The sequence below is a fragment of the Hemicordylus capensis genome, chromosome 4 (assembly GCF_027244095.1).
Source record: "Hemicordylus capensis ecotype Gifberg chromosome 4, rHemCap1.1.pri, whole genome shotgun sequence".
In the NCBI taxonomy this organism is placed as follows: domain Eukaryota; kingdom Metazoa; phylum Chordata; class Lepidosauria; order Squamata; family Cordylidae; genus Hemicordylus; species Hemicordylus capensis.
This window is the reverse complement of record NC_069660.1, coordinates 113,305,012-113,593,369: the sequence shown is the minus strand read 5'-3', so window position 1 is coordinate 113,593,369 and position 288,358 is coordinate 113,305,012. Positions and strand designations below refer to the sequence as shown.

The 288,358-nt window shown below is 43.7% G+C and overlaps 3 protein-coding genes and 1 long non-coding RNA gene across 12 annotated transcripts; 2 read left to right on the top strand and 2 right to left on the bottom strand.

Annotated features, from left to right (window-relative positions):
* The first annotated feature begins 64,247 nt into the window (after positions 1-64,247).
* On the top strand, positions 64,248-132,318 carry LOC128321998 (vitellogenin-1-like). The gene is made up of 32 exons (XM_053242650.1): positions 64,248-64,266; positions 71,769-71,844; positions 72,134-72,154; positions 72,298-72,449; positions 74,208-74,447; positions 76,713-76,865; positions 77,307-77,449; positions 78,852-79,005; positions 79,153-79,310; positions 79,402-79,561; positions 83,204-83,332; positions 87,316-87,537; positions 89,769-89,989; positions 90,091-90,188; positions 94,408-94,523; positions 97,361-97,471; positions 97,759-97,936; positions 98,419-98,512; positions 98,635-98,820; positions 101,374-101,503; positions 104,678-104,918; positions 105,866-106,014; positions 109,134-109,280; positions 112,959-113,162; positions 120,828-120,973; positions 121,065-121,203; positions 123,414-123,558; positions 124,124-124,316; positions 126,887-126,975; positions 128,496-128,581; positions 128,701-128,854; positions 132,071-132,318. The coding sequence occupies exons 2-32, from the start codon at positions 71,805-71,807 to the stop codon at positions 132,127-132,129; spliced, it is 4,458 nt and encodes a 1,485-aa protein (XP_053098625.1). The 5' UTR covers positions 64,248-64,266; positions 71,769-71,804; the 3' UTR covers positions 132,130-132,318.
* Positions 132,319-149,322: 17,004 nt separating this feature from the next.
* LOC128324752 (interferon-induced protein 44-like) lies at positions 149,323-192,621 on the bottom strand. 4 transcript variants are annotated; one of them, XM_053249694.1, is made up of 11 exons: positions 189,346-189,573; positions 174,338-174,414; positions 174,138-174,234; positions 173,735-173,841; positions 173,601-173,652; positions 173,042-173,090; positions 167,947-168,142; positions 166,701-166,853; positions 165,648-165,828; positions 157,501-157,601; positions 149,323-149,787 (listed from the first exon to the last, which is right to left on the bottom strand). In XM_053249694.1, exons 4-11 carry the CDS (start codon positions 173,822-173,824, stop codon positions 149,566-149,568), a joined length of 1,044 nt encoding a protein of 347 aa, XP_053105669.1. In that variant the 5' UTR covers positions 173,825-173,841; positions 174,138-174,234; positions 174,338-174,414; positions 189,346-189,573; the 3' UTR covers positions 149,323-149,565. The 4 variants fall into 4 exon arrangements, with proteins under 4 accessions (XP_053105669.1, XP_053105668.1, XP_053105667.1 ...); XM_053249693.1 differs by lacking the exons at positions 173,042-173,090; positions 189,346-189,573 and adding an exon at positions 192,377-192,621 and having other exon boundaries at positions 173,735-174,234; XM_053249692.1 differs by lacking the exon at positions 173,042-173,090 and having other exon boundaries at positions 173,735-174,234; positions 189,346-189,574.
* LOC128324753 (uncharacterized) lies at positions 156,031-167,700 on the top strand. Of its 2 annotated transcripts, XR_008307076.1 has the most exons (3): positions 156,031-156,372; positions 165,691-165,869; positions 166,922-167,700. It is a non-coding gene; the product is annotated as an uncharacterized LOC128324753 (long non-coding RNA). The 2 variants fall into 2 exon arrangements; XR_008307075.1 differs by lacking the exon at positions 156,031-156,372 and having other exon boundaries at positions 156,854-165,869.
* Positions 192,622-219,290: 26,669 nt separating the features above from the next.
* LOC128324912 (interferon-induced protein 44-like) lies at positions 219,291-263,056 on the bottom strand. Of its 5 annotated transcripts, none has more exons than XM_053250077.1 (9): positions 262,927-263,038; positions 253,386-253,457; positions 251,193-251,692; positions 251,051-251,102; positions 239,939-240,134; positions 238,563-238,715; positions 235,170-235,350; positions 229,591-229,691; positions 219,291-220,410 (listed from the first exon to the last, which is right to left on the bottom strand). In XM_053250077.1, the coding sequence occupies exons 3-9, from the start codon at positions 251,683-251,685 to the stop codon at positions 220,171-220,173; spliced, it is 1,416 nt and encodes a 471-aa protein (XP_053106052.1). In that variant the 5' UTR covers positions 251,686-251,692; positions 253,386-253,457; positions 262,927-263,038; the 3' UTR covers positions 219,291-220,170. The 5 variants fall into 5 exon arrangements, with proteins under 5 accessions (XP_053106052.1, XP_053106053.1, XP_053106056.1 ...); XM_053250079.1 differs by lacking the exon at positions 219,291-220,410 and adding an exon at positions 227,500-227,653; XM_053250078.1 differs by lacking the exon at positions 253,386-253,457 and having other exon boundaries at positions 262,927-263,056.
* Positions 263,057-288,358: the final 25,302 nt, after the last annotated feature.

Genomic DNA, 288,358 nt, shown 5'->3' with positions numbered 1-288,358 from the left:
GGTCCACTGAGAAGCCATTCTTGTGGGCTTCCCTCCACACTAATTCCTACAACTCTCCTGCTTTCCACTTTGCCTCCCTGAACGGACGCTAGTCTCCAGCTGCCTGAGTTGGATCTTCATGAGGACAGGTGATATAGCCTCTTGCCCGGTTCCTTCAGGGCTGAATCTATCCCACTTTCTGATTTATGAAACCTTACCCCACATCTTAAAGGAATTCTCTCTAGCCCGCCTGGGAATTTACACATAATTTGGACCTTTAAGCTAAACATGCCTTACAATTGTCTTGTTTTTAAACATATTTGTATTATTTATGCTAGGCCTGCCTAGCAACCTAGTCTTATTGCTTTTATTTGTTTTTTTTCTTACAATAAACTCCTTTTGTTAATTAGAACCAATCTCTCAAGTCGATTTTCTTGAGTTCAGGTGCTTGAACAAATTAAAACTGCTTGGAACTGTCTTTCCCTTTTTGAGCTAAATTCCCCACATTTGCCCGAACTGGGGGTGATCACCTCTGAGGCAGTTCCATCAGCGGCATGCACATGCTTTCTCCCTTTCAGCACGTCAGTTCGCCTTTCCCAAGTTACATAGGGGAGGCAGTGTGACTTGACCAGTTCTCTACATGCCATACAAATAAATAAATATTTTATTAATAACACTTCTAGTGCATGTAGCAGAGCAACAGTTCAAATGAAATTGCAACTAGGTAAAAGCACACGCAGGAAAGATGAAAGGAAGTGCACGCTCATGGCGCGCGCACATCCTGATCACATGTGCTTGATCCAGTCAGACAAGTGTCATCCAAATTGGCTCATTATGACAACACATGTACAATTTGTATACATAAACAGATCTGTATGTACATACAGGTATTCAAAGAATGGGCCGGTTTCCATGATAATTCATTTGCCAGCCCAATTCCACAATTTAGGCTGTGTGTAGAGGAACAGTTTGGAAAAACCACCCTACCATTCGACTAGGGGAGGGCCACTGCATACCGGGAGGGGAAAACAAATGTGTACATTCACAACACGCATACGTTATGATCATGTGGAATTGGGCTGATAAATAATGTATCATCTTAAATGGCCCATTATGTTCAGTGTACATACAATTGTACACAGCCTGTACCCAGATTCATTTTTACATATGTACAATCATGCACAAAAATGTACATCTGTATAGTCACCTGTACAATTTAAAGTATGTCTTTGGTTGTATATTTTAAGAGCATTTGATGTGATTATTTTCTATTCTCATAATTTAATTATGTTGTATCGTCAAAGAACAATGATGACCCATTTTTAAGGGAAAGAATTGTATAAATATGAATGCATGCAAAATTAAAAACATATCTGAAATTTTGTTTTAGATGAATGGTGGAATCTAGAGAAATAAAAATGAGAGTTCAAGGGTATGTAGATGGCACGCCAGCGGGTTCCATCCTGCATATGCTAAGGATGGTGCTTCAGCTGCAACAATTTGTGCCAGAGAGGCAAAGAGAAATCTGCCCACCTGCTCAAAAATGCAGGGAAAGTACTTCTTTCAGCAAAGTGACACCTCAGGAGAAACCAGAAATTATGTCTGTGAATGAAGTCAGTGATTGCTTTAGCTTTGTACCTGTAAATGCTGTTGGGTCACCCTGAAATTTAAAAAAATGGCTGCATGTCGGCAAACTCTGCTTTTAAGCAAACTTCCATCAGACCACTTTGACCTGTTCTCTGTCTACCTGTCAAAATTATTTGTTCTTTCATAGTGCCCAGAACAATTACAGGGTAAAGGTTTGTTTACTCTTTTGCATCCTATTCAAATCATTTACTTTTATCGCTGTGCAAAGCTGTTCAAGGGGAATAGGAGATGAAGATATAAATACTGACCAAAAAATAACAGCTGCACATTTAAAATAACCAGCACCAGTATTTTTATTTTTAACAGTTTCAGTGCCACCAACATGGAAAGCATGCCATAACAATATCTGATAGAACTTGAAGGAAACTTGCATTTTGGAGACAAATTTAGTTTTCATAAACACCAATGAAATGAACACAGAAGTCAGAGGATAATATATTGTCTATTGATTCTTAACTGCTTTGTTATAATTACAGAAGCCTTTTTAACCAGCCATTTCTTGGATTTGCTCCAGTTATTGTGAGTCCAACAATTTCCAGTTATTAAGTCCTTAAAGACAGGTGCATGGCAAGGTTGGAATGGGCCTTGGATGACCCAGGCCCTGCCCACTTGGGGCCCCACTTCTCCTCCTCTGTTGCCCCTGCATCTTTGTTGCAGATTACAGTGTGGACATAGTGAAACACAAAACATGGTTGGCACAACTTTTCTCTCATTCATAAGAACATAAGAACAGCCCTGCTGGAAAAGGCTCAAGGCCCACCTAGTCCAGCATCCTGTTTCTCACAGTGGCCCACCAGATGCTGCTGGAAGCCACAGGCTGGAGTTGAGGGCATGCCCTCTCTCCTGCCATTACTCCCCTGCAACTGGTTCTCAGAGCCATCCTGCCTTTGAGACTGGAGGTGGCCCACAGCTCTCCGACTAGTAGCCATTGATGGACCTCTCCTCCATGAAGTTATCCAAACCCCTCTTAAAGTCATCCAGGTTGTTGGCTGTCACCACATCCTGTGGCAGAGAGTTCCACAAGTGGATGACGTGTTGTGTGAAAAAGTACTTCCGTTTGTTTGTCCTAGACCTCCTGGCAATCAATTTCATGGAGTGACCCCTGGTTCTAGTGTTGTGTGAGAGGGAAAAGAATCTCTCTCTCTCCAATTTCTCCAAACCATGCATGATTTTATAGACCTCTATCATGTCTCCCCGCAGTCATCTTTTTTCTAAACTAAAAAGCCCCAGGTGTTGTAGTCTTGCCTCATAAGAAAGGTGCTCTAGGCCCCTGATCATACTGGTTGCCCTCTTCTGCACCTTTTCCAGTTCAACAATGTCCTTTTTAAGATGTGGTGACCAGAACTGTACGCAGTACTCCAAGTGTGGTCGCACCATAGTTTTGTAAAAGGGCATTATAATATTAGTCGTATTATTTTCAAACCCCTTTCTAATGATCCCTAGAATGGAATTGGCCTTTTTCACAGCTGCCGCACATTGAGTCGACACTTTCAACGAGCTGTCCACCACAACCCCAAGATCCCTCTACTGGTCAGTCACTGACAGCTCAGATCCCATCAGCATATACTTGAATCTGGGGTTTTTCGTCCCAATGTGCATCACTTTACACTTGCTAACATTGAACTGCATTTACTATTTTGTCGCCCACTCCCCCAGTATGGAGAGATCCTTTTGGAGCTGCTCACAATCCGTTTTGGATTTCACTACCTGGAAGAGTTTGGTGTCATCTGCAAAACTGGCCACCTTGCTACTTACCCCTACTTCTAGATCATTTATGAATAAATTAAAAAGTGCCGGTCCCAGTACAGATCCCTGGGGGACCCCACTTCTTACTTCCCTCCATTGTAAAAACTCTACATTTATACCTACCCTCTGTTTCCTGTCTTTCAGCCAGTTAGCAATCCACACATGTACTTGTCCCCTTATCCCATGACCACTAAGTTTCCTCAGGAGTCTTTGATGAGGAACTTTGTCAAAAGTTTTTTGGAAGTCCAGGTATACTATGTCAACTGGATCACCTTGATCCACACACTTGTTGACACTCTCAAAGAACTCCAAAAGGTTTGTGAGGCAAGATTTACCTTTGCAGAAGCCATGCTGGCTCACTCCCAGCAGGGCCTGTTCTTCTAGGTGCTTTACAATTTTATCCTTGAGGATGCTTTCTATCAATTTGCCTGGAACGGATGTTAAGCTAACCAGCCTGTAATTTCCAGGATCGCCCCTGGGTCCCTTTTTGAAAACTGGTGTTACATTTGCTACTCTCCAGTCCTCTGGTACAGAGCCCGATTTCAGGGATAAGTTGAAAATTTTAGCAAGGAGGTCAGCAATTTCACGTTTGAGTTCTTTGAGGACTCTTGGATGGATGCCATCCAGCCCTGGTGATTTGTTAGGTTTCAGTTTTTCCAGACAGTTTAGAACATCATCTCTTGTCACTTCTATCTGACTCAGCTCTCTAGCCTCCATCCCTAAAAAGACTTGTTCAGGAACAGGTATATGCTCAGTATCCTCTGCCGTGAAGATGGACGCAAAGAACTCATTTAGCTTCTCTGCAACCTCCATATCCTCCTTAATAATCCCTTTCACTCCGTCGTCGTCTAATGGCCCAACCACCTCCCTGGCAGGTTTACTGCTTCTGATGTACTTAAATTTTTGTTATTCCCCTTGATACTTTTGGCTAAATGTTCTTCAAACTCTCTTTTGCCTCCCTTATTGTCGCCTTGCATTTCTTTTGCCAGAGTTTGTGTTCCTTTCTGATCTCTTCATTTGGACAGGCCTTCCAATTTCGGAAGGAAGTCTTCTTCCTTTTTATGGCTTCTTTGACGGTACCTGTGAGTCATGCTGGCATCCTTCTGGACTTAGTGGTATCTTTCCTCCTTTTGAGTATACAATCTAACTGGGCTTCTAGTATTGTGGTTTTGAGTAAACTCCAAGCACTCTGGAGCGAAGTGACTCTCCTGGTTTTCCCTTTCAGCTTTCTTTTCACCATACTCATTTTGGAGAAGTTTCCTCTTCTGAAATTCAAAATGTCCGTGTTAGACATCCTTGGTGATTCTCTCCCCACATGTATGCTGAATTTGATGGCACTGTGGTCACTGTTCCCTAAAGGGACGATGACACTGATGTCACGCACCAGGTCCTGGGTGTCACTCAGAATTAGGTCCAAGGTCGCATTCTCTCTGGTCGGTTCCATGACCAACTGTTCTAGGTCACAGTCATTTAGTGTATCTAGAAATTTGACCTCTTTGTCCTGACCTGACTGTGAATTTACCCAGTCTATGTGTGGGTAATTGAAGTCATCCATAATTACAGCCCTGCCTCTCCTTGACGCCTCCCTGATTTCCTCCTGCAACTCCCAGTCACTGTCACTGTTTTGATCCAGAGGGTGATAGCACATCCCCAGTAGCACGTTCGCTTTGCAGCCTTGTATAGTCACCTACAGGGTTTCTGTGGAGGACTCCAGTCCACCTAGGTTTTCAAGCTTGTTAGATTCTATCCCTTCTTTAACATACAGTGCTACTCCACCTCCAAGGCGCCCCTCCCTGTCCTTTCTGTAGAGTTTATGCCCAGGGATAACTGTGTCCCACTGGTTCTCACTGTTCCACCATGTTTCTGTTATGCCCACTATATCTATTTCTGTGTAAGCAACCAAGCACTCCAGCTCACCCATCTTGGCTTGGAGGCTTCTGGCATTGGCATATAAGCACTTATACGCTGAATCTCCCCCCTGAAGTATGCTATTCTTATGACTCCTTGACCTGCTCGCACATGCTCCTGTCTGCTCTTTATGCGGTTCTGCACTGTCCCCTTCTGTTTTATTTGAATTCTTTGCACCCTCACACTTTGAAGGATGGCTTTTGCCAAACGGGATACTGCACAGCTCCCATTGGCTGTTCCCCTGGTGTCATTTTAAAAGCTGCTCTGCAACCTTTTTTATTTTAAGCGCCAGCAGTCTGGTACCATCATGGCTTAAGTGCAGCCCGTCCCTTTTGTACAGGCCTTGCTTGCCCCAAAATGTGTCCCAGTGCCTAACAAATCTAAACCCCTCCTCCCGGCACCAACGTCTCATCCATGCATTGAAACCCCTCAGCTCTGCCTGTCTCACGGTACCTGCACGTGGAACAGGTAGCATTTTTGAGAATGCTACCTCGGGGGTCCTGGACTTCAATACACTACCTATCGGCCTAAATTTGGCTTCCAGGACCTCCCGACTACATTTCCCCACATCGTTGGTGCCAACGTGCACCACGACAGCTGTCTCCTCCCCAGTACTGCCTTTGCAACCAACATCACACACTGTCCATGTACACAGAGACTCTCTCTCTCTCTCTCTCTCTCTCTCTCTCTCTCTCTCTCTCTCTCTCTCTCTGATGTGGCCCACATTTCCCTGGCTCAGAAACATTTTTAACCTACTTTCCAGTAAGCTTATGAGATCACCCAGAATTCTCTGTGTGTGTCCATCTCTGTGTGTGTCCCCTCTCCATCAACTTTGCAATGCCTGGACCAATATGAACCAAATCTGGTACAGTTGTAGGGACACCTCAGCAGCGTGGTTTGTGATGATGTCATCCACCGCAATTCAAGATGGCAGACATGTAAACATTTGAGGTGCAAATGGGCTAACTTGTGAACCGCATAACTGATTTGAACCAAATTTGCTACAGCTGTAGGGACACATAGGGACACCTCAATGGTGTAGTTTGTAATGATATCATCAACCCCAGTTCAAGATGGCAGATGCATAAATGATTGAGGCACAAGTGGGCTAACTTGTGGATTGTCTAAGAGATTTGAATCAAATTTGGTAAAGTTGTAGTGAGTGACACATAGGGACACCTGACATCCCTTTGTGATGACATCAGTTTGTCATCTGCCCCGATCTAAGATAGTGAACATGTGAATGTTTGAGACACAAGTGGGCTAACTTGTGAATCACATAACTGATTTTGCTACAGCTGTAGGAGCACATAGGGACACCTCAACTGAGTAGTTTATAATGATATCATCCACCACAATTAAAGATGGCAGACACATAAATGTTTGAGGTGCAAGTGGGCTAACTTGTGTACCACCTAACTGATTTGAACCAAATTTGCTGCAGGTGTAGGGACACATAGGGATGACTCAAATGCATAGTTTGTAATGATGTCATCCACCCTCACTCAAGATGGCAGACATGTGAACATTTGAGGTGCAAGTGGGAACCGATTTGGACCAAATTTGTTACAGGTGTAGGAACACATAGGGATGGCTCAAGTGCATAATTTGTGATGATGTAATATACCCCAATTCAAGATGCTGGGCGCATGAATGTTTGAGATACAAGTGGGCTAACTTGTGAACTGCCTAACTGATTTGGACCAAATCTAGTCCAGTTGTAGGGATAGTGAACAGAAAGTAGACAGATTAGTTCTTACAAGAATAACTTGTTTAACATACATACCTACTACCATCACCTCATATATTCATACAATATCAACAATGCTTCTATCTTTCTTATTTGTCCCTTCATGTTGTCTCCCTTTCTTACACACCCAACCCAGCCAAAGTTTTCCAAAATAAATGGATTCCCAGATTTCACTCCATGTTTTAGGGCTAAGCTGAGCACAAATATTATGGAATTTTTGTGGAGAGAGAAAGCAGACGAAAAGGAACAGCATGGTTGTACCCTGTTCTTTTTAATGAAGACAGGGTTCAAAAAGAGTCCCTCAGTTACTTTAATTACAGACTTCTCAGCTTTGATTCAGCTTCAGGAAGGAAAAGGGAGGAATGCCAGGCAGGATCCGCCCCTCATCTTCTCCTCATAACTGGCCGGCTGATGCTCAGTGACGTTTTTCTTACTGTTCAGCCAGGCAGGAGAACTGAAGGAGAACTGGGGGAGCAAGCCACTTTCTGGACAGTCAGAAAGAGAGAAGGAGTGATGGGCACTTTTGGACTCACCTTTCCCTCCCCTCCTTGAAGCTCAGACAAGTCCTGTGATCAGGAACCAGCAGCTTGCCAATGAATTGGAGAGGGGAGAGTGAAAAGTGAGCTGCTGACCCCTGGGACTCGCATACATTTGTTCCCTCTTGTTCAGTCTTAGCTACATCCCTGTTTAAACAGCCATGCATGTGTAGTTACATTTCTATAAAGTATCCCGCAGGCCTGTAGGCTTTGGGGCAGCTGATGGAGTTCTCCCAGTGCTATATTTTCACTGAGAATGAAGCACTTTGGTGGTGTTGTGGCAGGTGCTCTAAAATTAAATTAACTGGAAAGACTTTTAGAAAAGACCTTGAGCTGTTAAGTCCCTGTTCCCTTCCCTATATTGCTTAAATATTTATTATATTTGTACACCGCCCAAACTTGGTTAGGTCTCATAGTTGTGCTTAGTTCTATCAAACTAGGATTGCTCATGAGGCAAAACATTCCACTGTTCTAGAGGACACGATTGCATGTTGCTAACCATGTATGCCTTTGTTCGTTATGCTGGAAAATATTTTATCTCTTTTTAAAATAGTAATATTATAGCTTGAAGCTTTCATACAGTACAGCACAACAGGAAATGTTAAGAGTTTTGTAATTTTCATAGCCTTCACTGCCTGAAGTAATAAGAGCAACAGTGAGCATAAACCACAGTTTATATGTCTGTGCTCCAGTCCAAGAAAATAATTGATTGATGGAGTGTGAGATATTCTCCAGAACACAACTGGGGTTATAGGAGGAACAGGCAGCCAAAGATTATGCACAGTGGGGAAAACGCTTGACTAACAAGCTTGACAAGGTTGACTCAGCCTTTCATCCTTCCGAGGTCGGTAAAATGAGTACCCAGAATGTTGGGGGCAATATGCTAAATCATTGTAAACTGCTTAGAGAGCTCCGGCTATAAAGCGGTATATAAATGTAAGTGCTATTGCTACTGCTATTGCTATTGCTAACAAGCAGAAGGTTGCTCGTTCAAATCCCCGCTGGTACTATAACAGGCAGCAGCAATATAGGATAGATGCTGAAAGGCATCATCTCATACTGCATAAGAGGAGGCAATGGTAAACCCCTCCTGTATTCTACCAAAGAAAACCTCGGGGCTCTGTGGGTGCCAGGAGTCAAAATCAGCTTGACGGTGCACTTTAACTTTATGGATTAACTATTCATTAATTGTTAATTTACGCTCCAGTCAAGGCCCAGAATCACCTCTGCTCATAAAAAAAAACCAAAAACCCCTGGCCTGATGGCAATCAGGCCAGAGAGATAAAAGCTAATGCCGCTTTTCAGTTTAAAATTTAAGTATTTGAACATACTTGGTAATAGGGGGCAAATCATGTGTAAAGAGCTATTACATATAAGTATTGTTTTCAAACTTCAACTTCTAGTTTTCTAAAAACAAACAAACATATAGACAACAAGGGAATTGTTGTCTTCTTTGACACAATCTTTCCAACCAAAATGTTAGGAAGACATCAACAGAAAGGTGAAGGTGACCCCCCTATGGACCTGAATAATACTTTTGCTCCTGCTGTCTACCACCATCACAGCTTTCATTATATTTCTGTTTAGTTCTCATGGGAATACAGGAGGGGTATAGCATCTCTGACTATAATGCTGCCAGGCTCACTCCATTCACCATTTTGATGAACTTCAATGCACCCATCAGACCAGAGCTTTGGCCATTTTAACTTACATAGGAGTGATGTTTTAGCCTGCTGCATTCCTGAGGTTACAGGTCATTCTGGTAAAGCGTTTCCTAGTGCCTCCAGTTCATTAATGTGACTGCAATTGGACAGGGAGATGCCACCCTGCTTCCATCTGAGCATATGCAGAGAGTCAAGCCAGACCAGCCCAACGCACAAAGGAGACAAAGATAATGGAATGCAGGCTTCCTTCCCTTTTAACCAGGCTTAGCAGATTAGGGATGTGAGGGCTGGCTTGAGGTCAAGCCGGGTCACCATCGAACTGGACCCGGTTTGGCTTGACCTTGAGCCAAAGCCCCCAAGCCAACTTGGAGCCATTTTGAGGGTTCTAAGTTAATTTATTTAAAAGACTCACTGCTGGGTCCAGGTTGTCAGTGGTGGCTGTGCAGGGGGTGTCTCCGCCATCTCCCCCTCCCCCTACCAGCTTTTTCCCGCTTTAAAAAGGGCTGGTTCTGCCCATTTTCAGGCCATTCTGGCCCTTCCTCAATAGGCACAGCCTCAGCCTGGGCCATGACCTGGCCATGCAGAGGCCCATTGGACATGCACGATGGCCTCCAAAATGGCCACCGGAGGAAGGGCCGGAATGGCCCAAAAATGGCCTGAACCTTTTGAGAGAGAGAGAGAGAGAGAGAGAGAGAGAGAGAGAGAGAGAGAGAGAGAAGGCCTGTGGTGGGGAGGAGGAGATGGCAGAAACCCACCCGCAGCCTCTGAGCCAGACCTGGCAGTGAGTATCTTTAAAAAAACCCACACAAACACAAATACACACACACGGAGAGGCACCTCAACGAAAAGACAACCCCACCACTACCACCTATATTGCAGGTAGCTATGAATGTGTCCTTGATCTATCTCTTTCCCTAAAATTTTCACCCTAAACCTCTATCCCCTCTTCCTTAGTGTTACAACATTGTAAATGTGTATTGGGGCAACCCAAGCCATTTCCAGAGAGTCTGCAAACCCCTTTGGGGAAATACTGTTGTCAGCAACCCTTTTGAGTATTTGACAGTAATCATTTTGGTTTGTATAAGTATGATGAAACTGTTTCTTTTGCTATGTAATTGTTTTTTTCAGGTAATTTTTTGTAATTTCTGTATTTTTCTTATGTATCCAGTTGTATATTTTTCAATGTATGTACTGCGAGTTTGTTTGTTTTTTAAGTCCTAACAATCCTGCTGGGCACTAATCTATGCTTAACCACCCTTTTTCTTATTCTGTACCTTTTATAACCTCAGTGAAGCAACTCTTTGTTTTCAAGGCACATGTCCTTATTCCTTTGCTTCAACCTACTCTTAGTTCCAGTGTATCCACATCATGATCAACTTTCCCTAGCACTTTAAACTTACAATATAACTGTATGCTAATTTGTGCCAATTAGAGCTAACTTCCCCCACTTCGAGCAAATCATAGTCACAAAAGATAGTTACTATCACACTTCAGAGCAAATATGGTGACAGTAATGTACATGGTCTTCTATTAGCCTTGAACAGTAACTTAGCCAGTCCATCCATTTCTTCTCCTCCATATAGACACAAACATGCACCATGGCAGGGAAGTTTTATATGTTGCCAGTAATAAACCTTCTAGGCCTAACATGAGTCTGCTTCCCATTAGCTCTGGTCAGTCATATATTCCGTCCTTCTGCCTCCACTCCAGCAAAGCTTACACCTGGGCAGACATGGAGGCAGAGAGAAAAGCGCAATTTCGTTGCACTGTTAATTTAACTATAGCACCCTAATCAACTGACATGCTTATCTATGCCTACAATTACTGACATGTTTTGAAACATTTGGTTCTGCATTTAGTGCATTGCAGCAGATGCAGAAAGATGCTAACTAGGTCTCATAAAAGTGTGAAACATGAATGTTAAAATGATGATGGGATACATCTCTGAATATGAAATTTATTCTCAATGATACAGTTCTACCAAAAGCATACCATTTTGGCAGTTATAAAGGGAGCAAACTATTCTTTCCCTCACTAGCATACGTTCCCCCAGCACTGCACTTGACATCTACATTTCCATCTCACTTTATTTTTTTGTCGTTTGCCAAGAATTAAATGTACTTTAGATCAAGGATATATGCAGAGCATTGGAGGCTGTCATCTGATATAAGTGGTGTTCCTAAGTACAAAACATCATGAGATAAAGAAGGTCACAAAAAATGCACAGGATTTTGTTTTCCCCAATTACCTATGGAAATTGACACAGCACCAGTTATGAATTTTCTGTCAAGAACCGGTGACCATTTTACACTTTGCAGAGTAATAGTGGAAAATGGAAATGCATTTTTCTCTTACAGTAATGCACCAACATTTCTCTGTTTCAGCACGAAGATACTGCTTATGGAGCTTATTGTTTCTGTGTTATTTTTACAAAGATTAGGAACTAAATGTTAAGGGTAAAAGAAAAATGTCCAGGCTCAGGGGAAAAAAGCTTTGAAGACAAAAATGTGCAGCTTGTCACTTTAGATTTATAAATAACTACTATTCCATGGCATGTTTGGATTAATTTAAATACAAAAGGCTGTACCATATATCTGTTGCTGTAGCAGAAGTTACGAAGAAGAGTTCCAATGTAATATTGAAAATAATAATAGAACACAATTAACAGAACAAAGGCTAGAAGACCGGAGAAGATTCATAATAAGAAATAAAGTATTCACAGGAGTTGAGCTGGAAGAACTGCAAAGAGCAACACAGGCTCAAGATATGGAAGAAGAATCGCCACCAACTGAAGCAGTTGCTCAGGTGCTGGTGGAGGAGGTGTTGGAAATAGAGGATGCCACTGTTGCTGAACTGTTCCAAAATCAAAACCAGGCAACCTCCCCTTTGCCTTCACCTCAAAAACCCAAATGCCGTTTAACAGAAAAGCAACAAGAACTAAAGCAAAAAATAACTGAGCACATGAACCAAACAACCACCAGGGTTCGACTTCCAGCTCTAAAAACAGTTGCCAAAACACAACTTGCTCAGGCATTAAAAGATGTCAATGCTGCACTTGCAGAGATAACAACCAAGAATTTTCAAGAAACAAACCAAGTAATGTACAGTGCAGCAACAACAACAACACAAGAGCTCAGATATAAGATCAGTGGACCTGTAAAAAAAGAAAGCAGTACATCACCTAAATGGAAGATTAGATTAGAAAATAAAATTGCCAGGCTTAGATCAGATGCTAGTAAATTGAAAGATATGAAAGACAAGAAGCTGAAGAATGAAAACACCAACAGTATCTGATCCAAAAATACCACCTAGAATCAAGGAAACTTAGAGAAGTCCTGGAAATAATAAATCAGCAAATAACAGCAGTGTCAAAGAAGATTAGCAGATACAAAGCCAGAATTACACAACACAAGCAGAATCTCCAATTCCAGTCGAATCAGAGATGTTTCTACCAAAGCATAGGAGAAACTGCAAGAAACATAGAAACACCAAATAAAGAAGAAACAGTACAATTCTGGGGGAAATTATGGGACAATCCAATAGACTATAATAAAAAAGCAGGCTGGGTGAAAGAGGTCAGAAAATGTAACCAACAAATGCAAGATCTAATAATAACACCAGAATTAATAAGTGAAAGAGCAAAGAAAATTAAAAATTGGACTGCGCCAGGCGATGATGAACTGCATGGCTTTTGGCTTAAACACCTAAGAAGCCTTCATAAACAACTATCAAAACAGTTCAATCACATTTTGCAAGGAGGTGATATTGAACAATGGCTAACAACTGGGAAAAATCATCTCATCATGAAAGACCCAGCAAAAGGTGCAGTTCCAAGTACCGATACTTGATAACCTGCCTGCCAACCATGTTCAAATTATTAACTGGAATAATAGCAAATGAAGTGATGCAACACTTATTAACTAACAAACAGCTTCCAGTTGAACAGAAAGGAAATTGCCTGAACACCAGAGGCACAAAAGACCAGCTGCTGATTGACAAAATGATTTTAGAAAACAGCAAGAGAAGAAAAACAAATCTAAGTGTTGCATGGATTGACTACAAGAAAGCCTTCGACTCATTGCCTCACACATGGATACTAAAATGTTTAGAAACAACTGGTGTCAGCACAAACATTCAGATATTTATTTTAAAAAGCAATGAGCAGGTGAAGTATACAGTTAACAATCAATGGCGAGACACTTGGACAGGTTAGCATTAGAAGAGGTAGTTTCCAAGCGGACTCATTATCCCATCTGTTGTTTGTAATTGGAAGTGAATACATCAGGAGAGTTAGAAAAATCCTAAGTCCAAACTCAATGGTGGGAACACCATACACGCCATAAACACCTGGGCTATACCTGTTATCAAATACACTGCAGGAATAATAGACTGGACCCAGGCAGAGCTAGAGACGCTAGATCGTAAGACCAGGAAAAGAATGACCATCAGTCATGCTCTGCACCTCCGCAGTGATGTAGATAGGCTATACCTCCCTTGCAGCTCAGGTGGAAGAGGAATGCTGCAAGTCCATCAAACAGTAGAGGAGGAGAAAAGAGGCCTTGCAGAATATATCAAGGACAGTGAAGAAGATGCACTTCAAATGGTCAATAACGCGAAACTATTCAACACCAATGAAACAAAGCAGGCCTACAAGAAAGAACAAGTCAAGAACCGAGCAGAAAAACGGAAAAAGAAGCCACTTCATGGTCAATATTTGCACAGTATAAGTGGAAAATCAAACATCACCAAGACCTGGCAACGGCTTAAGAATGGCAACTTGAAGAAAGAAACAGAGGGTTTAATACTGGCTGCGCAAGATCAGGCACTAAGAACAAATGCAATAAGAGCAAAAGTCAAAAGTCAACAACAAACAGCAAGTGCCGCCTTTGTAAAGAATCAGATGAAACAGTGGACCACCTAATCAGCTGTTGTAAAAAGATTGCACAGACTGACTACAAACAAAGGCATGACAAGGTAGCAGGGATGATACACTGGAACATCTGCAAAAAATACAAGCTACCTGTAGCCAAAGATTGCTGGGACCATAACATTGAAAGAGTGGTAGAAAATGAAGATGTAAAAATATTATGGGACTTCCGACTACAAACAGACAAACATCTGCCACACAATACACCAGATATCACTGTAGTGGAGAAGAAAGAAAAACAAGTTAAAATAATCAACATAGCAGTACCAGGGGATAGCAGAATAGAAGAAAAAGAAATAGAAAAAATCACCAAATACAAAGATCTACAAATTGAAATTGAAAGGCTGTGGCAGAAAAAGACCAAAATAATCCCAGTGGTAATTGGCGCCCTGGGTGCAGTTCCAAAAGACTGCGAAGAGCGCCTCAACACCATAGGGGTCACAGAAATCACCATCAGCCAATTACAAAAAACAACTTTACTAGGAACAGCCTATATTCTGCGACGATATCTATAACAACAGCAACAACATTGACAATAAAATTCAGCCATCCCAGGTCCTTGGGAAGGACTTGATGTCTGGATTAAACAAACCAGTCAATAACACCTGTCTGACTGTGTAAATAAATAATAATTAATGTGCAGAATTATACCATACCACACACCGTGTCTCCTCCCCTTCATCCCCTGCTCCCTCATCACACTGGTGGCTACAGTGGCAGGCTCTGGTCTTTGTCCTTGTTCACCACCTTTGATGTTTTGAAAGGCAAGGAAGTTGCAGTCCACAACAGCAGCCTCCCATAACTGTCCAAGCTCCAAATGCAAGGCATTGAAAAAGCTGGCTCCAGGAGGGCCAGCTATAATCCTCTCATACCATAATGTCCTCGATGGACTGGGATAGTAGGGGTTCAAGCAAGGTCTAGTCTTCATCCTCTGACTGACTTGATCCATGAGTTCCACACACACTGGGCACACTCTGGAGTTTCACGAAGCACACATATTGTGTCTGTGGGTGGGGGGCACGTGCTCTGTCATTCAGGCCCATGTGCTTCCTTCCGAGATTGGCAACTTCAATGGGGTTGCCTGATGCCTCAGCTGGCATTCTTGGGAAGTTTATGGTCCCCAGCTGGCATTCCTTTGCCTGTGTATGGTCCCACTACATCATATGGTGTGGACACACCTAGTAGAAGGTTGAGTTTTTTGGTGGGACAGCAGATGGCAAGACTGATTACTCCATCATGTCCATAGCCAGCACACGAAGGCTCATAGTCTGTACATTGCTGGCTGGCACCATCTTGCTGGCATGCTTTTGCTTCTCTGCTATGGGAACACTGCCATATGCCCCAGGGTGATGTCCCTGCAGTCCAGTAGCACTGGCACTAGCTGGTCATAGTGAGCCACAATCTTGCATTCCATGTTGGACATTTTGTTGTGAGTGGTAACCTCCTTGAATTTTTTTCTTGAGGAGATTGATCCACTCCATGCATTGTTTCCTGTGCAGGAGTAGCCCCTCATGGCCCTCTCCCTGGAGATCTTCCTGTCTGCCTGTTTATTCATAGGCCCACTAATTTGCCCATATCCTCTTGGAGTCATCACAGGCAGTGGTTGATGAATGGGAATTCATGGTTTAGGCCTGGTGGGAAAGTGTTGGAAATGCTGCTCCTGATGGCACCGACTCTTAACACCAGCAGTCCTATTGACCACTAGAGGGCTTTGGGGGGTAAAGAAAGCCAGTAAGGGCATTCCCTCTCTGACCATGCTTTCTCTACTCTACTTCCCCTTTGTTAGACTGTCTCAGGTTTGAGTCTCTCACCTGCAGAGAGATACTTCCTTCTTCTCCCCTCCCTCTTCCTCTATGTAGCTAGCCATGAGGCAGGATATGTCTTAATCTCTCTCTGATGGATTTCCTAAATAAACTACTTTATTTAGAACTCTAACTCCATGTTTCCAGATAATATTGATTTGCAATGCTCCCTTACTTGTACACTTCCACTGTAGCTGGGGCAGATAAAGAAATCTCCCCTCATGACCTCTCTAACAAAATGCGCCTGTGATTCCGAGGGTGATGTCTGAGAAGGCACTTGGAAAGCCATGGCTGTCCTACTCACTAAGGAGAAGATGGTGTTAGGATGTCATTGAGAGGACAAAGTGGGCATGCATTGTGGCAACAGGCTGACACAGCGACTATATAGACAGGCCAATGAGGGCCCGACCCCGAGAGCATGCCAGGGTTTGCATTGCATAATGCATAGGGGACAGTAACCACAGAACTGGCTAATTGGTGTCAGAAAGGGCACAGGGATTTCTTAACCATGTCAGGGACAATGACTAATGTTCCAGCCCAATAGCACCTGTCACCTGCTCTTTGGTGTTTTACAGGGTTGAGGACAATGACCACATATATGACCCATAAGCCTCCATCACTTGCAGTCCCATAGGTTTCAGAGGCACCAAACCCCAAAGTGTGAGAGGGATCTGAAATGACCAGTGGGGAGGGTCTGAAATGACCAGTCATAAGTTAGGTTAGGATAAGAGTGTTGATACTATCACTTTTGAAATGTTTGCTTTGCAATAGGTAAGGGGTGGGTGGGAGGAGGACAACAGTTTACAGCACTCCAACATAGAAAGTTGCTTGTGGTTTGCTATCAGCTTCTGTAGTCACCCTGCCATTCCTCACCACCCCCTAAACTCCTGGTCAATGGCTGCACCCAACACTCATTAGTATAGGAGAGTTGCTGTTGCAGTCCGCTTATGGTAGCAATAACGTCAGTCATCCCTAGGCGGAATCCCTGATGAAAACACTGATTGGCACTGGCCACCTAGAGTGTCTGTGTTACGCAACTGCTCTTTGGTGGCATTTCTGTGGGCAGAGGTGGAGTTCATGCAACAAGCCAAAAATATACCAACAGAGTTGGTTCGGACACAATGTGATGGTGATATAAAGCACAGTTAAAACAAGCCACCTACAAATTTTGGTTACAGAGAACTTTGGTTGAATTTCAGAGGTGCATTCAAACGAAAACACCAACTGGGGATGATTAAATTCAACCAAGCTTCCACATTGCATCTGAGTGCATCCTGAAACTTGTAGTTCTTGAGTCATATGCTATAGGATAAAGTTGGGGCATATGGCAGGAAACTGCAGACAAGCCGAGGATCTACTTCATTATCTGTCTTATGGAATACAAACTTTTATGAGACTTCTTCTTTGGAACAGGGTTACTTTCACTCTCACAAACAACCACCTTCTGAAGGAATTAAGGTACAGTGTCGGTTATAAATAAATATGAATAATTAATTTGTTCATATTGATTTATAAATATTCTTATTTAGCAGTATATTATTTCTTTCCATTGTCTTTGAATTTATTTCTGTGTCGGTCTCTGGAGTGTGGAATCTATGACTGATTGTAGTTGTTGTCTGCTGAGGTAACAGCACTCACCATATGCTCAGAATCACATATTACCCAATTCTTCTTAAACACTGCTATAACACTAATCCTAAGCTTTAGCTGTTGCCACCAGCTTTACGCAGGTAGTTCAATGAGGCATGGAGGATATAGCCAAATTGTGTTTCCATAGTTAGGATTTTGTAGGCCAGTACAATATCTCAGCTGGATTTCATGGCACGAACATCACGGGTCATCAAATCTAAACACTTTTGGAGCTCAGTTGGAGCTGCTACACCCAACACTATCCCAACAAGCCAAAGGTTCTTGGCTGAATCTGAATCTGACTGAATCTCTAGTCTTAACTCACAGGCAGAACATTATATCACCACAGCTCTAAACATGGGACTATAAACACCACATTTGGAGAGGTCAAACAGTATGAAAAGGGCACTTCACTGGGAAGTGGAAACTTTAGTTCATGGCAAGGGAATTAATGTGGGTAGGGGGAATTAACTTTATACATTAAAAAAAATGCACTGCTCCCATTTCTTCTCCATACTTTCTGGTATTCAGAGGAATGCTACCTCAACTGTTTAGATCTTTGCAAAACAAAGTAGAGTGAGAAATGCAGAATGGTGGGAAAGCTCCTGTACTTTTAGTAGTAGAGAAGGGATTTTGGCATGCTTGAACCTTTTCAAGCAGGACTTTGAAATACTACAACTTCTGAAATGGTCTCCTCAACACCACTATTAAAAGTAAAGAAGTCCTGTCTTTCTTTGCATCTGTCCACAGAGCCTGTGAAGGCCCATACCACTTGAAGGGCAGTGCAGTAAATCTGGAGCAGGTTGTTAGGCAGAAGGAAGGTTAAAAGGAGACATATTGCAATTGTGTTTTTCTCATTTTTTGATGTGTTTCTTGATGTAAAAAAATTATGTATTGCACTCTTCTTTCTCTCAAGAAACTCAAACCAGTTTTAGGGCTGTACACGAACCTAGGTGCACAAATCACAGTTCGTGCACAGGTTCAGGGCCACAGGGAGGGGAGCAGTGAGCGGGATCTTTAAAAAAAAAGAAAAAGAGGAGAGCAGGTCTTTACCTGCTCTCCACCATCACATGCAGCTTCCTGCTCTGCTGGTGCTGCCCCCAAGAATCCACATGCAGCACTGGCACACACATGTTGCACATCCCTAACCAGTTTTAACTAGTTTACGTACACCTTCCAGGCAGTTCCCATCCAGGAACTAGAACCTGCTAACAATATAATAACTCCACATGTTCTTCCTGTAGCTGTGAAGCTTTAGTTTAGCAGTTTAGACAATTCATGGAGGACAAGTCAATCAAGGGCTACTAGTCTGGTGGCCTGCAACTGGTATTTAGAGGCATCTTGCCTCTGAGGACCAACCTCAGAGGCAAGATACCACTAAAGACCAGTTGCAACAACAAGAGAGAGGGCATGCCCTTACCCCTTGCCTGTGGGTTTCTCAGAGGCACCTGGTGAGCCACTGTGTGAAATAAGATGCTGGACTAGATAGTCCTTTGGCCTGTTTCAGCAGTAATGTTCTAATGTTCTTAAGTTTCCACCACAAGTCAGATAGGTGAAAACAAATAATCCCTACTTGGCCCTGTCATCGGCAACCAGCTGTCCCCCACTAGTCAGGGTGGGCAGTGTAGAATCAAGAGGAAAGAGTTGTGGCTCACAAAGACAAGACAATGGAATAGAATCAAGAATATTAATGGTTTAATGAAATAGATATTATTTGCAGAGATACAAGTGCAGACTGCTTTCAATGCTCTTGCTACTGGTTATCAGGGATGTGCGAATGTGTTCAAGATCGAACTGATTTGGTATGACTGTTAGGGGTCAAACTGAACCACCCCCTGTTCAGTCTGACCCTGGACCACCCCCACCAACCCTGCAATGGTTCACAAGTTGTTGGGGTTTTTTCAAAAAAAAATTAATGTGTGTAAAACTCACGCCCTCCAGGGGGGTTGTCCGAGGCTGCTGGGGGGGGGGTTCACAGAGGTCCCCCTCCCCCCACTGGCCTCCCTTAGTCCAGAAATCAACCATTTTTTGGCCACTTTTCAGTCTTTCCCCCCGACATGGTAGCCATTATGGAGACCACCTGTACAATGGGCCTCCACATGGCCTGGCATGACCCAAAATTAAAAAATGGGAGGGAAGCTCATAACGCCCCCAGAACAGACCAGGGGAGGGTTCGAGGGGGTGCCGTACTGAAAGGGCCTGGTTCCGGTCCAGTTCGGACTTGAAACAGACTAGCCTGTAGCCAGTTCCGTGGACACCCCACTGGTTGTTTGTTAACCCCACCTCTACTCCAGGACTGGACTAAACGTAACTAAAGCACCATTCAAAAGCTGATCTGGATCAAGGAATGGGTTAAGCAAAAACACCACAGGCAGGTGGGTACCAAGCTGCATAAAGGACTGTTAAGAGGCAAGCAGGGACAGCCTTATAAGGCAGCCACCATGCCTGCCCACCATTGGGCATATAAACATGTGCAAAACAGGTGGACTTCTCAGGGCTGGGAACACCCCTCCCCACTGAACATACTTTGCATGCTGGGGGAATTGTAATACAGTGTACACAGCTACATAACTCCTGGAGAAAACTATAGTTTCCCCCCTATACTTTGAATTTTTTTTTGTTTCAGAAATGTGCAAAGGAAAACAAGATACAAAAACCAGAGCTACAACTGAGTGCAAAACACACATACTGAGCCAGAGTAAAGTACAGCTTGAGGTAATACCCAAATGAATACAGGCATTCAAACTCCAGAGGCATGTGATATACCGGTTCATGTTACCTTTGGTGTAGAGTTTGCTGACTAGCTGCAGATGCCCCAAGATGAAATCAATGGTTTCTAAAACATACGGATTAAAGCATCACAATGCTTCATTTTGGCCTCAGTGTATTTATGTTTTTAGCATGCTATATCAAAGTGAAGACTATTTTACCTTCAGTTACTGATGAAGCTTTCAGGTTGCTACTCACTAGCAGCCCCAGGTGTCACTTATTTTAAAGCACACTTCTTGTTTCACACACACAGCTGCTTTCATTCTTTGTATTAAGGACCTCCATTTCCTAGCATTGTACTAACTCAGCCTGCTCTATTGAATTGCAATCACACACCCTTGTCCATTGTATTAGGTTAGCACCTCCTTGGCTATAATAAGTTGGGGGGGCTCACTTTATCAAATGGAACTTTTCAGCAACTTATTAAAAGAACCCCTGTGGTATTACAAAATGCAGGTTTGCTGTCATCTAGCTAAAAGATCTTTTTAGAAACCCTTCGTCTTTATGTGTGTAAAAGCAATTTCTCTACTTAAACTCTTTGATTCCACCCTGAATGAATCAAGTGTTTCAAAAAAAATTCTGAGGTGTCCCAAAGGCTCACTTCTGTAGTGCAGAATGTAAAAGAGAATGAAGCTTTCATATAGCTCTCCTTCAATGAGCTGATAGAAAATGATCTTTCATTACTTACTGCCAGATTTTTGAGAAATTGAATAAAATCAGATGAGAAAAAGTAGGATTCTTCTTTATTGATAACGGTTAAGATAGGAGAGGCCCTCCAGAGAAGCCTGTCTCCAAAACAGTATGGTTTATAAAGAGGTGAATACTGTTGCAAAAAAGTTCTCAGTTAATGAGGAAAGGAGAGCAGAGTACTAACATACTTTCCCATGTAAATCAGATACCCATCTGGTATCTATCTTGTTACCATGGAAAATATTAAAATGATATGCACCTTTCTTAACACTACAACCAAGTCAGTCTTGGGAAGACTGGTCTACTGATACAATAGAACTCTGCTCTTTGCAAAGCATTATCAAAGATAGTCTTCAGAAAAAGCATCCCATTGTAAATTGTTACAATTTATATTTGGGAAAGATGACAGTGCCATCCATGTCTAATATTCCTCATATTTAGCCCTCACCCAACCCTCATTCAAGATGGAGAATTATGGATCTGTTTAAGAAAAGAAAAAAGAAAAAAAGTTTGCTCAGTTGTGTGGTTGCTATCACTCCCTTTGACTATGCTTTTGCTCTATCGAGGCATAATTGGCTCAAATCAGGGAAAATATGCACGCAACAATAAAAACTTAGTGGGGGGAGGTAGTTCGTGTGGATAAAGGCAGGCTAGAGTTAAATGGATGAACATAGATAAGACCAGATTTCTTCAAAAACAAAGAATAAGTGCACACAAGTAAAGTGGTAGTTGGCTATCTCCCAGAGGACCAAAGACAGAGATCCCTACTAAAAGCTCTACTTAAGCAGAGCATTGAATTCCAATGAATGCAGGCTTGAGAGGATCCTAGCTAGGGCTGTGCACAAAACAATTTTTCCCAGTTTGGTTCCGGTTTGAACTGGACTTGAACCAGGGGCTCCAATTCAAGTACTGGTTCCATTGAACTGGCCAACAATTTGGCTTGCATTTGAACCGGGGTTGAACCGGTTCTAGTCGTTCACCCATAGGGAATAAGGGAATTTGAATTGGCCCACTATTCCCTATGGGTAGCACCTAGAGACACCAAAATGAGTTGCGTGGTACATCATGATGAATGTTACCTACCACCCAACCCGAAAGGTAATCAGGCAATCTGGCTATATTTAATGAGTTTTTTAATTTTTCAGGGTCATCAACCCTTGACTTATTGACCCTGAAAGAAATTCAAAAATTCATTTAAATTTGCTTTGTAGGTTGGGTGGTAAGCAGCACCCATTATGGTGTGCCACCGAACCCATTTTGATGTCCCAAGGCACTACCTATAGGGAATAATGGGCTTGTTCAAATTCCCATTATTCCCTAAGGGCAAACCAAACAGCACTGCAAATTCATGTACATTAATTTTTTTTTAAAGGGATTCTCCCACAGAACATGGAAAAAAAGCAGACCAATAAAGAATTACTGACCCAGATTCTGTGCCAGCCAAAGTGCCCTGCCCAATGCTCAATGATGCATAATTGCTAGTGCAACAAGTTGCTTCCAGAGTGGACACACACAATTATTCCATAGCAACAGCAGCAGCGTGTGGCACCCTTTTGACTCAAGGAGGGAACTTGGATCCTTCTGCTCTTCCCAGTGGCTCCATCCCCTAAGGGGAATAACATACAGTGCTCACACATCTATTTATTATTTATAGAATTTTATTTATTGAATTTATTTCTTTATTGAATTTTTATACCGCCCCTCCCAATCTGGCTCAGGGTGGTTTACAAACAAAACAAAAACAGTTAAAATCAGTCAACAATAAAAACAAAAAAATTTAAAATACCATAAAACAATCAGTTAAAAAACAATTTTAAAACCCTAAAAAAAAAAAAACACCCAAAAAACAGTACATTAAAAACTGTACAACAATTTTAAAACCCTGGAAGGCTAGGCCAAACAGCTAAGTCTTAAGGGCTCTCCTGAAGGTCAATAAAGAGTACACATTACGGATTTCTACAGGGAGCGCATTCCACAGCCCAGGAGCGGCTACAGAGAAGGCCCGCCTCTGAGTCACCACCAGACAAACCGATGGTAACTGGTGACAGACCTCCTCAGATGACCTTAACGTGCAGTGGGGATCATACAGAAGGTGCTCTCTGAGGTAACCAGGACCTAAGCCATTTAGGGCTTTAAAGGTAATAACCAGCACTTTGTATTTTGCCCAGAAACATATCAGCAGCCTGTGTAACTGTTTCAAAACTGGCATAATATGGTCTCTCCGAGTTGCCCCAGAGACCAATCTGGCTGCCACATTTTGAACTAACTGAAGTTTCTGAACTATGAACAAAGGCAGCCCCACATAGAGCACATTGCAGTAGTTGAGCCTGGAGGTTACCAGCTGGTGCACCACTGTTTTGAGGTCATCCTCTTCAAGGAGTGGATGCAGCTGTCGAATCAGCCGAAGCTGATAGAAAGCACTCCTGGCCATGGCCTCCACCTGAGATACCAGGGTGAAGCCTGGGCCCAGTAGTACTCCCAAGCTGCATACCTGCTCCTTCTGGGGGAGTGTAACCCCATCCAGCACAGGAAGATCTAACTCACCCCTCAGATTCTGAGCCCCCACAATGAGCACCTCCGTCTTGCTTGGATTCAGCTTCAATTTGTTATCCCTCATCCAGCCCATTACTGCCTGTAGGCAGGCATTTAAAGAGTGAGTGCCATTTCCTGAAGATGAAAAGGAGAAGTAGATTTGGGTGTCATCAGCATACTGATAACACCCAGCACCAAAACTCCTGATGACCTCACTCAGCGGTTTCATGTAGATATTAAAAAGCATTGGTGACAGAATGGAGCCATGGGGGATTCCATATAACATATCCTGTTTTGAGGAGCAACTGTCACCAAGCTCCACCATCTGGAATCTACCTGAGAGATAGGAGCGGAACCATTGCAAAGCAGTGCCTCCTATCCCCAACTCCCCCAGGTGACCCAGAAGGATACTATGGACGATAGTATCAAAGGCCACTGAAAGATCCAAGAGAATCAACAGAGTCACGCTCCCTCTGTCAATTCCCTGATAAAGGTCATCCATCAGGCTGACCAAGGCTGACTCAACCCCGTAGCCCCTTCTAAAGCCAGTTTGAAATAGGTCTAGATAATCAGTTTCCTCCAAAACCACCTGGAGTTGGTCAGCCACCACCCTCTCAATCACCTTGCCCAACCAAGGGAGATAAGAGATTGGCTTATAACTATCCATTGCTGAGGGATCCAAGGAAGGCTTCTTAAGAAGAGGTCTAACTATTGCCTCCTTCAAACATGGAGGCACCCTACCCTCCCTCAGTGATGCATTAACTAGGCCCCCTCCAACAATCTCCCTGCTAGATCAAAGTAGACAAGGCAAGGGCAAGGGTCCAGAGAACAAGTGCACTGCCTAAGCTGCTTGTCCACATTCTCAGGAGTCACAGATTGTAAGAGGGATCACTGGACACCTCCATCACAGACCCTGCAGAAATAGTGGAGTCCAAATCGGCCTGAATACAGGAGATTTTGTCCGCAAAGAACCCACCAGAAGTGTCACAGTGCAGCACCTCCAGGTACTGATTTAAAGCAGAAGGAACAGAAATTATACTCCTCACAACCCAGGATAGCTCCGCTGGACATGAACCTGCGGAGGCAATGTGCACTGACCAAAATCCCATTTTTACCGCACGCACCACCACCACATAAACCTTCAAATGGGTCCCATGCTGCATCCTGTCAGATTTGAGTCAAGTTCTCCTCAACTTGCGTTCCAGTTGCCTACCCGGACGCTTCAGCCCTCGCAACTCCTCAGTATAGCAGGGGGCCATTTTTGAAGCAGGTCTAGAGGGATGCTTAGGAGCAATCGTGTCTTTTTTAAAAAAATAGAATTTTAATTTTCAAAATAAAAAGTAGATAAAGGAGAGATACCACAATAGTGTTAGAAAATATCAAGCAATACACATTTTTAAAAAGGAAAAGAAACAACAACCTCTTCCCACACTTTTCACCGCCCATAGTTTGAGAACTAAACAAACAACCTAACATTTCATAATTACAGATATGATAAAAAGCCAGTTCTATTGAGTAAAAAAGAATCATTTCTATAAAAATCATTCATTTTTATTTTTAAAAAAACAATTTCTTTAAAAATGCCAAGTTAACGAATGGAATAACATCCTTTTCTGCAATGTTTTATGCCATTTTTACCTTGTGTACACAAAAGAACATAAAACTGAATAAAAAAACAACCTAACATTCCATAATTACAGATAAGAATGATAAAGAACCAGCAACCAGTTCTATTGAGTAAAAAAAGAGTCATTTCTATTAAAAAAAAGTCAAGTTAACAAATGGCAAAACACCCCTTTCTGCAGTATTTTATGCCGTTTAGGGAGCAATCGTGTCTACTGCACTGGTGAGTTCCTTATTCCAGGTTCCCACCAGGGCATTGACAGAATCACTGGCCGCACCAACTTCAAAACCCTCCAAGACCTTTTGGAAACCTACTGGATCGAGCAGCCTTTTTGGGCGGACCATCCTAATAGGTCCATCACCCTTGCAGGGGTGGATTGTGGCCGTGATACCAACCTTAACCAGGTAGTGGTCCGTCCATGACAATGGGGAAACCACCGGATCCCCCACCCATGGAACACTCCCTGATCCAAACAGAAGACCAAATAGAGTGTGTGGCTGGCAACATGAGTTGGTTCAGAAACTAATTGGGATAGGCCCATAGTTGCCATGGCCGCTATGAACTCTTGAGCCGCACTAGACAAGCCAGACGCACCAGACGCACCAGCCCCAAAGTGGATATTGAAGTCCCCCCACACCAAAAGCCTGGGAGACTCCAACACCAACTCCGCAACCAGCTCCATCAGCTCAGTTAGGGAGTCAGTTGGGCAGCGGGGTGAATGGTACACCAACAGAATCCCCAATCTATCCCTAGTTCCCAGCCACAAAAATACACACTCAATATAAGTCAACTGTCCTACAGGGGCCCTGGTAAGGGAGATGGTATTCTTGTGGATCACAGCCACTCGACCCCCACCTATCCACCCACTTCTCCTAACCTGCTCCACAACAGAATAACCTGGAGGAAGAAGCTGAGCCCAAAAGAGACCACTCGCCTCCCCCAACCAGGTCTCAGATATGCCTGCCAGGTTAGCTCCCTCATCCATGATCAAATCATGGACATCTAGTCTCCCATCCATATGCAACCAGGGCACACCCTGCTTAACTAAGGGGACAAATCATGCTTGCTACCACAAGACCAGATTTTCTATCTAGTCCCAGCCTCCTGCTACCACAAGACCAGGTCTCCCACCTAGTCCATCTTCCTGCTTCACACTGTGGCCCACAATGCAAAGTTGGACCAGCAGATCAGAGCAGTGTGTGTGTGTGTGTGTGTGTGTGTGTGTGTGTTTTCACACTGAGACTGAGAAAAGAAAACCACATGATAACTCTTCTTTCTTCTCTTTGTGTGTGAAGTAAGTTGGGCCCTGGCTGAAAGTAGGGTTGGGCCCTGGCTGAAAGCTTGCAGGCTGACACACACCAGGGAACCAGTCTAGATTCATCATGGGACAATGCCTGCATGTGTGCATGTGTGTTTGTTTGGCTGTGCTGCAGGAAAGCTAACAACAACAAAACAACCAACAACCAACCAACCAAAGTAACCAACACAAAAACCAGCTAGCAAGCCCAAAAGCATTCTGACTGCTGAACCACAGCCTCAGATGGGAGCTGGCCCTGTGCCAGTCCATCCACACAAGCCTGGCAGTGCCAACACAAGCCAGCCAGAGCCAGCAAGCCAAAACAACAACAATGATGCTCTACCATTGCTTGAGAGAGTGCTGGCCCTGGGCACTAATCCATCATCACGAGCCGGTGGGGTGTGTGTGGGGTGTGTGTGTGTGTGTGTGTGTGTGTGTGTGTGTGTGTGTGTAGCACTAATGGGCAGACTGTGACTCATTTGGGGTTGTCCAGGGTGAACTGGGATTGAAGCTCCTGGGGGTGACCATGAGTCACTCACCCTCCACATCCAGCTTGGGATAGTCTAGCTGGGAGAGGCTGGCCTTCAGGAAGACCAGTTGTTCCACCAAGCCAGCATCCAAATGCAAGTGGTAGGGCATCATCACGTTTCCAGCCATGGAGAACACCCTTTTACTCTGGACACTGGTTGGGGGGCAGGAGATGAGCCGTCCAGCAATCTCTGCCAAGCCTGGCCAGACTTGACGACGCATTGCCCCAATCAGGGTGATAGAGTACCTCCCTGCTGCCCCGTTGCCCCTGTTGTCCGGATACAACAGGAAGTATCTGCTGCGCCACAGATACTTCCTGTTGTATCTGGACAACAGGGGCAACGGGGCAACGGGGCATCAGGGAGGTACTCTATCACCCTGATTAACTTCGGAATAAAGGAGCGCCGGCAGGGTAAGAGTGGAGGCAGTGGTAAGTGCACCCTTCCCCACTCTTAAAGCAGCACCTCCAGCACCATTGAACCGGTGGAACTGGCGGCCTTTCGGACCGGTTCTGTGGTGCCCATTTTTTCCAGATCTGGGCCCTCCATAGAGCAGGAAAGCTGAATCAATGTTAATACTCTTGTCAGGCCAGGTATTCTCGACCTTTTATTTATGGCCATTCTTAGCCCTTGGTGAGTCATGCTTTTCTCTGGGCACTTGGAAGGCCAGATCATGCTGATCACATTCCATGCTCAGAGGCCAATCACAGCTACAATGTGGCCTGTATAGAAAGAAAATTTAAGAAATCACTGCAGCTTAGAAATTTTTACATTGTACGTAAAATAGAAAAATGTAAAAATTTTACTATCCTTGCAACTTCCTCAGTTTGCTCAGTAGCTGTATTCCAACATAATAGCAATTCAAATGTTGTCCCTCCCTCCTCTTGTGCAGATTAGTTTATAATGAACTAACACCAGTTTGTGACAAAACATAGCTTACGATTTTTAGAATTTTGGTTTGCAGACAATTACAAACCATAATTTGCCCATTCACATGACATTTGCCACAAATTCCAATCTAAAACAATCTCTGTAACACAGAAGGGGAAAAGAGATTGAGTAGCCCAAGAATCATGCCTGTTAATTTTTGCAACACCAAACAATGGCATGGTATTGCATATGTACTATGTATTTACAGTATCTTCATCTTATTTCTTCCTCTGTCATCAGGTGTCTATCCTGCTGCAGGGCAGCTACTGCAGGTGAGCTGGGGGCGGGGTTCAGAAAATTAGCCACCACTGCAGTGCTTTTTCACCATTTCCATGCTGCCCAGGTTGCCTTTCTCTCCCTCTGCACTCTGAGCTGCACTGGCTGCCATTCACTCGGCTGGGGACAGAAATCCTCAGCCGTGCAACTGAAATCTCCAGTCACAAGATTGGGAATTTCTGTCCTCAACCAGGTGAATGACAGTCCATGCAGCTTGTTGTGGGGCAAGCACAGAGGAAGAGAGAGGCAGCCTGGGTGGGGCAGGAAGGATGAATGAGCAGTGCACCTGCGGGTCACTTTCTGACACCCCCGTTGTTATGACCCATAATTTATTCTCTATATCAGAACCAAGGATCCAAGGATCAACAACTGACTTTGTGTCCAATTCAAGCCTCACTACCAGGAACTCGCTGGTAACAGTCATGCGGAACTCTTAGTGAGCTGCTGACTCAGAGAATTGTCTACCCAAAGGGTGCATTGTTAGAATGGTAAATGTTTGGCTGGTCTTCGCCTAAGGAATACATCCTGTTGTTGTCTTAATATATACCTTATATTGATCCTTCCTGGCTGGTTTATATTAGGCTACATTCTAGATTGAATTATGCCTCTCACATATGTTATTGAAACTGCTTTCTTCATTGTGCTTAGTTTGCAACACAATAGGTAAAGCTGGCAACCAATTGTTTTAGGCCAGAGGCGGATTAACGTAGTAGCAAATGCAGCATTTGCTACGGGCCCCGCTTTTTTGAGGGCCCCGCATGCCCGGCTTCCAACTGGGAATTAAAGTTAAAACTTTACCTGTTTTATTTGGTCCATGTTAGATAAAATATCCCTTTCCTGCTAAATGTGCCTTTTAAGAGAAGGCCCAGCACAGCATCTGTGCAGTGGCTGTTGCTGGTGCCTACCAAATTTTTCTTTTTAGAGTGTGAGCCCTTTGGAGACAGAGAAGCATCTATCCGCTCTTTATTTTTCTGTGTAAACCACTTTGAGAATTTTGATTGAAAAACGGTATATAAATGTTCACTGTTGTTGTAGTAAGTGTGAGTTTGTGGCTTGGTCTCCCATACTCCAAAATATAGCAAATGAAAAGAATTGAATTACTTTAGTATGCAAGTAAATAATTTACGTTTTAATATTTATGTGCATTTAAAAAAAAAATTAGGGCCCCTTTATACCAAATGCTACAGGCCCCGCACTGGCTTAATCCGGCCCTGTTTTAGGCTGCTATCTCCTGAACCATACATGTCCCTTTCTCCTTCTCCCAGACCCTAATCAAGAAAGGAGCTGATAAGGACTATAGCTGCTGTTTGCAGAGTTTGGCTATTCACCTCCTGAGATGTTTGCAGCAAAGGACAAAGAGACAGTTCCTTCCTAATAAGACTTATTAGGTGGTTTTGCTTTGAAATAAAGATGTGCTTTTTCACGAGAATTGGGTGTTTGTAGTTTAGCTATTAACACACGGCAAACAGGCACCTCTTAACGTGGTGATTCTCTTTATTTAGCAGGGGGAGAGTAACTGGCCCTATCCATCCTCAGCACAATACCTCTAGTGACTGTTGCTGGTGTCTATCTTATGTTTCTTTTTAGATTGTGAGACCTTTGGGGACAGGATTCCATCTTCTTTGTTTTTTTCTCTGTGTAAAATGGCCTGAGCCATTTTTGGAAGGGCGGTATACAAATCAAATAAATAATAAATAATAATAATATGGAGAGTCATGATGGATGTTACATTACACCAAAGACTTTATGATCAAATGAGTATAAAGACAGGGGGGGCAGTAGGCATGAATTCAGTAATCATTTGCTCAAACCCACTAACTCTGTGAGGCTATCCAGCCAAACAGAACTCCCCCCAGACATGGCTTGCTAGCAATCCCTTCTGTGTAGCAGAGAATTGAAGCAAGTTGTGATCTACATTCAGTTCCAAAAGAGGATCTCCAAGACACATCATCTGCCTGCCTAAGTTCTAGAATTGATAAAGATGGTCTCTGTAGCCTCTCCAAGCTCCTTGATCTCCGACCATCTGCCCTCTCCCTCCTCTCTCCTGACAGTCCAGCCTGCCTGAGCTTCCATCCCCCTTGCTGCCTCCTCCCTCCCTAAGACTTCTCTATGTCTCTGTCTCTTCCCTTCCCCCTAGACATTCTAGATTGTCTAGAATGTTATTGGTTGCTAGCTGTAATACTGATTTTACATGCATTGCATTCAAACACATAAGATTGCTTTTGATCTGTCATCCCCGTACTAGAATCAAGTGACCAAAGGGTGGCAGTGCAGCCAAGCTCCTTTTCACTCCAGTGTAGCTCCTGTGCAAATGCAGAACATAAAAGTGACTTTGGGGCACATCTTCAGCAGCCAACCCTGTCCTGGTGGCAGAGGATCAGGCTCAAGTCTCTTCGAAGGCTCAAATCTCATAAACAAAGAGGCTTCCAATCGTAACAGTTCAAAGTTTCCATGGGCTGCTCACCAACTATGTTGTACCCACTATTTGCCACTCCAAACTGCTTAAGTACAATTAGAGATGGAGCCGGGTCCAGTCTTATATGGGTTGCTGTACAATGTATTATGGCAATTATCATTATCCATGTGTTAAAATTGGTTTATTCTTTCCACTTCTTTGAATGAGAACACTCTTGCAACAGCATGGATCATTACCATGTCTTCCCATTTGTTACAACTGCTTGTTTCATTTATACCATTGTAATTTTACTTGAAAGAGCTGTGAGGAGAAACATGAATATATTACCTCTGAATTTTAAATAGACGATAGGCCCATTTACACGTTATGTTCAACACTCATACGAGTGTGCAGTGTTCAGAGATACAGATCTCTACACAGATACAGTCGTTCCTATGTTATGTTGGATGCAGGTACAGAATTGCACTTCCTATCTGTACCATAAATTTGAAGGTCCTGTATCCAGGTTCACTTTAAAAATAAACACAGGTACAGTCATTCACACAAACATCTGTACACGTTTACAGCATGTTGTCTGAACTGGGCTTATGATATGGCAATTAAATTTAGCATTCACGTGTCAAACATTGTCAAATCCCATAGTTCTCAACTCCAGATTGTATCTGGTAACGAATAGAGATGTGCAGAGAACCAGGCAGGTGAGGCTTGAAGGTGTGTGTGGGGGGAGGGTACACTCACCCCTCTCTCAGCTTTTCCCCTGCCAGTGCTCCATTTTTCTAAAGTCCATTGGGTAGCATGGCAGCATACCTCCCTGCCGCCCCATTGCTGCCTTTACCAGAAGTAACCGTAAGTATCCGACGTGCCTGCACATGCTGGGCACAGGTGTGTTCATGCAGTGGGCATGACTTCTTTGGAAAAACAGAGAGCCGACGGGGGGGGGGGAATAGAGAGAGGGGTAAGTGCAGCTCCCCCCCCCTTAAAGCAGTACAGGTCCCGCCTTCAAACTGGCAGAACTCCACCTCCATTAAAACCGGTTCAGAGGCCCATAAAGGGCCTCCGAACTGGTTCCATGCACATCCCTAGTAACTCAGTAATCCTGTTCTTTCCCCCTGCCCCTTTTGGTAGAAGGAAGACTTCTATCTTTGAAAGGCTACTCTCTAGAATGTGAACTCTAGGGGGGAAAGGGATGAAAGCTATCCTTTGTCTTGAAACTAATAGACTGTTTTTGTTATTTATAACTATTTTATAACCAGGATGGATTTCACTGCAGCCATCTTTATTTAAGATTCTAAGATGGAAGAATTTTTTCCATTCTGCTACCAAGTGTACTGTAGAGAACCATACACTTTTTAAAGCCTCTTAACTACTAGCCTGCAAATATATGGATTGTTTTATTTGGTGAGTGCTTTGTGAGGCTTGATCTGATAGCCTATTCACTTCTCTTTGTTTCTCCTTCTCTCTGTAGCTCTTCCTCATTTCCCAAGTGACTACTCTGGCTTTTCAAACTGTACTTTAACACAAATATCTTTTTCCAAGCTTCATTAACATACAGCGTTTGTTACCCTTTCTTCAGATGCTAAGTAGCAGCACATGCTCTACCATAACTTCCTTTTATCTCTTTCCCATAGCTGAATGGGAATTTATAGATGGAGCTGCTGATGCGCTTTTATGTAAAGCAGATTTTCTTTTGCAAAGATACATTTCATGTCTGAGTTTCTTCCTGTTCCCTGTCAATTGCAGTTACTTGGCATCTTAAAGATGAGATGCCCTGGGCTTTTTTCAAGTGACATTCCTTGTGGATTGCATGGTAGGGATATAATGAAAGGTTGTAGGCCAAGTAGCTCCCAGTAACATTTTGAATAACAGTGCACAATCCTAACAATGGGTTTCAAGCAAAACTCCAACATGCCTCACTTCAACATGCCTCACTTAACCACCCCCCCCAATGATTTTTTTAAAAAAAGATTCAGCTTGTTGCCAGCTCCATAGCTGCCATGTGACACAGCTCACCCCTGCTAACTGAGCAAAGAGGCACCTTTGTAAAGAGGTGTTTCTCTTTATTTAGCAGGGGGAGAGCAATTGGCTCTATCCATCCTCAGCACAGCATCCCTCCAGTGGCTGTCGCTGGTATCTATCTTACGTTTCTTTTTTAGACTGTGAGCCCTTTGGGGACAGGGAGCCATTTTATTCATTCATTCATTTATATCTATCTGTCTAGACCTCTTTGGGGACTTTTGTTGAAAAGCTTTTGTTGCTGAAGTGTGCTTACTTGAAAAAATAGTGAAGATTACTGCTATATAGTGTTGACATATTGGCTGCTGACCTGAACCTGATAACTTTATTGCTCAATATTAGGATAGGAGAGATTTCTGGGGAAAGGAGAAAGGAAAATGTCCCTTTCCCTTTCCTCTCTCCTGAATTGCTCCCAAATAGTGTGAGAAGTGGAGTTTTTTTAAAGTACTGGCACAAAATCCCTGACAGTATGGCTTAGTATACTCTGGCAGGCCAATTCATTCTCCCCTCCCACATTTTATTTACCTTTTCTGCAGCTGACACCATCAACATGCCAAAGCTTTTGGAAGCCACAGATCATAAATTCTTGTTACACTATTTTCTGGGCTACTGTATTATTGTTTCACATTTCACCCCTCAGCCTGCTTGGTCTGATTAATAAATTACTCACATGAGGTTTAGACCCGGAACATCTGTTGGAGCTGGGATTCAAGAGAGCAAAATCTCTGGTATACCATTGTCTTACTGATATTGAGTTACAGAATGAGACTTCTCTCCTCCCAAACTCTTACAGGATTTTAAAATCATGGGCAGGAATTGCTGCTGCACCATATTTATCATCTATCACCCTTTCTAAATTCCATTGGGCCTTTACTAGGGCTCACTTTAACGCCTTACCGTCAGCTTTGATTTCAGCACTGGCCTATAGAGGTGCATTTATGTGTCCCTGTAATGCTAATGAGATTGAGTCGGTTGCTCATGTTTTACTTTATTGTGAATTTTATAGTCTCAAGTCAGTCTTTATTAATACAGCCAATTGCCAGAATTACAAAAATAAAATCATTTAGAATTAACAACTTCATTCCGAATAACACCACAAATATAACAGAATTTAGCAACATTGAGTAAGTACTCCTCTTTACAATCCTTTAAAATTAAATTTAAATAATCCATTTCAGTTAATCCTGGAAACAGGATAAGTTGAGGTGAAATATCTTTCTTCCTAATGTCACTGTAAAATTGGCAATACAAAAGAACATGAGCCGTCGTCTCAACTTCTCCCGATCCACACAGACAAACACGGCAATGATAAGGAATATTTTGGAATCTCCCCTGCAGCACAGCTGTATTCATGGCGTTACAATGGGCCAAAGTTAAAGCCCTATGAAATTTAGGTACTGTAAGAAGAGATAAATATCTAGCTGGAGAATAGCTTACAGTTTCAACATTCAGGAAAACACCCCTAGGAATCAGACTCCTGTCAATCTGAGCTTCCACATCCAGAATCCTTTCCTTAAGTCTGCCCCTAGCCTCCTCATAAGGCAAACTAAGAATGGCTGCAGGTGAAAATCCATAATACTGCAATCTCCCTTCAATAGCTTCCAACCAGGCTGAGCGATAAGAATCTTAAAAAATCAATGAGACAATACCAATAGGCCTAAACATCAATTTGAGCCAATAGCTCAAAATGAAAAACCACGCCCAAGCTTCAACCTTAATCAATCCTGCCTCAAGGCGCAGTACTACTCTGGGCACACAACCAGGTACTTGGAAGATGTTTTTCAGAAAGGTCGATTGTATTGCCTCAACTTTCTCAAAATTGGAGTATAGCCCCAATTGAACACCATACAGTAGTTGAGCCCTTACCTTTGCATTAAATAGTTTGATGGCTGCTGGAACATACTGAGCACCTCTAGTGTGGAAAAAGGACTGGATCAAATTAGCACTTCTTCTTCCACTCTGGATAACATAATCTCTGTGCAACAGTTGTGATCCAGTAGCAGAAAAAACAATCCCGAGATATTTGAATTGTTTCACTTGTTCAAGTTGGACTCCATTAAAGAACCAGCGATGTAAACTAGGGCACATTGCAAATACTACAGTTTTAGTTTTAGAACAATTAACTTCCAACAGATTCAACTTACAATAATCAAGGGCACGCATAGCTCTCCTTAAACCCAATTAAGTTCTAGATAGAATTACTGCATCATCAGCATAAAGCAAAATGGATAAACATCTTGTCCCTAACTTAGGAGGATGATGATGCAGTTGATTCAAGTGAGCGATCAAAGAATTAATATATAGGTTAAACAGCAAGGGAGCCAAGAAGCATCCCTGTCTAACTCCTCTAGATACCAGTACTTCCTTAGTAAGATGCCCAGATCTAGAACAACAAACTCTAATCCAAGAATTATCATGAAGCTTATGAATGAGGCATAAAAGATGATGATCAATTGTGGATTTAGACAGCTTAGACCATAATTTATCACATGGGATCAAATCAAATGCAGCCCAAAAATCGATAAAGGTGGCAAAAAGGGCAGCCTTATGGGCAAGCACATATTTCCCAACAAGATGTTGAAGGATTAAAGCCGGATCCAAAACTGATCGATCCGCTCTAAATCCAAATTGCTCATCCGATAGAATGTTTTCTCTGTCGCACCAATCCACCAATTTACTATACAAATGCCTAGCATAGAGTTTAGAAATAGTACTAAGTAAACTAACTGGGTGATAGTTCTCTGGGAGTCTCCTATCTCCCTTTTTGTAGATAGGAATAATGATCACTATGCCCCAATCACTCGGAATCTGAGTAGTTCAGTCTATAAAAGTGAATAGGGAAGCTAAAACAGGGGACCACCAAGCCATGTTACTCTTAAGTATCTCTGCGGTAATATGGTCAATACCTGGGGCTTTGCCTGATTTCAACTGGGTAATAAGAGCATTAATTTCACTGCATGACACTGGAGGCCAGTCCGATGATGGGGCCGAAGTGTCTGTTGAATGGTAGACTAAATCGTCCTCCTTTTGGAATAAACTCGTGAAATGTTGCTCCCAAACTAATGGGGGAATTACATAATCAAAAAGAATAGTATTGCATCGTAACTGACAGGTAATCAGTCTCCAAAAGACTGCAGAGTTTCTAGCTTTAGCTGCCATAATTAATTGATTCCAGTCAGCCTTAACTGCTTCGCCCTTTTTACGCTTTATAAGAAGTTTATAAACTTTCTTCTTATCTGTCGCCTCAGCTAATGAGGCAGAGGTCAGAGTAGTTCTGTGGACCAAAAGGGCAGCAGTAAGTTGGTGTTTAGCTTTGTAACACTCCTCATCAAACCACCCATGGGAGCTTTTTGAGATCCCACCAGCTCCCCCAGGCTTTGGCCGAGTAAGAATAGGTTGTAGGGCCTGTATAATTTTGTCATAAGATCTTAAAAAGTCTGGCCCAAGTTCACAACCACCAGATAGTATAACTGAGCGAAGCATATCAATGTTACGAGAAGTTAGTAAGGAGTCCACCCTAGCACCCAAACTATCTGACCATCTCACCCGAGGGACAAACCTCCAGATCAGAAGTGGGGGTACAAATCACATCCAATTTAAGTGAAAAATCAAAATTTAGGAGTATTTCCCCCGGGAGGTGGTCACTCTCACCCCGGATGACAATTCTAAAATTTACCAGCTGAGAAAAAAGCGAAGGCGAGATAGCCATATAATCAATTGTTGAAAATCCAGCACTAGACCAATATGTATATTCAGCTGGATAATCACCATACATTGCCCCATTAAGAATATGCAAATTTAGTTCATCAAAAGTTTGTAATAGGCATAGCCCAGCAAAATTTCCCTTGGAGTCCTTAAATTGACGAGTTAACAATGGGTATTGAATTTCCCCATCAAATGAATAAGATTTAAACTTAGCAAATAGTTTTTGATTGTTGTCAGCCAGCCTAGCATTGAAATCGCTGGCAATCAACAAATGCACTTGAGGATACAAACATTGAAGACCTTTTATATATAATTTCAGTTTAGACCATATTGTCTTAATGCAAACAATCCGATTCAAAGGTGGAATGTATACATTAATGAGTAATAGGAGCAAGGCCTTAGATTTAACAAGAAGGGCCATAGCAAACTGGTCACAACTTGGTAGTGAAAGACATTCAAAACTGAGAGCAGTGTTAACTGATATGCAGAGACCACCAGTCGCTCTGCCTCTATTCATTGGAGGAATAGCTGCAAGTGAAAAGGTAACAAAACTATTCAAATACGGGTCCTCGGTCATCCAAGTTTCCTGCAGAAAAAGGTCAGCATCCGCCAGAAATTTCCGAAATTCCAAATCCAGCAGTTTTGTCCTTAGTCCGGCCACATTCCACGAGAGACTTTTGAGAAAACGGCTCTTACAAAGTTGTCAGTCAGAATGCTCAGTTACAATATTAGCATAATCCAAAAATTGCCTGTGTTCCATAGCCAGACCAGTAAAATCAGCAAATGCCTGAAGATCCTCCATCTCAGGCTGAAATGACTGGTCTAGCAAAGAAGGAAGAAGAGCTGGAAAACCAGAATCTTGCAAATTCAGTAGGGCAGGCATAGGAGATAGTGCTGCCTTAGTTTGAATAGCTTCCTGCAAAGGTCGACGGAATGAACCTGAATTTAAGAGTAACATACATTGATCAAAATGTGGATCTGCAGAGAAAGGCAATACTTGACCCTCCAATACAAGGTCCCTCTTGTCTTGGGATGAACTGTCTAATAGGATTGGCAATTCTGGCAAAGTATCCGATTTAATACAAATCCTCTGACTAGACTCCAGTTCCTCCTGCATAACAATTAATTGTTCATCTATTCCAGAGGCGGAAGGAGAAGAATGATCAGAAAAAGAATTTATCTCTGATAAGGTCAAATGCTGACTACTATTCAATTCACCCGGAGAAATACTAAGACTGTTTCCAGAGTTATTAAGGGACTCGCAGTCCATCTTAGCAGATGAAGTTTGCAATTGATTCATAGCAGAGTCAGCCAAAGGGAAAATGTCCTGAACAATATCTTGAGGGAACACAGAGCATTTAACAGCTGAAGTGAGATTCCTATTTGACACTTCAGGAGAGCTCTTCCTTTTAAATGAATTATAATAAACATCAGCAAAAACTCTTTGAGGTTGAATGTCGTAGGGTGATTTTCACTGGGCAGAGAGCTCCTGCCCCGATGACCACCAATAGGCAAGACCTCCATGGTGTTGGAAGTGAAGGACTATACGCTGTCTCTTGTTTCAATGACATAGGAGGACAGACTAGTGAGTCAGAGGGCTAGAGGGTCAAGACATTGGTCATCCCTTCTCTACTGCTCTGACACTATCCCTTTGATATGTAGATTGCTACTCTTAGGGACTTACTTCCAACCACTTCCTTCCTCTTCCCATTTCTTCCCTTCCTTCTACTTTGCAACATGCAAGCTCCTCTCTCCCTGCACCATGTGTGCAGAGATGCAGAATCCATCTGCATCCAGCTAGCTAGCTAGAAATCCTGTCTCTCCATTTTACTATCTAGAATGGAGTTCACTAATAAATACTCCTTATATTGATTTGAAACTATGAACTGGCTCCAAGTTATTTTACTCTCAGCATACATACGTGCCTAACCAAATCCTGCTGTGTTGTGCCTCTGTGCACTCTGGTATAATGAAAAAGGGTTTCTCTTACCAGAGAGAATTCCCAACATGTGGTAGCCTGCAAACTCAGTAATCTGCAAGTAGGCTTCTTGGCCCAAAAAGGTGAAAGAACATTCCTTAGCTTTGTTTTATAGGACGTAGACTTCCGGTTAAATCAAAATGAAAGTCTAGTGCCAAAGAAAACTGTGTACTTTCCTGAGAGGTGATGCCTTTCAGGAGACTGAAGAATCACCCGCATAGAGTAAGGGAGCCATGTTTCACTGTCCACAGCCCACAGTGAAGATACCGATCCTTAATGCTTCCAATACCGATTGGAAATGGCTCTCCAGTGGGCTTAATAAATAACCATAGCATAGTGTGGCCTGCACCCATGGATCCTCTACCCTTATATGTGCCATCCCCGGTTCTATGTGAGCTGCTTAGGGAGTCCCCGTGCAGGATGGAAATTGGCCTTAACGTACTAGGTCACTGGAGCATTATGTTGCAAGCTGCTCCGGCATGCCCGTATACCCAACATTCGGGGACCGGGGGTAAGCTCGTGGGGTGCGGGCCCCCTTACCAGGGGGTCTTTACCCACCAGATGTGCCAGCGAAGAAGCCCTCCCTACCAGCTGCTGAAGTTTAGGCGTGAGCCCCTCTGTGCCCCAAGTGGGTCCACAGTCACTGTTGCAGTCCTGTCTCACCTGTCTTGCAAGGCCTGCCAACCTCCGATCCTGCATCCTGATCCAAGTTTCTGCTACAGAATTCAGAATATACTGCATTACATCGGCGAGACTTAAATTGGTTTTCTCATATCTGTAACTGGAATGTAAAATTCCAATGTGGGACAAAGGCTAAAGAGAGAATATTTGGCTTTAAAACTGAGCATCAGCAGAGTTCTGCTGGATCAGACCAAAGGCCAACGTGGCCCAGCACTCCCACAGGAATAGACCAAAAGCCATTGGGAAACCTAGAAGCAGAGACAAAGGCGACAGCTATCTTTTGCAGTTGCTCTCGAGCAACTGGTATTAAGGGCGTTGATTTCCCCCCAAATTAGATGAGGAATGATATGTCGAGTGGTGCCTTTCAGCATCTTCCTATATCACTGCAACAGGGATCCGAACCCACAACCTCAGGCTCCCTAGGCAAGCTATTTCCCTGCTGCACCATTAGGAGAGCAACTGATGCAACTGGTATTCGGGGCATTGATATCCCCCCAGAATTAGACAAGGAATGATATATGAGATGATGCCTCTCAGCATCTTCCTGTATCGCTGCAACGGAGATTTGAACCAGCAACCTCATGCAACCTAGGCAAGTTACTTCCCTGCTGAGCCAGAAGGTGAGGCATGTGTAAATGGATCTCATGCTGACCCCAGAGAAGGCCACCATTTATTGCCTGCAAATTTCACCAGGGATAGATGTAACATGGAAACTCAAATAGCATCAAAATAAGTGCTACCTCAGGTTTATTGGGGGTGTTGGTGGAAATGGGCCAGCAAGGCCTGCAAGCTGGGACAGATGCACAGTGATTAGGCTCCGCTAGCCTAACCTTTTGGGGTTCTCGCTCTCCCTCCTCTTTTCTTTCTGTCTTTCTTCTTTTTTTAAAAAAATTCAAGCCAACCCAGTGAAGCAGCCACCCTTCCCTCTCCTGAGCCTCCATGTGCAGGACCGACCTGGGTCGGGCTCACACCCGGCCAGACTTTCCTACTGTCCCCCACCGCCTCCTGGCCTAGGCCAAGGACGCCGCAGAGAAAATAGAGATGGGGGTGTGCAGAGCTTCCAAGAGGAACCGCCAGCCCTAGCCCTGCTGCACAGCAACAATGTGCACAGTGGCAATATGCTCTGGCTGCCCTGGCCTAGCCCGCCAGTGATAGGTGCCCCCCCCCAACCAGGCCGACACCACCATCCCCTTGCAACACTGCCCCCCAGCAACCAAACCTGGGCCAGGTTAGAACCCGGCCAGCTGCTCCAGCAGTTCCCGCTGCCTCGTCCGTGCCCAGGCCGCCCCGAGGAAAGCCCCATTGGTGGCAGCCTGCTGGTGGAAGCCTTGAGGGGCCTAGCCGCGCGCCCACTGGTGCCGCCTGTAAAAAACTGTGGGCCGAGCTCGCAAGCTCACTGCTGTGTCACCAAAAGTCCCGGGCACTCAAGAGCTTCTCTGTTCACTTCATTGTAGAGAGCATCTTATCTCATGTATCATCCATGATGGATTATCTGAACTGAATATCTGAACAGTAAGGCCAGTAGTACCTCAATAGCCAATTTGAATGTTACATCTCTATCTGCTCTCTCGTCTCTGAGGGAGGGCAAGATGCCTCCTTTGTCTTAAGGAGGATGTTATTAGACCACTTTTGAAGAAACCTGCATTGGATCCCTAAGAGTTAGCTAATTACAGACCTGTTTTTAATCGCCCATGATTGGGCAAGGTGATTGGGCGGGTGGTGGCCTTTTTCAGCTCCAGGTAGTTTTGGATGATGCAGACTATCTAGACCTATTTCAAACTGGCTTTCATGTGGGCTAGGGAGTTGAGATTGCCTTGGTCAGCCTGATGGATGATCTGGCTATTGACAGAGGGAGTGTGACTCTGCTGATCCTTATGTATCTCTCTGTGGCCATCGATATCATTGACCATGGTATCCTTCTGGACCACCTGAAGGAGGTGGCATTGGACAGAACTGTTTTACAGTGTTTCTGTTCCTACCTCTCTGGTAGATTCCAGATGGTGTTGCTTGGAGACTGTTTTTCTGCAAAGCAAAAACTAGTGTGCACTTCCACAAGGCTCCATAATGTCTCCAATGCACTTTAACATCTACATGAAACCACTGAGAGAAATCAGGTTTGGGGCAGGGTGTTATCAGTATGCTGATGACAACCAGATCTATTTCTCCATGTTGAACTCATCACGAAATGGCATAGCTTCCTTTAATGCCTGCCTGGAAGAAGTAATGGGCTGGATGAGGGATAACAAACTGAAGTTGAATCCAAATAAGATGGAGGTAGTGGCTGTGTCATCTTAAGTGGCAAAGTGGGGAAATGCTTGACTAACAAGCAGAAGGTTGCTGGTTCGAATCCTCACTGGTACTATATCGGGCAGTAGCGATATAGGAAGATGCTGAAAGGCATCATCTCATACTGCGTAGGAGTAAGCAATGGTAAACCCTTCCTGTATTCTACCAAAGGAAACCACAGGGCTCTGTGGGCACCAGGAGTCGAAATCAACTTGATAGCACACTTTAGCTTACTGGCTGTGGGGAGTTGGGACCCGAGAGGTAGTTTAGACCTGCCAGTTCTGGATGGAGTTACACTCCCCTGAAAGATCAAGTACGTATCTTGGAAATGCTCCTGGACCCCAAACTCTCCCTGGTTTCTCAGGTTGAGGCCATAGCCAGGAGCACTTTTTATCAGCTTCAGCTGCAACGTCAGCTACATCCATTTCTGGAGGTAACTGACCTTAAAACAGTGGTTCATATGCTGGTAACCTCCAGGCTTGACTACTGTAATGAACTCTTCGTAGGGCTGCCTTTGTACATAGTCTGGAAACTACAATTGGTACAGAATGCGGCAGCCAGATTGGTCTCTGGGACAACACAAAGGGACCATATAACACCAATTTTAAAAGAACTGTACTGGAGGCTGATATGTTTCTGGGCAAAATACAAAGTGTTGGTTATCACCTATAAAGCCCTTAATGGCTTGGGCCCAGGGTTTTTAAGAGAGCATCTTCTTTGTCATGAACTTGCCACCTGTTATGATCTTCTGGCGAGGTCTGGTTACAGTTGTCACTGGCTCATCTGGTAGCAACCCAGGACTGAGCTTTCCTTGTCACTGCCCCAGGGCTTTGGAATATGCTCCCCACTGAAATAATGGGATCTTTTTCTGTTTTCAGGAAGACCCTCAAGACTCACCTATTCTCGCAGTCTTTTAATTAGAATTAATTTTAATAATTTGTTTAATAACTGTTTTACACAATTGTTTTTATTGTGTTTTGTGGATTTTAATCTGTGACTTTTATATTGTTGTTAAATGTTGTACACTGCCCTGAGATGTATATATCAGGTGGTATAAAAATATGATAGATAGATAGATAGATAGATAGATAGATAGATAGATAGATAGATAGATAGATAGAAGAATTGTGCCTATTTAGCCAATAAATAACCACAAATATTCCTCTTAATTTCTTTGCATGGAAGCAGTTTTTAAAAGATGAAGATATAGTGGCCAGTAAAGCTTATAAATGTAACAAACTTCTGAATCCATTGCAACACACCATATTGTATCTGTAAAATACAAGGTACATTGAAAAACTAAAGTCTGTTCCCCATGTACTGCTCAGGATATCACACTGTTAGTTAAGTGATGGTGGGAATAAGCCCCAGTGAATCATCAAGGAAACCTGCATCTTGGTGAACTAACTGTGAGATTACATTCATATACACACTTACTTCGAAATAAGCCTAGCTGAACATCACAGGATTTACTTCCACATAAACATGCAAAGAATAGGACTGTAAGACTCTGCTGGTTTCAGCTGTTGATGAAATACGGGAGATGATTTTGCTTTTTTCCCCCTCCTCAGGTTAAAGTCAATGTCCATTATTTGAACTGGCAGAAAATAATCTGTTCCTGAACACAGTGGTTCTTTTATCTGACCTGTAACCTGCAGTCACTGTGACCTGATGCTGTGAGATCCAAAGTATCATATTTACCACTCAGCCCATTCATAATCAAATTAAGAGAGAGTGAACATGTGAGCTGCTATTACAAAACTATTGTGACTTTCAAACTTAGAAAAACAAAGGGACTCCAGAGTACAGGAAGATACGCTAGACTCACTTCACTGCTCTGTTCAACAGGTTTTATAGCAATGCTGCTGCCCAAGAGAGCTGTTTCAGTACAGCTGAACTTTACACAACCTTGTGCAACAGTGTTGCCACGTGTGTTAGGCCCCCGGTGTGGTGCAGGTGGGTCGGCACCATTTGCATTACTCTGTGGAACATGTCGGCTGCTGGTTTGTGAAGTCTTATGAACAAGAGTCAGTTATGTCTTCATACAAGAAAGACACAACACAACTGCAGTCTCTGAGAGAGGCTGTAAATTCTCAAGAAAAGATTATGAAGTAAGTGGGAAGAAATTCCCAGGGCCCTCATCAACTCATGCAATATGGAGTTGAAAGGCATACCATCTTGCTGTCTAAACAAGCCACCTTCCTTGACCCACTCTTCCCCATATTCCTGAAATACCCAGACAGTATGTAATGTTCTACCCTTACTCTGTCTCTGCATCTATCTCTCTTAAAATGTCCTTTTGAAATTTCAAAGTTTTGTATTTGACATTAAAATGCTTCTTTTGAAATTGATATACAGATGGCCCTCGTTATTCATGCAGATCCTATTCTCTCCTATAAGCACAAATACAGAAACGGTGAATAACAAAACCTTATCCCTAGAGAAACAAGGTTCCTTAAGCTTAAACAGGGGCCCAAAAAAAGCACAAATAAAAGGAATAAAGCACAACACCTTGCTCACCAGACCTCCAGCTACCCAGAAAGGCCTCCTAAAACTGCAAATCCTCCAAATTTTTGTGAATTTTGCAAATATTCTCAGATTTTTTTAAAGAGCCACAAAATGGCTCTCTGATGCAAAATGGCACCTGGGAATGACATTGGAAGTAATTTCCTGCCACTCAGGAACTGCAGATAGATGAATTTTGCGTATCTTTAAAATCTGAGAATACAGAAACTGGGTTTCTAAGACCCAGCCACGGATACATGAAACCGTGATCCACTAAACTGTGGATAATGAGAGCCTCTGTACTTAGCCAAAGTCAGAGCACAGACTCAATCAAACAATGAAGCGGTTCTCACAATCAGTGGGAACCGCCTGGGGATGGTGAGCAGGGAGAGCAGGCTTAGCCCGCTCTCCCCGCACACGAGCAGACAGTCTGCTCTGGGCGGCCACAGTAGCTGCCCACACAACTGCCAGCTCTGTCACGGAGCCGGCGGGGGCTGGGGAGTTTGGGGGCCTCATGGCCCCCAGAAGCTTCAGCACGACCTGCGCGAGTGTGCAGCGCATGCTGGAGAGACCCCCGAGCCTGGAGGCTGCTTTTCAGTCTCCTGGTCGGGGATCTCCTCATGAGTAGCCATGGTGCGGAGTGATTCATAATGAGGAAAGGTAATTATACACCAAAGAATCCAAACACTTGAAAAATAGTGACCGCACATTTTGCACCATAACTCCACTTCTACAAGGGCTAGAGCTCAGCCTTTTTTAAAAAAATTAAAGCTGGGGATCCATATTAGGGTTAGGGTAGGGTGACTTCAAATCCCCATTACTTCCTATGGCAGAAATATACAAAATCTGTAAAAACTAAAAAAAATCATGAAAAATCAACCAAGTGTCCTGCTGCCTTGAAATTTGGATGGTAGATGTAACCCATGTCGACCTACCCACCAACCAAATTTGGTGCCCCTAGGACATTTATAAGTGGTATGAATTGATCCATATCTGAATAAAATCCAAATCAAATCTTGGGTGATTTGGGAGGACAGATTTGGACACAAAACAAATCAGGGGTGATTTGATTCAGGCACAATCAAATTGAAAAAATCAATTCATGCACATCCCTGATTAAAACCAATTTTTTAATGATTATCTAAAATGAAGTGTGTTCAGGTTTTTTAAAAATTCACCAAGGAGGGAGACTGACAAATCATCTCTAGGGGGACATTCCAAATATGTGGATTCACTACCTAGAAGACCCTTTCTGTGGTTCCCACCAACGAATTTGTGCCAGTGGCAGGACTGAGAGCAGGGCCTGTGATGAAGACTGGATGACCCAGGCAGATTCATATGGGCAATATGGATCTCAGACCCAAACCACATAGAGTACTGAAGGTCAAAACCAGCACTTTGAATATGACCTGGAAGTAAACTGGAAATCAGTAAAGCTTCTGTAGGATAAGTCTATCACTTACATAGAACTAGCACCTACAATCATCCTTGCAGCAGATTCTGAACCAGTTGAAGCTCCCAAACCATGTTCAAAGGCATGCCCATGTGGAACACACAGCAGTATAATCCAGTTTGGATGTAACCAATGCACGCATAAAGGAAGTCAGATCAAGTTTTGAAGCTTTCTCTGGGAACAACACAAGCAGATTTGGGGAGGTAAGCATGCTTTTCTACACAAAACAACGACAACCCTTTTTTTCTTCAAACAGGAGGAGGGGAGACTTTGAGGGGCTGGTTTCTCTTTAAGGGACAAGTCCCAGTGTGTGTGTCTGTGTTTGTTTTTTGCCAGGGCTTGCTTTGGGGGCTCTGTGGCATTTCGTTGTTGTTTCTCTCTGCCCGGAGAGGGACAGAGGAAGGGGTCAGCTAGGGCTGTCATAAGTCACACCTGGTAGGAGATGGCACATTCCTGTGAGCCACATTCCTGTTTCAGTATGGAGCCCACTTTATTTAATTGTTTGTCTATTTATTTAGATTTATCCAAAAATCTAATTTACCCATCCAAAAATGGCTCAGGGTGGTTCTATAAGTAGGCGAAGGCCAGAGAGCTTAATGAACAGGGTTTGCAAACAGGGCACTGGAATTTTGTGTGGAGTTCAGCGGGGAAGTATGCGGGGGAGCCTGAAATGAGTCCCCTTGATCACAAGGAGCCCAGTGGGGAGCAAAAGTAAGTACTACTCCCTCCTTCATATTCTTGGGAAAGGAAGTTTAAACTGTTAAATAGCTGACCAATACAGCTAAGACCTAACTTTCTAATAATCTCTAAATACTCTAAACAGCCAACAAAACCAGTTATGAAGATAGAAAGCCATCAGGAGAAGGGGCACTTCCCAGTGTATTGCCAAAGTGAACTGTAGTTTTATTTGGTCGTTATTTGGTCGTTGACCATAAATAAATGAGTTCAGTTCAGTTCAGTTCCAGTGTATTTCACAGAGTGTTGCACATATGACTATTTGCTCCATGGGCAGAAGTAATGGGTGTGTGCTCGGTGCTCCTGGCTCTTAGGGAACAGGTTCATTCCCTCGAGACCAAGGTGGCAGAGAGCTCTGGAGCTCTCTGGAGCTCCGAGAGACAGAGAGGCATGTGCAAGAGACCTTCAGGGACATGGTAGAGGCATCCTAATCCAAGGCTGATAGCCCCTCTGCTGTCAGGGAGAATGAAGATCTTGGGGAAGAAGGACATCAGTCTGAGGAAGATGGAAATGCTCCTTTAGAAGGGACCCCTTCCATGGATGATGAGCACATATCCTCTCAGGGATACTCCTCCGGGGGGTGGGAGCCTTCTTGTAATAGGTGATTCAATCATTAGAGGTATAGAGAGATGGGTCTATGACCCACATGTAGACCGCACGGTGATTTCCTGTCTGGTGCGAAGGTTGCGGACATCACGCAATGTCTAGATAGGCTGTTAGGCAGTGTTGGGGAGGAGTCAGCTGTCGTGGTGCAAATTGGTAACAATTATTTTGGGAAATGTAGTTGGGAGACCCTTGAAGCCAAATTTAGGCTCATAGGTAGCATATTTAAGTCGAGGACCCCCAAGGTGGCATTCTCAGAAATGCTACCTGTTCCACATGCAGAGTTAGTGAGACAGGCAGAGTTGAGGGGTCTCAATGTGTAGATGAGGTGTTGGTGCTGGGAGGAGGGGTTTAAATTTGTTAGGCACTGGGACACATTTTGGGGCAAGCAAGGCCTGTACAAAAGGGATGGGCTGTACTTGAACCAAGATGGAACCAGACTACTGGTGCTTAAAATAAGAAAGGTCAGAGAGCAGCTTTTAAAATGACAGTTGGGGAAGAGCCGACAGGAGCTGGGCAGTATCCAGTTCAGCAAATGCATTCCTTAAGGTGCAAGGGTGTAAAAGATTCAGATAAAACTTTCAGATAAAAGGGGACAGAGGAGAACCACATAAAAACCAGACAGAAGGATGTGCTAGCTGGTCAAAGAGACCAAAGAGCCAAAAGAAATACAGCACACACCAGGCAAGAGATTCTATGTTTAAGTGCTTATATGCCAATGCCAGAGTCCTCCAAGCCAAAATGGGTGAGCTGGAGAGCTTGGTTGCTAACACAGAAATAAGCATAGTGGGCATAACAGAAACATGGTGGAACAGTGAGAACCCGTGGGACACTGTTATCCCTGGATATAAACTCTATAGAAAGGACAGGGAGGGGCGCCTTGGAGGTGGAGTAGCACTGTATGTTATAGAAAGGATAGAATCTAACAAGGTAGAAAACCTAGGAGGACTGGAGTCCTCCACAGAAATCCTGTGCGTGACAATACAAGGCCTGAAAGGAAATGTGCAACTGGAGACATGCTATCACACTCTGGATCAAAATGCTGACAGTGACTGGGGGTTGCAGAAGTAAATCAGGGAGGCATCAAGCAGAGACAGGGCAGTAATAATGGGTGACTTCAATTACCCACACATAGACTAGGTAAATTCACAGTTAGGTAATGTCAAAGCTGTCAAATTTCTAGATACGTTGAATGAATGTGCCCTAGAACAGTTTGTCTTGGAATCAACCAGAGAGAAGGCAACCTTGGACTTAATCCTGAGTGGCACCCAGGACCTGCTGCATGATGTCAGTGTCATCGACCCTTTAGGAAACCGTGATCATAGCGTGATTAAATTCAACATACATGCAGGGAGAGAATCACCAAGGAAGTCTAACACAGACACTTTGAATGGCAAAGTGGAAACTTCTCTAAAATGAAGAGTTTGGTGAAAAGAAAACTGAAAGGGAAAATTAGGAAAGTCACTTCGCTCCAGAATGCATGAAGTTTACTCAAAACCACAATACTAGAAGCCCAGTTAGAATGTATACCAAAAAAGAGGAAAGGTACCACCAAGACCGAGAGGATGCCAGAATAGCTAACAGGTAAAGTCAAGGAAGCTATAAAGGGGAAGAAGACTTCCTTCAAAAAGTGGAAGGCCTTCCCAAATGAAGAGAACGGAAAGGCACACAAACTCTGGGAAAAGAAATGCAAGGTGACAATAAGGGAGGCGAAAAGAGAGTTTGAGGGACATGGGGCAAAAAGCATCAAGGGGAATAGCAAAAACTTCTTTCAACACCTCAAAAGCAGGAAACCTGCCAGGGAGGTGGTTGGACAATGAGGGAGTGAAAGAGATTATTTAGGAGGATATGGAAGTTGCAGAGAAGCTAAATGAGTTCTTTGCATCTGACTTCATGGCAGAAGATACCGAACATATGCATGTTCCTGAACTGGGCTGCTCAGGGAGAGAGGCTAAAGAACTGAGTAAGAAAGAGATGATGACATTCTAAACTGTTTGGAAAAATTAAAAATTAGCAAATCACCAGGGCCAGATGTCATCCATCCAAGAGTCCTTAAAGAACTCAAATGTGAAATTGCTGACCTCCTTGCTAAAATATATAACGTATGCCTACAATCAGTCTTTGTACCAAGGACTAGAAAGTAGCTAATGTAATACAGATTTTCAAAAAGGGATCTAGGGTGATCCAGGAAATTACATGCTGGTTAGCTTAAAGCCTGTTGATGGAAAGCATTCTCAAGATAAAATTGTAAAGTACATAGAAAAACAGGTCCTTCTGGGGGAGAACCAGCATGATTTCTGCAAAAGTAAATCTTGCCTCACCAACCTTTTGGAGTTCTTTGAGTGTATCAACTGGTGTGTGGATAATAGTGATCCAGTTGACATAGTATACCTGGACTTCCAAAAAGCTTTCAACAAAGTTCTTCATCAAAGACTCCTGAGGAAACTTAGCAGTAATGGGATAAGGGGACAAGTACATGTGTGGGTTGCTAACCGGTTGAAAGACAGGAAACAGAGGGTAGGTATAAATGGAGAGTTTTCACAATGGAAGTAAGTAAGAAGTGGGGTCTCCCAAGGAGCTCCAAAAGGATCTCTCCAAACTGGGGAAGTGGGTAACAAAATGGCAAATGCAGTTCAGTATTGACAAGTGCAAAGTGATGCATATTGGAGCAACAAACCCCAACTTCACATACATGCTGATGGGATCTGAGCTGTCAGTGACTAACCAGGAGAGGGATTTTGGAGTTATGGTAGACAGCTCAATGAGATGACCCATTGTGACACTCAAAAGACACTATTCGCCCTATATGGATAGAACCTCTTTTAAAGGACAAACGGGGTTATTCTGATGATTATTATGTTTCTTATTTTTTAATGGATTGCCACACGGAGGTCACAGAGAAGATTGCAAGATTTTGTGCTGCAGCATGTAAAATGAGACGAGATAAACTTAGCTGTGTATGACCTTACCATGCTTGTAACTCAGTTTTATGTAATTTATTCTCTTGATGTTGTATATTTTTATTGTATTATATTGTTTTTATTCCTTGGTTGTTGGGTTTTTTTTTTGGTCATGGACCGTAATAAATTTGGTGGATTGATTGAGTTGACCCATTGTGACACTCAAAAGTATCAACTCAATGTGTGCCAGCTGTGGAAAAGGCCAATTCCAATGCTAGGAATCATTAGGAAGAGGATTGAAAATAAAACTGCTAATATTATAATGCCCTTATACAAAACTATGGTGGGGCCACGTACTGCATACAATTGTGGCCACCACATCTAAAAAAGGACAGTGTAAACTGGAAAAGGTGCAGAAGAGGGCAACCAAGATGATCAGGGGCCTAGAGCACCTTTCTTGTGAGGCAAGGTTACAGCATCTGGGGCTCTTTACTTTGGAAAAAAGGCAACTAAAGGGAGACATGATTGAGGTGTATAAAATCATGCATGGTGTGGAGAAAGTCAATAGAGATAAATTTTTCTCCCTCTCACATAACACTAGAACAAGAGGTCATCCCATGAAATTGATTGCCAAGAAATTTAAGGCCGAAAAAAGGAAGTACTTCTTCACACAACACATAATCAACTTGTGGAATTCTCTGCCACGAGATGTGGTGACAGCCAACTACCTGGATGGCTTTAAGAGGTGTTTGGATGACTTCATGGAGGAGAGGTCTATCAATGGCTACTAGTCTGAGGGCTATGGGCCACCTCTCGCCTCAAAGGCAGGATGCCTCTGAATACCAGTTGCAGGGGAGTAACAGCAGGAGAAAGGGCATGCCTTCAGCTCCAGCCTGTGGGCTTCCTAGTGGCATCTGGCAGGCCACTGTGTGAAACAGGATGTTAGACTGGATGGGCCTCAAGTTTTTCTAGATAGGGTTATAGCTTGGATACCAACCACAGCTGGTAAAGGGCATTCCTAGCTGGTGACACATGGGTAACCCTAAGCTACAAACTTGGTTTTGGAATGTGAACCCCATCCAAGATCAGGTTTGCCTTTATTAAGTATACCAGTCTTATCTTGCCAAAATTTGAGTTTGTTTTCCGTCATCCAACCCAGAATGGCTTCCAGACATCAGTTAAGGGCATCAACTGATTGCCTCCCTGCAATCAGCCAATTTAAATGTCAGTATACTAATGACACTGAAGCCCATACATGTGGATGACCTCTCCCAGCAGTTTTATGTTTGTGTTGAATAGAAAAGGGGGACAGAATACAACCCTGTGGCACCCCATAGGCCAATGGACAAGTGGTAGAGCAGGCGTCTGCCAGCACCATCTTCTGGGTCTGGCCCTCCAGATAAAACAGTGCCTCCAAGCTCCAATCCAGGGGGACAACCCAGAAATGTTCCATGGGTTGAATCAAAAGCTTTTAAGAGGTCCAGGAGAAACCATCACATTCCACCATCTATCTTCCAGTATAATTCATCCACAAAGGTGACCAAGGCCCATTCTGCCCCATATATGGGCCAGAAGACAATACGGGAGGATATCTAAGTTATCACTCCCATCAAGAACCACCTGGACCTGAAATGTCACCACAAATTCCAACACCTTGCTCAGAAATAGAAAATTAGAGACTGGCTGAAAGTAATTCAGGATGGCTGGGCCAAGGCAATTATTTTCAGGAGAGCCCTAACTGTAACCTCCTATAGTGTGTGTGTGTGTGGGGGGGGGGGTAGGCAGCTCCTCCTGTTAATCCATCCCATCCCTAGCCACCTTCAACAGTCACAAAGGTCAAAGGTCAAACACACAAGTGGTAAGGTCTCAGATTTTTAAGCAGGCCATCTAACTCTTTTGGCAACACAATCTGAAATATATCCAGTATAAGGAACTGGACCAACCTATCCATTATAATAGACTGGTCACCACATTTTAATATCCATAAACCTGAAATAAAGAATTCTCATTAACCATACACCAGATATGAATGTACATATATTTGCCCAGCTGTGCAGTAGACATGACAATAATTTGGGCCAACAATATAAAACATTGTTCAATTATGTAGTAAAATGGAAAGCCACAAGTTGTCCCTGGGACACAGAAAAGGGTAGAAACAACTTTTTGGAATGTATTTGCATCTTCAAAAGTAAATTAAGTTTACTTGACAGAATCTAACAGTTTAAAAAATCTCAAAAACAGAGTATAAATGGGTGGCCACTAATCAGTAGTTATGAACCAAAATGTTATTGAAGCACAGTCTTAATGTTTAATTCACCATTTGCAATAGTAATACTACATGTAGTGGTCACTAAGGCTGTACTAAAGGTCACTGGGTTCAGGATGTGCCAGAATGCATTTTGGTGTCCACAGTCCTTTAACATGGAAGAGAACAGGTCCATATATTTGCATGGTCAGCATGATTGCTGACCATGCAAATGGCCATTGCAGATGTGTGGAGCAGGGATGGATCTACTCTCTCCTCTGTGTTAAAGGGGCTGTTGAAGTCCTCAGTTTTAAAGGTATTGTGCTGCAATTTGGATGCCGAATCACAAAGTGCCCCCTGCACTGAACCATATTCTCAGACCCCACAAAGTTCCAACTCTTCTGGGATCAGATCTTTCTGACAGTATTCCAGTAACTATACAGGCAGACACAAAGAAAGAATCTAGTATCTGCATATCCCTCTATTCACACACTGATGCCTGCTATAGTGTACTTCTCTTCATGCAAGACAGACTGTCAGTCTGACCATATTTGACCTAACAACTGCTAACACATATGCTTTCTTTGAAAAAAATGAAAACAAAAGATATGCAAAGTAATGCCTACAGCAGAAATACCTGCTTAGCAGGATTGACTCCTATTGAAAACTTGACAGAATGGTTATTCCAGTCTGTATGACAAATGCCATAAGCCTACTGAAATACTGTCAAAAGACAGATTTTTACTGAATAGTTGGAACTATGTTATTTCAGCTCTGAACGCCATTCATTTGCTCCTTTTGCATTGCTGTATGTGAGGGTACTCCCCCAAATACATAAGTTTCCCCTTCATTTCAGTGCAGAAAGATCATCTCGATTCATGCATCTGCTTGGAGAAATATCTGCACTGAAAGCCTATCATAGTGCAGCTAAGGCCTCAAAAGCTAATAAAGACATAAAGTGAACAGCATATGGCTTCATAGATAGTTCTGTAGCTCTTCAATTTAATTTATTTACATGGTAACTGGTGTTGAAAAAGGAAGAAATAATCACTAATCGAAATTAGATATAATATATGCATATAACACATGCCTTCTAAATAGTATTTGATCACATTTGTATCTGTAGCTACATCTATATAATGCCAAGAACCTTAACAAAGACTGTTTATTTACAATGCTTTTTAATGATAGATAGATAGATAGATAGATAGATAGATAGATAGATAGATAGATAGATGCATGCTAAGATTGGGAGCAATTCTTGGGAGCAATTCTCAGTGCATAACAATGCATAGGATTGCACTGTCTGAAAGTTGTTGCTAAAATATTGGAAGATGATTGTGCATCATTTTAGGTTAAAGTCTATGTCCCTTATTTGTACTGGCACAAAAGTATGTGCTGCTGTCTTGGTATTATACATTCATTATCTTATCAATACAGTTACTGTGACCTGGAGCTGTAAAATCCAAGGTATCATATTTACCATCTGTCCTGACCAGAATCAAACTTAAACTGAACATGAACCTGCTATTACAAAACAACTTCAGCTTTCAAACTTCTGGGAAGAAAAGAACAGAGTACATGAGTATATGTTGGGCTCAGTTAACTTTCAGTTACATTTGGTTATATAGTAAAAGATCGGTTAAAATGTTATATGTACAATCAACACAGATTTCTTCTATAGGTAGATAACAAACACTCTTAGGCCACAATCTACAGCATACTAAATCTGGAGAATTTGAGCTGGTGTGATGCCATGGCATCACCTCAAGGTCTTGATTAAGGCTTTTGATGATAATAATAGATACATAGAATTGGTGGATGTGTAGGTTTAAACTTACTCCCTGCTCAGCTCAGAAAATCCCCAATCATGGGTGTCCAGGAGGGTGAGAGGAGGCAGTTGCCCACCTGGATTCAGCCAGTTCCCATTGAATTCAATGGAGCATAATCCCAAGGAGCAGAGGCAGAGCTAGCCGCCACTGCCACCTTCGGCCTCTGCCACCACCCTTGCAGAGCTGGTGGCAGAGGAACTAAACAGCACATCCAGCATGTGAAAAGTCATCTGAGAAATAGTGACGAGTGCACACATACCATATCCTGACTGGGTTTTTTACACAACAGGCACGCTATTTAATTTGTCTGCTGCTAGTGCTGTAAGAGCTGGAGATGGTGGAGGAAGAGGTGCAGGCAGAAGAGGAGGTGGCAGAGGAGGAGGAGATGGAGGTGATGGTTAGTGGGTGCTGTTGGGGTGGTGGCAGCAGCCGCTGCCATCAAAAAGTAAAATGTAAGAAGAGGGGAGCACAGACTGCTGCTGACCTCATTATGCCACTGTCAGAGATTGCTGGATTTACCCCCTCCCCTGAACCCCCTCCCCCCAAAAAAGTCCTGAGAGCACCCAAGTCCCCAACAGATGGATGTCCAGCTTCTCCTCAAAGACTCTTGTGAGGGAGGCCCATCCCTCCACGATGGTAACTGCTTGCATTGTCAAAGTGTTCTTAATATTAAGTAGTTTCTCCTAATGTTCAACTAAAATCTGGGACAGCAGAGAAAAAGTCTGCTCTGTTCTTAGTGACAGTATCTTCAGAGTGCTGTCATGTACTTTCTTTCTTCAGTTTTCTCTTGTCCAGACTATGCATTATTTCCATTTTGCCTATAAGGCTTGCTTTCCATGCCCTTAAGCATCCTTGTTGCTCTCCTCTGAACCTACTTCAGTCCTTCTAGAAGTCTGGCACTGAACAATGTACTGAAACTGAGGGCTGACCAGTGCTGAAAAAGTGGGCCAATTATTTATTATTTATTTATTCGATTTCTATACCGCCCTTCCAAAAGTGGCTCAGGGTGGTTTACACAGAGAAATAACAAATAACTTCTTGTTATTTGGAAACTATGGTTTTTATTTGTTTCTTTGTTTCATTTCCTTAGTTGCAGGTTTCCATTCTGTGGAATTTTATTCTTGTCTTGTGAGGTATTAGCTATCCCTCCCAGTTTTTTCTGACATCTGAAAATTTGATCAAGCTTTCCTTCATCTTATAAATGTTGATTAATACCACACTATTAACTATTAACTCTCTTTCCTGATATCAAAGTCAGACTGACCAGTCTGTAGTTTCCCAGATCTTACCTGTTTCCCTTTTTGAATACTGGGCCAAAAATTGACCATTTCTAGCCTTATGGCACCTAGCCAGCCTCAACTCATTCTGGGCTTTAGCTTTCCTGATGCTGTCCCAATGTATTTATTCTAGTAACCTGTCATTTTTTCCATTTCTTATGTGTCCTTTTATTTCCAGCTCATCACTAAGCTCTACCTACAGCCACATTGGTACTAGTGTTTCCCATTTCAATAACAGTGGTGATGGCCAGGCGTCTAAAAATTCACTTGCCAGTGGTAAGTATCTCAAGGCCTCTGGGGAGCAGGACACTCAGCACCACACAGATCTCCACACTAAGGATCTCATTCTCAATGACATTTTGGATAAGGTAAGAAACAGCAGAAATCCTTTCTGAGCAACAGAAGACGTTTCTTACCATTTCCATATTCCAGTCTAAATGATAGAAGACCCACTTTTAAGACCTCTTCATCTGTGCCAGAAAAGGATCTGAGGGAAGACAGGGAATTAGTGGTGAGCACAAATAATGGCTGATTAGTGAGCTAAGCCTCAGTTTGTGGGTCTCTGGTGAGGACAATACAATGCAGCACCTTAACTCATCACCAGTAAAGTAGAGGTAAAGAGTGCCGTCAAGTCGATTTCGACTCCTGGCGCCCACAGAGCCCTGTGGAGTTTTGGGGTAGAATACAGGAAAGGTTTACCATTTCTCCTTCTCCTCCCGTGCAGTATGAGATGATGCCTTTAAGCATCTTCCTATATCGCTGCTGCCTGATATAGTACCAGCAGGAATTTGAACAGAAACCTTCTGCCTGTTAGTCAAGCATTTTCCTGCTGCACCACTTAAACATGGTCCCAATAATTGGTTTGAGGACACATGATACAGTCACCTTCCTGAAGCTAGGCAGGTCCTGTAAATGCCCGGATGGGTAACCACCAGAGATTCCTTTGTATGCTACCTTGTGTTCTATGATGGAAGAAAGGCAGGCTATAAAGAAGGAACTTGCAAAGTTTTCAATGACAAATGAAAATTTTATATCTATGCTCAAATTTTTTGCAGCTGTAAAGCTGTCAAGTCTAGTTGGAGAAACAGCAAATCATTTTATGTCAACCTTATATAAAAGTTGTGTGACTGAAGCTTAACTGCTTTTTTTGAGTCAATACCCATTGTACTCTCTAAGTTTTTGAGGTAGCTAGGGGTGCGGCACTGAACCAAAGACCTTCTGGTTGTCAATATAAGCTACAAAGAGATCATATTTTCTCACTTGTGCATTCTTAAGGGGTTAACATCAATAGTAAGTTGATCTTTACCATATATTTCTGCAGTAGGTACTTCTGGTAAACACCAATATGTTACTTGAACTTGAAAGTAATCCTACTTACAAGTACCTTAGGATCTGACAGAAAATCAGTCCATTGAAGAATAAAATAATCATACCAGCAGCAATTATTTAAAATTATTGAATCCTTTTTCATGTAGATAGTTGTAAGGACATCCAAATTTAAGATGAGTTTTTGTGAAAGCTAGTTATTATGATAAAAAATTAACACTTGGTGACTGTGTGTATGGGATTGTAAGAGATTCTATTAGAAACCGGAATGTTTTAGAAGTCATGGTAGGGAAAACAATTATTGCTAGGTGTTTATTTGGAGTGGTTCCAGTCTGCAGTATATAAATCAGATATCTATAGATAATTTGTGGTGAAGGAAACTGCTTTCAAGAAAGCATTAACAAAATATGAAATTATTTAAAGGTAAAGTGTGCCGTCGAGTCGGTGACGACTCCAGAGTCGGTGACAACACAGAGCCCTGTGGTTGTCTTTGGTCGAATACAAGAGAGGTTTACCATTGCCATCCCCCATGCCGTATGAGATTATGCCTTTCAGCATCTTCCTTCAGCAGGGATTTGAACCAGCCATCTCTGGCTTGCTAGTCAAGTCATTTCCCCACTGCACCATTAGGTGGCTAATGAAATTATCCACAGATAGAGTATTAGACAGCCAGGGACTGAACATTTTTCTCTCACCCTCCTGGGAGGTATTCAAGAATTGTCTATTTTAACAACATGTTTTATTTAAAATGACTAAGGTTGTTGAACTTATTTATACAAGTTCTGCTTTCATTACAATGGTATCAGAGACTTGTATTATAAATATAATATTATATTGTTATATTAAATAATAAATCTATTCCCTATTAAATGCTCTTCTTTAAAACGTTGAGTGGTTAAGAAATCAGTGATGAGACAGTTTCCATTTTTTCACAAATATTACTCATTTATATGTTAATACTTGTCGACTTAAATCATAACTGGGTCCTTCAAAAAAATTAAAGCAAAAAAAGAAGAAGAAAGAATCATAACTGGGTCCAGGGGTGTAGGTAGGGAAGAGGGGACCCATGTTTGCCCCTTCCCCCCCCCCTCAGGGTGAGGGAGATAATGAAGGAAAAAAGGGAAGGGTGGAGCTGGCAGTCCCTCAGGAGCTGAGGGACCTGGGTTCTTACAACCCATCCACTCAATTATAGCTAAACCCCTGACTGGATTATGAACTGAAAGTGTAATTGCCCATTGCTGAATTATTTTTTTAAAGTGGTGCTTTTGTTAGAGTTCTCAATTGATTTGCATTGTTTTGTGCATGTGGCTCTTCACAACATCCCTTTGAAATTTTAGTTCATGAAGAAAGTGGCACATTTCCATAAGTAGCACATTTCCTAGACCAAACCTCAAACTGGGAGGGGCCCAGGAAGCTTTCAACACTATGTCCACAGTCTTCCTCTCCCATACAGCAGCACAACAAGAAGCCATTAAACTCATGAGAATTTCCCTAGAAATGTTGAGGGAAATCTTGTGGTGGGGCTCAGGTCAGGATGAGAGGAAGCATGAACCCATCAGCACCACCATCCCAGCTGAAGCAAGATAAAATCTATCATCCAAGAGTCGATTGATTGCCCAGGAAGCAAGGTATTGTTATATAAATATGCGTTCCCACTTCAAAAGTTGAAGTAATAAAGGAATCTTTCAACAATAAAGGGCACTTCATTTAATTGAATTAGTTAAAATTACCTTATGTGTTAAAAGCAACTATCAATTAATGAAATCAATACCAACCGTGCCAGTGCTAAATTGGTGCATATGCTTGTAATGTATCTTGGGTTTAATTATAATAAATTGGGTAGTAATTCAATGGATTAGAGAAATCAGGTGTCCCTTGGTTCTTAGTTTGGGAGGGGGAGAACTATCTAATGCTTTAAATAAAGGATTAGTCAAATATCCACTGATTCAAAAATCCAAAAACTAGGGATTAACATGGAGTCTGTTCCAGGACTATTATACCAAGCTTCAGTCAAGAAATAATTAAAATAGATATAAGACTTATTTATGTAATTTATTCCTCAATTATATTAGAATGGGTGAAATTAATGGATAAGAGGACATTTCTTATCATGTGTGGCAATTTTAAAGAAACAAAGGGAGAAAGGCTTGGTGAACAAGAAATTGCTAAAAACATTACAAATAAATAAGATAAGGAAGATATTTTGAAGCCAAAGAATAGTAAGTTTCCATTTATGAGTGGGCTCCTATCTGGATATTATAACATATTCCTGGATATGTTGTGTTATATCCTTTGACTACAAGCATCAATGGTTTCTGAGGGCAATCCAACCAATGGAACGTATAATGGCATGTATTCCATCCAATTCCCTTGCCTAACCCAGATTTAAATGCTGGACATTTATCTTGGCCATTATATTAATTTCTCTTATCTCATAATATATTCATTAAGACCAAAAATCATTTCTTAAATGATCTGATGGTTAATACTAGGAAACTATTAAATAAAATATACTTTGTGAATAAGTGGTCTGGAGTATAAAGAAAGCACTTGAGCAGCTGGAATGTCAATTTTAAATGTAACTTTTAAATAAATTAAATCTGGAAATTATTTTGTTAGATATATCAATGCTATATATATTAAGCATGATGGTAGAATGAAATGACAAATGAAATGAGGATGTGCATTGCTGTCCTACTTTCCCCCCTCTATAGAACCCCTTTCAACTGCTGTTAGAGTAAAGGAGTTATAATTATAATTATAATAATTATAACACTTTACCATGATGTTTGCAGAGTTTTATGTTTATTGTAATTAGACATTGAATCACTTGAAGCACCAAACATATATACTACAAAATTGCATGCTAGAAAAATCAACTCCAGTAGAAGATTCTACTTACCCGGATTCTATTCTATTGAAAATTTAATGTTTTGATTATTGCAGTCTGAATGATGATCATATGTACCTATTAAAATATTGGGAAAATAGATATTTTTATGTAAGATGGGCCCTATATTATTCCAGCTCGACATTCTATTCATTCACTACATGAGTATTTGGTAGTGATGTGCACACAAGGGCTTCCCATTCTCTTCCGTAGAAATGGTGTCTCTGCTCATACATTTATGGATGAATATCGTCACTGAAAACCATCACAGTGAAGGCAGCACCTCAACAGTCAATTTGAACTCAAAACTATATGCTTTCTCGCTAATACAAATATGAATATAACTCTTCTATTTAATTATTTAAAATGTAAATGAATTATTTAAAAGGTAAATATACGTCAGTTATAGAACTGTAACACATGACTTCTGAATTGGCTAAAATATGGTATTTGAGCATACAGGAGGTCCTCGATATTCACTGGGGTTCCATTCCTGGATGCAATCGCAGATATGGAAACCGCAAATATCGAGTCATTTGGGGCTATGGGATCGTAGGGGTTAGGTTCCCTGTCATCCGGAAAATGATCAAAAATTACCAAAAATCAGCAAATTATGGGAGGAAATGAGGGGGGAGGCTCCCTACCATGGTTTGCTGCTCCCCCTTAGTTGTGCTGTGCCCCAGAATGCCCCCAAATCAGATGAAAATCACGGTATTTTTTCTTTTTAAAAAACTGAGCCACTTTGAGGCTCTAAAACACAAAATGGCAGCCAGAAATTACTTCTGCAGTGATTTCCGGCCACCCTCGACCCATGGATACATGAGGTCAACGTGGGTTTTTTGTTTGTTTTGTTTTTTCCCTCCATGTATGTTGAGGTCAGGTTACATTTTACCTGATCACAGATATGTGAATCCACGGATAATGAATCTGCAGATATTGAGGCCCTCCTGTACTTATTTCTGAATATTATCTATATGAACCAGATACTTCTAAAAGATAAACTGTGTTCACCTGCACTACTTTTGAATTTTTATATGACTGGATTACTAAGACTGCAATTATAAACACACTTATTAAGGCCCATTGAACACATTACCTCTAAGCAAATAAGCAGAGGATTGTGCTGAATGGCTTCAGTCCTATCCACCTTTGCTTAGAAGTAAGCCCCACTGAATTCAGAGTGATTTACTTGTGAGTAAATCTGCCGTGAGACCACAGAGTGAGTCTCTGAATGTCTCAGTTGTTAATGTAATACTGATTTTGCATTATTTTTAGGTGAAAGTCTACATTACTTATTTGTTCTGGCAAAATGTGTGCTGCTGTCTTCTTGTTATACACTTATCCTCTTATCAGTGCAGTCACTGTGACCTAGTGTGGTAAAATCCAAGGTATTATGTTTACCATTTGTTCTATCCGTAATCAAATTGAAAATGAACATGTAACCTCCTCTGATGAAACTACTTTGGCACTGAAACAGCATTTTAGATGTTACAATATCTCTCACATGTCATGCTGGAAAGGTTAAGAAACAGACAGACCAACAAATGATCAATCCCTGATAACTTGGCAGAGAGGCCCCTTTTAACGTGGTGATTCTCTTTATTTAGCAGGGGGAGACTGGCCCTATCGACCCCCAGCACAGTACCTCCAGTGACTGTTGCTGGTGTCTATCTTATGTTTCTTTTTAGAATGTGAGCCCTTTGGGGACAGGGATCCATCTTATTTGTTTGTTATTTCTCTGAGTAAACTGCCCTGAGCCATTTTTGGAACGGCAGTATAGAAATAGAACGAAGAAGAAGAAGAAGAAGAAGAAGAAGAAGAAGAAGAAGAAGAAGAAGAAGAGGAGGAGGAGGAGGAGGGGGGGGGAGGAACTTTACTGGGAACAGCCTATATTCTGCAACAATGTCTATAATAAAAATAACAGCAACAATAATGATAATAAAATTTAGCCATCCCAGGTCCTTGGGAAGGACTCGATGTCTGGATAAAACAAACCAGTCAATAACACCTGTCTGACTGTGTAAACAAGAAATAAAAAATAATAATATAACAATATTTAATAATAATAATAATAATAATAATAATAATAATAATAATAATAATAAAAATACAACCTAACCTTAGAAATACAGTGTGTCTGAAAACTCAAGCCAATTTATACATAATCTGCTAAGATGAGCTAGATACTCTGAATCAAAACTTAGAAAATGTATGTGTCATTGTTCCTATTAAATAGAATGCAAAAAAAGCTATCATTCTGTAGATTTCTCATATAGTCAAAATTCTGAAACAATTCACTGTATCTTAAGAAGGATATTGTAGAACTGGAAAAGTTGGAGAAGAAGGCAACCAAGATCATGGGCCCAATGATCATGGGCCTGGAGCACCTTCCTTATGAGCCAGGTCAATAGCATCTGGGGCTTTTTAGTTTGGAGGTCTTAAAACCTTGTCTGCAGTAAGGGAGAATGGGTACATCATTGCCACTATATTGTCTTAGTTTGGAAAAAACAGAGACTTGATAGATGTGTATAAAATTATGCATAGAGTAGAGAAAGTGGACAGAGAGAAAATTTTCTTCCTCTTCGCAGCACTAGAAACAGGCAGCATCCCATGAAACTGAAGACCAGGCCATTTAGGACCGACAGAAAGAAGTACCTTTTCAAACAGTGCATAATTACACTGAGGAATTCTCTGCCACGGGATGTGGTGCTGGCCACTAGTTTGGATGGCCTTAAAAAGGGCCTGGACAAATTCATGAAGGACATGTCTATCAATGGCTACTAATCTGGTGGCTATAGGCCACCTCCAAACTCAGAGGCAAGATGCCCCTAAATACCAGAAGCAGGGAAGCAACAGCAAGAGAGAGGGCATGCCTTCACTTTTTGCCCGTGGGCTTCTCCATGATCTGGTGGGCCACTGTGTGAAACAGGATGCTGGACTAGATAGGCCTTGGACCTGATCCAGCAGGGCTGTTCTATGTTCTTATATTCTTATGGAAGTTGCACACATGACCTCCGGCAGAAGTCAGGAGCTCGCCTGCCTTCCCCAGCAGGTGGGCAGTGAGGCAAGGCCAGGAGCTGGGAGGGGAAGGATTCCCCCTCCCTCATCCCAGGGAGCTCCCTAGAGCAGCTGCCATGCTCAGCGAGGCTGCTCCTTTCCCCCTGCTCATGGCTGGAAATGGTGGCAGGCCTGGGGGAAGCCACTTCACCCAGTAGTGATCACCCAGACGATCACCTGCAGAGGTTAAGCGAACCACAGAGCCTGCCCTGTGCCACCCCATGCACCATCTGCTGCCCTGCCATGCTGATGCTTTCCATCTTCACTGCTGGGAATGGGGGGTGAACCGAGTGGAGCAGGCCACTCCCGTGGTGGCGGCGGTGTGCGTGCAGGCTTCTTCCTACTCCCCAGCCAGAGTGTATCTGTGCAGTTTGAGCGTGCCATGGCGACTGGAGAGTGACGCTGGCCAGAGAGAAGCCCCCATGCTGGATCGGGAGTGGGGAGAAGCCCATGCACGGCTGCCACGGGGGGGTGCCTGCACAGCTCAGCTCACCCCCACCGGCAGTGAAATATCGGCACGGCACAGCAGGGCAGCTGCATGGCACAGTGGTGGGGCTCTGGCAATCCCTCTCCCCCCCCCCCCGCCAAGGCAAGAAGCCACGGACTGGTTACCAAGGTCCATGGCTAAGAATGCCTCTGGCTATATCACAGACCATTTATATTGCTTCATAGAACCCAACGGAAAGCAGTGAACCTGCCCCATATGGGAAAGCTGTGTTAATATATGAATAAGAGAGTTCAGTACAATTCCACATATGTTTACTCATAAGTAAGCACCACTGATTTCAGCAGAGCTTGCCTCCAAGTAGGACCTTCAGATATTTCAACTTGCCTCCAAGTAGAACCTTCAAATACTTTTGGGGGAAATGGAAGGGGAGTCATATTCACATGTGAAAGGGGAGGAAAAACTTCTTAGCCCACTTAATATTTCTTCCTTGCTGTTGATGTATTTTGCAATAGTCACAGTTAAATCATGGGTAGCTAGGGCTGTGTGATGTGCCTGAAGCTTTGGGATAGGGATGTGCCTGAACTGGTGTGGCGCCTCCTTAGGGAAGCACCAAACTGGTTTGGGTGCCGGCATTTGAACTGGTTTGGCGGGGCGATTCCTTTTTAAAGCAGGTAAGCAGGACCTGACCTGATTCTCTGCTCCCCCACCACTTTTATGGGTGTGGTGCTCGCTCTTCAAAAGGCCACACATGGCTGCAGTGCTGCTCCCAGCAGTCAGTGCATGGCACCAGCACATACATGTCCGCTGCACATGCGTGGTGGCCATGTGCGTGCCAGCGCTGTGCTCAGGCTGGGGGGCCTTTTGAAGAGCAAGTGCCACGCCCGGAAAAGCGGTGGGGTGGCAGAGGAGCAAGTAAGGTCCCGCTTGCCTGCATTTAAAAGGAATTGACCCCCGCCCTGCATGTGGCTGCATGAGCCATTCGTGCACATCCCTATTTGGGGCTAGTGTTCAGCTCCAAAGCAAAGCAGGTCACTTTGATTGAATTTGGTCTGAATAAAACAACTGGTGGATATGGGTCCAATTGGACTTTAATGCCTTTTCCTGCAGTCCTGGAGAAGGCCAAATGACCACACACAATGCACAATGACCACCGCCCCAGAATAAAGATTATGATTCCAGGAAGACCTGATGCCTTTTTTCAGAACTGCCAGAAGAGTAATTAAATTCCTCCTCCAGCAATCCTTTTCTTACTTGAGTTGCATCACCATAGCCGCACCTGTCTCCTGTTGGTAAATAAAGGGGTTGGGGAAGAGGTATGAGAGGACTGCCAAAGCGGTCCAAGCAGGCCAAAGTAGTCTGACCAAATCAAACCGTTTCATAGTCCTGAGTCCCAAAGAAAATCAGGAGCCCCTCTGAAGCACCAAGGTGGTCCCTAAACTGACTCATTCACACAGGCCTACAAGCAACCAGTAATGTTTTCACAATTCTCTCATATACTGTATTAATACTACATTATTACAAAAAGATGCTGTCATTGTGGAGCATTGTTCTGAGAGCTCTGGGGGGGAAAGGTTGCCCCCTGGTGGCCATAATCATTTCCCCAGTATTGTGCAGCATATTGATGACAGCGTTGTTATGGAGGGAAATTGTGGGTAAAGATGGCCACTGCTACCACCACTGGTAAGATTAGTCTCACAAGAAACTACTGCAATTCCCGGTAGTTTTGCAGCTTGCAAAGCAACCTGCACAAATGAGAGGCAGATTTGTTGGCAATCCTTTATGCAAACAAAAATGCACAGACTTGAAGCCAGGCAACACTATTCTAATTCTCAGATGTACATCCTATTGATTTCTGTGACTTACTTCCAGACAAGCATGGTTAGAGTTGCAGCCTTAAGGCTCAGTTCTATATATGTCCTGAATGGTGTGGGGTGCGGTGGGAAATTGAGATTTTTTTCTGAGGCTTCAGCCATGGGAAAAACTCCTTCTCCCAGAGGTGCCACATGCCATTCTGAAGCTTCCACTATGACCGAAGCCTCAGAAAAAATCTCAGTTTCCTAGAGGCACCATTCAGAGACCTAGAAGGAAATTTAGGGAATCAACAGTGTGCCTTGGCTGATTGATGAGTGCTCCTTCCAGGGTGAAGAAACCATGATGCAGCCTGTCTCCTGACCCCACCCTGTCCCAGGTAAACAGTCTGACAGACACATCAGATTCTGACCCAACAAAATGGGATACATTGGGAGGGGCTGACATGAGCCTTCCCAACATTGCCACTCTCATGTCATATTTTGCTGGGCCAGTCTGACATTTTGGGCCTATCAGTTCATTCTCTCTCAAGTGGATGAAAGGGAGGTATTCAGTCTGGCTCAAAATGATAATCAAGCACCTCTCAATGTCTAGGGTCTGAGAACAAGGCAGGGAAGAGAAAAATGAAAAGTACATATTTTAACCCTTCTTTAGAGACTGAATAAATAAGAGAGTGCTTAACTATCTGCATCCGTATGAGCATATTGTTGTTGCATGGGAGTTGTTTTTCTAATCCCTTCTTTGTTGTTAGGCAGTATTAACAGTATGACTCACTGCTCCATAATTTAGCAACATGAATATACAACAAGGAGACTGCAGGACTATCGGCGGCAGTCCAACGACAGATAATAAGACTCCAGTTACTGGAGAAGAATACGTTATGTAGGGACAATGGAAGTGAAAGTGATCATTCTAATCAGGTTAATTAGGTTGTATTCATGTTTCATTTATGGAGCAAGTATCCTGTAAATACAAAGCATCCTCCCTTATCACACTTGCAGCCCTCATAACCATATACAGACATTATGTTCTCTCTTACTCTAAATTGAAATTCTGTGCAGCACGTTTTGAAATTCTGTGTGGCACAATGCTTGTGCAAATTAGGTACATTATTTTGGAGCTGTTGTTTGAGTAGCAACATGGTGAAGTTCCATATTTTTTTCTCCTTTTATTTATGAATACAGAAGTTGCTTTTCTTATTTTTGTACTCCAAGCATTTTTTACCCATTGTAAATTACTTATACCATACCATTATATTATTTATTTCACTCAGTACCATTTTGTAATAAGGTTTGCAAAACTGCATTCTTTTTGTTTCTGTGTTTCGATTGTGCTAACCTTCAACAGTTCTGAGCAAAACAATTTAAAGAACATTCAGGGCTAAGTAAAAAGACAGAGGATGATTGATATCCCACACCTACCTTAAATGTGTGACTGCCATTGCAGCCACATCTGTTCCTGCATCTACAAGTAACATGTCTACAAGACATGTGATGTGACATATCACACTCAGGATTGAACCATTCCCACTTCACTGGCTGCTACCTTGTCTGATTGTGGAAGCAGGAAATTGCTGAGTGTGGCAATGCCATGTTATACAGAACTTAAAGGGAGATGTGAGAAAGAATCAATCTATTTCAGGAAATGGGTTTCTATTTAGGAAATGCCTTTTTCCCATTTAAAGACATGAAGTTGAGTTTAAAGACATGAAGTTAAGATCACTTACACAAGGCAGAGCTGGACCTTGAACCTCTTTTTTCCGGATTTAGATTGTTTACTTTATCAACTGAATCATTCAAATCCACATTGGCCCCAGTACAGCAGTGCATGTCAGTAGGCATCTATTTTTCCTTGAGCAGATCAGTGATGTGAGTCAGGACACGCCCACTGATTACGCTACATGAGGTTGTCGCCTCAGGTGGCAGATTAGCACAGGCAGTGAATCAGCCATCTTCCTCAAGCTAGTGCCTCCAGCCGCTTCACCTGCCACTTAGCCCCCCCCCCCAACTCACCTTGGGTTGGGCTCACAGGCATATCTGCCACTGCCTCCACCACCACTAGCTCCACCACCACCGCCCTCTTCCTCTATATTTATTTTTATTTTTTAACATATTTGTATACCACCCAAAACTTAGGTCTCTCTGTTCATCCTGTGTTTTTTTCCAAAAGGCAGAGCCTGATGGATGAGAATGGCAGGGGATGTCCTTATATCACCTTTTGCTCTGAGTTTTAAAAAGACAGGGTTAGTGGCTGGCATCATTGCTGCCACAACATAATACAAGGGGGGATGTAACAGAGGCAGTGATGGGTTCACTTTCTTTTGTCATCTTCCACTTGAAGAATTTAAACAGTAAACCAGCCAGGTTTTATGGTGACTTTCCATGGCCAACTTCTTTTCCTTTTTTCTGCACCTGACATGTATTCCCTTTTATTACTCAAATTGTTTCTCCTTGAATCTGCCATCATGCAGCCATCCTTATTCTTTAGTATCAATAATCCCTTTTCTATGAAACCTACAATACAGTCCTTGAAATAATGAGTATTTTCACTTTAAAGTGCCTCTGATGTTGCATGAGGAGGGATAACTGACAGCAGCCGTCAACTCAGGAGCATAGCTAGGGAGAGGGGGCCTGTGTTCACTCCCTTCTCCAGTGGCCCCTCAGAGTGAGGAAGATAATGAAGAAAATAGGAAGGGGTGGAGCTTGGGGGACCTCAGGAGCTGGGGGGACCGGGTTCTTGGCTCAATTATAGCTATACCCCTGCTTCAATTTCTGTGCAGCCAATCACCAAACACTTTGTAAGGGTCAGTGGGAACATCCCCACTAGACCTTGCAAGACTCTTCAAAGGAGGGAGGGTTGTGCCCATCACACCTCACACAGGTGTGCCCATCACACAGGTGTGCCCATCACACAGCATCTTTTCAAGCATCTGATCCAAGATTTGCGAAGTCACTCTGCAAAGAGGAAGCACCACCAGGGCTCTCTATCTTGTAGGGTGCCCTTGCAAAATGCTTTGCAGTGCTTGGATGAGGATCTCCTACTCCAAGCCTTGCAAGGCTCTGACAGGGCACTGCAAGAGAAGTAAAGCCTGCTGGTGTTTGCCCTATCCTCCCACACTCTGTTCAAAAGGCTGAGGGTGGGGGAGTTGAAGCAGTAGGAAGCGACCCACTTCCACTTCCTGCTGCTCCAACTTCCACAGCCTCAGTCTTCTGAACAGGCAGATCACAGGATGGAGGGGAAGAGAAGGGCAAACATGGCTGGAGTACCAGAAGAAAACCATGTCTGGAGCAATGGCGGGCCGGGAAGGGTAGCAGGCGGCAATGGAGCCATGGCACAGCCAAGGTGCCGCCTGTGCTAACAGCCTAACAACCTCACTTCATTACCCCTGATAATAACTGAATATAAAAACTTCAGTTGTGTGTGGAGCATCGTATTATGTATTGAAACAATCTTCTTGACAGTCAGAGGTGCACCTAGGTACAGTAATTTGGGGGCCGTTAGATGAAATTGTGAATAGGATACTTCCCACTGACCTGCACATAGCACATTTTGCACGGAGAATCCTGCCACTTAAATTAGCTGAATGCACTGCTTTTCACACCAGAATATGCTCAAGGAAAGGTTGAACCTTTTTTTAAAAAGAGGAAATACTGAATCAGACACTTCCCATTGACCTGCAGATACCACATTTTGTGTGGACAATCCTGCCACTTAAATAAGCTGAATGCACTAGTTTTTACACCACAGTGTGTTCAAAGAAAGGCTAAAACATTTTTTTGGGGGGGGGGAATATTTTTTAGAAGAAATTCTGAATCAGACACATACCACTAACCTGAGGTGTCTGGTTACTGAGGTGTCACAGCCACTCTCCCCTCTGTGGAGCCCAAAAGCAAGTGGGGTATGTGGGGTTGGAGAGAAGAAACACAATACTGACGTAGGCCAGGAAGCAACTCTTCAACACAGGGCCGGCAGAATGCGGTAAGCAGCGTGGTGCTGACATTGGGAGGGTGCCTGCTGCTCCCATCCCCACTGAGCATTTCCCCCCGTGGTTCCCTTAATCCCTTCCTTGGCTCACTGCTTGCTTAGCTTCCTCCTCATTTCCCTGACTGGCCCACCACTGGGACCATTCCCAGGGCACCCCAGCCTGATGAGCCCCTGCCCACATCTGATTTTTCCCACATGCTGCTGCCTCTTTCTCCCTCCCTCTCCTCCCCCCCTGCCAAATCTCCTCTGTGCCCTCCCCCTCCAGCGGCAAACCTTGTCCAAAGTCTCATGAGAGTGTCCAAAGTCCCCTCTCGCAAAACTTCCATAAGGAGGTGGATGGCAATGGCTGTGGTGGAGGTCAGGAGGAGGGGAGCGGGCAGGCAGTGGCACAGCTGGTCTGGAGCAGAAGCGGCAGGCAAGCCGCCATTGTACATAGCTGGCAGCCACAGCCAGGATCATAGGCAGGGCAAATTCCAGAAATTATAAATATAATAGAATTGTAAAATACATTTTTCCCTTTCATATCTTTGGAATGTGTGTGTGTGTGTGTGTGTGTGTGTGTGTATTCATGTGCGCCCACATGTTTTATTATCTATAGTGGCACATAATAATGCACATGTACACACACTGCCTTGATACTGCCACCCAGAACAAAACTCATTTGCTCACAAGTTGAAAAATATTAGAGGAGGGGTATGGATTTATAGGTTGCAGAGGAGGCACCAGAACCCCTAGCACTGGCCTTGCTTCAACGGGAGTGGCCGTGGTCAGGGTGGGGGGGAAGGACTCTGGCGGTGGAGGGAACCAACACCAGCAAATGGGGAGGAATCAGGAATGTCATCGCTTCAACAAGCAGAGAGGGAAGAAACGTGGAAACAGGCAAATCTTCTCACATGCCTGTCCCCCGGCCCCAGCAGTCAGAGCACAGTTAGTCCTTCCAAGTCCCTGCCTTCCACAATGGCACTGCTTGCCCTTTCTCTCTCTACTCTGCATTCCCCCTCCCTCGCTGGGGCTGGTTCCCACTGTTGCCATGTTCCTTTCCCCCCACTCTGTCCACACCTTCTGCAAAAAACCCCAAAGTGTTACACAGAGGCACACACAGAGTCCCAGTCACAGAGGTGCATGCAGGCAAGGTTGCAATGCATGCTCCGACATGGCACTCCACCGCGAGTGGGCCAGATATGGCCCACCACTCCTCGGCACACAGGAGGGAATTGGGGGGCCCTAAGGCCTGTGAGGGACTAGACTTCCACTCAGACATATAGGGGGAAGGGTGTCCCTGTTGACAGTACACCATAACTCAACATATTGATTGAGGAATAGTCTGTAAGAAATAACTAGCTCTTTATCTAGGCAGCACAAGTTAAATCAACCATCAGTTCATGGGGTCAGTTTATGTAATCTTCTATATTTTCATTTCTGTTCATACGTGTTGGATGGGGCCCCCTTTTGGCTCAGTCCCTAGGCAGTCAGCTACAACTGCAGCTACACTGAGAAACATACTGCCTCATAAATAGGACTGCAGATTTAGCTAGTTTAGGAAACGTTCTAAAGCTAATTCCAAAGCTTTACTGAGTGTTAATGAGTTATCACATCTTGCCTTTTTATTCTTTCTTCACTTGCTTTCTGTACTGTCCACCCGTTCACTTCCAGCAATTATGATTAACAGAAGCTGCATTTGTTAAGGCTGCCAACCATCTTCAGATTTTAAAATCATAGCTGTTGCTAAGCAGAACCACACTCTGATTGTACACTGAAAATTTGCATCCCCTTATTTTGCATAGCTGACTGCTTCACATATTCAGCAGAATCCAGGTGAACTGGCACAGCAATAATAACCTTCATTATTCCTGTAGCTAGGTGACACAACTCCAAGTAAATGGAATAATATCGTTACAGAGGAGAGACAGCTGCAGGATGGGGCCTCCAATAAATAGCTTCTCAAGTTCAGAATGAAAGGCTTCAGAAATGCATCTTTAAAAATAAGTCCTTCATGATATGTAAACCATTGCCTATGAAACTCCCTTCTTGCTCTGCCTGCATTGGCTGCCTGGTTGAACCCCTCCTAGCTGAACAAAAGGAGGCACCTTTTAAACTGGTGATTCCCTTATCTGGCCACTATGAAACCAGTGATTCCCTTATATTTACAGAGGGGAAAACAACTATCCCTATTCCATCCCAGCACTGCACAGCATCCCTACAGTGTTGTTGCTGGTGTCTATCATATCCCTTTTTTATTATGAGTTGTTTTGGGATAGGGCACATCGGTTGTTATTTTCTATATAAACCACTCTGAGAACTTGTGCTGAAAATCAGTACATAAATATCTGCCATCATCCTTGCAGTAGTAGCAGGGTCGGAGCCACCATTGCATGAACAGGTTCAAAGAACCCGGGCCACCACCAATCAGGGGCTGCAAGCATGGCCCAGACATGCCCCTCGCATCTGATGTCAGACGTGTGGCCCAATGCAGCACGGGCCGATCTCTCTCCTAAACTGGGTTGCGCGGCCCATTTGGGAGGGAGATCGATTGGCCCTGCTGCGTTGGCATCCAGGTTTGGATGTAACCCTTCAGTGGCCAAACCAGAGGTCTTGGCAGCGAACCTTTGTGCAGACCAAAGTTTTAAACTGGAGTTTGGAAAGGCAAACCTCAGGTTGCTTTCAGCCCAGAACTGCAGTTTCACGAATCTGGACGTACTGGAGTTTCAACCTCTGCCTCATTTAATTCCAGTTTTGTCCTGAGAGCATGGGGAGGAAAAGAACTAACTAATGAAGTCTGTTGAAATTGGGAGATGGGAGGTTAGTGGCTTTAAGGAGACAGAACCTGGCCTAGGATGTTCAGAGTGTATTTTGTGACTTATTTAAAACAAATTGCTTTGAGATGTGCATGACCTATAGGAAAGGAATCCATAGAGTTCACTCCCTACAGATTTAAATCCTATTTATGCTGCTTTACAATGTATAAATGAATACTAATAGACATGCATTATATTTTTCACATATCTCAAGCATATTAATCACATCTTTGGAGTGCACAGTAACATCAGCCTAGCAAGGCCAACCAGAATCGCACTGAACTATGCTACCTATTTCTGTGTTTTGTTTTGTTCTTTCAAGTTTAGTTTTTCCTGTTTCTGTTAAATCCCAGGATTAAGTGAACTATTTTATGTAACAGAATTATATATTTCTTAAAAATTTCATGCTGTGCTTTCTTCATTTCTACAAAACATCTATTTTATTGAAGCCATTCAGTGGTTTTGTAAAGTCAGTATGTCTTTCCAAAAATAATATTTGTTTTTTGGTTGATCAATACTTAACCTAAAATGTGCTTATTCATCAAAGCGATTTCCAAGATAATCATGTGACTGAATATCCTCTCTATAAAACAGGTACCAACACATTGAGCTTTACCTTCTTCCTCCATAATGAAGGCCTTAATCCTAGCACTGACACTCACCCTTGTGGGTAAGTATGGATTCACTTTTTCATATATAGAGAACAGAGATCTTTCAAATAAAATTTCAAATAAAATTTAAAACAGTTGAATTCATATTATTATGATCCATATTATTTAGAGTTATATATATGCTAAGGAATAATGGGTTAATTCCTCAAAATTGAATGAATTTATAAAGGCAGCATTAATAAACATTAAAAATATATATCTTATGCCTGTATTCCATAAAAATATGGAACACATTTCCACAGGAACAAATATATTTTCTTAACTTTAACTTCTATTTTTATGTTTCAGGTTGTCAGCAAGATGTTTATGGTGAGTATTTTCCCATACCAGAATTCATTTTTCTTTAAAGAAAATGTACATTCAATTTTGAAAGCTATATAGAAAGCCTTAGATACATTTAATAGAATTTTTTCACATATTGTCTATAATGTTTGTTTCCATTTTCCCCCCAGAACCTGATTCAAATCAAAAGAACTGTTTGAATTATGACTATGAAGCTGAAGTTATGACTAGACATCCAGGGAAAAAAGGTGAAGGTGCTGGAATAAAAATAAAATGTATTGTTTATATCAATGATTTGGATCACCAGCACAAAATTTTGTCGGTAAGAAAATGCATACCATTTGGGAACTGAAATTACTATTCGCCATGATGTTTGAAAGTTTGGGGGGAAATAATTAATCAGACATTTTGCTTACTCATGTTGAATGTAACTAACGCTATTATTTTTTATGCACTGACCTAAATTCAATTTCACACTTTACCAGGTAATTCTCTCTCAGCTCAAGCCAACTTCAGGCTTGAAGGATTTGTTCTGCTCTGTGGTAAAGAAGACAATAGGATGTAATTTCAGATGCACAATCACTTATTGCTGGATCAGTTCAATTATTATCAAACTGTAGTCCCTGAAATTATGTAATCAAATGTTTTTTGTAACTAGTAAACAAACAGTAATGTACTTTCTTTCGAAGCTGGATGTCACTGCATATTTGCAAATAATTAATTTTATGTGACTATTTCTATACCTGCAGGACTGTGAATAACATTTTATGCTCTGCTCTGCATGTTTTGCACTATATGCTGACATTTAAATATCTAAAAAAGTGACTCGGATATTTGACCTTTGTTGCCCTTTTTTATAGGCTGATAACATTTTTAGAGAGTGAAGAAATACGCTCCTGATATTCTCTCGACCTATTTCATTCTCTTATAGAATAAATACCTGGCTATGAAAACTGTAGAATCAGGATGAGAGAGAAAGAGCGCTCCTCATAGACTGTAGCATAATCCTGTCCTTCCCCATTAGGATATTTCAGAAACTGAATGCCGCTGTGCTGCATGTACTTCAGGAACATTACAGTGCAAGCAGCACAAGAATGGTGTGCCCAGTATAACAGTGGTGTGTCTGGCACTGAGACAACAGAGTAGAGACAATAATGCTGCAGTCTTAGAAGAGCAAAGCAAAGGAAGAATGATAACAGCCATCATAAAATACAATAGGCTGGCTCAATTTCTGACCCACCAAGCTATGTGCAGCCCACAATCCCTTTAATTTGCCCATCAGTCCTCACCCCATCACCCACTGCCCTGGTGGGCAGTGTTCAGCTAGGTGAGTCACACATTATGCTAGCTGCTCGAAGCTGAAGGTATTGCTAATGTAACAATGGCAGCCGATTTCCAGCAGTAGATTGTGGGTCAGTTAACAGGGGCAGCAGAAGAGATTAGCCAGCCCCTGTCATGGAGAGCTAACAGAGGGATGAAGGTGAACTCTCACCATTTCGTAAACTTCTATGCTGGGTTTCCTATTTCCTGTTATCCATCCATCTAAGACATAATGGCTGACACCCTGACTAATGGTGCTTCTGAAAAGTTCAACTAACTCAGCTCCTCTCTGGTCCAATGGTGATGGTAAGAAGGAAACCCATTGTGCCATCTGAAAATATGTCCCTGAGGGTCATGCAGTCCTCAGAGACATATTTTTTTGTAACACGGAAGGATTCTGGTGGAAAGGGAGGTTATTGAAATTACACACACACACACACACACACACACACACACACACACACACAGAATATTAGTCTGGAACTCTTCAGAAGCACAGGTGCTACACTGTCACTTCTCCCATTGCACTACTATTTTGTCAGAATGTCAGTCAGTGAAATACAACAGGATTTTGTCACAAGTAGTGCTGAAGAGTTATTAATAAGACTTATGGTAGTGTGTTGTTTATTCCTGTGAAAGGATCTCCTGATGTTTCAATTTTTATTTTAAAGCAGCCTGAGTTAGTTACTTAACACCTACATGCCTTTGGGGATGGAAAAAATAACTGAAAATTTACTGTTTGATCTTTTGTGCATTACAGCTTCACTCTCTTGAAGTATATGAATACAGAGATGGTCGCTACATTCCATCACCCTCAATGAAACACTCTCTTAAGGAACTGGATGACCAAGAAATTACATTTCAGTTCATGAGGGGGAATGTTGGAAACATCATGGCTAATAGGAACCTCCCAGACTCTCTTCTCAACATCATGAAAGGGGTAGTGAATCTATGGCAATGTTCCCTAAAAGAAGAAAATACATTCTACAGGATGACAGAGGTGAACTCATAACTTTATTTTTGTGGCACTGTGATTTTTTTCTTGTTTTCATACCAGACACTGAGAATCATTTTATTCATAAAGAGTGTTTAAATTGCCCCATTTAATTTTCTAGGCCAGGAAAAATTGCCAGTGCTAACCCCTAGGTTGACTTGGGGTCAGCATTATTATTTTGGCAGTGGAAAAACTCTAATTGACTTTGCAGGATTAGGATAACTCTCTAATGTTACTTAACATACTATACTAACATCAATAGGATAAATGCAAAATAGTATCCTTCAAGAGAATACTCATAAAGGGAACAGCGAAGTGCACAGCTATGTGTATTCTATCTAGTCCCTAAGAATGTCAACTACTGGACTGTGGCATTAGTATTTATATGCCTTTTCCCCTTATTATATGACCATCACATGGAAATCCTCTCAATAACTCCACAATGTGAACCATTTTATCTCAATATTATGGCAGCAGGGCTATTTGTGTTGTATCAGCTTTCTTCTGTAGCACTACAATGGACCAATGGATATATGCAGAAAACCGGAGGGGACAAAACTTCAGTCTCCGATAAGAAGTCATATTTGCCCTTCTATTTTTCTGCTATACTATATCATAGCCTCAAGACAATATACAATATATTTTAAAAAACAAAGATATAATTGAAATACTATTAAAACTCCATAAGACAAACAAAGACATGCAGCCAATTTTCCTCGTTCCTCAAGAGCACACCTAAATAAAATTGTCTTCAGTTGCCTATGAAAGATCAGGTGACAGAATGCAAGTCCCCAGATAGGCAATTCCATAGCCCCGCAGCAATGCATAGAAGAACTCACCCCCATTTATTTCTCTTGGGCTTCCTTCTGAGTAAACATATATAGGACTGAGAAGTTTCCATACTAGCAAGTTCCAAAGTGCAGCAAAGAAATCCTGAAAACCATTCCCACCCAGGACCAAGAAACTATCATTCTGGTGTAGACTGTTTTTGGAGTTTCCACATCGGAGGCAGACTGCTGTGAATATGGAAACTTTTTTTGACCATACTTAGGAAATAAAGCCTCCATATTCACAGGCAGTTTGGCTGTCATGTAGAACCTCCATGTTCAAGGGCAATCTACACCAGAATTGTGCATTCTTACCATATATGGCATATCTGTAGGAAGTGATGGGGGCTAGATTGGGGATCTGTTGAATTTCTGGCTGAACATTTACTATATAGTTCACAGTTTTTCATTTTGCGGCCTGTGGTTCAACAGTGGTCTGCGAAGATTCCAATGGCAGCCTCTGGCTTCCCTCTCCCCTTCCTCCTCCTGCCACATCTAATGCCCTCAGCCACTGCTCTCTCTCTCTCTCTCTCTCTCACTCACTCACTCACTCACTCTTTCTTGCTACCACACTTGCACGGGCGCTCTCTCTCTCTCTCTCTCCCCTGCTCCTCTTGCCTTTATGCACTCTCTCGCTCTGTCCCACCCTGCTGCTGCAGCCACCACACACACCATCTCTTTCTTGCTTGATCCCCTTCCGGTTCTGTCCCCATGGCTGTTGCCTCTTTTTCTCACTGCCTTATGGCCACTGCCTTCCTCCTCCCACCCCACACCCACCACCTTCATGGAAGTCCTCTCAGCAGCTGTGGTCTCCCCTTTAAAAATAGAGAAGATCACTGAAATAGGTGGCATTTTGGGGAAACACTGTGCCTTTAAGCATCAGGCAAAAATTCATCAGGGGCATCTCTAGGGAGTTATTGAGGAAGCTGCACCTGTTGAATTTATTTGAAAAAACAAAGGAATTTGAAAGGCCAAGGCCAAGTGTAGCTGCATGGTTCCTCATTTGTAAATCCAGCATAATATAGGAGACTGAACAAAGTATTTATAGCTTATATGGCAAGGAAGGTAAGATAGGCACCTTAACTTGGAATTTCCATGCTTTCTAGAGCATGAGTGAAAATGTAAAGCCATTTTAAACTCTCATCTTAAACCAAAGGTTTTTGGATGACTGAGTTATACAATATGCCCTACTTTGAACTGAATAAGGAATTTCCCATCGGGCTACGGAGAAATAGGGGTTTTGTTAGTGATTTTTCAGTAGAAACCAGTGTTTGGATCTCTAACAAGATATGTGGCAAGCTAAGAAAAAGAGAGAAAATGTGAGGCTGCTTAAAAGAATGAATTAAAGGAGGGTTGTTTTAAGCAATTCTACAAGTGGGCTAATATTGCCTAGGGCAACCAAGCTATTTTGATTTGATTTTAATCTAATTTATTTGTTTGCAAGGATGGTGTTGAAGGAAGATGCAACACAACAGTGCATGTCCATCAAGACAAGAAAACAGCTGAGATACTTATGACCAAATACAAGGACTGTGATGACAGCATTGCAAAACTGTTTGGCGCCTCATATGTTTCCGAAAACAAACTCTGCAAGCAGGTAATAATGTGTGTATACATCCATGGTGAGCTTAATTTACAGTAATCCGACTCCCATTTTACACTTGCAAGCAGACACATAGTGGGTTGTTTTCATATAGTTGCAGAGATACTGCCCATGTTGTAAGTTATTCATTTGTGCAGCTTTCCATATTGTTCTTATCATGTTTAGCATGATCACAATTTGCAAAAACAATGAGAGCTTGGAATAATAGCAAAAATATTCTTGCCACAAATGTTTTGTCACATGGATAAACCTTCATGCTTCATTGCATTGCAAGCAGTCAAAGGCTCCAATCTGGAAATAATCTGGAGCTGGGGTGGCTAGAATTGCTGTCATCTCTTTTATTGTATAGAAATCTGTTTCTGTGCTTGCTATGATTTTATTGATGCTTATAGTAAATAACATTATGTTCTCATTGTCCTTTTTTTATTCATGAAGAACAACAATTTTCTAGCCTCATCTATATCTAAATACAGAATTAAGCGTAAAGAAGAGGAATATCAGATCATGAATGTTGATGTTGAGGAGACCCATGAATTACCATGCAGCGGGTTAAATGGAATTCCAGTAACAAAGGCCAGGTACTAGATCTCTGTTAAATGCTCCAGTGTTTAAAAATGACAAGTATTAATCAGCATCCTAAATTAAGTCATCAAACTCCCTGAGACTAACCCTTACCATCTACTGCATCTTGTTTGTCAACATTTAGTTTCATGAACCTATAAATTATCCTAGCAATTCAATGGTTATCTGTACATCTGAAACATGAACAATAACATTCACACTTTTGCTACCAGAAGTTGACCATTTCTGGTTAGTTTTGTTCTAATGAATATTGATGGATATAGACATAAAGTAAATACCAAATACAATTTGATTCAAATGACTGAATGTTGTTACACATGGTTACTGTTATCATACTAGTAAAATGATCTAGTATAGACATTTTTCCTAAAGAGTACACCGAATTAATCATTTATATGTTTGTGGCTGTTAGGCTTTGCTATGCAGAATACTGAAAAGTGGAAATAAACGCTTGGTTTGCAAAATGGGAGGGAAAGCTATATCATTTAACAGGAATGGCAAAGTTAACAGTATATATCAGAGTAAGAGAAGGGAGGGTAAAACATTTGCAAAAACTATTGGCAGAATAAGGTAGAATATATTGGCAGAACAGATCCTCTAATAATCTATCACATCTCTTCAATATATTGTATAATTTACTTGTAATCAAAATGTCTTATTTTTTTAATAATGACACTTAGAATTATATAATGTAGCATTATGGCTGACATCCAGACTAGCACTGTGCAGGTACAGTAGTGCTGAATTTCGGAGTACTGCTCCACTGTCATATGAGTGGAAAGGGCAGCTTCTTGCTGATCTCCCTTCCCTCTGAAGCCCACCGTGCATCATGAAAATGTGTCCCTGAGATCACATATCCTCAGTGAAAATCGCACCTTTCTTCAGTTGTACGACAAACCAGCAGTAACTCTAGCCCAGATGTCAGCCAATGCATAGAATTTCTGTAAAACTGATTTGTTGTTCCTTTCTGGATGTATTAATAGTAACTACATCAGGAACAGCATCTTTGAGTTTATAGCAAACTACCTATGAGTGTCAGATACAATTTCTCACTAATATAATTATACATATGTCCAAAGTATGCTTTTAATATACAGTCCTTTGAACTGGTACACTTTTTTTGCCTAATAATTTGTGTGTGCAGAGGTGTGCTTGTATGCGTATGTGCCTAATCATTATAGGAGTGTGAAAGTTCACTGAATCTTCTCTCCCTTCATTGGCATAGTCTATGTACTGGTTTAGTGCATTTCCTCTTAAGGAAGTGCCCAGTGCTCAAAATGTGCCAACACCTTGCAAAGACCAGATGGCAATATTATGGCAAAAGTAAAAGGCCAAAATAGCTTTCAGTATTGATCGTTTACTTGCATTGGGTTGGATTTTCCCCCCTTTTCACTCTAGTCAGAGATTGCGGTTGAGAAGGACACGGACATGCTCACAACACGTGACTTCTAACCTGGAGAACCGAGGATCACTTCGCTATCGTCTTGACAATGAACTTCCTCTGCTTCCTACCCAATTAATTAAAAAACATGATCTCAAGATAGAAAGCAAGGTAAAGCTTTACGTTAGAAATCCAAATAGAACATAAGTGGCATGGTGGAACATATTGCCCAACACATGAAACCTCATCTAAGTCCTTCCTTCCTTCCTTCCTTCCTTCCTTCCTTCCTTCCTTCCTTCCTTCCTTCCTTTCCAACAGATTGAGGCTAACCTGAAATACTTGGTAGACCAACGTGACATGATTTCAAGTGAGAGAGCGCCAGAAGTCTTCCTGGAGACTGTCCAAATGTTCCGCATACAAAATGGATCACTTTTTTGTGAAATGTTTGACAAGCACCTTCACCAGGAAGATTACAAGTAAGAAACTACAGGGTGTCTTTCTATACTCGAAAAGCATAATTGCATACACTCTAAATCAAAGATATGACTATTGCCTCTTTTCCTGTAGGGCTGTTCTTTTGGATTTAATTCCTGCTGTTGGTAGTCCAAGTGCAATTAATTGCCTGAATGATAAGATGGAATCACTGACTCCTGCTGAAGTATTCTGGCCACTGCTTCTGTCGTTCCATTTCTGCAACCCAACTCGTGAAGTGGTAGATGTACTTAAGGTAAAATACACCTTGATCAGACTATTTTGGTTGGTGGCACTGACATTCCCTAAACTGACTTCTTGGAATAACTGTGAAGGCTTGGGTAGAATTACCAAACAGGACATAGAAAATTGAGAGTTCCTAAAACCAACTATTAACTACCAACTATTAATAATCCCAAATGGTTCAAAATAGCATTGCCTAATGCCTACTTAGTGGCTAAGATTTTGATACTCTTGAATATGACTAGACAAGTATAATCTGTACATTCACAAGGAAAAACCTAGGAAGAAAAAGATCCCATTGGTCCCACCTCTTTTTAAAATACTATATCCTCCAACCATGGTAACCAGATGAGACTTCCACACCTGCAGCACATAGGACAGTTAAAGCTGGGCAAATTGCAAATAACACCAATTATTTACTCCAGTGTTATTTATACCAGAGTCATGTAACCACATGTCTGACACATAACTCAGGTTATTAATACTTGAACTGAAAATCCTAGGATGAGTATAGAAAGGGGGTAGGTGAAAACACAAATGTGCTCCCAGGTTCAGGCAAAGAAAATTAAACATATATACATATCAGTTATGCTTCATATTTTAAAAAATTACATTGCCAAGTTCCTCTGTGAATATAATAGTAACTGCTGCCAGTGTTACCTATGGCACTGGGCGCTGTCCTTTCGGGTCCTCCTAACTGGAGCTTTTGAACTGCTATACACATCATGCATGTTTTTCATCTATTGAAAGTATGCATATAATTTTAAAGCGACATATTTGCCAAATCCCTGAGGGATCTTTGAGACCACTGTAAAAGTCCCTATTTTGATCATGTTTCTGCTACAAGTTAGGTAAGTGCGCGCTCTCTCTTTCTCTCTGTCAAACACACACACACACACCTATTTACAACATGGAAATAATAGTGCAACGTACAAGGTTGCTGTAAGAATGTCCCACCCCCCTCAGCTCAGTCCCATGGAGCGCCGCCCCGATTGGTTGGGGCTCGCAGGAGGGCGGGGACCTCACAGTGCTTGGGTGGCTCCTGCCCCTCCTCTTCCTTTCAAGTTTGGCTGGCTTGGAGGAAGGAGCTCACGGCAGCGTCTCTCCTCCAAGCCACACGGCCTTTGCAGGCCCACCAGAGGCAACGGAGCAGCCTGCAGGCCCAGCAGAGCTCTGCCGCGAAGGCAGGCCGTGCGGCCTAGCAGTCTGGTGGAGCTCAGGCCAGTGAAGTTCCAGCACAGCGACAGGCCACTTGGTGTCACCCATTTTAGGCATGGGCGAGGATAGCAAATGTCCTCTAACCCGGTCTTAGTTAGTCCCACATTGTGGGGTCTGTCAAGTCTGTTCTTGCACAGTTTGCTGATTGCACCATGTTAAAGTTGATTGAGTCTGTGTCTTCCTTGGGACTGGGGTGTGGGGGCAATGTTCCCATCCTGCAGCCTGGTGCTGGGGGATGGGCCATTGTCCCATGCCCTCAGCTCAGTCCCATGGAGTGCTGCCCTGATTGGTTTGGGCTTGCAGGACTGTAGGGACCGCACACCATTTGGGAGCTCCCACGCCTCCTCTTCCTTTCAAGTTTGGCTAGCTTCCCTCCCTCCCTTCCCTGGGCATAGAATGGGTTTTGGCTGGTCATCCTTTTGGGGGCCAAGTAGGATTTTTTGGCCCTCAGCGTATTGGCCATGTTGGGGGTCTTTTTGCTGACCCGATTCTGTGTTTCCTAATTTTAGTTAGTTGGGTCACAGCTGAACAGGTACAGTGCGGGCTGGGTGGAGGTGTGTAAGGGTTTGAGATCAGTGAGCACCCTTGGACAGTTAAAAGGGTGGATTACTCAATTGGTCCTTAGAGGCTTTGCGGCACAGGGATGTTAATTCACCAGAAAACCTGCTTCAGGGTTCGTAAACCTTACAGGCTGAGTGGCTTGGGAGGGGTGAAGCCCTAGAAGTGCGCTGACCCCTATGAAGTTGGCAATGAGGGGGACAAAGAGGGTTTATCCCAGTTTTATCTTGAGTCAGGGTGTGTCACCCATTTTAGGCACAGACGAGGACAGCAATGTTCTAACCCGGCCTTAGTTAGTCCTGCACTGTGGGGTGATGGAGTCTGTTCTTGCACAATTCGCTGCTTGCACCACGTTAATAAAGTTGTGGCCTTTTTATCCAAGTTGATTGTTTCTGTGTCTTCCTTGGGACTGGGGTGTAGGGACAATTACTCAGTATGTTTTATTTACACATTCTGAAAGTGTGGACACCTGAAGCAGATAATCAATGGATGACCACAGTATTTGGGCAGGTTGATACGGGAGGTTATCATTGATAGAGTGTTCAGAGCGGAGTGTGTTTGTGTAAACACACTCCGCTCTGAACACTCTATCAATGATAACCTCCCGTATCAACCTGCCCAAATACTGTGGTCATCCACTGATTATCTGCTTCGGGTGTCCACACATTCAGAATTGAGGGAGAGTACCTTCTTGACTTGGTGGCTCACCTAGGGAACCCCTTCACAAAGAAGTTGGCCTTCACTGTTTTCTTTTAGTGCCAGACCAATACTTCCTCTTCTCTCAGGACTTATAATACATTACAATGTTATTAAAGCTTTTTGCCCCCACTGGAATGATTTGAGCTGCTGCGAATGGCTGCCATTCAGATTAAATTACACCATAGCAATCCTGTATAGCAACTCCTGAATCTGTAATGTAAGTTACAGTCTGTTAGTCTGGATGTCAGCCAATATTTTTAGAACTCTTGAGGCTCCTATTGTTTTAACTACTGCTATTTCATTAATATTGTTTTATTTTTAGCCTACTTTCCTTAAGTAGGCTAAATGAGATCACCTAACTCTGTGTGTGTGTGTGTGTGTGTGTGTGTGTGTGTGTGTATCCTGCTATCAAATTCATAATGCCTGCACCAATTTGGACCAAATTTTATAATGTTGTAGGGACACATAGGGACACCTCAATAGTGTGGTTTGTCATCCACCCCAATTCAAGATGGCAGATGTGTGACCATTTAAGGTGCAAGTGGGCGAACGTGGACCACCTAACTGATTTGAATCAAATTTGTTCCAGTTGTAGTGAGTGACATACAGGGACACCTAAACAGTGTTGTTTGTGATGATGTCATCCACCTCAATTCAAAATGGTGGATGTGTGAAGGTTTGAAGCATAAGTGGGCTAATTTGTGAACCACCTAACTGATTTGAACCAAATATGCTACAGCTGTAGGGACACATAGGGACATCACAGTGGCATCGCCTGTGATGATCTAATCCACCCCAATTCATGATGGTGGATGTGTGAATGTTTCAGGCAGAAGTCGGTAATTGTCAATTACGATTATAGTGAAAGGAAAGTAGGCAGATTAGTTCTTACCAGAACTTCTGGTTGTTATTTATTTGATTGTATTTTAATCTGAGTTCTGTTCTGTACACCAGAGAGGCCTATCCATCCATAAAATAAAAGTATGGCTATTATGTCTTGAAATATATTCTCAGTTTTAATCTCTGGGTGCGTCCTAAAACGCATTTGCAGATTAGCTTTATATTCTTGGAATGGATCTCAGTTGTAAGTAATGTGAAATTATTGATATGTACAAATCATTTCTATTATCTTTGTTTGTTTTTTGATAATTATGACAATGACCAATTGTTCTTTTCACAGGAAAGTGTAAAACGATATCTTCAACAACCAGGTGCTTTTGGTCACCAGATCGTCATCCTTAATTCAGCAGCATTGATTGACAGACACTGCAAATCAGTAGGCTCACATTGTCCTCCTTCAATTATTGAGGTAATTATATCTTTACAGGGAGGGAAAAATAAAGTGCTAGGTCATCCTATGTTTATGACCATGTAGAATAAATGCTTCAAATGAAAATTAGTCTGTTGAGTACAGTCTTTGATTGACACTGACTGAAGTCAAGGATTTTTACTACTGATTTCAGTGAAATCAGGATTAGATCCAGGGGCGTAGCTTCCATTCAGCAAGGGAGGACAATTGCACCTGGGCCCACATGGTTTGAGAGGCTCCTAAGGGCCCCCAGGGCAGTCCCTCCTTGTCCACGGGTCACCCCCACCGCACCACCCCATGCCGCGCTTACTACTTCCCATCTTTGCCACCGAGGGAGCAGCAACAGTGGGCGGGCTTCCCCCCACTCCACTACTGGTTGGTGCATGGGCTTCCCTTCCTCCAAACAGCACACCTGTGCTGTTTGAGTATGGAGGCCTCACGGCACGCAACAGTCTCCATACTCAAACAGCGCAGAAGCACTGTTCGGAAGAAGGGAAGTCTTCACACTAGCCAGTATTGGAGTGGGAGGAAGCCAGGGACAAGCCCACACACTGCCACCACTCTTCTGGCAGCAAAGATGTGATGTAGTGTTGGGGGTGGCAGCAGCAGCGTTGGTGAGACCCCTACCCCAGAAGTAATTGAGGGGTGGCATCGCAGATAAAGGGGGCATGGTTTCGGCACTGAGGGCTCCCCTGCCTAACTTTGTCCCCTGGCCACCAGGAACCTCGCTACATCCCTGATTAGATCTTTAAACTGAGATAAATAATATGGAGATTAGATAAATATTTCTTATGTCCAGGACACTTTTTTTCTGAGAAGCCTTTGCTCTTTGCCCATTATTTAGTTATTTACAAACCATCTTGCAACACATTTAGAAGTGATATTCTATCAATTTCAGTAAAGGGTAAATACAAGAGTTCACAGCTATAAGTACAAACTATTTTCAATTAGTACTACTTAGGTGTAAGTTAATCTGTAAACTTCTAATTCTGTATGTTAGACAAGGAAGACAATAATCTATATATATAATTCTCTAAGGCATACACGTGGCTAATCCCATGTGTGGCAGCTCTCGTGAGAGTTTGCAAGCAAAAGCACCGTGGTGATTGGGCAGTGGAGATTCCATATGCAGATAGGGAGGAGGAGCCTGTGAGAGCAGAAGCACCATGGTGATTGGGCAGTGGGGATTCCATATGCAGATGGGGAGGAGCCTGTGATTATTAAGGTCAGTTGGAATGCAACTGTTACTGGTTGGAAGATGTTCTTGATTGTAGAGGAGAGGAATCTATCTATCTATTTATCTATCTATAAAAGGATAGTAGGCAGGGGTCTGCAAAGTGAGGGGTCATGAGGGAGGAAAGAGCCCCTTCAGGAGAAGGAGGCTGCCGTTGTGTGAATTAGATGAGGAAACAAGATGAACAAGATCTGTTAACTCAGGTGGGGGGGGGGAAAGAAAGACAGAGGGGAAGAGTGTGTGGAGGAGAGAGAAAGAGAGAGAGAGAGGGAGAGAAAGAAGGTAGGGAGAGAAAGAAGGAAGGGCAAGGGACGGGCCCAAGCCTGTCAGTGGCCTGAGGGGAATGAGTGACCATGGCAGCGCCTATTGGCAGCAAGGTTGGGCCCAGTCAACCACTGCTGCTGTGGAGCTACTGAGGCCATTGGCAGAGGGAGGCAGGCAGGCAAGGGACAGGCCCAGGCCTGTCAACGGCCTTAAGGGAACGAGCGGCCATGGTGGTGGTGGCAGCGAGGAAGGGCCCAGTAAACTGCTGCTGGTCCTGTGGGGAGGAGCAGGAGCAGGGAGTCCTCTGGGGATAGGAGGCTGCAGCTTGGCCAATGGGCACCAGCAATGCTGCAGCCACAAACACAAGGGGAGAGGGGGATAGAGTAAAGGGATGGAGGAGTGACCAAGTGTGGTGAGGGGGATGAAAGCAACCGGATGAGGAGAAGGAGCAGGAGTGTGGCTTAGGTGAGGGTGGAGAGATCTCTGAGGTGAGGGGGGCAGTGGCAGGGGTTGAGGAGAGCAATCTACTAACATGCAGATGCTTGGCTCGGGTTAAGCTAGTTTAAATTAATTTGTTAAAAAGTAGAACTTTCCTCAAGTGCTAGAAAGATAAATGCTAAGATAATCTTAGTTATTATAGTCAATGCCATTCTGATTTCTGTGCTAAAGGAATTCTCTCAGGATATGTCAAATACACAGCTTCACACAGAAGGAAATATCTCTGTAGGTCATTTCCTTCTATGTGAAGCTGTGCATTTTTAACTGTTTGTTTATTATTATGATTTATTCATATACAATGAATAAGCCTTTGGAGTCAGGTGGTATATAAATTAGATAGATAGATAGATATCCCAGAAACTAATGAGTCATTCCTTAAATCTACCATATAACCATCCATATAGCTGTTAACGAACTATAATCCTATTAAACCAATTTATACATGTTTACACATAAGTAAGTCCAACTGAATTAAGTAAAGCTTTCTGCCAAGTTAATGGATACAGGTTGCACTGTAAGACACCTTTTTGAGTAGCCCAGTTTAAAAAGCCAAGGACCACCAACAGACTATGTGGTCTTGCATATACAGTAATTTGTTCTATGTTTTTAATCATTAATCTAATCTATATATGTTGTTCAATATATGTGAGGGGAAATACCATCAATGTTGCATTTCAAATACATTTTTCTTAACACAAGTGATTTGGGATACGTATATTTCTCCAAATCTATATCACATATTCCCTGAAATATGTATAACTAGCTCATTGGAAACAAATTGGCAGGGACATTTAAATTCATAATTAAATCTTTCCTGGAAGTCCCTTAACATTTGTTTAGGATATCTTTTCAAATGATGTTCTCAGCAAGCCATATTTTCTTACCAATACACTCAACATACAGTATTTCAGGTATGAAACCAGGGTGGGTTCATATCAGGGTTAGGGTTGTCATCATCTATTCTCATTATGCCATCTTGATAAGTTATTGATTTATTGACTGACTGATTGAGTGACTGATTGATTGATTGATTGATTGATTAAGTGCTATCAAGTCGGTGTCGACTCTTAGCGACCACGTAGATAGATTCTCTCCTGGATAATCCGTCTTCAACTTGGCCTTTAGATTAATGTATCATTAATCTAAGTTATTCATGTATCATTAATGTCTGTATAAGATACTGTCATTCAGTGATATTGCTAGATACTCATAGAGTGATATTATCCATTTTGATCCACTTGTACATTTTAAAATACATTTAAGATGTAAGTTATGTTTTTTTTCCCAGTCTGTAAAAATATTAGTTGCATGGATTTGTGTTTTGGTATAATCATGCTCTTCTTTTCAAAAGATAAGCTTAAGAATTTCAAGGGCACTTCATGTTGACTAGCATAATAATTATAATTGTGGATCTATGAACAACCGAGTCATTGTGAGTTCTACCTGCATGGATGGGAAAGCAGAAGCTCCCCAGGAACATATGTTTATTTGTTGACCATGATAGTGTCAGACATCCTTACATAGGTTGCATCAATGCACATCTTCCCATCCATATTGCAGTACAAACACGCATCCCTGTACAATGTCTAGGGATGTGCACAAATTGATTTTTTAAATTCGATTTGTGCCCATAACAAATCACCCCTGATTTGTTTTGTGTCCAAATCTCCCCCCCCCAATCACCCGAGATTCTATTTGTATTTGCTTTGATTTGATTCAATGGACCACAGGGGTAATTTGTTTTGTCTCCAAATCACCCGAGTCGGCTAGATTCGGGTACAAATTGATTTCTACCTGAATCAATTTGCACATCCCTAATAATGTCTGTACCACTGCTTATGGTTTTTCCATGTGTAGTCATATGCAGCACTTTGTTGTACACAAGCAGTTCTAGACTGGAATCAAAGACTGCCCGCAACACTGCTGCCCGCAAGATTTTTCAATCACTGAAAAATTTCAATCACTGAAACCACTTTTCTTTTTATAGCCTCTACGTGACCTTTCAAATAAAATACATGCATCTAATATAGAACGAAATGTTTTGTTGCTGAAGAGCTTTGGGAACATAAGGCACCCAGTTGTCCTGAAACATATCAAGCCATTTTTGCCAGATTATGCAGATGAAAGATGTCCTTCTAAGCATTCACGCAGAGTTCATCATATTGCTTTACGGGCTCTAGGAAACGTGGCCAAGAATGACCCAAAACAGGTAAGTAAAACCCGCTTTTAAAAAATTCAATATCATTCTGAAGTCCTTAAACATATTTTTCAAACTCTTAATTGTGATATAGCATATTTCTTTTACACAGGACAGTTGTATTACATTAGATCAAATTCAGAATTGTCCAGAAAAATGCACAATATATTTGATCAGTTTATATGCCATCCTGCAATGAGCAATTGAAGCAATAACTCATTTTACCATGTTATATGATTATACTGTTTTATCATCTGACAACCCTTATAAAAATGCCATAATAATGAAAACAACAAGAGTGATTGCTTCAGTTGCTCACTGAAGGATGGGGTGTGTGTGTGTGTGTGTGTGTGTACGTACATGCATGCATACACATACTAGTAAAATGGGCTTTAATACTTCTTGTTTTGAGCATGTACTACTGTTGCTGCCAAAAATCCCTAAAAAGACAAATTCTGGGAAATTGAATGAGATAGATAAAGGAAGATCTCTAGTGCAAAAATTTTCATGTTTTTCTATTTCTTAATAGAAAAACAAGTTTTGTGAAACTCCAACACAGATAAAAATCCAGTGAACTGAAAATACAGTTTTTTTCTTCATTACTCTGTGAAAGTCCAGACGTCCTGTCTGTAAAAGTACCCAAGAAAACTGCCAAAGTTGTTCAGAAGGCATCATATCCAATGCTTTTCCATTGGGAAGGTTTTCCTGCATTTTCTGGGAATTTTATTATTATTATTTTTCCGGGGAGTGGGTGGTATTTTTCTGGTACTCTGGACAAGTCTGGAACCTACCTACCAAATGGCATGCTTCTATCTTTTGTCGTTTGGTCTGGGAATTTCATGTCAGTGCATGAGTGAGTGAGGCCAAAGCAGATTTATAGATATCGATACAAATTTATCAAACAGATTAATAGTATATTTGTTGTAAAAACAAGTGAGATCAAACATCAGGTTAAAAGCAGAAATAAGACAAATGCTGAAATTAAATCAGATTTCAAAAGCCTGGGAAAAATGGAATGCCATTAACCTGGAACCAAAAAGCAAAATAAAATAAAATAAAAGTAGGTGCAGTTTGATAAATGAAGTAAAACTACCAAAAAGACCCTTTCTCCCATCACACCCACTTCAGCTTAGACTGCAACTGTATCCAAGAATGGCCACCTGTACCTAATAAAGAGAGACTTTGAAAACCTCTTGAAAACCTATACCTATTATTTTATAATAAAGAGGTATTTTTGCACAAAACTGAGATGGATAGCTAATTCCTAAGAAGACAGAAATAAAACACAAAAGGATCTTGATAAAATGAAAAACTACTTGAAACTAATGTGAAAATCAAAAGAGACAAATGTAAAATTTTGCATTTAGGGCCACAAAATCAACTGTACAGCTATAGGATAAGGGATGTCTGACTTGGCAATAGCACATGTGAAATCCAGCCTGCATTGCTCTCCGTCACAACCTGAATAGGAGTCAGCAGAGCACGAGCCAACTGTAATGCAGCTGCAAGAAAGACTGTAGAGACTAGATTGCATCATTGCATTAACTGAGCCATCGTTTCCAAGTCATAAGAAGTGATTGTTTATCTAGTCAAACCTCATCTGGAGTACTGTGTTCAGTTCTGGATGCTACACTTTAAGAAGGATATAGAAAAATCAGAATAATTTCAGAAGTGGGCAACGAACATAGGTAGTAATATGGAAAACAAGCCCTTTGAGGAAAGGTTAAAGGAACTGAGTATGTTTAGCCTAGAAGAAAGAAGACTGAAGGCATTTGAACAATGTTGTCATGTATCCCCAAATACATGAAGAGCTGTCACATAGAAAAGAACGTGTTTTTTCCCAGAGGCAGGGCTAGCTTCACAAGATTTGTTTTAGGTTCAACAACAAAAAAACCAAAACCAATTACAGTCAGAATAGTTTGGCAATGGGGACAATTACCATGGGGTAAGTGGGAGACCTCTTTCACTGGCTCCTTCTGACTCTGATTCGATTAGTTAATAAAGCCCCAATCCATATTGTTACACTAATGTGTGACTTTTTAAAAAACCAACACACACTCAACATGGCAAACCCCTGAAGTAGCTTTTAATACAGCATGGGAGTGGAGTGCTGTTGTTCAAAGAACAACAACGATGAGTGTGTACAAGTCTCTTGTTCTCTGAATTGTGAGATAAACTATCAAAGATAATTGTGGCAGGGAGAAAAACAAAAGGACAAATGATACATCGGTTATTTTCTTTAGGATGCACAACATATTATGCTTCAAATGTTCCTGAACCGCAACTGTCATCCTCTGGACCGAATGACTGCTGCTTCCATATTTCTGGAACACAGATTCACTCGTTCTATGCTTATACCCTTGGTTGATGCTCTGAAAGAAGAACGCAACATGCAAGTGAAAAATTTTGTCAGGACTAACCTATTGGCACTGACTGAAAGCAAAGCTTCATTTTGCCGAGATATGTAAGCCTGAACCTTGACTTTCCTTAAAAGAGTGGGAGGGGCACATACAGCAAACAGCAAAAGTAAAATATGAATATTTTTGGATATATGATTTTTTTTAGGTTTCCTTTCATCAGAATGGCTCTTAAAGGCTTGTCCTCAGAACCTCTCCTACAACCCTTTCTATTCAGCCGTGTTTTCCTCTTCAAAGCAGTCAAAGGTAAGAGATATGTTTTTCGAACCAATATTTATTCCTTTCAGCAGAACAGTGACTTAAAAATTATATAGGAAATCTTATATTGTAAGAATGAACTGTTTGCTTTGTGAACTAGAAGAAAAATTTATGATGTGCACATCTATAGCTTAGCTTAGCAAGCTAGCATCTCAGCATCAATAACAAATATCTTTCCCAATAATTTAGCAGTAGGGATGTGCCCCAAATAGATTTTGCATTTTTCTTCTTAGTTCAAAATGAAACACAGATGGCTGCAATGTTTCATCGAAACAGTGGCCAATGCCTGCTGTTTTGAAAGAACAAACTCGAAACGTTTTGCGTGTTTTGGCCACAGGGAACAATGGGGAACCTCAAAACACTTAGCTCTTAGGGACACCAAAGTAGGTTGGGCGGTAGGGCATTATGGGTATTACTTAGTGCCCAACCCACAAAAGAAATGTGCAAGCCAGTGATCTTTAACGATTTTTAACCTTTCCCCAAAACCCACAAAGGATCCATTGGAGCACCCATCATGCCCTAACACATAACCCACTTTGGTGTGTTTCATATTTTCCCATTGTTCCCTTTGGCTGGAAAAAGCTGCACTCACAGAGTGCACACATGTCTTGCATTGCAATTTGTGATGCATTTTGCAACCCTGCCTTGGAAAACACTGCAGAATCACACAGTAAAAGGCAATCTTCCCTCCCAACGCAGAACACACATTTCAAACACAGTCCAAAAATGGCCAAAAAAGAACCATGGATCCAGAATTCACTGCCAGCCACAGTGGCTGCACTGCAGTAACGTCATTAGCACAAGTTGTGACTGTTCACAAAATTATGGCTCCTTACTTCCTAGCATTGCAACAGCTGCCACAGGAGCACCCCTAGCAGCAAGCATGGCCATAAGCTCAACTAGAGCAACTTCAGCCACATTTTGATTGAGTACACCTTGCAATGCAGATTACAGAGCAGAGCAGTGCAGAGCAGTGGGTGAAGCACAAGTTAGACTCCAGTCCAGCCCTAGACACAGCAAGACAGCCTTGGTCAGTCTGATGGATGATCTCTACCAAAGAATGGACAGAGGGAGTGTGACTGTTGGTTAGGGCAGAGCAGACCAGAGCAGTGAGTGAGTCTAAAGGCCAGACATGGAACTGATCACAGCAATCACCAAGAAATATCAGAGAGAGAGAGAGAGAGCTGCCACTGCTGTCAATTTCTCACCACAACTCTATCTCACAAACAAAACAAATCACAACTCAAGGAAGGAAGGCACCCAAGTTTTGCCTCTGTTGATCTGAGATCTAGCAAAACCAGATAGTTATAACAGCAATAGCCCAGCATGTTATATTCAGTGCTGAGAAAAGTAAACCACAAAGGCAAACCTTCCTTCCTCCTCACCTGATGTATCCTCTTCTTCAAGAGAGGCGGGCACCATCTAAGGGCTCTCTCTGCCTCCCAGTCTCATTGAATACATTTTGAAATTCCTTCCTTTTGTGTTTCCCCCTCCCTCCTCCCTTCCCCCGAGTCAATGGGGCCACAGTTGCTCATTGGATTTGTATGATAACAAGACAACCAAGAAGCAAGGAGATCACAAGCCAATCAGAAGCCAATGCCAGAAAACCAATCAGCAAGGGGAAAACAGGCCTCAAAAATGGCGCTCAGAACATTTTGATCAAAACTGTGTTCTGTTCCAAGCTTGAAACAGGCCCTTTATTCAAAAGGTGTTCTGTTTTGAGCTCAAAACACTCAAAACGGCCTGTTCTGAGTTGAAACATTTTGTCATTGAAATGTTTTGCACAACCCTATTTAGCAATTAAGTGTCATCTGGATGAAGAAGTATACTGCATTGCTTAAACTAATTAGGTGAACAATGATGTTAAAAGGAATCTAAGGAATGTTTCACTTGCTCATGATAGATCACATTCCCTCACCTTTTAGGTGTCCATGCATGAATCCAATACATTGACCATTAAGGCCTTTAGTCTATCACTCTAAACAACAACTGGCTGCTGCTTAACTCACTGGATGACATCCAGACTAACATGCTGCATAGTACTACTCAGGAAATAGTCTAAAGGACTACTACATTCCAATAGGACTTGTTTTAGTACAGCGCTGCACAACTTTCAGCTCCCATGAAACAAATTTCTTCTTATCTCTGAAGCAATGTTGTAAGCAGAGGCCTTGGGCAAAAAAGGCAGCAACTCCAAAAGACATGTAGAAGAGTATAATCTCTGTATTATAGACATTAACAATTGCACTGTTAATTCTCACCCTGGCTTAGTTGTGGAGAAGCAACTGAGACAACTAATGAGAAAACCGTGTGATATCATCTGAAGTGTGTACACAGCACTGGGTTCCTTTGCTTCATCATCCACCTCTTAAAAAATTCTCCCTTGGAGCTCCAGTTGGAGCCTTGAAAGGGGATGGCATTGTTCAAGTGAAAGATTTTTTAAAATCATCTACGTCCCAATGCTGGCTTATAACAGAATATTATTAAAATGCTTAAGAAGTAAGACTCTGCCTCCTTAGGAGTCAATTATCTCCCAAACCTTTCAATTTCTAGAATAACATTCTGCCTCTAAGTTGCTTTGTTTTTTCTAAAACTCTGATAGCTAGTGCATCCAATCTTTAAGTGTAGAGGAACAAAACATACACCTTCTGACTAAACTCTACACAAGAGTCTAGAGCATTCCACATGTTCCAGAAGCAATTAGTAATACTGGAAAAACATAGCAGAGGATCAGCAGTGTGTTTCCAATTTTACTAAGCACTTCCAAAATGCAGGGTGCACTCTGGACTTAACCCTCTGGAGCAACAGTACAAGTGCAGGAAGGCAGCAGGAGTTGCATGAGGTACAGTGCAGCTGCATGCCCACACACCCTACTCACAGGCACACTTGGTTAGTCATGTACCACAAGCCAGAACCTTTGCCCCTTTCCGTGATGTCTGAATCCACCAATGTCAAGTGGAAAATGCCAAGTTGAGATTGTTAGTCAGGATGTCAGCTACAATTTGCTTAGTATTTACTTAGTACATAGGAACAACCTAGGAGGTTAGGAAGCTGCCTTATACCAAGACAGACCATTGGTCCAACTAACTCTGTATTGTCTACCTAGACTGGCAGCGGCTTCTCCAAGGTTGCAGGGAGTGTCTCTCAATCTTGGAGATGCCCTATCTTGGAGAGGCTAGGGAGGCAACTTGGAGCACTCTACAAGCATGCAGATGCTCTTCCCAGAGTGGCCCCACCCACTGAGGGGACTATCTTACAATGCTCACACATGTCTCCCATTCCAATGCAAACCAGGGCAGACCCTGCTTAGCAAAGGGGACAATTCAAGACCAGCTCTTCTCCCTACTTACTTAGTTCTTTCTTACCTAGTGCTTACATTTGACATTGCAACATTTATTACTAGACATGTTAAGCTTCATAGGAGTAATTTGATACTCCAATCTATAGCTTGGCATCTGTCCTTAACGCAACATGTATATCACCTCTCTAAATTAATTAGCATTGATGTTTCCCTATACTTTCTCTTATCCCAACCATTATGTTATATAAAACAGTGCTTGGTAGTTGCATCTTGTAGAAATTTGACACAGCATATGATTAGATAAATAATTATGAAAATTTGAATAATAATAGGTGGAGATTTTAATATTGTCTGCTATTTCATATGAATATATGAAAGTACAGGGAGTTGGGCCCTCTAACCCAGGATTACACATGGCATCAGTTCTACATACAGTTCTACAAAGAGTCATGTAGAATTCTTTCCCCACTCTGATATCTAATTTTTTTAAGTGGAGTTATGAAGAAATCTTTGACCTTCTGCCTGCAAAGCATGTTTTCTACCATTTTGCTGTGCTCCTCTGAAACCTTTTAAGATCCTGCTTGCCTTTCCCCCAAAAGACTGTGGGATCTGAGAACACAACCACAAGTACAAATCACTGCATCACAGAAGTGCATATTTGCTGCTGTAGTTTTACAATGGGAATGTGGAGAAACTGACTGAGAAAATCTTCCAAATATTTGAAATTCTCCTTCAAATATCACTTTGGAGTAATGTAGGTTTACAGCTGTTTTTATACTGTACATACAGTCTGGCTTATTCATAAGATGCTATAATTACATTAAGCAATAAGACAATTTAAATACATATTTGACAGTCTGAAGAACTAATCAGATTTAAATGTGTCTTGTTATCTGTCTTTTTCAGATATCCCCAGAGTTGGTGTGGAAAAGAAGTTTGAGGTCATGAATGATGGAGGGATTGCATTTTTAAGGGGCAACACAAGGGCAATTATCGGTGACAACACCCTTCCTCTTGTGGACGTAAGTGGGAATTTGTAGCATTAATCTCTTATTTCTCTCCATAAGTGGCTGCCTGCAGATAGTAATGGGCTGGGTGAGAAATAATAAATTGAAGCTGAATCCAAACACGACAGAGATGATAATTTTATTTGTTTATTTATTTTTCAATTTCTATATGCCTTTCATTAAAATAATCTCAAGGCGGTCTACGAAACATTCAACAGTATAAAACCATAAAAACTACACAAGAATTAAAATGAAATATAAAAATACAAATCTAATTAAAGTTTTAAAAACATGTACAATATAACCATAAGATACAAAGCAGCAGCAAACAAAACATTCATTTAAAAGCCTGTGTAAAAAGCCAAGATTTTACTTGCTTTCTAAAAACTGTGATGGAGACTGGGGAACAGAGGCTCACCAGGAGAGCATTCCAACATCTGGGGGCAATGACTGAAAAGGCCCTGCCCCACGTACACAACAGGTGAGCCTCCCTCATTGTTGGCACATGGAGCAGGTCCACCCCGATGACTCCGTCAAGTGGGCAGAAGTCCTTGGGAGCAGGCGGTCCCTCAAATATCCAGGGCCCAAACCATTTAGGGCTTTACACCTCAACAGCAGTTAGTAATAAGATTGCTGCTACAGAGTGGTGGTGGGGAGAATATCCATAGAGCTGGCACTGCTGTTTTCCCTTGAGTCTTGGCTTGTGGGTTTTATCATGAAATTGTGCATCTCTACCAGCACCTTGAATTGGACCTGGAAGATTGGCAGCCAATGTAGCTCTTTCAAAATGGGGGTAATATGGTCCCAACAGGCAGCTCCAGATAATATCCTAGCTGCCGCATTTTGCACAAACTGCAGTTTCCAAATATTCTTCAAAGGCAGTCCCACATAGAGTGCATTACAGTAATCCAGTCGTGAGGTGACTAAAGCATGGGTAACAGTGGCCAGATCTGTCTTCTCAAGAAAGGGGCACAGCTGGCGCATTAGCTGAAGCTGTGCAAAGGCACCCCTGGTCACCATCTCCACCTGAACTTCCAAAAGCAGAGCCAGGTCCAGCAGTACCCCCAAGCTGTGTACTTGCTCTTTCAAGGGGAGTGCAACCCCACCTAGAACTGGTAGAATCTCCTCATCCTGATTGGCTCTCCTACTGACCAACAGTACCTCCAGCTTACCTGGATTCAATTTCAGTTTGTTAGCCCACATCCAACCTCCAGTCCACAATTCAGGATGTCCACTGCCTCCCTAGCATCAGGTGACAAGGAGAGATAGAGCTGAGTGTCACCTGCATATTGCTGACAACTCAGTCCAAGCCCCAGATGACCTCTCCCAGTGGTTTCATGTAGATGTTAAACAGCATGGGGGACAAAACCGTACTCTGTGGTACCCCACAGGCCACGGAGCTGAGCAGTAGTCTCCCAGCACCACCTTCTGGACCCTTCCTCCAGGAAAGGACCAAAGCCACTCCAAAACAGTGCCTCCATCCCTATACTCGAGAGGCGGTCCAGAAGGATACCACGGTCGATGGTATCGAATGCTGTTGCAAGGTCCAGCAGAATCAACAGGGATGCACTCCCCCTGTCTAACTCCCTGAATAGGTCATCCACTAGAGTGACCAAGGTAGTTTCAGTCCCATATCCAGGACAGAAGCCAGATTGGAAAGGATCTAGATAATCCATATCATCCTTTGTGTGTGTGTACTTGACATGGAATTAATTTTGGGCCGCCTGCCTCTTTTGCCAACCTACCAACCAAACAGGCCAGGGGATTTTGCTGCTAAGTGCTGGACTTCAACTGTGGGGTGAGGAAACTTCATGATTATGCATTACTGAAGGAGCTGGAAGGCATTGCTGGAGGAACTAGGGAGTGGGAGAGCACAAGATCTGGGGTGGCCAAGATACAGTGCTGCGCTCCATCCTTATTTCTGCTTTAACCTTGTCTTTTCGGTCATTTTCATGGGCTCTGGAACCAAACCTCACCCTCCCCACCATTAATTCCAAATTCAGTCCAAATGACTTAAGATTTCATTATCTGCGGTTTGTTATTCAAGGTTGTAGGCTAGAACGCAACCCTCGTGAATAACAAGGGCCACCTCTAGTAGGAACATCATTCTATATTCTCACATCTCAGGAAAATATAATCTTTCATTCTAATAATGGATAGCTAGCCTTTGTTTAGTACATTCTAACTCATACTTAAGTAAAAGGAGTCCATGGATTGGATTAAGGTGAACAAGCTGAAATTAAATCTGGACAAGGCCAGGAAGCCCAATGATTCAGAACTGAGTTGTTTCCTAGCCGTAGATGGGATTGCACTCCCCTTGAAAGTGAAGGTTTGCAGCTTGGAAGTACTCCTGGACCCAGCCTTACTCCTGGATAGCTAGGTATTGGCTGTGGCCAGGGGTGTGCTTGCCTAACTTCAGCCGATACACCAACTGCACCCATTTCTGATTCGGATGGACCTGACTACAGTTGTCTATACTTGCTACTGTTCATATTGACTACTGCAATGTGCTCTATGTGAGACCACCATGGCAGACCCTTCAGAAACTTCAGCGGGTACAGACTGCAGCAGCAAAAGCCTTGACAAAGAGTCAAGATGTTCTAATAATCACATCATGCTGCTGCTCTACTAGCTGCACTGGCCACCAGGGCATTTCCAGACATAATTCAGTTTTGAGCGTTAGAATCAGTTACAGCTTAGAGTCAAGTTCACAAAGGGTTTCAGTATACTAAATACAATTTATATATATATATATATATATATAAAAATCTGTTAATTGATTAAAATCAATACTCTAATTTATATAAAATATAGAAACTCTTTTTGCAATTATCTTTTTCTTTACTACACAGATGACTCTAGCCATTGAAAATTTGCCCCATAAACCACCTGTTGCAGGAGGATATGTGAAAATATTGGACAAAGAAATTTTATATGGGACTGCAATCCAGAACCTTTATCAGGTACTATGGGATTTATATTTTTAAAAAACAGTTTCTTTGTTGCTTTTTTTCCTTTTTCTTGTTTAAACTCTTAAACATTCATGCTTTGATAACCTTTAACACATTTTGTTATATATTTATTAATTTATTACATTTTTATACTACCGAACCCAAATGACTGTAGATCTAACTTTCACCAGCAATAGTTACTACCTGATCGCAGGCTTTTCCCTGGGAGACAATCTCTGACATGGAGTGTGTATTATACAAGTTATTTTTGTTTAAACAGGCCAAATCTATCATTGCAGGCACGTGATGGGCAAGAATGGATTAAATATCTCACAACTCCTATATCAAGTAATGGTCCCCTTAAGCTGACAAAGCATTTGCTGCCATCAGAAGTCACTCTTGTTTGGCCTTCATGTACAGGATTCACTCTGGCAGTTGGCATGGTTGTTGCTTCTCAGACAAAAGCGGAATGGAGAGGTAAGGCAAATCTCAGGCTAACTAACTAGGCTCTATTTCTAGTGACTAACTAGGCTCTATTTCTGAGTTTCGTCATGAGACTGTTAGTACTTAATGAAAGTGGTACAGAAGACTGTAAAATGTGAAATGGCCCTGGAACTGTAACCAGAAGCACACTTTCTTATAAGTAATTCGCACTGAATTTAATGTGACTCGATTTCAGACATGTATAGGATCAGGACACTTTTGTGACAAGCTATGTAATCCTGTTAGCATTTTCAGAAAATCTGACACAGATGTTCTGAACCAGAGATAAAAGTTTTCCCTAAGGTTGTCCAAAACTGTGGACAAACACTGAGCATGTCAAGTTTAATTTACCTAACATCTTTATAACACACAACCTTTTCTGACTTTTCCTCCTCTACCTTTGCAAGGAAGAAGAAACTTATTTATATACAAAATAATAGTATGCTACAATCCATTTCTTTGTTGATTTTTAACAGTTGATTCAAGTATTACTCCTCGGCCAACATCAGATTCTACAATGTCTGACTTGATTAATGCCAACATTAAAATGCGTGTCAAGGGTAATCTAAGGTAAATAAAATGACCAAGTACATAAAATCACCAGCTGCAATGCAACTGGTGCACATCACCTGAGTGGTGAGAAATGTTTAACAAATAGTTGTGAATTCACCTTATTTGTTTTATATTTTAAGGTCAGACAACATTATGAAAGTTACAACAGGAGTCAATATGCCTCAGTGTCAGGTTTCTTTGGAGACGTATGCCACATTTACTGCAAATGTCCCTCTTGATTTTAATACTGCTCTCAATATTAAGGAACAAAAGTTTGAACTTCAAGTTCCACCATGTAATCAGAAAAAAGAAATAATTTCTCTAAGGTAAGTGGGAATCACTGCTGTCTCCCTAGACAGCTGATATATTTCAGTACACACATGTATTTTAAGATGAGCCCTCATCTTTTTGCTTAGTTGTTGTATATTATCTGGCATCATTGGCTTATTTTAATTAAATACTCCAATCAAAACAATGCAGGTGTAAATTCTAAATATATTGAACTCTCTTTTAAGTCAGTTTTAAATTTTTAAAACACACGAGTTATATAGAACACATTTGGGCCGCATTTGCATGTAATATGAAACTGGAGGTTGATAAACCCACGGTTTCAATTTCAAACCATTAATCGCATTGCAGGCATTCTTTCAACTGCAATCCAGCAACCTCTGATCGCTGAAGCCGATCCAAAAAAGCTCCATAGTATTTGCATTGCCAGACTGTGGACAAAGTGTCAGAATGTCACAACAACGGCTGCGATTGGCCACAATCTTAAAGGGGGCATGCCAAGCATGATCATGCCTTTTCAGAACAGTCCGCCCACCCTCAGCATGGAAAGGGGATTTAAATTCCTTTAAATGCCATGCCATGAGAATGCTTCTTCTGACAGCAATTGCACTGCTGCCCTCCTAAAAGCCCTGCAACAAAACTGTTCCGCACAAGCATGATTTTTTCGAGGGGTCTTGTGGGGGCACTATTTTCCTGTTTTAGGAAAATAGGGAAGGGAACATGATGACCTCCTAGGAGGGGATATGTGTATGTAGGAGGGGATATGTATATGAGGAGGGGCAAAGGATACTGGGGGGGTCTGTCCATCGTGACCTAGGATGCTCATCAAGAGTTCAACCTGGCAAAGCAGTCCATGCAGACCAAACCACTGGCAGCTCGTTGCCAGTGGGCTTGCACTCTCGTTAGAGGGCCAGTCTGCTGGGGAGGGCCATTGGGTTAAACACCCTAGGTCTTTTGTTGGACTGTGTGCTCATGAATTTCACGCAGTCAGCAAAGGGGGCCCTACGTGTGTGCGGGCCCCACTCTCTCTGATTAAAGATAAAACCTTTGCACTGCAATCCCCTCTTCACTGGGAAGCCTTACATGCACTCAAAGGAGGTTTTGATGCTCCATGTGTCGGAGCCTAGCTTTACGTATGAACAGGGGAACAGTAAAAATTCCCAGGTTTGGTCCAGCATTGCGCTGTATGCAGATCTGCCACTGTGGAGAATTGTGGGAGAGTGGATCCCTGATTTCTAGCAACCCCAGGAAAGCAGGGTCACCATTTCAGGGCATAAGGAAGGGTACACATGCCCACATGGGCGAATGGAGTGGCAAGGGGTATGCTTTAACAGCTACTTGGTGGCAGTCACCAAGCCAGGGAGAGCAGTTGCTGGGGTACCAGTCGCTGCAACTTTCCTGCATTGAGTAATCTGGCTTGTTACAGAGACCCCCATAGCCTGACACACTTGTGAGAGAGCAGTCTGTGGGAGAAGGAGATGTTTTGTCATTGTGCATATTTGGTGATTCTGCCCAACATCCGTGTCCCCACAGATAGTTCTTCCCTTGATTTGTGAGTGGGTGTCCCCATGGCCTTACACTCTCATGAGTGAGTGGTCCTCTCCGGATCAGCATCCATCATTATCACAGAGGAGGAATCTCCCTTCTCAGTGTGGGCAATGCTGTTCCTGCTGCCTGAACCTTCTCATGAGTAAGCCTAGGGACCACACAGGTACCCCCAAGACAGTGACGTATGTCACCTGAGATGCAGCTGCATTTGTTGGCCTTCCATTATCAATGAGGAAGAATCAATCCTCCATTTTTATTAGGTGTCAGACTTTTGCATTTTTTAAAGTATTAAAAGAAAGAATAGTGGTGGGGGGAGAGAAATGGCAATGATTTCTGCTTGGAGACTCACCCTGCTATCTGGCGATGGTTTAAATTATTGAAGGTGAATAAAACAAATGCCACATCCTTTTATGCCCAGAAGAGCCCTCTTAAAATACAAGTTATTTTGCAATTTCTTTCATCACTTCATTTTGGTTCAGTTTTTATTCCTGAAGCTTTTAGCTAGGCTTAGCATGGAGTATGGTTGTTTTGCCCTTTATCGGAAGCAGAGAACCTGGAAAGAAAACAAAGCCCACAGGTGATAATGATTTATTTATTTTTATTAGATGGAGGGGCTTTGTATGAAGTGTTGTACAATACCCTCAGCACTACAGGCAGGAAGATAAAGATCAAAGAAGTCTTTCAAATCGAGTAGATTGGGGGTTCTTAGGCTTAGTCACTGAGAGTGAAGTGCTTTATACATCACATGGGAACACAGACCACCTCACAGTTCATAGTCATACAGGTCACCTCAGCCTATTCATGCTCCCAAACTAATCCCAAGGCGACTGCATGAGTAGTTTTCATGAAATACTAACGGTGGAGTTAGTTTGAGTATTTTGTTTATTTTAGTATTTTTCAAAGCAACTTATCAACTGCAAATATTAAGGCCCACAGTGCAAATACTCTTGGACTACCGGCAGTCCAGAAATAACTGCTTACTGATATAAGTATTATTATTATTATTTTATTTTATTACTATTAACTTATTGTTTCTTCTGAAGGTCTAAGACATCTGTAGTCACTCGCAGTACTGAAGTAATGAAGTTACCTGCTGATCGTCTCCATGATGCAGCAAAAGCACCTAACAAAAAGTATCAACATGAATCAGCAGAAAATAGAGATAATTCAGAGGTAATCCATGTTGAATTTCTGGATACATATTTTCTTTTTCCTTTAAAAATTGTATCTATTTTATATAAAATAGAAGTGGTTTTAATTATTCTTTTAAAGTATGTTCTCCCAAAACACGAATTAAGTTAATAGGAAAAACTGGTGTACTACTGCATTATAACAAGAGAGCACATCATCCTACCTTGGAGGGCTGGTCTACCTGATGATCCCAATTGGTAGACCAGCTCCCCCTAGAGAAAAGTGCCATTTTAAAGCCCGTTTCCCCCCCCCCAAAAAAATGGGCCTCAAAATTGTGTTAAAATCATCTGGATCATTTCAGGTCGAATTGGGGGGATTATCCTTGACCCTGAATTGGCCTCTCTATTTTGAGGGTGATTTGATTTGAGGTCAAATTTTCAAATTACCCCCGATTCAACCCAAATCAATTTGATGTTGAATCAAATTGCTCATCCCTACTATTTAGCATCCTAGGTCCATAAATACACATTAAGGAACTACAGTAGGTATGGTATAGAACACAGCTTTATTGTTACAAGTCAGAGCAACAGTAACATTTATTTATTCATCACATTTCTATACCACCTGATATATACATCTCTAGGCAGTGTACAGAATTTAAAACAATATAAAAACAAATTGGTTTTAAGAAATTAAGATTAATTCAAGTTAAAACCCGGCGAGAACAGGTCTTCTTGAGGGTCTTCCAGAAAACAAACTGGGAGCATGTTCCAAAGTCCCGGGGCAGCCACAGAGAAATCCTGGTCGTGAGTCACCACCAAACAAGCTGGCAGCAACCGTAAACGAACCTCTTTAGAAAATTGTAATAGGTGGCAGGGTTCGTAACAAAGAAGGCGCTATCTTAAATACCCTAGACCCAGTCATTAAAGGCTTTATAGGTAATAACCAGCACTTTGTATTTCTCCTGGAAACATATTAGCAGCCCGTGCAATTCTTTTAAAATGGGTGTTATGTGATTCCTTTGGGTTGTCCCAGAGACCTATCTGGCTGCTGCATTCTGTACCAATTGCAAAGGCAGCCCCACATAGAGTGCATTACAGTAGTCAAGCCTGGAGGTTACCAGCATATGTACCACAGTTTTAAAGTAATTTACCTCCAGAAATGGACATACCTGGGTTATCACCCAAAGCTGATAAAAAGTGAACCTGGCCATAGCCTCAACCTGACAAACCAGGGAGAATTTTGGATCCATGAGTACTCCCAAGCTACATACCTCATCTTGAAAACAGGTCTGTAATTAGCTCACTCTGAAGGATCCAATACAGGTTTCTTCAAAAGTGGTCTAATAATAGTCTCCTTAAGACAAGAAGGCATCCTGCCCTCCCACAGAGAAACATTTATGATGTTTACCAGACCTTCTCTGACAATATTATTACCAGATGAGATGAGCCAAGTTGGGCAAGGGTCAAGAGAACAGGTTGTAGGATGCACAGTCTGAAGCAGTTAGTCCACATCCTCAGGAGTCACCAGCTGAAAGTGATGCAATCTAATCTCATAATAGGAGTTGCTAGACACCACAATAGACCCTGCAGTAACTGTGGAATCCAGCTTGGCATGGATATGAGAGATTTTATCTGCAAAACAGTAATTAAAAATGTCACAGCGAGTGACCAGTGGTTCCAAGTTAAAATTCAAGGGGCAGGAGGTACATACTAGCCCCCTCATGACCCTAGACAACTCAGCTGGTTGTGAATTTGTGGAAGCAATGCAGGCAAAAAAGAACCACTTCTTTGCCATACGCACTGGCAGAGCATAGATCTTCAAATGTGCTCTGTATTGTGATCTGTTGGATTTGTGATTTGTGTTGTGATCTGTGTTGTGATCTGTTGGATTTGGATTTGGAAACCAGATGAAACAAACTCCTTACTCCACTGTAAGTGTTTTCCTGTCACCTAATATACTAGGCCCAAAGCCTTTCCCTAACTGACAGACCCATGCAACCTTAAGACCTGTCCCTAAAATACCCGTTTCTAAGGAAGTGTTGGTCTTATAAGGGAATGTCTTCAAACTTAGTTATCAACTATCACAACCACCGTAATTAATTAATTTATTATTAAGAACTGAGGGAAGGCTGGAGCAATGCTAAGATGGGGGTGGAGCTACCACTAGGGATGTGTAAAACAGCTGGGCCTTGAGCCGGTTCTACATAAAGCTGGCCCAACTCTAGTGTTTGCTTGGGGCCGGTTCAGGATCTTTAAAAAAAGAAACTTACTGCTTCCGGTAGCTTCTGGGGGTACTGCTGCAGAGTGCAGGACCATTTGGGCCCATTTCAGGGTAAAAAAAGGCCATTTTGGTCCATTTGGGGGACTTTTTGGACCTTTCTGTGCTGATGAAGGCCATTTTGGAGGCTGCCATGCATGTGCACTGGCCATTTGCATGCCAGGAACCTGGGCACACAAATGGCCAGTGTGCATGTGTGGCGGCTTCCAAAATGGCTGCCACCAGCATCGGCCCTTTTAAGATTGGGGACAGACTGGGGGGAGGGGAAAGCCAGAGACCCCTTCCATAGCTGCAGCACCACACCCAGATGCATCTGGAAGCAGTATGTTTTTTTAAAAAATCTCCTCAAGCCAGGCCCAAACCAGTTCAGACTTGAACCAGACCGGGGCCCAGCTCAATGTGCACAAAACTGGCCCAGGCCCAGTTTGGTTCAAATCCAGTTCAACTCAAACCCAACCAGGCTTTCCAGTTTTGTGCACACCTCTGGCTACCACCAATGTGTAGCAGAGGAAAAGAGTTTTAGGAGGTTCCCAATGAAGCTTCCACACAGGTGTGAAATCCCACAAGTATGAATAACAGAGACCACTAAAAAGAAGCATGCTTACTCAAAAGTAAATCCTACTGAGGCTTGCTGTTTAGAAAGGGAGCTTTGCATTATCAGCCTCGATTCTATTGAGTATGCTATCTTTGAAATGTTGATTTGTGGGTTGTAGTAGATGTTTGCTGAAGTAAGATGTGAGATTGACACATGTCAGTCTGTAGGCAGTTTGCAAGCACAAAACTGTTTTCTCATAATGAACACTAAGGGCTCCCTTACCCTTGGCCAAATTGCATTGTTCTATGCCAGCAAGGTTGCAGTTGAATTATTGATGTTTACCCAAATGTGAAGATATAAACCTGGGGTTGCAATCTCTTATCTGTTTGTGGCCCATCCAGGAGAATCTTTCTTCAGCAAAAGACTTACCAACAAGGAGCACTGAATCAAGAAGGTCCAGTCGCCAAGACTTACCAACAAGGAGCACTGAATCAAGAAGGTCCAGTCGCCACTCAGTTTCATGCTTTGAGGCACATACATTTGGATGTGAGGTTTGTGCTGAATGGTCAAGTGAAAATACTGAATGTATGCTGGATAATCCTCTCATCAGCACATCTGCTTTTGTATTAACCCTCCAACAAAGTAAGTTTTATTCATACTCTAGAGTTTATTGGTTGAAAGAAACATAATGAGCTCCCAAAAATCACAACAAACAATTTACTCTTATGTATGAAAGTATAACTTTTGAAATAGTCCACTATGACATGATGTAATCCAATGCCAACAAATGATAGATATGTTGTGATATTTCACCCTGTTTCATGCATGTTGTAAATGCTGATACTGTAAATGTAAAGTGCAGATTCTGAAGATCTAAGATCTTCATATCAAATTATTAATATCAAAAGCTTGGGTGCTGCTCTTCCTAAATCTCAGAAATCCCGTCTAGCAGTATATCATGGATAATAGTGTGCCACAGATAGTAATAATCTATAAAATATGTTAGGGGAGTGGGTCACTCTTTTCCTTGACTGTTGCATTTACCTGCTTAGTCCTCTGGAATAACTATACGTACATGTTGTTCTAGCAATGATAAGGTCCTACATGCTGCTGCTATCTTATAAAGCACTAAAAGTGCATGGGTACTGGTCCTCCCACTATAGAATGTCTCCAGGTGGTTTACATACCATTAATTTTAAAAAGAAAAAGAAATTAAAAACTCTGTGTGTCTGTGTGTGTGTGTGTGCGCGCGCGCACGCACACACCCACTAGGTATATGCACAGAACTGGTTCCGTGCACTCCCAGGAGGAGGAGGTTTCTTTAAGGGGCAGGGGAGGTGCTGCCTAGCTGCCAGCCCCAGCCCCTCTGCTTTCCCCCTGCCTGCACTCTTGCAAAAAGCAGGCATGTAGGGCTGAAACATGTCTCTCTGCAGCCCTGGTCAGCATTGCCATGGAAGTGGCTGGCGCACATTCCTAGGAGCAAGCGCATCATTATCCTATTGCACACAGGTCAATGAATCAAATTTCAGGCCATATCACATATTATTTATGTTAAAACAGTACTGGTCTTAACAAGCATATTCTTTCAGCCCCTACAGAAGCAAAAATTCGCAGCCTAAAATTCATGATTCATGGAGGTCCCCCAGCTCCTCAGCAAAGATCATCTAGGGAGATGTCTGGAGAGCACCATGTTCTTAGGAGACGGAGAAATACTGATGACACTGATTACGATAATCAGGTATTTTTGTAGTATGGATTTTGACAGCAATATAAACTACCAGACCAATATTTTAATCGGCTTCGGTGTAATACTTGTTTTCATTTAGGACCATAGGCATTACACTCAAGGTTTTAAACAATGTATAAAGCTTTAGGAACAGTTAGCTGAACATAGTCATGAATGTATGCCTTGAATGTGGTATTTTTATTACGTGGACATTCAGTCATATTAATTTAGAACAAATAAGAATTATGTAGATAATGAAATGATTGCTAAGTTGAATAGTAGCAGCCTATAACTGCCTGTGCTAGGCCATTTGTCCATTCACATTGCTGGATTGACCCAGGATCAACATACATTTGGTTGACAATAATAGTTTATAAAAGATTTCACTTGGGAAAATATGCATATAAGACAACAGTAGGTATGGTCTTCAGCTGTGAGCCTAGCAATTTCAACTGGGTTGCTTTCTTCTCTTTTTTTTTTTTTCAAAAGAAGTCTTATTTTTTGCAACCCAGTGTCAGAAGTGAGCAGATATATGGCTCCAAGACACCTTTCTGTCTCATGTATGACACATGCATGCAGATACCTTTGTGTAATTCCCTGAGATACCTTTGTGTAATTCCTAGAGCCACTGCTTAGAATGCTGAGAATCACACCATCATTGCCTCTCTCAAAAATTAAATTCCTTTAAAAAGCGGGAAGAGGGCTAGAAGTGTGATGATGTCCTGCAGTCGAGTGGCCATATTTTAAAACTTTTTTAAAAAAATTAATAGTGTCATTCCAGTTCTTAACATCAACTTTGTAAAAAGAAAAGAAAAACTTATTTTAATAAAACTATTATTATGCTCCCTGAAATTGATTTCCTTTACAGAGAAGGAATTTACCAGGGAAGGTAAAAGAAATCTTTGGGTCATATATTTTTTATCCTTCCTTAGAACAAATTTCTCCAAATAAAATAATAACTATTTTTATATTAATTGCTGCGGGGAAATGTATTCCAGTGTAAACATTAATAATGATATAAGTTATTGCCATCTTGCTTTCCCTTACAACATTTCATGTAGAACCAATTACATTATGGACCATTTGACATTTCTGATGTCAAAAAATCCTTATCCAATCAATTAGCATATGGCACATTTCTGTAACACTTTCCTGTCGTATAGCGAGAGCTCCTGTGTGACCTCTACAGCAACATTGTGCCAAATGGGCTTTTAATTAGATACTGTTTTAGTTGTGTTTTAATAGTTTTAACTTTTTAATTTTAATTGTTGGAATGTTTTAATCTTTTATTGGCTGTTTTTATTGTTTTGTAAACCGCCCAGAGAACTTGCGTTTTGGGTGGTATAGAAATGAAATAAATAAATAAATAGAAGTGAAAAGACCCTAGCCCAGAGGTTATTGGCCCTTTTTGCAGCTATGGACTGCACAGATTCTCAAGTAATACCCATGGTTCCCCCACTCTACTTATATTATATTTCCTAAAGCTCCAAAAATTAAAAGGAAAAAAGTATTTAGGATAACTATTTTCAAGGACTTTATTCTGACTCACTAGAATGTAAATTAATTTCAGTTCAGCAAAGATTTTCCATGGGCCATCTAGGCCTACCACCAGTGTAAGAACCCTTGATATAGCCAGAGCAGGTCTGTTTATTGACATCAATTAAGGAGCTCTTTTCAGATTTTCACAATATAGAAAGTAAGAGCAATGGCATGATCTATGGTTTATGACTGCAGGCATGGGTTTTGGCATTGTGTATTCAACAGTCTGCATGTTGTGTTGCTGGTGCAAAACAATAGAATCTTGTCCATTGTACATATATTTATTTTCATCCCTAACCTGTAAGCATTTGGGATTTCTTAGAGCAGTTCATATATCATATTTATTTATTTATTTTATTTATTTTATTTGTATACTGCCCATCCTAGTCTGGCTCAGTGTGGTTTACATTTAAAATTAAGCCATTTAAAATATTAGCATGAATCATAAAATAAAAACAGTTCAAAATATTAACATAAAACTCAATTAAAACCATTTTTTAAAGTTAAATATTATTAAAAGCTAGGCTGAAAAGATGGGTCTTTAAGGCTCTCTTGATGGACTCCAAAGACAATAAGCCTTTTATACCCACAGGAAGCACCTTCCACAATATGGGGCAACAACTGAGAAGGCCTGATGGCAGGTTGCTACCAGATGAACTGGTGGCACCCAAAGATGGAACAAATACAGCTCACACACCCTTTTCCCTACACAGTTCAAACACCAGCCTTCCTCTGACTGGATCACAGAATCCTATCGGACAAATGGTGTATTTTCTTTTCATTTTCAAAGGAGAGAGAAACCACCACAGAACCCTCTCCACACCGTTCAAACACCAGTAACCTCTGGACCACAGAATCCCATGGGGCAAATGGGGCATTTTAATTTTATTAGAGGTGGGGGACACACCTCCACAGTTCAACGCTAGCCTCCCTTTCACAGTGGTGAATATATGGGAAGCATAAGTTTCCTGACCTGGAAGGAGCTTGCTGGCTGCACACCACAGCTGTAGAATAGCAAAGATGCTCAACACTGTCAGAAGCAGCCCCTCCTTGGGACCACTGGCCCAGCCACAGTAAGTCACTGAGAAAACAAGGAGTCAGGCTGCTACAAAAAACACTTTGCTGGAGACATGGGATGGGAATTGCCGGCACAGCAGCAACATACAAATTAGCTCCTCCTGCCGTCACACAGCAAATGTTACACATGGGTAAGCTCATTGTTTCCAATGGGCCTACTCACAGGTAACAGCCACTGCATGATTTGAGCCACTCAGCATTTGCAGCAGGATCGCTGGAACTCCAGAATCCCCCTCCACCACAGAAATAGTTGCAGGGGGATTTAAATAGTTGCAAATCTGGGGTAAAGGTCCACATCTGGGAACCGTAGGTGAGGGTTATAATAGAACAAGTATGGCTGCTTTTGAAAAGATCTTATAAGCAATCAAATTGTGACCTGGTCTCTAAAACTTACCTACAAAAACTACAGTTTGGGATCTGGAAATATAAAAAGATCCTAATCTTATCAGATATTTTGCTATTGCCTATACCACAGTGTTCATATTCTCTCTCTCTCTCTCCATTTTGTATTATAGGATGAAAATCTGGAAGAGGCCACCGACCGTCCTAGGAGCATTGATGAGGACAACAACAGGGACAAAATCAGTTTTAGTAATCCTGTCAGTGAAGAGGACAACAAAAGCCACAGTAGCAGAAGTGATGATCCTAACAACTCACAGATGGTAACTTAAAATAAGCTATGAAATGAATGTGAATAAGTTGTATTCTTTGGAGGAAACATTCCTTAGGCTGCAACTTTGACCTTTAATTTCAATCAAAGAATTGATATACAGGAAAATGTACATAGAAATGTCATTTCCCCCTATTATTTCTCAATTGGTTTTTACAAAACAAAATGGTGCTTTTGGCCCTTGCTCTTATTGGAACTTTAAACAAAATTGAGCAAACATATATGACATTTCCATGAGTTAGCTGCCATCTTGTTGGTCATTTTCAGTATGCAGATGGCTACAGAATGGCATGAGCACAATTTCAGGTGTGCAAAAGTACTCTAGGGCATTCTTCATAGTATTTGTCCCCAGAAAGCCTATTTGCTTCACAATGCTTTTGATCAAATAAATACGAAGAGAAATTTGGGGATTCTATTTATTTATTTATTTTTAAAAATTCTCGGCAGCCTATAAACAAATAAAAGTGACACCCCCCCCCCGCAACCCCAAAATCACTTCTCTAGAAATACCAGTTAGGGAAAAACTGCATAGCTTTCATGAAGTATAACCAGTTCTTGAACATTTAAATAAAGCTGTTCTCTTGCATGCACATATAGAATAGGACCAAATTAGGTGTGATGGAGCCAGTAATGTTTGTTTATGTATCTCCCCCATGCACATGTAAAGTGGAGGCCAGTTTTCACATCATAATAGGCACATCCGCTAAGAGATATGAACTCTTATCCTACACTTTGCCTGACTATGCTCTCTATCCCCAAGCTTTCGGGTCAGCTCCTATACCAGAACATAGGGTATGAACACAACCAGGTTGCCTGGTTCAGTTTGTGGCTGGACTGGACTTGAACCAGACCTGGCATGTTCGGTTTTGCCACCCTGAACACACACACCCTGGTTTGGTTCTGGGGGTTCATTAAAAAATAATTTTTTAATGTTTTTAAATGTGCTTAAACTCACCTCCACCCAGTCCAGGGGCTTCTGCACAGCTGCAGGGGGTCTCCAGAGGTTCCCCCTCCCCACCGCCAGCCTCCAAATAGCCTGGTTCAGGTGGCCTTTGACCCATTCCAGGCCTGTCTTCCATGGTGGTGGCCATTTTGGAGGCCACCATGCATGCCCAATGGGCCTCTGCATGGCCTGAGACATGACCCAGCTGAAGATCATCCGAACTGGGCAACTTGAAATTCAATGGAGGCCGGCAGTGGGAGGGAGACCCTCTGGAGACCCTCTGTGGCAGCACAGGAGCCCCAGTGGTGATTTTAATTATGTTTTTAAAATGTTTTTTTAAAAAAATAAAAATAAAAATGAACCCCTGAACTGGAACTGGGGGTTGTTCAGTCTGAGATCGGTTGAACAGAGACTGATTCTTTTCGGGGGTGGTTCTACATAGAACCATTGACCTGACCATGTTTGATGTCGAATGGGTTCAAATTTGAACCTGTTTGCACATCCTTACCAGAACTGAGCTGACCTGGGAGGAAAATGCTTGAGGTGAGAGATGGTGGGAAGATAAGGAGAGGTAGGAATTCAGCTCTCCTAACCTACACATTCCTTTTAAATTAGACCTTTTCCATTCTCTCTCTTTATGTGTGAACGATTAAATAAATGATTAAATTATTCATTTATGATTAAATTAAAATGATTATGATTAGATGAAATGATTTGCATGCAACAGGATTAAATAAACATGTTTATTCCCTGCCACATCTAGTTAGCCCCTTAGAGGAACAGCAGCATGAATGATGTACACTTAATCTATATAACAGGCTTACTTATAAGGATGTGTCTTGGGGAGAAAACAACTAAGCACATTTTCTGCTTCCAGTTTTTTATGCACAAGTGCCCAGTTGTAACAATGAGTGGCTGCCATGTGTTGATATTTACTGAAATACAAATTATTTGCTGATGCTGTAGCAATCTGCTCAAGAACCATCCATAATTGGCCTGAAGAGGGATGTGCACGAGCCAGTTCAGTGCTTCCTTTTTCAAGTGCCAAACTGGTTAAAACGCCAGCATCCGAGCCAGCTTGACAGGCAGGAAAGGGTACCATTAAAATGCAGGTAAGGAACTTACCTGCTCGATCTTGGCCCACCACTTTCCCCTCGCCGGCCATGTGTGGTCCATTGCCATGCGGGGATGCAGGAAGTAGTACTGCAGGCCTGTGCAGCTGTTTCAAAAATGAGGGTCGGCGGCGGGGAAATGGCAGGGCAGGGGCGAGCAGGTAAGGAGCTCCTTACTTGCATTTTAAAAGTACTCCTCCCCACCCATTGAACTGGCTCAAACGCTGGCATTGAAAAAGGAAGCACTGAACCAGCTCATGCACATCCCTAGATTAGACCTTGGCCCAGTGGAGCAACGAAAATTAATTGATAATTAACTATCACAAAACCAAAGGGGTTGTTTTTGTTTGATTTTGGAGTGGTCTTCCAAACTTCCGGCAGTGAACATTCACATTTTAACCATCTTGTTCAGACTGTGCAAAGGAGTGTAACGGCCATTTTAAATTTCGTTCGAACCAGAGGTAGAAATTATATGCCTGTGGTGATTTGGCTTTTTGAGGCCAAAGTACTAGCTCAGCTCCTTTATGGAGCTCAGCTTGGAATGTATTCAAACTTTTCACCTCTGGAGATTGTGTAATTCCGATATTTAAGAGCAATCTTTCAAGTTGCTGAATGTACTCCCAATATAGTTTTAAAACTTGAAGCTGGAATTTTGTTGTCTTTTTATGATGGTTGGAGTTTGTTTGCTTGTTTTTGGTTTTTACAGTTTAACTATTTCTAAGGTTTCAAATATGATTTCTATGAAATTCTATTGTGTTTTTTTTTAACTTTTGTAAGCCACTTTGGGATGCTTAATGAAAGGCAGCATAACAACTGAACAATATATAAACAAATAAATAAAAATTTAAAGGTGGAAACCAAAATTTGGTTTTCAATATTTAGCATTTGGTTAAAACTTAACCTCCTCCCGAGTGGTTTGACCCCATTGATATTAGCGGATACTTTTAGATCCACCTGGTGTACAAAATTGGGATCTAAGCTATTGATCTTAGATTTATCCTAAGTTTTTATTTTTCTTTGATTTTGATAGTGCCAAAAAGGCTCTTAAGCAGAGGATTTGTGATATGGAGCATCAAAAGGATATTAGTTTGGTCCAAAAAAAAAACTTATCCTGGAAAGAATTAATATTTTGCTTAAACCAGCAAATTTGTAGGCTTTTTTCTTAGCTCACTGGAATCATGCTCTGCCTTCTGCAGTGGTTTCTGGGAAGTTTTGGAATATTCCATATGATGCAAGAATTTGTCCTTGTAATTCTGGTGCAGTCTGATGCAGTTGAATCCTACGAACATGTCCTTCTTAATTGTATATTTTATCAGTCAATAATAAATTGTTTTATAACTGCCTTTCCTTGGGCATTCAGAGTTGTTTTATGCCACCTATTTACTTCATGAGACTAATTTTAAAGGGGTTAAATTCTTTGCAGCTTCTTGTAAGAGTAGATCTGTTAATAGTGGTTCTTGTGATTGATATACCTTTTTAAAAATACTAGCTGGATATAATGGATGGATTTGTTGTTGTTGTTGTTGTTGTTTCCCTGGTCATGGACCGTAATAAATGCATATATTCATTCATTCATTCATTCATTCTCTACCTTTTACTGTTGTTTGCTTTTTAGATTAAATTCTTGGAAGATCCATTTTCATGTATGATGACAGTTGTTGCTGAGGCAGATAAGGGTAACAAGAGGGATGGCTACCAATCTGTATGGATTCTTCACAGTGACAAGAATGAAGCTCGACTGCATATATCTGCAAAAACAATTGACAGCACTGCATGGAAGGCAACTGTTAACACTATCATATCACCTACTGTAACCCAGGTAAAGATGTAGCCATCTGCCGTCATTATGAAGCTCTGCTCCTTCTTTCCCTGTCTTTCAGAGGGTGACTAAGACCTAGCTTTCTAAACAAGCCTTTCCTTATGTTTGATATGCTGTGTCAGTATTTAATGTGGTTTGTTTTATTGCTAGGTAACTAGCAGAGATCCTGTTTTACTGTTTTATGTGATTTTTAGTATTTTAAAAAAATTGTTTGGTGTTTTTTAAAAAATTTTGTGATTATGAAGTTATTACTTGCTTCAGTTCTGGCTCTCAAGCAGCTGTACAACAGGCTGCTTGCACCTTCAAATGCTAGGCAAGATTGCAACAGTTAAAACTCCTAGGCCCTCTGGCCCTTACATGGAACTCAGCAACCCTTCCCCCTTATGAGGAACAAGGTTGGAAGGTGGTAAAAGCCATGTAGGAACACTGAGGCCTACCAGTTCTGAGGTAAACTGAAGCAAATTAGAAAAGCTGAGACCTATGTGACTGTCAGAGACATGAGTTAAACCATTAAACTATAACTAGCCTACTCGCACAGAGCATCTGTGCGCTATTTGGGGCCGGCTGTTCCCCCCTCCCTCCTGCCCCACTTTCCCTCCTCCTTCTCCCTCCTGCCCCACTCTCTTGCCTCCCTCCCCCTCCCTCCTGCCCTCTCCCCTTCCCTCCTGCCCCACTCTCTTTTTCCCACTCACCCCCTTTCCAGTCGCTCCGCTGCTTACCCGGCCACTTTCTTGTCTTACCGGCTGTCCCACCGGCACCTACCGCCCCTGGCGGCCAGGCCAGGTTATGCTGCCGCCACCACCGCCTTCCCCTTACCCGGGACGGCCTGGCCTGCCATCCCACCGCCTCTCGCACCCAGCAGCCATGCCGGGCTTTGCTGCCACTGCCACTGCCTCCTCCCCCTTACCCAGGACAGCCTGGCCTGTGTAAGGAGGAGGAGGTGGCCAGCCGACCTGGCAGCCAGCTGACGCCACCTCCTCAGGCCATTTTGCGGCCTGCCACCACCATTCTCCGCCATTTTTTTTTGCCCTGTACTCTTGCCCAATGCCAGGAACTCTTGCGAGAGTTCCGCTGCCAAATCCTGGGCGCACATGCCGGCTAAGAGAATTAAATATATAGATGGTTACCCTTTATTTACAAGATATTTCTCCTCTGGAAAAGATTTCACTAGTCAGATGTAGCTGGGCATGCCACCTAGAGCTCCAAAATAAATAACACATTGAGGTTGTTCACATGACCAGGTGCGCAGGGGGGGTGGTATGGAAGGCTGCTTAAACTCACCCCCCCCCGATAAGTGGTTTTGTGTTCCCAGAAGTGCGAATTGCACTCCCAGAGGAGAAACACTGTGCGGTGCAGTGCGCAACTCTGGAGGCCGGATGATGCATCCCAGCCTCTAGGCCACAATGCACCACAATGCATTTGGGGATTCCTCCAAGAGATGGGCACTCTAGACTCCCTGTATATGGCTGTGCTGGAAGCAGTCCATGCTTGCACACAATCAGGTAGCCAGAGTTAAGGGAGCACTCTCTCCCTTAGCCTCAGTTAGCACCTGAGCTAAAAAGCTGGACTAGGCACCACCAGGATCAGGCCCGATCCCGGCGTTTCTCACTCACAGCCTAACCCAAGCTGGGCATACCTAGCCTGGGTTTGGCTGCGCTGCTGCGCATGAGAACAGCCTCACTGTAAAACCTTAATAAAATGCCATTATGTGTGTTTTTCATGAACAATGATTTATTAGTAGTGTAATGTGTTAATGTATTAAATTTATCTAATATATTTATATACTGCTTTTCTAAGCAATTTGTTCTAGAATTTATGGGTAGCATTCAGACTACCCATCGAAATATATGGGCCTTAAGGTAGTAAAGGTAACTCTCAGTCATTTCAGTGGTGTTTCTCATGAGTAAATTTGTCTGAATGCTACCCCATAATAAACAATAGCAATTTTGGAAAGCAGCATTATAAGAAAACAACATAGCTGATAACAATACAATCTCAACCCATTTAAAACAGATAGCAGGTTAAATTAAAGGTTTTTTTTACACTTAAGAGTGCATCTCTTCCTACCCATGAGTATTTTTGGTTACTCCATGTGTTATTGTAAGCTGCCTTGAATAGCTTTCTAGAGAGATGGGGTACAAAGGTTATAACATATAAATAAAACAAGGAAGCTTGTTGCAACCACCCAGGCTAGGCAAAATATACATATTAGCATCACAGAAGAAATACTAGTGTTCTTAACATTTTTATCTAAAGTGAGAGTAGCTCCAGAGAGAGCCCCTCAAATCTCTTTCATTTAACTGGTACAACAAGAGATGATAAAAAGAGATATCTTATCCTTCTGATGAACTTTCATTAATTAAGAACTTGGATATGGCTTGATTTTGGCCCCTTATTTGAATGTTGCAAACATGGCCTTCTCCAGCTGCATGCTGTTTCACTTCACATACTCCATGATGCAAAACTAAGAAGTCTCTGTTGCATATATTGCAATGAGCTTCCAAGCATTATCATGCATTTTAGACAATCAACAGAACTCCCTTTTCGCATTCACCTGCCTTTTTTGGCTGGAGATTGGGTGGGAAAAGATGCCATGACAGACAGTGAGGCTATTCAACTCTAGGGAAAGACATCTGCAGAATGGGTCACACCTTCACCGTCCTGGCTGCTCTCGGCTCCACAGGGCTCAGCTTCCTCCCATCTCCAGCAGAGGCAAGGGTGAACTTTGGGCTCCAAAAATAAGCATCATCATGGAGGAACCCTAATACAATCTGCAAGAGTGCAATCTGCTATCCAGCCTGCAGGGCTGAAGAAGACTGCTTTCCAGAGGCCTGCAACATGAAGCTAGCCTCTTCATTGGGTGTGAAGTCAGTGACTGGCCTACCTCAGAGTAATGAAAATATAGAACAAACTGCGTTCTTTATTAACTAGAAAAAGAACAGGTACATATTAATGCTAAACAAAGAACCGTTCTTTGAAACAAAGAACGGTTGGCAAGCCTAATTGTAGCACAGGCCTTTCACAGCTTTTCCAAGGCCAAATATACAACAAGGGAAGAGGCTGCTCTGCCCACACTGCCTCCCTTCCTGCTCCCAATTCTCCTCACAAACATTATGACCAAAGTGAGCATGTGCAAAATTGATGTTACAATATCACCTATTTTCTTAATTTGTAGAAATTCAAAACATATTTTCCACCAAAGAACCTCATACTGAAGACTGACCATTTAAAGAAACCTTTCCCAAAGAAAATGAGTCAGTCGGTGCTTTCCATTTGGATGTAGAAAAACCCATTGTAAAGATGGGGCAGTGGCAGGGGAAGAGAAAGACCCAAACATGGTCTTGAGGTCTGCTTTTCAATTTCTGCTCCTCACAACTTAGTCATTTCCCCACAGAATATTTAAAAAAAAAAAAAACTGACACAATGTTTGTGTAAATGTTTCTCATCTAGCATGAACAGTGCAAAGAGAAAGCTTTGAGAAGCTTATTGCACAGATGAAATAACATGATAAAATGCTGTTTTATCTTTCCACCTATCATGCACAGGCACTCTCATGCCTGTGTAATTTATTTATTTTGCTCATATTATTTAAAACTTTGTGTGGAGAGATATTGTTTCAGCCCACAGTGCTTCAAACCTTTCTCTACAGATCTTTTATTTTTTTATTCATTCATTCAGTCATTCGATTTCTATACCACCCGTCCAAAAATGGCTCAGGGCTGTTTACATAGAGAAATAATAAATAAATAAGATGGATCCCTGTCCCCAAAGGGGTCACAATCTAAAAAGAAACATAAGAGACACCAGCAACAGTCACTGGAAGAGGTACTGTGCTGGGGATGGATAGGGCCAGTTACTCTCCCCCTGCTAAATAAAGAGAATCACCACATTAAAAGGTGCCTCTTTGTCAAGTTAGCAGGGGTTAGTAATTAGTAATTGGGCTTTTTTTTCCCCATTGCAGGTCAATGTGCAGATGGGATTTTGTTGCTGGGATTTTAAAAGTTCCATCTAACACACATTAAACCGGAATGTAACATACATTCTACAAATTGCTATAAATTTGAATAACCTTCATTAATGTTCAAATATCAAGCATGCACAAAGGGAAACCCAGAAGTCTTGTTTCCCTCTTTTGGCAATGCACTCTGAGAGCAATGCATTAGGCTGTATAATTTTACACACAGCCAGATGAGAGTTCCACGACTGGCTGTCAGAGATGGGCGGTATCTAAATGTATTTTAAAATAGGTATTTTCACTACTTTTGTATTTTGTATCTAAAATACATTTGTTCAGGTATTTTGTATTTTTAAAATACATCACTGAAACCAAAATACATCAGCTAATAATTGCTTTGGGGTTTTTTGCTTCAGGAGGTGACTTTTTATTGCAAACAAGCAGGCTATTAGCATCAGCAACCTCAGATGCTCAATTGAACAACCCACTCAGTTCTGTGTTGTATTTGTAGCAACTCAGCAAGCAAGTTCTTAGGAGGCACACCCTTTCACTCTAGGATTATCTGATTAGAAGTAGTAAACAAGGAGAAAAGCAAGTGATAACTGGCTTGTCCAGTTTGACAAGGCTAGTGTCTTTCAATGATCAGTGACACCCATCTTGGGATGCAAATTTACCCCCCTCATGTCCTTGGAAGGCGGGAGGGTTTGCAGACGTGTGGATTAATTGAAATATGACTACACATTGTCCTTCTCTGGTCTACAGTACAGCAATCAGCAAAATGCAGTTAGGAGGACAAGAGATAAATAATTATTTTATCTTCTTAAAAACTCTTTCCATACACTTTGGGCTCTGGGCTAGCTGGGAATCAAAGTCTGATTCCCAGCCAGCAGCTACCCTGTTTGTTAGATATTTGGGTGGGTGGAGGGCTGTTCCATCCTGTGTACTGTATTCTTGTGTAGGGTTGTGGTGGGGGAGAGAGTGGGAGATTTTCATTTGCTTCCTAACTGCAAAGTGGTGAGAGAAACTGAAAGAAACTTATGTCTGTGTGACTGGGAAAAGTCCTATGTGTAGGGTCCATTGCCCATCCAGTCCAGCATCCTGTTTCATGCCTCTGAGAAGCCTACAGGCAAGAGCTGAGGGCATGCCCTCTCTCTTGCTGTTGCTCCCCTGCAACTGGTATTTGGAGGCATCTTGCTCTGAAGTGCCTGGAGCTGGCTACACACAATCTTGTAGGAGTAAAAGAAATGCTTATATCTGTCATGCTAGATTGCTGGAAATGCTTTGTTATGTTTTTTGCGTGTTCATTTTATGGGAACTGTTTGGGGATCTGATCCTGTGTATGTTTCGTACTTTGTTGTGCTATTCCTAGTATGCACCATAGGCTATGTAGGCTACATGATGAGTTACGATTCTAGTATTCCCCCAAACTCACTGGTGTTTAAGCCATCCTGACTTTTTGGATGTTGTGTGTTTTCCCATTTTCAGCGGTGTCCAACAGCAGAACACTTTCCCCACTGGAACAGGTGGGGGGAGGAGGGGATGTGACCAGAATGGGCCTTTGTTTGGCTTTAAAACACATTCCAGTTTCATATCAGAACTTCCCGCAATTCCAAAAGCCAATTTTGGCCTGGAATTGAGGGAAGCCCACCACTTTTGTGAGTTATCAAGGCTATTCTCGTGACCACGTGAAACTCGACTAAGGGAGCCTAACTCAGTTTCACGAGTCCATGTGCTGCAACGGGAGCTGTACGGCTCCCAGCAGCAAACTTCCCTAAACCCCCCTCCCCAATTAAACGAGGTTAGAGGAACACGCGCTTCGCAAACCCCGTTATTCTGATCATGAGTCGCCATGGCATGGCTCAGCACCATGGTGACACATGAAGAGACCCTCAGCTGGGAGGCTACAACAAGCCTCCCAGCATTGGGAGGCTCCCCAGAATGCCCTGCACACTCACATGGGGCATCCTGGGTCTTCTGGGGGCCAGGAGGCCCCTGATCCCCACAACCCCAAGCGGCTCCATGACAAAGTTGGTAATCATGTGGGTGGCTGATCTGGCCTCCCAGGGAGGGCTGGATGCTTGCGGGGGGGAGAGCGGGTCAAGCCCATTCTCCCCACCAAACCCCTTCCAGCTCTCCACACTGCTCATGTGGAGAGCCTTATTTCTCACTTGTTTGTCAGGAATCTTCTTCCTATTGTTCGGAAAACTCTACCTTGAGGGAGAAACATTAAGCTTTTGATTGTTCTGCCTATCTCCAAGAGGGGATACTTAACCTCAGGTTAGGTGAGGGGAGGGACTTGTAAGGCTGCTGTTTCCAATATGCTACTTTGCTGTTAGTTTTGCTTTGTTAGCTGAGACCAGGCTGCATGGCTCCTGGGAATGTGCAGACTTCAGCACGATCCAAGCTTTTGTTATCTGAACTGCAATTTGATACCTAAAAGCTATCCTGTCTAACACCAGATAGGAAGAAATGTATCTCATGTGTGCATTTTTACCATTTTGCTTTGGTTGCCTGTGAACTGGCCTACTTTTTATATCTACTTAAATAAACTAGGTTTTTATTGTTTTAAACTTGATCTGGCTGGAAGCGTCTTCCTATGTGCCTGCTCTGGCTACATGCTCCAAAGAGGTTTTAAGGCATTTTTTCCATATTTTGAGTTCACCCTGGTTCACCCTAGATAGAACAGGGAAGGTTTTGATGTTAGTTTTGTCCTATAGGAGACTGGTGGATTCATTTAATTCAAGTAAAAAGTTACTTGATTTTTATTTTAGATCGTGGTCTTCGGTTTACAGAGTGAAAAGTATATTCCATTTTTAAAACTATGTGATCAATTGTTGATGAAGAGTGATATCTAGAAATATAGATAATGAATACATATAGATGAATATAGGAATTTGAAACAAAGAACTTCAGGTATAGGCTAGAACAGTAGAACATCACTCATACATCCCTTCTTCAATCTGTAAGAAATGGTGCAGCACAAATTAAAATTTTAAGCTGGTCTTTAATTAAATATGAGCTTTAATTAAAGAGCAGACTTTGTCCAATGTATTTTGATGCCTTTGATAAAACCTGATATCGAACTTTGTAAAATGCATCTCTCTTGGGTCATAATATGTATAGAGCATTTTCCCTAGTGTAAAAAGAACAAGGTTGGCCACAACCACTATGCTGCTGTGCATTTTTCAAACTGAGGTGGCTGCCAGCAGATATTGGTTGTGTACCAAGTATTTTGTATTTTGTATCTAAAATACTTTTCCTGTGTATTTTGCCCATCTCTCCTGGCTGTGGAAGGCATATAAATATGGGAAGCTGATACATAGGCAGTAATGGAAATGCCCTATAAATGGGAAACTGATGCATAGGCAATAATGGGAAAACTGAAACTGGCCCTGTAGTACCTACTAGATGTGGACCTACACATCTTGAAATCCATTAATGTGGACATATCCCACCAGCTGTTCATGGCAGCCCATGAGGAGCATGACATGCCACAAAGAATGCCCTATCTTGGCATTCCACCAAGAAGACCTCATGTGAGAAATCAATACTTTAGGCAACCTACTCCTCAGTCAGTACAGTTATAAAGTATTGATTTAGAAGCCATAGATATAGCTCCAAATCCTGCGCTCAATGAAGATATTATTTTATTAAAATAACAATTAGATTTTCATTTCATTTGATACTGTTTCTTTAACTTCTTTCTAAAGGCCGTTGTGTGTAGTGGTGAAAAATGTGAGGACTACAGATTTGAAGTAAAATCTTACACTGGCCAAGGTACATATCCATCCATCAAAATGAGGATGAAGTGGAAACAATCTCCAGCGGCACTTATCCTAAGGAAACCAATTGCTTGGTATAGAAATGTTCTCATTTGTCATCATCCTATTTGTTGAACACTTTGGTTTAAAAGGCTTTGACAACATCGTATCTTTGATTTCTTTTAGGGTTGTGCAGTCATATCCAACTGTGGCATACATTTTAGGCTATTTGGAAGGTTGTCGTAAGGATTCTTATCAAGAGTTTGTGCTGAGAATGACGGAAAGAACACCATATACAGCTGATCTCTACGTTCAAGTTCATGAGGTGTGTGGGCGTTATCTGGTTTGTCAACTCTAGAGGTTGTTATCATTACCAGCTCTACCTGGGCTAGCACAGCCCTATTTGGGTCATGAGAAACACAGGGATTGGTCCCAATCCTGGTGCTCTCCTCAGCCTGGCAGCCCAGGTTTTAAACCCAGGCTAAAAGTGAGGGAGGAGGGTGCAGACGCCCTCCTCCCTCACCACCCGGCCATGTTGAAGCTCAGGCTGTCAGCAGCCCAAGCTTCCATAGAGTTGGGCAGAAAGAGCACCCATCAGTGGAGGATCTGGCCAGCTATCCCCCCTCACCCTTGCCACTCCCAGAGTGCTTGCCCACCAGTCGTGTGAGTGTGTGGTACAGTACTTTGGAGCCTGGAAGCAGCTCCAATAGTGTGGGGGAAGGCAAGCTGGCTCCTGCCTTTCCCATCCCCAGCCCACCCCAGCTTGTAGGTTGTGTGAATGACCCTAGTCTAGTGTGCCTTTTGTCTCTGGAAAATCATTTGGGCTACAGAGTGTATAGAAACGGGACTCCCAGGGAACAGATTCTAACCAGATAAGGCACTGGCTGACATGTTCCACAGCATTCTGAACTGCCTGTACTGTTGCAGGCTCCTAAGACTACAGAAGTAGCATGCCTGCACTCCAGGAACACTGTTTAGATTGCTTCCAATTCCAGGCATATTGGTTTTGTGAGCTGAAAGAAGCAGCATGCTGCAAGGCAGATCCAGTATGCTCTGCCCTAGTCCTGGGACTACTATGCACCACTCTTTGCTATAGCAGCATAAGCTTTCTCCAATTTGTCTCTGACTGGCAGGGCCATGGAGGAGGCCAGGGTCAGCCAGGCCAGGAAACACTAACAGTTACAGTGGAGGTGAGGCTGGGGCTAGCATTCCTAACAGTCCCGTATTATATGGGAAGTCCCATATCTGAAGCAAAAAAATCTATTGTCCCGTATTGTCCCGGATGCTGTTTCCCCCATATTATTTGCAGAGCCTGGGGCTCTCTCTCATCCCTCAATGCATTTGCACTGAGCCCTTTGAAGTCTGGGTGAAGTCAATATTATAAGATGAAAAGAAGCCCCAACTGTTCTGCAAATTTGCAGGAGTAATTGACTGGGTTTATTTACATCTTGCAAGTTGCTAATCATTTACCTATCTAATGCAAATAGACCCACAGACTCCTGCTAACTGACTCACCACTTCTGATAGATAAAGCAGCCTTTCAGTGCGGCTTTCAGTGACAGCCAGGGCAAGACAGAGCAGGGATGTAGCGTGAAGGGATGTGTTTATTTATTTATTATTTATTTATTTGATTTCTATTCCGCCCTTCCAAAAATGGCTCAGGGATGTAGTGTGAAGCCTGGGGGATTGTCTTAATTTTTCACCTGCCACTTCACCCATGTTTAAGTGGGATGGTCTGGGTGAACAAGAGGTTTTGTGAAATCATGGGGCTTGTGCAGTTTTGTTTGGGGTTTTTTACAAATGCATTGCAACTCAGGCTTCTGATTACCCCTGAGATGACCCCACCCCCAGATGACCCACCCACCACCAAACACACTTGTATCTCCTATTCAGGCAATTGAATGTTGTCAACCTCAGCTAGGGCATATGGGTTGTTGTTTTAGACAATGCTGCATTTGTTGCTTCTCTTCTCCCTGCTAAAGCCTTTTTTATTGCCAGGAACATGTCCCTTAGGGCTGTGGCTTTCCCATTCCCCTGCCCTCAATTCTGGGCTGCAAGCCCAACCTTATACACAGCTAGTTTACTGGCTGTCTTTGCAAGGACAGAGCTCTTGCTCCACCCTCATAATAACTGACATGCAGCACAGCCTTACTTGTCAGGATAGAAATAGATCCATTACTGAGTTATGTCAGAAATTTTGCAAGAAATCTGAAGGAAGTAATATCACATATAACAACTAAACAAATGCTGAGCACTGGAGATTAAAAACAACCACACAAATAAATTACTGGGGAAAGGAGTTTTCATTAATATGCAGTAATGTCTAAAACAACAAGCTACATGCAGATTAGTAATGAAAATCAATGTACAGATAGATTTGTAAAGAATATGATACTTTTTAAAGGACATTGAAGAAATAAATCATACCCCTCAGTAGATGTAAGATAATTATGATGAAATAATGAAATGTTATGTCAAAATACAACCTTTGCCTATAGCCAAAACACTTTTAATTTATTCATTATTTGCTTCTAGAAAACCATTTTGAAGGAGACTGTTTGTATTCCATTTTCTTTACCCTCGAGACAATATCCACATTATCACATATTACATTATTTATCAAAAGAAAATTCCACTAATTTTGCTCAAGAATTACTATCATTGATATCCAGAGGTGAAGGTAAGGGTGTCTAGCTTTTATACCAAATCAGTCCTTGGATTTGTGAGCATTATCTTTGGATTACAACAGAACTTTTCTGCACCCTTAATCATTTCTAGCTTTAGCTCAACTTTAATATATTTCATATCATATTGTTTGAAATTGTTTTCATGGATGTTCATAGTCGCACAACTATACAGCTGTACAGGATTTAAGGTAGATGCAATTAGAATGGCTTTAAACTGAGATGTTTCGAGGCACTTGAGCAGAAGTGAAAGATTGACCTGGTGAGGGCCACAGGTTTCTATTCAAATCCAACATTCAGGCAAAATCTCTTGGTTTCCTAAGGCAAGGATAGGCAAACTTGACTCTCCAGCTGTTACTAAAGTAATTAATTGCAGCTGGGGAGTTGTAGTTCATCAACAGCTGTAGAGCCAAGATTGGCTTCCCCTGCTTAAGAAATACATTCCAATTTGAAAAGAGGCAATTAAGTCTGAGAGTGGTCTTCCACACGACTGACTATCACAAGGTCATGGCTATACGTGTTAGCTACTATATGTGATAGTGACATTTACTCTCTTTCCAGATGTATGTGAGATGGATGAAAAAAAAATTAAAACCTTTGACAACAAGATATTCTACAATTCACTCAAAGATGATGGATTCCTAGTAGTCGAAGACTGTAGCAGATCTGCTGATTATACACCACAATTCAAAATTAGGACAGTGAAGCCTGATCCTAACCTTCCAATGCAGCTTTTGTTTACTACAGGTTCAATGTAAGTTTTACAATGCTTTTTGAATTGATATCAATAGAAATGGGGTTAAATTTAACTTCCATTAGTTTTTCAGGATGCATTTCAAAGGGCTGAGGTTTTTTTAGTTTGTCTTCTAAGAAACAAGAGGAGCTTGCATCTTGGAGCACTAGTGGAGCCAGACCAGGGGTGGCCCGTGTCCGGCTGCCATGGTGGCCCCGTTCGCACCACCCCCTACTAGGAATGTGCAAACCGGCTCAATGTTGAGCCAGTTCGACACTGAGCCGGTTCAGTTCAACAGTCTGGGGTCGAACCAGACCACCCCCTGTTCAATCCGACGCCAGACCTAACACCCCCTGAATGTTCAGGGGGGTTGCAAATGTCTTTCTGTTAAAAAAAAATTTTTTTTAACCTTACTCCCTTTGGGGTAGTTGCTGGAAGTGGCGGGGAGGGTCCGCCGAGGTTCCCCCTGCTGGCTTTCTTTATGCCCCCCTCCAGCCAATTCGGCCAGCAATACAGCCAATTTTTGGCCTTCCCTGCTTGGTACGGCAGCCATTTTGAAGGCCACACGCCTGTGCGATTGGCCTCTGCATGGTCAGCCACATGGCCCGCCACCTCCAGCAACTCCCCAGAAGGGAGTAAGGTGGGGAAAATTTTTAATCAGAAAAATGTTCGCAACCGCCCCTGCCCCGACCAAGGGGATGCCTGACTGAACTGGCCCAGTTGGGTTTGCGTCTGGTCCAGACCCAAACCAAACTGGGCCAGCCAGTTCCATGCACACCCCTACCCCCTACGTCTGATGACAGATGTGGGGGGTAGCCACACCCCCGCATTTGATGTCAGACATGGGGTGTGTGGTCTGGCTCCTGAATGGGGCCATGCAGCCCCATTCGAGAGTTAGGTCCAGGCCAGTGCTGCATTTGCAGTGCCAGCCATTTAACTCCCAAACGGGGCCGCACGGCCATGCTCGGGAGCTAAACCAGCACCCCCGCATCTGACATCAGACAAAGGGGGTGTGTTGGGGCTTTGAGGCATGGCCCCTGAGGGGCAGAGGCCCAAGTTCTTTGAACCTGGTTGCCCAGTGGTGACTACGCCCCTGTCTTAGAGCTTCTCCAGGCATTCAGTATTTACAAGATTTTCCAAAACTTAAGAGACCTAGGTTTGAGAGACCTATGCACAATCACTTTGATTGTGTAGAGGACAACTCACAGATCTCTCACACATTAAAAACTATGAATCGCAATATATCTGAGCTATGGTTTGCAGTATATTTTTATTCACAAGTTTTTATTCTTGTGTCTATGTGTTCTTATGCTTGTATCTTATAGTTTTTAAATTAGATTTATTTTATATTTTTAGCTTAATATTTTAACTGTCATTTTTATTGTATGTTTTTAACTTTTGTAAACCACCTTGGGGTTGTTTTTGATGAAAGGCGGTATAGAAATTCAACAATAAATAAATAAATAAATATCTAAAAGTGTAACATTTGTTCAGCATCTGAACCAATGTAATCATACTTCACAGACCCAGTGGTCTGCAGTGGGAAGAAAATTGTATTTGGATGTGGGGATTCAAGACCATGGATGACACTTCCATGAGGCAAGGTGAAGCAGTTGCCTCAGATAGCAGATATATTGTTGTGCCATTGAGGCAGCAAGACACCATCCTGTTCTCCACTTTAAAAAATAAGGGAGAAAGAGGGGAAGGAGGATGCATGCAAGGGGATAGCACACTTGGTGCCCTGCTTTAGGCATACAGAGGTCTTGAGCCACCACAGTCCAGCCATTGAATTCCTCCTCATCCTTGGATCTCACTAGTGAGCCTAAACAAGACATTATCTCTTACCATAAATGATCATGTTTTACTAGAATTGCACTTTGAATTCAGAGGATGCGTAGGTTACACACATGCAAAAAATTGGACAAATGTTACAAATGTAATAAATAAGGGGAAACAAATAGTTTCAGTCTACCAATAAGGAGGCCAGGATCTTCATTCAGGCCTCCCTCTGTTCCAATAAGGCTGTCTCTTGCCCATCCTAAAATGTCTCTGGTCACATGAAGAAAAACGCTTTCATTTGTAAATGCCCATAAGCAGAGTGATAGGTAATATAAGTAATACAGAACTATTCTAACCATTCGCTAGTGGTTTTGAAAAATGATAGAGAAATAATAATAATAATGGGAGATGCATTAGAAATAATTGGAAGATTGCTCTTTCAGTGCAACATGGCCCATGTGCTGCATATCTGCTTGTAAGCTGTAGGGCCCACATCAGCACACCTCCAAAAGTAAGCTGTGCATTGGGTTTGTAAAAAAGCACAACAGAGCCCTGGGATCCAGACGCAATTACTTTGATGGGATCTGTTAGGATCTATATTGGATCAAGCCATCGTGGCAATACTGTCGGTGCTTTAAGAGTTGCACAGTGAATTGATACTTCTCTTTCCCTCTCCTGCCAAGCCCCTGTAGTGATACAGATCACTACTGCCTGTAACTGTGAAAACCATGGAGGAAAAATGAGTTTTCATGTTGGTTAATCCATTTTTGTCACCTTCTAACAAAGTACACCTTTTGCTTTTCATCCCAAAGGGATATCAAAATCTTGGATTCATCTCTTCAAGTGTTACTTAATGGAGAGCCTATTCTAGTGAATGAAAACCGGTATGAGGACAACAAAGGTACATTACTCATGCATTCCCCCCCCTAAAATTATAAGATATTTCAATTCAAGACTTAAATGCTAGCACTCTGAGAGTCTACTTTTCTTTCTCAGTATTTATTTATATTATTTAACATTTATATCATCTCATATGCAAGTCCCTGTGTGGTTAACAATCTAAAAACACAGCTATTAAAACATTAACACAACTGAAACAGTTTAACAAAGTCCCAGGGCAACCCCCCAAAAAAGTCCGGTTTCAAGTTGCCACTAACTGAGCTGGTGGCGACCACAACCGGACCTCCCCAGATGATCTTAATAGGCGGCGGGACTCATGAAGAAGATGGCGTTCTCTTAAATACATTGGACCCAAGCCATTCATGGCTTTATAGGTAATTACCAGCCCATTGTATTTTTCCCGGAAACTTATCGGCAGCCAGTGTAGTTCCTTTAAAATGGGTGCAATATGATCTCTTCAGGTGACCCCAGTGACGGACCTGGCTGCTGCATTCTGTACCAACTGCAGTTTCCAGACTACATACAAACATAGAGCGCATTGCAGTAGTCAAGTCTGGATGTTACCAGCATATATTGAATAAATAAAATAAATCTTCACCACTGTTTTATGGTCATTTATCTCCAGAAATAGATATAACTGGCATATCAACTGAAGTTGATAGAAAACCCTCCTGGCTACTGCCTCAGCCTGAGAGACTAGGGAGAGGTTTGTGTCCAGATGTACTCCCAGACTATGTACCTTTTCTTTCTGGGGGAAAGAGCCTACAGGACAGGTAGATCTAAGCCACTTCCTAAGTTCCGACTCCCACAATGAGTACCTACGTCTTGCTTGGATTCAGCCTCAGTTTGTTTTCCAGCCAGTTACCACCTGCCCATCCACCAGTTTGTTCATCCAGCCCATTACCAACTCTAGGCAGTAGAGTTTGGCCATTTCCTGATGAAGCTGACATGAAAAAATAGATTAGGTGCATATTGCTGCCACTCTATGCCAAATCCCCTGATGATCTCTGCCAGGGGTTTCATGTAGATCAGGGCTGCTCAACCCGCCCTCTAGATGTTGGCCTATAACTTCCATAATTCCTGGCTATTGGCCAACGTGGCTGGGGATCATGGGAGTTGTAGTCCAAAAACAGCTGGGGGGAGGCTGATGTAGATGAATCGATTAATTAATTAAAAGAAAACCCCTTTAATTATTCAGCAGCCCTATAAGAACATAAGCCATACCTAAGCCATAAGTGAGATATTCAATGAGTATTATCAATAAAACTGTGACTCCCATGTTAGTTAAGTATCCTTCCTACAAACTGCAGTAAGTAGAAGGTGACATCTCAGAATCAGAAAGTCATAAAAATCTGGCAGAAACAAATCTTTAATCTGACCTTATTCAGTAGGCAAGAACCATTTTAAAAAATGGAAAAAGTCTACATGTAAATGAAAGATTTCTACATGTCTGCAGTAATTAACAAATTTTATTGTTCTAGAAATAGACAAACTGGTTAAAACTATTTCATCTCTCCACAGTCAACTTGGTCATTTACAGAAATGACACCACTGTTGTGATTGAGTCTTCAATGGTGAAAGTGATGTATAATGGTTTCACACTGCAGGTAAGTCAAAGCCTGCCACTTGTATGCTAGTATCTCCTGCTTATTTCTTTAATGCATTGCACTGTAAGAAATGCATTTATCCATTTATATACAAAAGTAAATATCCATTATCCATACAGATAATAGTTCCTCCTGCAATGAGAGGCCGTACCTGTGGACTCTGTGGAGACAATGATGGAGAAATACAAAATGAAGGCCTGATGCCAAATCTAGGGCTGGCACAGAATGATACTGCATTTTTCCATTCTTGGGCTTTGAAGGTTTATAATGAAAGTGAGTTGAGTTCAAAAATTTTACCTGCAACAAATAGTATAATGCTTGGTTCAACTTCAGTCCGCCAAAGATGTAGTCCTTTGCATTTCACACACTTGCACTGTAATGTCAGCTCTTGTACTTTTATTAATACTGAATGACAATGAATAATGTTCAGTACTACCAAACTAGTAATTTAGAACTGTACTCTCTTAACACCAGATCAGTCCACCAAATGCTGGTTAGGAAAGAGCAGAGTGGACTTCTCCCTCCTCGCCCCTTCAGGGCGCATGCAGAACATTTGCCATAGACAGGATAAGAAAGAGAAATAATCACTTTGGTATTCTCATCAAAACTCACCCTAGCAAAGGAGAAATGGCAACAAAGATGATTGATGTGAAGAACTTCAGCAAAGGTTCATTTTTATAACCTAGATATACTCAGAAGAATCCATTGCTAAAAGAGCATGAGAAAATGAGCCTATAATGCCTTTCTGCTTAATAAATTGAGCTAGAAAGCTTCTGGACACTTTCAATTGCTGACAAGAGGTCTGTGACAGGGAAAGCTTTCTAATAGCAGGGAATGCTGATGAACCATAATGGTGAGCCATTATGAGTCAAGTCGAAACTCTAGTAAGGTTTGGGCTTGGTTCATAATGGCTCATTTTGGGTTTTTTTAACTGGAGATGATTGTTTCTGATACTCACCCACCCCGGTACAATCACTACATACAACTAAATAGTTGCATTTCAGTTGAGAAAAGGGAAATATATGCTTCCCAATTGTGCAGTGTGTAATTATTACTCCAGTGTAATAAAAATTGTATCCCCGTAGAATGAGAACACCACCATCAAGTTGCATTCACAAGATGTCAATTTTCCCCTATTCCTTATCACTAGTCAGAGAGTGCCATACCATCATTTTTATACAATTTCTTGATATCCATAATATTTGGTACTAAAATGAATATGCTGAAATGTGTAAAAGGAAGATACTGAGATCTATAGGAAGATAGTGAAATGTGTGATTGGAAGATACTGAGATACTAGACTTTACATGGTCACAGCTTTACTAAAAGGCATAACTTCATAGAACGGGTGGCCAAGCCAAAAGGGTGTAGTAAGAATAAGTGACAATAGCCTAGAGTTTTTATCCTGTTGGATTCTCAGGAAAGGATTGGCACAAACTGACCAACAGCAGCATCCTCGCTGGATGAGGGAGTCACTGCCACATGTAAAGACTTCCAAGGCTTATGCATTCTTTACCCTCTAAAAAGAGATTGTGAGAAAACCAGAGCCCATGTAATCCTTGAAGGAAAGGTTTCCTTCACAGAGCAGTCATAATGTGACTTCTATCCCAAATCATTTTAGATATACAACTGAAAAAAGGAGGCAAATGAGTAAAGTAGTACTATAGATGGAACGTGCATTCTAATAGTATCTATGCATCAGGATTTCATTACAGTTTATTGTGCTACTGATGCATTGGTGTGTATGCATACATGTGTGTGCATGCACACATACACTTGCGCGCACACAGACACGAAAACAAAAACAGGGCATTATTGCTATCTAATATAGATCAAGTTGTTTTATTAGGTGATGCAGTGGGGAAGTAACTTGCCTAGGAAGCATGAGGTTGCTGGTTTGAATCTCCGCTGGTATGTTTCCCGGACTATGGGAAACGCCTATATCAGGCAGAAGCCATATAGGAATATGCTGAAAGGCATCATCTCATACTGCACAGGAGAAGGTAATGGTAAACCACTCCTGTATTCTACCAAAGAAAACCACATGGCTCTGTGGTTGGCAGGAGTCGACACCAACCCAATGGCACAACTTTATGCTAGTAATACATTTTGCTAGACAAAACGACAGACAGACAAGCAGTACAATTTAGCAGCAAACTCTAATCTAAACAAAGCGTATGGAGTACGCTGGAGAGGAGAGCTGGTCTTGTGGTAGCAAGTATGACATGTCCCCATAGCTAAGCAGGGTCTGCCCTGGTTGCATCTGAATTGATGTGTGAGCACTGCAAGATATTCCCCTCAGGGGATGAAGCCGCTCTGGGAAGAGCAGAAGGTTCCAAGTTCCCTCCCTGGCTTCTCCAAGGTAGGGCTGAGAGAGATTCCTGCCTGCAACCTTGGAGAAGCTGCTGCCAGTCTGTGAAGACAATACTGAGCTAGATAGACCAATGGTCTGACTCAGTATATGGCAGTTTCCTATGTTCCTGTGAGTGTGGGGAAGGAATAAGAAGCTGTGAAATGAAGTCACTGATAGAAGATCTGCTAAGCGTATTAGAGGTCTTTCAGCTTAAAAACACACTCTACTTTCATTACTGATGGCCTAATGATGCTATTGAAGCTAAACTGTAATGCATACACCTAGAGAGTCTTTGCCTTTCCTCTCACTAGATGACATTCGGAATAATACACCATCAACGCACCAGGATTTTCCATTTTGCAAGGGGAACAGGCAATTTTTTGCAATCTCCCCTTCCCTTTGCAGTTGCCTGGCCTCTCAAAACAAATTCCTTGCAGGTCACCCAGTCCTCAAAGATGGAATTTCAAGTGCATCGACAACTGAAGAGAGAAGGGGAGATCACCTAAAATTGCCCCTTCCACTTTGAATAACAGAAAACCTTGATACAGCAGAGGATTAGTCTGACTATCAGCCACTGTCCACAGAGACTAAATAGTTCAGATCTATATGTGAATGGTTTCCATTCTCCTACTCCACCCACCCCTTGAGCTATCTGCTTCTTAAGATGAAATAGTCAAGAGTCTGAGAAAGCCTCCTGCCTAATGGTTGCAGAGCTGAATAAATTGTTCCAATATGGAACTAGATCTAGTATGGTTTGGATAAGCAACTTCTCCTTTACCACTGTATAAATGAACCTGTGACAGGTTAGCCAATTTTCATGCTGTAGTTTATAGATGTAGTATGATGGGTGGCGGAGGTGGGGGAATAAGATTAGTCAGCAAATGGTTTTGCAAATTCAGGGGTTCCCATCCCAACCAGTGATACTCCAGATGGTGCTGAACTTCAATAAATTGTAGCTGGGGATGATGGAAGTTACAGTTTAACCAGATCTGGAATAACTCCAGTTTGGAACCCCTGTGGTAATTCAAGTGGGTATAGCATTGTCTATTTCACAAAAGTGCTTACAGCTTTTAAAATATTAGGATATCAACATTATGTTTGACCACAGCTAATTAATGGTTTTACTTTTCTGTCAGATGATGAAATGGTCCCTGACAGCACACCAGGAGATGACGATAGCGATGAGCAAATGTAAATTACCCTGATCTCGAAAGTGACCTGACAATGTACGACAAAGTAACTCTTTTAAACCCCAGTTAATTGAATAGTTGGACAGCTACACAGAAGTGTAAAAGTCATAGTAATATATTGATACGTATTATTCAACATACTAAACTCAAATGTGTATACATTTCTTAATAAATGCAAATACTCTTTAAATATATATATGCATAGTCTTCCTTATTATTCCTTATCCCCAAAGCAATGAGGCTGAAAGTATTTTATAAAAACATAGAGCTGCACTTAGCCACTGCCATTTACCTCAGTGTCATCTACCACACACAAAAACAAGTTGATACAGTTTACAGATAATGGCTGACAGCAATAGTAAATTACTCTTGAGTAATCCCATTACTTTCAGTAGGACTACACAGGAGTAATTTAGTCTGAATGTCATCCTATGAGGTTATTCACACAAACAAAAATTGTGTTCACACAATCAAAAAGCAAGGTACCTGAATTTGAGAGCTGCGTGTGCTCCCAATTTTTGGTTGTTTGGAAGCATGGTAGAGGAAAACCTGGGTAGAAGTGATTGTGTGGAAGCAAGGTCGGAGGAAAAGCAACCCAGGTTTCCTCCTACTTTGCTTCCAAACAATCACTTCTACCCAGGTTTTCTTCTTAACTTGCTTCCACACAACTGAAAATTGGGAGCACACGCAGCTCCCAAACCCGGGTAGAACACAGTTCTTGATTGTGTGAATGACTGCAATGTCCAATAAATTACCATGGCATACTGACAAGGTGTAGCATTTGCTTGTATCATAGCAATGAAAGTATTATAAAAGCAGTGAAAGCATATAAACAAATAAAGCTACATATATGTCTCCAACTTGGCCTCTTTCTCCTGGGAGTACATTGCACCTTCTTCACCACCAACCAATGTATTTTTTTAAATCAGTAATTCCAGTCAGACAATTTTGCTTCATGTTCTCTGAATCTCAAGAGCCTGAAATCAAGAAATTACCTAGCATTTTAACTTTCATTGAGATATAAGAACATATTACAGAATTCCAAACTCTGTATTATATTTAGAATATGTTTGTTTACATTATATTTCCAACCCAAGCCAACATTATGTTAAGTGGGCAATGAAAAATTATAGTTCATTTTAACTAACAATTGCAAAAAGAACATTATACTGGCACAGAATGAGAGTAGTTTCAATATTCCACCATTATAAGCTTTGAACGTTCTATTGCTTATAAAATCAAAACCATTTGTCCAATCTGCCTGGCCATCAGCACACATTCGCTAGGTGACAAAGGACAATTCCCCTACAAATTTGGTGAAGATCCATAGAAAAATAGTTTAGAAAGAACAGTTTAGAGGGGTTTTTTCTCATTTGAACAGGGGTTTAGAGAGTTGGCAATGTTCTTTCAGAATGAGGAAGTGGCATTTAACTGATTTTGTAGTCTATTTGCATAGTTTCAGCCTTTAGATTGCATGCCAGAAAAGTCTCTTTTGGATATCCCGCTGGGACCCAATCGATGGTTATTTCACAATTGATCCTGAAAGTTATTTTTTAAGAGGCAGAGAAATTCATCTTTACTGCTAAAATAAAGTCTATGTAGTAGGATATTTGAAGCTGTGGTGTCCACAACGTTGCCCACAACCAGTATGGCAGTCAGCTACTTTCCTATCCAAACCTTGGGAGCACAGCTTATCCCGTGTCCATTTTCTCCTCCAAATCTGCCTGCCTACCCGCCCTCCTTTTCCAGCACTGCTTTTTACACCACCTGTGTTTCTGGGCCCCACCTGCAGTAACAGCTTAACTCACTCAATGGGTTCCACCACTGTCTTGCTGATGGCTGCAGCAAAGCTGCCTGCTAGGAAGTCTTTGGCAAAGGAGAGGGCCTGTTCCGCCATGATAGTGCTGGCCGGCACCGATGGGGGAGAAGCCAGGAACCAAAGTGCAGAAGTGAGCACAGTAACCACAAGCTGAGCACAGAAAGAGAAGGGCTATCTCAGAGCATGAGCTAAATGGCCAGCTCCACAGGGCCCATTCACCAGGCACCAATCAATCAATCAAATAAAGTTCTGTTGTGTTAATAAATTAAGTAGTGTGGTAAAGGCTTTAGGAGTGGGGTGGAGAAAACAGACAGGAGCTACAGATTTTTAAATATAAACAGTTCAATTTTAAACAGTTCCTTTGGAAAATTTAGTACCAAAACAGCAACCAAATGAGCACAGAATGGGTCCAGGCAGGGTGGTGCCGAGCTGGCGGCATGGCACAGGCAGTTATACTCAAAAACATGTCCTGGGGCAGTCTAAGTCAATCAGGAGGCTATCCTTCCACGTAGGGTAAGGAAAGTCTGGCAAAATAAAATTGTCAATTATGTCTGCTGTGGTGGGGAGACAAAGACAAATCCAAGCTATTCATACGAACTTACACGTATGTTCAAAATGATCCTGTGTTTGCTAACTGCCTTGAAACCTGGACGTCCCAGGTGCAAAGATGCAAGACGTTTGTTTGGGATGAACTCTTCTCCTTATCTTTACCAGTCACTCATGCAACCTAGCAAGGGAGCAAAATTGCCATGCGTTTGCTCATTAAAACGTTATCTTCTACTGGATTCTCCCCACCCCAAGACCACTAGCCGATCTCCAAAGAGATTATGTCTGGAATGCCCTTATCCAGTCTTATTGCAAATTAGACCTCAAGGTGTGTTGCCAAACTTGCTTGTGCTAATGACAGTTCCTCTGCTAAAGGGACTGGGGCTGTTTGGGGTTAAAGGTTTACTGAGAGCTATAATCCTATGACCTCATGTTGTTGCAGAATCATAGAGAGGGGTGCCTTCTTATGTGACCCCAAAATACTGCTTACTAGCAACACAGCCCTCCAAAAGGGGGGGTTGTCCCAAGCTCAAGCTGAACTGAGCCCAGTTCAGTCCAGTTTGGCTGGGCCCAGTTTGAGTGCTTGTAAAGGGGAATCCAGTAAGGATTCCTCTTTTTAAGCATCTGGGGTAACCCTATGAGGGTTAAAAAGCACAGGTGGGGGCAGGTGGGAAGTTACCTTACACACCATTGTGGTGGCAGGGCTCTGAGGGTGGCACTGGGCTGGCAGCAACTCCCCTAGGTCCTGCCAACACCCAAGTTCATAAGCAAAAGCATACCCGGGGGTGCTGACTGAAGGCTAAGAACTGACAGAGACCAGTTCTTAGACAATCTTTGATTGACTTTAGGAATTCTTGCTCCTAATAAGGCATGAATTATTGGATATCAGTTAGGTTATGTCTGGGTGGCTTCTTCATTGGGGTATGCACTGAACTGCTCCACGTGGTTTGTTTTGAGCCACCCGGTCCAAATACCAATTCTGCCAAACCTGTTTGGTCAAACTGGGTCGAACAGGCCCCCACTGGTGCAAGATGATGGGGGTGGAGCATTGGCAAGAACTAGGGGAGTTAGGAGAACTGGAGCATTGGCAAGAACTAGGGGAGTTAGGAGAACTCCCCATGTTCTTGCCAATGCTCCAGTTTGACCCAGTTTGACTAAACTGCCAGCTGGTTTGGCAGCTGTACAAGTGTACAGACAGCTGAATCCTCATACAACATGATGTCTGAATACAGTTTTGATAGAAGCTATATCGGGGTTAATTTGATAAAAAGTCATTATAAACATTCTTAAAATACACAGCTTTTTCTTCAACTTAGTCTTGTTTCTTCTTAGAATACATCTAAAAGTAGGCTTTTGAATCTGAGCTGTGCTTTTGCTGTGAATCTTCCCTTCTTACTGAAATCAAACTTTCCCTGAAAAATAGTGGCCTGTATTTTACATCTGTTCTAAAGGAGTCTTCCGAAGAATCCTGCTGGATTCAAAAGCCTCCAAAATACATTCTTACATTTCTCAGTAACTTAAAGATGGTGTCCAACCCCTTGGTATCATAATATAAAATGCTGATGGAACACAGCAGCAACACAGCAAAATTGTTTTACATTATCTTTGTGGCTTAGTTCTTCAGTTTGCCATGATGTGAGTAATCATTTGATTTTCATTCCACATCATTTGGAAGCACTATCCAGTTACATGGTTCATTCAAATGCTGAGCTGGTGCATTTGGAATGAATATAACCTGGAAATCTCAGCAGCAGCAAACTGGCTCAAAAAAGAGAGGGGAAAGGAGCATGCTGGGAAGAAGGAACAACGCTGCAGCAGTTGTTTGGTTTTAACTTTGGTAGCGCAGAGAGTGGCCATTCACCCTCAGTCAAGCAAGGTTCTGCTCCAAAAGCAACTTCAAACAAATTGGAATGAAAGACCGGTGCAGGGGGGGCCTCTTGGGGGAGGAGAGTATTCAAGACGGATCTGCTTTCTTCTTTTCCAGTCCAGACAGAGGTTAGACAAGTTTCACGTTATTTTCATTTTTAAAGAGCAACTTTCCTTTTCACTGGCTTTTCTGAAACAACAATTCGCATTCATTAGTGCCCTCATACTGAGATGGCTGAGCGTGTCTTAAAAGGCAGAAAAGACCCACAGACACTCCCAGCTGTGAAATCCAAACATAATGAAATATAGTGATGTGTCTTGATAAATGGGTGAAGAATGAACTTGCAGGAAAATTCATCTTCCTAAAGGACATTAAAAGTATATTAGTGTTAAAAGTGTCAACACACCAATAGTCATTACCCTAATATACCATAAATATACCTTAATATACCATATATAAACAGCAGTTTGATTGAGGCATGTGCCAGGTGCCCAAGCTAAAAAAAAAGTCAAACCCAAACATTTTCAAAGGAATCAAAAGTATGTTCCACAGTCTAGATGTCGTCTATACACTGGTGATCTGAAAGACCTATAAACTGCTGATTTTGTAGTGTGAGTGCAAATTAGTGCAACTTGATGAGTTGCACTTAGCATGACACCAGGTTAAAAAAACAACCCACCAAAAATCCTTCATTACGAATTTCCCCTGGCACTATAGGGATAAAGCAGCAGCAAGGAAATGGGGTGGATAATTGTACAAAATTATCACATACCAAAATGATGTGCACAGCAATATTAGTCAGTTTCAGTTCAGTTTTATATCAGCTGGGGCAGGGGCGTAGCAAGGTTGGAGGGGGCCCAGAGACAAGATTTTAAAATGGGCCCCTCGCTCTTATACACACACAAACACACTTCACAATATATCATGCACTCACACTCACATCCCCATTATGAATACGATGAATATCCAGTTCACATTGAATCTAGTTGTTTTACTCTCTGCTCCTGCCGATCTCCAAGAGACTCAACATAATTCATAGGGGGTGCAACATGGGCGGGTGGGGAGTCATGTGATGTGCCTCTGGGGGGCCCCTCGAGGCAGTGGGGCCCCAAGACGACTGCCTCCCCTGCCTAATGGTAGTTACGCCCCTGAGCTGGGGTACAAAATAACCCCAGTCTGAGTATACACTGAAATTAACAATGAATTACAAATGGGTCAGGCATGAAACATCTCAGGGGAGCGAACCTCCTGAAGACTGACAAATCCATTTTTAGGCAATAGTAAAACATTTGCTCTAACTCTAGTATGATCCTGTACATTTCCATGGTGGCTTCCAGCTAATCACAAACTCTTCCATTTTCTTTCACCATTTTGGATGTGATTGTGGCACATTCAGCACCACACCATGCTGGCTGGGGCATATTGACTGTGGTTTAAACATGAGCCTTGGGTTTGAGATGAAATCCATTCAATCCCTGCAATGGTAAGACAGGTCCAGACAATCATGTATGAAAGGATACTCATTCTTACTGCAGAAGCATACACAGCAGGTTGTATGATATGCAAATAGAAGATTCTTTCTCTGAGTATCCAGTGCTACCAATACATTATATTTCTGTCACATGGCTTTTATCTATGATTATCCTTCCTTGTTACAACTGAATAAGCTATACTAGTTGATAGAGTTCTTCTCACCTAGCAGGATAGTTCCATAAGCATAGTCTTCTTCTAACCAAATGAAAGAATCATGTAATAATTCCCTCTTTTACTACAAGAGTTGAGACTGGAAGACACCATAGATAAAAATTCTGTACCTTGTAAATAACTATGAGCAGACAATCATCAGAAAGAAATTCCTCCATCAACATATACTGTATGTGCATAAAGTAGTGTAATATCCCATAAAGCCTGGAATCTGTGGAGGAGAGAATCCACCTGCCTTCTATAATTTCTATATATTTCTCTGCCAGCATCTCAACAATCTAGGAACTTTAATAAATATTAAGACATTTTCCTTGGATCAACCAAGTAGACTAAAGGCTGAAATATGTGTGTGTCAGGGGAAATATTTCTTCCAGGAGGCTGAATAGAGTTTCCTGAATGCTAGGAGGCAAGATACCTCTGAATACCAGTTGCAGGAAAGCAACAACAGGAGAGAAGGCATTCTTCATCTCCTGCTTATGGGTTCCCAGAAGGATCTGGAGGGCCACAGTGGGAAACAGGATGATGGACTAGATCAATCTTGGGTCTTATTCAGTAGGGCTATTCTCACATTCTTTTAATGCTTGACTCCATATATAATAGCATATTTTACAAATCTTGCATTCATAAAAGTAGGTGCCTCAGAGGAGGAGCATGATACATGCATCCAAAAGGTTCTGTGAGGCATGGAACAGATTTTTTAAAAATAGAATTTAGATGTTTAATTCTCAGCTAGATACTGGCCTGTCTCTCTGACCATAGAAATAGATCCATGCAAACCTGCTGTTTTCAAAGATCACTTTCGAAGGTGGAATGTTGCTTTGGGACATTTGGTCAACAAGTCATGGAGTGTAGTTTAATTTCACCTGTAGATATGGGGCCAGCCAGTGGTGAAGTCAACACTGACACTGGCCCTTCAAGGTGTGTGGTTTATTAAAGACCAGTGATGAACTACCTGTCAGGGCAGGATTGATCCTAATTATTACCAAATAGTTGAATGTTGCTTAGATCACTGCTTTTTTCTTGGAATGTGACTATAACGTAGTTCTCACTGAGCTGTATCTGGAAGGTATCACTTAAGTTTCATGGTGGGGCCTTATATGATGGAACTGCCCAATGAAACATGATTTTCCATGGTGTCCTCTTACATCTCATGGCCAACAGCAACAAGGTCTGGAAGGTGGCAAGGCAAGGCTGGCCATGTCAACTGGCCATGGTCAACTCCAAAAGGTAGTTCCATGCTCTGGGCAGGGAAGTAGAGCCAAAGTAGGGTAGCCTGATCTCTTAAATACTTCTGAGTTCAGGCTACCTCACTTGGCCTCCATCTCCCTGCCCAGTCAGTGGAAGGCTTACAGCTTGTGTAAGATGCACAAGCCTAAAGCCTCACAAGATATGCTGAACTAGAACAGTTATCTGGACTGTGGCTTAAGTAACTGATGAACAGAACCAAGCTTTAAATTGCTATGCAGTCCTTTCCATGAGTTTTTTTTAAGCATTTCTGAACTGTCATTAAAAAGAGTGTAGTATTTGTAATTAACAGTATTATTATTATTATTATTACATTTATATCCCGCTCTTCCTCCAAGGAGCCCAGAGCGGTGTACTACATACTTGAGTTTGTCTTTCACAACAACCCTGTGAAGTAGGTTAGGCTGAGAGAGAAGTGACTGGCCCAGAGTCACCCAGCTAGTTTCATGGCTGAATGGGGATCTGAACTTGGGTCTCCCCGGTCCTAGTCCAGCACTCTAACCACTACACCATGCTGGCTCTAGAGTCCTATACATGTTTACTTGGAAGTATGTCACACTGGCTGACATGCTGCACAGCATAGTGTGTGTGGGCAGTTCTGCACTGCCCATGCTGCTATGGAAGTGTCCAGCAATGCCAGCAGAAAGCCCATTGCCTGAGAAAGCTCATGCACTAATTTGTAAAATTGTGCAGTGCTGCTTGCACAATGCAGTGGCCATTGTACTTCATGGGCACAGAATCTACATATGCTCTTGTGCAATTTTACATATTCACACAAAAACACTGTTATGCAACAGCACCAGTGCTATTCCAGATACCTGCAGCAGCGCAGGAAGTGCAGAATTTCCCACAATATGCTATGAAGCATGTTGGCCATGGCACTAACTAGTGCTTATTCCCTAAAAGTATTTAGGATTGCAGCCTAAGTCCAGTTTTAAGATCAACTGAATTTTCATCCTAGTCAAAACTTGTGTTGCATTACCCATAACCAATTGTGGTGGACAAAAAGATGAAAAAAATATTTAAAATAAGGGAATTGCCCGTAAACAGCCACAGTGGTACTGCTGCTTCTGCATTCACAGTAATGATACTGCAATACTCTCCCATCCCTGTTGGAGCTGTGTATCATGTCAGCCACCATTCTCTGTAGAAGGGACATGCTATTAGTCCACATTTTTGCCTGGTGGATCAAGAATGCAAATCTGAGAGCTAAAGAATTCAGAACTTCTACCTCACAATGTGAGCTAACCATGTTGCCATTATTTTCCAAATCACCCTTATATGAAATAAAGGACTGAAGGTTGTACAGATGATAGGCACAACAACTCAAAGCAGTTATCCTGCCTTTTTAATGCAATATTTTAAGCACACCATGCCATCTAGTGGTTGTTTTAGGTAAACATAGTAACAGTTGCTTTAGGTAAACACAGTAACAGTTTCAATTGTAAAACTAGTCACTACTATATTTCACTGGTTTGATTCACAGGTCTACAAGGATTTCAGGCAACTAGAATGATAGTCCTACCCACTTCTTTTTTTATTCAGAAACATGGTGTTTCAAATAATAAGGAAGAGCAAACATCTGCTCCTCAATATGTCTAAAAGTGAATACACACTCCCTAAGGCCTACCCAGAGGGCCCCACCCACCCCCGGTCTCTTTCTCATATCTAAGAATTAAACTGTAGTACAGGTAAGAGTAAATTTCTTGAACAAAACCCAAAGCTGTTCATGATGTCAATTTAAAATTCATCACATTCAGAATGTACTTCTTTATACAATGTGTAGTTAAACTATGGATTTCATTGCTGCCAGGTGTGGTCATGTCCAACAATCCAGAGGGTTTTTTAAGGGATTAGAAACATTCATGTAGGATAGGGCTGTCAATGGCTACTAGCCTGGATAGCTGTATCAGGATCAGAGGGTGCATGCCACTTAACATGAGGTGCTAGAGGAGACCAATAGGAGCTGGTGGTTGCCCACTTTCCCTTGCTTGCAAGCCTCCCTGGTTGGCACAGCATGAAGAAGGATGCCAGACTAGATGGGCTTTTGGCCTGATCCAGCTGGGCTTTTCTTGTGTTCTTATGAGTACAAATTATGTGAGGCGGTTACTAGGTTTGCTCTGCAGTGTGGCAGTTACCAACCTTTATGTCTAGGTTTTGGTGAAAGTTTGGGAAATTAACTTAAATTGGAAGCAACTCTGCATACAGCTGGCCATGGCCAGAGACACATAATATTAGGAGATATTTATTGCCCAGGAGAGAGCAATAGAATCAAGGCAGAATCCTTGAAAACAGAGGTAAATTTCTGCTCTTTATTAAAGAACAGGAATTTGCAAGACAGTTTTGGAACTCCTAAAGAGTCACTGGCAAAGGGTTCTCTTCAATAGCACTTACATTTATATACCGCTCTATAGCTGGAAGCTCTCTAAGCGGTTTACAATGATTTAGCATATTGCCCCCCAACATTCTGGGTACTCATTTTACCGACCTCGGAAGGATGGAAGGCTGAGTCAACCTTGAGCCCTTGGTCAGGATCGAACTTGCAACCTTCTGGTTCCAGGGCGGCAGTTTTACCACTGCGCCACCAGGGGCTAGAGCTCCAAGAGGCTAGAGCTCTAAGAATAGCCCCAAATTCCCTACGTTCAGGAGCGAAGCGTTCAGGAGTGAATCGTTGAGGGACAGGGGATAGAGTTATTTTCGATAGGTAGAAGAGGAGAATAGATACAGAGATATGATCCTATACCTATCTTAGGTGATCTGCAGACCCAAAAAGCAAGGTCACAAAGATGCTGGCTTTCTTCTTGGGATGGAGGTGTAGGCCTTTAATTGAGTGGAAGGAGCCGAATCAGCAAGAATTCTGGTTCTGGGGGCCAATGTGCCCATTGACAGCTGGAGTCTGCTACCCAGGGTGTGCCAAGATATCTCCAAAGAAAAGAGGAAGCAAGCAAATCACTCCGTACATACAGAGAAAGATAGTTTCTATGGTGCACAGCTGTAGGGGAGATAACTCTGAAACTGCAGCAAATCAGGGGAAAGGGGACATAGGCTCTTGGGGACATTCCTTGCAATCTGGTAGGCGTTTCTTCGACACAGCTCGTGGAATCTTGGAACATCGAGGCCACAAGGGCATTAGATGAAATCGCTCCCAAGTGTCCTCTTAAGGCTCATGGATCCCGGCTCCCTTGGTTCTCTGCGGAGCTTAGGGAGATGAAGCAGACCAAAAGACTCTTGGAATGTCATTGGAGGAAAACTGGTGCCAAAGATGACCAAATGTGATTACTTGCTCATATTCAGAAATATTCTAGGATGATAAGAGCGGCAAAATCTCACTATTTCTCCGCTCTTATCACATCAGCTGACTCTTGTCCAGCAGCCTTATTTCGGATTACCCTCTCCCTTCTTAGGAGAGTGGATCCAGTAGATGTTCAATCTGGCCACTGTGATCAATTTGTTTGATTCTTTGCTGATAAAGTCACCCGCCTTTGGCTAGAGTTGGACTCTGCTTCTATAAGATCTCATCAGATAGAGGAGATTCTGCCTTGTGACATTACATGGGACACCTTTGAGCTGGTCGAGGATATGGACATGATTCTCTCGGGTATGGGTGCGGCAACATGTTGCTTGGACCCTTGTCCCTCCTTGGCTGTTTAGAACAGCCGGTGGGAATGTTAATTCTTGGCTGGTTAACTCCTCACTATGCGAGGGCTTCATGCCAGCAGCCTTTAACAAGGCCATAGTTCACCCTCACTTGAAGGAACCCTGCCTGGACCCTGAGGACCTTGACAACTACAAACTGATCTCCAACCTCCCTTTTTTAGCAAAGGTGTTAGAGAGGGTTGTATGTGCCCAGCTTGAGAGGGTCTTGGAAGAAACTAGTTATCTTAATTCTTATCATTTGGGTTTCAGGCCTCGGCATAGCACAGAGACAGCACTGGTTGCTCTGGTAGATGACCTTCTTTGGGAACCTGATCAGGGTAGTGTCCCGCTCTTGGTCCTTTTAGATCTCTCAGCGGCTTTCGACACTATCAATCATGCTATCCTTCTCTGCCGCCTGCGTGGGTTGAGTATTGGGGGCAAAGAGCCCCTGGTGGCGCAGTGGTAAAACTGCTGCCCTGTAACCAGAAGGTTACAAGTTTGATCCTGACCAGGGGCTCAAGGTTGACTCAGCCTTCCATCTTTCCGAGGTCGGTAAAATGAGTACCCAGAATGTTGGGGGCAATATGCTAAATCATTGTAAACCGCTTAGAGAGCTCCGGCTATAGAGCGGTATATAAATGTAAGTGCTATTGCTATTGCTATTGCTATTGCTATTGTCTTACAGTGGTTCTGTTCTTACCCTAGTGGGCATGTCCCATAGGCATAACTATAGGGGGGGCAGGGGGGGCAGGTGCCCTGGGCGCCACTTGGCAGGGGGCGCCAAAAAGTGCCCCCGCCGATTTGCCGGAAAAAAAACTTTCTTGATTTTGTTTTTTGCAGAGCAGTCCCCCTCCCCCGGTCCCGCCCCCCCCCCCTTGGCATTGCTCATCCAGCACTGGGCGCTGTGGCGTCTTCGTAGTCCAAGTCTCTGACTCTCACTCCCCAGCACGCCCTGCCGCCCCGCCACCAGTCGCGCATGCGTCAAGAGGACACGCACCAGAGCAAACTTCCTGAACTCCCTCTTCTGAACAACTTCCTGAACGCCCGAATATAGACTATTCCTGCCGAATGCCAATGTCGATGAGGTTGAACCACACTCTGTCCCCCGCCTTCGGGACGTACCAAAACATAAAGCGCTGCCAGAGGCGTATCCGGCAATTTGCACTGTACCCTGTGACCGGAAGTTCCGCTTGGCTCCTACCCAGTAGGGGGGTGGAGCCTGAGGAGGAACAAGCCACGGTCCTAGCCAAGGGTTTCTTCCCTTGGCGGGACAGCCCCGCTTTCTGTGCTCGCTGCGGATCAAGAAGAACGGATGGAAACAAATGACACTGGCTCTGATCGCGAAGAACCAATGGAGGTGGAGCCTGGCCTCAGAAGTTCTCTGTGGTTTCCAAACGCCTCCGGTTAAATGTTGGAGTTTCTGTTTCCTGCTGTGAGGATGAGCAAATGCGTGATTATGTGACCGCCACACCAGGAGGCGATGCAGCGACTCTGCCAATCCGGGACTTGATCAACGTTTTGTGTTCCTCAGCTGGGGGACACACAAATCTGAGCGGTGTGTTGGGACTGCGGACTGCGGAGTGTAGTGGTGGACGCAAGGACTCCAAGAAGGACAAAAAAGGTGTAATTCAGTGCTTGCCCCGGGCGCCATTTTCCCTAGTTACGCCTCTGGCATGTCCAGTCGGTATGCATTGAGGACAGATGCTCTCACCCATGGCCACTCCTTTATGGAGTTCCCCAGGGTTCAGTTCTTGCCCCTGTCCTCTTTAACATCTATATGGAGCCGCTGGGTCAGGTCATTTGCCAGTTTGGGGTGAGATTTCATCAATACGCTGATGATACTCAGCTGTATATTGCCATCCCAGACCATTCTGGGGATGCTGTTTCTGTGCTTACCCGATGCCTGGAAGCTGTTAAGGTCTGGATGAATCAAAATAAGCTCGGTCTGAATCCCACTAAGACTGAACTACTTTTACTCAGTCCTCGTACTGGCCAACAGCTGGATGTGAACCTTGTTCTAGATGGGGTGGCGCTGCCCCCAAAGGAGCTTGTTTGTGATTTGGGGGTCCTTTTGGACTTGCGCCTCCTGCTTGAACAGCAGGTTGAGGCTGCAGCCAGAAATGCTTTTGTCCAGCTTCACCTGATTTGCCAATTACACCCTTGCCTTGATCGGCAGGCATTAATGACATGCCCTTGTTATCTCCTGCTTAGATTATTGTAACGCTCTCTATCTAGGGCTACCTTTGAGGACAATCGGAAAGCTACAATGGGTCCAGAATGCAGCGGCTCGCCTACTCATGGGTGCCAGAAAATATGACAGGGTAACACCTCTCCTGCAGTCATTGCACTGGTTGCCTATCCGCTTCTGAGTTCAATTTAAGGTCCTGGTTTTGATCGTCAAAGCCTTGTGGGGTTTGGTGCCTGTCTACCTACAGACCCACCTCTCCCATTGAGTTACATCTTGTCTAGTCAGATCTTCTCAGGTGGCCCTTCTGTCGGTCCCTGATTTCCAAGAGGTTCAGGGTGCTAGGGCTCGTGAAAGGACCTTTTCGGTTGCTGCCTCACTTCTCTGGAACTCCCTTCCCCTTCAGATTCATTTAGCAACTTCCTTTTTAATTTTTAAATCTCTATTGAAGACTTTTCTTTTTTGCCAGGCTTTTGCCCTGTCGTTTACCTATTTGGTTTTGTCTTTTTTGTTAGTTACTTTAGTTTTTAATTTAGAATGTAATTTTAATGCTGTCTTGCTTTGCATGTTTTTGTACACCGCCCAGTCTCTTTGGAGTGGGCGGTATATTAAATGTTTCTAATAAATAAAATAGGGAACATAGATTTGCAACAACTGCATGAAACAACTCATGCTTGTCATAAAATGAGGGCAGAGGGAGAGTGGTCTTATAAACTGGGGTTAGGCTCATCATGACAATGGCCCTTCATGGTCCTTCATTTTTTGGGCTGCTAGCTCTTTTCAAACGCTTTCTAAGCATTTTATAAAGACCAACGCTATTGATCATGGTTTTCAATTCAGGCGGTTGGTGTAATGGTGGATAGAGATGTGCACAAAATAATTTTTTTGATTCATTTTGAATCCAAATCCAATTCTAAAATTTGTTTCAAATTTGAATCTGGTCTGAAATTTCAACTCGATTCTGAATCAAATTTGAATCGATTCAACCCTGTTTTGGTGCCTTTTTTTTTTTTAACCAATCAGGGGGCCCGGATGGTTTTTTTTAAAAAAAGGTGACAAACAGCTCCCGGATTGAATTTGAATCAAATTTTAAAAATTCTATTCCAATTTGAATCAAATTGCCCTTTTAAGGGGTGATTCAATTCAAATTTGAATCCCTTGAATCACCCAGATTTGAGTCAAATCTATTCAAATTCAAAATGGCTTGCACATCCCTAATAGTGGAGTGATTCCCAACATGACTCATTGAGTCTAAAATAGGAAGTTCTGGCATTCCATAGCACTTGCTTTAAATTCCATAGCACTTGCTGTTCCTCCAAGTCTTAGGAGCGAAAATCAATGTATCCTGATAAGTCCTGTTTATATCTGAAGGCAGCAAATAGCTGTTTCCCAATCCATTGTGGTTGTATTATTGATATAGGGACATCAGGAATGTACTCAAATCAGAATGACTAATAATTTTTCCATTTACTGGAAAAGCTTGCATGTCACTGTGTCTTCGCAAGCAGTGGAGACAACAGTGTAGCATTGTATGGAAATGTCAAAGATCAACTCATGAAGGTACAAGAGTGCAACAAGCCAGGTGGGCAGGTCAACAAGACAGCTATGAAAACACTGATTCCCTTCACAACATCCTGTTTGTGTGAATCAGATGTTTCAGTAGTTGCTGCTATAAAGAGCAAATACTGATTGATTTATTTTTTTAAATGGCTTAGTTTTTCATTCTTGTGCTCTATGCTTGTCAGAGTCCCTCCCTGATGCCCCCCTCAATTCCAGGAAGGTGATTTCCACCCCCTTCCTTTGCTACCACCATATAAATTCTTGTTTCCCTGCTCTCAGTACTCAACCTCTTTTGACTATGTAGCCTTGCAAGCGCAGGATAGGCGTATGTTCAGGATATAAATGAAACAAAACTTGAGGTATAAAATGAAAGCAAGAATAAGTTCATTATTTACTGATTAGAATAAAGATTTCTGCAAAGCAGGGCACACAAATGACTCTGCCAAATTACTAGGTACATTTGCTGTTCAACTTTCTGGGTGTTTCCTTTTCCTTTGGATAAAATGTGAGATGAGGTGAGATAACTGGGACAGAAGTAATTAAAAACTGGGTTTGTACACTTAGTGAATTCTTCCAGACTTTCTTGTCTATTACTAGGAGCTGCCCAGTACACTTCTGGTTTCACAGCCTCAACATATTCACCCTTCAAGTTCCACACAGCCCCCTGAACAATCTCTCCTGTTTAGAACATGCCCCCTCCCCAATCTCTCAACCCTCAGTTCAAAGTTCAAACCACCTCTTATTCCCAAACAACTAACTCCAACATTTCTCCTCTTCCCTCTCTGTCTCAACTGCCTTTATTTTAACCCCCCCACTCTCTGAACCTTCTGTGCCTGGTTACTAAGGTAACTCACACACACTCATGCACTCATTCACCATCTCCTATATATGTCCCATCACATTGCTTGAGACTCAGTTTAATTTTGGGCTCCATTTTGGGCTCCATTTTCGCTTTTCCCCGCCTGTAGTTCTGTTAATAATTGGGGCGGCAGGATACCTTACATTTTGCTGCTGCTGCTGGCTATGCTCCAAAAGGCTTCAATAAGCCTGTAGCGCACGCGCATGTCACGCGCACTTCACATCTCCACGACGTGCATGTGCGCGTGACGTGCACATGCGCTACAGGCTTATTGAAGCCTTTTGGAGCATAGCCAGCAGCAGCAAAATGTAAGAAGGGGTGGCAAGGAGGTATCCTGCCGCCCCAATCATTAACAGAACTATGGGCACCGGAGGGGGAAAGCGGCGGGAGGGGTAAGTAAGCCCTCCCCCCGCTCTTAAAGGAACCCCCCACCCCAGTGCCGGACCGCAGTTCCGCGCTTCCGTGCACACCCCTAGTGGAGAGTGAGAAATGTTTATCCCTCTCTCAACGCTCGAACCAGAATTCATCCCATGAAACTGATTGCCAGGGGATTTAGGAATTAAATCAAGGAAGTAGTTTTTTACACAATTAGTGTAATTAGTCTATGACATTCTCTGTTGTGGGATTTGGTGATGGCCACCAGCTTGGATGGCTTTAAAAGGGTCTTAGAAAAATTCATGGAGGACAAGTCTATCCATAGCTATTTATCTTGATGGCTATAGGCTACATCCAGGCTCAGGGGCAGGATGCCTCTGAATACAAGTTGCAGGGTGCAACATTAGGAGACAGGCATGCCTTCATCTCTTGCTTGCAGGCTTCCCAGAGACACCTGGTGGGTCACTGTGGGAAACAGGAGGCTGGACTAGCTAGGCCTTTGGCCTGCTTCAGCAAGGCTGTTCTTATGCATAAGGAATCATCTGAATTAGGTTTGTCTCTATCATTTATGTTAAAGGCTTCCAACCATCCAGGAATGGCCTGAGTCCCCAGGAATCCATATTAATCTCCAAGTAACTTTTAAAAGTAAACATGGAGATTTTAATATCGATAGTATGAGAAAGGGTGGAAAACAAAAGGTGGGGATTCTCTGGGTGTGTACTCTGGCACTGTATCCTCTTTCTCAAAGAGCTCCAATAGATGCTTCTAGAAAGTTCCCAAGAGGTGCAGCATGGAAACCCTACAAACCATTAGCCCCCACTGCTAAGAAACTAGCAATTTGACAGACATCTGCCCTTGATCATGCAGGTCTAAACCATAGCTAAGCTGCTTGTGTATATGAAGAATATTACTTACCCATACCTACAAATCACTTTTTGTAAATATTACTTATCCATCCTGACACATTCTAATACAGAACCTCCATGCTCAAAAGCAATCTACACCAGTCCACAAGTTTGGTTGTGGTGAGTGGGAATGGTATGTGAAGTTAACTTACAGCACCATCATCGGAGCCAGAGATCAAAGGCCTGGGTTCTGCCCCATTCCCAGCAGCCCTGCTGGTCATGTGCTGCAAGTTGAGATCAAATCCTAGATCCAGCTGGAGGAACATAAAATGGCCACCGATATATACAGTATACCCTGGGATCCTGCCCTCCTCCTCCTCTGTCATGAGATAGTACTGTAGCCGGGCAGAAATGCCCACTCCTCTCAAGATGCAAAGTTCCTACTCCAAGCAAAATGCTAGGGAGAAGGCACTATTCCATTGAGGGTTGTGTGAGAGAGCATAAATATTTGCAAATAAAGTTGTCCCAATTGATGAAATCAGAAACAATATGCTGAATAATCTAAAAGTAGTTAATAATGGCATTCTGCCTTCAATTTTCAAATGCATTTTCATGGAAAGGCTCCATTAAACCTTAAAGGATCAGACTAGCGGTAAGAGAACAGAGTCCAGTGGAAGTTCTGTACTTTAACAGAGTGGCACCTACTCAAAACCAGAATCAAATTACCTACCAGAAATCTAAAACACAAAAGAGAAATATTCAGTTACAGGCCACAATATGCAGATCAATATTCAGATAATTCATTCTGAAAGATTATTCATTTTCCTCTCCTTAGCATTCACCACAGAACTTTCATCGAGAGGGAAATTGTCAAGGTAGCTTTCCGAGAGGCGCAGCATCTGCCTCACTGCCATGAGTATCAGGATATCGACATCATCCCTAAGGTCCAGCTCTGAATAGTAATTTTTAACAGGAACAATTTGAGACAGTGGGATGCCAAGTCTTTCTGCTGTTAGCTGCATCTGTATAGGAAACAAACAGGAGAACACAATTTGGTATTGAGACACCCTGACTATTTTCTCTACCACTTGCTTCCCCAGAAATTAAATCCTGACATTGTTCGTAGGGTGCTAGCATAAGTAAACTATCATAAAGACTTCCCCCCTTTGTTTTCTGTTTTTTGTAACTTTTGCATCTACAATGTGAGTCTGTTATTTAATGCACATATTGGATTTTGTTCACTTTTTAAAAAGTTTCCCTTTTCTTCAGTAGGAAGATGAGTAGGTATTTCCTTCAAAACACATTTTAATATTAACATTATAATTTTTTTTCTCTTTTCTCACTTTGGTACAGATTTAGTTCCCACCATAGTTCTATTCAGACATTATGGCCAGAGGCGTAACTAGGGAAAATAGCGCCTAGGGCAAGCACTGAAATTGCGCCCCTGTCCCAACAGGAATGATGGGACTTGTAGTCAACAATATCTGGAAATCCCTGTTAAAAGGAACACTATACTATCTAGACTTGGTTGTTGATCAAAACCTGAAAACATGAGCCATCTCTGTAAAAGACCTAAAACAACAGTCAGGAGTTAGCAATAGCAATAGCACTTACATTTATATACCGCTTTATAGCCGGAGCTCTCTAAGCAGTTTACAATGATTTAGCATATTGCCCCCAACATTCTGGGTACTCATTTTACCGACCTCGGAAGGATGGAAGGCTGAGTCAACCTTGAGCCCCCGGTCAGGATTGAACTTGTAACCTTCTGGTTACAGGGCGGCAGTTTTACCACTTCGCCACCAGGGGCTCCGTATGCAAGGATTCCAAGTGTCATTTTCTCTGTCTCATCTCATTCTTTTTTAAAAAACATGACTTTGTCCTAGAGGATCACCTGCCCAAATAGCCACTAGCAAAATAGGGGAAGAAGAAGATGGGTGGGAGGGAATGATTCCTGCCAGCCTTTGTCTTATGATGACTGTTGGCTCATGATGGGGTATATGTGCATTCACCACACCAGTGCTTACTTTGACATCAAGAGGTAGGAGGATACATTAGTTTGCCACACTAGACAGAGGCAGTTGAAACAGGAGCAAGACAGCCAAGTTCTGCCAGGGCCAAAACCAGCCCCTGCCAGACTAAGAAATCATTGTAATTTGCCCCTTCCTGTCACAAGCAGTGTGCTGTTCTTTTATTATTGACTTTAACTCTCAAATATCCCAGTCATGGATGGAAAATTCACAGTCAATTTACAAGAGACACATTTTCTACATGGAAGTTTCTTCTGTGCAGGTGTTGTGCAGAAACCCATGTGTAGTGACCGCCAGGGGCATAGCAAGGTTGGAATGGGCCAAGATGAGATTTTAAAATGGGCCCCCAGCCCCTCAAAGTCCAGGGCCTCCACACACCCCAGGCCCCCAAGGATTTAAGTCTGATATTTCAAAATAAGTATTCTGCCTGGAAATACATTTCACTGATTACACACATGCACACTTCACAGTATATAGTGATATACATTGAGTACTATATATTTGTGCTACTTTTAATGCCTAGAACACACTAGCAACGCTAATTATTAAAATGGCCCCCTCGCTGCAGAATAGCAAAGGAGACTTTCAACCATGCAGGGTGAGCTTATGTTTGTTTTCTCAGAATTCTGAACAAATTCAGTCAGAGGCGTAACTAGGGGAAATGGCGCCCGGGGCAAGTACTGAAATTGCGCCCCCCCCGCCGCCCCCTAGCTAAGCAGGGTCCACCCTGGTTTGCATTTGAATGGGAGACTAGAAGTGTGAGCACTGGAAGATATTCCCTTCAGGAGATGGAGCCACTCTGGGAAGAGCATGTAGGTCCCAAGTTCCCTCCATGGCAGCATCTCCAAGATAGGGCTGCAAGAGACTCCTGCCTACAACCTTGGAGAAGCCGCTGCCAGACTGGGTAGACAATACTGAGCTAGACAGACCAATGGTCTGACTCAGTATATGGCAGCTTCCTATGTTCCTAAATACTACTGCAGCACACACACAAGAGACCTGTCCCATCCTGACACTCAGCCAACTTCCATAATCAAGATCCTACACGCACACGCACACGCACACACACACGCACACACACACACACACCCAACAACTGCCTACTCCTAGATTTACAAGAAATACAAGCCACACCTAATGGCACAGCAGGGAAGTAATTTGCCTAGGGAGCAAAAGGTTGCGGGTTGGAATGGAAACACCTATATCGAGCAGCAGTGATATATGAAGATGCTGAAAGGCAACATTTCATACTACGTGGAAGGAGGCAATGGTAAACCGCTCCTGTATTCTACCAAAGAAAACCACAGGGTTCTGTGGGTGCCAGGAGTCAAAACCAACTTGATAGCACAACAAGCCACACCAGGGCTACCAACTTTCCAATAAGCCTCTGTAGCTGTGTGTTTGATAGTTGCTTGACAGGCAGAAATTTGCAGCTGAAACGTTTCACAGCTCATCCATAATGTTTATCCCTGTTGGTACAGTGCAACCTCTTTCTCTGGTTTTGTGTTCCAGGTGCTCCCTTTACGATGTCTCCAAACTCTGGCTAGGCCTGGCCATCTATCTCCCTTGTGCCTTTCACAAGTGCAGGAAGGCCAGCTGCTTCTCAGTTCCCAGGCTGTCATGTCTGGGATGGAGGGGGTGACTCATATTTCCTGTGGCTGCTTTCCTTGTGGAAGGTTTTGGATTTTGGCTCCTGCCCCTCTGCTGCTGCTGCTGTGCTACCAGCCTGCATCAGTCTACACATTTCATCCCTATGTGTATGTGGAAATAGGAAAACTTAGGCTATTTTGAAACAGTCTCCCAAATCTGTGCATCTCAAGATGCATGGGTCACTTAGGACCACTTGCATTGGAAAGGAAAGGTTGTGCCATCGAGTCAGTGTTGACTCCTGGCAACCACAGAGCCATGTGGTTTTCTTGGTAGAATACAGGAGTGGTTTACCATTTCCTTCTCCCACGCAGTATGAGATGATGCCTTTCAGCACCTGCCTATATCGCTGCTGCCCAATATGGGAGTTTCCCATATTCCGGGAAACACACTTATTCCCCCAGGAAAAGAGCTTTCTTTAAATATATATATATTATATAGGGCTGTCTTTTTTTTGCTGTAAACAAACTAAAAGGGTCAGGAAAGTGAAGACCTGAAAAAACAGCCCAAAATGACAGAGAAGAAAGCATTTCAAGGGGGAGGGAGAGAGAATGTTGCAACCTACTAAAGCAATATATCAGAAACCACTGGGGAAACATTCACATGTGCTCATACCCAAATACAGAAGCTGTCAGTGTAGATTCTGAAGGGCAGGAAGGAAACACTGGATTTGCAAGTGCTGAATGCACTGCCTTCACATTTGCAAGAGATGGCAATCTCTGGATACCTAGCTTGCATTTCAATCACGCTCAAGGGTCACTTTTCCATGAGACTAATAGAGAGATATAGCACAGATTTTTGCAGCAACTTTTAGAACATCTTTCATACTCCCCCCCCCACCCCACTTAACTCTACACATCCTATCATCTTGAATAAACAGACCAGTTTTGTTATCTGGGAAAGAGTTGCCACCAACTTGGAAGTGACATCATATGGTACATGTTTCATTGGATGGAATACAATAAAATAAATCTTATAGGTACATCCTATTACAAGGCTTTTGAAATAGTATCACCACTGAGGCACACCAGTAATACTCATCCTGCAACCCATGAGAACTGGCAGAAGTCACAACTGGTGCTGATGCCAACCCAAGAAATGTCTCCACTGACAAAAACTTTGACAAAGCAGCCACCCGCTCCTCCTCTACACCCCTCCCGCAGCACAAATAGGAAAGACGGGGAGTAAAATGAAGTTCTTATCTCAATCTCTGCATGCATTAGAATGGGCTCCGCTTCTGAAGGCTGCGCTCTGCTGAATGATCAGGGCGGGGGGGGGGTGAGCTGCACAGCATCTAAAAGTAAACGGAGCTGCTTTGAATGTAAATGCTCCCATTAGAGGGGGGAGGGAATGCATGATGCCTGGCTGCAAAAGGAAGTGAATGCGCCTGAAGGGAGGCGGGCGGGCGGCATTTGTAAGGACAAATCTGCCAGGACTCGGAGCTTGGCCCTCGTTTCTCTCTGGTAAGCTACCTGCAGTTAGGACTGCCCCACGGGATCTGCTCAGTCTCTCCCTCTCCCCACTGCTGGCCGTCATCCCCTGGAGGAGAGTGTGGCTGGCCGTGCCTCTTCAACGGAGCAGGGGGAGAGCATCTGGCCCTCTCCAGCCCCAACACAACAAATATCCCTTCAGTGGCTGTGGCTACAGGGTGCTTGCTGGGCGTTTCTTTTCAGATGGTGAGCCCTTTGGGGACAGGGAACCATCTCAGTCCTTTCTTTCCTACATAGATCACTTGGAAAACGCTTGGGCAGAAAAGCAGTCTATAAGTATTCTTAACCACAACAGCCCCACCCCCTTTTTTTTTTTTTTTTTTGCATGCAACCATATTTTCACAGGAAACGATATCTGCTGCTGTTTACTTTTGCAAATGCAACCCTAAACCATTTTTTAAAAGAAAAATCAAGCTGTTGTTCCCCAATTTGCAGCAGCCCACACCAGCAAAAGTGCTTGGGATGAACAGGGAGACCTACAAGATCTGAGAAGTGGGGCGGAACAGACCAAGCACTGACGGACGGACATACGGGGAGTAAAATGAAGTTCTTATCTCAATCTCTGCATGCATTAGAATGGGCATTCTGCTGAAGGCTGCGCTCTGCTGAATGATCAGGGCGGGGGGTGAGCTGCACGGCATCTAAAAGAGGAGAGAAATCGTCCAGTGCACAGCCTCGGTCCCTCCCGGTTCTCTCTAGGAGGCACTCTTGCTCTCATTTTAACCCTTCGCCTGCCTTGTTCGTCTCTCTGGACAACAACTGCGCTGCGCCCCCGTCCTGCCCAGAAGCGAGAGAACCGCAGGCTTAGCTGGAGAGACAGAGAGAGACCCAGCAGGCGGGTCTTGGACACTGCTCCCCCGCACTCGGACTGCCCTTTCTCTCCCAGCAACGGGGATGATGGGGGTGGAGTTGAGCCGCCCCTCCGCCTCCAGCTGCTCGCAGCCACGTGCAGAAGGCGGGCTGGGTCGCAGCGGCTGAGCGGCTGCACGGGGCGCCCTCAGAGCGGTGGGCAGGGCGAGAGGGAAGGCAGAGGGAGGCAGGCGAAGGTGAACAACCCCCGATCCAGCCGCGCAGAGCCGCCCAGCGCCCTCCCTTTCCCCTGCTTCCTGCTGCTCGCGGCTGCTGCCCGCCGGGCTTCTCTAGAGGCAGCTGGTGTGGACGGTTGGCTGCTCGGTCGGTCTGTGTGGCGGCGGCGGCGGCAAAAAAATTGGCGGCGGTAAAAAAAATTTGGGGGGGAAATTTTCGGGGATTGGTGGGGGTACTTTTTGGCGCCCCCTAGCATGTGGCGCCTGGGGCACGTGCCCCCCCTGCCCCCCCTATTGTTACGCCCCTGAATTCAGTCAAGTTTGATTGCAGGAGGTTTTTCACACGAGGCTTTTAAAGCCCTTTAACACACATCTCCTCTGGAATGGAGGTGCTGCATTCACACGTTGGCCAGATTGACCCTGAAGTCCCTGCAAGTTATTGGAGAGCAGTTCACACACAAGAAAAATAAAATAAAATAAAAGCACCACACATGGTTCACAGTTCTCACTCAGACCTTCTGAGTTGCAAAACAACTTGAACATAAGTGCATTTATAAATGAATGAATGAATGAATAAATAACTAAATAAATATTTGTTCCAGAAGTTTTTGTAATTTTCTGACATGAAACAAGCCACTTATAGGCCTTTTTAGATAGTTTTTGTTTATTTAAAGCCAGCACATTTTTCAGTCTGTTTTAAATTAAATATTCAGAGACTTCTCAGTCTCGCCCCACCACCCATATCAAAGCCCTATGGCAAGCAGACCCCTATATACGGGGGTAACCACAAAAAGGAATTCACAGCCTACCTTGCAAAAACTGTGCTGGATGGTCTGGTCTGCTGAGAGGAGGGTCTGCTGCAGGGAGCTCTGCCAGCCTCCTTCCTGGCTTGCTGGGGCCTGCTGAGTTCAGGCTTCAGGGAGGCCTACTTGGAGGCCTCTCTGGAAGCCCCGCCCACCCACCGATCGGCTGAGAGGCGGGGAGAGAAGAGCTCTGCAGTTTGCAGGCTGCTCCGATCTAGGCCTCTCCGATCCTAGGCCGGAGCTGGAGGCAAGTGGCTGAGGGGCCCTGGGGCTGGTCAGGTGGGCAATGGGGTGGGGGTGGCAGGAACTGGCATGGCGCCCCCCCCTTGGTGGCACTTAGGGCACGTGCCCTGCCTGCCCCCCTAGTTCCGCCTATAATTATGGCTCCCTTCCAACACAATGGCAAGCCCCGTGTCCAATGGACCTGCAATTTCGCTCCATTCCCCTGTGTGCTCCCAGACAATCACAGTCAAGTCTTGGAGCTAGCAAAGGGGGTGGGGCTGGCTCCACCTGGTCACAGTCCTCTCCCAGTCCCTGGACAAACCCTCCCAGTGGCCAGCCATTGAGATGGAAGCCTGCAGGAGAAGCTTCCTCCCTTAACTCTGTTTTCAGGTGAGATCCCAATCCGGATGTCACAGGGGAGGGAACAGGCCCTTGGTTCAGTGAATGTGTGGAACTCACTACAGAATGAGGGTTCATTCCTAATTTGGGGGACAAAATCGGAACCATGGTTGGGTATGGGAACTGTAGTTCCCATCATTTGGACATCACGGGGGTTGAACATGAAGTTAGTTCGTTTCCAGTTTGACATGATATCCAAAGGAAGCCTTTGTTGCACCTGCATTCAGATGTATATGTTTTTGCACAAATGACTGTACCTACATTCATTTTACAGGTGAACCTGGGTGCAAGTATCTCAATTGTATGGTACTGATAAAGAATGTTCTGCTGTACCTGTATTCAACACAACATGTGAATAACTACACCTGTGTACACAACACACATATTCTATGAGTGTTGAACATAATGTGTAAATAGGCTAGATCCGTGGTTGCTAACCTGGGGGCCTCCAGATGTTGATGAACTACAACTCCCATCATCCCCAGCCACAAAAAATTGTAGCTGGTGTTGATGGACGCTGTAGTTCAGCAACATCTGGAGGCTCCTGTTTTCCAAAAACGGAAACCACATCCCTTCACTTAGCTCAGTCATATCAGCAGTTAAAAGTACTGGATTTTGTTTTGATTCTTGTCCATCTCTTTGTGAAGGTCAAGCACACCTCATTATCAAAGGAATGCAATGCCGTGGCTTAATGACTAAGGATTCCTTGGGAATGTTGACCAAAACCTATTTCCCATCCTTTCAGAACCATTCTAGGCTGCAAAATGACTCAAGTGCTGCTCAAAGCTAGTGTTTGGGCCAAGCAGGGTATAATTCTTTCTTTAAAAACTGAGCCAGCTTGTCACACTATATTACAGCAAGAATGTATGGAGAAGTTCAGGGCTGTAGCTATAATTGAGCAGATGGGTTCAAAGAACTCGGGACCCCCAGCCCCACCCATCCCTATTTTCTTCATTATCTTTCTCACTCCGAGGGACCTCTGGGGAGAGGGGCGAACACGGGCTCCCTCTCCCCTAGCTACACCCCTGGAAAAGCTGAATTCAGGTTTTACAGTGTAAGAACAATTTTGCCTGTTCAAAAAGACCAACTGGATATCCAGAACAAATAACCATAGTTTACCTGCTTCTCAACCACCTTGCTTTTGTACACATACGAAATATCTTCCAGAAGAGAAGGGCAAATTTCATCCACTTTAGTTAGTATAACCAGCTGTGGCACATCTGTATGAAGACAATGAGTTAAAATGACTTGCAGGATGTATTGATTTTACATGTTAATTTACAACTGAATAGAGTATTTACACATCTGGGAGTGTATACTTTATGTAATGTTTTAGATAATTTTATTCTTATTTAGGAAATAGTACTATAATATTTCTTTATATTTAGGAAATGGTATGTAATACTTTGGTTTATTTATGCAATGAAGACCTTTACTCATTACCTTCATCTCCTTATGGCACTACTTATACTTGACAGATGTTTCTTTTTATCCAGGGAAGGCATTTCTTCAAAATAATTCCTGATAGGGTGTCTCCTAGGCCTAGAAGCTGACAGTTTTCCTGTGGCAAATGTTGGGCAATACAGAAAACTGTGTACTGAATCTTATGTCCCCCTTTCCCCCACTGTTTTTCTACTTCACCTCCTTTCCTATATTATTTCTCTGTCTTTTTTTTTTCAAAATTCAATTTTTATTGATTTTAACAATAATATTATTATCATTCATAACAAACAGAATAAATAAAAATGGACTTCCCGCACACCTCTCTTCATGAAAGATCAACTATAAAATTTACCCTTGCTATAATAATAATTCAAAACATAAATTTAAACCCTTACAAACATCTGTCAACTCTTCTGCCTTGGCACAGCCCCACCACAAAACCATACTCTCTAGTTTACATCTTTGCACAGGAAAACCAGGCTTAAAAACAGAAACTGAAAGCCCAAATTCCCCAAACTCCCAGCTGATAGTTGCTGAGAACTGCTGAACAGACTAGAGCAATTTTCATGAGATGAAACTAAAACTAATGCCCATATCTGATTGGTAAGTAACTCACTATTTGTGATAGAGACATATTAATTTATTTTTAGGAAACTGAATATATTGGTGTGGCATGTTTGAAAGGTAAAGGTAAAGTGTGTCATCAAGTTGATTTTAATTCCTGGCATCCACAGAGCCCTGTGGTTTTCTTTGATAGAATACAGGAGGGGTTTACCATTGCCTCCTCCCACACAGTATGAGATTATGCCTTTCAGCATCTTCCTATATCGCTGCTGCCCGATATAGCAATAGCAATAGCTATAACCCGATATAGCAATAGCAATAGCACTTACATTTATATACCGCTCCATAGCTGGAAGCTCTCTAAGCGGTTTACAATGATTTAGTATATTGCCCCCAACATTCTGGGTACTCATTTTACCGACCTCGGAAGGATGGAAGGCTGAGTCAACCTTGAGCCCCTGGTCAGGATCGAACTTATAACCTTCTGGTTACAGGGCGGCAGTTTTACCACTGCGCCACCAGGTAGTAGATATGGTAGGTATAGTAGGTATATAGTAGGTATAGATATAGTAGTAGATATAGTAGGGATTCAAAGGTAAATCTTGCCTCACAAACCTTTTGAAGTTCTCTGAGAGTGTCAACAAGTGTGTGGATCAAGGTGATCCAGCTGACATAGTATACCTGGACTTCCAAAAAGCTTTTGACAAAGTTCCTCATCAGAGAGAGCAACCAAGATGATCAGGAGCCTAGAGCACCTTTCTTATGAGGCAAGACTACAATACCTGGGGCTTTTTAGTTTAGAAAAAAGACGACTGCGGGGAGACATGATAGAGGTGTATAAAATCATGCATGGTGTGGAGAAAGTGGAGAGAGAGAAATTCTTTTCCCTCTCACACAACACTAGAACCAGGGGTCACTCCATGAAATTGATTGTCAGGAGGTCTAGGACCAACAAACAGAAGTACTTTTTCACACAAAGCATGATCCACTTGTGGAACTCTCTGCCACAGGATGTGGTGACAGCCAACAACCTGGATGGCTTTAAGAGCGGTTTGGATAACTTCATGGAGGAGAGGTCTATCAACCAGTCGGAGGGCTGTGGGCCACCTCCAGTCTCAAAGGCAGGATGCCTCTGAGTACCAGTTGCAGGGGAGTCACGGCGGGAGAGAGGGCATGCCCTCAACTCCTGCCTGTGGCTCCCAGCAGCATCTGGTGGGCCACTGTGTGAAACAGGATGCTGGACTGGATGGGCCTTGGGCCTTTTCCAGCAGGGCTGTTCTTATGTTCTTAAACCAGCAACCTTCTGCTTGTTAGTCAAGCATTTCCCTGCTGCGCCATTAAGTGGCTTTGCATGTGATCAGATTTAATTAAGTTAGGATTGGGCAAGGTCAAGGAGGGATAGGGAGGACTGGAGGGAGTCAGGTAAGAGGAGGCAAGGTAAGAGGCTGGACGTTTCTAGCTAGACATTTCTAGCTTGGACTACGGCTCTGCTCTGCTTTTGTTCTACTGTCTTTGTTATAGTTGTGGCCTCCCCCACTCCCTCCATTGCCCGATAATTTCCTCCTGTGGACATTATATTGGCCACTTCTCGAAATCTCTCGTCAGAGGAGGACTCTGCATTTCTGGGTCTTATAAGGAAGGAAGTGCACCAGAAGTACAGTGGGCCGGGCAAGAGGAGTGGGAGGCTGTAATAAAATCCTTTAGTTGGCAGGCAGCAGGTGACCTAACTGCAGGCAGCCCGTGAAGCCAGTCTCCAAAGAAGTCCAGACTTTCATGCTGGGCTTTCAGTGTGGGACTGGGGTACACTGTGTTATTTTATAACTGTGTAAGAAGTAGGGATGTGCACGGAAATGGTTCAGAGGCCCTTTATGGGCCTCCGAACTGTTTCGAACGGTGGGTGCTTCCGCTGGTTCAAAGGAGGGGGGTACTGCTTTAAGTGTGTGGGGGGGTGAACTTACCCCTCCCACTGGTCTTCTCCCGCTGGCGCTCCTTTTTCAGTAAGTCCATGGGGTGGCAGCATGGCTCCCTGCTGCCCCGTTTGCCAGATATACCCAGAAGTATCAGGCACAGGGGCATGCAGGTCACGCTTGGGCATGTACAGGTGCATGGCAGGCATGACACGTGCGTCCCCACACCGTCGCACGCAGGCGTGCCCGATACTTCTGGGTATATCCAGTAAACGGGGCAGCAGGGAGCTATATTGCCGCGCCAATGGGGGAAGAGTGGCGGGGGGGGGGTAAGTTCACCCTCCCCCACACTTAAAGCGGCACACACACCTGCCTTTGAGCCTCCCCACCCTGTTCCGTGCACATCCCTGGTAAGAAGCTGAAGTTGCTAGTGAGAGAGCTTCTGCTGCTTGAGTCTTGGGCAAGGTTAGTCAACCATGTGTCTAGGTTTATCTGGAGATGGGGAAACAAGGGACATGTGTGATCACTGACTACGGGGTGGCTATTCTGGTGGTCTTGCAGAATAGAAGAAGTAGCATTGACAGGTCAGCAGGCCCTTACAGGGGAAGGGAAATCAGAAATTGACCTTCGGTAGCAGTGCCTACCTCCCACAGAACTTCACCTTGCTCGTTTCTAATGACAGGTTAGTTTAAAATGAATCTGAAATCATACATTTAATTATGGATAAAGTAGCTGACCTGGTATGTATTATAGAGATTGGGTGATTAAACCTTCTCCATACAGAGTAGGAACATAGGAAACTGCCATATACTGAGTCAGACCATTGGTCTATCTAGCTCAGTATTGTCTTCACAGACTGGCAGTGGCTTCTCCAAGGTTGCAGGCAGGAATCTCTCTCAGCCCTATCTTGGAGAAGCCAGGAAGGGAACTTGGAACCTTCTGCTCTTCCCAGAGCGGCTTCATCCTCTGAGGGGAGTATTTTGCAGTGCTCCCACATCAAGTCTCCCATTCAGATGCAACCAGGGCAGACCCTGCTTAGCTATGGGGACAAGTCATGCTTGCTACCACAAGACCAGCTCTCCTCTCCAAGTACTCTGAACAGTACTCTGTTCAGGAGTAGATAAGAGGACATGGGCGTGGAGGTGGAGTTGCTGTGGCCTATAAGAATAACATCTCACTTACCTGGATCCCTGTCAGAGTATCTAACTATGTTAATTGTGTGTACTTAAGTTTGGGGACCAGAAATAGACTGGGACTTCTGTTGGTGTACCCATCACCCCGATGCCTCACATACTCCCTGAGCTGACAGACTTGGTTGTGAAATTGATATTGGAGTCTTCCAGACTTATAGTGATGGGGAACTCCAAGGTTCATTTCGGGTCCAAACTCTCTGGGAAAGCTCCAGAGTTTATAGTGGCCATGGCTATCTCAGGTGTTCTCCAAACTGATGCACGTTGCTGACTCAATTTGGTCTTTTACTCTGATCAGGGTGGCATGGCTGTCCTTAGAGAGCCCTGTCAGGGTGTGGGCCTGGGGCAAATCAGCCAGTGTGGAGCCACCTTTCAGTTAATTCTAATGGGAGTATAAAGAGCAGGGCCCAGGGCAGCCACCTTGCTTGCCATGCCCTAAGGACAGACCTGCAGGGTGGTGTTCCATGGGTGGGGACTCCTGATTTCCCCATTGTAATGGACAACTTAACCATCTGGTTAAGGTTAGACTTACAAACAATCTACAGGGGTGAAGAGTCTATTAGGATGGTCCATCTGAAAAGATTATTGTGTCCAACAGGACTCCAAGAAGCCTTGGAAGGATTTCAAGTTGGCTGTGTCAGTGATTCAAGTGGGGAGCTGTAACAGAGAACTCACCAGAGCAGTAGACATCATAGCTCCTAAGCATTCTGTCTCCAACCCACTTCAAAACTGACCCATTTTGAAATGAAAGAACTAGAGAAATAACTCCTGCTAACTGAGCAAAGAGGCACCTTCTTAAAATGGTGATCCTCTTTATTTAGCAGGGGGAAAGCTACTGGCCTTTCAACCCCAGCACAGCATCCTTCCAGTGGCTGTTGCTGGTGTCTTTCTTATGTTTGTTTTTTAGACTGTGAGCCCTTTGGGGACAGACAGCTAATTAATTAATTAATTTCTGTATGTAAACCGCTTTGGGAACTTTGGTTGAAAAGCGGTATATAAATATTCCTCATATTCGTAGAGGAGCTGAAGCGGCAAGTTAGATAACTGGAGTGCAAGTGGCGAAAGTCTCAATGCAGCTGACAGACTGCAACAGATCACAGAGAAGATCTATGCTCTGGCAATACATGTAGCAAAGAAGCAGCTCTTTTCTGCCTGCATTGCATCAACAAGCTCATGTCCAACTGAATTGTCTAGGGTTGTGAAAGTGCTAATACATGCAGAGGTGCACCTAGATAATTTTGGAGTCTGGATGTAAAGGCCTTTGGATGTCTCCTCCCCCGCTAGAAGTTAAGCATTTTTTAACACGTAGGTTCTTTAGGGCACAAACTGCACCACTCAAGACAAACTAAAGAAGATTTGGGGGACCCCAGGGAGGATGGACGCCCTGGACTTCAGCCTCAAAGTCCAGGGGGAAGAGCACCTCTGAGTACATGCCCCTCTGTCCCTGAATTTCAATTTCAAACATACTGGGGCTATTCTCACAATCTGCAAAAATCGGGCTAGGAGAGCCTAGCCCGATTTTTGCAGATCGTGAGAACCACCGGGCTCGGCTTCGAGCCTGGTGGTTCTAGAGCGGGTCACCCGCTTCTGTAGCCCTCCCCATAGCCTGGGTTTGCAGAGCAAGTGCTCCGCAAACCCGGGCTATCTGATCGTGAGTAGCCATGGCATGGATCCGCGGCACAGCTATCTGCGAGTGAATCCCCCAAGGGGAGGCGAAAAGCCGCTTCCTGGCTCCAGGGGTCTCCCCAGTATGCCCTGTGTACTCGTGCAGGGCATACTGGAGCTTCCGGAGGCCATGCGGCCCCCGAGCTCCCCAGCCCCCACCGGCTCCATCACAGAACCGGCAACTGTGTGGGCAGCCAATCCGGCCACCCAGGGCTCCGTCCCCGATCATGAGCGAGGAAAGCAGGCTTAGCCCGCTCTCCCCGCTCAGCTCACTAAACCGGGTCTCATGGATCGTGAGACCCGGCTCACTATCTAGATGAAGGCTGTTGTAGAGGTCCTAGTAGAGATTAGAAATGCTTCTCTAGGGAAAGGCAGCATGCCTTCCTGTCTTAAGGAGGCAATTGTTAAACCTTTTCTGAAGAAGCCTGCATTGGGTTCCTCAGAGTTAAGCAATTAAAGGCCTGTTTCCAACCTTCCTTGGTTGGGCAAGGTAACTGAGAGGGTATCCTTCTGGGTTGTCTTTGCAGTGCTTCTGTTCCTACCTCTCCAGCAGATTCCAGATGGTGTCTCTTGGAGACTGTTGCTCTTCAAAATGAAAACTTTTGTACAGAGTCATGAAGGACTCCATATTGTCTCCAAACCTTTTTAATATTTACATGAAACTGCTGGGATAGATAATCAGAAGATTTGATGCAGGGTGTTATCAGTATGCGGATGACACCCATATCTATTTCTCTATGTCAGCTTCACCAGGAAAAGGCATAACCTCCCTAAATGCCTGCCTGGAGGCAGTAATGGGCTAGATAAGGGATAACAAACTGAGAATGAATCCAAGTAAGACAGAAGCACTTATTGTGCCGTGTCGGAACTCCGGAGACAATTTTGATCTGCCTATTATGGACAGGTCTACACTCCACAGAAGGAACAGTTTTGCAGTCTGGAAGTACTCCCGGATCCAAACTTCTCTCTAGAATCTCAGGTGGAGGCAGTGGCAAAAGTTCTTTCTAACAGCTTTGGCTGATATGCCAGCTGCATTTGCTTCTTGGGATACATGACCTCAAAACTGTACTGCATATGCTGGTAACTTCTAGACTTGATTAGTGCAATGAGCTCTATGTACAGCTGCCTTTGTATGTAGTCTGGAAACTGCAATTGGTGCAAAATGTGGCAGCCAGGTTGGTCTCCATGTTATCTTGAAGAGACCATATTTATTCCTATATTAAAAGAATTGCATTGGCTACCAATATGTTTCCCGGCAAAATACAAAATGTTTGTAAAACCTATAAAGCCCTAAACAGCTTAGGCCCAGGATAGTAAAGAAAACATCTTCTTCATTATGAGCCCTACCACCAACTGAGATCATTCAGAGAGGTCTGTCTGCTGTTGCCACCAGCTCATCTGGTAGCTACTCAGGAGCAGGCCTTCCCCATTGCCACCCTGAGACTCTGGAATGTGCTGCCTGCTGAAATAAGAGCTTCCCCATTTCTGACAACTTTTTAAAAGTCCTTAAATTCATTCACCCAGACCTTTTAACTAGAATAGTGGTTTTAAACTTTTTAAAATGTTTTAATTTGTTTTAATTTGTTCTACATTTGTTGTAAACTGTCCAGAGACATGAGTTTGGGACAGCGCACAAATATTCTAAATAAATAAATAAAATATGTGTTTTTTATTAGCATGAAGATTTGAATCTAATATTTTATTTACATTTGGGGGGGAATTAAAATTGATTAAAACTTTGACAAACCTGTTGTTTTTAAAATCATCAATTTTTATACACCCTGATGACATGTACTACTTTCTGTCAGGGACACATTCTAGGGCTTTTAGATTTAAACTAGCCAACCCTACACAGAGCATCTGTGTGCTCTTTGGGGCCGGTGGTTACCTCTTCTCCCCCACCTTGTGCCCCAGTCTCTGCTTCCAGGCCCAGCCACCTCTCCTCCCCACCGCCACTTCTGCCCCCCCCCTTTCTTTCACCCCTCCTGGGCCTTGCCTCCGCGGCCGGGCTGTGCCTGCATCCGCTTCTGGCCTCCACATCCTGGGTGCGCCTCAGCCAGCGAAGCGCATCTGCCACCCAGCCAATGAGCTAGGCGCTGGGACACACATTCCAAGGCACACCCAGGAGAATTATATATATAGATCTGGATATAGGATCAAATGCTTGTGAGAGGAAATGGTCCTACAAGTTAGACTTATTTGTTTCACTTACTTGGTTTCTGTCCACCTCCTACTAGAATTGCTGTTCTGTTTGTTTGAAAACAAATGATTAAAGGCTCTTTGGGTAGCACCCTGTTCCCTCTGGTTAAGCAGATGGAGGCACTGGTCCTGAGCAGGACTTCTTCCTAGTCTGGCTAACTACTTTCCTGAGCTCCATTAGATCACCCAGGGTGTTCTAAGGAGAATTTATCATCTGAAAAACTGATACACCTCTTCAGGTTAGGCACAAAAATATTTTTGGGTCTGACTGGTTAAAACATAAATGAAAAAAACTGACCAAACTCATTTGCTTGTTTGCTTTGCCGTCGAATTTCTCTTAGCTTTTTCTCTAGTTCCTCTGGGAGAATCTCAACCTTGGAGCCATCAAGAACAATTACCACACAATGGATCTGGTCTTTCAGAGATGGGTTCTTGATGTAGCCTGGCACATTTGGTTGCATAGCAGCAGATGGATTAAACTGAACATAAAAGAGTGGAACAAAATAATAAGCAACAGTAGGTAAGATATTCTGTATAAGATATTCAGTATCTTCCACTTTTGTAGAAGATGACGAAAATTTATTTAGCAAAAAAAGTGTACAACAAATGCAAACAGTTGTACACAACAATGTATAACAAATACAAACTAGAACTCTTAAGTGAAACAAGAATGTGAAAGTTATCTGGGGATCTGCCATTGAGAATGAGGAAAATAGATCACTAAATAATCATTGTTAGTGTGCTTTTGAGTCGTGTGGCTATCTTGGCATGGATGGATGGTCACCCTCAGGCCACCACTGCCCTGAGTACATTTGAGGGGCTCCAGAGGCTTGCTTCCCCAGTACTTCCAGGGGCCACCAAAGACTCTCACCCCTCCACTACCTCCCTCCAGGGGTCACCAAACTCATCCAGCCACTCACCACCACCCCACCTGTGGCCACTAGCATGAGAAGTGGTCATGAGGCCCCTTTACTGCTCCTTTGCTTGCAAAAATACTTTGCAAATGGCAATGGCCAGCACGGCCCATCCCGCCCATAGTGACCACACCCCTGCATATGACATCATACTCAGGAGCATGGCTGGTGTGCATTGATGCATATGCACAAGACAATCAATAAGGAGAAGGGAGTCACTTGCAAGAACTTGTCCCACGGCCACCAGTGAGCTCCCTATGCCCCTGGAGCTTTTCTAATGCTCCAGTTGCCAATTAGATTGGCCACCGAGCCCATCTAATGCTGAATACTGAGAGGACTGTTCCTCTGCAGTAATTAAAAAATAAACCAGAAAATCCCTTTTAAAAAGAACCCACTTTATTTCAAGTGAAGTGAAGGCGTTAAGTTTTGTATCCTACCTGATACCTATCAGGAACATGGCCTTTTAATATACTGGACACGTCGTTCATCTCCAAACCAGCTCCTTGTTTTTCTTCTAGTCCCATAGTATCGCAGAAAAGGAAGGGAAGCAGCTTTCCATTACTTCCATATTTAACTCCATAGGTCCTATACTGTTGTTTTAAGAGATATAATATAAAATCCATTCAAAGAAGTTTGTCTTTTTCACCCTCTTGCACAGAAAGACCAAGTGCCTCCTTTCTTGGAGAACTGAGACTTAAAGAAGGAAATGCAGTGCTTCATTGTGCTCATCCCAGTACACAAGAACAGACCACATGACTTGCAGTGGGGACAGAACACGTGACCCATCTTCAGAGTGGGTCCTGCTACTGGCCATCTCCACAACTTGCAACGATAGTCCTGGACATGCTCAGAACCATAATTTCTTTCAGAGACCATAGAATGTGTAGTGATACCAGCAGGAAATGGCACTTCGGAACATGCTCAGAACCTCATTTGAAGTTGTATAGAGAGTTGCCCAGAGAGCCTGCCTGCTTCTGTGTATCTGTCTGAGAGCCAGGTCTGTTCCCACCAGGGCCTGCCACCCTCACTCAGTGTTGCAGGGTTTTTAGCCTTGGGAAGCCTAGGCTTCTTGGTTCTTTAATCATTTCTGAATATGCAAAAAATAAGCCTTGAGTACAGTTTTGAGTACTTGCAAGGATTGCAAGATAATTAGTGGGATGTTTCTCCATCTCTAACCTACTAGTATAAATGAAAACTTCTTGTGAATTTCTATATCATGGAACTTCTCTACTGGTGACAAATGAGCTAGAAAGGCAGTTTATCATCTTTACTTGGAAATAAGTCTTGAGTCACTTTTGTAAGATCAAGATAGTTTAAGAACTTTGCAACCATCATGAACACAAGAGAAGTCAACAACTTATTGCTATCAATATGATGTGAAATTAAGATCTTTTTTTCAAGAATAAATCAAATATTCTTCTGATGATTTTAAGGAAATCTATTTAGAGTAATTCTATGAAGACTGAAATGAAACTTAACTTTTAATTGTTGCCATCATTTTCTGTTGCTTGGATATGGGATGGCATGGTGTAATTATGATACCAGAGATTTTGTTTGGGTGATATTTTTATAGCGATGAGAACCAACTTTGACTAAATATATATATATATAACATACTCAAAAGATTAATCAAAACATGAATCTACTGAATGTCATTTGATACATTTATCAGCACATAACTACCTGAGTTGTCACACTTTTGGCATCCGATCCTGCAGTAGCTTGACTTATTACATAGCCCCGAAAAGTGGAATTCACAGAATTGAAAAAGCTGGACTTCCCAGCTCCAACTGGGCCTAGAAACAGAATCCGAACCTGTGGCACAGACTTCAGAGAGGGCTTGTAAGTTGTTATTTCTTCCATCAATTTATTTCTTTCCCTGTTGAGTCAGAAAAAAATACACCCTTAGAATTGTAATGTAATCTGAAAAAACAAAATATATGTTTTCACATTAACCACACTGGCTGGAACAGACATAATGAGAAACCCTGGCTGTTTTTTTTAGCAAAATCATGGTTTCACATTGGGGCTATTCTGACAATCGGCAAAAATCGGGCTAGGAGAGCCTAGCCCGATTTTTGCTGATCGTAAGAACCACCAGGCTCGGCTGCAAGCCCGATAGTTCTCAAGTGGTTAACCCGCTCAAATACCCCTCCCCTTAGCCCGAGTTTGCAGAGCAAGTGCTCCGCAAACCCAGGCTATCTGATCGTGAGTAGCCACGGTGCAGCTCCGTGGCATGGCTACTCATGAGGAGACACCCAGAGGGAAGGTGAAAAGCCGCCTCCTGGCTCTGGGGGTCTTGCCAGCATGCCATGTGCGCTCACGCAGGGCATGCTGGAGTTTGCGGGAACCAATCGGACCCCGCTCCCCCCAGCCCCTGCCAGCTCCATCATGGAGCTGGCAATCATGTGGGCAGCCAATCCGGGCTTAGCCCGCTCTCCCTACTCACTCTAAGAAACTGGGTCTCACCGATCAGGAGACCCTGCTCATTATGAGGTGATTCTCACGATTGCCAGGAATGGGCAGAGAGGGCAAGAGGTGAAGGCATCTTTCAACTTACCTTCACCCCAGATGACTAGGAGTGTGCATGGTTCGGTCCGGAGGCCATTGACAAGGCCTCCGGACCGGTCTGGATACCCCACGGTTCAGTTCAGAAGGGCTGGGGGGGACTTTCTCTTTAACGGGGGGTGGTAGTACTTACCCCCCCGCCGCTCTTCCCCCTCCGGCACTGGCGGTTTCCAAAACGTTCTTGGGGCGGCAGAGTACCTCCCTGCCGCCCCTGCCCCCGTCGTTGTCCTTGCTAGCATTAAAGTAAACAGAGCTGGTGGCGCACATGTGCCCTTTGCGGCGCGCACGCTCGTCCCCGCCATTGGCGTGCGTCCGCCGCATACGTCAGCGTGATGTATGCGGCACGCGCACGCCAGCGGTGGGGACGAGTGCGCACGTCGCAAAGGGCACATGCGCACCACCAGCTCTGTTTACTTTAACACTAGCAAGGACAATGACGGGGGCAGGGGCAGCAGGGAGGTACTCTGCCGCCCCAAGAACGTTTTGGAAACCACCAGCGCCGGAGGGGGAAGAGTGGCGGGGGGGTAAGTACTACCACCACCCCTTAAAGAGAAAGTCCCCCCATGCCGAACCGCGGGGTATCCGGACCATGCACACCACTACAGATGACCAAGCAGACCATCTTTTGTGCACCTCCCACTCACCCAAATGGTCTGCATCCACAAAGGAGCTGAGAGGGATCTCTGGCCATAACTCATTGTTCCGGCTACCCGGAACATATCCCACAATGAACCAAGCCACATATATTGCATTGAGGGATTACTCCATCAGAAAGGTGATTTAGGTGCCCGCCTCTTTGCCTCCTTGGGCTGAATTCAGCCGAAGGAGACACAACACCTGGCTGTCAGGTTAAGGGTGTAAGCACATCCTTAACATCAGCACACAGCCGAGTTATTTAGGAGAGTTAGGTGGGTGGGAAGTGGAGGGAACCGTCAGAATCCTGCCATTTCTCATGACCAGCCTAACCTGGTCTGTATGCAAGCCTGTCTACAAACTGTGGATTGTTCAAGGCCGAAATACAAGGATCTGAAACCATGTTTTGAAGCTGCTTTGAACTAAATGTGATTATGAGTTGTTAAACCAGAGTTAGAGACATTATTCCACCTCCAGAGGCTGCTGTATCATGAAAAGAGTCATCAGCTTAAGTAGCTGAGCCTTGAGAAGCTACCTGAGAAACAAAAGCAGACAAGTAACTCTAAAACACAATATGCCTGTTCAATGGGCAGGTTCACACACAAAATGACACCTGAGATTTGTACAAGCTTCCGCAGTGTTGGGAGCACACTCTCCCCCTCCCAATGTCACATGCATGCCTACATCCTTTGCAGGTTACAACATGCTGAGATTGGTTGTGACCTCCCAACTCATCAGTCTCAGGATATCCTAACCTACTTGCTGCAGGGGACTGAAGATTTGAAACTAACTTCAGATCTGGTTCTCCGCAGCAATTGGCTAGGATAATCCAAGATTGGTGGGTTCATAACTCATGGCCAATCTCTGCAAACCCACAAAAGAAGGAAACATGTGCAAAGAGATGAGAGGGGGAGCTCTCATTCCCGGGCTGCAGGAGTTCACACAAACATCAGGCGCCACATTATGTGTGAACCCACCCTGTGTCTTGAAGCTTAAGAAAAACTAATGGTTTGGATTCTTTACTACAGTTAGTACAAACCATGACTTCATAGTACGAATGAACCCAACCACTAACTTCATCACCTCAAGGTGTAGCTTTTTTATAGCTGTCAGCAATGTTACTGACATGATGACTTCTTATAGGAAACAGAAAAGCTAGGAAAGAGAAACCTGTTAGAATCACTGTGCTTCACAAATACATGAGAAGAGGGGTGGGAAGACTTCAGCAGGAGTTCCTCACTACTACAGAGCCTTCAGAGCTACCAGCTCAAAATACTGACTTGGGAACCAATTGCAAAATGGCAGCTTGGAAAGATGGAGCTCATTGTAAAATGGCAGTTTGTACACAGCACAGCAGGAAATGACTTGACTAGCAAGCCAGAGGTTCCCGATGCTAATCCCCATGGTTATGTTTTCCAGACTATGGGAAACTCCTGTATCAGGCAGCAGCGATATAGGAAGATGCTGAAAGGCATCATATCATACTGTGCGGGAGGAGGCAATGGTAAACCCCTCCTGTATTCTGTCAGAGAGGCTACCACAAGTGCTCTGTGGTCGCCAGGAGTCAAGAACGACTTTACAAAAATGTGTACAAGGGGTTTTAACAGCAAACCCCCTCAATTCCAGGAGAACTTTGCTGAAGGACTGGAGAAAAGCACTGCAGGCTTTTTTGTAGGAGAAGGAATTGGAGAAAAATTAAGAATATAAGAACAGCTTTGCTGGATCAGGTCCCAAACCTATCTAGTCCAATATCCTGCATCCCACGGTGTCACACCTGATGTCTCTCAGTAGGGGTGTGCAGAACCAGTTTGGTTCAAAGCGGGTTTGACTCCAACTGGTCTGACCTGATTTGACCAATTTAAGTTCAAACCAAGAGCATAGGTGTTTTTTGGGGGCTGGCTTTCAGATGTTGTTGGTTGTTATGTTGTTTGCTTCTGCACAGCCGGACACACACACACACATTGCCCCATGATGAGCCTAGACTGATTCCCTGACATGTGTCAGCCTACAGGATGTCAAGCAAGGCCCAACTCAACCTGAGGCCAACTTACTGGAGACACAAAGAGAAGAAAGAAGACTTCTCATCAAGCATGTGGTTTTCCTTTTTCAATCTCTGCAAGCCCACAAACACAATTGAATATGCTTGTTTTTGCTGGATATCAGATGGACAAAGGCAGAAGAACTTGGTTGCCTTGCCTGCCCATCCTTTCTGAGATTTGATGTTCGGTCTGCAAGATGGTGGTGTTGTGGCAAGAAATCTCTATTCTATTTTGACTTCTGGTGTGAGATTAGCTCCATGTGTCTGTCCTCATAGTGCACTCTGGACTGTGATCTGGTGGTCTGACTGTGTGCTCTGTCTGCATACTGTATTCTAGATGTACACTCAGAAGTAGTGGCACCTGGTGGGCCATCACCTGTGTGATGGGTGCTACCTACCACCCAACTCAAAAGTAATCAGACAATTTTGAATAATTTGTTTAATTTATTTTTTTCTGGATCAGGAGGTCAGCCACAAAAACATTCATTAAAATTTGCCCAATTAACCCTTTGCTTTGCAGCTTGGGTGGTAGGTAGCAACCATCATGATGTACCACCTAACTCATTTTGGTGTCCCTAGGCACTGCCCACAGGGAATAATGGGCCAATTTGAATTGTCATTATTCCATATGGCTGAGCCAATTTGACTCCAGTTAGAATTTTTTTAAAAAAATTAAAAAAATTAAATTTGAACCAGACCAGCAGACAGTTCAATAACACCGGTACTTGAACTGGGGTGTTCCCCCATTCCAAGTCCAGTTTGAACATGAACCGAACCACCAGGTTCAGTTTTGTGCATACCCCTTTCTCTCCATAGCCTGAAAGTAAGAGATGAAGGCATGCTATCTCTCCTGCTTTTGCTCGTCTGCAATGGATATTCAAGCATAATTTTATAGACCTCTGTCATGACTCACCTTACTCAACTTTTTTCTAAACTAAGACGTTGCAGCTTTGTCTGATAAGAAAGGTAATCCAGGCCCCTGATCAACTTGGTTGCCCTCTTCTGCACCGTTTCCAGTTCAAATATGGTGATCAGAACAGTAAACAGAACTCCAAATGTGATTGCACAAAGATTTGTATAAAGAAATTATATTAGCAGTTTCATTTTCATTCTCCTTCCTAATAAGACTACCATGGAATTTGGCTTTTTCAAAGTTGCTATACACTGAGTCAACATTTTCAATGAGTTGTCCACTAAAACCCCAAGATCTCTCTCCTGGCAATCACCAACAACTCAGATCCCATCAGTGTATATGTGAACTAGCAGTTTTTTGGCCTAATGTGCATCACTTTACATTTATTTACAATGAACAGCATTTGCCATGTTGTTGTCCACTCACCCAATTTGGAGAGATCATTTTGGAACTCCTCACAATCTCTTTTGAATTTCACTACTCTTCGTGGTTTAGTGTCATCTGCAAATTTGGCCACCTCGTTGCTTATCCCAATTTCTAGATCATTTATAAATACATTAAAAAGCACTAGTCCCAGTACTTCTTCTTATTTCCATCCATTGTGAAAATTATCCATTTATTCCTACCCTTTCCTGTCGTCCAACCAGTTATCAATCCAAAAGCAACCTTGAGTGCCTAAAGAGAGATCAAAAACGGCATGTCCGTGACCCCACTTGGCCAACCAATCCAATTTGTGGTATCAGCTGGAAGAACCTCCAAAAGCTACTTCAGATAAGCCCTGGAGCTAGCAGTAGTTCCCAAACTACCTAATGTCCACCCCTGCTTCAGATTATCTATGAAGTTTTTCAACTGTTATTCAGTGACATCAGCTACAGTTTCCCAAGAGTAACAGTCCTTGCCATATATATAGCAATAGCAATAGCAATAGCACTTACATTTATATACCGCTTTCTAGCCGGAGCTCTCTAAGCGGTTTACAATGATTTAGCATATTGCCCCCAACATTCTGGGTACTCATTTTACCGACCTCGGAAGGATGGAAGGCTGAGTCAACCTTGAGCCCCTGGTCAGGATTGAACTTGTAACCTTCTGGTTACAGGGCAGCAGTTTTACCACTGCGCCACCAGGGGCATATATATATATGATGCATACAGATTATAATGAAGATATGTAAAGTTAACCTACCCAGCTGTCCATCCAATCTTTCTCCAGGGAGATTCCATAAAAGGACCAACATCTAAGGGAATACATCAGAACACTGTGAGAATGTAATGAAACTATCTTCAAGAAGAAAATGTGTTCTTGTTATTTCAACTCACCATCAACTCGATATACTTCACATTCCAGAAGGCGCTGGTCATTTCCGTGTAAATCTTCAGCACGGAATGAGTAGGTGGCAATACTAGCATCTGTGGCTACTTCTGCCCTATTTTGCGACAAGAATATAAGTGATCCAGCTCCAAAATAAGGACCATGTGCAGCATTATCACATACTGCGTTTTCGGAAACGTTGACTGGGATTTTTAGTGGATTGCACTCTTTCCCTTTCAGTCTAAAGAGGAAAGCTCTGTCATCATTGATATATGCGCCAGATGATGTATAACTATGTGCAGTAAACCCTCCAAAAATGTAACCACTTGTGCTGTAGGCCACTACTACAGTTGGGCCTTGGCGGTTGCATATATTATGAAAGGTTTGGGCAGCATAACCATGAATGCTTGCCTTATAGAGCAGACTAATGTGCTTGCATCCCAACAAATGCTGCAGCTGCTGTTGCTCTTCTCTGGTTAGGCGAGATTTCCCTTCAGCCATTCTTAATCTACAAAGAACAAGACATTACAACAATAGCATATCAGGTGCTTATAATGATCACTTGGAAAAGGATGGATAGAGTGAAGGGGAAGAGGCAGTTTTATGCTCACTTGGTGGGAGGACAGTCCTTTAAGTTTGATCTGGATTCAGCTTTCTGACAAGCACAGGTGGTTGGCAAACCAGCAAACTGAAAGGCAAAATGAGGTTATATTATTGTTATTGTTATTATTATTTATTTACATAGTCAGACAGGTGTTATTGACTGGTTTGTTTTATCCAGACATCGAGTCCTTCCCAAGGACCTGGGATGGCTGGATTTTATTATCAACGTTGTTGCTGTTATTATAGATATCGTTGCAAAATATAGGCTGTTCCCAGTAGAGTTGCTTTTTGTAATTGGCTGATGGTGATTTCTGTGGCCCCTATGGTGTTGAGGTGCTCTTCGAGGTCTTTTGGAACTGCACCCAGGGCGCCAATTACCACTGGGATTATTTTGGTCTTCTTCTGCCACAACCTTTCAACTTCAATTTGTAGATCTTTGTATTTTGTGGTTTTTCTTTTTCTTTTTCTTCTATTCTACTGTCACCTGTTATTGCTATGTAAATTATTTTGACTTGTATTATTTCTTGTTTACACAGTCAGACAGGTGTTATTGACTGGTTTGTTTTATTCAGACATTGAGTCCTTCTGAAGTATTATTATTATTATTATTATTATTATTATTATTATTAACCACCATTTAGCATGTTTTTCTCATAAAGACACAATGTGATGTAAACCAGGAATTTTTAATATAAATCCATGTTACCAGGTCGTATGTGTGTGATTTACTTCAAAGCTCCAAAATAAATAAATAAATAAATAAATAAATAAAATATTTTTTCACTGAGCATATTCCAGTGATTATTAAAAAAAAAGTGCATTGTGCTAATTTAAGTGGCAAGATTGTGAACGCAAAATTTGGTATATGTCGATAATTGAGAAGTATGACTTTAGTTCACACATACAAGCAATCTCTTCAGAGTATATAATGGATACATTTTATATTGCAGAACAGCTGTGTTGTGTGTCACAGATACCTCAGGCAAATCTTGCTGTTTGCCAGCCGTCTGCATAAACTTCAACTTACCTCTTATCGGGGTTTCCAATCAATCAAGATAATTAATTTTGATCATTTGCACAAGAACTCTGCTAAGACAATGTTGTTACTCTATGTTTACACTACAGTAATATAACTGAACAGGAACATATACTGTAAGTCGCATGTGGCCTGACACTCATAAGCTTATCTAGTGATGAAAGATGAAATGGCAGAGACTAATTTCAGTTATTTTGTCTCAACTGCATGGAAAACGAAGTAGAAATCTTATAACTGCAACATGATTTCATTTGGTCTTTGTAATCGAGGATCATGTAGTAGTGTGAGTGTACAGTTATTTATTTATTTATTTATTTATTGTTAGATTTGTATATCGCCTTTCATTAAAACAATCCCAAGGCGGTTTACAAAACAAGAACAATATAAAACTACAAGTGAATTTTAGCCCGTTGAAAAACGGGCGCTAGTAATGGCTTCGGCCCCCGCCACCTCGGACGCCGTGGCCGAACTGCCCTCCCAGCTGCCCGATCCCACCATTTCTACAGGAGAGAGGAGCTCGCTAGCAGAGCTTCTCTCTCTGCAAAGGCTCTTCTCAAACTGGCGCTTTGAGCGGAAAGGGCGTGCGCGGCGGCATTTTTTAGGGCCAATTTGGCCCTTAGTAATGGGGGGGCGGGAATGGTGGGATCGGGCTAGGGCCCCAAGGTTCCCCCCCACCCGGCTTTACCGGCAGTGCCAGGCCTCGGCGGTGGCTCCGCCGCCTCTTCCCCCGGTGCCTCTCTCCTTTGTTTGCGGCAGCCGCTTCTGGGCCGCCATTTCCCACGCCGCTTTTTTTTTCCTCGCAGCGGCCGCTTCTGGCCCCGACGCTGCCTCACCCACACTCCCGCCGCCAGTTGCCCCGCCGCGGCCACCGCCACCTCTGGCCGTGGCCGCAGCTCCGCCGCCGCCGCCTCGCCCGCACTCTCCTCCTGGCGTGGGTGGCGGCCAATTCTCCTTCTCCCGGCCCCAACATGGCCGCCAGGTGCTGGCGTTCACGGCTGCCTTGCTCTGTTCTGGGCATGCGCGAAGGCACGAACGCACGCTTGGTGTCCGTCCACGGACGGACACCAAGCATTTTATTAGAGAGGATTAAACAGTTAATAAAAATATTTAATTTTTAATATATGAACCAGAAATTCACAGAGTTTAAACAATTCCCAGTTTATGAACAAATACTGTCATTCCTTGGTAATTTCTAACATTTTGAATAATTCGTAGTTGAAAAATGTTCTGAAATTTGGCCTGGAATCTTTTCTCAGGATGTTGCAAAAGGGGAATTTCCAACGTTGTTAAGGTCTTCTATATCCCAAATTTCTGGCATGCTGCAGCCAGACTTAGTTCTCTTCAAGCACAAGGAATCTTCCAAGACGTAATAATTTACTCCCAACTTTAGCAATTCTCTTTTAACTTCTTTTGCTGGCTTTCAACTATACATAGAATAAACTATTTTTGTTCTAGCCTACAAACCCACATCTTCATAATGTGGATGACTTACGATAGGTCGAAGTACAGTTATGTACTTTTAATGTATAGTCAGGATCAATCATTTTTAGAAATGGCTTGAGACAGTTTGTTATCTGTTTGAATTAATTCTGTTTAGTCAAGGAGAAGGTACCCATTGTTTAGTTTTCATCATAAGGGAAGTGAATCTGTGTTTGCCACTGTTGTTTAAACATTAGCAAAAATAATAATGGGAAATGTTGCTGTTTTCACAAAAATTTGGGGTCTGCTATATTCATGGTACCTGTGCTATGATATAATGTTATCATATAATTATATAACAGTATGATATAATACAAGTTTTAAGGCCACAATGAAGTTTGGATAACAGTGTAACAAGGGGCTACAGACAGGAGGAAATAAAAAGGTCTTGCTTATTCCCAGCTAGAAAGGTTAGATACATCACTGATTTTGTTGTTGTTGTTATGTGCTTATTTAATGATCTCTTGTATGGTGCTCAGCCTCTAAAGACTATGTGGCTGGAGGAAAAACAGGAAACAAATGCTCGAATAAGACTATCTTGTTCCTCCTCTGAGACTTTTCTTGCTATTCTCTGTTTATTCTGCAGGTACTTTCATAATGTCTAAATGCACATATCCAGGTGGGTCTTCAAAAACAATTTAGCAAGATCTTGTGTATGTGTGTGCATGTGTGCACGCACGTGTGCGCATGTGCATGTGTATTTGTGCATGTACATGTACACACGTACACACACACACCCCTATGGATATGAGGCTTATCTTGCAAGCGGGGAGACTGTAAGGCAGTTAGGTCCAGGATCCAAAATTACCTAGCTGCACCTGGACTGGGAGTAAATAGATGGAGGCAGTGCTCCTCTAGGGGAAGCAGAGTGATGTGAGCTGCTGCTGTGCATTGTGATATACATAATCTCTGTTCCTGGCTGCATCTTATGTACCATTTTTGGTGTGCTCTGGCATCTTCAGTGTTCATTAGAATCCAATTAACTGTTGTACTTGGTGATTGGGAAGCTATCGGTTTGTGCAATCCACCAAATTCAGTGTAGGTATTCTAATATATTAGATTTGTTTTTGTTGATATAACATTCTGCTCCCATCATCAACAAAATCAACTGTGACAATTCCAGTTAACTTCCACACCTCTCCTACCATACTCTAAAATTGAACAAATTTTCTTTTCTCCCTTGCACTGGAGACTTTTGCTGGTGTAAGGGTTATGCTGGTGTTCACATTCTTTGCACACATATATTGCTATAGTAGCATTATTTGTGCACATTTAGGATGAATTCTAACCTGTTCACTGGGCATAGTTCAGGACAGTATAATGCTATAAGTTTATATATTTAATAACATCTTTTAGGAGGATAAAAGAACATTGCAATTCACCTTCAAGCAAGGTTGGCTGACCAGTAAGGGTGGGGGGACTATCCCCCTCCCTCCCCCTCCCTCCCAGGGCATTATTCTGCAGTATGCTTGAGCAACATGGAAATAGCACTTACATTTACATTTATATACCGCTCTATAGCCGAAGCTCTCTAAGCGGTTCACACTGATTTAGCATATTGCCCCCAACATTCTGGGTACTCATTTTACCGACCTCGGAAGGATGGAAGGCTGAGTCAACCTTGAGCCCCTGGTCAGGATCGAACTTGTAACCTTCTGGTTACAGGGCGGCAGTTTTACCACTGCGCCACCAGGGGAAAATAGCTTTCCTAGGCTCCATTGACAGAGACACTCCAACAGAACCACCATGGACCACTATAGTTACTATAGGAGGCCTCCAAGTAGAATTTAAAATTGATTCCAGGGCAGATGAAATGGTGATCCCCCTCTCAATATATAGGAACTTACAAGTACCAATACTTCAAGAACCCCTCAAGATATTGGAAGGACCAGGACAGTCTTGACTAAATGTAAAGGGAAATTTTTACACTATCCTCAAACATAGTTGAGACACTATAGCCCAAAAGATCTACATAGTGGATGGCCTCCTCATGCCTCTCCTGGGCTGCCCAGCAATCAAAGCCCTAGGCCTGCTGAAGAGGGTAGAGAGTATTACAATTGATCCAGCTACAGACATCAAGAGAAGATTCCCCAAACTATTCCAGAGCCTAGGCAAACTGGAGGGAAACTATAAGATTGAACTTAAAGAAAATGCGAAGCTCTTTGTCCTAGCAACATTACACAGAGTTTCTCTGCTCATATTGCCCAGAGTAAAGGACGAGCTGGAATGGATGCGATGAGTGTCATTTCAAGAGTAGACATCACAGCTGACTGGTGTGCAGGCATTGTGGTGGTACCAAAACCAAATGGGAAGGTACGGATCTGTATTGTTCTTACTGGACACAACAAAAGTATCCGCCACAAACAGCATGTCCTCCCTAGTATGAGACACATCTTAGGACAACTTGGCGATGCAAAATCTCCCTCCAAACTGGATGTGCAGTCAGGATTATAGCAGATCCCATTGGCTCAATCTGCTTTATTAACTTCATTTATCACACCATTTGATTGAGTTATTTTACATTTTATGCTCATTCTTTACCTATGTATATAATATCTTACAATTGATCTATATATATAATTCTCCTGGGTGTGCCCAGGAAAAATGCGTTCCGGCAGCCCAGCTGATTGGCTGGGCTGCGGGGCGCCTGATTGGCTGGCGCACCCAGGAGAACGGCGGTGGCGGCCATGGCCGAGGAGCCAGGCGGGCCCGACCGCGGAGGTGAGGCGGAGGCTGGCGGCCGCACTCGGGCCCCGCAGGCGGCGGCTGGCGGCCGCACTCGGGCCCCGCAGGCGGCGGCTGGCGGCCGCACTCGGGCCCGCCGGCGATGGGGTGGGCGGGTGGAGAGAGAGAGAGATGGACGGCCCCAAAGAGTCGGCTTGGGAAGGAGAGGCCTGGCTGGAGGGTCTCTCATCTAGGGCTAGGCGAGATGCTTAGCGATGACAGAAACAGCCGAAGGGAGGGCCGGACAGATATGAGGTTCCCCGAAGATCTCCCAGACATTCCCGAGTGCTGGCATGCACCGCGGACTCTTGGATGTCAGTTTGTACGTACAGCCCGAGGCGTACCATTGGAGATTGCAGGGGTTTCCACTCCCTCCCCCAGAATATTCCACTGTAGGCTGTAGGGGCTTCGTTTGAATGGCCACGCCTATGGAGGGGGAGGGCAACCCTGAATATAGATAGAAAACTAGCATAGCAAGAAGAAGTGCTCACAAAACTGCCGTTTCTTTGTTATTCCAGTTTCTTCTGAGCACTCGGCCTGGCGTGGGGGGTGGGGAAGGAGACTGGGAGAGAAGGTGGGGGGTGGGGAAGGAGACTGGGACAGAAGGTGGGGGGTGGGGAAGGAGACTGGGATAGAAGGTGGGGGTGGGGAAGGAGACTGGGACAGAAGGTGGGGGTGGGGAAGGAGACTGGGATAGAAGGTGGGGGTGGGGAAGGAGACTGGGGCAGAAGGTGGGGGTGGGGAAGGAGACTGGGGCAGAAGGTGGGGGTGGGGAAGGAGACTGGGGCAGAAGGTGGGGGTGGGGAAGGAAACTGGGCAGATGGTGGGGCAGCGGAGGAGACTGGGACAGAAGGTGGGGGGTGGGGATGGAGACTGGGGCAGAAGGTGGGGGTGGGGATGGAGACTGGGACAGAAGGTGGGGGGTGGGGAAGGAGACTGGGACAGAAGGTGGGGGTGGGGAAGGAGACTGGGGCAGAAGGTGGGTGGTGGGGAAGGAGACTGGGGCATAAGGTGGGGGGTGGGGAAGGAGACTGGGCAGATGGCGGGGCGGCAGAGGAGACTGGGGCAGAAGTTGGAGGGTGGGGAAGGAGACTGGGGCAGAAGGTGGGGGCGGGGAAGGAGACTGGGACAGAAGGTGGGGGCGGGGAAGGAGACTGGGGCAGAAGGTGGGGGTGGGGAAGGAGACTGGGGCAGAAGGTGGGGGCGGGGAAGGAGACTGGGACAGAAGGTGGGGGTGGGGAAGGAGACTGGGGCAGAAGCTGGGGGATGGGGAAGGAGACTGGGGCAGAAGGTGGGGGGTGGGGAAGGAAACTGGGCAGATGGCGGGGCGGGGGAGGAGACTGGGGCAGAAGGTTGAGAACTAGCTGGGCCTTAAGAGTGGGGGGGGGACTAACTGAAGCAGAAGGTTGGGGGGAGAACAAACTGGGCCTGAAGGTGGGGAGAGTGTACTGCCGCACAGATGCTCTGTGCGGGGTCAGCTAGTATGATAATATTCCAGGTACTTCATTTTTGTGTGTTTCCAGATTATTGATAGTACGGGGGTCTAGCCAGATCCAGGAAAAGTCCGTGCAATTGTCCAGATGTCAGAACCTTAAAATATCAGTTACATTTGCAGGATTTGGGGCATGGTTACTCACCTGGAGAAAATTCTCCCTCACTTGGCAGAGAAATAAAAACCACTGCGAAACCTCTTAAACCCCAAACAATTTGATATTGGTGAGAGGCACAAAGAATGGCTTTTAAAGAGATTATAAATGCCCTCAGCACACCCCGACTTTTGGTCCTTTAAAATCCTATTAAAACCATCAAAGTCTCAGCTCATACCTCCTCTTAGCACTTATGGGGAGTCCTCCTCCAGGAGTAGTCTCCAGCTTCATGGCAGCATATAGCTTATGCATCAAGATCACTCATACCTAGGGATGTGAGTCCCTAGGTTCGACGTTCAACCTGTTCAGTTTGGTGGTCCAGTGTCGAAATGAACCTCCCTCCAGTTCAATTTGACACCGGACCAGAACCCCACCCCCAGGCATTCAGGGAGATTCACGAACCAATGTGTATCTATCAATCTATCTATCTATATGTATGTATTAAACATTGGACCAGGCCTCTTCTGTCAGGCACCCCCCTCGAATCCCCCCCCCAGTTCGGTTCAGTCCAGGGGGGTTTCACAAACTTTTTTTTTGGCTACTTACCCCTCCCAGGGGCTTCTCTGAGGCCGCAGTGGTCTCTGGAGGTTCTCCCTCCCCCTGCCAGCCTCTTGCTTGAGTTTCAGCTCATGCAGATGTTGAACTGTTATAGGCAGATATTTTAGAACAGAGGCAACAAATTCATCAGTTAAAAGTTGCTCTTGGGAATGGTCTTCTGGAAGCATCTTAAGAAGTTGAGCCATGGAGAAGGTATCAGCTGCAGTGTTCTTTCCAGGTACATGGGAGATTGTAAAATGAAATCTAATGAGTCGCATATGGAAGCCTTGGATCCTCGATGGTAGCTTAACCAGGATTTTGCACCCCAACAACATAAGAAGAGGTTTGAGGTCAGTTTCTATGTGAAACGTGAATCCTAACAGGTAATCATGAAAACAACTACAAGCCCACGTAATGGGCAGGACCTCGCTTTCTCTTTGAGCATATCGCTATTCGGTGGGTGTGAGTAGGGGTGTGCACAAAACTGGCTGGTCTGGTTCCATTCGGGTCCAAACTGGACCCGAACTGGACTGGGCCTATTCAGGCCGGCACCCCATCGAATCCCCCTCCCAGTTCAGTTTGGTCCAGGGGGGGTCACAAACAAATTTTGGGGGTACTTACCCCTCCTGGGGGTTTCTCTGAGGCTGTGGGGGGGTCTCTGGAGGTTCTCCCCCCTGCAGGCCTCCTTTATGCAGCCAATCGCCCTGTTTGGGTGTTCTTCAGCCCATTCCGGCCCTCACCCCTGTTTTGGTGGTCATTTTGGAGGCCATTGGGCCACGCATGCCCAATGGGTCTCTGCATGATCAGGTCATGACCCAGGCCACTTTATGCCATGTCATCATCCACGGTCAAGAAGACTGGCTAGGAAAGGCTAAATCACATAGCAATAGCAATAGCACTTACATTTATATACCGCTCTATAGCTGGAAGCTCTCTAAGCGGTTTACAATGATTTAGCATATTGCCCCCCAATATTCTGGGTACTCATTTTACCGACCTCGGAAGGATGGAAGGCTGAGTCAACCTTGAGCCCCTGGTCAGGATCGAACTTGCAACCTTCTGGTTACAGGGCGGCAATTTTACCACTGCGCCACCAGGGGCTCTTTACCACATGCCTCCTTACACCCATATTGGGTAGTTTCTGGAGATTCACAATAAACCAGGTAATTTCTGCCTCGTTACAGCAAGACACCCTGCACAAATTTCATGAGGGACATCAAGGAATAGAGCATGAGCCAAAATGTCTGTGTGGTGGCCAGGGCTGAGTACACAGCTCCAAAAGCTGGTGAATGCTGTGATGTCTGTGCCATCATGCAAACCAATCCACCAGAACCACTTACATCATCTGTTCTCCCAAGTCGACCTTGGCATATGGTTGGAACTGACCTTTTTAACCTTGATAACAGCTCTCATCTTGTACTGATAGCCGACTTTTCTAAATTTATTGAAGTTGCTCAGCTACCCTGAGCACTACTTCTCAAGTGGTCATCAGTGAAATGAAGCCCATTTCCCCCTCTTTGAAATACCTGAGCAGGTCATTTCTGATAATGCATCTAATTTTTCATCAGACCTTTTCAAACAGTTTGCTACATATTATGTATTGCAACATTTCACCTCCAGCCCTCTGTTTCCTCAGAGCAATGGCAAAACTAAAAGGGCAGTTGAGTCAGTAAAAAACCTAATGTACAAGGCTCCTGACCCCTACCTTGCTTTGCTGGCCTATCAATCAACACCCTTGGCAATGGTTTCATCCCTGTGGAGCTGCTCATGGGCCAGAAACTTCATTCCACAGTCCCCACTTTTGCGTCTCAGGTAAGCCTACCTTGGATCCCTCAGAGCTGAGTAACTACAGGCCTGTCTCCAACCTTCCATGGCTGGGCAAGGTAATTGAGAGGGTAGTGGCCTCCCAGCTCCAGACAGTCTTGGAGAAAACTGATTATCTAGACCCATTTCAAATTGGTTTCCGGGCTGGCTATAGGGTGGAGACTGCCTTGGTCGGCCTGATGTATGATCTCCAACTGGGAATGGACAGAGGAAGTGTGAATCTGTTGGTCCTTTTGGACCTCTTGGTGGCTTTTGATACTATCGACCATAGTATCCTTCTGGAGCGTCTGAGGGGGTTGGGAGTGAGAGGTACTGCTTTGCAGTGGTTCCGCTCCTACCTCTCGGGCAGGTTCCAGATGATGTCTCTTGGAGATTATTGTTCTTCAAAATCTGAACTTTGTATGGTGTCCCTCAGGGCTCCGTATTGTCTCCGATGTTGTTTAACATCTACATGAAACCGCTGGGAGAGGTCATCAGGAGATTTGGTGCAGGGTGTTATCAGTATGCTGATGACACCCAAATCTATTTCTCCATGTCAGCATCATCAAGAGAGGGCATAACCTCCCTAAATGCCTGTTTGGAGTCGGTAATGGGCTGGATGAGGGATAACAAACTGAGACTGAATCCAGATAAGACGGAGGTACTCATTGTGTGGGGTCAGAACTCAGGAGCTGATTTTGATCTGCCTGTTCTGGATGGGGTCACACTTCCCCAGAAGGAACAAGTACGCAGTCTGGGGGTACTTCTGGATCCAAGTCTCTCCCTGGTGTCCCAGGCTGAGGCCGTGGCCAGAGGTGCCTTCTATCAGCTTCGGCTGATATGTCAGCTGCGTCTATTTTTTGAGATAGGTGACCTCAAAACAGTGGTACATCTGCTTGTAACCTCCAGACTGGATTACTGTAATGTGTTCTATGTGGGGCTGCCCTTGTACGTAGTCCAGAAACTACAGTTGGTTCAGAATGCGGCAGCCAGTCTGATCTCTGGGTCATCTAGGAGAGACCATATTACTCCTGTATTGAAGGAGTTACACTGGCTGCCGATATGTTTCCGGGCAAAATACAAGGTGTTAGTTATAACTTATAAAGCCCTAAACAGCTTGGGCCCTGGGTATTTAAGAAAACATCTTCTTCGTTATGAACCCCACCGCTCTTTGAGATCATCAGGAGAGGTCCGTCTGCAGTTGCCACCGGCTCGTCTGGTAGCTATTCAGGGACGGGCCTTCTCTGTTGCTGCCCCGAGGCTTTGGAATGTGCTCCCTAGTGAAATAAGAGCCTCCCCATCTCTGACAATTTTTAAAAGGTCTTTAAAGATGCATCTGTTCACCCAGGCTTTTAACTGATACTGTTTTGATTGTTTTTAATGTTGTTTTAGAATACTGTTATAAAATTTTTTTAATTGTTGTGGGTTAAATTTTTGTTTTTGTTTTTAACTAATGTTTTAATGTTTAGGAAACTGCCATATACTGAGTCAGACCATTGGTCTATCTAGATCAGTATTGTCTTCACAGACTGGCGGCGGCTTCTCCAAGGTTGCAGACAGGATTCTTTCTCAGCCCTATCTTGGAGAAGCCAGGGAGGGAACTTGAAACCTTCTGCGCTTCCCAGAGCAGCTTCATCCCCTGAGGGGAATATCTTGCAGTGCTCATACATCAAGTCTCCCATTCAGATGCAACCAGGGCAGACCCTGCTAAGCTATGGGGACAAGTCATGCTTACTACCACAAGACCAGCTCTTCTCTCCTTTTATCTTGTTGTAAACCACCTAGAGACGTAAGTTAAGGCAGTATAAAAATATGTTAAATAAATAAATAATAATAAATAACTGATTTTCACAGCCTCTGAGATGAACATTACAAAGCTTCCAAAATGAGAGTCTATGACAAACACCATAAAGCTAAATTCCTACCAGTACTGAACCTGGGAGATCTTGTCAGGGTGAAGGATTCCCATGAAAAAGGGAATGTACAGGGAAATGTAAAGACTCCTCGATCCTATGTTGCAATCCTAACTGGTATTATTCGGCACACCTTGTCTTGGCAGGAGATTCAACAGAGTCTCCATAAGATCACTGAAACACAGCCTGCAAAAAATACTACCCAGGACATACCCATAGCTGATGCTTCAGTGCCTTCCCTTGTGAGGAGGTATCCAGACAAGAAGAGACAACTTCCAGGTTTTCTAAGAGATTGACATCTGGAAGCCCATAGCATACTCATGCTTAGTGGCTAACACTCGATAGGGCAGAATAATCCCTGAAAGGAAGCTGAGATTTCAGTTATTCTAGCCTGGCCTCACACGACTTTCCAGTATTTTGTATTTTCATTTAAATGGGGGAAGATGTTATTTTGGTATGTTATCCCAACTTATAAGGGGGGAAGTGGCAATAGTTGTATATAGTTCAGGGCCAATAGGTAGCACTGTGTGGGAAGAAAGGGAAGGTTTGGGAAGGGAAGATTAAAGTTTGTTTCAGTTTCAGCTCAATGTGCTGTCCAGGCTTTTTGTTATCTCCACACCAAGTGGGCGGCTCCTGGCATCACCCACTCAAGGAAGTAAAAAATGGGATGGAGATACAACTCCTGAAACCAAAAGGAACTGTGTTTTTTCACCCATCTTTACTGCCTTTGGGGGGTGGGGCCAGACTGGCACCCCCTAGCAATCAAAGCGAGAGACCCCCACAATATGCTCCACCTCTCACTATCCCTGGCTCTGTCCATCACCTGCCCTGCCTAGCAACTCCCCTGCTGCCCCGGTTTGAGGAGCCACCAGCTGCCACTTGAAGAAATGTCCAGATACATAGTGCTGTACTTCCAGCAATTAGATCTGTAGTTGAGACTTTTGAAAGCAATTTTCAGTAGTGCATTTTAATCATCTGCTTTAGAAACTTTAAGAGTCTTGTTTTATAGCTGCTTCCCTCATAAATACAAAGAAACTAGCCGATCCGCACAGAGCATCTGTGCGCTCTTTGGGGCCGGCTGTTCCCCAATCCCTCCTTCCCCCTCCCTCTCCCTCCTTTCCCCTCCCCCTCCCTCCTGCCCCACTTTATTGGCCCCCTCCCCTCCTGCCCCACTTTCTTGCCCCCCTCTCCCTTCTCTTGGGCAACCGAAAAGAGTCCCGCCACCACCATACATCCTGGGCGGTGAACAGGGAAGTCCCGCCATCCGTTTCCCTCCTGCCCCAGCCTCGAATGGGTGCCTGGCCTCCATGGCTGGGCCTGCTGCTGCCTGGCCTCTGCAGCCGGGCATGCCTGCTCTCTGCCGCCTGGCCTCTGCAGCCGGGCGCACCTGGCCTCCACAGCCGCCACCTGGCCTCCGTGCCCAGTCCCACCACCACCTGGCCTCCGCGCCCATGGCTGGCCGCAGCGACCAAATCTCCTGACCTGGCTGTGCCTCAGCCAATCAGGCGCCTCCACCGCCCAGCCAATCAGCTGGGCACCGGGACACACATTCTAAGGCACACCCAGGAGAATTAATAATATAGATCTTATGTATGTTTAACAAAGACTTTATTTCAGAAATAAATCAATTTTTCTCCTTCTCCATTCCCTCCTTTAAAAAAAAAAGATTCCAATGTGGCATTTGTTCTGCCTCAGGGATGTGTGTTAAAGTTCATTTCAGTTGTTTTCCACCTTATATGTTACTTTGGATTGTATAAGTGTACTTATATTTCCGCCTTCACCATTTATAAAATGAAGCCTCTGTAACTATGTTGGCTTCTTTACCCTGATACGGCTTTGCAGACATGAGGAGGGTTTGTTAGAGAAATCACTGAGTCAGACTTTGAAACATAACAAGAAGAATATTTATGTAAAGATGTTATCTGAGGTTTTTTGATTCACTACTGGTTAGTCGGGCTGAAATCTTGCTTGGTTACAACGCTGATGTTTTGAACTTCTAACATCACTTAATTACTTTACACAAAATATATAAGACTTTTCACGTTTGAACCCTGATCCTTCCCAGAACTGTACTTCGTAATCCAGTCTTACAGATTGTCCTAGTAATCCAATCCTCTATTTTTTTATCCTTTGAGTCTTACAACTTCTTTTTGAGACTGTTCCTACTGAGTCCCAAATCTTCACTCTAACTGGACTTCCAACTTCTAACCACCACTTATGATTGACAGCTCTCCAGGATTCTAAGCCAATTTGCATAAAAGTGGTCCTGCCCCATTTCATCACATTCACTCCCCACACTTTCTACAAGCTCCCCATGGGGACAAACCTCTAATCAACAAAACATAATGGCATGTAAGTCAGATGTTCATAACTCTGACGCATATAGTTCCTGAAAGGAACAACTTTTTTGTATGTGCTATTTTACATTTGAAAGTTGGGGGTTCCTGTACATTCAGCTCCTAACATCCGAGATCAGTTAGTCAAGCACAGTGATCTCTGGAGAGTGTGAACATATTGTGCAAAGAAACCCATGCAAGCCTAACATTTCCTCAACAGAGTTTAACTGCAGGAGTGAGAATGGAACTCTAACTCCCAGTCACACACAAAAAACAGCCATGAACCTGAGATGTTGCATCACCACCCGCCACCCTCCCCGAGAGCATCTGTATTCCTAGGACACACACAGGGGCGTAACAAGGTTGGCTTGGGCCCAGAGACAAGATTTTAAAATGGGCCCCCCACCGCCACTGGTGGATGTGCTCTCTCACCAGCTTGCAGCCCGTCTCAGCAGCACGCTGGAAGTTAGAAACTGAAGGTAGAGGGCTGCCTGAGCTCAGCCAAACTCTACACATCCTCTTATGAGCCAGCCCTACGTCCTACATCAGCACGAGGCTGTTCTCTTTCAACTTCTTTCTTTCATTGTATATACATTTTTAAAAATTAAAATAAAATCCTCGGGGGGCGGGCAGGGCAGGGGGAAGCGTCAGCCTGCTAAAGCACCAGTCAGATACCACTTCAGTTTCTCAAAACATTTTCAAAATAAGAAACTTGACTCCCTTTCCTGAGGAAACTGCAGGAACATCGTCATCTTCTCAGAAAAGAAAAAGTCTCTCTCTCTTCGCTCCACCCCCCACCCCCACCCCACTACACTTTGGTGAGGCCAGGACTCGTTTCTTATTCCCTCAGGAGGAAGGATCCAGAGAGAAACCAAAGTGAAAAATCAAGCAGCATCAGCTCAGCACACACACAGAGGGTGGGAGGAGATGGCTGACCCGGAAACTGCATTGGGGTGGGGAGGAGAGTTAGTTTTAAGCAACTCTCCAACTCGGCGTGTGTGCCTGCTCCGCTCACCAGCAAAGAGAAGGCTGCCGCGCTGGGCTTCCTTGAGTTGAGTGCACTGCCACGCCACCCGCCCGATTCTTTGTTCAGAGTCCCCTATGGAAGAGCTTCTTCCTTTGCCCCTCCAGTCTATGCACATTACAAGGCAGAGGGGCTGGGGGTGGGGCGGAACTGGATGGTTAGAGATGGCAATTTCATTAGCAAATGGAAGGAGGGAGGGAGGAATCAGGTCACCCGCCGCCCCCTGCCACCCCCGCATAAGCCAGCTCGTCACACCCCAACCGTTTCCTCCCCCTCCCTCCCACCACTGCATCCTGGGGTATAAACAAACCTTAAAAAAAAGAAAAGAAAGAAAAACAACAACAAACACACACAAATCCAAAACAAAAAGAGTCTTTTCAACACCCCCACCGTGGGGGGGGGGGAATGGAGTGGGTTTCCGCCGCCGCGCCTCCCACAGCTTGGACTCACTCAGCACACACATGGTGAAATTGTAAGACGCAAGGCAGGGGAACCAAGTGAAGCAACTGACTGACTACCTTTTTTCTGGACACTTGAGAGAGATTATAAGTAGTTGCTACTAGCAGCAGCTAGCAACAAGCTGGGATCACGGGCAGGGCAGACGCACGCAGACACAGGCAGCAGCTCGAAGTACAGCACAGCAGATGAGTCGATGCTCGGCGACCTCCTCTTCCTTCCTTGCTCGGCAGCACGTGCTAGGCAGCAGCAGCAGCTGAGCATGCGTGTTTCTCTGCACCAGCAGCAGCCAATGGGTGGGGAAGGAAGAGGAGCCCCCCCCGCCACAGAACTAAGCAAAAGGGTGGAGGGTGGGCGGAGGCAGCAGCAGGCAGGAAATACAGCGCTCCGGAACAAAGGTGGAATTTTTTAAAAACATTTTTTAAAAATACACTTAATCAAGGAATCTGGGTGGGGGAGGCACATGACATGTCTCTCGGGTGCCCCCTAAGCTGTGGGGACCCCAGACAACTGTCTCCCCTTGCCCGATCATCGTTATGCGCCTGGACACACACAAGCAATTCTAAGACGTTCCCATTCAAATATAATAATTGTATGCAAAAAGAAATTGCATTCATCATATTGTGTGATCTTACCGAGATTCATAATGGATTTCCATTCAGTGGTGTGCATAAGTTAGTTTTGTGTGTTCCCCACTGTGGGACATGCAGGGATTGCGTGTGTGAACAAAGCTTAAAAGGTCCTGAAAGTTTTGATGTCGGGAAGACATAGGGGGCTCTCTCTTTTTTGTATTTATATGATATGTGTTAAGTGAAGATTACTCATTCCCTTTCCCACTTGCCCTTCATAGCCTTTTGTTTTTATACACTGTAAAGTCTGTGGCAGGGACCTGCTTATCAGAAGGGAAGCTTGGGGTGGGGAGAGAGGTGGGTTATTAAGCTTGTTTTATAGCTGCTTCCCTCATGAATACCAAGGAATCTTATGTATGATTAACTGAGACTTTATTTCAAAAACAACTCAATTTTCTCCTTCTCCATTCCCCCCCCCCCTTCACTGTGGCATTTGTTCTGAGTCAGAGGTGTATGTTAAAGTTTCTTTCAGTTGTTTTTCACCTTAGATGTTACTTTGGATTGTATAGGTTTACTTATATTTCCACCTTCACCAATTATACAATGAAGCCCCTGTAACTCTGTTGGCTTCTTTACCCTGATAAGGCTTTGCAGACGTGAAGAGAGTTTGCTACAGAAATCACTCAGTCAGATGTAGTTTAAAAGATAACAAGAATAATATATATTGAAAGATGTTATCTGAGGTTGGTTTGTTTCACTAGGGCTAAAAACTTGCTTGGTTACAAAGTTGATTCTTTGAACTTCTCACAGCACTTAGTTACTTTACACACAATGAGACTATTCTTATGGCCATGCAAAAACAGGCTAAGGGTGACCAGCCCAGTTTTGTGCAATCGTGTGTAGCTCTAGGAGCCATGTGGCTCCCGGCTCCTAGCCCTCTTGAAATCCACCCTCTCCATTTCCCTGATCATGAGTTGCCATGGCACAGCTCCGCGCTGCACAACTCACGAGGAGACCCCTGACTGGGAGGCTACAACAAGCCTCCCAGTGTCAGGGGGCTCCCCAGAATGCCCTGTGCACTCACACAGGGCATTCAGGGACTTCCGGGGGCAAGGTGGCCACCATCACTGCCGCCCAACTGGCTCTGTGACAGAGCCAGTAATCATGTGGGAGGCCAATCCATCCATCCTGGGTGGCTTAATGCTCGTGTGCGGGGAGGGCGGGTCAAGCCCACTCTACTCACCAAACCCCTTCCAGCTCTCCACACTGCTTGTGTGGAGAGGCTTAATATAGATGGCTTTTCACCTTTGAACCCAGTTCCTTCCCAGAACCGTAGATCACAATCCAGTCTTTATTACAGACTGTCCTAGTAATACAGTCCTTTATTTTTTAGAATGTCTTAGAACAACTCCTTTTTGAGACTGTTCCTACTGAGTCCCAAATCCTTACTCTAACTGGACTTCCAGCCTCTAACCACCACTTATGATTGACAACTCTCCAGGATTCTAAGCCAATTTGCATAAAAGTAGTCCTGCACCGTTTCATCACATTCACTCCCCACACTTTCTACAAGCTCCCTGTGGGGACAAACTTCTAATCAACAAAACATAATGGACTGCTGGATAGAATACAAGAAGTCTGCTGCAGGAACACAGCAAGAAATCCTATGGCACCTGAAAGACATATTGCAGCAAACCCTTTCATAGGCCAAAACCATGCATATGCCTCATTTGTGTCTTCCCACTGTGTGTACACCTGGCAAAACAGTCTCTTTATTTAACAATGATGGCTGATCTTCACACAACACAGGGCTTTTCTTATACCATGGAATACACTTTAGGAAAAAATGTGATAGCAGTCAGTAAACTGCCCTGAGCCATTTTTGGAAGGGTGGTATAGAAATGAAATGAAATAAAATAAAATAAATAAGTAGCCTTAATAACCACTAGAAACCAAGTTCGCCCTTACAGACTTGTTTGCAAAGGAAAAGTTTAGAGTAGGCAGAGACATGGGCTCACTACCATTATATAAAAGGTGCCTTCTTCATTTGACTCCCAACCACAAGGAAACTAAATACAGGAAGCCCGCAACTTACAAATGAGTTGTGTTTCAAATGTTGGCATGTAAGTCGGATATTCGTAACTCCTCATGCATATAGTTCCTGAGAGCAACAACTTGTTTGCATGTGCTATTTTACATTTGAAAGTTGGGGGTTCCTGTACATTCAGCTCCTAACATCCGAGATCAGTTAGTCAAGCACAGTGATCTCTGGAGAGTGTGAACATATTGTGCAAAGAAACCCATGCAAGCCTAACTTTTCCTCAACTGAGTTAAACTACAAGAGTTAAAATAGAACTTCAACTCCCAGTCACACATAAAAAACAGCCATGAAGCTGAAATGCTGCATCACCGCTCCCTCCCCTCCCCTCCCCCAAAGCAGCTGTATTCCTTCTAATTAGTTCCAAATCGATTTTAGTAAAGGTATGCAACAAGAAATTGCATTCATCATGTCGTGTGATCTTACCAAGATTCCTCTTGGTTTTCTGTTCAGTGGTGTGTACAGCTGTACGTTGCTTTCACCGTCTCCGACTGTGCGGGCTGTTCTTTGCTAGGAAGTAGTGGAAGTGAAAATAAAGAGCTTTACGAGACGCTGCTAAAACTTCAGTGTCAGAGGACACGCAGGGATTATCCTCTGTGTGTGAAAATTGCTAGAAACGTCCTGCAAGTTTTATAGTCATTGCAAAAACATAAGGAGCTCTCTCTTTTTTGTTTTTATGTGATGTATGTTAAGTGAAGATTACTCTCCATTCCCTTTCCCACTTCCCCTTACTAGTCTGCAGTGCAGTGTGCTTCACTTTCTATGTTTGCCTAGGGAGCGGGGAAGAGAGAGAGTGATCTTACAGTGCATAAGCGCCAGGGATGCCAACTCTCCAGGATCATGGGCATCAGTCTCCAAGTGACTATTGAAAGCAATCCTGGTATTTTAATGGATAGATGCTGTGAAAATTATTGGGGGGGATGACATCTCCAGGAATAGCTAATATATGTACATCTCTAGGCAGTCTAAAAATTTCAATATTAAAAATCACAGCTTAAAATACATATAACACAATAAAAACAATATAAAACAATTAAAATTAATTCTAATTAAAAGTGAGAACAAGAGTCTTGAGGCTCTTCCCGAAAACAAACAGAGAAGGAGATGCTCTTATTTCAGCAGGGAGAATATTCTAATCACCTGGGGCAGCCAAGAAGAAAGCCCCACCCTGAGTTAAACTGTAACCGGACCTCTCCAGGAGATCGTAAAAGGTGGCAGGGTTCATTACAAAGGAGGAGCTCTCTTAAATAGCCTGGACCCAAGTCATTAAAGACTTTATAGGTAATAAACAGCACTTTGTATTTCACCCGGAAACATATCGGCAGTCAGTGCAGTTCTCTCAAAACAGGTGTTATATGGTCCTTTCATGTTGTCCCGGAGACCAATCTGACTGACGCACTCTATACCAATTGTAGTTTCTGGACTACGTACAAAGGCAGCCCCACATAGAGCACATTACAGTAGTCAAGTCTGGAGGTTACCAGCATATGTACCATGGTTTTAAAGTCATTCACCTCTAGAAAGGTATGTTGCTGACGTATCAGCTGAAGATGATAAAAAGCGCTCCTGGCCACTACCTCAACCTGAGAAGCTGGGGAGAACTTTGGGTACAGGAGCACTCCCAAGCTACGTACCTGATGTTTCAGGGGGAGTGTAACACCATCCAGAACAGGCATATCTAAACCATCTCTCTTACTTGGATTCAACCTCAGTTTGTATCCCTCATATAGCCCATTAATGTTTCTAGGCAGGCATTTAGGGAAGATATGTCATCCTGTGGCTTACATTGTTTTTTGTTTTTGTTTTTTGTAAATCGTCTATAATATTGTGTATATTGTTTCTTGTTTACACAATCAGACAGGTGTTATTGACTGGTTTGTTTTATCCAGACATCGAGTCCTTCCCAACAGTGGCGTATCGGGGGGAAACGGCGCCCAGGGCAAACTCTGGCCCTGAAATGGTGCCCCCCCGCCCCCCCACCCAACCTGGCCCCCACACACCTGTGCCGGCAGCGCAGTGGCGCCCCAGGTGGCAGATCGCCAGCAGTGGCGGTGATTCGGCGGTGGCGGGCGGTGGCGGGTCGCCTGCCGAGTGTGGCAGCCGTGGCGGTGATTTGGCGGGGGCAGACGGCGGGGGTGGCGGGACGCCCACCGAGTGCGGCGGTGGCTGGTGGCTGGCGGCAATTGGCTGTAGCGGCCCGAGCAGCGGCGGATCGCCTGCCGAGGAGTGCAGGCAGAGAGACACCGGGCCAGATGGCAAGCCTCGGCGTCGCTCTGCCAGCACTCCTCGGCGGGCGATCCACCGCCGGTTGGGCAGCTACATCGCCACCAGCCACCGCCGCACTCAGCAGGCGACCCTCCGCCGCCCGCCGCCACCGAATCGCCGCCGCACGCACGCCTCCACACTCGGCGGGCAATCCGGGGGGGCGGGGATGCCACTTTTTGGCGCCTCCCACGTGGCCCGCCGGGGTGGCGCCCAGGGTATGTGCCCTGCCTGCCCCCCCATCGTTACACCCCTGCTTCCAAAGGACCTGGGATGGCTGAATTTTATTGTCAATGATGATGTTGTTATAGATATCGTCGCAGAGTATAGGCTGTTCCAAGTAAAGATGCTTTTTGTAATTGCCTGAAGGTGATTTCTGTGGCCCCTATGGTGTTGAGGTGCTCTTCAAGGTCTTTTGGAACTGCACCCAGGGCGCCAATTACCACTGGGATTATTTTGGTATTCTTCTGCAACAGCCTTTCAATTTCAATTTGTAGATCTTTGTATTTGGTGATTTTTTCCTATTTCTTTTTCTGCTATCCCCTTTCTATTCTGCTATCCCCTGGTATTGCTATGTCGATTATTTTTAACTTGTTTTTCGTTCCCCCCGACTAGAGTTATATCTGGTGTATTGTGTGGCAGATGTTTGTCTGTTTGTAGTCAGAAGTCTCATAATATTTTTACATCTTCATTTTCTTCAACTTTTTCAATTTTATGGTCCCACCAATTTTTGGCTACAGGTAGCTTGTGTTTTTTTGCAGATGTTCCAGTGTGTCATCCCTGCTACTTTGTCATGCCTTTGTTTGTAGTCAGTCTGTGCGATCTTTTTACAACAGCTGATTAGGTGGTCCACTGTTTCATCTGCTTCTTTACAAAGGCGGCACTTGCTGTTTGTTGTGGATTTTTCTACTTTGGCTCTTTTTGCATTTGTTCTTAGTGCCTGTTCTTGTGCAGCCAGTATTAAACCCTCTGTTTCTTTCTTCAAGTTGCCATTCTTAAGCCACTGCCAGGTCTTGTTGATGTCTGATTTTCTACTTATATTGTGCAAATATTGACCACTAGTATTTTTAAGCCCGTTAAAATAACGAGCACTAGTACCTCCCCCCCCTTTCTTCCTTTTCCCTTTCTCTCGCCCTCATTTCCTTCCCTCTTTTCTCTCTCTCTCTCTCTCTCTTTCATTTCTTCCTTTTCTCTCCCTCTCCCTCTCTTTCCTTCCCTTCCTTTCTTCCCCCTCTTCTCCTTCTCTTTCTTTTTTCTTTCTCTTTCCCGCTTTCCTTCCTTTCTTCTCTCTCGCTCTCTCCACTCCTTCCTTCTCCCTCCCTCTCGCCCTCCTTTCCTTCCTTTTTCTTTCTTTCTCTCTCTCCCTCTTTCCTCCCTTCCTTCTCTCTCCCTCTCTCTCCTTTCCTTCCTTTATTCCACCTCTTCTCACTCCCTTCTTTCCGTTTTCTTTCTCTTTGCCTTTTTTCTTCCTTTAACGGGCTTGCTCTTTGGGGCTGGCTGCTTCTCCCTCCCTCCCGTCTTTCTTTTGTCCTTCTCCCTCACTCCTTTCTCCTTTTTCTTTCTTCTTCCTTCCTTCCTTACTTCTCTGTTTCCTTCTTTCCCTCCCTCCCTCCTTCTTTATTTTGTCCTTTTCCCTCCCTTCTCTCTCTTTTCTCTCCTTCCTTCTTTACTTCTTTCCATCTTTCTATTGTCCTGTCTCCCTCCCTCCCTCCCTCCCTCACGCCTTCCTCTCTCTCTCTCTCTCTCTCTCTCTCTCTCTCTCTCTCTCTCTCTCTGTCTGCCTTCCTCCTTGATGAAGAAAACATGCTAATTGGAAGCTTGATAATATAAACTATGTTTGTTGGCATACATTATGGGGTTGCTATCTTTTAGCAGCATTAAATCATTGCATGAGAGCACTGCCCAAAAACCTCTTCATTTCCTTTTAGTGACTTCTAACTGCCCCCAGTTCAAGTTTAATAGAAAAGGAAGGACACGATGTAGTTTTGATGACAGGAAACCAATGCCTTCCAAATAAATAAATTCCATCACTGGCTGCCAAAAAGTGTTAATTATTTCCTTTGATGAATTAAAAGCCATAAAAGTCTCTCTAAAGCATGCAGCTTACAGTCATAGTCTGCCCTACTGCTGCACTGAGAGTTGATATAAAACTGTTTATTTTAATGTAGTAAACACTCCCTTTTTTTTTTAGCAAGGATATCTTCTCTGTTAATCAAATACAGTATGTGTTGATTTGGCCTTATACGAAGGCAGCCAGTGAATCAAAGAGTTATGACGAACCCTTCTAATCAGGTTGTCAAGTGATTTTGTCTATATCGTGTGTAGACTCCACAACAGGGGCATACAGCTGTAGGTTGGGGGGGGAGGAGTCTGAATCAGGACCATGGCAAGAGCAAAGAGTAAAGCCCCCTCCCCCATTCTGTGATCCCGATACAGATTAGGTCTGCAGCTATTATTTTGCAAAAAGCATAAGAATAAAGAAAAGGAAAAGGAAAAAAGGTTCACATGCCAGGGCCCATTCCATGCTCCGCTCTACTCCGTGCACGGCCCGCAGCAGCAGCGCCGCCGCCGCCGCCACTTCCTTGGCCTCCAGGCCAGGTGGACAATTCCGCCACCGACACCAGGAGTGCTGCCCACCGACGCCGTCTCTGGCTTCCCGGCCGGGTGGAAACTTCAGCCACCGGCGCCTTTCCATCCTCTGGGGTCGGTGCGGCCCCGCCGCCACCTTTTCTTCGCTCCCTGTGATGGGTCCCGGCTTTCCCCGCGGCAGGGCCGGTTCCGCCGCTGCCACCTCTGCCCTCCCCGGTCCCCGCTTCTCCTTCGTCCCGGGAGACCCCGACCCCCCCGAGTGCGGCCGCCAGCGGGCCCAGTCCTTTCCAGTCTGCCCCGCCGCGGCCAGTCGCCCCGCCACGGCCCCTGCCCCTGCCACCTCTTGCCTAGGCGGTGGCTTCGCCACCGCCTCGGCCATACTTCCGCGGCGGCGGCCCCCGCCATTGGGGCCAATCGCCCCCCCGCCGCCTCACCCACACTCCCACCGCCAGTTGCCCTGCCGCGGCCACCACCACCTCTGGCCGAGGCCATGGCTCCGCCACCGCCGCCTCGCCCGCACTCTCCTCCCAGCGTTGGCGGTGGCCGCTTCTCCTTCTCCCGGCCCCAACATGGCTGCCTGGTGTCGGCGGTCGTGTCTCCCTCAGACTGTTCTGGGCATGCGCTTTGCGCATGCCCAGAACAGCCCAGGGAGACACAGCCGCAGATCGCCAACGTTCGAAAGGCACAGACACTCACTTAGCTCTTTATTATAGAGGATGCAGTGGCTTCTTTTTTCATTTTTCTGCTCAGTTCTTGACTTGTTCTTTCTTGTAGGCCTGCTTTGTTTCATTGGTGTTGAATAGTTTCTCGTTATTGACCATTTGAAGTGCATCTTTTTCACTCTCCTTGATATATTCTACAAGGCCTCTTTTCTCCTCTTCTACTGTTTGATGGACTAGCATCATTCCTCTTCCACCTGAGCTGTGAGGGAGGTATAGCCTATCTACATCACTGCAGGGGTGCAGAGCATGATTGATGGTCATTATTTTCCTGGTCTTATGTCTAGCTCTTCCTGGGTCCAGTCTATTATTTCTGCAGTGTATCTGATAACAGGTATATAGCCCAGGTGTTTATGGCTTGTATGGTGTTCCCGCCATGGAGTTTGGACTTGAGTATTTTTCTAACTCTCCTTATGTATTCACTTCCAATTTTTCTTTTAACTTCAGTGTGTGCGATGTTATCAGCCTGGAGAATGCCCAAGTATTTGTAAGGTTCTTTCTCTTCCAGGTTCTTGATCTTGCTTCCATTCGGCAGTTCTATTCTGTTTTTCTTATTTTTCCTCTTTTCATTATTAATGCAGCACACTTGCCTAGTCCAAACTCCATTGCTATGTCACTACTGAATATACGGACAGTGTTTAGCAGTGATTCAATTTCTGACTGGGACTTTTCATACAACTTCAGATCTTCCATGTACAGCAGATGGTTGGTTTTACTTGATGTTTTAGATGTTTGGTAACTGAGGCCTGTTTTGTTTAGTATTTGTGAAAGTGGGGTCATGGCGATTACAAACAACAGAGGGGATAGTGAGTCTCCTTGGAAAATACCTCTTCTAATGCTAACCTGTCCAAGTGTCTCGCCATTGATTGTTAATTGTGTACTCCACATGCTCATTGCTTTTTTTAAATAAATAACTGAATGTTTTTGCTGACACCAGTTGTTTCTAAACATTTCAGTATCCATGTGTGAGGCAATGAATCGAAGGCTTTCTTGTAGTCAATCCATGCAACACTTAGATTTGTTTTTCTTCTCTTGCCATTTTCTAAAATCATTTTGTCAATCAGCAGCTGGTCTTTTGTGCCTCTGGTGTTCGGGCAATTTCCTTTCTGTTCAACTGGAAGCTGTTTGTTAGTTAATAAGTGTTGCATCACTTCATCTGCTATTATTCCAGTTAATAATTTGAACATGGTTGGCAGGCAGGTTAACGGTCTATAATTACTTGGAACTGCACCTTTTGCTGGGTCTTTCATGATGAGATGAATTTTCCCAGTTGTTAGCCATTGTTCAATATCACCTCCTTGCAAAATGTGATTGAACTGTTTTGATAGTTATTTATGAAGGCTTGTTAGGTGTTTAAACCAAAAGCCATGCAGTTCATCGTTGCCTGGTGCAGTCCAATTCTTAATCTTTTTTGCTCTTTCACTTATTAATTCTGGTGTTATTATTAGATCTTGCATTTGTTGGTTACATTTTTTGACCTCTTTCATCCAGCCTGCTTTTTTATTATAATCTATTGGATTGTCCCATAATTTCCCCAAGAATTGCACTGTTTCTTCTTTATTTGGAGTTTCTATGTTCTTGCAATTTCTCCTTCTATGCTTTGGTAGAAACATCTCTGATTCGACTGGAATTGGATATTCTGCGTGTGTTGTGTAATTCTGGCTTCGTATCTGCTAATCCTCTATGACACTGCTGTTATTTGCTGCTTTATTATTTCCAGGACTTCTCTAATTTTCCTTGAATCTAGGTGGTATTTTTGGATCAGATACTTTTGGATCAGATACTTATTATTATTATTATTTCTTGTTTACACAGTCAGACAGGTGTTATTGATTAGTTTGTTTTATCCAGACATCGAGTCCTTCACAAGGACCTGGGATGGCTGAATTTTATCATCAATACTGTTGGTTATTATAGATATCGTCGCAAAATATAGGCTGTTCCCAGTACAGTTGCTTTTTGTAATTGGCTGATGGTGATTTCTGTGGCTGCTATGGTGTTGAGGTGCTCTTCAAGTTGTTTTGGAATTGCACCTAGGGTGCCAATTACCACTGGGATTATTTTAGTCTTCTTCTGCAACAGCCTTTCAATTTCAATTTGTAGATCTTTGTATTTTGTGGTTTTTTCTATTTCTTTTTCTTCTATTCTGCTATCCCCTGGTATTGCTATGTCGATTACTTTGACTTGTTTTTCTTTCTTCTCAACTACAGTTATATCTGGTGTATTGTGTGGCAGCTGTTTGTCTGTTCGTAGTAGGAAGTCCCATAATATTTTTACATCTTCATTTTCTTCAACTTTTTCAATTTTATGGTCCCACCAATTTTTGGCTACAGGTAGCTTGTGTTTTTTGCAGATGTTCCAGTGTATCATCCCTGCTACCTTGTCATGCCTTTGTTTGTAGTCAGTCTGTGCGATCTTTTTACAACAGCTGATTAGGTGGTCCATTGTTTCATCTGCTTCTTTACAAAGGCAACACTTGCTGTTTGTTGTGTATTTTTCTACTTTGGCTCTTTTTGCATTTGTTCTTAGTGCCTGTTCTTGTGCAGCCAGTATTAAACCCTCTGTTTCTTTCTTCAAGTTGCCATTCTTAAGCCACTGCCAGGTCTTGTTGATGTCTGATTTTCCATTTATATTGTGCAAATATTGACCATGCAGTGGCTTCTTTTTCCATTTTTCTGCTCGGTTCTTGACTTGCTTTTTCTTGTAGGCCTGCTTTGTTTCATTGGTGCTGAATAGTTTCTCGTTATTGACCATTTTAAGTGCATCTTCTTCACTGTCCTTGATATATTCTTCAAGGCCTCCTTTCTCCTCCTCTGCTGTTTGATGGACTTGCAACATTCCTCTTCCACCTGAGCTACAAGGGAGGTATAGCCTTTTTTGTTCTTTATTTGCCACCCAAGGTCTGCATAACATAACATAAACAAAACATCTCATAACATAGAAAGATACAATTGGAAAAAAGAGATAATTAAATATGGATAAATATCTAATTTTCCTTGAATCTAGGTGGTATTTTTGGATCAGATACTGTTGGGTGTTTTCATTCTTCAGCTTCTTGTCTTTCATATCTTTCAATTTACTAGCATCTGATCTAAGCCTGGTGATTTTATTTTCTAAACTAATCTGCCATTTAGGTGATGTACTACTTTCTTTTTTGACAGGTCCACTGATCTTATATCCGAGCTCTTGTGTTGTTATTGTTGCTGCACTGTACATTAGTTGGTTTGTTTCTTGCAAATTATTGGTTGTTATTTCTGCAAGTGCAGCATTGACATCTTTTAATGCCTGAGCAAGTTGTTTTTTGGCAACTGTTTTTAGAGCTGGAAGTCGAACCCTGGTAGTTGTTTGGTTCATGTGCTCAGTTATTTTTTGCTTTAGCACTTAGCAATAGCAATAGCACTTACATTTATATACCGCTCTATAGCTGAAGCTCTCTAAGCGGTTTACAATGATTTAGCATATTGCCCCCAACATTCTGGGTACTTTAGTTCTTGTTGCTTTTGTGTTAAACGGTATTCAGGTTTTTTAAGTGAAGGCAAAGGGGAGGTTGCCTGGTTTTGATTTTGAACCAGTTCAGCAGCAGTAGCACCCTCTATTTCCAACACCTCCTCCACCTGTGCCTGAGCAACTTCTTCAGTTGGTGGTAATTCTTCTTCCATATCTTGAGCCATATCTTCCATATATTATTATTTCTTGTTTACACAGTCAGACAGGTGTTATTGACTGGTTTGTTTTATCCAGACATCGAGTCCTTCCCAAGGACCTGGGATGCCAGAATTTTATTGTCGTCTACTACTACTACTACTACTACTACTACTACTACTACTACTATTATTATTATTACATTTATATCCCGCTCTTCCTCTAAGGAGCCCAGAGCGGTGTACTACATACTTGAGTTTCTCTTTCTCAACAACCCTGTGAAGTAGGTTAGGCTGAGAAAGAGGTGACTGGTCCAGAGTCACCCAGCTAGTTTCATGGCTGAATGGGGATTTGAACTCGGGTCTCCCCAGTCCTAGTCCAGCACTCTAACCACTACACCATGCTGGCTCTTGTATGATATTATATGGATATTATATGATATATGATCTTATATTATATTATATCCTTTTAACGCATATTAGCTCTTATTATTTTAAATGATGACTGTCATGATTTTATATGTTTTAAATCTTTTTAAACCTTTTCTCACTTTATAAGCATGCAACGTGATCCAGGGTACTGCTACATGGTTTATTCCTATGCTTCTTATTGCAGCCGTAGTTAAATCAAAATGTAGCCGAGCGTCTACTATGGCTCTTATTAGAGCCATAGCTGGATTTTTAGTGCAGTCACTACACACACACAGACACACACACAATGTTAGTAATGTATTTAGCATCTTTTATATTTCTTTTTAAAAAGTTTATTGCGTGTGTGTGTGTGTGTGTGTGTGTGTATGAAGACAAAAGATTGATAACATCTCTGAGCTTACAACTTACACCAATGAAATATGATGTACTGACAAAAATACTCTTGTCCAACCAAACACCCTTCCCAGATTAAGTAAAAAGTAAAAAATAAGAAATACAAGAAATACAAGAAATACAAAACAAACTCTAAGAGCTCAAATACAAATCAGATTAAACCTGTATTCCATTTGTTTTATATTCTGCTTACATTTCCAGTTTTTCAAGTAATAAGCAAAACAAATTTGCTGCTAACTGTATTTTAAAGTGTTATATGCCATTAAAGTACTTTGTTTCAAACCATTTAAGCACTAATTGTTACAAAAAGATAAAATAAAAAAGGTTAAAAGAAAGGGAGAAGAAAAACAGCTCCTAGTGATGTATATTTAAACATTGTAAAAAGTCGGGTATAATTAATCTTAATCCAGAACAAAAATCAGTGGGAGGGGGGAAATGCAGTTAAAGCTAATTTTGAGTCCAAAAACAAATGTATCCACACTCTCCTATAACCTCGGGAGAGCTCTTGCCAAGAAACCACTGTCCATCTGTATTTGATTGCTTTTACAGGAGATGTGACTGTAAAAGGGGGAATTGATAATGGAGTTGTCTTTACTGTCTTCAAGTCTGCTGTATAACCAGTTCCACATTCTGGGGGGTAAGGAATCTTGCGTAACTGAGATTACTACTGTAGAGACAGAATTGGCACTTGCATCTTGACTTTCTATTATGCTGAGAAAGTCATCTTGACAATACCTTTCCGCAGAATGTGTTTCCCTGCCAGAGATTTCCTGACATTGTCCCCCAGATTTGTTCTCAGCCATTTCCTGTCCAGAGAAGAATGTTATAAACATGGAACTTAACCTCTCGTCTATGCATGAAAAAGCTTTAACAGTCTCCGTGGTAACAGCTTCTAAAAACAGATGGAGAGATATCATCTCTCCACATAAGCTGTGTTCTCTCACATCAAATCCATCTGCAAGAAACTTCCCCTTAGCTTTGGAGACGTGGTTAGCATGATTGATATTTGAAGATGTATTGATCATGTTGCCTATATTTCTTGTTTAAGCATCTTACTTCTGAAGCAGGCAAGTAATAAACAAGCCATTTACCATTGGGATATAATTAAGAGAACTTCTCTATCAAGAATCCCAATTTAATGCAATATTAAGCTGTTTATTGTGAACTAGTAATTTTAAGGCCGTTAAATTAACGGGCGCTAGTAGCAATAGCAATAGCAATAGCACTTACATTTATATACTGCTCTATAGCCGGAGCTCTCTAAGCGATTTACAATGATTTTAGCATATTGCCCCCAACATTCTGGGTACTCATTTTACCGACCTCGGAAGGATGGAAGGCTGAGTCAACCTTGAGCCCCTGGTCAGGATCGAACTTGTAACCTTCTGGTTACAGGGCGGCAGTTTTACCACTGCGCCACCAGGGGCTCTCAGTAGACCGCTATTGCGTCCCGCATAGACCCTGCTTTGCTCCCTGTCCGCATGGTCCCTGCTTTGCTCCCCTTTCCCCTAGTAACTTTGAGCCCGTTACATTAACGGGCGCTAGAAGAGGTGGGGTCTGACTCAGTCTATGGCAGCTTCCTATATTCCTTTGCAAGACTACTCCTTTCCTTCTCCTGGCAACTTGGAGCCTGGGGCCAACCCCAGCCCTGAAGGGGTGGCCAGGCTAGTCCCAAGGAGCACAACCCAACAAAAGCAAAAGAGAATTTGAAGGCAGGGGGTCTGTGGGCACGGCCTACTGAAGGGCACGCACGGTGGCCGAGCCTGGCCTGTCTCCCTCCTCCCCACGCGGCGGGCACTTCCAACGGTCGCTGGCCGCCGTCGCCGCCACCAACAACCCCCGGTCGTGGAAAGCATCCGCCACCGTGCGCTGCTCGCTTCTTCTGCCCGCTGCTCTGGCTCGTTCCACTTTCGCTGCCCGGCCGCTGTTTGCTGGCTGGCTCGCTCCACGCCTGAGAGCCCCCCAGCCTCTTCGCTCCTTACCCCCCATGTAGCTAGTCAGCCAGTCCATCCATCAGACTCGGCAGTGGGAGGAGCCGGCAGCAGCTTATTATTGTTCAGTCGGCACTCCACTCCGCTCTCTTGCTTGCTCGCTTTACCCCTGGCTGGCTGGGGTTGCACCAGAGAGCAGCTGCTGCTCTGCCTCGGAGAGCCACTCAGCCGGATCGAGCCCAGCTGCTCCCCACTCCCAACAGCGGTCGGCTCACTCCGCGGCCGGCCTCCGCGGCCGGGCTGGACCCTCTGCCTCTGCCCTTCCTGTAGGTTGTTCTCGGCCCGCTGCTCTCCTCAACATGGCCGCCTGGTGCCTGCGGCCGTATCTTCCTCGGACGTTCTGGGCATGTGCTCCGCGCATGCCCAGAACGGCCGAGAAAGACACGGGCGCAGAGACACGGGCGCACACCCTGGCTCTTTATTATAGAGGATACCACCATTCAATCCATTAATTTGTAATAGGATATATGATCACTATTTCTAAATTGATACCCTAAAATCAAGAATAATGCAAATCAAAACTTAGACAAATGCAAAAAAAACCACTCCCATAGGCTGCCCTGAGTTCTATGGGAGTAGGGTGACATATAAATCTAACTAACTAAATTAATAAAAATAAAGGGGGGGTGGAAACCTAAAAGTAATCCCTAAATTAGGGATGTGTGGAACCGGTCCAGCGGTCCACAGTCAGACGGTTTGGTCCGTGGGTTCATGGGTTCATGATTGAACCAAAACACACACACACACACCGGTTCCGTCGCACTAAAACCAGACCGCACCGGAACCGGCAGGTCCATGAACTTTTTGGGGGGGGGGATTTAAATGTAAAAGCAAGTACCTGTAGCCCCTTTGGAGGGCTTTCTGTAGCCATGGGGGGGTCCACGCGGGTTCCCTCTCCCCCTGCCAGCCTTCCTCAGCACTGCCGCAGCTAGGTAAGCATACCCTTTTTGGCCCTTTCGGGCCTCCGTAAAAGCGGAGGCCACTGTGCATGTGCAAATGCCCTCTGCGAGGCTGTAGCCTCACAGAGGGCATTTTTGCATGTGCGGTGGCTGCCAAAATGGCAGCTGCTCACTTTTACAGAGGCCCGAAAGGGCCAAAAAGGCTATGCTTACCCAGCCATGGTGGTGATGAGGAAGGCCGGTGGGGGGAGAGGGAACCCTCATGGACCCCACCCCCGTGCCTACAGCAAGCCCCATGAAGGGGCTACAGGTACTTGCTTTTACATTTTAATTTTTTTTTTTTAAGTTCGTGGACCAGTCCGGGACTGGACAGGACTGGAGGGGGTTCGATGGGGGCCGGAAGAAACTGGCCCGGTTCCGTTTGAGGCCAGTCTGGCCTCGAACCGAACTGGGCCAGATGGTTCCGTGCACACCCCTACCCTAAATCAATTGCCAACACTAATAAAATCAAAATCAGATTGTAAAATTACAAACAACTACCGTTCAAATAACAACAGTTTAAACATCAAAAACAGGTAAATAGTAAGATCAAAGACAGTTTGTAAAGTTGCAAGTAACCACTATTCAAATAGCATTATTCAGTATTCAGTATTCATTTCATCTATGAAAAGACAATATGCATTAAAGTCTTGCAGTGCTCATATAATGTCTTTCAGAGCCAAAGTTCTAAACAGTTGTTCTCTCCTGTGGGAAAACGTACTTGGTTTAAACACAGGTCTTCTCAAAGCAATTAAAAGTATTCAGATGGGAAGATTAATAACAGTGTAATCCCCTCTTGTGGTAACAAACTAAAATGGCAGTCCATGGATGTTCTATTTGGGCAGAAGATAAAAGAGTAAAAAAGAGTGGGGGGAAGAAAGGAAAAACCTTGAAAAAGAAAATCATATTGCAATCATAACAAGTCCAGGCGGGAAAGTATCCATGTTAAGAAACATGGATGCCATGTTAAGCATCCATGTTAAGAAACAACTAAACTTGAAAACAACTCCAAACTGTAATCAAAGTTAAGAAAAAAGTTTCTTTAAGTCAATAAAGGTTTTTTTTTACTGCTTTATCACTGCATAAAGTTACTCTTTGAAAGCGGTATAGGTTGTTGTAACAAGAGAAAACAAAACAAAGCCAAGAAGTCGTCTCACGAGTAGAATCCTTCGGAGTAAGCCACGAAGCAATAACCCGAATTCCAACAGTAAACAAAGGTTAAACCAAGTTCCTCCAGTCAAACAGTAATTATGACCTGACTTTACTCCATGAATGTTTTAAAACCTCTTATATAAACAATTATAAATGCCTCAGGAAACATTGTAATCCTTTAAATAGATAAAACAAGAAGAAGAAAAGTGCGTAAAATGTCCAAGTCCACCAGTGAAGCAATAAAAAATAGTTCCTCACCTCCATTCTTTAAAATCTTCTTATGTCGTAGAATATAATTACCCCAAAGAACATATTAGCAACAAAGGCAAATATAATCAGAGAATCCAATTACTCCAGTAGAACAATGTATTTGAGATAGCCACAAACAGACAAACAAGCTTTTAATCAGTTTCTTTCATATATCCGAAGTCCTAGTATGAAGCTTGCAGTCTGAAGTTTGCAGAAATATCCCACATTAAAATACTCTAAGTTATCCAGGCTAAGACCACAAAAGTCTAAGGAAAGGTTGTAAAAGCCAATTTGCCATCAACAAACTGTCTTTCTAGCAGTCCGTTCTATTCTGCTCTGCTTGATCTTCTTGTTTACTTAAAGTGATTGTTAAACACGATGTAGTAATCAATTGAAGAAGGAAAAGATAGCCAAAAGGAAAAGATAACGAAGGTCTTGAACTCCGAACGATCAATTCACAGCATACCAATCCATATTTCAAGAGATGGGCAGATGCTCATTTCTCTAGAGATCTTAAAAATTCAGAGATTTCATAAAGTGTATTAAATAGTGGCAGGCAGTCTCTGGGTAGGCTGATTGAATTGCCTATTGCGCTTCGGACTGGGATGCTCGTAGACAGGGTCGCCCTGACCTGGTTCATCCAGGCTTCCCCAAGGTATATCATACCTTGGATCTCTCCCAGACAGCTCCTGGGGAAGTGGGGTCTGGCTCCACATGTCCTATGTTATCAATCTTGTCAATTGAAAGTAAATAGACTGAAGAGAAGTTACAGCTTTGGCGGCGGATCACCACCTGCGTCTGTAGATCACGACGCCATCTTGCCAAGCTATATTTCTTATTGTATACTTTGAATCATCTTATCATAGTCTTAGAGTATAAAATCTATTACTACTTCGGTTTTTAAATGTACTTTATGCTGGTCTGTGGCCATAATAAAGATTGATTGATTGATTGATTGATTGATTGATTGATTGATTGATGTTATTTCCTGATGAGGTTGACATGGAGAAGTAAATCAGGGTGTCATCAGCATATTGATAACACCCAGCATCAAACCTCCTGATGATTTCTCCCAGCGGTTTCATGTATGTTTGTAATTATTCATTATTTATTATATAGATGTTAGGGAGCATTGGAGACAGTATGGAGCCTTGTGGGATTCCACACTTCAGTTCTCGCTGTCCAGAGCAAAAGTCTCCAAGCAAAACCATCAGGAATCTACCAGAGAGGTAGGAGCAGAACCACCAATCCCACCTCCCTCAAGCAGTCCAGAAGGATACCATGGTTGATTATATAAAAAGCCGCAGGAAGATCCAAAAGGATCAAGAGAGTCACACTACCTCTGTCAAAAGCCAATTGGAAATCATACATCAGGCCGACCAAGGCAGTCTCATCCCCATAGCCAACACTATGAGGCTGTAGTTGGAGAGTTCACAGCCTATGGACAAGCAAACTATGGCTGCATTCACACATATCAGATAACCACAGTTAAACCTGTCCGAGGTTACACCCAAATGTGTGAAACCTGAAAGCTACCTCCGGTTTCCCTCGCCAAACTCCAGTTGGAGTTGGCTTCGCCACCGACAACAGAGGTTTTGCTGCTGAGGCATTACGTCTGATAGCTGACTTAGCTATAACGATAGTTTTACACCAATTTCCAAACCCCAATCATAGAGGCAGCAGTGCAGACCCGCCCAGGGACTCAGCTGCTCCATGCTTTCAGTACATCTCAGTGGAAACCTCTCGGGAAATTAGCCATGCCCCTCCTGTCAGCTATGCAGCTATGGAGTTGCCAGGCTACAGGGATGCTGCCATGCCATGCCCCATCCAGGACTGGCCAGCCTTTCAAGCTGCCCAGTCGCTTGGGGCAGCTGCAATTTCCACTCTGCCCCTTGCTTTCCCCACCTGGCAAGCAGGGGGGGAGGGGAGGGGGTGACAGGATGGGCACTAAGTGCTTTGTGTCCCGAGAAGGCAGCCGCAGTCATGTATGCTCACAAGCACAAATACTCCAAGTGGCAACATGAGCAGGGCACCCCATCGCAGTGCTGAGCACAGAGCAAATTCCTGGGGAAAAGAGATTCCCCGGAGTCAGGTACAAAAGCCAGAGCAGCAAAGTTCTACTTTTTGCACTATAGGTTAGGGAAGGGGTGGCCAGCCCCTTCCCCAGTGGGGAGAATTGCCCACTAAGTCTTGCCCATGAGAAAGGCTGCCTGTAATGTCCCGTCTTAGACATCATCATGTTGGAGACGTAGCCCACCACATGGAATGCTCTCTCATGAGAGTAGCAGACTAAGGGGAGCCAGGGAGGATGCTCTCAGCAGGAAAGCTGTAGGGACAGGCACTTGGGTGAGTGCTGTACTGGTCCAGGCAACTGCTGCCAAGCCACTTCAGACCCTGCACCCTGGCAGCCCACACACCCGTGTGGGGATGTGTGCCACTGCCCACTGCCCCCAAAGGCAAGCCCACTGTCCCCAGTGAGCTAGAAACCAGGGCTCTCAACTCCAACCAGATCTTCATATGCGCAATCCACACGCCGAGTGATCTACATAAGGCATCACATTGGACGCAGCCCAGGAGCTTTGAAGAGGTTTCTAGTTCCACACTTGTCAGGGTATGCCTTGGCAAAGGGCTGCCTCATGGCAGGAGTAGCCAGAATGCGCAGGGCATCTTCTCTTTGGCTGGGGAGCAAATATTTCAAGGGGATCCTCCTGTCCACCTTTGAGGGGCTGCCACAAGCAGGGATTCAGGAGCAGCAAAGTTGTTTTTCCCCCCACATATAGATTGGGGAAGGGGGGCTCAGCACTTTCCCCTTGCAGGGGGGTTCATGCCCCACCTGGCTTACTTATGACCAAGGCTGGAAAGTTGGATTGGAATGCTCCATCATCAGAGGCTCCACCACGGCTCAAGAGAGTGCCAGGCCGCAGAGACACCCCCAGACTACTCATGAGAAGGACCATCAGGTGGGAGGAAAGAGAATTGCTGAGTGAAAAACTCTACTGATGACTGATGGCAAAACATTCCCTTCCCCCATGGACAGCCCTCTCACAAGGGCATCAGGCCATTGGGGCTCTAAATAGAGGAGGGTTGTTTTGGGGATGGCGGCCATTGCGAGTGGTGCCCCAGCAGGGGCGTATCTAGGGTAGGGCAGGTAGGGCATGTGCCCTAGGCACCACTTGAAGGGGGCACCATTTTTAAAAATTAAAACATTTTTTAAAATGGCCACTGCACATGCTCAAATGGCCTCTGTGAGGCCCTAGGCCATGCCAGGCCTCACAGAGGCCATTTGAGTATGCACGGCAGCCATTTTGTTTTCAGCGGCCATTTAAAAAAATATTTTAGAAAATGGCCACCGCACATGCTCAATTGCTCCCTGTGAGGCCCTAGATGCCAGTGGGGGGAGGGGGAACCCTTTGCAGACCTTCCTCCCAGCCTTTAGGAAGACCCCAGAAGGGGCTACAGTTAAGTTTTTTAAAAAATAGATAGATAGATAGATAGATAGATAGATAGATAGATAGATAGATAGATAGAAAATATATTTTCTATCTATCTATCTATCTATCTATCTATCTATCTATCTATCTGTACACACATTCAATTTGGCACTATGTACAGAGAATCAGGGCTTGTGTATACTGAGCTGAAGCTTATGAGCTAGGATTGTATTCATTTGCTCTTACTTTGCTTCTTTTGATAAGTGAGTTAAATGTAATGTCTTAATATGGCTATTAATGGTGAGTGTCTTTGAATCAGTGTGAAATCCTTAGTAATAAGGCCCACTGGGAGTTTCTTGTGCTCTCTCTCTCTCTCTCTCTCTCTCTCTCTCTCTCTCTCTCTCATTTTAACTGTCTTTCTGAAATACTAGAATATATTCCAAGCAGTGACACAGTTTACTCTGCATATGCTTTATTTTCAGAGTATCTGGGAAAAGTCAAATTCTCCATTTATTTTTAAAATGTATGTAATAGTGATGCTACAATGCATAGTAAAGAATTAGACAGGCACTTCTGTTTAGTTTTCCAGGTACACTTCCACATAGTATTTGGGTATTTCATGAGCCCCAGCATACTGAAATTTGTCGTTTTCCAGCATTTTTTGGTCTGGCTACATCCACTGCTAAATAGTTTTTGAAATACTAAAAGATTAACGAGCTTGAGCTGATATTATGATAAAGTTATCTGAAAGATGAGTGGACAGGGGGTGCAATTTCAGTGCTTGCCCTAGGCGCTTTTCCTCCTAGATACGCCTCTGTGCCCCGGAGACAGCTTTCCACGTCTTGGGTACTTTTGAGCAGCCAAGCTGCTGCAAAAACATGCCCCCTACCAGCTAACTAGTCCATGTGGAGATGTGCAACCCTGCCCGCCCCCTGCCTCCCCATGGGCAGTGACGCCATCCCGGGGAAGCTGGAAAATGGGGCTCTGTCTTCCTGGGAATCACCGAACCTGGAAGTATGCATATGGCGCCATGCTGGGCCAGTCATGGGAATTTTGAATGCATTTAAGGATCCAAGTTGCAGTGTTGTGAGCCAAGCCGGATTTCTAAACTAGATATGCTCTGCAACTAGCATAGGAAATTAAGCTTGTTTCACCAGTGTCACAAAGTCACCAGTTCTTTATATGGTGATTATGCATAGTCTGGCCTTGAAGGTAGAAAGAACAGCATCAATCTTACTGAGCAGACAACAAAATAATCAGTTATAGCTACTAGTAACAGCAACGTAAGGTTCCTAACTATCATCTGTGTTTTGATGCCTGTCATCTCAGTAATTACTTCTAACTAGCAAGGGATAGAGAAACTGGAAAGGAGAAGGGGAGGGAGATGCTTGGAGTGGGGGTGGCCGGGCGCCAGGGTTAGTAAAGGGGATGGAAGTTGGAGGCAAAAGCTAGTTCTTGAAAGTGGCATTTTACCAGATCTTGTTGTGCAATAGCAAGTGTGCGCAGCTTGGGTCCGATACTTGGCATTGAAGTTCAGACAAGCTTTCAGATGAAGAGTTGGTGCTGGGGTCCACAGACAGAGAAAGCCCCTGTTTCCTCACTCCGCAGCAGAGAATCATCAAGCAGTCTCTTGTCTGCAAGCCAAGGGCCTCTGCTAGCTACGCAGCTAGACAGCAGGCACTTGGGATATGCACATGAGCAAACATTGCTTGTTAGGCAAAGACTGCTGAAGCTATGCCCAGAGAGCTGGGTTCTTATAGTCATTCATCCTTTGCTCTAGACGTAGTTTTCTCAAGATATCAGGCAACATTGTATTCTTGTGTTCTTAAAACAATCCGCATTTCTGAGTTTTGCAGATGGGAGTTTGTCCACAGACTTCTGGCGTCTGGCCTCAAGGAGTGTTAAAAAGTCAAAAGGGATTCTTTAAGAAGGAAGAAGCTAAGCTATATCAATCAATCAATCAATCAATCAATCAATCAGCTTTATTACTGTCATAGACCAGCATAGGTAAATACATATAGCAAAATATAAAATATTTATATTTTATATTTAATATAAAATATAAAATATTTATATTTATGAATATAAAAATGTCTAAGTATAAAATATTTAAAATAAGGTATAAGATATGCTAAAGGGTAAAAGCAGGATAGCTAAAAAGTTATCAGAAGACAACTAAGACTAATAAATCTGATAAAACAACTAACTGATATAAGCAATTTAGTGCAGTCTATATATAAAATTGGTCTATAAGGAGATACCACTCTAACGGGAGGACTAGTAAAAAGGAGATAAAACATAGTTAAATATATAACTACATATCTAACTATGTTAAAAGCAACTAATATAGTAAAAGTATTTTTTTTTAACGTTATAATAAATTGGCCAGTAGTTAAACCATGGGTTATGGGCTGGTAGTCAGGGTCTTACGGCTCTTGCATGCTGCTGCACAGAACCTAGCAACAATGTATGTGAAGGTTTGCTTTTCATCTGACAGCAGCATCTTACTGTAGACTTGACTGAAACGGCCAGGGTAGTTGCGAAGTAGAGGAAGTATGAGCTTCTCCTGGATATCTTTATAAAATGGGCAAGACAAGAGTACGTGTTCAGTGGTTTCCATCTCCCCAGAGGCACAGAGCCTTTTGGTAAAAGGGATCTTCCTGTATTTACCTTCCAAAGCAGCGGATGGAAGGGCATGACAATGGGCGAGGGTGAACACCCTTCTGTTTCAGCTGGGTCAAATACGTGGGGGGGGGGGGGTGTACCATGAACCTAGAGCTGTCTGAGACCTGATATCCAAGAACCATACTTAGATCCTCCTGGTGTTCCATATCCAGGATCCTCTCTTTGATGGCCCTGTCACTGCCCTTAGCAAGGAGGTGAGATGGGAAGAAGCCCAATAATGCCACCTTATCATCAACTGCCCACTTCCATGAGGACTGGGAATTGTCCTGCAGTATTAATGGGGCCAGGCCCTGTGGGCAAGAGGACATATGTTTGAGATTAGCTAATCAGTGCATTTGACTAAAGCAAAGCAATATAGGTGACATCAATATGGTAAACATTCTGTCAGAGGAAGTATAGGATTAGCTTCCAGCTTGTCTCCTAGGAGTTAATCATTTCACTCAGAGTTCAGTGATTCTGTGCAACAGGGAATCTCTCAATGGAATTGCTGGCAGAAACACAGGCCTCAGCCTGGCCCACTGGTTCTGGTCCAATATGAGTGACTTGGGCCAACAGCAGCATTTGTCCACACCATCCATGCAACTGCTTTGGGTGGGGGTGCTATTGGTAGGCTTTGAAAGGCAGCCCTCCAGCAGGGATTCTCTAGCAGCCAATTTATATCTTTTTTATTGAGAGGTTGGGAAAGGGGCAAGCCATCCACTTCCTCTGTTTGTTTGTTTGTTTGTTTGGGTGTGTGTGTGTGTGCCCCCCTAGGCTAACTCATGATCAAGGGTCAGTCTTGGGTAAACTGAGATCCTATTCAGCGGCGTAGCAAGGTTGGAGTGGGCCCAGAGACAAGATTTTAAAATGGGCCCCCCGCCACTGAAGCTCAGCTCATGAAGTAAAGAAATCTTAAATAAGGCTGAATAGCGATAACAAAAAGCATAGTAAAATATATATTCAGTGAATATATATATGTATTTCCCACTATCCACCCACAACACCTATGTGCCACAATAGAACATCAAGTTTTGGAAATTGTGGACGATGCAAGTCATTTCATGGTACTAGAGAAAGACATGCTGTTCTGGTAGTTCCAGGTCTTAACACTCGCATCAATTTCGGAGGATGAATACAACTGAAGGAAGCCCGGGCAGGTGCGCGACTGGGGGAGTCAGTCATGTGACGTGCCTCTGGGGGGCCCCCAAGGCAGTGGGCCCCCAGACAACTGTCTCCCCTTGCCCTATTATAGTTACGCCCCTGATCCTATTTCAAGGATCCCGTCATCCGACCCGGAGCTCACTGAAAGTGGATGAGGACACCCCCAGACAACTCATCAGACCATCAGAGTGGAGAAGAGAGAAACTGACAAATCTGACATGAAGACAGATGGCAAAACATCCCTGTCTCCAACTAACACCTTCCTAACAAGATGTCAGGCCGTGGGGACTCAAAAGAGAGCCAGGTTGCCCTGTGCCGGTGAGATACAGGGAGGGCTACCCCAGAGACTGCTTTCCTTGTCTTGGGGGCCATGGGCAAGCTTCTGCAAAGCCAGGCCACCTGCCATGTGTAGGGGTGTGTGAAACATTTTGGGTACAGAACTATCTGTACATGAATCTACCTGTTTGGGGCAATTTGTATACAAAACAAATCACACCTCTGCAAGCCCTGCAAGATTCTGGTCCAAAACAAATTGCCTGGATTTTGGAGCTGAATGTTTTGTTGTTTCAGATCTCCATTTTGTGGCAATCTCTGTGTAGTCTCTATGTTGTGCTTTGATGTCATTTTGAATTTCCCGCCCTTCCAGGCTTCAGATTGGTGAACGAAAGCATGGGCTGATCTGCTTACGATTCCTTGTTCCAGATTGGCTCTTCTGGCTTTTACCACTGCTGACTGACCCCACATTGGCCAGGGGAAGAGTTGAAGAAGGGGCAAGGGGGGGGGAGTTCAAGGATGGATTTTAAAATATATTTAAAGAAGCAGCAGCCACCATTCTGCCTTTCTGCCTCGTGAGAGAAGAGAGAGAGAGAGAGCTTTGCTTTGCCTTGCCTTGCCTTGCCTATTGCCTTGCCTATTGCCTTATGCCTTGCCAGCCTGAGGCCAGCCTGCCTTGCCACCCAGTCTGCCTGCCTCTGCTGTGTAACAGCCTGGAGTGGATTATCTGCTGCATTGCTTTTTTGTTCCTGCTGCTAAGTCAGGAATAGAGAAGAAAAGAGAATTCTATCTTTTTTCATCCCTTCCTGCCTGCCTGTGCCTCCTGTCTGTGCCAGCCACCAACCCCAGAGCCCCTGTGGCAACCTGGCCATCCACCTCCCCCCCCACAATTTTCCAGGCTTTTGCCCCAACCCCCCGCCCCCCGCAACACACAATCTGATGACTGAAGGAGAAGAAGATTGAAGAAGAAAGAGGAGACTCAGAGACCAGACCACAGAAGTGGAAAACTGGACACAACGTGGGTGAAGCCCTAGACGGAGTGAGTACCCATTTCAAACACACACACATCTCTGGAGTTGTGTATTCTTGGGTTTTTTCCCCCCCTGTTTGGAGGGAGCTTTTCAGTTGCAATTGAATTTAAAAAGTTGTGTGTTGTTTAGTTTAAAAGAAGTTTAAATAGGGGTTCTGTCTGTGGGAGGGATCCCTGTTAGCTAGTACTAGTAGGTAGAAGGGTAGTATAGCCTCGTGGTTTTAAAAAACAATTCTGTCTTTTTTCCCATTCCAAAGATTTTTTTTTTTTTTGCATTTTTTAAAAAACAGAAGCCTGTCCTACAGCCCTCTGTGACCATAATATAAATCAGTATTAATGTTCTCTGCCCAGCAGACCACAGGCTCTGATTGGGAACAGACTCTAGCCTCCTCCCTGTGCCCATTTACAACCCACCCCCACCCCCACCTCCAGCTTTTAAAGAAAGAAAGCCTTCAGCCACCCCCGCCCCCCAGTCCAGCAGCAACCTATATTTGTATCTGTTCCCTGCCCAGCAGCCTACAGGCTCTGAGTGGGCACACACTCCAGGCTCCTCACTGCGCATTTAATTTACCACCCACCCCCACCTGCAGCCTTTAAAGAAAGCAGCAGCAGCACCACAACCCGTTGGCACTGGGTGTGGGGCATAGCTGCCAGATTACAGCCCATTTGACGCACAAATATACCCCTTAGGTTCTGGCAATAGTGTGGGGGGGCACACTCTGCTGAAGTCAGCCCATCCCCTGTTCTTGGTCCTTCTCCCATCTGAGTATCCCCTGAGTCACTCACTCCACTTCTGCCCCTTGCCCCCTAATTCTTTCAAAAAGGTGTTGTTTTTTAAAGTCAGGGTTTTAAAAAGAAGCCCCAAAAGAGATGGCTGGGAGAGGCAGATGCGTACCAGGTAGAGGGAGCGTTGTTCTTGCTGGTCATGGTGGGGTGCGGCGACAGGGGCCTATTCACCAAGATATGGGGGAGGACCTCCCTTGCTAGGGAAGAAGTTCTTCCCATGGCAAATGTGGAGGTGGTGCAGGTGGAGCCGGCTGCCAGTCCAGCCAGATCTACCTTGCCACCCTCTCCACAAGTCCCTGTGGGGGTGGGGGCCCCAAGGTTGCGTCTGAGGAGGCCGAGGAGGAAGACCTTGTGTTTCCTGTCCCTGGGACTTCCCAATCCAGCTCTGAGGGCAGTGGTGGTGGCATGCCCCAGAAGGAATCAGCAGAAGCGCCACCACCCAAGCGGCCCCGTGCCTCAGGAGAGTCCAGCAGTGTGGTGTGGGATCACTTTGAGCTTTGCCCTGGTGATCCCAGCCATGCTGCCTGCACCCACAACAAGGCACTTGTTAGCAGGGGCAAGGACCCTAAGCACTTCAGCATGTCGGGTCTGCTGTTGCACCTGCGGCAGTCGCACCCAGGGGTCCAAACCTCTGCTGGCAGTGGTGCTCGGCTAAGTGTCTCCTCTAGCAGCAAGCAGTCAGCCTTGCTCCTAGGCTGACTAAGCAGTGGGTGCAGCCTCTGGGGAAGCAGTCTGATCGCCCCAAACCATTGGGAAGATGATGGCTTTGGACGATCAGCCTTTTAATATCATGGAGAATGTCGGCTTTTGCCATCTGCTCCAGCTGCTTGCCCCAAATGAGAGTGGATTCAATTTTTGTCTTTGAATTCAATTTGCTACCAGAGAATCTACACCTCAGAAACAACAAAACCCAGTGCCCCGTGGACTTGTGGGTAGGGGGGTGGTTGGCACCCTATGTGCACTACACCACCACTCGCTCTGGGCCACCCCGGCCACCATTATTCCCTATGGGGGGGGCCTAAAGATGCACAAATTTCAGAAATTCTTTAGAAATCACCCCTTCCACCAATTTCTTTGAAATCTGGATGGTAGCAGGCACCCATTGGGGCACTACCACCTGACCCACTCTTCTGCCCCCCAAACACATTTTCTGCCCCAAATCTGCCACAAAGACATGCCAAATTCAAAAATTATTTAAAAATCACCCCTTTGCCCAATTCCTTTGGAATATGGGTGGCAGCTTCCTTGCACCCATTGGGCACTAACACCCACAACAACTCACTCTGGGCCACTCTGATGCCACCCCCGCCCAGGGAGTTATAATTAAGGCTGCTTAAATCCCCATTATTCCCTATGGGGAAAAACTTAAAGAACGTAAACTTCAAAAATCATTTAAAGATCACTCCTTTGCCCAATTTCTTTGAAATTTGGCTGGTAGCTTCCACCCATTGGGCACTACCAACCACCCCACTCTTTTGGCCCAGGGACCCCTTTTTTGATCTGAATAGATTTGGATTCAGAAAATTTGGGTACAAATCGAGTCTGGAGTTGATTGGGGGGGTCAAATTCAGACCCCAAACAAATCGGGGGTAATTCGATTTGGGTACAAATCAAATTTTAAAAATTGATTCATGCACACCCTTACTCTTGTGTACATATGCAACCCCGACAGCGCCACAGGACGACCACCCTGCTGTCCCATCGTGGCCAAGGAATAGGGGCTCTCCTCTCTCGGGAATCCGCACAGCAGAATATCTGCATGCAGCATGAGAAGGGACCAGGGCCCGGGAATTTTGAATGAGTTAAAGATCCCATTCAACCCCTCTCTCCCAGGAACCGCTTTCTCATTCCCTTCTCTCAACCCCTCTCTCCCCTCCGCACACGTGCCTGGGCAAGGACAAAGGAAACGTTGAGATGGCCTTTGGGTGTGCCAGAGTCTGCATAGGGAAAGAGAGTGGGGAGATTTAAGAGGAATCTGTTCTAATTTTTACAAAGAATGGGTGGGGAAGTTGAGCCCAGTCACTTCCGTGTGTGTGTGCTACAAACCTGCCTTACTCATGAGCAGGGCCAGTGGGATAAGAATTTTTCCAGTTTTGGGAGCAATTTTTCCTCTGTGATGAAGATGGCTACCAAACCCACACAGACTATGTCCACTTATGAGAGTGTCAGGACATGGGTGCTCCAGGTAGAGCTCTGTTGCTGTGTCTTGGGAAGCGGTGGTTAGGGGTATCCCAGATACTGATTCCCTGAAACTGGAGACAGCGGCCAAGGTGCCACGGAAACAAGCCCCCTGCCTGGCCATCCACACCTGTGCAGAGGTGCCCCCTCACCTGCAGCCCCAGCAGATGATCCCACTGACTTGGGGCTAGGGGAGAAGAGGAGAGTGCCCTCTTCTACAATTCCCGTGCCTGTTTATTTTCATATAGCACACAGATGGAGCAGACCTAGGATTTTAACATTTGTCCTGTTGGCACACTCCACGGCCACGCACGTGGCCAGGCTATGGCACATGAGGTGTCAGGATCTCCTCTGGGGCATGTGCAAGGCTTCAGATGGATTCGAAGAGAAGGAGGTAGTGGAGAATCTTTTCTATTTTTTAACAAAGAGGTTGGGGGTCAGACTAAAGCCTGTGTCCAACCCTGTGATTCCCTGGTGGTAAAGTGGGCTGGCTGTATGCATGAGCTTACAGTCCATGGATTGGGATTTGCCCTTTTACAGGTAGACTGGTCCTCTCATGAGACTGCCAGTCCACCTGACAGCAACCTGCCAGACAGAAGGAACTCGCTTGTGTCTGGATGGGCTGCTTTGCTGGGGTCACCCCTTGTGACATCTTCCCAGGTTATGGTGGGACAAAAACCCCACCCCAGCATCCTTTGCCCTCCCCTATCAGCATATTCCATTCTAGGAAATGTAGATTTCCCCCTCCCCTTCTGCAAAGAAAGCGGAATTACACACACACATACACACCAGGCAATTTGTGCTTGTGTGGTGCTTTCAGTGTGCTGGGCTACTTGGCGGAGGGGGAGGCAGGTGGTGCTGCCATAGCTGGCAAAAGAAGTGCTGGCATTGCAGGGCATTTAAAGGGCTTTCAAAGCCCTTTCCCTGCCGAGGTTGGGCGGAGAACTACAGAAATATACCATCATGCTTGGCCTGCCCCTTCTAGATCATAGCCAATTGCAGCCAAGCTGCTGACACTGTGATGCTTTGCCCAGTCGGGCCATGGAGCTGGCTGGGAGTGGCCCCAGAGGACGAGCAGCAGGATGCTGCAATTTGTCTGTCTGCAGTTTGGTGAACATCTGTTGCGCGAATTGGAATTAAGAATGGTAACCCCAGCCAGGTTTAACTGTGGTTAGCCATTATGTCCGAAGGTGGCCATTGTCTGCCATTGCTGATCACCTCTGCCTGACAGTTTAATTCGCTGCATGTTTTGTCAAAAGTAAGTCACCTTCAATTCAGTGAGGCTTTCAGTTAGTAACCTGTTTCAGTACTTCTAGAAAGGAGAGAAAGTGTGCAATGAACGTTGCATTAACTGGGTATTACAGGGTAGGTTATTAAGTGGGTATTACAGGATAGTTATGTTCATATATGTATGTATGCGCATGCGCACATAAGTGTACAAACACACATAGTTATTTTGCTTTGTTTGTTTTATTACATTTATATGCCAACTCATACAAATGTCTCATGGCAGTTTACAAGAAAAACAATAAAACCAGAATTAAAACCAAACATTAAAACAGTTTAACCAATTGAACAATAACAACCATAAGAAACAGCTTACAGCTGATCAAAAGCTTGGTGGAATAGATGCATCTTGAGTGCTCTTTTGAAACCTGTTAGAGATGGGGAAGTTCTTACAAAAATAGGGAGTTGGTTCCAGAGTCTTGGCGCAGCTATAGAAAAGGACCCTGAGTTGTCACCAGACAAGCCACAGGCGGACCTCTCCCAAAAATATTAATAAGCGGCAGGGATCCTGAAACAGAAGGAGCTCTTCTTCTGGGCCCAAGCCATTTAGGGCCACACATCTTATGCTTGTTAGAATGTTATAATTTTGCTTATGCTTATATTTTAATGTATTTTTTTGCCACACACCTATCATTTTATGTATCTTTTGCTATACATTTACCAGTCTACATAAATGTCTGAAGTCTTTGAATAAAACTTTTAAGCTTGGGTTTGGAGTTTGATTATACAAAAAGCCTACTGAGGCAATAAAGGAACGGATCTTTCAGCAAACTTTCATCATCCAGCTTCCTCTGGTGACAATACAATAAAACAAAAGACCTCAGCACTGATGAGGGGACAAAATCTGCCCATTCAAAGGTCAATCAGAGCAAGGATCAAAATTAACAGACAGACTCTATGAAGAATGAACAGCATAGCCAGGACTAGGAAATTAGGAAACGTATAAGTTCTGTACTTTAACAGAGTGGTACCTGCTCATGATTACATATCAGAGATCTAAAACAAAAAAGAGAAATATACAGTAACTGGCCTCAATAAACAGATCTATTCAGATAATTCATTCTTCATGGAAAGATTATTCATTCTCCTCTCCTTAGCATTCACCACAGTACTTTCATCGAGAGGAAAATTGTCAAAGTAGCTTTCCGAGAGGCGCAGCATCTGCCTCACTGCCATGAGTATCAGGATATCGACATCATCTCTAAGGTCCAGCTCTGAATGGTAATTTTTAACAGGAACAATTTGAGACAGTGGGATGCCAAGTCTTTCTGCTGTTAACTGCATCTGTATAGAAAACAAACAGAAGAACACAATTTGGTATCAAGACACCATGACGATTTTCTCACCCATTTGCTTCCCCAAAAGGAAATCCTGACATTGTTTGTAGGGTGCTAGCTAGTATAAGTAAACTATTGTAAAGACTCCCCACTTCCCTGCTTCTTGTTTTTTTTTGTAATGTTTGCATATACACTGTATAACTTAGAGTCTGTTATTTTATGCACATACTGGATTTTGTTCACTTTTCAAAGTTTCCCTTTTCTTCAAAACACATTTTAATATTAACATAGTAAACATTTTCTCGTTTCCCACTTTGGTACAGATTTAGTTCCCATCATCGCTCTATATGGATTCCTTCTATATAAGAAGAAAGCTCTTGAGGATTGCCTGGGTGGGGCCCTGAAGTTTGTGTTTGTTCTGCTCTACCTCCTCGGTAGGTAACATCTATATAAAAATCTCCCAGAGGCAGTGTGGCAAGCCTTCTGATGCAAACAGGGGAAGCTCGTCCCTTAGGGCAAAGTGGTCCCACCCCCCAAATCAGCCCCTCACCAATTTAACCTGATTTGGTTGTGCTCCCTTCCTGTCCTTCCCTGCAGCTTGCCTAGGAAAACTACAATGTTTACATAAAGTGGGCAATGGTACTAGCCTCTATTGAACAAGCTGAGTACCTGTCAATAATTGTTTGCATATTAATAAGGCAGCAGCCAATAGGAAGGGTTGCCTTTGTTTTCAAAAGGTCGGCAGGCCTGGCAACGACCTGGCAGCCTATCAGAATTCAGAATTTTGCCTGGAAGCTCTGGCAGTCAATCAGAGTGGGCAGATGGAGCCAGGCTGGGTCTTCATGTTTGAGGCAAGAAGAGAACAGGGAATCACCATTTTGACTGAGCAATTCTTAGAGCAACTGCTCAGCATACACACCGTGTGAATATTTAAAAAACCCAAATAGAAACCTGTACTTCAAACAATGATTTCAAGAGAAACTCCATATTTCTACCCTTGCTAACTGGGCAAAGAGGCACCTTTTACCATGGTGATTCTCTTTATTTAGCAGGGGGAGAGTAACTGGCCCTATTCACCCCCAGCACAGTACCTCCAGTGACTGTTGCTATTCTGTGATAGCAAATGAGATTTTCAATGAAACACCATGAATCCACTCTAATTTGCTATCATAGAATCCACACTCAGAATACCTCTGAAACAACAGAACCCTGTACCCCATGGGTTAGAAACCCATGGGGGTGGTTGGCACCCTATGTGCACTACACTACCACTCGCTCTGGGCCACCCCAGCACCCCCCAAGTGCAGTTATGGGGCTGCTGAAAGCTCCATGTATACCCTATGAGGAAAAACCTTAAAGACACATAAACTTTAACAATTCCCCAAAAATCAGCCCTCTGCCCAAATCCTTTGAAAAAATTCAGGTAGCTTCCTTGACCCTACCTGGCACTACCACCAACCCCACACTGCTCTAGGCCACCCCTTTGCCCCCCGCGTGAAGCTATACATTTGCTGACACCTCAATGCTTCTCTATGGGGGAAAACCTTAAAGACGTGTAAACTTCAACAATTCCCCAAAAATCAGCCCTCTGCCCAATCACTCTGAAATTGGGGTGGTAGCCTCCACCCATTAGGCACTACCACCCCACCCCACTCTTTTTGCCCAGATACCACGCTATGTCCCCGAACTGCCCCAAAGACATTAAAACTTCCAAAATTCCCCAAAAATTAGCCCTTTGCCCAATTCCCCTGAAATTTGGGTGGTAGCCTCCATCCATTAGGCACTACCACCCCACCCCACTATTTTGCCCCTGGGACCCGAAATTCGAGCTGACATCACATCAGACCTTTTTGCATTCAAATCAATGGAGGCAAAAAGGCGGGAAATTCAAAGAGACGTCATCCTGAATCACCCAAATTTTTCGGGCACGAATCAGGGGTGATTGGGCTCATCCCCGAAAAATATCGGGGGACATCAGGGGTGATTTGGTTCGGACCCGAATCACCCGAAATTGCTCGTTTTGGGCACAGATTGATCTGTGCCCGAAATTTTTTGCACATCCCTAATAAAAATATTTGACCAATGGTAGTGAGTTTGGACACCTTCCTGTCTGTCTGGTCCTGGCTGCTTTTTCATGCCAGCTGGTATTAACTAGTAGGTAGGGGTCTGTCTGTGTGCACACACACTTGCATGTTTCCCCTGATGCTTTAAGGCTACCCCCATTCTTCCTTCTTTCCAAAAGCTAAATTTATTCCACCCCACTTAGGATGTCGGATTTCATGCTATTGTATATGTTTCTTGCTGGATGCCTTTAGCGCCCTCCTAGACTCCAGAGCACAAAGGGGAAGGAAGCAGGTTGTCTTACAAAGTTGTAAAAGGAGGGGAGAGGAGAAGACAGTGTGTGCATTGCAGGGGCCACGGGAGGGTGCCAAGCCATCCAGAGTCATTCTGGACTCAGGGTTGGGTCTAAGTTAAGCAGCCCTGACTTAAAGTCTTGGCACTATAAATTCTCAGTACAGTTTACATATGCAGTATGATAGCTTTAAATAAAATGAATATGGCTCATTAAAGGAGTCTATGCTTGGATAACAGAGGCAGACAAACTGCTCTGCTCTGTTATGACCACTTTTCAGTTATTTATAAATGTTGCCCTCTCTTGATGGCTTATTAAGTTATACCTCCTGTTGGTGATAAAGAATTATCAGAATTTATCAAAGCAGCTGGGTGCTCCTCATGTTGCAAATATTTGTTTCATTGGTGTTAAAAGTATTTATTTGCATGCACTCATCATGCACTCATGCATGTTGAGTGCCTGGGATGCTGTGCTCAATGCATGCACTCATCAACTTGGAAAATGTTGCTGTTTAATTAGTACGTGTTCTTATGAAAAACTATGTCCACTATGAAGGTGGACATAGAAGCTTTAATATAGCATAACAGCTGAGCAAACGAGAGTAATAAATAAGGCAAAGAGTGACATGATCATGGAGATAGGAAAGAAAGGTGACTGCATGCAGAAGCATTCAGAATTTGACTAGAGAGAGAGAGAGAGAGAGAGAGAGAGAGAGAGAGAGAGAGAGAGAGAGAGGAGTTGGTGCATTCAACTTATTCCCTTTTGCAAGCTGTCATCAGGTGAGGGTATTTCCACTTTCCCTTTGATTTTTTTTTCCTTTGGAGACTTTGGATGGTATAGTAATGAACATCTGTTAGTCTACATTTTACAAACTGTGTGGTCCTGGAGTGCAGCACACATTTCAGTTTGTCTCTTGATAAATTTATTAAAATACAGTGGTGCAGAAGGAAATGGATGGCTATTGTCCTAAGAAATCATTCTCACAAGAGCGATTTAGAAGCATGGCTGGGAGTTAATGTTTGTCCAGCCACCACTATGTTAGGCTGTCCAGCCATCATTATGTTACTGTGCAAGATGCATCAACCAATTTAAGTCCCATTTGTGTATTTATGAACTATCTAAATAGGATGCTTGTATCTGAACAACAGTTTACTCTAACTGCATTAACCCCTTGCAGCTGGGTGCCTCTGAGTGCTTTAGACATCAGCTTTAGTGTCATATAAACTGCCCTGAGCCTTTTGGAAGGGTGGTATAAAAGTTTTAATAATAATAAATAAATATAAATAAATGGCATGAAAACATCCTGCTACTCTTCCAATGATGTCATTCATTTCTTTATAGGCATTGAAAACGGCGACTGTCTGCAATAATTTAGAATTTTGCCACCGAAATAAATCAAGCTTTCTGTCAGAAGAACAAAAGAATTCTTTCAGTTAATTCATGTCTTTCCCTCACTCTACACAACAGCTGAGAATATACAACTGTGGACTTTGCTAAAACACTGCAGACATGCAGTCTTGATTGTGGCTATGCATATACATTGTTTTCAAAGTATACTGCTGTAACTACATTGAATATAATGGGTAAAACCTATAGCTGTGTACAGATTTATATGTGCATATACTGTACAGAGATTGTATGCACATTAGCATAATCACACTCTGGCTCCGACCCACACTATCTACACTGGCTCCACCCCTGTGCCTGCCCTGCCTGGCACCCACCCGGGTCCCAGGAGTCACCAGCCACCACAAGGTGCAAGCCTATGTATGGGTGAGAGCACAAGGGATCTCAGCCTTGAGGTGAGTAGACTGAGGCCCCACTGGAAGGAAGATCTTCTGGTTAGTCCCTGCATGTGTGCTAACACAGAGCATTAAGAGACAATGATCAACAGCAGCTTGGTGTTTAGACAACAGCTGCAGACTGGTGTAACAGCAATAGCCTGAGTGCAAGGACTTTAAGGCCAGCCACCCAGAGTGGCTTTTCCTTTGGGGCTGGCCAATTGGAAATGTGGGTCAGGATTGCTGCTAGTGGCTTGAGGTCTGTGGGGCTATCCCCTCTGGATTACCTGGGGGCAGGGGTGTTTCTATGATCACTTCAGGTGTGAGGAGAAGGCAGGGTGAGGATTGGTGAGAGGAGTTCTCACTCTGGCGTTCCTAATTTAGGAAGCCTTATTTAAAATATCTCCCCCTCCTTCAGCTCAATGAGTAGTATTTGGGTGGGCAGTTCTAGTGCTTCACTAGGCCTGGGACTGGTGTGAGCATTCCTGGGCCTGGGGAAGGGCTTGCTGTATGGCCTGTGCATTTCATGCAATGCCAAAGGAATGGGGGCTTGGTATTGAGGACACATAGGAGCTGAGGTTGTTGGGCTGAAGAAGAATGTGTCTGGGAGAGTGGAAGATTGGGGAGGGTCTGGGGTGGTGATTTCTGAGGTAGTGCACAGAGGGAAACATGGCAGTAGGAGCTGGGCAGGCCATTACAGGGGGAAATGGTCCAGACATCTGAGGTCTGTTCCTTTTTCTGGCTCTTCTCCTAATCCTGCAGCCCCAGGGAGCTCTGGGACTACTCTGTCAGGGATTAAGGTACTACTGCTGAATGCCAGGGCAGTAAATGGTAAAACATCTCTCATCCATGATTTGGTTGTGGATGAGCATGCTGACCTGGTATGTGTGAAGGAGATCTGGTTGGATGAGCTGGGTGGGGCTGGTCTTTCTCAGTTTTGTCCTCCAGGTTTCCTCATATTGCAGCAGCCCCTCCTTGAGAGTAAGGGAGGGGGCATGGTGGTCATGTATCATGAGACCTTTCCCTTTTCCAGGCACCCAGTTAGGCAATCTCCTGATTTCAAGTGTTTGTCCTTGAGGGTGGCCTCTGAGATAGGCTGAGGATTTTGCTGGTGTACCGACCACTCCACTGCTCTCCAGTCTCCCTACCGAAGCTGGCAGGGGTGATCTTGGAAGTGTCACTGGTTTCTTCCAGACTTGTCTTGAGGGACTTCAATGTCCATGCTGAGGTCCCCCTAGTAGGGGTGGCTCAGAACTCCATGGCTGCCATGGCAACCATGGGCCTATCTCAATTGGTATAGGGCCCTACCCACATGACAGGACATACCTAGGATCTGATTTTTGCTAACCAGGGAATAAATGATCTGGAGGGGGAGGAAACTTGAAATAACTCCCTTGTCATGGACAGATCATAATCTGGTGGGGTTTAGTTCGACTGCTCTGACTACCCTCTGCAGGGGTATTCCACCAATTAAGAATGGTACACCCCCAAGGATTATGCATTCGTTTCCAGACAGCCCACAGAGAGTGTCCAGAGCTGGTGACTCTGTCAAGGCATACTGCTGGATTAGGCTCTGCTTTGGGATGTTCAGGTGGAGATGGTGGCCAGAGGTGCTTTTACACAGTTCTAGATAGGGCTCCAATGGCATCCCTTTCTTGAAAAGGCCGTTTTGGCCACAGTTACCTACATCCTAGTCACATCTGGATTACTGAAATGTCCTCTACGTGGGGCTGCCCTTGAATAATATTTGGAAATTGAAGCTAGAGCAAAATGTGGCAGCTAGGATTTTATCAGGAGCTGCCTGTTGGGATCTTATTACACCCATTCTGAAAGAGCTGCACTGGCTACCAATTTGTTTCTGGGTCCAATTCAAGGAGCTGTTTTTGATGTTTAAATCTCTAAATGGTTTGGGCCCTGGATATCTGAAGGACCACCTGCTCCCAAGGTTTTCTGTCTGCTTGACAAGATCATCAGAGGGGACTGTGCTCCGCATGCACATGCATGGTGAAAGAGACTCTGTTGTCAAGCACACAGGACAGGGCCTTCTCAGTCATTGCTCCCAGGCTTTGGAATGTATCTGCTCCTCAGCCTCCACGGTGGAGGCTCCACCACAGTTTTTAGAAAACAAGGAAAGACATGGCTCTTCACCAGTGTTCCCTCTAACAGGGATTCCCAAATGTTGTTGACTACAATTCCCAGAATTCCCAGAATTCCCAACTGCGATGGCTTTTGCTTGGGGATTATGGGAGCTGTAGTCAACAATATCTGGGAATCACTGTTAGAGGGAACCTAATCCCTGTTAGAGGGAATGGAATTCCCTCCATTCATTTTAAAGGTGAACCTGGGTGCAGGTCTCTCAAATGTATAATACAGATAGGAAGTGTACTGCTGCACCTGTGTTCAACATAACATGTGAATTACTGTACCTGTGTACACTGCACACAGATTCTATGAGTGTTAAACATAATGTCTGAATAGGCTAGATCAGTGGTTTCTAACTTGGGAGTGTTCAGATGTTGCTGAACTACAACTCCCATCATTCACAGCCACAATAAATTGTATCTGGGGTTGATGGGAGTTGTAGTTCAGCAACATCTAGAAGCCCTCAGGTTGAGAACCACTGTGTTAGATTGTACATGTGAACAGGGCTTCTCATTCAGCTTAAAGTTACTCTCTCCCGACCAGCTGCATTCCTTTCCCTTGCACACAGTCTTCAGTTAGCATGATTTATTCCCAGAAATGCAAAATGTGGCCTGATATTTCTTCCCCTCCATACACACAGTTTTTGCTTCTTTAAAAAAAGAAAAGAAAAAGAAATATAGGCCTTTTCTCAAAACAAACAAAAATCAATATTTTGTTATAGCTGGGATACCAACCCTTCCCATGTTACCTGGAGAGGCTGGTGGCCATTAGCGCAGAGCTGTGTTGGAGAGGAACAACTCACCATCAGTGGAGAAAAGTGACAAGCGAGACTCAGAGGCAGACAGCAGAAGCATTTCAGCAGCAGAAGAGGAAGACAAGCCAGATTGGACACAGCCCAAAAGAGCACCAGCTCTTCCATCAGTGAGGGAAGCAAGGCAGGGCTAGGGCTGAGGAGGACAGGATGAACAAGCATACTGGGAGAGGGAGAAGCAAATCACAGGGCTGAGAACTTGGGGAAGGAAACGGAAAGGGAGATAACGAAGTTGCAGCTTTGAAGGGCTGTGTGGGCTGCTCAAATCTACGTAAGCAAGCTGCAATCAGGAATGAGAAGGAATGGCTGGACAAAAGACCTGCATCCTCTAAAAGAGAGGACAGGCCATGAGGAAGTCCAGAGAGGAGGATCAAACTGACACACTCCCTATCTAGCAGCTGCGAAATCCTAGAAAAGGGAGCCCACACATGCCATAGGCCCCTTTAAAATAAGTATAAGAACTAATTGGAAGTTAGTTTTAAAAACAGGATGTTTGGGGGCAAAAATCAGAGCCATGGTTTGGTCCGGAAACCACGGTTCCGATCATTCAGACATCACAGGGAACAAACCTGAGGTGAGTTCCCCTCCGGTTTGGCATGATGTCCGAAAGCAGCCTATGTGGAACCTGAATTCATATATACAGTACATGCATATATTCCCTAGGCTCATTTTGATGTCCTGCTTATCTGAGATACCTTGCATGAACAGAAGGCGTTATTACTTGTGAATGCAGCAAAGGATTCTAGTCTTTAATATTAGTCATCGACATCTTCCACAACGCTATAGGGGCAGGAAAAGGGCTCTGCCTTCACAGAGTGGCATGAGCCTAGCTACACTGAAACCTTGGTTCACAGCTCAGCACAGGAGATGGAAATGTTGTTGTTGTTTTTTGTTTTTCTCTCCTTCCATCCAAAGTCCTTTAGTCCTTATTCCTGGCAACAAATGCCCAGCCCAAAGTATTGATCCCTTTTCCCTACAGTAGCTGCTGATCAGACCTCACTCCGAGACCTCCAGGGAAGAAATGAAGTGTAACACACACCTCCCCTACTCCTCTATAGGCTGTTCTCCAGTAACCCTACCCCTCAATCTATATTGGGTCCCAGAGATTTGATTCTCCTGGGCTTTCTTCCTTATTTGGAGAAGCCTGCCGTCCAAGCAGTTACTCTAATTGAGGCCTAGTCCTCCCTCAAGCCTGACTACCACTACATCCTCTTTTGAGGCGGGTCTAAGCATACAGCTCCCAGTCATTCCATTGTCAGGACTAAAATCCCTTCTGATGCAAAGCGAAGACCTGCCAGGTACCTACCCTAACTTAAGACGGCTATTGCCCAAAGCAGAATAAACCCTTTTGTTGTACCAAAGTATGGCTTCCACATGTACTTTTCCTTTTCTCTGTGTTATATCCCAGCAAAATCTATTATAAAACATGTAATGTTTTAGGCCTGATTGAAAGCTTGCATTTATGAAGCACTATATGAAAAAGGTTTACATCTGAGTAGATGAATATGTTTAGGTGAGGCCCCTTTAAAACAAATACAAACCTATTTTTTCAAGCCCCACCCAATCAAGTTTACACATGGAAGGCAATTAATTAGTCCATATTGCCTCTCAGCAGATCCTCTGGACCATCTCGCCGGATGCTGACAGTTCACACTCTTAACTACCCCTCCATCCTAAAACAAACAGTTCATGTTTTTTTTCCCAAAACTGAAACCATATCCCTTCACTTAGCTCAGCCAATATCAACAGTTAAAGGTACCAGATTTTGTTTTAACTCTTCTCCATCTCTTTGTGAAGGTCAAGCACACCTCACTATCAAAAAATGCAATGCCTTGGCTTACTGATTAGGAATTAATTGGGAATGAAAGACCATAACTTATTCCCCATCCTTTCAGAACCTTTCTAGGCTGCAAAATGACTCAAATGCTGCCAGTGTTTAGGCCAAGCAGGATATAATTCTTTCTAAAAAAAATTGAGCCAGCATGTCACATTATATTCCAGAACATATGGAGAAGATGAATTCAGGTTTTACAGCATACGAACAGTTTTGCCTGTTCAAAATGACCATACTGATATCCAGAACAAATAACCGCAGTTTACCTGCTTCTCAACAGCCTTGCTTTTGTACACCTCTGAAATATCTTCCAGAAGACGGGGGCAAATTTCATCCACTTTCGTTAATATAACCAGCTGTGGCACATCTGTATGAAGACAAAGAGTTATGTAAAGAGCAGTACCACCAAAAAAAGCATATTCTATACAGTTTCAAATAACCTTCACAATGCTTAGCAATGTTCACTAAAGGGCCATTTTTGTTTAAAAAAAAGGGGAAAAAAAGAGCTATTTAAAACAATTATTTGCAGGATATACTGATTTAACATGACCTGCACCTCCTTGTGGCACTACTTATACTGGGCATATGTTTCTTTTTATCCAGGGAAGGCATTTCTTCAAAATATTTCCTGACAGGGTGTCTCCTAGGCCTAGAAGTTGACATTTTTCTGTGGCAAACTATGGAGCAATACAGAAAACTGTGTATTGAATCTTATAGAAACATAGGAAGCTGCCATATACTGAGTCAGACCACTTGTCTATCTAGCTCATTAATGTCTACAGAGACTGGCAGTGGCTTCTCCAGGTTGCAGGCAGGAGTTTGTTGGTTCAATAAAAAAAATCTTGTCCTATTAAAAAAATAAAATCTTGTCCTATCTTGGAGAAGCCAGGCAGGGAACTTGAAACCTTCTGCTCTTCCCAGAGTGGCTCCATCCCCTGAAGGGAGTACTCACATGTGGTCTCCCATTCAAATGCAACCAGGGCAGAATGTTCCCCCTTTCCCCACTGTTTTTCTACTTCAGCTACTTTCCTATATTTTGTCCCTGTCTTAACTCCTCTGCCTTGGCACAGCCCCACCACAAAACCATACTCTCCAGTTTCTCTTTGCACAGGAAAAACAGGCTTAAAAACAGAAACTGAAAGCCCCAATTCCCCAAACTCCCAGCTGGTAGTTGCTGGGAACTGCTGAGTTTCATGAGATGAAACTGAAATTATTGCCCACAACTGATAGGTAAGTAATTTGATATGTGTGATAGAGACTTATTGATTGATTGATTGATTGGAAACTGTATATATTGGTGCAGCATGTTTGTGATCAGATTTAATTACCGCAATTTTCATTAGAAACACTGCGGTGGGCATGTGTTTAAGAAGTTGTTCGAAGGTTCCTGCAATGTTTACCCTGGATGCAGCATTTATTCACAAAGATGCAGAGGCTGCTGAAAAAGAGGAGGAAGTGGCTGCCGGAGGCAGACAATGAGGAGTAACATAGATACTTCAGTGAGGCCAGGCTCAACAGTTCATTTTAAGATGGACTCAGCAGTCTGTTTTAAGGTGGCACAGCAGGCTATGGAGAAGAAGGAGGGGTGGATGGGGAGCAGTGAAGGTTGAAGAGTATATTTTAAGGTGGTGTGCTGCAGACCATGGAGGAGGAGGAGGAGGGGTACAAGAGGAGCAAGCTAGGGCAAGAGGAAGGGGGCAGCAGTAGCAGCAGTCAACGAGCTGGCCCAGCCTTCCCCACTGAGGTGGCGTGGCAGCAGCACAGAAGGGTCCTCTGACATATGAGATGCTCCACCCTGCGGAGAGGGCCTCGAGCAACAGAGTTCCTCCCACACCGTTTCTTGGCTGTATTTAATTGGTTCAGCTGTGGCATTGATAACAATGTGGCATTTAATGGGTTTTAAAAAAAATTAACCTTTCCCCCTCAGTACAGAGTTTACGCTGATGCGGCACTTCTGCACAAAATTGTGGTAGGTTAAGATTGGGCAAAATCAGGAAGGGACAGGGAGGATTGGAGGGAGTAAGGTAAGAGGGGGCAAGGTAAGAGGCTGGATCTTTCCAGCTAGTCTCCACTGCTTGGACTAGGAAACAATTAGCTCGGCTCTTGCATTTCTCTGCTGCCTTTGTTATAGTCGTTGCCTCTCCCCCACCCTGCCCCGCCCGACTGCCAGGTAATTTCCACCTGTGGACATTACATCCTTCAAGTCTCTCATGAGAGGAGGACTCTGGATTTCTGGGGCTTATAAGGTAGGAGGTGTACCAGAGGCACAGTGAGCTTGGCAAGAGTGGCAGGTTGCAATAAATCTTCTAGTTGGTAGGCAGCATATGGCCTACCTGCAAGCCATCACCAAAGCCAGCTGCCAAGCAAGACCGGCCTTTGATGCTGAGCCTTTAGCATGGGAATGAGGTACTCTATATTATTTTATAGCCATTTAAGAAGATGAAGTTGTTAGTGAGAGAGCGTCTCCTGCTTGAGTCTTGGGCAAGGTTAAACAACAGTGTGGCTAGGTTTATCTGGAGAAGGGGAGAGAAGGGATGTGCATGTTCACTGACTATGGGGTGGCTATTCCAGTGGTGGTTCAGAAAATAAGTAACATAGGCAGGTCAGCAGGCTCTTACAGTGGAAGGGAAATTAGAAATGGACCTTTGGGTAGTGCCAGCTTCCCACAGAGCCTCCCCATGCTCCTTTGTAGTGACAGGTCGGTTCAAAATAAAGCTGAAATCATCCATTATTTAACTATGGATAAAGGAGATGATCTGGTATCTATTATGGAGACTGTGGGAAGCCAGCTTCTCCCTCCAGAGTACTCCGGAGTAGATAAGAGGACATGGGTATGGAGGTGGAGTTGCTGTGGTCTATAAGAATAACATCTCCCTTACCAGCATCCCTGTCGGAGTACCTTACTATATCAGATGTGTGTACTTAAGTTTGGGGGCCAGGGAGAGACTGGGACTTCAGTTGGTATACCGATCACCCCGCTGCCTCACAGAGTCCCTAATTGAGTTGATGGACTTGGTCAGAGAATTGACATTGGAGTCTTCCAGGCTTATGGTTGTGGTGGTGGGGACTTCAAGGTTCACTTTGGGTGCAAACTGTCTGGGACAGCTCAAGAGTTTATAGTGGCCATGACAACTATGGGGCTATCTCAGGTAGTCTCCAAACTGATGCAAGTTGATGGTCACAGACTCAATTTGCTCTTTTACTCTGATCAGTGTGGTGTTCCATGGGTGTGGACTTCTGTGATTTTCCCATTGTCTTCGACAAAATAACCATTTGATGAAGGTTAGACTTACAAATAAACCCCATCTATGCAGGGGTGATGAGCCTATTAAGATGATCAATCTGTGAAAATTATTAGATTCTAGGCTTGAGCCCGAAACAGCTCAGCCACGTTTCAGCAGCGTGGGTGGCTCTGCTGTGCACACGACGGGTGCACGCGCAGCCGATACTTCCGGCGACTTATGGCGATGAAAGGGAGAAGGGGCGGCAGGGAGGTATGCTTCCACCACACAGGTTTCAGTAAAAATGGAGCGCCAGCGGCAGAAAGCCGTGGGAGGGGTAAGTGCACCCTCCCCCCCTTAAAGGACCACCCTACCCCCCGCCACTGAAAGCCGAAACAGTCTCAGCTTATGAAATGTTTAGGAGGCCTTTATAATGGCCTCTGAAACGTTTCAGACTCAAGCCTATTAGATTCAACAGGACTCCAAGAAGCCTTGGAAGGATTTCAAGTTTGCACTGCCAGTTATTCTGCTAATGCCCTGGTGGAGAGCCGTAATAGCTAACTTACTAGGGCTGTAGACTTCATAGCTCCTAAGCATCCTTTCCAACCTGCTTCAAAACTGACATGTTTTGAAATGAAAAAAATGCAGGAGCTGAAGCAGCAAGGCAGATAACTAGAGTACAAATGGAGAAAGACTACTCGATTGACAGAATGCAACCAGGAGTACATTTGAAGACCTATGCTCTGGGCAATACATGTAGCAAAGAAGCATTGCACCCACAAGATCACATCCAATAGAGTTGTCCAGTGTTGTGAGAGGACTATTACATGCCCCTCTCTCCTTGAATTTAGAACCATCAGTTTCCCATTGTGACATTTTAACGAGTGTTTTGTGAATAAAATCTCTTGTATTTGAACTAACTTAGACCACAATGGTTGCAGAGTATAATGCGGAGATATACAGCAACCTCTCTTATGGGAGAAGTCTGGCCCTGGTAGAGATTAGAAATTTTTCTCTAGGGGGACACAGGATACCTTCCTTTCTTAAGCAGGCAATTATTTAAACCTCTTCTAAAGAAGACTGCATTGGGTTCCTCAGAGTTAAGCAATTATAAGCCTGTTTCCAACCTTCCATGGTTGGGCAAAGTAATTGAGAGGGTATCCTTCTGGACTGTCTGAGAGAGTTGGGAGTGGAAGGCATTGCTTTGCAGTGCTTCTGTTCCTACCTCTCAGGCAGATTCCAGATGGTGTCACTTGGAGACTATTGCTCTTCAAAATGAGAACTTTTGTACAGAGTCGTGGAGGACTCCATACTGTCTCCGATGCTTTTTAATACCTACATGAAACCACTGAGATAAGAGGTTCAGAAGATTCAGTGCAGGATGTTATCAGTATGCGGATGACACCCATAACTGTTACTCCATGTCAGCTTCACCAGGAAATGGCATAACCTCCCTAAATGCCTGCCTGGAGGCAGTAATGGGCTGGATAAGGGATAACAAACTGAGAATGAATCCAAATAAGACAGAAGTACTTATTGTGCCATGTCGGAACTCAGGAGACAATTCTGATCTACCTGTTCTGGAGAGAGCTACATTCCTCAGAAGGAACAGGTATGCAGTCTGCAAGTACTTCTGGATCCAAACCTCTCTCTAGTATCTCAGGTGGAGGCAGTGGCAAAAGTGCTTTCAATCAACTTTGGCTGACACGCCAGCTGCATTTGCTTCTTGAGATAAATGACCTCAAAACTGTACTGCATATGCTGATAACCTCTAGAACTGACTACTATAATGAGCTCTATGGACAGCTGAGCCATGCCTCTGTTTGAGATTATATAAAGAAGTCCATCTGCAGTTGCCACCAGCTCATCTGGTGGCTACTCAGGGACAGGCATTCTCCATTGCCACCCTGATACTCTGGAATGCACTCCCTGTTGAAATAAGAGCCTCTACAACTGACAACTTTTTAAGAAGTCCTTAAAGATGCATTTATTCACCCAAACCACAGCTGAACCAATTAAATACGGCCAAGAAAAGGTGTGGGAGGAACTCTGTTGCTCGAGACCCTCTCCGCAGGGTGGAGCATCTCATATGTCAGAGGACCCTTCTGTGCTGCTGCCACGCCACCTCAGTGGGGAAGGCTGGGCCAGCTTGTTGGCTGCTGCTACTGCCGCCCCCTTCCTCTTGCCCTAGCTTGCTCCTCTTGTACCCCTCCTCCTCCTCCTCCATGGTCTGCAGCACACCACCTTAAAATATACTCTTCAACCTTCCTTGCTCCCCATCCACCCCTCCTCCTTCTCCACAGCCTGCTGTGCCACCTTAAAACAGACTGCTGAGTCCATCTTAAAATGAACTGCTTAGTTGTGGTTTTAAATTGTTTTTAATGTTTTAATTTGTTCTGTTTGTTGTAAACTGCCAAGGACTTCTTCCTCGTAGGGCTGAGTGCTTTCCTGAGCTCCCTTAGATCACCCAGAGTGTGAATCATTGAGTGACAACAAATAAGGAGAATGTATCATCTGAAAACTGATACACCTCTTTGGGTTAGGCACAACTGCTTAAAAGGAGATACTGGAACAGGGAAATGTTTTTGGATCTGGCTGCTTAAAACATAAATGACAAAACTGACCAAACTCATTTGCTTGTTTGCTTTGCCGTCGAACTTCTCTCAGCTTTTCTTCTAGTTCCTCTGGGAGAATCTCAATTTTGGAGCCATCGAGAACAAATACAACACAATGAATTTGGTCTTTCAGAGACGGGTTCTTGATGTAGCCTGGCACATTTGGTTGCATACCAGCATATGGATTAAACTGAACATAAAGGAGTGGATCAAAATAATTAAAAAAGTAGGTAAGATATTCTGTATACGATATTCAGTATCTTCCACTTTTGTAGAAGCTACCCAATATTTATTTAGGAACAAATTTTGTATAACAAATACAAACAGTTTGGCACAACAATGAATAACAAATACAAACCAGAACTCTTAAGTGAAACAAGAATGTGAACGTTATCTGGGGATTTGCCTTTGGGAAGGAGGAAAAATAGATCACTTAATGATCATTAAAGCTGAGATAGACAGGTAGATAAAAAATGGTAGTGTACTTTCCAATCGTGTGGCTATCTTGGGATGGCCTTCCGCAAGCCACCACTGCCCTGCCTACTTTTGGGGGGCACCAGAAGCTTGCTTCCCCAGCACTTCCAGGGACCACCAAAGCCTCTCACCTTCAACTCCCTCCCTCTGGGGGCCACTGAACTCATCCATCCACTCTCCCCTCCACCTGAAGCCCCCGTGCCCATGGGACCTTGGTTGCCTCTTTGTTGCTGCAAGCCAACGCTTTGTTAAAAAGCTGACTGGGTGCTTCTTTTTCTGCCTCACTCAGAGCAGACAAAGAACACAACCAAAAAGTGCTTGAAGGAAGCACCAGATGCAAGTGGCAAATGTCAGCGTGGCCCATCCTGCCCATAGTGGCCACGGCCCCTGCATATGGCATCATACTCAAGGACATGGGTGGTGTGCGCTGGCGCACATGCACAAGACAAGCAATGAGGAGAAGGGAGTCACTGGCAAGAGCTTGTCCTGCAGCCACCTGTGCGCTCCCTATGCCCCTGGAGCTTTCCTAATGCTCCAGTTAGCAATTAGATTGGCCACTGAGCCCATCTAATGCTGAAGTTTGCAACGGCAGGTTATTCCACTCAAACCCCATTTTCCATGCCTTCTTACGGCAGGATGCACCCATAGGCAACCTACTGAAGGAATTGACAGTAGTGGTGCTGGTGATGTTGTTGGAAGAGTTTCAACCGAATCCACTACTTTAAATTCAAAGAGACAGCAACAATTGCTTTGTCATTAATCAACTGACTTTGTTCAACTGAGCTCAGGGAAAATTAGACTGGAAAAGAAGTGGAGCAAAAAGGAAGAATCCCTAGCTTTCCTGGATCAGCATTTGTCTGAGGGCAGTGCTTAACCTGGGACACTTTTTGGCAAATCAGTGTTCCACATGTCAAAAAGAGAAAAGTGTTGTGTTTATGTTCAAACTAGAATACGCCCTTGGTTGTGTTTTATCCTGAGTAGCATCATTCTCCGTCAGTTCCTACATGAGGGCAGAAGGATTGTGGTGTCCGCAGTGGTACCCTGTGATACTTGAGGGGTCAGGGTGAAAACTGAAATTTTCCTGGCTGCCCCATTCCAAAACATGGCATCTAGGTTGGTCTCTGGGTCATCTTGGAGAGACCATATTACTCCAGTATTGAAAGAGCTACACTGGCTGCTGCTAAGTTTCTGGGCAAAATACAATGTACTGGTTATAAAGCCCTAAATGGCTTAAACCCTGGGTATTTAAAAGAACAACTTCTTCTTCACCATGAGCCCCACCACCCATTAAGATCACCAGGAGAGGTTTGTCTGCAGTTGCCACCGGCTTGTCGGTGACTGCTCAGGCACAGGCCTTCTCCGTTGCTGCCCCGAGGCTTTGGAATGCACTCCCCTGCTGAAATAAGAGCCTCCCGATCTCTGACAACTTTCAAAAAGGCTGGTCAAGACACATTTATTCACCTAGGCTTTTAATTAGATACTGTTTTAATAGTTTTTAACATTATTTTAAATCTTAAATTATTGTAATATTTTAACCTTTTTATTTTGTGGTAATTTGTATTATTTTATTGTAAACCTCCTAGAGATGCAAGTTTTGGGCAGTTACAAATATATCAAATAAATAAAATAAATAAATAAGTAGTGGTGGTAGCAGCTGATTACTATCTCAAAATCTAACATGAGATCTCACATGTGGCAACTATAGAGATCTATTAAGGAACTTGATCTACTGAAGCCTAAGGAGACAAAGCCAAGGGATTCTGATTTGAGAGACCTCTGCAGTAGGGATGTGTGAGCTGGCTCAGCCACTCTGAGTTCAAGCCCAACCGACCTCAGTTCTAAATGAACCGGTCTGAACCAGTTCGAACGTATACTCCAGAGAGGATTCCCCTTTACAAGTGAAGGGCATTCCCTATCCTAAGGCCAGTTGGGTGGGTGGGGGGAAGGGTACACTGCACATTAATCAGAGATTCCGAGTTTATGGCTGACCCATCAGCGGCGGGGTGGCGGTGGGGGCTCCTCGAAGGCCCCCACTGGCCTCCTAAAAGGCAGCCTGGGCCAGCTACAGCCCAGTTTGGACCTCTGTGCATGCGCTGAGGCCATTTGTGTCAACATGCAATTTGCTATCATTTACACACTCACACGCACATGTGCAGATGCAGAGGCCATCTGAGTCCGCACATGGAGGGAGGCGGGGGAACACCAGCACTGAATGCTGGCTTGCTGGGGCTGGGTCCAGGGCGAGGCATGTGCCAGACTAGGGGAGGCACTCCACTTTGGGCAGGGGCAGCAATAGGCAGCGGCCAGTGGGGAAGCGGCCACAGCCACCTGAGTTTACACATGTGCAGAGGCTGGAGCAGCCGGCAGAGAATGCCAGCTTGCTGGACCAGGTGAGCGGCATGCACCAAACAAGGGGGGCACTCCATGCCAGGCTAGAACAGTGGCCGGCAGGAAAGCCAGCTGCACCCTTGACAAAACTGCATGCCCAAGACCACCACCACACCGCTTGTGGGCAATGCTGTGGCCACCGAAGCTTCAAAAGTCCTACTTTTGCCTACTTACTATGAATCTTCACCAAATTTGCCGAGGAGGTGCCTCTTGTCACTTAAAGAATGTGTGCTGATGGCCAGGCAGAACAGACAAAATGTTTTGATTTTATAAGCAATAGAATGTTCTGAGCTTACAAAACACTCTCCATCTTAACTATACTAGTGCTATTGCACCAGCATAGTTCATATAAGAAAAGTTGTTCTGGACTTTGTTCTCCCAAGCTTCTTGCTTGCTTCAGATTCATTCATCTTGTGCAGCAAATGAAAGAAATTGGTGCAGTAATTAAAATATAAACCAGAAAATCCTTTTTTTTTTTTTTTAAAGAGCCCACTTTAAGTGAAGTGAAGTGAAGTGAAGGAGTTAGGTTTCGCGTCCTACCTGATACCTATCAGGAACATGGCCTTTTAATGTATTGGACACGTCATTCATCTCCAAACCAGCTCCTTGTTTTTCTTCTAGTCCCATAGTATCACAGAAAAGGATGGGAAGCAGCTTTCCATTACGTCCATATTTAACTCCATAGGACCTATACTGTTTTTTAAAAGAGATAGTTTTAAAATCCATTCAAATATGTCTATCTTTCTCAATGTACACATGCACATGACAAGCATCATGCACTGTAGGGATGGGTTGGTTTTTCAGAGAAGAATAGAGCTTGAAAATGCAAAACAAATTGCTTGGGGGGGAAAACCTCGCAAGTCATTATGAAGTGATCCCAGCCATGCTTGGGTTGATCTTCAAAACAAGTGACAAATACTTCACCCACTTTGCTCATAAGAATGAAGAAAAGGGGAAAGAGAGGCATATTACAGTTAAGGGAAAGAAGACAGTGGTGAAAGCGAGCCCTCAGGGAAAGCAGTGAGTTGGATCCTGCTACTGACCATCTCCACAACTTGCAACAATAATCCAGAACATGCTCAGAACCATAATTTCTTAAAGAGACCATAAAATGTGAAGTGATACCAGCAGGAAATGGCACTTAAGAACATGCTGAGAACCTCAGTTGAAGTTGAGTCAGTTGGCCAGTGATCCTGCCTGCTGCTGTCTGAGAGCCAGGGCTGTTCCCACCAGGGCCTGCCACCCTCACTCATGCAGAGTTCATTGCCTTGGGAAGCCTTGGTGCTTTAATCATTTCTGAATATGCAAAAAATAAACCTTGAGTACTTTTTTGAGTACTTGCAAGGGTTGGAAGGCAATCAGTGGGATGTTTCTCCATCTCTAACCTATTAGTATAAATGAAAGCCTCTTGTGAATTTGTACAATATATTATCATGGAAGTTCTCTACTGGCAGAAATGAGCTAGCAAGGCAGTTTATCGTCTTTACTTGGAAATAAGTCCTGAGTCACTTTTGTAAGATCCTGATAGTTTAAGAACTTTGCAACAATCATGAACACAAGAGAAGTCAACAGCTTACTGCTATCAATATGATGTGAAATTAAGATCCTTTATTCAAGAAGAAATCAAATATTCTTCTGATGATCTTAAGGAAATATATTTAGAGTAATTCTGTGAAGACTGGGATGAAAGTGAACTTTTAATTGTTGCCATTTTTTTCTGTAGCTTCGGAATGGGGCGACATGGTACAACTGGTTATTTTGACATAGATATGATACTAGAGATCTTGTTTGGGTGATATTCTTTTTGCGATGAGAAACAAAGTTGACTAAGAAATATATTTAAAAGATACCTAAAAGATTAATCAAAACATGAAGCTACTGAATGCAATTTGATACATTTATCAGCACATAACTACCTGCGTTGTCACACTTTTGGCATCCGATCCTGCAGTAGCTTGACTTATTACATAGCCCCGAAAAATGGAATTCACAGAGTTGAAAAAGCTGGACTTCCCAGCTCCAACTGGGCCAAGAAACAGAACCCGAAGCTGTGGCACGGATTTCAAGGAGGGCTTGTAAGTTGTTATTTCTTCCATCAGTTTATTTCTTTCCCTGGGGAGACAGGGGAAAAATGCATCCTCAGAAATGTATATTTTAATCTGAAGAAGGAAAATACATTTGTTCTTATTAACCACACAAGCTGGATCAGACATAATGAAAAACCCTGGTTTTATTTAGCAAAACCATGGTTTCACACTATGTCTGAATGCAAGCTTGCCTACAATCTGTACATTGTTTGAGGCCAACCAATGATCTGAAACCATGTTTTGAAGCTGCTTTGAGCTAAATGTGATTGTGAGTTGTTAAACCAGTTAGGGACATTATTCCACCTCCAAAGGCTGCTGTATCATGAAAAGAGTCATCAGCTTAAGTAGCTGAGCCTTGAGAAGCAACCTTGGAGAAGCCACTGTCCGTCTGTGTAGACAATACTGAGCTAGATGGGCCTATGGTCTGATTCAGTATATGGCAGCTTCCTATGTTCCTAAGCTACCTGAAAAACACAAGCAGACAAGCAAGCCTAACCACAACATGCCAGTTGAACAGGCAGGTTCACACATGACACCTGAGATTTGTACAAGCTTCTGCAGCCTTGGGAGCACACCCTCCCACTCTCAACCCCATATGCATGCCTAGTTCCTTTGTAGATTACAGCATGCTGAGACTGGAAGCCACAACCAAACTCATGAGTTTCTGCATATCCTAACCTACTTGCTACAGGGGACCGAAGATCTGAAACTAACTCCAGTTCTCAGGTTCCCTACAGCAATTGGTTAGGATATGCTTAGATTGGTGGGTTCAGACATCATGGCCAATCCCTGCATACCGTAACCCACAAAAGTAGTAAGCATTTGCAAAGGGATGGGAGGGGGGCTATCACTCCCGGGCTGCAGGAGTTCACACAAACATCAGGTGCCACGTTATGTGTGAACCCACCCTATGTCTTGAAGTTTAAGAAAACCCCATTGTTTGGGTTCTTAACTACAGTTAATATAACATGACTTCATATTATGCATGAACCCAACCACTAATGTCTTCACCTCAAGGTGTAGCTTTTTTACAGCTGTCAGCAATGTTACTGACATGATCACTAATCATAAGAAACAGAAAAGCTAGGAAAGAGAAAACTATTAGAATCACTATACTTCACAGATAGTTTAGAAGAGGGGTGGACACACTGAAGACTTCAGCAAGATTTCCTCAACGCCTCAGAGCCTTTAGAACTAGCAGCACACAATTGTGGCTTGGGAGCTGTTCACAAAATGGCAGCTTGGAAAAATGGAACCTGTTGCAAAATGGCAGCTTGTACAATTTGTACAAGGGGTTTTAACAGCAAAACTCCTCAATTCCAGGAGAATATAGCAGAAGGACAGGAGGGGAGCAGGACAGGCTATTTTGTGGGAGAAGAAACTGGAGAAAAATCAATAAAAGAGAATGAACGAATGAAAACAGATCTGCTGGATCAGGCCCAAAACATACCTAATCCAGTATCCTGATACCCACAGTGGCCTGCAGGCAACAGATTAAGACATGCTATCAGTCCAGCTGTTGCTCTCCTGCAATTGATATTCAAGCATAATTTTATAGACCTCTATCGCATCTCGCCTTATGACAACTTTTTTCTAAACTAAAAATGCCCAGAAGTTGTAGCTTTGTCTCATGAGGAAGGTAATCTAGGCCCCTGATCATCGTGGTTGCCCTTTTCTGCAAATTTCCCAGTTGAGATCAGAGGCGCACTAACTCTCTGACCTTGGGGACCTGGTCTGGTCCTCCAAGATCCGGGGGTGGGTAGCCTCAAAATGTCTGGGGCCGGGGTCCTCTGGCAGCCACCCCGTGACCTGCACCGCCAAACATCCGCTTTTAAAAAAAACAATTCTTACCGCGGCCGAGAGGTGGCTACGGGGTGGGGGGGCAGAGCAATCCTTCTCCCCCCCCCAGTGGCAGGGACCAGGAGCGATGCTGAGCCCATCCATTTGGGCCAGCGTCTTGAACCAACTGTGAGGCGCACCTCCGCAGTTGAGATCATAGTAAGCCCACTGACACTGGTCCAAACATATGGGCTCAGCATCACTCCTGGACCCTGCCTCCAGGGGAGTGGGGGGCGGGGGGAGCGAGAAGAAGGACTGCTCCACTCCCCACCACAACCACCCCTTGGCTGCAGTTAAGATTTTTTTCCCCCTTTTTTTTTAAAGCAGAGCTTTGGCTAGGGGGGCACCCCAAAGGAGGTTGGGGCGGGGGCTTGCACGTACAGGGGAGGGGCCTCGCAGCTGGGTGGTCTGGGTGCCCAAATTACCTCGGTGCGCCCCGGGTTGAGATATGGTAATCAGAACCATCAACTATACTCCAAATGTGGTTGCACAATCAATTTACTGTAGACAAGCATGTTAAAGGCAAAGGCTATAAGACCATCTCCAAGCAGTTTGATGTTCCTGTGACAACAGTTGCAAATATTATTAAGAAGTTCAAGGTCCATGGGACTGTAGCCAACGTCCCTGGATGCGGCCACAAGAGGAAAATCGACCCCAGAATGGACAGAAGGATATTGAGAATGGTAGGCAAAAAGTCAAGGACAACTTCCAAAGTTGTCAGGCTTTGAACTCCAAGGTCAAGGTCCATCAGTGCTCAGTCCACTGCAGGTCCACAGGCTGAACTCCAAGGTCAAGGTCCATCAGTGTCTGATCGCACCATCCATCACTTTTTGAGCAACAGTGGGCTCAATGGAAGAAGACCCAGGAGGACTGCACTGCTGAAAGAAAAACGTTAAAAATCCAGACTGGAATCTGCTAAAATGCATATTGACAAGCCACAATGCTTCTGGGAGAATGTCCTTTGGACAGATGAGGCAAAACTGGAGCTTATTGGCAAGTCACATCAGCTCTATGTCCACAGACAAAAAAATGAAGCTTTCAAAGAAAAGAACACCATACCTACTGTGAAACATGGAGGAGGCTCGGTTATGTTTTGGGGTTGCTTTGTTGCGTCTGGCACAGGGTGCCTTGAGTCTGTGCAGGGAACTATGAAATCTCAAGACTATCAAGACATTCTAGAGCAAAGCGTACTGCCCAGTGTCAGAAAGCTCTGTTTCAGTCGCAGGTCATGGATCCTCCGACAGGATAATGACCCAAAACACACAGCTAAAAGCACCCAAGAATGGCTAAGAACAAAACATTGGACTATTCTGAAGTGGCCTTCTATGAGCCCTGATTTGAATCCTATCAAACGTCTATGGAAAGAACTGAAACATGCAGTATGGAGAAGGCACCCTTCCAACCTGACACAGCTGGAGCAGTTTGCTCAGGAAGAGTGGGCCAAATTACCTGCTGACAGGTGCAGAAGTCTCATTGAAAGCTACAGGAATAGCTTGTTTGCAGTGACTGCCTCTAGAGGTTGTGCAACAAAATATTAGGTTAAGGGTCCCATCATTTTTGTCCATGCCATTTTCATCTGTGTTATTATTTGAAATATTCTGTTGCATCAAAACTCTAAAGCAAAGTCTGATTTTTGTTAAATGCAGAACAATCAATGATGGGTGCCAATTACGTTTGTCAGTTTCAAGTTATTTCAGAGACAATTGGGGGTGCTTCTTTATTCCTGGAGGGGTACCAACTACCAACACATTTGACCACGTGTGTATATAAAGGCATTATGAAAACAGCAGTTTATTTTCATTCTCCTTCCTAATTACCCCTAACATGGAATTTGCCATTGTCATTGCTTCTACATACTAAGGGTGTTCACACATGTAGCCTAACCGGGAATGGAGCAATTGCACCAAGCCCCACTTTCAAACCTGGGGATTAGCCAAGGTTAATACCACTTAACATCGGTCAGCGATAGTCTGGGCAAGCGCCACAGGGGTAAAAGGTCCCCCACTCCCCGGCCCACTGCCATTTCCAATAGCAAGCCAGTGGGGGGGGGGTGAGGAGCAGCCGTGCCAAGCACAGCGGCTGTTATAACTAGATCAGCCGCTGTAATGCCCCAGGGGGTGCCCTGGGATGCGGGGGGGGGGGAGTCCTCCCATTCCCAGCATCTCCCTCCACCACATATGTGCTCGTGTGGGTGCATGGTGCGGCGGAGGAGAAGATGATGACAGCTCCTCTGCCAGGGAAGAGAGGCTAACACCTGCCTTCCCCGCAGCCTGCACACCCTCCCCACCAAGGCCATGTGCATCACCTCACTGAGTCTACAAGTTCAATGAACTATCCACCACAACCCCAAGATCCCTCTCCTGGTCATTCACCAACAACTCAGATCCCATCAGTGTATATGTGAAATAGGAGGGTTCCTTTGCCCTAATGAGCACCACTTTACAGTTACTTACATTGAACAGCATTTGCCATTTTGTTATCCACTCACCCAGTTTGGAAAGATCCTTTTGGAACTCCTTACAAGCTGTTTTTGATTTCACTACCCTACATGGTTTAGTGTCATCTGCAAATGTGGCCACCTCGCTGCTTATCTCAATTTCTAGATCATTGATGAATACATTAAAAAGAAACATTGGTAGACTTACCGTGAAGGGTTCTTTTTCAGGTATGGGGAGGGCATCCGTCACGTGATGGGTTTGTCAGCCTCCGCATGCTCCAAGACAGGGCCAATCAGAAGTTAGCACATACTCTATCCCCTTCAGCCACTCCCTTAGAGACCCAGTTCTGGTCATGTAAGCGAAAGAAGGCGAAGAGGACATAACATAGCCAGAGTATGAAAAATCAGAACAAAGCCAAAGACGGAAAGCACCAAACTCAGCAATGGAAAGGGAAAAATACAGATCAAAGTGGATAGGCAACTTAATCCCCTAGGAGTTGCATCACCACCCAAGTCCCTCTCCCACATTCGCGGGAGGGCCGGATGCCCTCCCCATACCTGAAAAAGAACCCTTCACGGTAAGTCTACCAATGTTTCTTTTTCCAGGTTATGGGGAGGGCATCCGTCACGTGATGGGACATACCCAAGCCAGAAGAGGGAGGGCAGCGGATGTTTAAACCACCCTTTGTAGAACCGTGCGACCCACAGCCGCCTGGGATTCATAAGAGGATGGAATTTTGTAATGCCTGATGAAGGGCGATATGGAAGACCAAGTTGCTGCCCTGCATATTTCGCTCAAGGGAACCCTAGCAGAAAAAGCCGCGGAAGTGGATACACTCCTGGTAGAGTGAGCCGTGACGCCTTGCGGCACGGGCAAACTAAGAGACTCGTATGCTAAAGAAATGGTGGCCTTAATCCACCTGGCCAAGGTGACCTTAGAAACCTTGATGCCCAAGGAAGTGGGCTGAAAGGAAACAAACAGAAAATCTGACTTGCGCCATTCCTTGGTGCGGCTGATATAAATGCGAAGGGCTCTACGGACATCTGGAGTGTGCCAGACCTTCTCCTTAGGATGTTGTGGATGCGGGCAGAAGGATGGCAACACGATAGCCTGAGATCTGTGGAACGCAGACTCCACCTTAGGAACAAAAGTAGGGTCCAACTTCATGACAACAGAATCTTTCTGGAAAATGCAGAGCTCATCCCGAACGGAAAGCGCTGCCAGCTCCAATACTCTCCTGGTGGAGGTAATAGCAACTAGGAAGAGGACTTTGAAGGAAAGTAGTTTCAAGGAAACCGAATGGAGAGGCTTGAATGGAGACCTGGTTAAGGCATTCAGTACCTTATTCAAATCCCAAGAGGGAAAACGGTGTAGAGGAGGTGGACCAAGGTTCTTAGCACCTTTGAGAAACCTCTGGATGTCAGGATGTAGCCCTCGAGAGCCTGGGATAGACACATCCAGAACAGAGGACAAGGCGGACATCTGACGTCTAAGAGTGCCATGCCTTAACCCTTTTTCGACACCGCGCTGGAGAAAGGACAGCACCTCCGGGACGCCTACCTCAAGTGGAACAACATTACAAGATCTAGCCCAGGAACAGAAAGCAGACCAGGTGACCTGGTAGATTCGAGTGGTGGAATCCCGCCTGGAGGCCATAATAGTGTCTAGAACCTTCTTGGAATACCCTTTCCTACTCAAACCTTGCCGCTCAGCCTCCACGCATGTAACTGTAACCACTCGGGATCCGGGTGAAGCACCGGCCCCTGGAGAAGGAGGTCCGCCCTGCATGAGAGGGGCAGAGGAGGGCGGATCGACAGGCGAAGGAGATCTGAAAACCAAGGTCTCCGTGGCCAATAGGGAGCCACCAGAATGATTTCCGCCCGTTGGACCCTCAGCTTCCTGATGGTGGATCCCAGAATGGGAAGAGGAGGAAAGGCATACAAGAGGCCCTGAGGCCAATTGGCCACCAGGGCATCGATCTGTTCTGCCCCCCGGCAGAAGTGTCTTGAAAAGAACCTTGGGACCTTGCAGTTGACAGGAGAGGCGAACAGGTCCACCTTGGGAACTCCCCAAATCTCCGTTATCATCTGGAAAACCTCCGGATGCAGGGCCCATTCGGCTTGGTCTAGGGACTGTCGACTCAGCCAGTCCGCTTGCAGATTGGCGGTCCCCGAGAGATGTTCCGCGGAGATGGAAAGCAGGTACCGTTCCGCCCATAGAAAACAAAGGTCCGCTTCCTTCATGAGGGATCTGGATCGTGTCCCCCCTTGATGGTTTATATGGGCCTTCGCCGTGACGTTGTCCGTGTGAACAAGGACATGCTGACCAAGGAGAAGGTGTTGGAAACTCACCAGAGCTAATCTGATCGCCTTCAACTCCAGCCAATTTATGTTGTGGATTAGGTCGCTCTGATCCCACCGACCTTGAGCATGAAGATTGCGACAGTGAGCCCCCCAGCCGAAGAGGCTGGCATCCGTGGTAACGATCACCTTGACTGGAGTGTGAAGGGGGACCCCCTTCTGTATCGCCGGTGAGAGCCACCAACAAAAAGACTTTTGTACTGCGCGGGGGATCCGGATCCACAATGGACGTTTCTCCATAATGGATTCCTGGTGAGGAAGAAGGAGCCACTGTAGTGACCTGGAATGCCATCTGGCTCAAGGGACGCAGTCTAGGCAGGCGATCATAAGACCCAGGACGTGTGCCAGATGTGAGAGAGGAGCCTTCTTCCTGTTGAGATAAGGAGCCAAGGAGGTGCGTAGCTTCTCCCTCCGTTCCTCTGGCAGGCTCACAGTGGCAGAAAGGGTATCGAAGAGGACACCCAGGTGGACAAACCTCTGAGAAGGTAGCAGATGACTCTTTGCTTTGCTGATGATGAAACCGTGGTCCTCTATTAGCTGAACTGCCCGAACCACATCCTTCCTCGCCTGGGCAGAAGACTCTGACCGAAGCATCACGTCGTCGAGATACGGATAGGAATGGATGCCCTCCTGCCGTATCCGTGCGATTACCGCCACCATCAATTTGGTAAAGACCCGGGGGGCCGAGGAGAGGCCGAAAGGAAGAGCCCTGTACTGGTACCACTTGTGGTTGTATGCGAATCGGAGATAGCGGCGAGAAAGGATGTGAATGGGCACATGCAAGTATGCCTCGGACAAGTCGAGTGATGCCAGCCAGTCCCCGGGGAGGACTGCCGCTTTGATGGATCTGAAGGACTCCATCCTGAAGGACTTTTTTCGAACAAAACGATTCAGGCGTTTCAGGTCCAGGATAGCATGCCAGGAGTCATCCTTCTTGGGGACCAGGAATAGGCGCGAGAACACCCCTTCTGGATTGTCCGTCATGGGAACGGGCTCTATGGCCCGGATGTCCAGAAGATGACGAATGGCAACCTCCATCAATTCTCTCTTCGTTGCGCAATTCGAGAGAGGAGTCTCGAAGAAAAAATCGGGGGGAGTTGCCCAGAGATCGATGAGGTAGCCTTGAGAGATGGTTTGTCTCACCCAACGATCTGTAGTGGAGTTCAGCCAGGCCTGAGAAAAAACGCCCAGTCGACCTCCCACTGGTGGATAGTCATTGCTTGCGGTTCTGTTTAGACTGGATGGATGGGAACCCCCCGAATCTGCCCTTGCCAGAACCTCTATTCTTGAAGGACCAGGATTGGCGCCAGCCGGATCTGTTTTGGCTTGTATGGAACTCACGGTCTCTGAATCCATCTCGGGCACCTGAGGAGTTAAATCGATTAGAGGAGCGGTAAGAGCAAAAGGAATTCTGAAAACCTTGTCCGCCCCCCCGAAAGGACCGCCTATGGTCGGGACGACCTCCCGGCATGGCCTTTTTCTTATCGTGGGTCTCCACCAAAACTGAATCAAGAGACTCCCCAAAGAGCTTGGAACCATTGAACGGGGTGGCCCCCAATGAGGCCTTGGACTTAGCGTCCACCCTCCAATGCTTCAACCAAAGCCCCCTTCTTACAGCCACGTTAGCAGCCAAGGACCTAGAGGCATGTTGAAGGCAGTCCAAGCTAGAATCGGCCATAAGGGCCGAAGCCCTTGCAATTTTGTTCAAACCTTGTCTCAACTTAAGGTTATCTGGGGGAACCAGCTTAACCAGCTCCTTGGTCCACAATATCGTTGCTCTAGCGAAGATGGAAGTTGTTGTGGAAGCTCTAATTACGGTGGCCGAACCATCGTGGATCTTGCGCAGTAGATGATCAGTTTTCTTGTCTTCCGGGAACTTTAGGAACTCCTCTCCCTCTCTATTAACCAAGGATCCAGAGACCAATTGGGCGACGGGTGCATCTACAACAGGAAAGGCTAGCATATCCATAACATCAGGTGGAAGTGTGTACAGTTTTTTAGGATATTGGAAAACTGGTTTAGATGCCACCGGGGTGGCCCATTCAGCTAACATAACATCCCTAAAGAGGGAGGAAAAGGGAACAGTAGCAGGGGCAGTGGACGTTGAGGGAAACACCTCCTGATCCAAACCAGGGGCGGACTGTCCGTCTCCTTCCTTAGTGACATCTTTAATGGCCCTCTTGGCCTTGGCAAGAAGGATCTCAAATTCAGAAGTAGAGAAAAGCCTGATATTTGTAGGCTTCTCTGCGGGGGTCTCCTCATCAGATAACTCCCCTTCCTCCTTTTCTGAACCTGAGGAGGACTCCCTTGGGGAAACTGGGGCAGTGGCCCGAGGTGGAGCACTAGAAGACACAGGAGCAGCAGATACCTCCTGGATGGCAGGTGGGGGCAGTATGCTCGAAGCAGCAGCCAAGGAGGAACCAGGATGGATAACAGCCCCACCAGAACACTGCTTTTTATGTGTGGGTAGATCCTCGCAGGAGGAAGACTCAGTAAGGTCTCTGCCAATACGCTTCCTGCTGTAGCGCCTGGCGAACCAAACGCGTTCCCCAAGTGGGACCCGGTTCCTGGCTGGGCTGGAATCCGGAGAGGAAGAAAAGGAGGGGCGCCGAGGTCTGCGGGTAGGGCCAGCACTCGGAGCTGACTGTGTGATGGTAACAGGCACATTACTAGAGGCTGGCTGAGAGACATTACTAGGCACATTATGAGAGCCTGGGGTCAAAGCTGATCCAAACTGAGGAGGGACTTGGCTTAATAAGGGGGAGACTACCGCCATACATTGGTTTTTAACAAAATTGCCCAACCATAACAACTCTTTAGGAGACAACATCTCGCCATGGGGCCCCATAATACTTGCAGTTTCTTGAGCCACGGGGGCAGTCTGTGTATGCCCCGGATCTTGCAATCCCACCGCAGGGGAAACAGCCAGTGAAGGAGCTACAGTCAAAACGCCCGCAGCAGGGGAAGCAGAGGCCAGAGCGATCGAAGAGAAGGCAGAGGAAAAAGCCTCCCCAGTGTCCCTGCGTACCGGCTCTCCCAAAATGGCGGATCCGCTATTGGCGGGAAGAGAACAGAGCGGCTGCGCGGGCTGCTGAGCCCTTACCGCTTGTAACTGCAGCCGTTCGCTCAATGGTGCCAAACACGCCTTGCTCCGTTTCTTTTTCTTCCTCTTTGGCAGGGAGCCGTCTTTGAGGTGCTTTGTTTTCTTGAGGGCTTTAGCGCCCGACCGAGGAGCAGCAGGGGGAATGGAATCCTCCTCCCCTGGTCTGAGCTGCAGCTCCGCGACTGCAGAGGGCTCCGGACAAGCCGTCTCAGCCCTAGCCAGGTTTGCCGGCAGTTTCCCGCTCTGGGGATCGACCGGGGCCGAAGCTCCCTTAGTCGATGAAACGGACGGGGCCAAGGCTCCCAAAGCAGCCGATGCTGCACTCCGCTTGGACAACATCGGTCCATCCGAAAGGGGCCCCTCAGACAGGGATCCCTTTAGCATATCCCCCGTGTGAGAAATCTCCATTTAAACTGCACCAAAGGGGAACCAACACGAGGGAACAAACAGAGCAAACAGAGGACCGAAGGGAAGGTAGTTCGGTAAGGGGGGGGGAATTAAGGAGAAAAGCAACTGGAAAGGACTGGGGAAGACAAGAAAACGTAGTACAAGGCAAAGGAAAATACCGGGAACGAGCAACTCCTCTCCCCCCCTCGCTCACAGAAAAGTAGAGAAGCAGTAAAGTAGCACGACCGTTCTTGGAGCTAGACAGGACCAGAACTGGGTCTCTAAGGGAGTGGCTGAAGGGGATATAGTATGTGCTAACTTCTGATTGGCCCTGTCTTGGAGCATGCGGAGGCTGACAAACCCATCACGTGACGGATGCCCTCCCCATAACCTGGAAAAAGCACTAGTCCCAGTACAGATCCCTGGAGGACTCCACGTCTTATTTCCCCCCATTGTGAAAACTGTCCAAAACCCTCATTCATTCCTACCCTTTCCTTTCCTCCAACCAGTTACCAATCCAAAAGCAAGCTTGAGTGCCTGAAGAGAGATTAAGAACATCATGCCCGTGTCCCCACTCAGCCAGCCAATCCGATTTGTGGTATCTGCTAGAAGAACGTCCAAAAGCCACTTCAGATAAGCCCTGGAGCTAGTAGTTTCCAAATTGCCTTGTCCACCCCTGCTTCAGATTATCTGAAAAGTTTTTGAATTGTTGTTCAGTGACATCATCTACTATTTCCCAAGAATATACATGTCCTTGCCATGTATATTTGATTCATACAGGTTGTAATGAAGATATGTGAAGTTATTAACCTACCCAGCTGTCCATCCGATCTTTCTCCAGGGAACTTCCATAAAATGACCAACATCTAAGGAAATACATCAGAATACTGTGAGAATGCTAAAAAAAAAAAACCCTAGGTTCAACAAGAAAATGTGTTCTTTTTATTTCAACTCACCATCAACTCGATATACTTCACATTCCAGAAGGCCCTGGTCATTTCCGTGTAAATCTTCAGCACAGAATGAGTAGGTGGCAGTGTTAGTGTTTGTAGCTACTTCTGCTCTATTTTGTGACAAGAATATAAGTGATCCAGCTCCAAAATAAGGACCATATGTAGCATTATCACATACTGCATTTTGGGAAACCTTTACTGGGATTTTTAGTGGACTGGACTCTTTCCCTTTCAGTCTAAAGAGGAAAGCTCTGTCATCATTGATATATGTTCCAGATGACGTATAACTATGCGCAGTAAAGCCTCCAAAAATGTAACCACTTCCATTGTAGGCCACTACTACAGTTGGGCCTTGGCGGTTGCATATGTTATGAAAGGTTTGGGCAGCATAACCATGAATGCTTGCCTTATAGAGCAAACTAATGTGCTTGCTTCCCAACAAACGCAGCAGCTGCTGTTGCTCTTCTCTGGTTAGGCGAGATTTCACTTCAGCCATTCTTAATCTACAAAGAACAAGAGATTACAACAATAGAATATCAGGTGCTTATAATGCTTACTGGGGAAATGATGGGTAGACTGAAGGAGAGGAGGCCGCTTTGTGCTGCTCTGTACACAAAAAAGCACTGCATTCACTCGGTGGGAGGACAACATAATCTGCAAGAGTAGTACAGGTTGAGTATTCCTTATCCAAATTGCCTGGGACCAGAAGTGTTCCGGATTTCGGACTGTAATGAGATATCTTGGGAACGGGATCCAAGTCTAAACACGAAAGGTTACTGTACACTGTATTTTATTTTTTTAGGTTTTGTTTAAGGTATAAAAACAAATAAGAAATACATTTACAATAATGACAGGTAGCTGTAAATGTATCCCTCAGCCCTCTCCACCTTTCCCTTCCCATCCTCGATTTATACTTCGGCGGCTGCTGCTCCAGCTGCTGGGCTTGTTCTCCCCCACTCGCCTTAGTCTCTACTACCAAAGCAAGCGAGTGAGCTGAGGTGTTTTGTTTTTTGTTTTGTTACGAGGTGCTCAGCCTCAATGGGTTGGTGCTGCAAGCGCACGCCGTGGTGGTTTCTGGATTTTGGAGCATTCCGGATTTTGGATATCCTGATTAAGGATACTCAACCTGCACTTGGTTTAGAAATTAGTGAATGGCATCCCTTTTTAGAGATGTGCAAAAAGAATTGACCACAAATTGATTCAGGTCTAATTAGGGATAATTCAATGATTTTACCCTGAATTGAATCACACTGAAAAAAGGGACAAGAGTCAGGGTAGAACTGAATCACCTTCGATTCAACCTGAATCTATTTGGGCAATTCGGCTGCCATTTTGAGGTCTATTTTGCTTGAAAAATGGGCCTCAAAATGGTGGGAAGTGCTGGTCTACCAACTGAGATCAACAGGTCGACCAGCTCCCCGAAGCAGGCTGGCACACCAAGTCTGGAGTGGAGGATTGGGTCTACCCACCAATACCAACTGGTAGACCAGCTCACCAGGGAGAGTTGGTCCAACAGTTGGGATTGATGGGTAGACCTACCCTCCACTCCAGACTTGGTGTGATCAGCCTGCTTCAGAGAGCTGATCTATCCACTGATCCCAATTGGTAGGCCAGCACTCACTGCCATTTTGAGGCCTGTTTTCCAAGCAAAATGGGCCTCAAAAAGACACCCAATTTGCCCGAATAGATTCTGGTGGTGATTTGACAATGCAGCTGGCCAAGCCAGATGCTTCTGACAAATCAATTAGGGGTTCTGTCATTCAATTCAACCTCAAATTGAAATGCAAATGTGATTCATGCACACCCCTATCACTTTTTTATACGAAGGGAAATTAAGTTGGAATGTTATTACTCATGGGATTAATGGCTCTCCCATAGTGGCACTGGTCAACATGTCCTGCTGACTAGAGCTAACACAGGACTGTGGGACTCATGCAACCATGATGTAGTTGCCCTGAACCATGCTGTTCCACCTTCTACTGGCACACTGGGCAAAGCTTAAAATCTGGTGGGAGGAGAAATAAGGGGGAAAACAGGGAGTTGCTTTCAGCTTGACTTGGAAAGCTGGGCAGAGACGTCTTACTGTCTGCTTACCTGACTACCAAACCAAATAGACAAAACACGTCAATCTATTCCCCTCTTATTAATATTCAAGAGCTTAAAAAAAGAACACAAAAGCCTATTCTGGAGACACACCTGACTGTATCTGAATTGTTAAATGTTCTCTCAAAGATGATCCATGCAATGATAGAGCTCTGGAACTTTCACCTACACGAAACAACCAGATTATGTCACAGTATTATGAAACCGATCTTAATTAAACAGGCCACCTATTTTGCTGTATTAGTGACTATGCTGAGGAGGCAAGCCTAAGCCAAATGACCAATGGATAAAAAGAAAAAGGGGTTTCATCCCCAAACCCCAACACATCCTTTGAGATCACTTCTATAGTGTAGTGGTTAGAATGCTGGACTAGGACCGGGGAGACCCGAGTTCAAATCCCCATTCAGCCATGAAACTAGCTGGGTGACTCTGGGCCAGTCACTTGTCTCTCAGCCTAACCTACTTCACAGGGTTGTTGTGAAAGAGAAATTCAAGTATGTAGTACACCGCTCTGGGCTCCTTGGAGGAAGAGCGGGATATAAATGTAATAATAATAATAATAATAATAATAATAATTCTAAAATTGTACACTGGAAACAAATTTCTTCCCAGATTTTGAACTCCAAACTTACCTGTTCCTCTTTCCAAAGTAGTGCCACATAAAGAGTGGCTGAGATGATGGGCAGTGCTCTATTGATCAAGTCAGAGTCCACTGATGGAGTCAGGAAGCCTTTAAAAGGGGGGAGAACAGGTCCATACCTGCTCCTCCTCTGCTCACTGCCACTTCCTGTTCTGGTAGTGTGTTCCCCAGGTGACATGCACGGTAGCCATATGCTTTGTCGGCAACCATGATGACCACGCAAATGGTTGCCGCACATGTGCGGAGGCCATGTGCATGCTGGCATCGGGTGAGGGCAGATGGGGAGAGCACTGCCGGCGTGCTATGACACCTAGGGGGCACACCACCCAAACAGGAAGCGACGGCAAGCCGTGGAGGAGCAGGTATTGACCTGTTCTCCTCCCTTTTAAGTACTGGGGATGTGCTGTGAATCGCTCTTCAAATCACAGTTCTGCACATCCCTACCCGCAACTGCTGTTAGCATACTTCCTTGCAGGGTGGATTTGATTTAAATCAAACTGATTTAAATCATGATTTAAATCACTAGCAGGGTGGATAAAAATTAAAAAAAATCCGATTTAAATAAAAAAAATCCGATTTAAATAAAAAAAATCCAATGTTTTTTATTGAAATTGGATTTTTTAAATTTAAATCGGATTTTTTTTATTTTTATCCACCCTGCTAGTGATTAAAATCAGTTTGATTTAAATCAAATCCACCCTGCTTCCTTGCCATGCCCTCCTGTACTTCAGCTCTCTCCCATGTTGCACTGCATACAGGGCTTCCGACTGGTTGTTTGTTTGGCTGAGCCATGGGTCTCTTTTTTCATACTATTAAGAGCAGAAGCAGCACCGAGTTACTGGCCATATTGGAAGGCTCAGGAGCTGGCAACACAGCAGTAGCAGTTGCCCACCACCCACCAGCAACAGAGCTGAGCAGGTCCTCACGCAATGAATACAGATACAACAAGTATTTATTATAGACTGCTTTCCAACCAAAGTTCCTAAAGTGGTTTACATAGATATACATAAATAAATAAAATGGCTCCCAGAGAACACACAATCTTAAAAAAGGCCAATTCCATGCTAGGGATCATTAGGAAGGGGATTGAAAATCAAACTGTGAATATTATAATGCCCTTCTACAAAACTATGGTGCGGCCACACCTGGAGTACTGAGTACAATTCTAGTCACCACATCTAAAAAAGGACATTATAGAACTGGGAAAGGTGCAGAAGAGGACAACCAAGATGATCAGGTGCCTAGAGTAACTTTCTTATAAGGCAAGGCTACAACACCTGGGTCTTTTTAGTTTAGGAAAAAAGACGACTGTGGGGAGACATGACAGAGGTCTATAAAATCGTGCATGGTGTGGAGAAAGTGGATAGAGAGAAATTCTTCTCCCTCTCATGTAACACTAGAAATTGATTACCAGGAAATTTAGGACCAACAAACGGAGGTACATTTTCATACAACGCATAATCAACTTGTGGAATTCTCTGCCACGAGATGTGGTGACAGCCAACAACCTGGATGGCTTTAAGAGGGTTTGGATAACTTCATGGAGGAGAGGTCTATCATTGGCTACTAGTCAGAGGTCTATAGGCCACCTCCAGCCTCAGGGGCAGGATGCTTCTGAGTACCAGTTGCAGGGGAGTAACAGCAGGAGAGAGGGTATGCCCTCAACTCCTGCCTGTAGGCTTCCAGCGGCATCTGGTGGGCCACTGTGTGAAACAGGATGCTGGACTAGAAGGGCCTTGGGCCTGATCCAGCAGGGCTGTTCTTATTCATATGCAACCAAGGTGGACCCTGCTTAGCTAAAGGGACAAGTCATACTTGCTACCACAAGACCAGCACTTCCGGAAAGGAGAGAGGTGCTGAAGCTTGAAGCGAGTGAAGGGGGCAGCAACTCATCTCGAGGGCAGCACTGAAGTCTGGACTTGGTTCAGCTCTCTGACGAGCACAAAGGTGGGCACACCAGCAATCGAAAAGGTGGAATGAGTTTTTTTTAAAAAAAATATTACCATTTATTTAGTATGAGATTTAATATACCACCCAATCCACAGACTCAGGGCAGCATACAGGCAAGAACAGCATCAGAGATTTAAAATTTAAAATAAAATTAAATTAAATTTAAAAAAATTTAAAAGGAGAGAGATTTAAAGGGCAAACCATTTAGCATACTTTTCTCATAAAGACCTAATGTGATGTAAGCCAGGAATTTTTGATATAAATCCATACTTTACCAGCTTGTGTATAATTTATAATCCCATCTAATAAAAGGCTTGGTGTCCATCCGTGGACGGACACCAAGCGTGTGTCCGTGCCTCCCTGGCCTCTTCTGGGCATGCGCGAAGCGCATGGCCAGAAGGAGCCAGGGAGGCAGGACCGCCAGGACCCGGCGGCCATCTTGGGCGGCCAGAAGCGGCCGCCCCGAAGAAGCCGGGTAAGTGGCGGCGGGGGACACTGGCCGAGGAGGCGGCAGAGCCATGGCCGAGGCCTGGCCGTGCCGCCGCTTACCCGGCTTCTTCGGGGCGGCCGCTTCTGGCCGCCCAGGATGGCCGCCGGACGAGGCGGAAAACAAAACAATGCGGCGGTGGGCCCGGGCAGCGGTGGGCCAGGCCGGAGCCGCGGTGGGTGGCGGGCCCGGCCGGAGCCGCGGGCGGCGGTGAATGGCGGGCCCGGCCGGAGCCCCGGGCACTGGGGGGTGGCGGGAGAGGGAATGGCGGCGAACGTGTGGAGCGCAGATCTCCACTAGCGCCCGTTAACCAACGGGCTAGAAAACCACTAGTACATGTATAATTTACTTTCACCAAGAATATTCCAGTGGTTTTTTTTGTTTTTGTTTTCTAAAAAGTGTCATTGAGAAAATCCATAGGTCATTGAGAAGTATGACTTTAGTTAGCAGCAACAATTTCTTCAAAATATATAATAGATATATTGTTTGTTTGTTTGTTTGTTTATTTATTTTATTGTTAAATTTATATACCGCCTTTCATTAAAGCAATCCCAAGGCGGTTTCCAGCAAAAAAAATTTTAACACAAGATGGTAAAAAAGACACCAGGGTTCTGAATCTGTTGTTTCTGAGGTGTTCTGAGTGTGGATTCTATGACAGCAAATGAGAGTGGATTCATGATGTCTCATTGAAAATCTCATTTGCTATCATAGAATCCACACTCAGAACACCTCAGAAACAACAGACCCCTCTACCCCATGGGTTAGAAACCGGGGGGGGAGGTTGGAACCCTATGTGTACTATACCACCACTCGCTCTGGGCCACCCCAGCACACCCCAAGTGCACTTATGGGGCTGCTGAAACCTCCATTATACCTTATGAGGAAAAAGCTTAGACTCGTCAACTTCAATAATTCACCAAAAGTCAGCCCTCTGCCCAAGTCCTTTGAAAAAATTCTGGTAGCTTCCTTGCCCCTACATTGCACTACCACCAACCCCACACCAATTAGGCCACCCCTCCCCCAGCCATGTGAAGGGATACACCCTCTATTATACCTTATGATGAAAAACCTTAAAGATGCGTACACTTCAACAATTCACCAAAAATCAGCCTTCTGCCCTATCCCTCTGCAATTGGGGTGGCAGCCTCCACTTATTAGGCACTACCATCTCACCCCACTCTTTTGGCCCGGGACCCAGTTTTTTATCTGAATCGATTCAGATTAATTTGGATCCAAATCGAATCTGGGGTGATTCAGATGGGTCAGATTTGGACCCGAAAAGAAATCAGGGGTGTTTTGATTCTGATCCGATTTGAAACACCAAAAATCCGAATTGCACACCCCTGTCATAAAGCAGAGTATGCACCCATGCTTTGCCTTGGTCTTTCAGTTGGACACTGGGCTGGGGAGGGATGCATCCAGGCAGGCATTTAACAGGTGTAGCTCCCCCAATCACTTCCTAGAGATATTCCTTATGAATTTCTGCCTGATGATCTCTGATCAAGGCAAAGTGTGGGTGCATGGAGCCTGGTTTCTAAAGCCATCATCATAGAACCCGACTGTACAAAGGAGAGAAGAGCTGGTCTTAGAGTAGCAAGCATGACTTGTCCCCTTATCTAAACAGGGTCCACCTGGTTGTATATGAATGGGAGACTAAAAGTGTGAGCACTCTAAGTTATTCCCCTTAGAGGATGGAGCTGCTCTGGGAAGAGCAGAAGGTTTCAAGTCCCCACCCTGGCTTCTCCAAGATAGGACAAGATTTTTTTTTTTAATTGAACCAACAAACTACCAAAGCATACAGTATCAAAGCACAATTATATACAAGGTGGTTGTTTGTACATCATATATTCAAAGATTTACACACAAGGATTTGGTAACTAGCAGGGTTATAGAGTATATGCAGGCAGTACTGTAACTCGGGGGGGGGGTGGGATTTCAAGGCACATCAGGTAATGGGCGGGGGGCGGTTATGTCCAACGTCCATTTCCACAATTTGTCCCATTGCTGTTTTGGAAGAAATACACTTGTCTTTCTGCACATAACCATACAGTCTTATCCACATGAACCTCTTGGTCACGTCTTCCCTCTCTGTTCCTATGCAGGAGCATTGCATAAATGACATACAGGTTTACTAACCTAATTACAAGAAGGGGAACTTTCCAATTCCCTGAAAGAGATTCCTGCCTGCAACCTTGGAGAAGCCACCACCAGTCTGTGAAGACAATACTGAACTAGATAGACCAATGGTCTGACTCAGTATATGGCAGCTTCCTATGTTCCTATGTTTACAGCTTATATGGAGCTAAAATTAAGATAGACACCTTAACTTGCAGTTTCTATTCTTTTTAGAACAAGAGTGAAAATGTAAAGCATCTTAACTCTCATCTCAAACTGAAGGTACTGGGAAGGATTACTGAATAATGGTATCATACAATGATATAATGGTATGATATGATACAGGTTTCAAGGCCACAATGAAGTCCAAATAGCAGTGTAACGGGGGCTACAGACTGGAGGGAATAAAAAGGTCTTGCTTATCCCCAGCTACAAAGGTTAGATACATCACTGATTTTTTTCTGTTATGTGCTTATTTAATGATTTCTTGTAAGGTGCTCAGCCTCTAGAGAATATGTGGCTAGTGGAAAAGCAGGAAGCAAATGCCCAAATAATACAACCCTGTTCCTCCTCCGAGACCTTGCTTTGTTTATTCTGAGGGTGCATTCATAATGTCTAAACATGCATATCCAGGTGGGTATTCAAAAGAGAAATTAGCCTGATCCACTGTTCCCTCTAACAGGGATTCCCACATGTTGTTGACTACAACTCCCAGAATCCCCAGCTGGGAATCCTTTAACAAGGGAATACTGGCCAGATTTCATGTGTATACACACACAGAGAGATGATGTTTATCTTGCAAGGAGGAACTGTAAGGCAGTTAGGTCCAGGAACCAAAATTACCTAGCTGCACCTCTGGGAGTAAGTAGATGGAGATAGTGTTCAGCACTAAAGTGTTCCTCTAGAGGAAACAGAGTGATGTGGGCTCCTGCTGCTGTGTGTTCCGATATATATAATCTCTGTTCCTGGCTGGGTCTTGTGTACCATTGTGGGTGTGCTCTGGTGTCTGCAGTGTTCGTTAGAATCCAATCAACTGTTGTTCCTGATAGTTAGGAAGCTGTCATTTTGGGCTATCCACCAACTTCAGTGGAGGTGTTCTAACAAATTTGATCTGCTTTTGTTGATGTAACATTCGGCTCCCATCAGCAACAGAAACAACTCTGAGGATTCCTGTTAACTTCCACACCTCTCCTACCATACACTAAAATTCAACAAACTGTCTCCCTTGCACTGGAGACTTGTGCTGGTGTAAGGGTTATGCTAGTGTTAGCTTTCTTTGCACACATATATTGCTGTAGCAGCATTATGTACATTTAGGAGCAATCCTAACCTGTCCAATGGGCATAGTTCAGGATAAGATAATGCTGTAAGATAGGATAATGCGATTTACATAGATGGTCTAATATGAACTTATCTTTAATGGGCAGAATTTCAGTGGTGAAAATGAATGTCTTACCCAAAATGTTGTTTCTTTTCCAGACTATTCCTATAATTAATACTTTAACTTGTTTTAAGCAATGGCAGAAGCACATAACTAAGTTTGTTTGGCAAGGGAAAAGACCAAGAATTAATTTTAAAAACTTAACAGATGCAAAAGAAAGATGTGGTCTTACCCTACCAGACTTAAGGTTGTATTTTGATGCTGTTTGTTTGACGTGGTTAAAAGAATGGATAGCATTAAGAAATTCTAGAATACTTGATCTGGAGGGATTTGACAGAAGGTTTGGATGGCACTCCTATTTGTGGTATGACAAAAGTAAAGTACATAAAGATTTTCTTAACCACTATATAAGAAGGAGTTTAATGAGAGTTTGGGTAAAATATAAAAAAGGTTGGAACCTAAAACTCCGCTATGGTTATCCCCGATTGAAGCTTTAGAACGTAAAGAGGTAAATATGCAATCGCAATGGGGTACTTATAGGGATTTGTTATGTTTTCAAGAAAAGGACTGTAAGTTAAAAAGTTTAACTGAAGTACAAAATTGGGTCAGTAATTGATTTCAGTACCATCAGTTAAATGAAGTTTATAAGATAGATCTTAACGCTGGATTTGAGGATCAGACGTTGAGATTTGAGAAGGAGCTGTGTGAAAATGATGAAAAATTAGTTTCTAAAATGTATAAGCTCTTGCTTATGGAGGAGACAAGAGATGAAGTGGTTAAAACGACTATGGTAAAATGGGCTCAAGATGTGGGCTATAATATAGAAATGGCAGCCTGGGAAAAATTATGGAAAACTGATTTAAAGTTCACTGCATGTTATCTTTTAAAAGAAAATTATTATAAAAATGATGTATAGGTGGTATTTGACGCCTAAAAAATTGGCATTAATGTATAAAAATGTTTCAAACAAATGCTGGAAATGTGGACACTCTGAAGGAACCTTTTTTCATGTGTGGTGGTCTTGTAGGAAGGCTAAGGCCTTTTGGGACATGATATATAATGAGTTAAAGAAAATATTTAAAATGACATTTCCTAAGCCAGAATCCTTCCTGCTGGGAATAACACAAGGAGTGTTTTCTGCAACCAATTTAACATTTTTAATGTACGCTACTACGGCAACCAGAATAATATATGCACAGAAATTGAAGAGTAATGAACTGCCTTTAAAAGAAGATTGGCTGATAAAAATTTTGGAATATGCAGAGATGGCAAAACTCACAGTAATGATAAGAGATCAAAATTTGGAATGTTTTAAAGAAGATTGGAAACCATTTTAATTATACTTAAAGAACTATTTCCCTAATATTGATTTTACAACAGGGTTTGAAATTTAGTAATAATAGCAGGTTGGGTAGATCAAAATCGAGTTTGTAAGGTTTAAGATATATGTTTTGAATTACTATTATAGCAAGGGTTAATTCTATAGTTGGTGATTCACGAGGAGATGTGAGCGGGAAGTCAATATTTGTTTAATGTGATGTGAATGTTAAGATATTGTTAAAATCAATAAAAATTTAAACATGTAAGATAGGATAATGCTGTAATTAGGATAGACAGGATAATGCTGTAATTAATGCTGAATTTAATAACATCATTTTAGGAGGAGAAGACAACATTGCAATTCTAGAACATACATACACATTCTGCAAAAAAAGTGACTTGACAGTTCTTCATGGTTCTAAGCCAATTTGCATAGAAGTGGTCCTGCACCATTTCATCACATCTGCCAACACCCACCACACTCTCTACTACAGGCTCCCCATGGGGGCAAACTTCTAATCAACAAAACATAATGGACTGCTGGATACAAGACAAGAACCAATTAATCCTATGGCATCTGAAAGACATAATGCAGCCAGCGCTCCCTCTAAGGCGTGAAGGCCCCACTCAGAATACATGTGCATGCACACTGCCTTGATACTGCCGCCCAGAACAAAACTCATTCCACACAGAGATGAAAAAGAGAGAGAACACTGATTGCAGCAATACCTTTTGTAGGCCAAAACCATGCATATGTCTCATTTGTATCTTCCCACTGTGTGTAAAGGTAAAGGTGTGCTGTCGAGTTGATGTCAACTCATGGCAACCACTGAGCCCTCTGGTTGTCTTTGGTAGACTACAGGAGGGGCTTACCATTGCCATCTCCTGCACAGTACGAGATGATGCCTTTCAACATCTATATCACTGCTGCCCGATATAGATGATTTCCAGATTCAAACCCGCAACCTCTTGCTTGCTAGGCAAGTCATTTCCCCACTGCACCATTAGGTGGCCCCTACTGTGTGTACACCTGGCAAATCAGTCTCCTTATTTAACAATGATGGCTGATCCTCACACAACACAGGACCTTTCTTATACCACAGAATACCCTTTAGGGAAAATTACTAATAGCAGCAAAGTAGCCTTAATAACCACTAGAAACCAAGTTCACCCTTACAGCCTTTTTTGCAAAGGAAAAGTTGAGAGTAGGCAGAGACATGGGCTCACTACCTTTATACAAACGGTGCCTTATTCGCTTGATTCCCAGTCACAAGAAAGCTAAATACAGGAAGCCCACAACTTACAAATGAGTTGTGTTCCAAATGTTCGCCTGTAAGCCGGATATTTTAACTCCGAATGCATATAGTTCCCGAGAGCAACACCTTGTTTGTATGTGCTATCTGACATCTGAAAGTTGGGGGTTCCTGTGCATTCAGCTCCTAACAGCTGAGATCAGTTAATCAAGCACAGAGATCTCTGCAGCGTGTGTACATATTGTGCAAAGCAACCCATGAAAGCCCACATTTTCCTCGATGGAGTTAAACTGCAAGAGTGAAAATGAAACTACGACTCCCAGTCGCACACAAAGAACAGCCACGCAGCTGAAATCCTGCATCACCACCCCACGCCCTCAAAGGAGCTGGATTCCTAGGAGACACACAAGCCATTCTAATAAGTTCCCATTCAATGTTAATAATTGTATGCGACAAGAAACGGCATTCATTATGTCACGTTATCTTACCGAGATTGCTTTTTTCCGTGCAGTTGTGTGCTCTGCTATATAAATTGCTTTCGCGCGTTTCTTACTCTGCCGGTGTAACAGATCCTCCCGTTTTTCTTTGTCACGCCCTCCTTTCCTGTGCATCTGAGCATGCTCCAAAGCACTGGCGCATGCTCAGTATGGTTAAAGGAAGCTCCTTTCTATTTTGTGCCCACAAATCCTATAGGATTTTCATGCCTTATTAAAATATTGAATAAAGGAGAGCCACATTCTGCAGGAAAGCATCCGATGTTGTATGTGTTATTTTGCATCAAAATAATTCTGAAACATAAAAATGGAATAATGTCTCAAATTCAAAAGGCAAATGTAAAATGCTGTGAAATGCCTGGAGACAGAGCTGGCAAGAAGAGAGCATGCTCAGTCTCTTCAGTTGTAGCCAGTGTCCTTACCTGATGATAAATATATCAGAAGCTCTTATGCTTTATCTTGCATGGCAATATTTTGATTGCTGGCAAGAGGAGAGCTTGCTCAGTTTCTCGATTCGTTCCCAGTGACTTTATAGAAATTTGTCAGAAGTTCTTACAGTTTATCTTGCATGGCACAATTTTGAGTTGCTCCTTGGTTTTATTGAGTTTCTAGCTGTAGGAATATAACCAGGCATTTTAACTTCTCATGTCAACATTGGAGTCTCTCAAGTATGATGTTACATTGTTGTTTCATTTTAGAAATTAATTACAAACAATGCAATTCCTTTTTTCCCTCCCCCCCTTTCCCCCTTTTCTTTCTTTCCTTTTTCTTTTTTCTTTCTTTTTTTAAAAAATCGTATTATTGTCTCTGTTGTCTCCAGAAGAACAGCATCCTGTTTGTCTCTGGCAAAACATTTTTGAAGGATTCCTTTGTTCAGGGGTGCAGCCATGAATGAGCAGATGGGTTCAAAGAAGATGGGTTCAAAGATGGGGGGCAGCTTCTGAGGGTCCCGACCTCCAGCCCTCCCTATTTTCTCCATTCTCTCCCTCACTCCAAGAGGCCTCCAGGGAGAAGGGTGAACAGGGCCCCCTCTCCCCTGCCATGTCCCAGAAGCAAAGCCCGTGTCTTCAGAACTTCACAGTTAGTGAAGATACTTGTATAGTCCACGAGTTTGCGGCAAGTGATTGCCTGTGAACCCAGCAGAATCTCTTTGAAACAGATTTAGCTATTAGAGATTTGGTTATTTATGCTGGAAACATTTAAAAATCACGATTCACTTTCTTGACATAGGCTAATGGAGAATGTCTGAAAAAGTTTAGTCCTCCAGGATCATGGGCAAGTTTTACAAACTGTGCAACTTTGCTAATGCAGAGCTGCATCCATCAAGTTCCTTTATGGGCAGATGAGGGGCTGTCGTTATGCTTGGTAACACCAAAGGGAGTACTGTATGAACACTCAGGTTCTGAGTTCCAGTCCTGCACTGGGCTCCAACAGTTTTCAGTGACCCAAGTTCCAGTCCTGGGCTGGGCCCCAACAGATTCCACTAGCCCCACATTTTTTACTCCCAGGGCGAGCTTTTCTGCTGGGAGCTGTTGTCTGATAGGCTAGAGCATCAGTTTTCAGCACCCTGTCAGATACCATTATTCCTCCCCCCTCCACCCCCATTTATCTCTCCCAGTGTGAGCTTTACTGATGGGTGTTGTTTTCTGATGGACTAGAGCATTTTCAGCACCCTGTCAGATTCCACTCCCCGTTGCCACCACCCCAGCCCCGCCCAGGTCCTCCTCCATCAACTCTGGCTGGACTTGGAGGTGGTTGCCAGATGCCTACTCTCGTGCCCGCTGACCAGTATCCAGAGCTAGAGGGTGTTTTCCATGGCCAGGGAAGTGGTGGCACCCCATTGGCCATGGTGGGATGCTGGTTTGGCAGAGCAGGATCGGCCGCCCACATATCTGCCTGATCGGCTGCCCACATGTCTGCTGGCTCTGTCATGGAGCCGGTGAGGGCTGTGGGGATCTGGGGCGATACGGCCCCAGGACTGGGAGGCTTGTTTCAGCCTCCTGGCGGGGGTCTCTTCGTGTGTTGCTGCGGAGCTGCACCGCGGCAATACACAATCAAATAGATGGGGTTAGCAGAGCGCTCGCTCCGCTAACCTCATCTAAGGGGAGAGCTCCATAAGCGGGTTACCCACTTTGGGGACACCAAGCTTGCCTGCGAGCCTGGTGGTTCTCATGCTCACCAGAAAGCAGGCTAGACTCCCTTAGCCCACTTTTTGGCGATCGTGAGAATCACCTCTTAGTCACAGTCCGCTCTTATACAAGCAAGCCATGTCTGGCTGCTGCGCTGTTGATCACCTCAGGCTGACAGTTCAATTCTCTGCATGCTTTTTCAAAAGTAAGCTCCCTTCAGTTCAGTGAGGCTCCCTCTCAGTTAGTAAGCTGTTTTCAGTTACAAACGGAAAGGGAGAGCCAGTGTACTCTGATAATTGCACTAAGAGGGTTGTGGGGGGAGGGTTTGTGTGCGCTTGTTTTGCACACACATGCACTTATTTTGCATTTGGCTACATACTTGGACCGGCTTGATATAAATAAACAATAACAGCAGCAATATAGGGAAGTTCTTCTGTTCTTACCTTTATTTATATCTGCAGGGATATTTTTGTTCCTGCAAACACTTTTTACCAGCAAAACACTGGCATCAGGTTGACTGTCAGAAACTTTAGTATATCAAAGTATAGTTTTATGGCCACATTTCCAATTTTAACTATTTTAATGAATTTGGATTTGAAAGACCTGGATTCAAATCTACAATTAAGCACAATGCTCCGCTGGATAACATGAACTATTTATCCGGTTGATAAGACAGCTACATCTCTGCTGACTGAAGTCTTTGCAGTAAGAGTGGTCAAGCACCTTCAAGCTGGAAAAGTTGTAACACTTAATAATACTTAATGGTTTATATAGCAATGGTCAGGGTTCAAAATATAATTCTGTAAGATACAGTAGGTCAGCATTATGTTATCACTGAACTGAACTGAACTATTATATTATCCCTCTATACTGAGCCATATTTATATTATAAAATATTCAAGGTGACTTATAGAGCGTTTTTATCTTTCAATGTGGTCACTTCTAGTAAAGGGAATCACAATGGCAGTACTACTCCTGATGTAACCAGAAATCGTGGATAACGTGCAACTATTTAAACAAACCAATTGGAACTACATCACAATAATATTTGAATACCTTATTTAACCTCGAACAGCACAGACTTTGATTAGATGATATAAAACATTCAGATACAAAACATTAATTCTGAGAAAATCAATTGGAGAGAGAGGGAGGGAGAGAGAAACTCCCATGTTACATTTAGAAGAAAGCATTTAAACATTTGGAAGGCCTTGATACAATAAAGATCATGTTGACAGTTCATAATTTTTCTCAGGCACAGAACATCATGCATCTCCCAAATCTTCATTTCTCCTGTTCTTGTTTAGATGTCTTTGTTTGGAACTAGACACATTTGCCATCTCTGTTTTTTCCTCCTTGTACTGTTCCCAGATTTATTCATTATTTTTGAAATATAAAAAAGTACTATAGGTGAGTCAAGGTACAATGCTTCTACCAAGAAATAGCATGTTCTTGTTCCTTGAAACATATATCAGAACATTCAGGAATTACTAGTCTCTAGACAGTGGTTCAGATAATCACATATCTTTTTCTGAGAGTTATTAGGCTTATTACAAAGGTTCTATAGAGAAGGGTCAAGACACCTGTTCTTTGCAGTAAATGAGCAAGTATACTTGTATAAAGTAGTGACACCATTGATCAAGTGTACTTTGAACATTGTGGGCTTGTCAGTCATTCTTTCTGTTCTGTGAAGGTAAAAAGTTCTGTGAAGTTTAAAAAAAAAACCCACCAAACCGGAACTTGCATTTTCCATAGGAAAGACATGGAAGATGGACCAATTACTTCCTACCTTCTCCCTTTCTCCTCTGAAAATAATCTTCTCTCAAGAATTGTTCTGACGACAACAAGGAGTGCTCAGGATCACACATTTCATTTATTGTGTATCTGCCAAATTTATATGCTTTTGGAGGTAACTGGGGGAAAGCTCCCATTTTTTTAAAGTAAGTTGTGCAGTTGTGTATATTGTATTCTGTTTGGACTTCCTTGGCTGAATGGTACTCATCGCTTTGAGTGTATTCTCTCCTATTTTATCAATTCTTATTTTAAAATATGGGTTCTGTATAGATATGTTTATATGTTTATATATATGTTATTTTTAAACATATCCACACATACATAATTTCTATAGAACATATCTATACAGACAAATATCTTGTTTAAAAATATGGAATTTAGAAATCAAACTAAGCACAGACATAGGAATCAGCATAGTATAATGGATAGTGAGACACATTTGACTCTAAAACACTTGGTTCATTCTCTGCTCAGCCACAGACTTATTCTTCCTTTCACAATGATCCTTGATTATGATCTTACTGGACAGAGTTGCATCCTTGTGGAGGAGAGGGATGCCTTTTCTGAGTTCTGTATTCTCAAAACTGGTGCTGTGCTTGCTGTGTTGAAAATGAGCATGCACTATGGGCATGTCATTATTTTTATTTTCCTTTCTCTAAATTGGGAATAAATTTGAGAGCTGAACAGTAGTAACTATCAGGAGCTGGGAGTCATAACTGAGGGAAGTCAGGAGGATATGTGAGGAATCAAAGCTCGTAGGAGGTCATACCAGGAGGTCAAGCTAGGAATGATGACAAGGAAACTATCCAAAACCTGGAGCCAGGTGGTAATCATTGCCTAAACAACATCGAGACAATATTGTACAATAGTACAAAATTGTAGATTTTATTGACTTTAATAACCATCAAAATAAAAGTTATTCAATTTAAGTTTGAGATGGCATAGATATTTCCGAAAACAATAGTAATGCCAATTTCTTCTTTACTACTACTATTGATAATTTAGTATCACTTTTTCTGTGTTTTTTGTGTACACCTTCATAACAACCACTTTGAAGTAGGCCATACATTGAGGTCATTCACACAATCAAAAACAGTGTTCCACCCAGGTTTGGGAGCTGTGTGTGTTCTCACTTTTTGGTTGTGTGGAACCAAGGTAAGTGGAAATCCTGGGCAGAAGTGAAGCTGTGGAAGCTACCTCCAACCTTGCTTCCACACAATCACTTCCACCCAGTTTTTCCTCTTTTTTATAAAGAGAAACAACTGAAATAGTTAAGACAAGGAAATCTACACTGATATTGAAAATATGCAGCCACAATCCAGAGAGCTTTTGTAGGTTTGTAGATTACATATGCTCACTAGGGCTTCATGCCTTCTCGCTACCCCCGCAGTAGCCCAGGCATTTGCTGCCAATTAGTTTCATATTATCACCTTAAGTGGCACAGTGGGGAAATGCTTGATTAACAAGCAGAAGGTTGCCGGTTCAAATCCCCACTGGTGATATCAGGCAGCAGTGATATAGGAAGATGCTGAAAGGCATCATCTCATACTGTGCAGGAGGAGGCAATGGTAAACCCACCTGTATTCTACCAAAAAAAACCACAGGGCGCTGTGGGCTCCAGGAGTCAAAATTGACTTGACAGCACACTTTACCTATTACCACCTTAAGTGGTGCAGCAGGGAAATACTTGACTAACAAGCAGAAGGTTGCTGGTTCGAATCCCCACTGGTATGTGTCCCAGACTATGGGAATGTTTCCCAGACTATGGGAAACATCTATATTGGGCAGCAGCGATATAGGAAGATGCTGAAAGGCATCATCTCATACTGCGTGGGAGGAGGAGGCAGCAATGGTAAACCCCTCCTGTATTCTACCAAAGAAAACCACAGGGCTCTGTGGGTGCGAGGAGTCAAAATCGACTTGACAGCACACTTTAGTTTAGTTTAGTTTCATATTACGTTCAATGGCCACAAGATGGCCCTCTCAGTACAGTGTTACACATCATCCATAATCCAAAACACAATCTGAAGTCAGAGTACATACAAAGGAATCAGTCTTTAGTTTGCATTTCAGCTTTCACTCCTTTCACCCACTTTTACGATCTTATTCCTTATTCTGTAGTGGTCAGCTTATGCCCGTTCTCTCTGCAGTGAATGTCAGGCTCCAAATGAATGTGTTGATCACAATTGCCTATCATTTGTAAAATCAAAGAAAATTCTGGGGATAACTTATACAAACAAGACTAACTGTTAACCAATTTCAAAAAATTGGTTTCAGGCCAATTATATAACTAAGCAAGATTTCATTCCCACAGGTTTATAAACTGCATCTGTGCTTGTGTTTTTAGATACATCATAATTTCATCTGGATTTAATTAAAAACAAACATTAGGCACTAACTAGTTTAGTGCCAAAAGATGAATCAGTATCTTGAAGGATGTTACAATCACTATTAGTCAAGTAGAATAAAAAGGCCTAAGTAAAGTATTCAGAATTATGAAATGCTGAGAAAAACAAGGTTAATGCTTTGATTGCTGCTCTTACATAATTTTTGTTTCTAATACACATAGGGTGCAACAAACTAAGAGTCTGGGCTTTTGTCCAATAAAGACAAAACAAACAAAAAATCCACATAGCCATGCTGTTATCCCAGTAGGAATGGTGGTGCCAAAGATAGGGGTAATATGAAGTATGTATGTATGTATTACGTTTTTATACTGCCCCATCCAAAGACTCTGGGTGGTGCACAACAAAACAGAAACAGGGACGCACTCCCCCTGTCTAGTTCCCGGCGTAGGTCATCTACTAGAGCAACCAAGGCAGTCTCAGTCCCATACTGGGAGCGGAAGCCAGATTGAAAAGGGTCCAGATAATCCGTATCATCCAAGACCCTCTGCAGCTGGGACGCCACCACACGCTCTATCACCTTGCCCAAAAAGGGGAGGTTAGACACAGGTCTATAGTTGTCCAGGTTGGAGGAATCAAGGGAGGGCTTTTTAAATAGTGGTCTTACCACCGCCTCCTTGAGGCACGATGACATCCTGCCCTCCCTTAATGAAGCATTAATGAACACCTCCAACCACCTGCCTGTCCCCTCCCTGGCAGCTTTTATTAGCCATGAAGGGCAAGGGTCAAGAGCGCACAATGTTGCCCGCACACTGCACAGTATCTTGTCCACATCCTCAGGCCACACCAACCGAAAAGAATCCAACACAATGGGACCAGATGGTACCAAAGGCACATCTGCTGGAACTTCCAAAACTCTGGAGTCCAGGGCAGCACGGAAGCAAGCGACTTTATCTGCAAAGTGACAGGCAAACTGATCACAGTGAGCTGTAGATGATTCCTCCCCCACTACCTGGGGGGATGTGTGGAGCAATGTTTTAACCACACGAAACAGCTCTGTCTGCACTGAACAGACACAATGGAGGCGGAGAAAAAACATTTCTTCACCGCCCCCACCGCCACGGAGTAGTCCCTAAAATGGGCTCTAGCCCGTGTTCGGTCAGATTCGTCATGACTCTTCCTCCAGCGTTGTTCCAGCCGTAGCCCGAGTTGCTTCATCACCCTAAGCTCCGAGGAAAACCAAGGAGCAGATCGGGCTCCACCAAGCCAGAGAGGGCGTTTAGGAGCAACCGTGTCAACAGCCCGGGCCATCTCTCCATTCCAGAGATCGACCAGGGCCTCGACAGGGTCACCAGCTCTGGACACTGGGAACTCCCCAAGGGCCATCTGGAATCCAAGCGTATCAATAAGCCTCTGGGGGTGGACCATCCTAATCGGCCCACCACCCCTGCAGAGGGCAGATGGAGCAGTCAAACTAAACCCCACCAGATGATGATCTGTCCATGACAAGGGAGTGGTCTCAAATTCCCCCACCTCCAGATCATTTATTTCCCGGTCGGCAAAAACCAGATACAGAGTATGTCCTGCCACGTGGGTAGGGCCTGATACCAGCTGAGACAGGCCCATGGTTGCCATGGAGGCCATGAAATCCTGAGCCGCACCCACTAGGGGGGCCTCAGCATGGACATTAAAATCCCCCAGAACAATAAGCTTGGGGGAACCCAATGCCACCTCCGAGACCACCCCCGCCAGCTCAGGTAGGGAGACTGAAGTACAGCGGGGTGGTCGGTACACCAGCAGAATCCCCAGCCTGTCTCGGAGGCCCACCCTCAAGAACAAACACTCAAAATTCTGAGATTGCCTGACCGGGCACCTGGAAATGGAGAGGACCTCTCGATAGATGACTGCAACGCCCCCTCACCGACCCTCGAGGCAGGGCTGTTGCATGATCTGGAAACCTGGAGGACAGAGCTGAGAGAGACCAACCCCGCCCAGCTCATCCAACCAGGTCTCCATCACACATACCAGGTCAGCATGCTCATCCACAATCAAATCGTGGATGAGAGATGATTTTGCATTGACTGACCTGGCATTCAGCAGCAGCATCCTAATCCCTGACAGAGTATTCCCAGAGCTCCCTGGGGCTGCAGGATTAGGAGAAGAGCCAGAAAAAGGAACAGACCTCAGATGTCTGGACCGTTTCCCCCTGTAACGGCCTACCCAACTCCCACCACCATACCTCCCTCTGGTTACCCCAGAGACCAATTTGGCTGCTGCATTTTGGACTAACTGAAGTTTACAAACTACATACAAAGGCAGCCCCATGTAGAGTGCATTGTGACAGCCAAGTGCAGAGATTACTAGCTGATGCATCAGTTTTGATATCCTTCTTTTCAAGGAATGGAAGCAGCTGTTGAATCAGCCGAATCTGATGGAAGACGTTCCTGGCCATAGCCTCCACCTGAGACACCAAGGTGGAGCCTAGATCCAAGAGCACTCCCAAGCTGCATACCTGTTCCTTCTGGGGGAGAGTAATTCCATCAAGCACAGGAAGATCTAACCCATCCCTCAAATCTCGATCTCCTACAATGAGCACCTCCACCTTGTTTGGATTCAGCTTCAATTTGTTATCCCTCACCAAGCCCATTACTGCCTGTAAGCAGGCATATAGGGAATGAATTCCATTTGATGATGATGATGATGATGATGATGATGATGATGATGATGACGAGAAATAGATTTGGGTGTCATCAGCATACTGATAAGACCCTGCTACAAAATCCCTGATGACCTCACCCCGTGGTTTCAAGCATTGGTGTCATATGAAATCCTTCAGGGCTCCATTCTAATAGCTCCTGTTTCGAAGAGCAATCATCAGCAAACTCCACCATCTGCAATCTACCTGAGAGATAGGAGTGAAACCACTGCAAAGCAGTGCCTCCTATCCCTAACTCCTTCAAACAAGGAGGCATCCTACCCTCCCTCAGTGATGTGTAAATGATATTAACTAGGCCACCTTCAAAAGTTTCCCTGCTAGATAGAAGCAGCCAAATCAGGCACAGCTCTAGAGAACCAGTGGTAGGCAACACCATCTCAAGCAGCTTGAGAGATTTTATTTGCATAAAATGAAGCAATTGAATAAGTATATTTATGTACAGCTATATTTGACTTATCAATTGGATACCAAAACACTGAGAGATGACCAAAATTTGAATAGAGGAGTAATATGAGTCACTTTGATGATATCTGGTAATACAATTGGTGGTTACAAGCAGTGTTCCCTCTACCCAGAATTCCCAAATTTTCTTCACTACAACCCCCAGCATCCCCAACTGCAATGGCCTTTGGCTGGGAATTCTGGGAGTTGTAGTCAACAACATCTGGGAATGCCTGTTAGAGGGAACACTGATTGCAAGTTTTTGATTACTATAGCATTCTTTTATCAGATAAACATAGCCTTACATTTCATTTCCATGATAGGTTGTTTCTACAGCAGACAAAAATGCTGGTATGGTTACATACTGCATTTCTAATACTGTCAAGAGGTGGAGAGAAGAAGTGGTGGAAAATGGGAAGGAGGTACAACCTATTATGACAGGGATTCTCAACGTGTGGGTCCCCAGATGTAATTGGACCAACTCCTATAATTCCTACCAAAGGCCACTGGGGCTGGGGATTATGGGAGCTGAAGTCCAATCACATCTGGGGACCCACACGTTGAGAAACCCTGTATTATGATGTCTTTAAAGGCAGAAGCATACTCTGTGGTGAAGACCTTCCAGCGAATAGCTTGGGTTGGGCATTTTTAACCAGCTGAAGGTCTTCTCAAAGAGATTAATCCATTTATAGATACACCATGCAGGTAATAAACAAGATTCCTTCTACATTTACTGCATAATTTTGAATGTTCAAGTAAGCCATAAACATCCACTGCATGGAATATCAAAGCTGAAAGATCAGAATCAGAACAAGAGATTATGATGAGCCAGAGTCAAGACTATCGGTTAGGCAAAACACAGCCGGAGTAGGAAGTGTTTTCATTATTTCTGTTGAGGAGCAGGAACGTCCAGCCTGGATAGCATCACTGATCCAGTACATGGGGATCGTTTACCATTTAGAGCGCCTGTTCCAACCAGTAGCCCTGGCAGCTGTGCACAGAGCTCAGACCTCCTAGTTGTAACCCCAGCAGCTCCTGATCCTGAATAGACATGGGACTAATGTTTTCCCCAGGGTAGTATCCTTGGGTTTTGAGGTTACTGTAGGCCCATTTTCAAATACAAACAAAGTTGACAATAATCAAACCATTCATATATGAAGAGACTGGAAGCTCTGTGTTGGCATTTTCCTACTCATAGGGTTATATTAGGCATCTAGAGGCTGTTCACATGAGCAGCGCTACCTGGGTAGGGCTGCTTGTGTGAAGCACCGAGCTCATGGCCGATCCCAGGGCTATCTTGCCAGGTAGCCCAGGATTTTTCTCTGGGTTCTTACCTGGGTAAATGAGTGCAAGTGTGCCTTTTTTACCCAGATCCCTGGTCATGTTTTTGCTCGGGCTGCAGGCAGCCTGAGAAGACACAGAGGCAGGCATCTAGAGCATTCAGCTTGAGGGGATACCTCAGAGCATTTAGGGATATCTGGAGGCCGGGCTGCATTTTCCCGGCCTCCAGAAATCCACACTGCCCAAATTAGCATGGATTGTGTGGGTGCATGAGCTGTGCATCCCACACAAGGCTCCTGGTCATCTGGGGAGAAGGTAAGATCAATCTTGCGTCCCATCTCCCATGCCCTTCCCCCACTGGGATGCAGTGGTGATGAGAACAACCTTCTACTTTCTTGAATTGATTACTACAGCATGAAGTGACTTATTATTTGTAAGCTAGCCTTTATATATCAAGCACCATTCGGAACATTCATTATCCTTGCTTCACTACAAATGCTTTTTAGCACATATTACAGTACAGTGCAGCCTCAAGGATACTCAAGTTGTGAGAAATCAAGTTATATACTTGCATATCTGACTAGTGAAGAGGCAGTTTATTTGTTGGGGAAAGGATGTACATGGGTAAGCCTCAGGGGTCACCCAGGCTGAGCATGGGCCCAAGGCCCACACACTTCGAAGCCAGGGCCCATCAGCTGATCCATGAAGCCATAGAGTATTCACTGGCCATATGCACCCAGTAAGCCCTAGCTGGGCCCTGGTATACTAGGCAATGGTAAACAGCCATGGTAGGAGGAGATGCTCCTCTCAGCGGTGGTGCCATTTTAAATGTTTCATGCTCTGCCATATATAAACCATGCCCCTCCTACTGGGTGCCCATTGCTCTGACACTCAAGTAAGAGTATCTGTCTGCCCTCCATTTTGCTGTTCCTGGGCTTTTGAACCCCATGGAGGGGCAATGCACACACAGTTACATGTGCCATGAAAGGGACAAAGGTCAAGTGCATCATTAGGGGGCTTACCAAATGCTCCCTTGGAACCTAACACTGACCCTAGATGCACATCATCACATAGGAGCTGGGGCACAACAAACTTCTCAGAGTTTATTCACTGTGGTTGTTCTGATTGAGCATATGATAATTTTAGACAGACAAACCAGAAATGAACTTTTCCTTCTTCATTTGTGAAGATTTATCTTGAACATATGATATTTTAATATTGCTTTTAAAAAGACCCTTAGTACCTTTTATTAAATGTAATCTGGGAGAAAACATACATGACTGTGATCTTCAAAATCTACAGTTTAAAACTACGTAAATTGCATATATACAGAATCATAACTTCAAAGACATTTTTTTCTTCCAAATTCCTTTTAGTGTGAATCTGGTTATGGGGTGCCCATTGTGACTGGCTGCACACTGATTTGTATTCTTCGTTGCACTGCCATGAGGAGACAATGAAGATGTCAGCTGCATATTTGCCTGTAAGCATTATTTAACCCATAGAATACAGCACAAGAAGCACAAAAATCAGCTGGATTTGCAGAGAACCAAATGAGTTTACAGGATTAGCTAACATCTGTTCTCATTAAAATGAAACACATTTGATGAGCAGCCATTACGTGTGCAATCAACATGGCTGCCCTCTGTGTCCTACTGCTGTTTAGGGTGAAATTACATTCTAATAGAGATCAGTGAAAGCAACTACTGGATAAAATTGATTACAAGAGTTCAAGATGGTCTGTGAACTGTGATTATCCCTCTTTTCCAAACTCTCCCTAACCTGCTTAGGTCATTTTATCCAGCAGATACTGGTTAAACAGACACTTCAGCTCCTAATCAGATGACTTCTTTGCTTTTGCAAAGTTCACTGTCTTCTCTGCATGCTTCAGTTTAGAGCTCGATTCCAATACAGTTCTATTCAGATTATGAAGTGGATGATGAGAAATTTATTTTCCTTCCACCATCTTCTTCCCAGCAATTTGAAAAGAAAATTACCATTCATAATTATGAAAGCTGGAAGATGTGTATCCATTTCTGTTTGGCAAAAATTCCTATAGCAAAATTCACCAATACTATTTCTTAAATAAGGAGTCTAGTTTTTCCTCATAGAGACCTGTACTCTGTTGACAATAACCAAACATAGCTTTATGCAACCATTCAGATCCTTACCTACGTTGTCCCTATAATGGACAAATGTTGAATGCTAATATTGTTATTTCACTTGGTGCTCAAGAGAAAGCAGATTATTATATTCACATGCATTTGAACCATAGATTACTGCCATGTTAAAGCTAGCAAATCTTTCCTGGAGGGCACAAAGTGAACAAGCTACTAAGAGTGTCATGAGGAGTGTTTCATTAACACTTAGATTTCTTTTTCTGTACTATTGGAGGACATAACATTCCCTTAGTCACAAAGGCGTTTGTGGCTAAAGTTGCAGCACAATTGCTGGTTGGCTCCCAACTGTGTGCTTATCATAACTACAGCCTCTTTGAGTGCTGCAGTATAAATTCCTGAGTGGCATTTTTTCATTTATGTGTCCCTAATGCAGCTCTGCACTTGAAGTTGGGCCTAATTTCAATCAAGGCCCACCCTTTACTCCGTGTCTTCAAATTTTGGTTAGAACTTACATTCTTTCCAGTTGATCTGGCTTCACAAACTCTGATCAATGCCATTCAGACTTCTTCAAGGGGGTCTTTGAAATAAAAGCTCTCGTTATATGGGTTTTCTCCTTGTACTTTAATACCACTTGGTTATCGTAAAGCCAAATTGACCATTAAACAAGGCATATGGGACACTGAGTTACAAAAACATCTGAGTCTTATTCCCCATTATCCTAACTTTGTGGGGTTTAAGGTTTGTTTTACTCTAGCCAGGTGCCTCTTTAACCTAACAGTTCTGAAATATCAGAGGGCTTTTACATTGGCACAGTTTAATGTTTCACTATCCGTTCTGCTTGAGGGAAGATTTTGGAATATCCCATAATGCAAGTGTATTTGCCCCTGTGACGTGGGGGAAGTGGAAAATGTGGGTCATGTTCTCTTGTATTGCTCATTTTATTGAAATATTCGATCAACTTTTATTATCCGAATTTTAGTAAAAATGCCAGGCAGGTCAGATTAGTTTTATCTTTCTCTTCTTTTCTCTAGTCAATATGCTTCTCTCTCCAATAGCGTTGCTAAGTTTTGTTCTGTTGCTTGTACCTGTCGTCTCAAAGTAACTAAGTAATTAAGTGATATAACTTGTTTGATTTAGTATTGTGGCTTAATGGGATTTAATTCTTTTATTGTTTGTTTTTGGTTCGGATTGTAAGATGGCATTGTGTTCCTGTATTGTATTGCGTGTTTTCTTTTCCATTTGCTGGTCTACAATCGTAATAAAGCATTCATTCATTCATTCGTTTGTTCAATAAGCACCTACTTTGTAAGGCAATGATGGCCCAGTATAACTAATAATAAAAGTAGCCATCTGGAACAAAAGTTAAGTACCTTTTGCCCAGCCACATCCTATCTGAGTCATTACATCTAAAAAGACAGAAATGTTAGGAATAATAAACACATGGAAATTGATTCTATTGTGCATACACATATGGTAATTTTTACCATCATTTCAGGAAAATTAGCCAAGATTTGAGAAAGTGAGACTGAAAAAGTCACTTCCATTACTTCTATAGTCCTGCCAAAATATACATTTCTGATCCAAACCCCTAGGCACTGGACTATTCAAAACATTTCCCCATAAGATTAAGTTATTTTTTCTTTTAAAAGTCGGCTTGCCTTGGCATGCATGGCCAAACACAAAAGTACATACAATATACAAATGCAATCTAATATAGAGCTGCTTTAAATAATACTTAATCTACCCAGCCTATCACATGTGATTAGGGTGTGTGTGTGTGTGGCCTTCCGGGCGCCTTTCCCTAACTCAAATGGGGATAAAAACTAAAAGATTAAGCTAGTACCTTGGGTGTGGTTGGAGGTCTAGATTAATATTTTAAAGTTTGGTCACATGTAGAGGAGTGGTTCAGACACATAACTGCACATAATAAGGGCACATAATTGTAGTAGAGGCCGTCAAATGGGGAACAGAACATCAAGTCTAGTGAGAGAGACTGATGTGCCAAGTAAATTACTTCTTTTTTTCAAATTCAATTTTTATTAATTTTAACAATAGTAATATTGTCATTCATTACAAATACACACAAAAAGGTGGCCTTCCCGCACACATCTCTTCATGAATCATCAACTATAAAGTTTACCATTGCTATAATAATAATAATTAAAAGCATAAATTTAAACCCTTACAAACAGCTAATCTACCCAACCTACAGTTTTTTGCTAAATTTCAAACCCTGCTGTAAAGTCTATAGTAGGAAAGTAGTTCTTTAGATACAACAAGAATGGAAGTAAATTACTTCTTATAGTACATCTCCATAACTTGTTCTATATTGTCTCATATTACTTGAATCATAGTCATGTCACCCATTTCAGCTCATATTTCACTGAAGGTTGAAATATTTCACTGCTATCACATTTAACCTACATCTTCCCTCCCCCTCTTTCTCATGGCATGTTAACCTCTGCAGCATGTCCATTTCTTATACCACTCAGGTAATGTCAGAAATCCTGGAAAGCAGTTTGAGTCCCCATTATACCCTATGTAGTACCTTTTAGAACCGGCTCAAATTCAAACTGAACTGGGGGTTTGGAGCAAAATCAAAATCAAACCTATCGTCCCTGGTTCAAACTGGGTTCGAATTCAAACCAAACAGGCCAAGCCAGCTTTGTGCACATTCCTAGTTTCTTCCTCAGTTGTGTGTTTCTTTAAAATAACAAATTGTGTCTCTCACTTCACAGATCTTGGCATGCATTAAAACTAGACTGAAATGGCAAGTTTCATCCCAACTAAGTGGTTGGAGCAGGTGTTTCCTTATTTCAATTTTCGCCTTACAGTTTCAGCAGTGATAGACTGCACACTGTGGTGCTCTTGGAACTTCTTGTGCCCCAGAAATGTGTCCAGAGCAGGGGGTTTTTTTTAACCCAAAAGGTTATGGTTGAGTTGCTAAATCTTTTAGACTTTCTAAATGCTCAGATCCTTTATTCACCAGTGACCTGTGCCTCTCTCCACTTCACAACAGAAAATCATACCATTAGCACATTTTGTTTGTGCTGCAGACTTCAGTCTGTTTCATGACAGAAAAATCATATCATTGGCACATTTTATCTAAAATCTGACTCTTTTGATGAAGCCACTTCTGGCTTAATTGGCTTTGCAGAAAATTAAAGGATAGATAAATACACACTGTCAACAATTTAGAACACTGTGATCCCAAAACTCCTTGTTATGGCTTCTCTAGAACATTGCTATAACAATGGAAATGTATTCATCTTATATCTCAGAAAATATTTATGACTGATGAATTTTACTCACTTGCAGTAAAAAATTTTTTCCAAGAAACAGTTCTTTTCAAACATGAGTAATGTTGTATTGATACCATTGTTATTTGATGCCTTTTTTTTTCTTGTGTCCAGAACAAATAGACAGCTAACATCCACTCTAGCACTGAGCTGGTATAACAGTGTCTGACATCCAGACTACCTCTGCACTCTTGGGCAAGGAGGAAGGGGCAATGTTTGATGATTCCCCCTGCCCTCTGAAGCGTTGTACCTCCCCAAAATATGTCTCTGAAACTCATGCAGTCCTCAGGGACATATTTTTTCAAAGCACAGTGGGGTTCATAACGAAGAGAAGATCATCAAAAAAATCACCTTTTCGCCTTGCATAATGGTACATCATTAATCTGATGTCAGTCACTGATCTACCAGCACAGTGCTATAGGGATGTGCACAGAACACGTGGGGGAGGGTTTCCAAGGGTGGGGGGCATGCCTTACCCCTCTCACAGCGTTTCCCCTGCCAGTGCTCCATTTAAAAAGTCCCTGTTGGGGTGGCAGTGTACCTCCCTGCCGCCCCGGTGTCCTCCATGGCCAGAAGTAAAAGAAAGTACCAGGTGTATGCACACCTGCCAGGTGTGCATGCACACATGTTGCACTCGCTCATGCACATGTTGGGCATGCGTGCGTGCGAGCGCGGCATGTGCACGCATGCGTCTGGCGTGCACACATGTGCAAGGTACTTCCTTTTACTTCTTCTCGAGGAAGACACTGGGGCAGCAGGGAGGTACGCTGCTGCCCCGATGGAGACTTTTTAAACCAGGGGTGGGGAACCTTGGCCCTCCAGCTGTATTTGAACTACAACTCCCACCATCCCCAGCCACAATAATAATTGTGGCTGGGGATGGTGGGAGTTGTAGTTCACAAACAGTTGGAGGGCCAAAGTTCCCCATCCCTGTTTTAAATGGAGCGCTGGCAGGGGAAATGTGGCGGGAAGGGTAAGGGCACCCTCCCCCACCCTTAAAGGTATGCCCCACACCTTTGAACCAGTGGAACTGCCGGTCATTCAAACTGGTTTGGAGGCTCATAAAGGGCTTCCAAACTGGTTCTTTTCACATCCCTACAGTGCTAGTCTAGATGTCAGTCACAATGTTTAAAGTGTCACAGTGTTCCATGATTTATTCCTCTCTAAGTCTACATAATTACTATGGCTGCCTTCTGACAGACCACCAAATTGTGGGTCCAACAGCCCCGTGGTTTGCCTCCATCCCGCCCCCACATGCACTCCCAGTGGGGATGTGCATGGAACCATGGAGGTGTGGTTCAGAGCCAGGGGGTGGCTCTTTAAGGGCAGGGGAGGGTGCACTTACTCCTCCTGCTGTTTCCCCCCCACCGGTGCTCCATTTTTAGCAAAATCCATGGGCTGGCAGTGTACCTCCCTGCCGCCCCTTCCCCCGTCCGTGGCTGGAAGTATCCCCTGCACGTGCACTCGTTGCGTGTGTGGATTCCGCACACGTCACACACACGCACACATCATGCACATCATGCATGCGATGGGCGCACGTGTGGCGGGCTCACACACAGGGGACACTTCCGGCCAAGAACGGGGGGAAAGGGTGGCAGGGAGGTATGCTGCCGCTTCATGGATTTTACTAAAAACGGAATGCCAGCGGGGGGGGGAGTGGTGGAAGGGGTAAGTGCACCCTCCCCTGCCCTTAAAGAGCCACCCTTTCAGTGTCGAACCCTCAAGCCAGCACTGCCTTCGGACCGGTTCGGAGGCCTTTAGAATGGCCTCCGGACCGGTTCGTGCACATCCCTACTCCCAGTCTTGTGCCACCTATAAATGAATAACTACAGAAATATTACCTCATATTCTATACCAAGTTAAACTATGAGAAGATTGCTTTTATGAAAAGATTACTAGAGAGAAGTTTATTAATGGGGCAACAAAAGTTTGTAACTTGGCAATACTATATTTTTGCACTAGTTTTGCACTTTAAAGGAGGTGGTTCAAAACTCATGGTTTGTGAGGTTTGTGAACACAAAACTCTGCCAAAGGTTTTGAGGAAATATTTGACCTTTGGGTTTGAAGTTAATGCAGCTACAGATTGCTTGATCTTCACTCGTCATCCGTTTTAACGGCTTGTGATATGGCAGCGCACTAATGCAAATAGTTGCTGTACCTCCTCCATCAGTCCCTAGCTGTTTGTCTGAACCACCCTCAGTTCACTAGGTTCACTTTTTATCAAGTGAGCGCCATACTCTGTGAACAATATTTATGGATAGAAGTTTAACAAAAGCCTAAGTGTGTATTATTTTATTTATTTGACATATTTATATACCACCCAAGACTTTCATCTCTGGGTAGTTAAACATTATCATATTAAATAATATTATATTGAAATCAAAACTTATATTATATTATATTATATTATAATATTTATATATATATATATATATATATATATATATATATATATATATAAATGAGTTTATCATAATATTAAAATGAATATTATAATATTATTATATCATAATATTAAAATGAATATTATGAGTTTTCACTAATGTGATAACTGTGAGGGTACCACATCACAGGATTGAATGTTCCTTACTTCAAACAAAAATTAACCCACTCCCCCCAAAAAATCAAACAAAAAATCCATGCACTTTGTAAACTATTGTGCTAGGGTGAAGACAAGGCTAGGATCTCTCTCCTCAACATCTAGGTTTCTAGGTAGTGGGTATTTTTTTAGGAGTGTTCAGTTATTATAATCTAGACCTTAATTGCTGCTTATTTAGGTGCAGCTGATTTTAAAGCATCAAAATAATTAATTTTACAGCATACCACCATTAATAAGCATACCACTATTAATACCACACTACCACAAAGGTTTGGGTTTTTTTTAACGTACGATCCTGTTCTTAGTAGAGATGTGCACACAATGGATTTTGCATTTCATTTCTAGCTTGAAACAAAATGCAAAATGACCGAAATGTTTTGTCAAAACAGTGGCCAAGCCAAACAAATGAACTTGAAATGTTTCGAGTGTTTCAAGTGCCATTTCAGATGACTGTTTTTCTGGGGAAAGCTGGTCTACTGATTCATGTCAGTGGGTACACCAGGCTTTCGCTCTGGACTTAGCGCATCTGCTTGCCTTGGAGGACTGGTCTACCTGCCACGTGAGGCAGGTACACCTGGCCTTCACCCTGAACTTAGCACATCAGCTTACCTTGGAGGACTGATCTACAATAGGAGGTCTATTGGTAGAGCAGCTCTCCCTGGAAATACAGCTCTCCAAAATGGCACTCAAAAGGCTCGAAATGTTTTGACTCGAAATGGGGTCATTTTGTTTCAATCTCAATCAGGCCCTTTATTTTAAGGGAGTTTTGTTTTGAGCTTGGAACACTAAAAACAGTTTGTTTCAAGCTCAACAAAGTTTGCACATCTCTACTCCTTAGTTGCTGCTCATGTTTTCACTCTGTGGAAATTCCTGTGATCCCAGCAACTGCAAGAAGTGCTGCAGAAAATGGGGGATTTGTTATGCTGTGAATGTATCCACCACATTTCACTTCTTCACATTATCCTGAGTATGGCAGCAAGTTTACACAAAGAAACAAGGTACTATTTGACTCCTGTTGTGGTGGTCAAACACCAAAATTATGACTATTTGACTCCATACAACATCCTAAGAGCAACCGCATTATTTATCGCCATTCAGTTGAATAGTTAGGGTGAAGCACTAAACAATTAATGATGGTTACATAAAAGCATTTCCTTTCTTATGAAGAGGAAGCTGTAAGTTTAGCAAAAAGATATATATGTGTATATTGACTTAGACTATTGATCCCACTACTTTGGTATGGTCTACACTGACTGGCAGTGGATCTCTAGGCAGCTATGCCTGGAACTGAATCTAGGACCTTCTTCATCCAAGGTGTGTTCTCTACTACTGAGCACGGCCTGAGAGGTCCTGAAGAGCTAGAGTGCAGTGTATGAGACATTTTTGATACACACACACCAAAATAAAAGTATCACTGAAAACAAAAAATTAATATGGCAGACAGAGGATGGGCTGCAAACCTTGTCCATTATGTAGTCAAGCTTGATATTTTTATATGGAGCAGCCCTCAAAAATGGCAACCCTACAGTATGAAGAAGTGGTACAGTCCACTCTCATTCAGCCCACTGCACTTAGTACATAAGGTTCATCTGTGGTTGCTGCCAACTTGTTTGGCAGCTACTCGGGAACAGGCCTTCTCGTTTGCTGTCCCTGGACTTTGGAATGCGCTCCCTATTGAAATAAGAGCCTCCCCATCTCTGGCAACTTTTAAAAAGGCATTAAAGACACATTTATTCACCCAGGCTTTTAATTAAATTTATAGTTTTAAATAATTTTAATACTGTGTTTTAAATGTTTTAAATCTTTTATGTTTTTAATCTTTTAAATGATTTTAATTGTTAATTAATTTGATGTTTTAAATTATTTTAATTGTAGACCACCCAGAGACACAAGTTTTGGGTGGTACAGAAATATTGTAAATCAATAAAATAAAAAATAAATAAGTTGTAATGATTATTCTCAAATTTATAATTCAAAGGTAGTCTGTAGTTCAGTGGGAAACTATTTTATCGTTATTATTTAACAGAACTAATCAACATAGTGTAACTCCCACCATTACTACCAGAATTATTGGTAGCTTATGGAGTAGTTTAATTATGTAGGCTCCCTGAATTGGCAACTAAAGGGTGTATGATCTCCCCTCCCCTCTCTTAATTGGTAGTGGAGTGTGCTTAGAAGGTCCTTGAAATCTTCTGGAGATTTCAAGCTCAGCAAAAAGCTCTTGAACTCAGAAGGAAAGAGAGATTTGGAAACCTCCTTTTTTTTCCTGAACCTGCTCATCTATTGCAGGTAAAAGGGAGAGGGCCTTTCATTTCAGAAAGAAAGGGGGAATTAGTTGTAAGTAGGATTAGTCAGACTCTGAGAGTAAGCAGGGTTGGTTGGAAAGTAGATGTTGCTATAGCATAATATTTCTAAAAGAAATGAATTACGTTAAATGTATATTGTAATAGTTATATGCATTTGTGTAGTAATGTAAAGTCTAAAGTGAAGATCCTTGGAATCTTCTGGAGGTTTCAAGCCCAGCAGAAAGCTCCTAAACTGAGAAGGAAAGAGAAAGATTTGGAAACCTTCTGTCCTTTTTATGAACTTGCTTATCTATTGCAGTTATTGCAGTTCCTCTTTGGGCAAGATTTGCACACTGGTTTGAGACTCTGGATGGGCCTGGCCAACTCGTTGCAGATCGGTCTTCTCAATTTTTGGCCGCACACCCACGGGGCTTTCAGTATGGACTGTGCAGCAGTACTGTTGGGACAGTTCTCTTAGAAGAAGGAGACTGGTGTTTGGTTTGGGTTTTATTTAGTGGCCCTTTGATATTATTGTATGTATGTTTTATGATTTTCTACTAATTTGTAAATGCGTATTTTAAGTTTATCTCTATACATGCTCGGCAAATTTGGTTGTACAAAGAAAAATTCAAATGTTTATAAAAATCCTTGAGTTTGGTATAAGAAATATTGAGGCTATTCTCACGGCCACTGAAAAGAGGACTAAGGGGGCCCAACCCGCCTTCCAGCAGATGTGGAAACCACAGGGCTCGTGGGCGAGCCTGGCGGCTAGTCTGCTTAATTCCCTCTCCCCTAAAATGAGGTTAGTGGAGTGTGCTAACCGCATTTCCGTGATTGTGAGTCGCTGTTGTGCGGCTCCGCAGCATGGTGACTCACAAGTAGACCCCCCTGACCGGGAGGCTGCAGAAAGCCTCCCATCCTTGGGGGGTTTCCCCAGCATGCCCCGCACACTCATGTGGGACATCCTGGGACTTCCAGGGTTCAGGTAGCCCCCCGCCCTTACTTGCTCCGTGACAGAGCCAGTAATCGTGTGGGCAGCTGATCTGGCCATACAGGGCAGGCTCTGTGCTTGTCTGCGAGGAGAGCAGGTCAAGCCCATTCTCCCTGCAGAAGCCCTGCAGGCTATCCACATTGTTCATGTGGAGAGCCTCGTTTTCTTTTCTTTCGCTTTCTTATGAGAGAGAGAGAGAGAGAGAGAGAGAGAGAGAGACTTGAACCCAAAAATGCCATTTCTTGAGTAAGAGGGGTTACAATAGGATATTAGTTTTGGCTGAGATTTCCAGCCAACTTCTCAACCAAAATTTCTGCAGTGGCACTCCTTGAACGTAGATAAATATTTATTTTACCTCACTGTCCCAGTACTCAGAGGAACACTCTACCAAAACAAATCCTGTCCAATCAAGCAAGTAAATGCAGCAACAAGTCAAATATTTCAAGTGAGCAGTCCGAAAAATGGGCTGCCAAATCGTTGACAACTACCTTGGGTGAGAGGCTCTATATCTTGGGTGAGAGGCTCTGCATAGAATTGGCTGCCATAAATATAAATGAGACATTCTGTTTGAATTAAAATAGTAATTCCATGAAGTTGTTTATGGAGGGAATTAAATTCTGTTTTAATAAGCAATACTTATTAAGAAAATATTTGGATGTGGGTTTTTTGTTTTTTAAAAAGCTTTCTGGCATTAAAGGCAAACAATTCCAGTACGAAGAAGCATCTGGAAATTGAATTATTTGATTTAAATTTATAGATCTTCCTTATCTGTCAATTCTGGATCAAAAGTCACATTTCCTTTTGAGGAACTGATGGGGAAGAATACTTCCGTAAGTCGTGGCCAAGCTGAGATTTGAATTCATCCCCAAGTCAAATACTCTACATACTGAGCTCTATTTTGAAAGGGCTGCTAAATAGTTTCCACAATGAGGCTTGGATCTATATCCTACAGAAAGAGAACTTTTATCTTGCAAGCTTTTGTCCTGTTTTTTTCCTTAAACAAAAATGTCATTAATATGTATGTATCATACACATGTTTCACACAGGATGTCACACAGGATGTTTCCAGTTATTAACTGGGTGGTCACATAGATGGCACTAGTCTACTGCTCTATTGTACTGCATAGCATTGGAAAATGCTATGCTGATGTCCCTCAGCCATAGGCAGTGCAAGAAGCCAAGGCCTGGCTGCATACACAGCACAAGAATGGAGAGCACACACATTTTTTGATTGTGTGAATAGCCTCATAGTGTTCCCTGTAGGTGGGTGATAGGGAGAGTATAATCTTGAAACGAGTGAAAAGAATCCAAACCAGCCAGAGCCCAGTCAGCTTCTTGGATAGTCTTTGCATTATACTTTCCCCCATGCAAGCCAGCCGACACGATTAAGAAGGGCAAGGGAGATATATCAAGAGTGTGCCTATCTTAATAAGCCAATTAAATTTGCAGTTAGGGAATGCACCAGATGATATGAGGACATCCAGGAAAGATGTCAAGATGGTTGCACTCTTGTCCTCCTTCTTAAGTGTGTTGGCTGGTTCTGGGAGGAAAATCATCTGAACCAGCCCTAAGTGTTCGGTACTTCTGAGGTTGAATGAGGAACTTTAGAGTCTTGGACCTAGCCTAATAAGTTACATTGGATTATTTGTGCACAGACTCAGTCCTTTTCTGGAATAGATCCTTGTGATATGCAGGCATTTTGAAACCTGTAGTTTGGCTAGGGCTGATATCAGTGCTATCTTTGCCTTTTCATGGTCAAAGAGTCTGGTCAATCTGCTTGCTGCACTCAGGTTCCTACTTAAGCCATTGATCTTGGATGCTGTGTGCAAACATCCTTCTCTGTCTGCATATTTGCCTGCAGTCTTCAAATAACAGTTCAGTAATGAGAGCATTAACATCATGACCTTGGACTGAGATGGTAGCCACTACGTCTTATCTGAAGTATGTGTTTGTTGGCGCAACATATTGTAAGACATGCCAATAGGTATGAAGTCTACATTTTGTGTCTGCAGTTATTTTAAAATACATTTTAGTTTTTCTTTTCCTTCAATTATCTGATAGATAGATAGATAGATAGATAGATAGATAGATAGATAGATAGATAGATAGATAGATTATTTATTTCAATTATTTGATGCTTTTTATCAATTAATTTATTGATTATTAAATTGAAATAATTTGATAATTATTTCAATTGTCAATAAATAAACAAGGCTGTGATCAAGATGTTTAAAAGGAACATCTTTATCACAGCTTTAATAACTGAAAGGAAACTACTGGCAGTACATTAAAAAATTAACTGTATTTTGGAAACTTTGATTACACAAAGTTTTGGACCAAATATTGGAATTTTGTATAGAAATCCAATGTTTCTGGAACAAATCACTTGAAGAGAAAATACAGTGTTCCAAGGATAAATTACACAAGAGGATCTAATTTGTTGTTCTCTTTCTTTCAAAGCTCAGGGCTCAGTCCACCTGCTTGGATTTGAAGGGCTTTGAGAATTGCTTCTTAGTTCTATAGGCCTCTTGTTCTTGCTGACAGTTTTGCCATTAATGTCAAAGCTGAAGCAGTGACAGCGCTGGTAAAAAGTCAAGCCACTAAAAGCTGATCTTTGCATTCTTACACTTATCAGATTGGCTCCCATTTGGGATACTTTCATAATGTGCTAAAAAGCAAAGATCTGTAGTTACTCAGTGAACGGAGTAACCTATGCTAGCCGCTTCATGCATTAGGTCTATTATTGATCAAGGAGCAAATAACACCAATGTGTGAACTCAGTCTGATTGCCGTGATATCAAGTACAAATTATAACTGGAAAAGAAAATCTGAAGAAGGAAGAGGTGGAACAAAAGCCTCTGTGTTACCAGCTTGGGAAGCCTGCAGAAAAGGCATTGAGAGGTTATATAACAATAATACAAAGACTATGTAATGCTAATTATATAATTGTCCAGATATAATCTACTTATAGATCTAATTTATATAATAATCCAATTACGATTATGCCACTAAATCCCCACTTCTCCCCAGAAAGGGTAGCTAGCATCTCCTATCATGCAATTTCCTGTCAGACATTTGGACGGTCACCACTTTAACCCTTACCTTCCTGTCTGCCACTGCAAATAATCAGTCAGACAAATGACATTGATGCCAATGTGTGAGGTGAAAAATGTTAGTCAGTTCTCTGGCATGTGAGGTTTGGCTAACCATTTGCTGGAGTGCTGGTTAGAGAAAGAAAGATCCACATGATCAAACTTGAGCAAGTGGTGGTGGTATTCCTCATACAAAGAGTTTTTCCACTTTCCAATAAAACTAGAAGCTGGGATAATCTAATAAAAACCATTGGCAGGAGATTTTGGGCAGACAAAGTCTACCCGTCTTAAAACTAATCTATGGAATGTGTAGCCACACAATGTGATTATTAAA

Bases quoted from the DNA above. Each gene is read 5' to 3' on its own strand.
- LOC128321998 (XM_053242650.1), top strand. From the start codon at position 71,805: ATGAAGGCCTTAATCCTAGCACTGACACTCACCCTTGTGG. The intron at 123,559-124,123 runs GTAAGGGTGTCT...CTCTCTTTCCAG, and splicing joins ATTGATATCCAGAGGTGAAG to ATGTATGTGAGATGGATGAA. The intron at 124,317-126,886 runs GTAAGTTTTACA...TTCATCCCAAAG, and splicing joins TTGTTTACTACAGGTTCAAT to GGATATCAAAATCTTGGATT.
- LOC128324912 (XM_053250078.1), bottom strand. From the start codon at position 251,685: ATGGCTGAAGTGAAATCTCGCCTAACCAGAGAAGAGCAACAGCAGCTG. The intron at 229,692-235,169 runs GTCAGTTTTGTC...GTCTTCATACAG, and splicing joins CAAACAAGCAAATGAGTTTG to ATGTGCCACAGCTGGTTATA. The intron at 220,411-229,590 runs GTAAACTGCGGT...TTTTCTATACAG, and splicing joins GCAAGGCTGTTGAGAAGCAG to ATGCAGTTAACAGCAGAAAG.
- LOC128324752 (XM_053249693.1), bottom strand. From the start codon at position 174,227: ATGGCTGAAGGGAAATCTCGCCTAACCAGAGAAGAGCAACAGCAGCTG. The intron at 166,854-167,946 runs GTAGTTATGTGC...TTAAAACAACAG, and splicing joins CCAAAAGTGTGACAACTCAG to TATAGGACCTATGGAGTTAA. The intron at 165,829-166,700 runs GTAGGATACAAA...TTTTATGTTCAG, and splicing joins ATGTTCCTGATAGGTATCAG to TTTAATCCATCTGCTGCTAT.